General features: G+C 38.4%; 3 protein-coding genes and 1 pseudogene across 12 annotated transcripts; 3 read left to right on the top strand and 1 right to left on the bottom strand.

The window, feature by feature from the left end:
* The first annotated feature begins 93,090 nt into the window (after positions 1 to 93,090).
* CUNH2orf88 (chromosome unknown C2orf88 homolog) lies at positions 93,091 to 126,804 on the top strand. 6 transcript variants are annotated; one of them, XM_047085974.1, is made up of 4 exons: positions 93,091 to 93,183; positions 93,271 to 93,474; positions 122,897 to 123,476; positions 124,634 to 126,804. In XM_047085974.1, exon 3 carries the CDS (start codon positions 123,057 to 123,059, stop codon positions 123,342 to 123,344), a length of 288 nt encoding a protein of 95 aa, XP_046941930.1. In that variant the 5' UTR covers positions 93,091 to 93,183; positions 93,271 to 93,474; positions 122,897 to 123,056; the 3' UTR covers positions 123,345 to 123,476; positions 124,634 to 126,804. The 6 variants fall into 6 exon arrangements, 5 of the variants coding, with proteins under 5 accessions (XP_046941930.1, XP_046941932.1, XP_046941931.1 ...); XM_047085976.1 differs by lacking the exon at positions 93,091 to 93,183 and having other exon boundaries at positions 93,190 to 93,474; positions 124,634 to 124,797; positions 126,029 to 126,804; XM_047085975.1 differs by lacking the exon at positions 93,091 to 93,183 and having other exon boundaries at positions 93,190 to 93,474; positions 124,634 to 124,797; positions 126,020 to 126,804.
* Positions 126,805 to 127,603: 799 nt separating this feature from the next.
* HIBCH (3-hydroxyisobutyryl-CoA hydrolase) lies at positions 127,604 to 247,357 on the bottom strand. Of its 5 annotated transcripts, none has more exons than XM_047085973.1 (14): positions 247,107 to 247,357; positions 220,947 to 220,989; positions 199,194 to 199,334; positions 197,367 to 197,451; positions 194,381 to 194,461; positions 188,557 to 188,609; positions 173,640 to 173,718; positions 159,362 to 159,507; positions 156,965 to 157,051; positions 152,022 to 152,080; positions 151,256 to 151,337; positions 136,377 to 136,496; positions 131,376 to 131,409; positions 127,604 to 128,283 (listed from the first exon to the last, which is right to left on the bottom strand). In XM_047085973.1, exons 1-14 carry the CDS (start codon positions 247,340 to 247,342, stop codon positions 128,168 to 128,170), a joined length of 1,362 nt encoding a protein of 453 aa, XP_046941929.1. In that variant the 5' UTR covers positions 247,343 to 247,357; the 3' UTR covers positions 127,604 to 128,167. The 5 variants fall into 5 exon arrangements, with proteins under 5 accessions (XP_046941929.1, XP_046941925.1, XP_046941926.1 ...); XM_047085969.1 differs by lacking the exon at positions 247,107 to 247,357 and adding an exon at positions 229,679 to 230,117; XM_047085970.1 differs by lacking the exons at positions 194,381 to 194,461; positions 247,107 to 247,357 and adding an exon at positions 229,679 to 230,117.
* Positions 221,587 to 223,755, top strand: LOC124515631 (protein SET-like; annotated as a pseudogene).
* Positions 246,633 to 280,120, top strand: INPP1 (inositol polyphosphate-1-phosphatase). Its single transcript, XM_047085968.1, has 6 exons — positions 246,633 to 246,852; positions 270,129 to 270,394; positions 272,778 to 272,838; positions 276,131 to 276,331; positions 278,562 to 278,736; positions 279,285 to 280,120. Exons 2-6 carry the CDS (start codon positions 270,191 to 270,193, stop codon positions 279,850 to 279,852), a joined length of 1,209 nt encoding a protein of 402 aa, XP_046941924.1. The 5' UTR covers positions 246,633 to 246,852; positions 270,129 to 270,190; the 3' UTR covers positions 279,853 to 280,120.
* Positions 280,121 to 288,358: the final 8,238 nt, after the last annotated feature.

Below are 288,358 nucleotides of genomic sequence, written 5' to 3'. Positions count from 1 at the left end.
CAAAATATAAATGTATTTAATGCCACCAAACTCTATACTTAAAAATGGTTAAAAGGCCAATTTTATGTTATATATGTTTTACTAGAGTTTAAGAAATAAGGTTGTGATGTCTTAGAAAAAAAATTCCTTATGGAAAACTATGTTGTTAGATGAGCTCTATTCAGGCTTGAGTTATCTATAACCTGTTGGCTGTGAGTTCAATGTTAATGAATCCACAGTATGTATTAAATAAGATGTTTTTAAACAGATAAACAGGGTTATATATTGATTGGTTGGTAAAAATGTTGTGACCAGAGGCTCACAGGAATGTAGCCTTGTATTTCCTCTAGGAGCAGAGGTTCAATAATCACTCGTTCAGTGCTGGCAGTGACTTTATAGAACATAACTACTGTGAATATTGAAAATCTATATCTAACCAACTTCTCTAGAGATCAACATGGAATGAGTTAAGAGGTACTGAAGAAATTTCGTGAACATATATTGCTTCTCCATATATTGCTTGGGACTGTAACCTTCCCAAGGCCTCAGAGTAGGAACCTTCACTGTGGTCTGACTGCTGATGGCCTGGCTTTGGCTGTTTCATGAAGGAGACAGGACAGTGTGTGATTAGGATGAGTGAGCAGAGAAGAATTTCTTTTAGCTGACTGGGAGAAGTTGGTCAACCAGCTTGTTGGCTTTGTCTTAGGTTGGCCATCTTTAAAAGCAGTTTCTCATAGGAATCAGATTTTAGGTGATTAATGCAGCACTTCACAAGACTTATATTTTTCTTTCCCCTATGCTTCTTTGCACTGAGTGGGCCTTACATTTCTAAATGTTTATTTATTTATTTTTGAGAGAGAGAGAAAGAGATTGGGGGGAGGGCAGAGAGAGAGGAAGATAAAGAATCCCAAACAGGTTCTGCACTGCCTGACACAGTGCTCTGACTTACGAATTGCAAGATCATGACCTAAGCCAAAATCAAGAGTTGGATGCTCAACCAACTGAGCCACCCAAGGCACTTTGGGCCTCACATTTCTGTAACCGTAAGTAAGGTAGTAAGCAAACTTCTCTCATCTCTGATACAAATACCAGGGGGTGTTTTAAAATAACTTTGAGAGTATAAAGCATATTTCCCCAAGCAGGTTTATGGCTTTACTCTTTATAATCTGGGAACTACTGAGTACACAAATATAAAGCTTGCCAGATTTTTTTTTTTGCATTTTCTTTTTTTTTTCAATATATGAAGTTTATTGTCAAATTGGTTTCCATACAACACCCAGTGCTCATCCCAAAAGGTGCCCTCCTCAATCAATACCCATCACCCAACCTCCCCTCCCTCCCATCCCCCATCAACCCTCAGTTTCTCAGTTTTTAAGAGTCTCTTATGCTTTTGCTCTCTCCCACTCTAACCTCCTTTTTTTTTTTCCTTCCCCTCCCCCATGGGTTTCTGTTAAGTTTCTCAGGATCCACATAAGAGTGAAAACATATGGTATCTGTCTTTGTATGGCTTATTTCACTTAGCATCACACTCTCCAGTTCCATCCATGTTGCTACAAAGGGCCATATTTCATTCTTTCTCATTGCCACGTAGTACTCCATTGTGTATATAAGCCACAATTTCTTTATCCATTCATCAGTTGATGGACATTTAGGCTCTTTCCATAATTTGGCTATTGTTGAGAGTGCTGCTATAAACATTGGGGTACAAGTGCCCCTGTGCATCAGTACTCCTGTATCCCTTGGGTAAATTCCTAGCGGTGCTATTGCTGGGTCATAGGGTAGGTCTATTTTTAATTTTTTGAGGAACCTCCACACTGTTTTCCAGAGTGGCTGCACCAATTTGCATTCCCACCAACAGTGCAAGAGGGTTCCCGTTTCTCCACATCTTCTCCACATCTATAGTCTCCTGATTTGTTCATTTTGGCCACTCTGACTGGCGTAAGGTGATATCTGAGTGTGGTTTTGATTTGTATTTCCCTGATGAGGAGCGACGCTTTAGAGAAGTGTCTATTCATGTTTTCTGCCCATTTCTTCACTGGGTTATTTGTTTTTAGGGTGTGGAGTTTGGTGAGCTCTTTATAGATTTTGGATACTAAGGCTTGCCAGACTTTAAATGATGTGGCCAAAGAAAGGAGAAGACTAGGAATTAGAATGGATCATGAGTTATTCAACTCTGTTGTAGGAAAAAAACAGAAAGATATTTTATCTGATCACTCTTGCCATTTCCTTGTAATGACAGCCCTTTAGTGTCATTCTATGCTAATTATGCTTAAGGCCAGAAAAAAAGACTGTATAGTGTTATAGTGTCCAACTCACACAGCAGCATGAGAAGGTAGTCATCCCACATTGATGTCCAATTACTAATGCTTTAAATAGATTAGAACAAAAATTAACAGAAACAAAAGTATTCTTGAGCTAGAGACCAACAGTATAGGAATAAGAGACCTGAAATATACTTTGACTTTGATGCTGAGGTTTTATGTGACCTTGAATGAGTTGATTAGCAAAGCCTTCATTTATGAATCTAGGTATGTATGTATTCTTTTTAATTTTTTAATGTTCGTTTATTTTCGAGAGAGAGAGAGAGACAGAGAGTGAGTGGGGGAGGGGCAGAGACAGAGAGGAGTTACAAGAATCTGAAGCAGGCTCCAGGCTCTGAGCTGTCAGCACAGATCCTGACACAGGACTGGAATTCATGAACTGAGATCATGACCTGAAGTTGGATGCTTAACCAACCGAGCCACCCAGGTGCCCTTGTATGTATGTATGTATGTATGTATTAATTTATTATTTTATGAAATATTTTAATGCCTACATGTACCTGGAAATGTGCTGGAGTTTAAGGAGAAAACAATGAGCCAGACAGAAATTATCACTGTCATCATAAAACCTACAGTCTAGTTTCTTTGTGTAAAACATGAAGAGATTTGATTAGGTGTGCCCCTTCAGCTGAGGTTTATCCTCTAAGGTAGTAAATCTTAAACTTTTTGGTCTCAGGATTCTTTTACACTCTTAAATATTATAAACAATCCTCAAAAGGTTTTGTTTATATTGGTCATAGTTATCAATATTTAACGTATCACAAAATTAAAAATGAGAAATTTTAGAATATAACCATTCACAGCATATATTGTATTTGCTGACAGTGATGATGTTGTCACATGTCATGGAGCCTCTGGAAAACCCCACTGTACACAAAAGAAAAAAAATAAGAGTAGTAAAAACACATCTTAGCATCATTATGAAAATAGTTTTTATTTCAGAGACTCTCTGAAAGGGTCTCCACTCCAGAGATTCCCAGACCACATTTTGAGAACCATGCCCCAAGTGATAATGTTTATACTTCAATTAAATATTGTTTCCCTGTAACTTGAATACCCTCTTCCTAGTACCTGTAGCTTTGCTTTTAATGAGAAATCAAATATGGGAATTTTTAAACATTGTGTATTTATTTACTGACACATAATTGTAGCCAAGAGCAGAAATATAAATATTGCTCTACTATAATCACCAACTACCAACTTACAGTATATCGAGAGAACATTTTCACATTTGTCAATTCTAGGGTATTGACTGAAATCTGTGGTCGTGAGGAATTTTTGTATATGGTCTTCAGTTCAGTCTTGAGATAATAACATCCATATTATGGCAATGCTTCATAATAATGTCCCAGATAGTAAAGTTTCTGCATTCTACCCTACTTTAGAGGTAGAATTAACTCAAAAAAAAAAAAAAACTGCAAAATGTGATTTCTGCTCTCTTTCCTTTCCAAAGTAGGAACTCTAATTTATTTATTAGAGATTTGAAATACAGAGAAGAGAGTTATAATTTAGCTTTCTCATTTTTTCCATTGAAAAAAAGATGCTATACTCAAAGAGTTAGTGCTAACATTGTATAGGTTGTGCATGCCTTTATTATTAAAATTCTAAATTGCTTGCTTTTTCCCCCTTACTTGTCTTCCTGCAACTCCAAACAGACTTTGAGCTCTTTAAAGGCTGGGAATTATTGTGTTCATTTTTGTGTCTTCAGCTCTTGGTTCAACAGCCAGCACATAATTATGTTGGCAAAAGGGTATTCACTTAATAATTAAACTAATAAATGAATGAATGTTTCCTTAAATACAAGAAACATCAACTTCCTAATTTTCCAATGGTAGAATTAGTTATTTATAGCTTTTCTAAGTGACTCTAGTTGTGTTTTTAGTTTGCGCTGATGATGGTCTGTAGCATTTCTCATGGGGTCCCTCCTCTGCCAACTGGTAGGGAGACTGGTGTTACAGGTCCCTGTTGTCTTTGCCACCTCTAGTAGTTCTCTGGTAGAGCAATGAGCACTTTGAACGTCCCAGTGGAGCTTTTGCATTTAATAATTATGACTACCCTTAGACATCGTGTGGCTCTTAATGGGGACCTTGCTAGGGAGTGGCCATGACACCACTATTTAAGACCTTAAGACGAGAGCTCCCACCCAACATAGGTCATATTTAGGTCAAATTGATTTTCAGGAGTATCAAAGGTAGCCAGAGAAGAGAAAAGAAATCTCAAAAGAGCAGTGTGTATGTCTGTGTGTGTGTGTGTGTGTGTGTGTGTGTGTGTGTGTTTAAGCAAGGCAAAGGTAGAACAATCTTTTTTACCTTGACCCAATGCAGAGAACTGAGAACTGATTATATGTGCCATAGTCTTCACTTCTCCTTCACATTCTTTTCTGTAAAGTACTAAGTTTCTCAGTGATCCTTCTCTCCCTGCTTTCTTCTCATACGAGAAAGAAGGAGCTTTCCTCCAAAACTGGGATAGAGTTTATCACCTCAGTTTACCCAAGAAGGCATAGCTCTTTGAGTGAACAGCCAAGGTGGGCCAGAGGTCAACCTATTTCCCAGAATGCCCTCTTCAATAAAGTTCCTTAGCTCCCAGGGATGTCTGTGAGTTCCATAAGTAATTTCATAAAACTTAGCTCTTTATGCATTTTCTAGATCATCCAGATAACCACCTTACATCTGATTACTGCTTCAATGTCTTCATTTTCTACACTGTCTGCAAATACAGTGTTTACAGGTGAGGGTTTTGTTTTTTTGTTTGTTTTGTTTTGTTTTTGCTATAATCAAGCTGACTTCAAGTGCCACCTAGAGTGATAGGGGTCACCTTTTACTCATGGGAATTCTTTTAAAAAATTTTTTTGGAAAGGTATCTTTACATTATTCAAGTTTGAGAACCTGGCTCAAATAATTTCCTTATTTTATCCATAGTAAATAAGCATAGCTACTTCAGTTCTTTGCCCAAAGACAGTGGCTTAGTTTGGAAAAAGTCTGTAATTCACTAATTTATCTCTTTTTGCTGGAGCTAAATTTTCTTTTTAGAAAATTTAGACTGGGTGGCTCAGTCGGTTGAGCATCCGACTTCGGCTCAGGTCATGATCTCGCAGTCTGTGAGTTCGAGCCCCGCGTCGGGCTCTCTGCTGACAGCTCAGAGCCTGGAGCCTGCCTCAGATTCTGTGTCTCCCTCTCTCTCTCTCTCTGCCCCTCCCCTGCTCATGCTCTGTCTCTCTCTGTCTCAGAAATAAATATTTAAAAAAAATTTTTTTTCTTTTTTGTGTATGTTGAATGTATATGCAGTGAGACAGCATGTCGAATGTTTCAGACTGCCTGATTGCAAGTTATACCAGTCTTTAGTTGGGCTCTCTAATTTGCTCCAGCCACACCCTCACTTTCAGCCTACACTTCCACACATTGCCCATCATCCTGGATTAAGAAGGCACAAACTTCTGCCTGCAGCTATACATTTTCTTCCCAAAATTTAATGAAGTCAAAATTTTAAAATTTACAAATGAGAAATATAATAAGTATAATAAGAAGTTAATATTCATTATTTTTGATGACCGATTTCCTTCATAATATTTTGATTTACTTTAGAACAAGCACAGGGTTTCCAGAGCAGATAACAATATAGATTGCATTGGCAAAGGCATATCTTTTGTTTTAAAATCTTTACCCTTATTATTGAGTTAAGCTTTCTGGTAAAGAACCACTTCCCAAGAGAAAATCTTGCAGTTTTCAGGGTTTTGTTTTGGGGGCCTTTGGAAACCATAGTAGTCTCAATAAAGAGTGTTTTTCTGGAAATAAAAAGAAATATTTTAACTTTTTTTAGATTTGGGTTTTAAAATGTAAAATCTTAAAATGCTTTTTTAAAAAAATAACTCCCTTTGTACTCAATTAGTGGCTTGGCAGTAATGATAGCCTTAGAAGAGTTTAGTTCCTTCCAAGAGTATTCAGAAAATGTTTTCTTCTTTTTTTGGAATTGCCTACAGCATTGTTTTTTATAATTCATAGAGTATTGGCTTCCAGAAGCATTCCGTTTCCAAATTCTTTTGTAAATTCCTAGAAAGAACTCTTCAAAAAATAATATCCATTTGGTCATGTTTTCATTTACTTGTTCATTAAACACTTATTAGCACCTGGTTTATGATAGGTACTATGCCAAGAATTGGAAACAAGGGGGGGGGGAATGATGCTTTTTGCCTAGGGGGAAAAAACTCTGAATTTTAGAAATAAAAGAATTTTAAGATTGTCATGTCTATTCTACTTGTGAGCACATGGAGAAACTGAGGCCCAGAGAAAGGTTGCATAACTTAAATTATTAAATTTTAAAAAGCTTGTTTGATTTACAACGGTAATTTGCATTGAAGTACTTTTGAAGCACCAAGTATTTCTTTTACATTGAGTTAAGATTTTTTTTTTAATGTTCTAAAATTAACAAATAAGGTCAGTGCTCAATTTCCTGGGTCAATGCCACAGTGGTGCCCTTTGTTCTTGGAACCAGTCCATAGTCTGGCTTGGCAACTGAAAGACCCAATGACCTGCATTTGGCAATTAGTATAGGAGTTTTAGTGTCTACTGACTAAACATACTTTGATTGCCCATTTGCTTAGATATTGGGGGTCAGCCTTTTGTTATAGAATGTCACCCTTTCTGTTAAACTCATTTTTCAATATTTTGAATTATATACTTGCATTCTGGAAATTTCAAATAAATAAGTCAGTAGTTTCTAGTAATTTTAACCATAGAGAGCTCTGACCTTTTTTTATTAGTTTAAAAAAACATACCACCTTTAATTATAGGAAAAACATTTCATTTAATTAGATTTAACATGAACATTCTGGCCTCTGCTGGGAACTCTAAGAACTACATCACTCGTACTACCAATTTTTCTAAGGTCTAAGGACTTAAACCTTGAATTCAGTTTTATATACATTCTCTCTTTTTTTGTAACATACAGAAATGTATTAAATAAAATCTGTAAGTAAAGCTAATGCTTTACTATTATTGAAACTCGAAATCTGTGTTAAATGTTGGACATTTTTACATGGCACATGAACTTAAATCTACCATAATTCAAATTTTGTACCTTGGTTTTCAGTATGAAGAAATCTAATATTTTTCATCTGCACTCCAACTCAGATGAGAAATCTGATAAGAAAACAGGTGAAATGTAAATACTTGAAAAAATGTGGGAAAGGATCTACTTAGCATTTCATTTCATCAAATATTTGCAGAATACCTAGTGTTTGGTTGTGGGTAGGCACTGAGTATATTTATAGAAAACATTGCCCCATTTCAGTGGATAATAGTTATAAAACAGCACTCAGCAAATGTGAAATCATGGAATGGAGTATGGACTGTAGGACAAACCAACAGTTTCTTGGGTATAGCTGGAACAATTTATGTACATGGGAGGCAGGCTGGAGGGTGGTGGACAAATGAGAGACTGGAAACAAGATTATAAAACCTCCCCTTTCCAAAACATGTGAATAAATAAATACTCTTCCCTAAACAGTCTCTATGAGCTCTCTGACTTTGACCAAATTAAGTGACCTTCATTTCCTTTTCTGCAAAATGGAAATATAGGTCACATTGTGAGGCCTAAATGAGATAAAGTGCCAAGAACAGTGCCTGGTGCCGAGTAAGCACTTAGTAAATATTCAATGTTAAAATCACTGTCAACATGTAATAATAATATCAGTTGTACCTAACAATATGTATATAATTAATGTTAATTTGTATTAGAAATCTTTGCAAAACTGAAAATTTATTAATTGAAATTTTGTAAAGTGAGAGATGAGTATACTGTTGACTCTTGAATAATATAGGTGTTAGAGGCCCCAACCCCCATGCAGTCGAAAATCTGCATATAACTTTTGACTTCTCCAAAACTTAACTAATAGCCTACTGTTGACCAGAAGCCTTGCCAATAACATACGTGCTAATTAATACATATTCTGTATGTTATTAAATAAAAATAATATATTATATATACAGTAAAGTAAGCTAGAAAAAAGAAAATGTTAAGGAACTCATAAGAGAAAATATATTTACAGTACTGTACTGTATTTACTGAAAAAAACCTGGTATAAATGGACCTGCACAACACAACCTGTGTTGTTCAAGAGTCAGCTGTATATGATGTACACAAGGGGAATATCTAAAGCAAAATGACTAAAAAAAAAAAGCTAGAAAGAAAAATGTGGGGGGAAAACATGCCAGGTAAATGCTAACAAAAAGAAAGCTGGGGTCATGATATTAATCACAGATAAACAAAATTTAAGGCAGATAAGACAGGACAAATAGGGAAATTTTATGATGGCAAAGGATTTGCAGAAAGGATACACCTTTCATATATCTTCAACCACTGAATAATATAATAGCAAAAATAAATAAAGAAAAACTGCAGAAATACAAGGAAAAATGATCAGACATGAAATAGTAGCAGCCTACTTTAATTCACTTCATGGATCAAGCTGTCAAAAGTTAGTAAGAATATACCGGAGCAACAAAGTCAATAAGGTTGATGAAATAAATGTGGTTAATGGAATAGATGAAATAGATATCCTGTTAACTGATAATCTTATTTTAAAAAACTCATGAAACATTTACCAAATTGACTAAATATATTGGCTCCTACCCAAAAAACTTCTCAATAAGTTCCCAAAATTAAAAATAATCTAGACCACAGTCTCTGATAACAGTGTAATTAAGCAAAAATGAATAACCAAAATAAAATTCAATGTCTCCACTACTTGGAAATACAAAAGTTATTTAAAAGAATTTTGGGTACAAATTGGAAGTAAAACTGATATTGCAGAATGTGTACAAAATAATAATTAAATACTATGTAGAAAATAATAATTAAAACATTATATACCAAGACCTATAGGATATAACTATCAGTGTGTTTAGCAGATATTAATAGCTGTAAACATGTATTGCTAAACTAGAAAACATGAGATAGCAAACTATTTAACTCAAAAAAATTAGAAAATGAACTACAAGGGCACCTGGGTGGCTCAGTCAGTTAAGTGTCTGACTCTTGATCTCAGCTCAGGTCATGATCTCAGGGTCATGAATTCAAACCCCGTGATGGACTCTCCCCTGGGCGTGAAGACTACTTAATAAAAAAAATAAAAATTAAAATTAAAAAAACTCAAAAAAAATCCCCAAAGCAACGAAATAAACTATAAATTAAACCTTAAAAAGCAGAAGAAAAACTAAAATTGAGTCGGAAAGAGCAAAGCAGTAGAATTAATACTATGACCTGTTTTCTTGAGAAAAAAAAACCATAATACACTAGCTAAGCTCATCAAAACAAATAAGGCACAAATATTCTAAATTAAAAAAGGGAAGATTTATAGACACTGTGAGAGAATTAAAGAATTAAGAGTGTACTGGAGAAGTATTATACAAATAAATTTTTTTTTTAATTTTTTTTCAACGTTTATTTATTTTTTGGGAACAGAGAGAGACAGAGCATGAACGGGGGAGGGGCAGAGAGAGAGGGAGACACAGAATCGGAAACAGGCTCCAGGCTCTGAGCCATCAGCCCAGAGCCCGACGCGGGGCTCGAGCTCACGGACCGCGAGATCGTGACCTGGCTGAAGTCGGACACTTAACCGACTGCGCCACCCAGGCGCCCCTATACAAATAAATTTAAAGACCTGTGTGAAATTAAGATGATAAAGATTTTCTAGAGAAAAACATAACAAAGAAAGAACATGGAATAATTACCAGAGAACTAGTCTCTGAAATGTGCCAGTTTATAGATGATTCTTGCAAATCTTCAAAGGACAGATAGTATTTTTCAAAATAGTGTTTTGAGGTGAGAATTTTTTTTTTTTACTGAAATATAACAATATAAAGTGTATTCTCATAGTAAAGGCAAGTATTATTAGGTGAAACTTTTGGTTCAATGTATATATTTATACCAGGTTTCCTTTTAAAGCTGCATTTCTTATTGTGAGTCACAAGCAAAACACTCTGAAAGCTAACTTTTCTAGAATTTTAGTAAATTAAAGAATGAAAATAAATGGACAGAAAGCTTACAAAAAAATTTAAGCTCCCATAGTACTGATGCTAACACCTGGCAATGATAATAAGAAAAGAATATTGATACAAAATTTTATTTTTTTTTAAATTTTTTTTTTCAACGTTTATTTATTTTTGGGACAGAGAGAGACAGAGCATGAACGGGGGAGGGGCAGAGAGAGAGGGAGACACAGAATCGGAAACAGGCTGCAGGCTCTGAGCCATCAGCCCAGAGCCTGACGCGGGGCTCGAACTCATGGACCGCGAGATCGTGACCTGGCTGAAGTCGGACGCTTAACCGACTGCGCCACCCAGGCGCCCCTTGACACAAAATTTTAAATTAAGTATTAGCAAGTACAATTCTGCAGCACATTGAAAGAACAGCATACTGTAGCCAAGCCCAGTCATTCCAGCAGTGCAGACATGGTTCGATATCTGAAATTATTAATATCTTTCAACATATTAATAGGTAAAAGGAGGTGGGAACATGATTGTCTTAATAGATTCCTGTAAGGCACATGACAGAAGTCCTTTAATTAGGATCAGTCTTTATTTAAAAACCTTCAGTAAAATATGAGGAGATGGAGAGCTTGTTAAAGTGATAAATCAGTATTATGTTTAATGATAAAACACTATGCATATTTCATTAAAATTGGAAATATATGAATTATATATTCATATATATAATAATAAATTTTATTCATAACTTCATATATATATAATTATAACTATTACTTGTCATTTTTATGGCATTATTAGCCAAGAAAAATAGACAAGATAGGAGGATAAGGGGTGCAAATATAGGGAGAAAAAAGAACCACAGATAGAGGACAATAAAAGACAATATTACAGATGGTATAATTTAATGCCTGTAAAAAAAAACTAAAGAATCAACTGAAAAAAAATATATATATATATATTTAGTAAGATGGCATGTTACAAAATTAATACAGTCTGAAATCACAGATTTTCTCTATGCCAGAAGTAAATAACAAGAAAATATAATGAACAAAAAAAGATGTCATTCAAAATAATAGCCAAAACTAAACCAAACCAGATAAAAAAACACCTAAGGAGAACTCAGCTAGAGGTATGTGGGCTCTACATTAGTAGTTCTTAACCCTGACTGGGGTGAAGCTCTTCATAAATACACAACGCCTGTGCTCGCCACCAAGCCAATTAAGCCTTTGGGGGTAGGGCCTAAACATCTGTATTTTTCCATCCAAGTGATTGTAAAATACAAAGAAAAAACTGCTGCTCCATATGAAGAAAATATTAAAAATCATAATAAATGGAACAACACATCCTATTCACGGATAGGGAGACTCAATGTTGTATAAATCCCATTCTCTTTAATCTACAAATGCAGTGTAATTTCCACTTAAAATAGCAGTCAGTTTTTAAACATAAGAAGTACTTCAGAATAGCTAGGTAAGTTTTGCAAAGGCAGAGAAATGAGAGGGGACTAACATTCATGGATATGAAAACATTTTAAGAACTGGTCATTTAAAATAGCATGTTATTGACAGAAAATAAAAAGGTAGAGAAGTGACACCGAAAAAAAAGGAGTGAAAAATAGAACCAAGCAAGGGTCATTTTTAAGTTAGGCCACTAAAAAGATTCATTATGTATTAGTATTGAGACAGACCAAGAGTCACATGGACCCCTGGCTGTAAGCTTCATAAAAGCAGGGACAATTTCATATAAGTCAAAAATTTAAATCTCAAAAATGAAACTAGAAAAGTATGAAAAGAAAAATGTGAGTGCTTTTTGTATACCATTATGTAAATTTTGAAGTGGTGCCTTACGGTCTAAGAATATATATGCACATGAATTTGTTTAAGGTTTTCTTTGCCATGATGGAAATTTAAAATTCACTAGTCATATTTATCAATTTTTTCTATTGTAGCTTGATAAATATGCCTCAGTAAAAGTTTTTCATTTCAGCATGGCAAAGAAAACCTCTAAAAAAAGTCATGCACAGTATAAAATATTTTCCTTTTTTTTTAAGTTTATTTATTTATTTTGAGAGAGAGAGAGAGCAAGAGAGGGAGGGGCAGAGAGAGAGTAAGAGCAAATCCTAACCAAGCTCCCCACTGTCCGCTCAGAGCCCCTTACAGTGCTAAAACCCACGAACTAAGAGATCATGACCTGAGCCAAAATGAAGAGTCGGACACTTAAACAACTGAGCCACCCAGGTACCCAACATAAAATATTTTCTAATTTTTCTTGTGGTTAGTTCTTTCACCTAATGGTTACTTACAAGTATGTTGTTTAGATATTTCCAGATATTTAGAGATTTTCTAGATATACTTTTGTTACCAATTTCTAGTTTAATTCTGTTCTGATCTGAGAACATACTCTATATGATTTCAATCCTTTTTCATGTATTGAAGCTGGTATTATGACCCAGCAGATGGTCTATCTTGGTGGGTATTTCATGAGCACTTGAAAAGAATATGTATCCTTTTATTGTTGCCTGTAGGATTCAAAAAATGTCTATTAGGTAAAATATGATTAAGTTTTATATATCCTTATTTCTTTTTCTTCTTCTTCTTCTTCTTTTTTTTTTTTTTTGAGAGAGAGGGAGAGTGTGAGAAGAGCACACACACGAGTGGGGGAGGGACAGAGGGAGAGAAAGATAAACAGAGAGAGAGAATCCCAAGCAGGTTCCACGCCCAGTGTGGAGCCCAATGTGGTGGTGGGGGTTGGGGGGGTGGGGGTGGATCTCACAACTGTGGGACCATGACCTGAGCCAAAATCAAGTCAGTTGGCTAACTGACTGAACCACCCAGGCACCCCATCCTTACTTATTTCTATCTACTTGTTCTATCAGTTACTGAGAGAGGAGTATTGAAGTCTCCAGCTCTAAAATGTTGGATCTGACCATTTCTCTGTTCATTTCTGTCAGTTTTTGCTTCATGTATTTTGAATTTTTTTTTTCAACGTTTATTTATTTTTGGGACAGAGAGAGACAGAGCATGAACGGGGCAGAGAGAGAGGGAGACACAGAATCGGAAACAGGCTGCAGGCTCTGAGCCATCAGCCCAGAGCCTGACGCGGGGCTCGAACTCATGGACCGCGAGATCGTGACCTGGCTGAAGTCGGACGCTTAACCGACTGCGCCACCCAGGCGCCCCTGCTTCATGTATTTTGAAGCTGCATAATTGGATGCATTCATATTTACAGTTCTAATCTTTCCTGATGAATTTGACTCTTTTATCATTATGCAATGTTCCTCTTTATCTCTGGTAGTATTCCTTGTCTTGGATTCTGCTTTGTCGGATATTAATATAGCTACTCCATTTTTCTTAAGATTAGTGTTTGCACTAATTTCTTTTCCCAGCCAATTAATTTCAACCTATCTGTGTCTGAATGTTTATTTTTATTTTGAAAAATTTTAATTCCAGTATAGTTAACATACAGTGTTATATTAGCTTCAGGTGTACAATATAGTGATTCAACAATTTTACACATTACTCAGTGCTCTTCATAATAAGTGTACTCTTAATCCCATTCACCTATCCCCTCATCCACCTCCCCTCTGGTAACTATCTGTTTGTTCTCTATAGTTAAGAGTCTGTTTTTTAGTTTGTATTTTGCTTTGTCTTGTTTCCTAAATTACACATATGAGTAAAATCATATGCTATGTGTTTTTCTCTGACTTACTTCACTTATCATTATACTCTCCCATCCATGCTGTTGCAAATGGCAGGATTTCATTTGTTTATATGGCTGAGTAATATTCCATTGTATATATATACCACATCTCCTTCATTCATTCATCTATTGATGAAACTTGGGTTTCTTCCATAATTTGACTATTATAAATAATGCTACAATAAATATAGAGTGCATATATCTTTTCAAATTTGTATTTTTGTATTCTTTGGGTAAATTACCCAGTAATGGAATTGTGGAATCATGTAGTAATTTTATTTGTGCCTTTATTTTTAAAGTGTGTTTCTTGAGGACCACATATCATTGAGTTTTCCTTTTTTTAATTCAGTCTTGGAACATTTGCCTTCTAATTAGAGTATTTAGATTATTTACATTTAGTGCAGTTATCTGTATGGCTCAGTTTAAGTCTAGCATGTTGCTTTTGTTTTCTATTTGTCCCACCTGGGTTTTTTTGTTTGTTTTTCTCTTTCTATCTTATTTCAGATTATTTTTTAGTGATTAATTTTATCTCCATTATTGATTTATTCACAATGCCTGATTGTTTTATGTATGTAGTGGTTGCTCTAGAGTTTATAATATGCATCTTTAATTTATCACAGTCTACTTTTAAATAATATCTTATCGCTTCATGTATAATGTAAGAACCTCATAACAATATACTTCCATTTCTCCTCTCCCATCCTTTGTGTGGTTGCTGTCATACCTACATTATAAATCTCCTAATACATTCATTATTATTTTTTGCCTTAAGCAGTCAATTTTCTAGAAAAAGTTTTTATACTTATGCATATATTTATCATTTTCGATGTTCCTCATTTTGTTGTGTAGACCAGGATTTCTCAACCTTAGCACTATTGACACTTTGGACTGGATAATTCTTTACTGTGACTGTCCTATACACTGTAGGATCTTTAGCAACATCACTGGCTCTACTATTAGATGCAATAACAACTCTCCCCCAGGTCATGCCAACCTGAAAACAATTTTTTTGCCAACAAACAAATGTCTCCAGACATTGCCACAAGTTCCCTGGGAGATGAAACTGTTACCAGTTGGGAGATAAAACTGTCACCAGTTGAGAACTACTGGAGTCAACTGAAGTTTCTATATGAAATTATTTTCCTTAAGCCTAAAAAAATATTCTTGAACACTTCTTTTACTTCAGGATTGTTGGTGACAAGTCATCTCAGCTTCTGTTTGTCTGAAAAAGGCATTATTTTACTTTTATTTTTGAGGAATATTTTCACTGGATGTAGACTTTTCTATTAACAAAATTTTCCTTTAAGCATTTTAACAATGCCATTTCATTGTCCTCTAGATAACATTGTTTCCCACAAGAAATTGGTAGTAATTCATGTCATTGCTCTTGTACAGTTTGTCTTTTTCTTTGACTACCTTTTTTTTTTTTTAATTTTTTTTTTCAATGTTTATTTATTTTGGGGACAGAGAGAGACACAGCATGAACGGGGGAGGGGCAGAGAGAGAGGGAGACACAGAATCGGAAACAGGCTCCAGGCTCTGAGCCATCAGCCCAGAGCCTGACGCGGGGCTCGAACTCACGGACCGCGAGATCGTGACCTGGCTGAAGTCGGACGCTTAACCGACTGCGCCACCCAGGCGCCCCTCTTTGACTACTTTTAAGATTATTTTCTTTGTCATTGGTTCTCATCCACTTCATTATAACGTGCCTTGATGTGGTTTTCTTTGTTGGCTTCGTTGGCTTTTCTGGATTTGGGATTTTATAGTTTTCATCAAATTTGGAAAAATTTAGCCATTATTTATTCAAATACTTTTTTCTTTCCCATCCCATTCTGGGACTTTAATTGCACATAAATTAATTAGACAACTTGATGTTGTCCTACAGGTCACAGAGCTTCTATTTGTATTATTTCTGATTCTCTTCTTCTCTCTGTGCTTCAGTTTTGATAGCTTCCATTGATTTTCTTCTGGTTCATTGATTTTTTTTTTCTGCAGTGCCTAATCACCTATTAGTCTCATCAAGTGAAATTTTCATTTCAGACATTGTATTTCATTCCTAGAAAATCCATTTGGTTCTTTAATATATCTTTCTTTACTTCCCTTATTGTGTTTATGTTTGAGAACTTTGAGCATATTTTAATGACTGTTTTAAAATTCTTGTCTGCAGATTCCATTACCTATGTCTTTTGTGTGTGTGTGTGTGTGTGTGTGTGTGTGTGTGTGTGTGTCTGTTGACTGTTTTTCTCTCCTGGTTATGAGTCACATTTTTTTTTCTCATTTGTATATCTAATTTTAATTGGGTGTAAGGAATTGTAAATGTTATATTGCAAAATTTTTGAATTTTGTTTTCTTCCTTTAGAGTGTTGAAGTTGGTTTAAACAAGCCATTAAGTTACTTGGAGATAGCTGGATGTTTTGACTTTCAAGCTTTGCTTGTGTGGATCTACAGTAGCCTTTATTCCAGGCCTAGTTTAGTCCGATTACTGAAGTATGACTTTTCTAAGGTCATTTAATGCCCTGAATATCCAATAAGTCTTTCTACTCTGGCTGGTCAAAAACTTAGAGTTCTTTGTGATCCTGAAGAATGTTCAACTTATGGTTCCCCTGGCCCTTGAAGCTTCACTCTGTTAACTTATAACTGATTTTAGATTTAAGGGAACCCCTGTGCAGACTTCTGGAGTCTTTCTTTGCATAGCTCCCTCCTTTCAGGAGCTCTGCCCCACAATATCCTCAGCCTCACCAATTTCTGTTTCCTCAACTTAGCAAGACTATTGTACTCTCTTCCCCTTCTCTACCTTGTGATCCAAAATGTGCCTCATTGTTACAGCAGGAAGGCAAGTACAGTACCAGAAAACCATATGTGCCTGAGTTAGTAGTCCCCTTAGAAGACAAATATAACAAAGGGAAAAATGAAACAACAATGACAGTAAAAGGGCTAAATTTCTTCTTACCTTCAATCCAGGACCCTTAAGAATAAGAAAAAGTTAAGCCAATAGAAAAATGGCAAAACATAAATACTAAGTTCTAATAAACCTATAAAAAGTATTCAACCTCACTCCTAAGTAAAATACCAGTGAAATACCATTTCTCATTCAAGTATTAGGATGAACACAGGAAAATAGCCTCTTCCTTCCCTCTTGGTGGGAGTGTAAATTTTAATTTTTATCCACACTGCAGGACAATTTGGCACTTGCTTTCAAATTTTTAAATATGTTATTCCCCTTTGACCCAGCAATTCCATTTTCTTGGATTTGACCTCAGATTAACTTACACAAACTCAAAAATATTTGTAGAGCTTATAATGTTGAAAAGTTAGAAATAATGTACATGTCTAATAATTTAAAATAAATAAGTTACAGTATCTCTAAGCAGATCTATATGTATATACTGACATGGAAAGATGACTATAATATACTAAGTGGAGAAAGCAAATTTTAGAACAGAATAGATTTTATAACTATGAAAAAAGAAAAGTTATATTCAATACACATATGCTTTCTTCATAGAAATTTCATCCAACCCCATGACTTTTAATATCAAATATTTGCTGGTGTTTGCTCCAGACTTATATTCAACAGTCTACTTTACATCTCTGTTGGATAGTTAATAGGAATTTCCAATTCAACATGGCCAAAGCAGAAGGCCTGATTTACCAATTCTTTCCCCCACACAGCCTTCCCCATCTCAGTAAATGACACCACCATTCAACCACTTGTTCATGTCAAACACCTGGAGTCAAAGAATTTTTCTCACTAAGCTCCCTACTCCACATCATTCAGTAGGAATAAAGGAGTCAGAAAGCTGGAAGTTATAATAGAGTATTTCCTGGTTGTGGGATAATGAAATAGCTACCATTTTTTCAACTAGCAATAAATTAGTCACTATATCAGGAACTTCATACACGTTATCTCATTTAATCCTCACAAAACTCTATAAGGCAAAAGTTATTTCAACATTCATAATAATTTAAAATTTCACTTTTCAGTGAAAAGTGAGCCTTGTGTGTATGTTTCTGTTTATGTATAAATCCTCTTGTGTTTCTCTTTCTCTGTTGCAGCATATAATTCCTGCCAGAATATGGTTACCAGGTAATATAGATGTCCTAGAATACCCGTTTAGTCCCAAAGTAGATTCTAGTGGAGACATATTAGGCACTTGTTGTGAGGTGTTGATTCTCATAGCTGTTATGTGCGGATAGGTCCTGATATTCCCATTTCTTCACTAGTTCAAATTCTATGATGTAGAATGCATTCTCCCTAGGTTATACAAAAATTGTGCTGCTTTCCCAGTTGGATAAAAATATTAGCTGTCTTTATGTTTACATGGGTGCAGTTTTTTTTAAACAAATGCATTCAGCGTGATTTATTACTCAGCAGAATCACAGAGAGGTTTGAAAATTAATTTTATCAGATGCTGTGCTAAGTTCCAGTAACAAAAAAAATTAATAAAAACATGATGCCCCTGATGACCTTACATTCCAGTGGGGGAGACAGACTTGTAAACAGATATGTTAAAGTAGAAGGTGGTAAGTGTTCTTCTGAGGATTGAGCAAAGAGCTGTCAGTGCAAAAGCACAGAGGACTCTGCCTAAGGGAGTCAAGAAGGTTTAACAGAATAGGTGACATTTGAGCTAGATCTTGAAGGATGGGCAAGAGTTTGCCAGGTGAATGAGATGATCTCTATATAAAGTGCCTAGTACAGGGCCAGGCACTTGGTAAGACCCAATAAATGTTAACATCTAGTTCCAGTTGGGGAAGTGTTCCAGGCAGAGGACACAGGTCAGAACACTTATTGAGTACCTTGTATATGTCAGGCACTGTTCCAGGTTCTTTAGTCCTATGTGCCAGGCACATCCTGTGAAGACAGATAATTACACAAGGGTCTGGTGTGAGCCATGTTCAGATCTACTATTTATAGACTTTGCTCTCAAGATGGAGCAGAGATGTTTGTTTTAACACTGCTGACACATTTCATCTTATTTGCAACCCCCTCCTACAACAGTATTAACAGCACTGAGCAGCTAATGATTGTTCTAGACTCAGTTTCATGAAGGCAGTGGTGACATTCTAGCCCCACTCCTCCTGTGTTCAGGGCCACTTTGATCTGCACTTGGGTCAGGTCCAGGCAATAGCTCATCCTCATAGCAAGGATGGAAGAATCCCAATGCTGGCTTTTCTGTTATAGTTCAATAACCCAGTAGGTTCAACTTGCCCTGTCTTCAGTAAGCCCCTTTATGATAACTGACCACCAAATCGTGATGTTTATTCTATAGTAGAGTAGGAAATAGTACAGAATAAATAGAATCTAGGGACGCCTGGGTGACTCGGTCATTTAAGCAACTGACTTGATTTTGGCTCAGGTCATGATCTCATGGTCATTGAGCTTGAGCCCCGTATTGGGTTCTGTGCTGTGTGTGGAGCCTACTTGGGATTCTCTCTCACCCTCTCTCACTGTCCCTCTCCTGCTATGTCTCTCTCTCTGTGTCTCTGTCTCTCTCTCTCAAAATAAATAAATAAACTTAAGAAAATAAAATCTATACTGTTACCTGAATGTATTGTGCTAAACAGAACCTATACATTTCTGTGTCTAAAATAGAACACTTCTAAATGTTACAAACATTCTATGATTGTTTTTAGTAGAGTTTTACTAGCATAGTCCAGTTACAAATAACAGAACAGAAGAAATTGCCAGATGTTTCACAATTTATTTAATTCTCACAGAAATTCTATAACATAGGAAATATTTTAATTATTATACAAATTAGGAAACTAAGGCACAGAACATTCAACATACCTAAAACTAAAAATGGCAGTGCTAGAATTTGAAACCAGGTCTATCAAACTCCCACCCTGCTCTCTCTCCTCTATAACAGTGTCCAGTCTTAATCCTACCATTTAGTATGGTTCCACCATATGCCAGACATAATGTGAGAGGCTCAAATACATTCTCTCTAACCCTCATGAATTTTCTTTCATGCAACATTTAAAGCAATTGAATACCTTGTTAGCAGTCACAGCCAGCAAGTTACAGATCTCAACTTCAAGCCTGGGCCTAAGACTTGGAAGCCTACTTTCTTTCTATCATACTACACAGTGGTTCTCTACCCTAGAGTACCTTGAAATCAAATGGGGAACTTTGAAAAAAAAAAGTCCCACCTCCAGAGAGTCTAGTTTAATGGTCTGGAGTAGAGCCCAGGTGATTTAAAGCTTCTAGGTGATTACAACGTGCTGTCTGGCTTGAGACCACAGCTCTTAAAAGTTAAAGTGAATAGGAAGCTTGAGGTAAGGCACAGTTTCATTTATCATTTATCATGGTGGAAAATGCCACTTATAGATTATTTTTGAAGTGATTATATTTTTGTAGAAAGTTCTGAAGAATATAGAGGAACCAATATGGGCTTTGGAGTAAGAATGACCTGACTTTGAACCTTAACTTTGACCCTGTCTTACTGACTGGCCCTTGGCAAGTTACTTAGCATTCTGCAAAATACTTACTGTGAAAGATGTAAAAGGTGTCCTTGAGAAGAGGATTCTCATCTTGGAATAAATGGAGTGAATGCTGCCCTTTGTGCCCTCCTCCTGAAGTTCATCATGCACAAAATGAATTGAAAGGGACCTGGGAAAACTCCTTGGTTTTTCCAGTCAACCTCTTTCTTTCCTCCCTCCCTCCCTTCCTTCCTTCCTTCCTTCCTTCCTTCCTTCCTTCCTTCCTTCCTTCCTTCCTTTCTTTTCTTCCTTCCTTTCTTTCTCTTTCTTATTCTTTCTTTCTTTCTTTCTTTCTTTCTTTCTTTCTTCTTTCTTTCTTTCCTTTCTGCCACTGACTTTATTGATTTTATAAATCTTACAACAACAGCGACCATTCTGCTCATAAAAGGAGCCAAATTGCAATAAAACAGACCAAGTGAGAGCAGGGGTGAGGGAAAGGGCCAGGAATTCACTCAGAAAAGCTGATAGCTGTTAACATGAAACTGGCAGAGACAGAGAAGGGAGATGCCTGCAAGAGTGAGAATTTCCAAAAAACTAAAATGGCAAGGGGAGAGTATTCCGGAAAGACTTCAGAGTACATCAGAGATGAGTACAGTAGCAATCTCTTGTTTTGTGGAGGACTGGGGAGAAGTCCCCATTGGGCTGCAGACTTTGGAAGCTTAAAGTTGGGGCTGGGGACTGGCAGCTCCGGAGACAGCATCACAAGAAGCAGCACCACTCTTGAGGGCACCCGAAGCCATCCCAGGACTGCTTAGTGTTGGCACCACTTGTGTCCTTCAGCCATTCTCAGAAAACCCATCTTCTGCCTCCCGCTGCCAAACATTCCCAAACCACCAGGACTCTTCTTACAACTACTCAGGACTGATTCGTTTCCTGCCAGACCACATGGCATCGCTGGGAGGTGACCAGGAGAGGATGATTCCCTCTTAGCCAGAATGTCAGCGTGGGATATGCATGCTAGGTGAGAGGGGAAGGGAAAGGATATTTATTTTTTATAGTTAAATTATTTATTTTTTAAATTATTTTAAATTATTTTTTTTAATTCTAGTATAATTAACATACAGTGTTATATTAGTTTCAGGTGTACAATATAGTAATCCAACAAGTCTATACATTACATGGTGCTCATCAGTGTACTTTTAATCCCCATCACCTGGTTCACTCATCCCCACACCACATCCACCTCCCTCTGGTAACCATCAGTTTCTTCATATTTAAGAATCTAGTTGGGGCTTTTTGGTTGTTTCGCTTTTTTCTTTTTTCATTTGTTTCTTAAATTCCACACATCAGTGAAATCATATGGTGTTTGTCTTTCCCGGACTGATTCATCTCACTTAGTATTATACCTTTTAGATCCATCCATGTAGTTGAACGAGGGTTCCTTTTTCTCCACCTTCTCACCAACACTTGTTTCTTATGTTGTTGATTTTAGTTATTCTGACAGGTGTGAGTTGATACCTCATAGTGGTTTTGATTTGCATTTCTCTGATGAAGAGTGATATTGAGCATCTTTTCATGTGTCTGTTGGTCATTTGTATGTCTTCTTTGCAGAAATGTCTGTTCATGTTTTCTGCCAATTTTTCATTGAATTATTTGTGTTTTTGGTGTTGAGTTGTATAAGTTATTTATATGTTTTGGATACTAACCGTTTATTGGATATGTCATTTGCAAATATCTTCTTTCATTCAGCAGGTTGTCTTTTAGTTGTATTGATTATTTCCTTGGCTGTGCAGAAGCTTTATATTGTGATGTGATCTATTTTTACTTTTGTTTCCCTTTCCTTGGGAGACATATCTAGAAAAATGTTGCTATTGCCAAATGTCAGAGAAATTACTGCCTGTACTCTCTTTTAGGGTTTTTATGGTTTCAGGTCTCATGTTCAGGTCTTTAATCCATTTTGAGTTTATTTTTGAAAATGTAAGAAAGTGGTCCAGTTTCATTCTTTTGCATGTAGCTGTCCAGTTTTCCCAATGCCTTTTGTTAAAGACTGTCTCTTTCCCATTGCATATTCTCATCTCCTTTGTCATAGATTAACTAACCTTATAAATGTGGGTTTATTTCTGGGCTCTCTATTCTGTTCCAATGATCTTTGTGTCTATTTTTGTGCCACTAGCATACTGTTTTGATTACTACGGCTTTGTGGTATATCTTGAAATCTGAGATTGTGATATCTCCAGTATTGTTCTACTTTTTCAAGATTGCTTTGGCAACTTGGGGTCTTTGTGGTTTCATACAAATTTTAGGATTATTCTAGTTCTGTAAAAAAATGTTGTTGATATTTTGATGAAGATTGCATTGACTATAGACTGCTTTAGGTACTATGGACATTTTAACAATATTTGTTCTCCCAGTCTATGAGCATGGAATATCATTTCATTTATTTGTGTCATCTTCAATTTCTTTCATCAGCGTTTTATAGTTTCAGAGTACAGGTCTTTCACCACCTTTTAAAATTTCTCTTTCTGCTACTTCATTATTAGTGTATGGAAATGCAACCCATTTCTGTGTGTTGATTTTTTTTATCCTGCAACTTTACTGAATTCACTTATCAGTTCTAGTAGTTTTTTTGGTGGAATCTTTAGGGTTTTCTGTGTACTATAGCATTTGCAAATAGTGAAAGTTTTTCTTCTTCTATACCAATTTATATGCCTTTTATTTCTTTTTCTTGTCTAGTTGCTGTGGCTAGGACTTCTAGTACTATGTTGAATAAAAGTGATGAGAGTGTGTATCCTTGTCTTGTTCCTGATCTTAGGGGGAAAGCTCTCAACTTTTCACCGTTGAGTATGATATTAGCTGTGAGATTTTTTTCCATATGGCCTTTATTATGTTGAGGTTATGTTCCCTTTAAACCTAAAGGGAAGGATATTTGTAATGTCTCAGATTAGACTCAAAGTATATTTTGTAATAGAAACAATGTCTGGATGATTATTAGACTTCTTGGTTATGTAAGTAGAGCCTACTCATAATTTTTTCAGAAATGTACTGTATTTTATATTCAAATAGTACTGTATATCAGTGACCTTTTGTGTCAAATAGGCTTTAAGGAATTAGTGTGGAAGCTTAACCATCATTTATAACACTGTTTCTGTGAGAAATATGGTGGCACTACTTGGGGCTGTAAGAATTATCTTCTTTCCTTTCTGACTCAGCTTAACAGATATAGTGCCCACTGGTCATCTAATGAAAAGAGAATGAGGCAGCTCAAAGAATGCTGTGTGCTATCTGGAGGTTGGCAGAACTCTTTTAGCTATTGATTATAAGTTCACAACATGCTTGAGGTCGAGGTCCACTGCTCTCCTTCATGTGTGTCCCTCTTCTTCCCGAGAAACCTATCATATAATATGAGCATATAGTGGACATTAATATATACAAAGGTTAGATCTGAAATCAGGAATGACCTGTTAGTGGAAAAAACGGACACCGGGAGTCTATACCATGCATGCAGTGACAAAATGTTCCTCAAAACGTAACCTATTGTTTCTAAGAATCAGGTGCCTTTTAATGACAAGACTTTGGGAAATTAAGTGATTATTAGTGTAAAATATCATGGTGGAAATTATGAGTTTAAGGGCCTGGGAGTTGTTCTGAGTATACTGGAAAGCTTACATAAAGAAAATGATAAATTCAGGGATTTATATTATTAGCTCAAGGTACTGTCAGAGAATCAGAAAATTTCCTTGACTACCTTAAAAAAAAAAAAGAAGCCTTATTTCTTGTATCAGTGGGTCTGAGGTACCAAAAATCAAAACTACATTTGATTTTACAGCTTTATGCATTACAATGTAGACTTTCTAAGCACCGATTGGGAGCATGGTATCCCCAAAATAGAAATACTTGGGTAGGTTCCAATGATCCAGCTATGTTGAGTCCCCAAATCTCACTGAGTGTTTGCTGTCAGTAGAAGTAACATTTCTTCCTCTGTCTGATATAATCTTTATTTTTGCTTGATAACCTGATATAATATTACCTGAGATAGTCAATTGGTCAGAGGGTGATGAATCGCCTTGTACCCAGACCCAGGCCTATTCCATAATTAAATTCAAATCCTGGAGTTCCTCAGGGAAGAAGATAAAAAAGAAAAAAACTGAAAAATATTCATGATTACAGTCCTCATTTCTACATAGTTGATGAGCTATAGTTGGTATTTGCAACTCCCTTCTTTCACTACCCTTACCCTGTTCCTACTGTCAGCTACACTTTAGCTGGTCATAATTATTTATCAGTTACAGTGATCTAAACTTTCATTCTTGAAACATCTGAACCGTTAGTGATTCTTGCTTGGCTTAGGTTGCTCTAATCTTCTAATAGCTTTCATCATGAATGTGGGAGTATTAAGAGCTGCCCAGAGAATCCCTGGACCTCCAGACATAGTCTTCCCTCTCTGCTTTGTAGTACCAACCCTTTTTCTACTTTATAATTAGGATCAGTTGCCCCAGCCAATACAGTAACCCCCTCCTTTGCTTGTTGGTTCAGTGGCATAAAGAACCCAAAGTGGCTAATGTGACCATCTCAAATCCCATTCAGTGGAGCCCTTCTGGTATTTCTTAGAGAGAGTATTCTTCCTTAGGAAACTAAGAACAAATTGTGGGGATGGAAACAAAAGTTGCATGAGTTCGGTCAATAGGAATTACAATAAAGGAGTCACCACTACTTCCGTATTTTGGTTCTTAGAGCTAAGTATGATGGCTATGGAAGAAATAGCATTATATATTGGTTGCTGGCTTAGGAAATATAGTAAAACTTGTGTGACAGCTCCCAGTCCCACTTGTGGCAATAGTGCATTCCACCATTTTATCAAACCACCTTCTTCATATGGACATGACCTATGTCTTCAACTCTAATTCTTTAAATGGAATTTCTTAGTCAAAAGCAATATATTATGCAATTTTAGGACTGTGAACAAGGAAGTCCCTAAATCCATGGATAGTGGTGCTACCAGAAACGTTATAGGCAAAGAAGGCAAATCCATATCCAAGTTAAGTGTCTTGTCCTCTATGATAATATAGGTTCAGTGTAATACATCTGCCATCAGGTGCTGGCAGATCCTGGGATTCGTGCCATTTTAGAAATTTAGTCTCTGATGTTGGTGAGATAGGCACTCATCAGTGATAGTAGCCAGATCAGGCTTGGTGAAGGGTGTGGTGAAGTCTGTGTTCTTAAGCCCACACTGTTGCCAGGATCATTATATTCCTGAGCCCATTATACAAGCACCAGGGTGGCTGGGAAAGACAGCTAACTGATATCCACAGGATTTGTCATATTGTTTACTTGATTATTGAAAATCTTTTGTCAGTGGATGTCTTTTATTAAGCATTTATATGGGACACAATATCCTCACTCTCCCCTCTCTGAGAAGCCCGTCCATATAACTCTTCTTCAGATCTCCTTTTAACCATTCTACCAGTCCTGTTTTCTTCAAGCCTCTGACTTATTTTTTCTAGCCTCCTTGTCCAAATAGCCACTTATCTGTGAATCAATGTAGATCTCTACTTCTGTTTATCTCTCTGCCAGGTAAAGTGGACAGTCAGGTTTTAACACATATATCATGAAGTCTTCTACCTTGTGGCCTTGCCATCTTCCATAGGTGCAGGGTAGGCTCTACTGTGTCCCCATTGGTCATGAAATCAATAAACTTCTATAATCTATCTGGTCATATTGGGACAAACTTCTATCTTGTTCTGTCTTGAAACTTCTATCTTCTATCTTGTTCTCTTTACTTGACGCCCTCCACTTCTTTCCTTCTCCAGAACTCCTAATATAATCTTTTCTATAAAAGATAAGAATTTTTTTAACCTCAAATAGCTTAATATTTCTCCATGCAAAAAAATTCCAGAAGTAAAGAAATAGAAAATAATCTGGCTACCTGCTTGAATAGTTGTAGAGGAAATAAATTACAAAGAAAAAAATAATGTCTCAAATATATCCTGCACATAATTCTTTACATTTTCAAAGCTCATTCAAATATTTTATTTTATTATCACTGAAACACTGTGAAGTATAGCTGATATGATTATATACATTTTAAAGATGAAACAATTGAAATGCAGAAGGAGTAAAGTGGCTTTGCCAAAGGTTCCATAACTGCCTAAGACTATAAGCTGGGACCGGGATTTTACCTTCTAGTAGAGTGACAAGAGAATGAATGCACAAATCCCATTGTCATGATATCCTGGGGGAACTCTTGATTTATGGAGTGGAGAGAGCTGTTGATTGATGGAAGAAAGTTAAAGCAGCAAAGGGTATGCTGGAATGGGTGACTCCAGGGCACTGAGTAGAGGGTAAGAATCAGAGTCAGGCTTTCCAGAAAATCCTGGTGTAAGAACCACTACCATTGTGTTATTTTTCTTTTGTCCTTTTTCTTAGTACATTATCAAGAGTTTTCTTAGGGGTAAAGAATGGGGAAGGACATAAAAAGCATACTCAAACCCAAAGAAATATTTCAAAAAGATCAAAATAGCAGAGATGGGGAACACAGGTGACCTAGTAGAGGACAGAACAACTTAACACTCCAAAAATAAACTTGAGTCTGATATGAAGTTATATAAACTGACAGGCCAAAGAGGAAAGAAAAAAAAACTGTCATGTTAATATCAATTAGAAATTTTTCTTTTTAGTAAAGTTGAGTCCTCATTTACCAAATCAAATGTATAATTTATTTTAAAACCCAGATTCCTGAGGTTTTGCTTGCCCTCCTCATTTTGTGGGTTATAGACATTTTTATTTGTTGTGACATAAAACTCCATCTGTGTAAACAGGCCCAAGAACTCAGCAGATGTCTATTTCCTGTTAATCCCAATTCTGTGACCTAAAGCATGTCGTTTAACCTCTCTGGACCAAAGTCTATTTCATCAGTCATGAATTAAAGAGATAATGCTACATATCCTCTAAGCCTCTCCTAGCTTCCAAATGCAATCATTCTATGAAAACTTTTTATCCTTACACAGACCTGATTTGGCTTCTTCAGTTAAAAAAAAAAAAAAAGGGCTCCAGCAGGGGTCACTATAGTCACATTGTGCCCTAAATCTGATTCTCTTTTATGTTCTAGTTTACAGTTTATATCTGCCCTTTGTTTTGATTTTCTGTTTGAGACTACATAGAGCCTCTCTTGTACCCAGATGTTATCTGAATTGATTTCCAATGTACTTAGAAAACCCACTGCAATGTTCTTTTGTTCTGTTTCTTTGTCTTTCTTTCTTTCTTTTTCCTGTCCTTAGAGATCATTTACCTCTATCGACTCTGGGGTTCTTAGGAGAATTTATTTTATTTAATTAACTACATTATGTTTTTCATCTCTGAGAATTGTAATGAAAATATAATATTGTACATTTCTTTAAATGTGTGATATTAAAACAAAACACAAAATTCAACCCTATCCTGAAGGGTTGTTTTTTGTTTGGGGAGGTTTTTTTGATCTATGAACACCTAAAAAATGTAGTTAGCTTCTTTAGAAGCCACTCATCCTCAAGAACCCTGAAATTCTATTAATTGCTTATACTCCTCCATAGTTATTTTGCTATATACATGGAACATAAAAGAACTGGTTTATACATCTAAGAGAAAGTAGGGATTTCAATGACAGTTCTAATTTCAAATACCCTGCCCATTATCAAATTATATCCTATGGTTTTGTTCTGAAAACATAGAGACTGTACATATGAAGAGATGGGAACACTGTGTCCATTATGCTAGAAGATAGCCATCCCAAAAAGTCAATGTTACTCCCAGAAAATCATAGGATTCCCCAGAACCCTAAATTTTAGGATTAAGTCCTTAGTCTTAAACTCTGAAATTTAGGACATTTTAGAACTAGGATTCTATTTAGGACTACTCTAAAGGGGTTCAATCTGCCTTAAAACCTCTCCCCCATATCCGTACATTTATACAAAAGCTAAGAGTGTATCAGGAACTTCTCATACCTTGAAGAGCAGTGTCTCTGATCCTTTGGCCCAATGTATGTGGCATCCCCATCATGACACTACTTAGCACAAAGTAGTTCTTAACAGGCATATGACGGCCCATTTAGTCTCCTTCTGCCCTTTCCTCCTTATACATACCTGCCTATCCCTTTGAGAAAGATTGATATTGCCCCTCTCAATGGCAGCACTAGCTGCTGCTGCCATTTCCAACATTACCATTTTAAAGTCTTAGTCCAGGGGCGCCTGGGTGGCGCAGTCGGTTAAGCGTCCGACTTCAGCCAGGTCACGATCTCGCGGTCCGGGAGTTCGAGCCCCGCGTCGGGCTCTGGGCTGATGGCTCAGAGCCTGGAGCCTGTTTCCGATTCTGTGTCTCCCTCTCTCTCTGCCCCTCCCCAGTTCATGCTCTGTCTCTCTCTGTCCCAAAATAAATAAACGTTGAAAAAAAAAAAATTTAAAGTCTTAGTCCAGTTAAGCAGGATGGCTGGTCACAAATAACAGTGAAAACACTGGTATGTGGCTTCAGAGACAAGGTTATGAAAAGTATTACGTCTTCTGCCTTGGCCTTTTGGATTGAGGGAACCAGCTGTCATTCCTCAACTAGTCCTGTGGAGAGGAACTAAAGCCTCCTAACAAAAACCAGCACCAAGTTGCTAGCCACAATGGTGAGCCCCTTGGAAGAGGATTCTTCCCAAGTGGATTGAGTTCCATTTCTTCTTCCAACTCCAGCAGAGTAGCCTTCTTTTCTCTACTTGTATGTAGCCTCCAACAACCACCCCCAACAACCCCTGATTTTACATAACTGTACTTATTCAACTGCCACAGCTAACTGATCAGATTTCTCTTGGGATGAGTTCCAGCCTGGGTCAGGTATGTACCTCTCCGTCCAGGAATACCTCATCTGTGGCTGGACTTTTTGATACATAGTACAGACAGGGCTGTGGTGCAAAGATAGAAGGCAGCTTTTAGGGAAAGGTGTATGAGCTAAACAGGTCCTGCAAGTGGTTTCTACCAGCGTCCTATCCGATTTCTCCCCTAGCAAGAGTACTTCTCTTAGAATAGTATTTGACAATCTAATCTAATTGCCTGCTTATTTTCAGGTATTCATTCTATTCTGTAGGCTCTCGAGGGCAGGAACTCTGGCCTATTACAGATGTATCTATCCTCAGCACTTAGCACAATACCTGGCACTTAGTAGGTAGTTTTAAAAAAAGTTGAAGGTGTGCCCTTTATGAAAAGACTTTGGTATTTTTACTGCTTAGTTGCCACCACATTAATAGAAGAACCACCTATACAGTTTGAGAAATGAATTTTTGCTTAGTATTCCCAAGAATGGGCAATGCCCATGAAAGTTCAACTATGTATTGCATTTAAAAAGACATTTTTTTTTGATGCTATATAAATCAGGCAATCTATCAGTGGTACGTGTTTACATTTGGGGACAGAAACAGAAATTCATTTGTAGTTTAATTCTGAAAGACTAAAAAAATAATACCAGAATTTCCTGTTTGACATCTGATATACAAATTTGTTTTAGAAAGTGTGTTACATCACCGGAATCCTACTACCATGATGTTTAGACAGTAATTCAAAAGAATTTTAAGCTGTATTGAAATATGTTACAAGTGACCTACTTTCAAAGGTAAAGAGCTGTTTCCTCTGTTTCTTAAAGTAAAAGATAGTTTATCAAACTAGTAGAGATTATCCTCTTTAATTTAAAAAAAAAATCAGAAGTGGCCCAAGTGGAACCATTTTAAGGACTAAAGAGGTCATAATTTATATTAGTGATTTTAAAAGTCTATTCAATGATGTAAAAGTTATGTCTTTTAAATTTCTAGAGACCAAACTTTGTCTCTAGAATTCATGATATCCCTGTGATCCCTTTCAAATATGAAATTTCATGATTCTAATAATAAATACAAACATAAATATAAATAAATTCCATAAATTTGTTTTTGTAATTTTGCATCAGCTATGAAATAAATTTAATAAACACAAATATAAATATGCTAAAAATTCTGTTTCTAGAATAGTTTTTAATACCTAACAGAATTTGAATGCAGTGTAATGCATATTCATCATGGAAAATTTATAAAATATAGACAGCACAAGGTTAAAACCAAAAATCACTTGTAATCTTTTCATTTATGAATAAGTACTGTTAACATTTTGGCTTATAAACTCAGTAAGTAAACAAATTAACTGACTACAATGTGAATATTTTCCCATCACTAAATATTTTTGTACGTTATTGTGAATGATTATATAGCATCATGTCATATTAATATTTGGCAATTTAGTTAATATTCTATTGTAGGACATTTAGGTTCTTTCAAATTTCTGTCATAATAACATTGCAAAACATATCCTTGATGTCTTTTTTGTAAATACATATATTATATATAAATATATAAAGAATATATATTTTAAAAGAGACACATTTTTGGGCACGTGGGTGGCTCAGTCGGTTGAGTGTCTGACTTCGGCTTAAGTCATGATCTCACAGTTCACAAGTCTGAGCCCTGTGTCAGGCTCTGTGCTGACAGCTCAGAGCCTGGAGCCTTCTTCAGTTTCAGTGTCTCCCTCTCTCTCTGTCCCTCCCTTGCTCACACTCTTGTCTCTCTCTCTCTCTCTCTCTCTCTCTCTGAAAATAAATAAAAACATTTAAAAAATAATTAAAGAAAAAAGAGACACATTTTCAATAAATACATCTTTAAGAATTTGAATCCTTTTTCCATCTTTCTTCAGAAAGATGTATTGATTTGGATGTGTAACAGGGATATTCAAAAGTGACTGTTTACCCCAAATCCTTGCCAACCCAGAGTAGTAGCCTTTTAAGAACACTGTTCATCTGATCTGGGCATAGTTTTGTATTTCATCAGAGTAAAAGACTGGCTATTAAACCAGAGTTCTGTTGTCTAATTCTAACTTCTGTGAATAAAATTTCACTTATATTGGGCTTTTTTGCTAGAAGCAAAAGTACTAGAAATGCTGTGTTATCAATATTTCATTCTTAGGACTATAATAATTCATTATATTCATAAAGGTGGTGTTCTCTTGGGCCACACATCTACAGAAACTTTAAACCACAGGTAAAAAGTGTTTAGACAGTACAGATGGGCTTATCAGGGCAATAGATGAATGTTTACTGTTAAAAAAAAAAAGTCGCGGGGCGCCTGGGTGGCGCAGTCGGTTAAGCGTCCGACTTCAGCCAGGTCACGATCTCGCGGTCCGGGAGTTCGAGCCCCGCCTCAGGCTCTGGGCTGATGGCTCGGAGCCTGGAGCCTGTTTCCGATTCTGTGTCTCCCTCTCTCTCTGCCCCTCCCCCGTTCATGCTCTGTCTCTCTCTGTCCCAAAAATAAATAAACGTTGAAAAAAAAAATTTAAAAAAAAATAAAAAAAAAGTCGCTACTCTACTAAGCTAAAATAGTAGTAATACATGTGGCAAGAATCAGAAAATAAATATTCTTGGATGCCTTACGGTGTAAGTCGGGGACAAGAGAATTCTGTTTAAAATTATAGAATAAAGATTTGTATTATAGAATAAAGATTTATATTCTTGGCCCCAGAGTTTTTTTAAACTATTGCCTGTGATAGGATAATGTTTTATTTGCATGTTTTCCTTTCTTCATCCATAATTTCATTTCATTTAGGGAATACTTTTTATTTATGTGATCTCTTCCTTTTCATTCAGTCTTTTGGGGATAAGTTTCCTGTAATTTAAAGGTCAGATTTGGCCCTGTGTAATTGTTAAAATGCTGTTAAATAGATTCCAAACACAGCTGTCAGTGTATCTTCACTTTGGGAATTCCTGGGCTTGGTAGTCTGACCGTGGGAACCTACAGAAGAAGGTGGGAAAACGGTTGGAAGCAGTCAGAGAGGAAAGCGATCTACTCACCCACTCACTCTAAACTGGGCCAGGAAGGGCCTGACCTCTTTCTGTGGTCCCCTGTCGTGTGACGGAGCACCCAGTGCAGCTACGGAAGCAGCAGCTGTCTGCTGAAGGACTAGGGCATTGCTTTCTCTGATGCTCTTCTCCAACGCTCCCGCCTGGGCTTCCATCCTCCCCCAGCTATGAAGAGGGTGAACTCCTACATCCTTTAGTGTGACCTTAGACTCTGTAGGAAAGGTTTGGTGGGTGTGGGTCTTGGGGCTGGAAGGTGAGATGAGTCCCAAAGCAATTCCAAAGTATATTGCATCCATCTGTAGGGATCTTCCAAGACGTTTTCAGAGATATATTTTTTATAAATTAAAAAATTTTTTTAAGTTTTTTAAATTTATTTGGAAGAAGAGAGAGTGTGTGAGCGGGGTAGAAGCAGAGAGAAGAGACAGACAGAAACCCAAACAGACTCCATGCTGTCAGTGCAGAGACCTATGTGGGGCTCAAACTCACGAACTGTGAGATCATAACCTGAGCTGAAATCAAGAGTCAGATACTTAACTGACTGAGCCACCCAGGCACCCAGGAGATAACAAAGGGGATGCATGTGCCATTTGAGCTGTTTAATAATAGGAGGTAGCACCCCCCGCCCCAAGTGCCTTTACGTGCCAGAACTTTTACATATTATTTCTAATCTTTTCAGCAATCCTATGAGGCTGGTACTATTACTGACATTTTGTAGATAAGAAAACTGAGCTTCTTAAAAGTTATATTGTTGGCTCAAAACCACAGAATATGGAATGCCAGGACCATGATTGAAACCCAGGCCTATCTGACTCTCAAATCCCCCACTCTTTCCATGTAGCTTAAGTATTTTTTAAAGGGGTCAAGAGGAGTGGAATTCTAAGTTTGCAAGTGTTTGTTTTATGTTTTCTGGCTGTATTTGCAGGATTACTTCATTTTTTATTTTGAACTCTGTTTTCCAGAAATCAAAGGATTGATTACAGGATGTTTTCTTGCCAGCAAAGTCTGTTGAGCTGAATCACAAACATCGCCTTGCCTTCTGTCACTATTCATAATTTATTCATGGATCACTGACTGGTTCCTTTATTAGCATTATATCTGAGTTATGTATTTTGAATGATCCTTTAAGGCTTTGGGAGGGGATGTTGAAGGAGCAGTAGGGAGAGGCATTTTATAGATAGTTTTAAGTAAGAAACACATAATTACTTATAATAATGGATAATAATCCATGAGAGGCACTAAATATAATTCCTACAAATCACATAAATTGAAAAGAATTTTTGGTAACATCAGAAACAAATAAGATGGAAACTCAAGGATTCAGAGGAACAGGGTGTATATATACATGTACATTATCTCATATTCAAAGGGATTTATTACAGGTATTTGACCTTATGGAGTTTGAGAGCTAGTTAAGCAGTTTCTGTAAACCATTGTCTTCCTATCTCATGTTGGAGCTTGAAGTCCAACAGGCAGGCAGTTGTGAAGAAAAGATAGATATGATGTAGGAGAAAGCAAGAACCAGCTAGAACCTACGGCTTGAGATGGAGCCTCACAGGATGGTCTGACACCTTTGTTCTTGTTGCTTCTGACCTTGGTGGGGTAGGTGGCCTGCAGAAGCCACTTCTTTCTTCATGGAGTTAAACACCCACCTCAGGATTCAGGGAGGCTGAGGAGGATCTAGGTGAGAGTGACCCAGTTTCAACTATGGCACTGCCTCACCAATAAAGAGAGCCAGCCAGTAGAGAAGTGACAATATAGTTGAACTACAACATGGCTGCCACTTTCCTGCCACCCTCCATAATTCCCCACAAGAATGGCTTTTGTTGCTCACCCTAACCTACAAGAAAGGAAAACTCAAGAAATTTAGTTCAGTCTAGACAGGTTGACAAAATTGCCACACTAAACAAAAAGAATATTAGGATATAGCACTGGAGAAAAGAGGGCAAAGTACTATTGGCCAAAATAAGAACTCTTAATGAGGCCAATTAAGACACCTTCAGACTATCACAGCACATAGCCATTTTGCTTAGTGGTCTTGCTGTCTCCCTGCACTTTCACCAGGTATAAAGCATAGATCATATGTACAACCCCATTTCAGGGAGTTAGCTGCCTGCCTGTATGTTGGCCCAGAGAGCAGGGTACAAGGCTGTTTTATCTGCTGTTAACAAATATCCATGTTATCATTGCTTCTTCTCTGATGTTGTTCTCCCTTCCCTTTTCCCAGATAATTCCCTCCTTAAATTTCCAATTCTTAAAACTTTTTCTTTGCTTTTGTATTAGTTTTGCTATTGCCATTGTAACATATCACCACAAATTTAGTGGCTTAAAACAATAGAAATTTGGGGCGCCTGGGTGGCTCAGTCGGTTAAGCGTCCGACTTCAGCTCAGGTCACAATCTCGCGGTCCGTGAGTTCGAGCCCTGCGTCAGGCTCTGGGCTGATGGCTCAGAGCCTGGAGCCTGCTTCCGATTCTGTGTCTCCCTCTCTCTCTGCCCCTGCCCCGTTCATGCTCTGTCTCTCTCTGTCTCAAAAATAAATAAAACGTTAAAAAAAATTTTTAAGAAAAAAAAAACAATAGAAATTTATCTTACAGTTCTAGAGTTCAAGTCTAAAATAGGTCTCCCTGGGCTAAAAGCAGGGTGTGAGTAGGACTGTACTCCCTCTGAGGACTCTAAGGGAAAATGAATTTCTTTGCCTTCTCCATCTTCTAAAGATGACTAACCTTTCTTGGTTCATAGCTCTCTTTAATCTTCAAAGCCAGCAATGGCCAGTCAAGCCTTTTTGTGTTGTCTAACTCTGATACTGACTCCTCTGCTTCTCTCTTCCACATTTAAAGACCCTGTGGATAGATTTAAGTCTCCTTAATTCCACCTGTAATCTTTTTTTTTAAACTTAAATCCAAGTTAGTTGGCATATAGTGCAACACTGATTTCAGGAGTAGATTCCTTAATGCCCCTTACCCATTTAGCCCATGCCCTCTCCCACAACCCCACCAGTTACCCTCTGTTTGTTCTCCATATTTAAGAGTCTCTTATGTTTTTGTCCCCTCCCTGTTTTTATATTATTTTTTGCTTTCCTTCCCTTGTGTTCATCTGTTTTGTATCTTACAGTCCTCATATGAGGGAAGTCATATATTTGTCTTTTTCTGACTGACTAGTTTCGCTTACCATAATATCCTCTAGTTCCATCCATGTAGTTGCAAATGGCAAGATTTCATTCTTTTTGACTGCCAAGTAATACTCCATTGTATATATATACTACATCTGCTTTATCCATTCATCCATCGTCCATCTGTAATTTTAATTCCCCCTTTCCATATAACCTAACATATTTGCAAGTTGTAGGGGTTAAGACATGGACGTTGTGGGGGGCTGTTGTTCTGCCCATCACACTTTTCCATTATTTTCATGGCTTGGGCCATTTGTAGACTAGAATTTAGGAGTAGTGTTAAAGGCCCTTGGCTTTCCACTTTGCTACAATCCTCACACTGAGGCAATGAGCAAAAACTAGCTAACTAGTTAGGGCTAAACACAAAAGACAAAGAAATACCCGAAAAATATCAATTAATAGTCAGAAGTAATTTCCTATCACAGAAACAACCATATGTGTTTATGAGGACTGGCTATATGGCCATTCTTATCTCTCCACAGGACTTTATTGGGCAATAGTCCTGATTCCCTTGCAGTCTAGTGGAACAGCTGGATTCCTATTGCTGAAGTGATAGATTTCTTTATTGTTCCCAAATGCATTTTCCTAGACACTTGCTTTTCCACCCAGGGCAAAATCCTTCTCTTCTTAAAAAGTTTGGATTCACCATTCAACTCTCTTCCTTCTCATTGCTCTTATCTATCACCTTCACCTCCATCCATCTCAGCAGCCATGGAGAAACATTAATTTCTCATTTAATATCCATGCACTCCTTCAAGTTTCCCAGCCCCTTTGCAAATAGATGAAGCCATATGATGACTTCTGGACAAAGGATTGTGAACTGAAGTCACATGTTTTGCTTCTAGACCAAGGCATTTAAGAACTTGGTGTAGTCTTATCCTCTGTCATAGAAACCTGGAAGCGTTTCAAAAAAGCAGCATGCATGATAAATAAAGCTTTGTTTTATTTGATATTTGTATCTGAGATTGGCACTAATCTTTTAATGCAGGATAGTTTATATTATCTTGACTAATATAGATACCATTCCCAGAGTAAGACTCTGGAACTCATCCCTGGAAAGTCTTCCACCTTTGAAACCACTTCTACAAACTTCACATTTTTAGTTTATAGACTCTGATCATTTTGGCTGACTTGCTTGGATCTATCACTACTTCACTTGCAACTTTCAGTCCATTGACCATTTGTTTTAGTTTGTTTGGGCTGCTATAACAGAATACTACAGTCCGGGTAGATTATAAACAACAGAAAACTATTTCTCACAGTTATGAAAGCTAGAAGTCTGAGATCAGAGTGCCAGCAAAGTTGAATGAGCAGTCTTCTGGGTTCATAGCCGGCACCTTCTCTCTCTGTCCTCACATGGCAGAAGGGCCCTAGGGATCTATCTGGAGCGTCTTTTATAAGGGCACTAATTCCATTCATGAGGATTCCACCCTCATGACAAGAGCACCTGCTACGGTCTGATTTCCTAATATCAATATCTTTGGGGGTTAGGATTTTAACCTATGAATTTTGGGGTTATACAAACATTCAGACCATAGCACTCTTCTATTATCTTCTCGTCTTCTCCCTCCTATATTGTTTCCTCCCTTGTCCAGTCTGTATTCCATAATCCATCATCTTAACTAGCCACTTTCATGTCAATATTCTAACTTACTGTGACTCATTGTCCTTTTCTAGCACCTGTCTGGCAAAGTCCCAAGCCTGGCAAAGCCAGGTACCCACCTCTATGTTTATGCTCAGGATGAAGAACACTAGCAGAGAAAAATCATATGAACTGGAAGACTTCTGAGCTGTCAATGTTGCCTGGAAATCCCACTGTGTCTTTATGGTCCATTCTGTCTTAAACTCTGTCTCCTCAAGCCTCTGTCCTTCTACCTACCCTATTATACTGAGCAGATGAACTCACCTTCTACTTTACAGAGAAAATAACACAAAGAAGAACTACCACAACCTTTCAAAAATCAATTTACAAACCTATCTGCATCTGTATCTGTCCTGCCTTTCCCCCTCTTGTTATAGTGCTGTCCCCCCATCAAAGGCCAATCCTTTACCTCTGCTTTGAATCCCCATCCTCTTCCAGTTTGTCAGAAATTTTATGTTGCCAAATGTCTTTCCTTTCTGTAATAACTTCTTTGGTGTCCTTCCCATCAGATAATAAATATTCTCAAGCCTGTTCCTTCTTAAGGGGAAAAAAGTCATCCTTCATATAATACTTCTCTCCAGCTGTTCTTTTCTTGGCTCCTCTTTACCTCTACCCAACTGTCAAGTGAGTAGAATCCCTCAAGGTAGATCACAAACCCTCTTTTTCTTCTACTCTACTGTCTCTCTTCAGAAAATTTCATCTACCCCAAACAATTCAGTTTTCTTTTTTTTTAATTTTTTAAATTTTATTTATTTATTTTTGAGAGAGAGAGAAAGCAGGTAAGGGCAGAGGGAGAGGGGAGACAGAGAGAATCCCAAGCAGGCTCTGCACCATCAGCACAGAGCCTGATGCAGGGCTTGAACTCATGAACTGTGAGATCGTGACCTAAACCAAAATCAAGAGTTGGACACTTAACCGACTGAGCCACGCAGGCACCCCCAATTCAGTTTCTTTTTTATTTTCAGCTCAGATTTATGCTCTGAGCCCCAACGCAGATAGCCTGCAGCTTACTTGGTATCTCCACCAGGCTGTCTGCTGCCTTAAACTCAACATGCCCCAAAACAAACTTGGGATCAAGTTTGTTCCTTCTTGTGTTATTTCATTAAATGGTATTAACAACTACTCAAGCCAAGCACCTGGGAGTAATCTTTGACTCATCCCTATCCCTTCCCCAGTTAAGTCTGGATGCAAGTATTAACTAAATTCACTACTGAAAGTCTCCTAAGTCCATTCACTTTTATCTACCCTCCCTGCCTGGTTCAAGTCACCATCATCTCCTGCTGGACTACCATACACTTCCCCCACCCACAGACACACACTACTCTTTTTGGGCTCTAATCCATTCTCTATTCTGCATTTTCAAAATGCAAACCTATCTTAAAGTTTTTCAGTAGCTGCTCATTTGCTTTGAAAAAAAATCCAGATTATTAACATGATTTTCATACTTCATGTCACTCTTCAATCTTAACTCATGCCCCTCTACCTTTACCCTCTACCCTTCAGTTCTGTAATACTTAGAACATCACAGATGCTCCATAAATATTTCTTGAATGAATGAATATGTTTTTTAAAAGTTTCCCAAATTTATCATGTTGTAACATGAGCTGATATGAAAGAATTCTTCACTCTTCTGCTCTAAATATGGAAAATATATATCACTTAAAACTTCTTTATATTGCTGAGCTTGAAGCCAAGAAAGAGTTATCAGAATTAAATCAGAATTAAAGACAGAACTCTAAGTCAGAGTGCTAAGCAGAACCTCACGCCCCACACACATCATAGAATTGTTGCAACCAGATACGGGCCTTAAGAGCTGGAATTGGTTCTAAGAAGTCCCCTGGAAGAAGGTTCCATGTTCTGGGACCTAAGAGGAAAGTTTGAGCTATTTAGATAAACCTGGGAATCACAAAAGGTTGTACTGACTTTGAAATGAAGACTAAGGGAACTCTGCCCATCAGCCCAGAACAACAAGAAGAGGGTTTATAGTATCCCAGGATCACAGAGGAGAGGACATCACCTGTAAGAAATCAAACGCCAAGGTCTGTGCCATTCACAGATGGAGAATTTGAAATCACATGGCCTAAGTGGAGGAAACTGAAGCTGAGAAATTAACCTAAAAAGGGAGCCAATTCTTTTGCTCAAGTTGAAGCAAAACAAAAGCAGCCTGTAAACCACTTCCCCACAGAGACCTCTCTTCTAATGACTAGCTCATGGTTAAAATTTATAAACCATGCTATAAAACAAACTATTCATGAAGGTCAGCTGGTGAAAGAAACAGGAACCACAGCTTGGAAGAGTAGAATAACCTGGATGAAAAATTTACAGAGTATGTTTAAAATGTTCAAAGGGATGAAGGATGGAATATAAACCATAAGGGAAGAAAACAATGAGAAAAATGATCGTAAGAATTTGAAAAAATGTATATATTAGAATTTAGAAGTCAAATGTAATGTTCTTTCCCCTCCTAAGGCCTTAGTAAATGTTCTTCCCTCTGCCTGGACACTCACGCTCATATCTTTACCTTCAAATTCCTACTCACCTTTGCAGTCTCAGCTTAGACGTCCTCTCCGGAGGAGACCCTTTGCCAGCCTCTGAGAGGGCGTTGTTGTTTCCTGTCTAATAAACCCTGTGGCGCTTTCACCTGTCTTTTTAGCAACACTAGACACAGTTATAGTTTCTAGTTCAGTGTTTGTCTTTCATGTAGGATGTAAACTCCATGAAGTCAGGTCCCATTTCTGCCTTGTTTTCCACCGTATCTCCAGTGCCTCGTACAGTGTCGAGCACAAGGTTACTGACAGGGCAGCTACGCCTCCTAGGGTCATCCCAGTATACACCTGTTGCCTGGAGTAATTGTTAATCATCTCTTGTGCTCCCCTTCACCCAGTTTGAGAAATAAGTTATATGTATACCCTAATTATTGGCTAATTGATATATTGAGCCAAAATGCCTAATTCACTATTCCTGTCCTTAAAATCTCATTGAGATCTACAAACTCTCCCAACCACTTTTAGCTTTCTTTCTTGCCTAGGTAGTTTAGACTGAGCTCTTTATTGAAAAATACCCTAAATCTCTCAATCTCTTTTTTTCTCCTGTGCTACAACCTTGCAAATCTCTAGGTTTCTAGCAAATCCACTTGATTTCTTTGCTTCTTTACTTGGGTTGATATATTTTGTTATTTTTCTCTAGCAGCCAGTTGAGTTGATACTGGCACAAATTCATTGTTTCCAACTCAGGTGGGCCATTAGGGCTTCTTTGTAATGTTCCCTAAAGTCCTGACAGACTTCAAATGTGCCTCTGGCCCACCACTGTCACCCTGTACTGAGGTTTGGGGTTTGAGAGTCTGTTTATCCCACTGAACAGAATTCCTTGGTGATGGGGCCTTTCTCATACTCCTCTCTCTTCCTCTAGCATCTTGCAGATTTCCTGGCACAGAGTAAGTTCTGGATATAAGTATTTGATGAATGAATGAGGACAGGAATGAATGACAAAGAACTGATGCAAGAAGCAGTAGTAGGAACAATGGAACATAATGGTAATATTCATGTTATGTGACAATATTACCATCTGACTTATCAACTTTTTAAGTTATGGCAAAATAAGCAAGTATGCATTGTGTTTCTTGTTTGTGAGGTATGTAATATGAGATATTATAATAATTAAAACTATAGATACATCATACTAGGACTTAATTATACTATGCTTAATTTAACTGGCCTTAATGCCTGTATGGTATCTGTTCTGAGCAGCCCAAATGGCAATGAGATCCAAGGATATCTGAAAATTTTGTCACTGGAGTGACACATATTCCAATATATGTTCTCAGTCTTATAAAACATATTCAGTTTTACTGAGTTCCTGTAGTTCCTACCCTAGAAAAAGCTCCTTCCTACATTTCTTTTTTTTAATGTTCTTTAAACTTTTTTTAATATTTATGTTTAATTTTTGAGAGAGGGAGAAACAGCACAAGCAGGGCAGCAGCAGAGAGAGAGGGAGGCACAGAATCTGAAGCAAGTTCCAGGCTCTGAGCTGTCCACACGGAGCCCGACACAGGGTTGAACTCAAGAACCACGATATCATGACCTCAGGGAAAGTCGGACGCTTAACCGACGAATCCACCCAGGTGCCCCCTTCCTGCATTTCTAACCATCTGTACCATTATTCATCTGTGCCAATATTCATCCTAATCCTAAATCTGATTGTCAGACCTCTCTTTGCCCTATCCTACTTCTCTGTTCTTAATTTTTGTTTAAGCCCTTAGACATTGGTATCTTTAAAAGTTTCTGTCCTCTCTCCTTATCACTTATCTTCTACACTCCTGGATGACTCTGAATTTGGCAGCCATAACGTCTTTATCTCTTGGATCTAGATTAATTCTTGTGTGAGCAAATCATCTTTACAGTCCAACTGAGGTACCTCATAGCAATCAGTATCATCATTCTACATGTCCAGGAAATGTAACTGTTCAACAAAATGCTTTGAAGTGACTACATTCTTTGTCTCTGTCTGATCCCCCCCCCAAAAAAAAACAACAACCAGGGACTGATAGTTCACTAAAATATCTTTTTTCGTTAGCATTTAGGGTAAACGATTGTCTAGCAACTCAAGAGGTGTGTTTTTTGTTGTGGTAATGTTAAGTGGTGACCATCACTGAGGAACAGCTTAAATTCACCCAACTGAGGAGATTCTATTCCTAGATCCTACTATTCTGCCAGCAAGAAACATAAGCTGGAGAGGGAAGGGTTGAAATTAGAGACTGCTAAGTAATCTTTGGCAGCTGTGTGGGCCACATCTAGGTGTACTGAAAGGAAAGGCCATATTTATATGGAATAATGTTCTTTTTACTCAAATGTCTATGCTATTATTATTCTGTATTCTAATATTATATGTTTCTTGGTAAATATCTAAAATGTGAGAAGCAGGATGATATAGTGGAAAGAGCATCCAAACTGACCTGGGTTCCAATCGATTCTATCATTTACTAGGGACATGATCTTTGACAAGTCACCAAATTGCTCTGAGATTATGTCTTCACCTGTAAAATGGGAATGCTAATACTTACTTCACTGAGTTGTTAAGAGAATAAAAAAATATTTAAAGTATATGACAGAACATCTGGCATAAAATAAGCAATTATTTAAAACAAGTTTTCATGGAAGTTGTTCCAAGGTTTTGCCTTATTCATCCCGATGTACTTGGCCTCGGGACTTCAAGCCAGAGAAGGAAGTGAAATGGATTTTTATTTTAGTTTGAGAACTATGGAATTGGGCTGGTTTGCCAATAGACGTAGGCTATTTAGATGAGTCTATTTGATTTCAGGATGATGTCCAGCCTCATCCTTCACCAGCTGAGTACTTCTTGTTCCAGAAGTGCGTTGCTGAAAGAGTGGAGTCATACAAAGTCAGGCGTGGGTGTCTCAAGAAAGCAATGCCAGGACACAGTTTTGGAAACATAGTCTAAGAGTCATCCAGTAGCATTTATTACTATTCTGTGCAAAGAAACTCAACCAGACAATGTGAGGTAATGCAAAAGAACAGATCAAATTAAGTTTTACAGCATCAACAATATTTATGTCTGGACTAGACTTTAAAGGCTACTAAATATTATTTAAGATCAGAATTCAATTCATTCATTTTATGGATGAAGAAGTGGGGCCTAGAGAAGTTAAGTAACAAAACCAGCTGTCCTTACTGATAATCCAGTATATTTGTCACTAAACTCTTCTGATAACATAGTTCCTGCTCCATGTAGAAATTTAGGGACATGTCCAAATTTTACATAAGGACAACTCAAAAAGATCTATTAACCAATGCAATCACTTTCAGTTATACAAAGAAAGCTAAATTTGTTATAATAAAAGATGTTCTGTGAAAATGTTTGGAAGGACCACAGGCTGTTCCCCCGTGATTTAGCTGCTAAATCACGCTGTCACTCTTGGTGCCTAAATGGCAACTCCACTCTGGTGGAGTTACTCTTGGTGCCTAAATGGTGCCTAAATGGCTGCTAAATCAGAGCTGTTACTCTTGGTGCCTAAATGGCAACTCCACTCTGGATATTCCCTGAGGGAAAGCTGAAATGATTGAAATGACTGGATTGGCATTTGAATCAAGGAAAGTCTTAAATAAGATGTTCATCTTGGCAGCCTGGATATAAAACCCATAAGAAATGTCTAGGAGTGTCTATTGGAATCAAAAGAGAATGGGAGATTAAGAAGTTAGAATAAAAATCTAGTGATGGAACACGTATTTGAGGCTATGTTGTTCATCTACATTGTTTTGTTGTTGTTTTATTTGGTTTTGTTTCTGAACTCCTTAGGATTCTTAACAAAATTCCATAAAGACCTCATTTCAAGATAAAAAGAAGAAATTGTTCTCTTTTTAAAAACGTAAAACGTAGGGTCAGCTGGGTGACTCGGTTGAGCATCCAACTTCTGCTCAGGTCATGATCTTGAGGTTTGTGGGTTCAAACCCTGTGTCAGGCTCACTGCTGTCAGCATGGATTCCACTTCAGATCCTCTATCTCCCTCTCTCTCTGCGCCTCCCCTGCTTGTGCGCTGTCTCTCAAAAATAAATCAAAATTTAAAAAAAACCCTAAAACATAAATGTATAACTTTCAAAGAAAAGTCAAAGAGGCTAAATAGGTTGACTGGAACTCTAACTGAAATTTGCCTCACTTTCCTAAATTCTTACCAGTGAAGGGTAAGGCCTTATTATCCCTCTCAAAATTCTTAGATGAGATTTATGCTTTCTTCAGTTTCTGATTACTTCATGGGTGTTGGTTTATAGTGTCATAAGAAAAATGGAGGAAGAATGAGAGTTAATAAGATGTGTTTTTGCAGTATCCTTGTCTTAACTGTGAAACGGTATGTCCTGCCTTTCAAATCTCATTGATTTTTATATATTATAATGTGAGGGCCAAGGGAAAGGTCAGTACAGTGTGAGATAGGGGAGAACCAGGCACTGAGAATTATAGGTCAGCAAAGTAGGGGTAAAGGAAGTTGTGATAAGTAGGCAGTCCAACAGGTGTGAATGCATATTTGAGTTTCACCAGCCTCTAGGTATAACATTCATCTCTACTGCCAACATTACCATACCTGCAGCACCCATCCTGAATTAGGCCTCTACACTATTTTCTCAGGTTTGTTCTGACAGTGACCCAAGAACTTTCACACAGGCTCCTTTCTCCTTGGGCCTCTATGCCACCACCTCTGCTGACAATGGTCTCACAAGATCCCTCTGCATGGGGTAGGTGGTTTCATTTCCAGGTCCCCATTGCCTATCCCAGGATCTGCCTCTTTCTACAGTTCATGGAATAGACCTGTCAATTTCATTCTGAAGAAATTGTAACTTCAGGGTGTGAACTTGCCTTACAAACCCACAGGGAATATTACAACAAAATGCAACAACCTAGCATCAGAAAATTGGGCTAATTTATGTGGTGCTACCATGAAACTACATCCGTGGTGCTACATGTTGAGGGCAAAATTGACCAAGGGCGAAGGCTTTCAAACTAGCGTGCGTCAGATCACCTGGAGTTTCTCTCACAAACTGGAGACTGCTGGACTCCCAACTCCAGAGCTTCTGATCCAATAGTTCTGGTGTAGGGCCTTAGAACTTGAATTTTTACAAGTTCTCATGTGATACCAATGCTGCTGGCCCAAGGAACCACACTTTGAAAACCACTGGCCTAGTGTAGGATGAGATCAAGAGAAAATCACAACAGAATGGAGTAGCCCAACATCAGAATGTGGAATATATGATACTTCCATAAGTATCACATAGGGAGGGTATATTTGACCAAAGAATGTTAAGCTATTTTTAATAAGATTACTTTAATCTTGAAAACTGACAACATTTGGACAAAATATCACATTGTGAAATGACAAATCACCCAGAAAACTCCTAGGAGTGATATCACTCCTAATCTTTCTTTCAAGCATCCCCATGATATCACTATATTTAAATTCTCACAGAGAACAAAGAGCACTGTTTTCCAGACCCATATGAAACAGCTGTCTTTACACCCTTCTGTAACACTACTGTTTCCTCTTAGACATCAGGAAATAAATTAACTATTTTTAAAGGCCCTTTAATTCCCTTAAATCCAGAGTTAGCCCAGACTCTGCTCAGACGTAAGTTGAAATCAAAGTTACAGTAACACTAATTAACAACAATGACATCACATGAGGTAAACAAATACGGTAGTGGATAATGTAAAAAATAATTATAAAATCATAACATTTCTTTCTTTTATACAGGATGACTCACATAAGTAACATCACTATTTAGTATCATAGATTCACCTAGTCTCAAAAATGATCTAGAAGTTGTAATCAGTGATGTTTAAGAACATAAATTTGGGGCATGAAGTGCTTCTGACCATGTTTTATATCTGCTAATGGATGCTGAGACATCTGCTGCTTTTACCGTCTCTGAGAGCCATCCTTACCCTGTTACATACATGGAAGTCTAAGAAAAAGTCTGATACACACCCCTAAGGAGAAGAGTAAGAATGTGGGGCACAGAGATTGGGGAGAGGGCTTCCACTGTGCCCCAGGGGCTAATTCTCAGAGCATTTAGAAGCTCAAAGACAGTTCAAGATCAGAACAATTTCTTTAGGACTCCTAATCTTTCTTTCTAAAGAACCATTGGTCAAGTATTGGAAAGCAATGATTATAATTCTGTGCCAGAGGTAGGTGATTTGGGCCTCTAAGAGAGCAGAGAACCCCTCAAGGCACGGGAATGGTCTGATTTGTGCTGTGCATGGTCACAGCAAGGAGATTAGAAATTGAGTGATGAATAGGAGCTGCCAGGTGACCCATATACATCATCAAAATATCTACTTTGAAAACAAAACACAACCTGTGTTGGAATCTGTCTGTTGCTTGCTTCTTTCCACCTCAGAGATGAAATCAGATTCCTTCTCATGGCTGAGTCCCATTACTGGTAATCGAATTACTGAGTAGTACATCATCTCAAATAGAAGACTGAGCCTCAGAGTGCCCAGTGTCCATTAGCCATCAAGGGATATTGCATTAATATACCCAAGCAGAGGTATGATATTACACTGTAAATGTGTTTGGAAGATTTTTATTATCATTCTAACTTAGTGAGTATGCCAGCATCATCTCTTCTAACCCTGAGTAAACTAAGCTAAGTATTTAGAGAGATTAAGTCTTTCAGGACCAGCCTAAGTTACCATTTAAGGCACTTGTGAAAGCAATAATAAGCTTCCCTGGGTCTTTAATGTTTGTTCTTAAAATAGGATATATGGATATATATAAAAACACATATGACTAAGAAATAGAATTCATATTAGGAATGTATGTATGTGTCCACACACACCCATATATCTTAAAAAATATATAATATAGTTTTTGTTTATAAATTTTACATACATTGTATAAATTTACACCTGTTTATTTTTTACTCATGTTATGTTTTTAGATTCCATGTTATTATATTTAGAACAACTTACTTCCTTCCCACTTCTGCATGAGTCATTCCAATCATATACCAATCAAACATGGTATATCCCTCCATTATTTATAACCTCTAATAGAATGTTGTAACCTTATTTGTGACCTTTAAAGAATTTTAAAGAATAGATTTTTCTTTTGCATTCATTGTTGGTTTATGTAGGGAAACTTATTAATGTTTTTATTACTGTTGCGATATCTTATTTTCTGTTAGAGGAACACTACAAATTTTTGTATATAAATCTCATATTTTACTCATTTCTTTATTTATTTAATTTATTTAGTTTGGGGCTTGTCTTCTATTGTCCAGGACATACAGTGTTCTATGTCAATAATAGGATCTTTATCTTGTTTCTAAATGTAAAAGGAACTCTTCTAAAATTTCTCCATTAATATGAATCTTGCTATATATTTCCCTTATCAGAGTAAAAGAATTCCCTTCCATTCCTACTTTTATTTTCTTTAAATTTTTATTAGTTTTCTTTATTATTTTTTTAATATGAAATTTATTGTCAAATTGGTTTCCATACAACACCCAGTGCTCATCCCAACAGGTGCCCTCCTCAATGCCCATCACCCACTTTCCCCTCCCTCCCACCCCCCCATCAACCCTTAGTTTATTCTCAGTTTTTAAGAGTCTCTTATGGTTTGGCTCCCTCCCTCTCTAACTTTTTTTTTTCCTTCTTAAGAGCTTTTTATCACAGATAGTTGTTGGATTTTATCAAACTCTTTTTTAAAGTTTATTGAGTTAGTTATATGCCTTCTCTCTTCTAGACTTTACCTTCCTGGTATAAACCTTAGTTGATCATGATGTTTTGTTGTTACTATTGTTATTTATAGCATGTTGGGTTTAATTACTTTTTTGTTTAGTATTTTTGCATCTTTGTTTATATATAAAATTAACCCATAATCTCCTTTTCTCTGTCTATCCTTTTCAAATCTGGTATGAAGACTGTACTAGCATTATAACATTAATTGGTTAGCTTTAATTGGAGGGTATGGGTTTCTTGTGGACCTTATCTGTAAAACAGCCCAGACATGGCCACTTGTAAACTTTTTTTTTCAGTAATTGATTAAATTTCCTTAGTACCTATTGGTCTGTTAAAGTTTTCTTTCACCTTGGTAAATTTCAAATTTTTCACTTTCTTCAGTATTTGTTTTCATTTCATCAAGTTTTCAGATTTACTAACTTGTAGTTTATGATGTGCTTTCATTAATTTTTTAAAAATATGTTATTCTTTTGGCTAGTTTCACTTTTTGTTTAGTATATTATTTATTTACATCTTCCTGCTTTTTAGTAAGCCTTTTCATTCAGTCCTAAATATTTTTGAAAATATCTTTCCTTAATTTGTTCAGAGACAACCCAGTAGAGTGGATAAGAGTCTCACAGAAGACACTCAACATATATACACATGCATATGTATATGGTATACATGCATGTAGGTATATGCATGTATATGTAAGCATGCATGCATGTATACATACATACATATGCATATATTTGTATGTATATTCATATATTTATTCAAAAGGCATTATATTTTATGCAGTCTATTTTATTTATAATTTATTTATCCATATACTTATTTTATTGTTTATTCTTTATTCTCTTCTTTTACACTGTTTCCTCTATTTTCTAAACTTTCTTCTCTTTGTCTTTCAGTTTGGATATTTTCTTGTGATCTGTTTTCTGGTTCATTAATTCTCTCTTGAGCCATGTGTAATCTGCCTTGAAAGCAATCCATCGTATTATTAATTTCAGTTATTGTTCTTTTTAGTTCTAGACTTTCTTTTCAGCTCTTTTGTATAGTTTTTAGTTCCCTGCCAAAATTCTAAATCTTGCTTTTAGTTCCCTGAAGATATTAGGCATTATTTTAACTACCACTATCTGATAACATCTTTATCCTTGTATATCTCTTTCTTTTAACTATTATTTCTCTTACTATTTGGGGATGTTTACTAGTATGCCTGGGTTTTGTTTAGCTTGATACTATAATTGAATATGAAGAACTGTAGAAATATTTTGAGGATCAGCATGACGCTGTTTTTCCTCCAGAGAGGATTTACTCTTGTCTAGGTGTCTAGGTGCATTAGTGACCCAGACTATTTTAGTTTAATCCAGTTATTGAGGTGATTTGAAGCTGACTGTTCTATTTTAGTTCACATTTACTCCTGGAGTGCAGTATTTGGGGATGCCACTTGAAGCAGGGAGTGTTACAAGTCCCAGATTACTGCTTAATTGGCCCTGCAGTCTAGTTTTTATCCTACTAACCCTATGAATCTGTGAAAAGCTCAGTTCATCTTGTAGCCTATCAGCTGATTCTTCTGGAATCGATAGATGTCCCAAATATCAGCTGTCCCATGTTTGTTTTTTTCTTTTCCTGAACCCTGGTGCTGTAATTCTTCTTAGGCTCTCCAATATAGCTTTCCTAGTTCTCAGCAGGTGCATTGATTGGAATTACCAGATTCACCATTACAGAAAATATATATACTTCTTAAAACCTTGCATGACATTATTTCTATTGTTTTACATTACCCATTGTTTATATAGGTTACCTAAGTATTTGTCATTTTCTTCATTATTCATTTCTTTCGTAGATGCTTTAGAATTTTTGCTCTGAGTATATTGGTAGTAAATGCTTTCTTTTTTTTTTCACAGAATCTCTTTATTCTTGAAAAATATTGCTACTGAATATAGTTTGACTGTTCTTTTTCAGCACAATAAAGATGCCATTCTACTTACTTTTAGCTTGCATTATTGCTGTACAGAAATCAGCTATTCTTGCCTATTGGCTATTTGAGTTTCTTGAATTTATAGAATAATGTATGTCTTTGTAGAATTTTCAGCCATTATCTTTTAAAGTATTGGTCTCTCCTTTCTTTCTTTATAAGACACCAATTTGCTATGCCAACCCTTCTTATTTTATCCTTTAAAAATATAACCCTCACTCTTAAAAACTGAGAACAAACTGAGGGTTGATGGGGGGTGGGAGGGAGGGAGGGTGGGGGATGGGTATTGAGGAGGGCACCTTTTGGGATGAGCACTGGGTGTTGTATGGAAACCAATTTGACAATAAATTTCATGTATTGAAAAATAAATAAATAAATAAATAAATAACCCTCTTTCATATATTCTATTTCATTATCTCCCAATGTTGTATTCTGGATATTTTCTCTTTACTTATCTTCCTAGCTGAATGTAATCTACTGCTTAACCTATCCACTGAGTTCTTAATTTGGGACATTGTATTTTTCTGTTTTAAAGGCTTAATTCGCTTCCTTTTAAATATGATTTATTAATCTTTATAGGTTCTTTTTCCTTGCAAACTTTCCCTCCAAATTTGTCTTTATTTATTTAAACATAATTATTTTACAGTCTTTGACTGACAATTCTGGTATCTGAACATTTGCAGATCTATTTCTTTTGTCTATTGCTTTTCCCAGTTCTCATTTATAGTGTTTTGTTTATTAACTTGGTTATTTTGGGCTGCCTTATAGCCATTGTACTTTCAAAAATATTACAAGGATATTCTGAGATCTTGCATACAGTTACTTTTTTCCAGAAGTTTCAAATTGGTTTCTGCCAAATACCTAGAGGTATTACTTTAATTATATTACCGTATCAGGGACACCCTAATCCATGTTTAAGACTTAAGGCCCCCCCCCCAAAAAAAAGACTTAAGGACCCTGGGTCTATGTTAATGATGGAAATGCATACTGTAATGCCCCATAAGTGCTGGTTCATTTCTAGTTAACACTTAGTCTCAGAATGTAACTTTTTGAGAGCCCAGATCATTATGGAAAGTGTCTATAGTATTTAGATTCTTCGCCTTGTGTGACGCTGGGCTTTTTTTTTCTCAAATGAAGTTATCAGAATGGAAGTTTAAATATACTGGGATTGGCAAACACTTTCAGGCCCAAAGAGGACACTGTATTGGCTTACCTCTTTAGGTTCCTTTGTCCCTTTCAGGCTTTGGTAACTCCTGGTAACTCCTTAAAATCTTGTTGGCTGTTTGTTAGTTTTAGGAAGATTTTTAAAAATTCTCCAGGGGGCACCTAAGTGGCTCAGTCAGTTAAGTGTCTGACTCTTAATTTCAGCTCAGGTCATGATCTCATGACCTCAGGTTTGTGGGATCGAGCCCCACGTCAGGCTCTGAGCTGACAGTGTGGGGCCTGCTTGGGATTCTCTCTCTCTCTCTCTCTCTGCTCCTCTTTTGCTTGCCTGTTCTCTCTCTCCCTCCCTCAAAATAAATTTAAAAACTTAACAAATTTATTCAATATGTTTAGTTGTTTTCAACAGGACTCATTCAGATAACCAAATTTACTATACCCCCCAAAAAAGAAAAAAAGTAGAAGAAGAAGACATAATAAAAGCAGGAGTTTCCCCCAAGAACCTTGTTTTTCAGTTCTAATTTTATTTCATTAAAGTCAGAGAATATAGATTGTCAGGTCTTTGGAAGCTCAGTATATTAATATTTTTGTATGCATCCTTTAAATAACATAGCACTGCATTTCTTTAACCTGATGCATTGAACCCCTTTATAAGGCTTATCATTATAATTATTGCTGTCATCTTTCGGCTTATCATTTTACTCCAGGCTTTGTTGAAGCCACCACCTGTGTACAGATATAACCTGACAGTACATTGTCTCAGCTGCACTATGGATCTCTTGCTTTGTACTCCAAGACTTTACCACCACTGCCTGGGACACCTGCAAGAACCTTTCACCAATGTGACAGATGGGTGAACCAAGAAGTGCAGATGAATTAACAACCATGGGCAACCCTTGATCAATGAAGCATAGGAGCTGGAAGATAAATACTCCTCTCTTCTATCCTTTGAGTAGACAGTTCTAAGGTGCATTCTGTCTGGCTTCTCAGAAGACCCTAGTGGATTGAGCCCCAGTTGCCCACCATTGTGATTGACTTGATAAAGCAGTCTTAAATGGACTCTGTTAAATTGGTTTTCCCTCCTCTCAGTGTCACTCTTGCCAGTCCCCTACTCCTGTTCTTTGGGATTCTTTCCAAAGTAACTGCCTAGATACAAAACCGTGAGGGAAGCTAGGAAGAAGCACCATGCTTTCTTCCTGACTTTCGTTTCTTTTTCTCCTTTCCTTTCCTTTATTGGGTAATCAAATTTGCTTCCTCTGTTCTGAAAGTTACTCATTCTAGGAGCACCTGGATGGCTCAGTTGGTTAAGCATCCAACTCTTGTTCTCAGGTCAGGTCTTGATCTCGGGGTCATGAGGCTGGGGTGCAAGCCCTGCTTAAAAAAGCTTACTTTAAAAAAAAAGGAGAAAGTTACTCATTCTACTTTTACTCTCCTGGCAGTTACTTCAAAGTTACTAAAGTAGAAGAACTATCTAAAGTTTACCAATATCTCAGTCTTTTCCCCAAACAGATAATCTTAACTGGTTCTTAACACATTTTTACCTACATCTGTGCACGCCAAGCTCCTATTTGTATGATTTAGCATTTTTATTCCAGATTCATATTGGTCAAGTGGGCTTATTTGTAGTAATGGCTCATTTAAACAATTAAAGTACACAATTCTTTACTCTTTCACATTTATCTCACTGTCTGCTCCTGAATTTGTCTCTTTTTTCCTCTGGAGTTTGGGCTATAATAGTTATTTCAAAGAGGATGTATGGTAAACTTTCTGTAATATTTATTTCTCCTCACACTTAAAATATAATTTGGCTAGAAGTAAGATTCTAGGTTTAAATGTATTCTCCTTCTGAGCTCTGAAGATATAGCTCCAATGTTTTCTAACCAGTATTGCAGTTGAAAAGTCTAATCCCTCTGTGATTCCTGATTTGAAGGTGGTTACTTTTATTTCCTTTTTTTATTTTTGTATTTTCTTTTTGCCTCTGGAAACATTTAGAATTTTCTTTGTCTTTGAAATTGTTTTTTTTTTATTTTTTTTTTAAATTTTATTTTAGAGAAAGAGCATGTGCATGAGCAGGGAAGAGGGGCAGAGGGAGACAGAATTGCAAGCAGGCTCCATGCTCAGTGTGGAGCCTGATGCAGGGCTTGATCCCACAAGTCTGGGATCATGACCTGAGCTGAAACCAAGATCTGATACTTGACCAACTGAGCCGCCCAGGTGTCCCTATCTTTGAAATTGTTAACTTCTATTGTCGTCTGAGTTTGTTATCTTTATTTCAAAATGCTCACCTTCCTTAGAGATCTAATTAATTTTCCCTTTAAGCTCATCTTTATTTTTTGGCACAGTGGATTGCCTTGGTTAGTGACATTTACCTTGAACAAAAGCCTAAACCTTGGCTTATGTTTCTCATAGGGTGTGTGTGTGTGCACACACATGTGCATGTGTGCATGAGACAGAAGAGAAAAAATGAGTGGAGAGGGAATGAGAAGACAGGGGAGGAGAGAAGAAATGCATGTGTACCTTAATCGGGGTTCCATTGTTCTATTTTCCCTTTCAGTGGTCCACTCCTCCCTTGGAGGTGTTCTCAGTCCCTGCACTGGAGGCACTGTTCATGTCTCAGAGCAAACACCTTTATATTTTATTTCCTTTCTTTGTCAGGGAGTGAGGAATAGAGGAAATGCACAGTTACACACTACCTCCTCTGACTTCTACTCCAGCTAGATCCAGGCACTATTCCTATCTTAATGCGGTTGTTTCCAGCTGATACTCTTGCTTTCTAGCTCCATGAAATCAATGTAATGGGTAATGTTCTAGGTCTGGGAGGTTCATGCTCATGCAATGTGTGTGTGTGTGTGTGTGTGTGTGTGTGTGTGTGTTAATGCACAGCAAATGTCCCATATTGCAGAGCTTTTATTTCTCTACAAACCTGTAAGCCTTTAATGTTGGTCAAACTTCCAACATTAAAATGAAGAGGTATATTCTAGTTCTGGCCCCAGTTTGGCTGACTGACTATGATTGCCACTCCCAGTTTTACATTCCCACAGGAGAGTAAGAGGGGAAGAAGAATTTGCCATCAGCACTATCAACCTCAATCCGAATCTCTACTTCTACCTTCTGGCCCTTCCCTCTACCCTCACCACCATTTTCACTCTACATTGGGTTTATACTACTTTCTCATTCATAAGGAGCACTCACAAGGTTGGTTTCCATTGCTGAACATGGCTCTCGGTTTCATAAATTTCCTCCTCCCTCTTCTGGTCCTTTTTGGCCCACAGTTGGAGGTAAAGTGGGAGCCAGCAGCCTGAGCCTGGTTTCCCATCTGGCAGAACTGGGTTTGCTTTATCTTTAAACTCTCATGTGGCTACTTAACTCTGTATGGGTGTATGTAGGTGGATTAATTTTTTCCCCCCAAGATGCCTGACCTGGTCTACTATAAACACATTCCAAAACTAGTTTATAATGGAAATAACACTGCAAGCTGAAGGGAGCAGTACAGCCTAGTGATTAAGGGTGTGGGATGTGGGGTCAGATGACTAGGGTGCAAATTCCGGCTCTTGAGGTACACTGATGGCATGACTGAATAACTTACTATCTGTATATCGCTTTATATCTCCATATCTCAGTGTCCTAATCTCTAAGATGCAAATGGCTAATGCAGATCTTTTCTCCTGTTATTTTTCTTTACCAGGTGAGCTCTGTTATGGACTTTGCATGTAGGTGGCAGTCAGGTAGCAAGGGATATTGGAGCTGAAATATAGTGGCCCTTTAAAAGAAAAACATGCAAAACTATAAATACAAAATTAGAGACAGGGCCTTGGAAGAGGCCTATGCAGGTGAGGAGCACCCCTGAGCTTCACTGCAAATTTCCTCTGCTGCGATGGGAATGGTGCAGAAACTACTTTGGGGTTATTCTATAGTGTTATTGGGGGTGTATTTTTACTTAATATAGTCCCTGGCAGATAGTAAGCATGCAATCAGGGTTAGTTTTTATTATTCTTGGAGGAAACACACAGGGTCCTGTGTTGAAATAAGTGTGGGAATACTGCACAGTCTTTCACTCTTGGAGACTGATAATGCATGCTAACATATGTAATTGTAATACAATAATCGAAATGTGCAGGTAACTTAGAAGCTTTGTCACTTTGTAGCCAATCTTGTCTTCTTCCCATGCTCACCATCTGCTGCTTCAAAAAACAAAACAAAACAGAAAGTCCAATCTAGTTTACACATCCATCCAATATTTTAAATACAGTTGACCCTTGACCAACACAGGTTTGAACTGCAGATTCACTTATACACAGATTTTTTTACAGTACAGTGCTGCAAGTGTATTTTCTTTTCCTTCTGATTTTCTTAATAACATTTTCTTTTCTGTAGCTTTAATGTAAGATTACAGTATAGAATACAGATAACATACAAAATATGTGTTAGTTGACTATGTTGTTGGTAAGGCATCTGGTCAACAGTGGGCTATTAGTAGTTAAGTTTTGGGGGAGTCAAAAGTTACACATGGAATTTCGACTGTGTAGGGGGTTGGTGCCCCCAACCCCTGTGTTGTTCAAGGGTCAACTGTAGTTCTCTTAGGAAGTACTTGGGTTCACTTGCATAAAATGCCCAGTGTCTTATCTATCCTCTTGCTTCCACCAAGAAGGTCAAATGTCTGAAATAAGATATATTATTATTATTATTATTGTTGTTGTTATTATTATTATTATTATTATTATTATTATTATATTAAGAGAGGTATGTGGCTTATATGACCAGAAGGCATGGGGGAAAGATAGGCCTCTGGCATTCCCAGTGCTCTACCTTCGCTACCTCCTTTGCATGCTGGGCAGTCTGTCTGCCTGGTGGCTGAAGGAGGCTGCTGTTCCTTCTAGTTTAGGCAAAGGCCCTTGTGGGACTCACTGATGGACTCAGCCTCACTTTCAGCTCCTGATGATGCTAGGGACACGTGCTCTCCAACTTTAACAGGAATAAGAATCACCAGGATAGCTTGTTAAAAATACAAATTCCTGGGGCGCCTGGGTGGCGCAGTCGGTTAAGCGTCCGACTTCAGCCAGGTCACGATCTCGCGGTCTGTGAGTTCGAGCCCCGCGTCAGGCTCTGGGCTGATGGCTCAGAGCCTGAAGCCTGTTTCCGATTCTGTGTCTCCCTCTCTCTCTGCCCCTCCCCCATTCATGCTCTGTCTCTCTCTGTCCCAAAAATAAATAAACATTGAAAAAAAAATTTAAAAAAAAAAAATACAAATTCCTGGACCTCAGCCCCAGAGATTCGGATTAAGTAGGCTTTAGGTAGAGCCTGAGACTTTAAATTTTTCAAAAATCTCCTAGGTGGTGATGGTGGTGACGGAGCCCATCCAGGGAGCATGCTTTGAGTTATCAAGGCTCCCCTTTGAAATCTGTGACTGCAATATAGCCCTACCTGAGAAGTCTACCCTGTAGCCAACTTCTGGCCACCTTCCCTGCATGGCCACTATTTAAAAGGATTCTCAGCCCAGAAATGTAACCTCTTGGCAACTCTCTATCTGATCATGCTATGTCAACATGTTGTAACTGCTCCATGTCGGGGTGGGATGGGGTGGGGTGGGGCAGTCTGAGAGAACTTTCTTCCAAAGTGGGGCAAGCACTGCTCCTTTACCTTCAGTATTTCCCTCACATACTGAGCATTCCTCCCCATCGCCAGGTCAAAGCTAAGACAGCAGAGTGGTTCTCATGTCTGCTTTTCTCTCTGTCTACCTCTCTCCCCTGCACCTCCTTCCCATTAATTACCAGGCCTGAGAGAAGAGAAGGATGCTCATTCATTTCTCTTACACCATAATCTTCTGCTCAAAATCATTCAGTAGTTTCCCATCTCAGAATAAAAGACCAAATCCTGATGCAGACCTATAAGATCTTACATGGCCTAGCTTCTTGGTTCCTCTCTTATTCCAAAGCTCTGGCTCTTCTCCTATTGCCTCCTCCACTCAGTCTGGCCTCCTTAATGACCCATTGATCCCCAGGGACACTGTTCTAGGGTCTCTACCATACCTATTAGCAATATCTTGGAACACAGTTTGGGAAACACAGACTAGGGAGTAGTTAAATATTCCTCAAAATATAAGATACTGTCACTTTGTTAAGCTGAAAAGTAAGAGACACATCACTAAGCAGAACTCAAGGCACTGTCAACAAAGCAATTCAAAATTGTCAAGACCTCAACCACAAGGAGATACTATCTCACACCTGTCAAATGGCTGAAATAAAAAACACAAGAAACAACAAGCATTGGGAGGATGTGGAGGAAAAGGAATCCTCGTGCCCTGTTGGTGGGAATGTAAACTGGTGCAGCCACTGAGGAGAACAGTATGGAGGTTCCTCAAAAAATTAGAAATACCATATGATCCCATAATTCCACTTTTGGATATTTAACCAAAGAATATGAAAACAGTAATTTGAAAAGATATATGCACCCCTATGTTTATTGCAGCATTATTTACAAGATATGGAAGCAACCTAGGTATATATTGATAGATGAATGGATAAAGAAGATATGGTATGTATACACAATGGAATATTATTCATAAAAAGAATGAACTCATCATTTGCAACATGGATGAACCTAAAGTGCATTATGCTAAGTGAGATATGTCAGTCAGAGAAAGACAAATACCATGCAATTTCACTTATATGTGGAATCTGAAAAACAAAACAAATGAGCCAACAAACAGTGCTTAAATACAAAGAACAAACTGGTGGTTGCCAAAGGGGAGAGTGGTAGGGGGGGGTGGGTAAAATAAGTGAAAGGGATGAAGAGGTTAAAAAATATTAAGACCTGAGTCTTACAGCTAGAAAAAATTAAGGTTGAAACTTAGTCTGGCTCCTTACTTGCTATATATGACACCAGTAAAATTACTTAACCTTTCTTGTCCTTCTTTTACTTAAAATAAGTATAGGCAGTCCTTGCTTTGCACGGTTCCGACACGTACACATTTCAGTCACCATCGTTTAGTTAAATTATACCAGTTTCCCAACAACACAGTTCAAACAGCAGTTACCACATGTAGTAACTGTGAGTAATTGCATAAAATACAAACTTTGTTGCTAGCATTTCAGTCTCAAATTGCCATGTAAAATAATAGACGCACATTACGGTCAATAATCTATCACATCACCTTTTTCAAAGTCTGTCCCTGATTGGCACTGTGCACCTGTTATTCACTTCATGCACAGACCGCAAAGCCTATATTGTATTGCCTCCTTGGCAGGGATAAACACATGTGACATTTTACAAAAATCGCTAACCAAAAGAAGAAATGAGCTAAAGAAGATGAAATGCAGCAAAGAAATGAAAAGTGATGATGCTAGAAATGAAATTGAAATCAAACATAAATGGAGTGAAAGAAGTAGCTGACCATGGGAATGTTAGCATTGCTGCCAGTGGAGAGCCCCTAGACCTGGAACCAGAGAAACAGTGAAGGCTACTTAGCAACACAAAGAAAGTAATTATGAAGAAAAAGACGAAGACATCCCAGAGCGAGACGCTGGCAAGAAACTTCCCGCTAGGGGCCCTGGGTGGTTCAGTCTGTTAAGCGTCCAACTTAGGGCTCAGGTCATGATCTCGTGGTCCGTGAGTTTGAGTCCCACCTCAGGCTCTGTGTTGACAGCTCGGAGCCTGGAGTCTGCTTCGGATTCTGTGTGTCCCTCTCTCTCTGCTCCTCCCCCACTTGTGCTCATGTGCGCGCTCTCTCTCTCTCTTCCCCTCTCTCCCTCTCTCTCAAAAATAAATGTTAAAAAAATTAAAAAAGAAACTTGCCACGAAAGGAAGTCTCAATGATATGTCATGACACTGATAAAGGATAAGCTGATCCAGACTGAGAACAGACTATGTCCATTTGCCAAAGAGTAAGAAAGACGCCGGATCCATATTGTAAGATACTTGACAGGCAGAAGGAGGCTGGAGCTGTTCAGACTACTCTCCATAAGTGTTTATAACTTAGTGTTTATAACTAAATCTCAATAAGAAATAAAATACTTCAGTTCTATATGTTTCTAATGTTTTAAATTACAGTATACTAATTTACTAATTTTATAAATTTTTAGATTTCCTCACATATTTAGAATCTAACAATAAGAGAATTTTAAAAGCTTTGACAAAACGTTTTTAAAATCATGGACCATTGGGGGGCGCCTGGGGGGCGCAGTCGGTTAAGCGTCCGACTTCAGCCAGGTCACGATCTCGCGGTCCGTGAGTTCGAGCCCCGCGTCAGGCTCTGGGCTGATGGCTCAGAGCCTGGAGCCTGTTTCCGATTCTGTGTCTCCCTCTCTCTCTCTGCCCCTACCCCGTTCATGCTCTGTCTCTCTCTGTCCCAAAAAAAATAAATAAATAAACGTTGAAAAAAAAAATCATGGACCATTGTAATTTTTCCCATTGATTAGTAGACTCTCTGCACACTTTCAGCCTGCACATTTTTATAGTCTTGTATTATCTACCATGCAAAGGGTTGACTACCTGGATAGTAAAAGAATTTACCTTACAGGGTTTGGGAGCAGATTAAATGAAACTGTGTGGCAAGCACTGACTGTGTGGTCTGGCCTGCATTAGGCTCTAAATGAATGTTGTCTATTTTATGGGATTGTTCCCAGTTGCTTTATCTTGTAGGAATTTGGGAGAATTATAGATATGTATGACTTATTTTAAATTATAATTGGGTGATTTAGTATCATTGGAAATATTTTAAAAAATTTATTCCAAAATAAATAACTAAGAATTTCCTCCAAAAGAATTTGTGACGGCTATTTCCTGCCTCCCCACCCAAAAACATCCACAAAACTTATGAGTCATCCATGGAAGTAGAATACAACATTTAGGAGCACTTCCATTAGATAAGGAATCAAAAGGATTCAAATACATTAAAAATAAGACATTATTGTTTCATTTCCTTAGTATTATTATTATTATTTTTTGTCCATCCCTGGGTTTTCCCTTTAAAAATAAAAAGTGTCCCGGCACCTGGGTGGCTCAGTCGGTTAAGCATGTGACTCTTGATTTAGGCTACAGTCATGATCTCGTGGTTCATGAGTGCAAGGCCTGCATAGGGCTCTGTGCTGACAATGTGGAGCCTGCTTGGGATTCTCACTCTCCCTCTCTCTCTGCCCCTCCCCCATTTGTATGTTCTCTATCAAAATAAATAAAATAAAATAAAAAATAAAGAGTGTAAATTTCCTTTAAAAATATGGTTTTGGGGCGCTTGGGTGGCTCAGTCGGTTGACTGACTTTGGCTCAGGCCATGATCTCTCAGTTCGTGAGTTCAAGCCCCACTTTGGGCTCTGTGCTGACAGCTCAGAGCCAGCAGCCTGCTCTAGATTCTGTGTCTCCCTCTCTCTCTGCCCCTCCCCTGCTGGTGCTCTGTCTCTATCTTCCTCAGAAATAAACGTTAAAAAATTTTTTTTAACTATGGTTTTAAAGATAAAAGAATGCACATTACCTGAAGCTCGTTTGGGGAATTACTCGCAGAAGTGCCCACAATGAAATGAAATTGAAATGGGGGACTTTTCAAAGGGATCAGCACAAGGCCAGAAAGGGGGACTTTTCAAAGGGATCAGCACAAGGCCAATGGAGGTCTTATATGGGATCTTAGGACCCAAGAAAATCCTGGAAATGAAGAGAAGTGATGATGTACCTGTTATTTAACTGTTGATCCTATATTGAAAATAGCAGCTTAAAATACTCCAGAAATGATTTTTGTTGGTTACATGATCATGTGCCTTGTAGTGGAGGAAAGCTCTTAAGAGGCTGCCTGCTGATGAGTGAGCATTTTTGGTTTTTTGGTTTTTGGTTTTTGGTTTTGTTTTGTTTCGTTTTTGATGGGCAGCTTGTGAGGATTTTTTTGAGAGGGGGTAGGTGGTAGGGGAGCAATGTGTGAGTTTTGATGCTCTTGAAGAACACTGTATCTGTTACAGAATCTAGGTGGGCTGCTGAACTGATAAAGTGAGTGTGGCTTGTATCAGTTCTTGTCACCAGGGAGAAGTAGTATGTGCTCAATCGTTAAAATGGTTTACTGCGTGCAGATATTCTTAAAGAAGCGGTTGAGCTAAGACTGCAACCTAGTGGTGAGTTTGTTATTAGGAAAAAAGTGGCTGCACTCATTATAGGCCATTATTTGAATTCAAAGTGAAAATAACTACAAAAGAGAAGTATGCTCTTGTCCTTCATGGGAAGATTGGTCTTCGAGGAGTGTTGTCCAGGGGCTAGAAATGGAGAGAGGATGACTGGAATCGGACCCTTGTGTAGGTAGCATTTTCTATCTTGTCTGAAACTTCTGCTCACTTCCCTGGTGGTCTCTTTAAAGATGAAGTAAAACCTTGCTGGGCCTGCCCTAGCTGATCTTCTCACACTAGTTGGGCTCATTTCTTCTGTTTACTGGTTTAATCCGTTCCATCTTAAGGTAGACTTTGACTTGCTTGTTGTTTTTGTGATTGAAGCGATTCAAATCCTACTATTCTTGAAGCCAAGTAAATATTTCGTGTAACATGATTCTAAGTATCATTCTCATTATTCTTTGACTCAACAATAATGTTGTTTTTTTTTACAGTCTGACATAGCTTTTATTTCTTAGAAATGCTTCTTACTCATTGTATTGATTACTATTTCATATTCTATTGTATTAACATGGAAAATTGATTGACAAAGCACCACTGAGGCTTTGTTCCTGTTAAAAGGATCGCTTCTCTTCATACAAAATGTGGAATATCCGAGAAATGTCTCTGTGTAAGAATTTGAGCCTTTTATTTGTGTATCTTGATCTCACTTTTAAAGTCTGCTTGTATCTTAATTTCCCTCATTTTTCATCAATCTTTTTAAGCATATACATAAAAATTAATTTAATTGTTTTTTGATTTTCATTGTCAAATCATTCTTGCTCCTTAGTACTCTAATTTTTAGTTCACTTATATAAAACCTTTCTTTTTATGTAGTTTTATTTTGTGCTCCTAAATGTTGGGGTATGGGAGTCTGTAGCATTGCCAAATGCAAAACTTTACCTGTGAATTTTTTTTTCTTTGTTTGCTCCTCCCAAATCTTTTTTTCTGGCAAAGCTGCTTGTTATTTGGGTATGAAATCTGGTTATTCTGTACATAATAAAATCAGTCTTGTGCTTTCATGAAGGGTGTCAACATATACTACCATTTGCTTTCAAATTCTTTCTCCACCTCAGGTCTTCTGCATTTAATTTAAGTGCATCTTCAGAAAATGTCTTCATTCTTTCAAGTTTATGTGCTCCTAAATGTTGGAGTATGGGAGTCCGTAGCATTGCCAAATACAGATAACTCATGATTGCAAGCAAGATTCACTGCAGTAAGTTGACTGTAGGAAGCCCATCTCTGTCAGTGAAATGATGGCCTCTATAAAATTTAGAGGATTTTTTGTCTCCAGTGTCACCCTAATGAAACAGTTTTGGATTTTTGTGTGCTCTTTAAAACAACTTTCTACAAAGTACAAATTTGGACTTGATTTTAAATGCAGTGAACCAAGAAAGCTATGAAATCAACCACTCTGTAATCGATACAGAAATCAATGCTGTAATAGTAAATTATCTGAGAGAGCTTTCTCTTTTCCTAGCACTCATTTGGGATGTATCCTGGGAAATCTGTGACACAAAGATCATAGTGGCTGACATGGCAAAAGACAATTTCTACTAAAATAAAAGTTATAGAAAAGCAAAATGCTTTTCTATAAATTAAAGAGCATAATATTGAGGGAACCAAAATAAATCCTTCCTCCCCCATACACTTAATTATATTTTAGAAAGAGGAGACAAATTAATGAAACAGCATGACAGTTCTCAGAGCTATAGATTTTCAACAAAATTATTTATATAATGAAGCTATGAAAAATATATGAGGAGATATTTTTGAAGGCCCTCAAAATCTTTTTAAAAACAATAATGTCTTTAATAATTCAGATTTATTAATTACTCCAGAAGTAATATATTGAAAATGACAGTACATTGCATACTGGAAAGTATCATTATATAATTAAAATTCTATTAACAGAAAATCATGTTGTATAAATATGTGTAAAAATACTATAGTAAATCGAAAGCATCTTTGCAGTGTCCTTTAAAAAAAAGCTTAATTTTTGAATAATTCCTGATTCTCATATATGAGAGAAACCCACAAAGTTTATTTTTCAGGTCTCAAAGAGCTATTTTATCTGGCATTCTAAATACATCTAAGAGAAATGTAAGGAATACTGTTTTCTTTTACATCCTTCTCTAACAACAAAAACATACCTTTAGTTGGTGATTAATGTTATTTAAAGTCCATAATAAAAGCTCCTGGATACATACTTGTTTAAGGGCAAAATAGAGTAGGTTACAGAACTACAACTTTAGGTAAGGGAAGATGAAGCAAACAGAATTTGGCCCACAAAATCACAGACGTGGAGAGGGCCAGAGTGGTAGGAAAAAGGGGGCAGTCAGTTAAGTGTCTAACTCTTGATTTCGGCTCAGGTCACGATCTCATGATTTGTGAGATCAAGCCCCGCTTTGGGCTTTGTTCTGTCAGCACTTGGGATTCTCTCTCTCTGCCCCTCCCCTGCTCACCCTCTTTCTTTCTCTCTGTCAAAATAAATAAACATTTTTTTAAACAAAGAAAGAAATGACATCAGAAGAACTGTCATGCTTTTTTCTTTTGTTTTTTAACTTTGTAGGCTTAAATAGATGATAGATGGCTAGAAAGAGAATATACCTACTCACTGTCCTGAAGTTTCTGATGGATTTGTGTATTTGGCCCAGGACATAGAGGCTTAGTGGAAGTCAGCTGGCCACATGTCTCAGCAGCTTCCCTTGGCCACCAGAGCCCTTAAAAGAGGGATATACAACTTTTAATACTAGCTGCAAAAGGTAAGCCTTTTCAGATCCAGGAAGTTTTATTTTATCCTATGCTTTAAAAAAAAATTTTTTTTTAATGTTTCTTATTTTTGAGAGAGAGACAGGGAGAGACAGAGAGACAGAGAGCAAGCAGGGGAGGGGCAGAGAGAAAGGAAGACACAGAATCAGAAGCAGGCTCCAGGCTTTGAGCTACCAGAACAGAGCCTGATGCGGGGCTCAAACTCACAGACCGTGAGATCATGATCTGAGCTGATCTTGGGACATACTTTACTATTTAAGAAGAACTTGGACAATATATGCCCTCACTTGAAAAAACAACTAAGACATCTACGACTCTCTGGTTCTCCAGCCTAACTCAGCAGCAAGTTCATTGAGAAGAAAAAGCAGAATGAATGCCCAGATCCACGAGTAGTGTCCTGAACTCCAGCTTTCTGAGGTCTCAGAAAGCCTATTTCCCCCCAAATACTCTTTCCTCCTTCAACCCCATATCCCTAAACCACTACCCAGAGCAATTAATTGATGGGATATAGAGACATGAATGGTGAATTTATGGATGATAAATCTTGCACAAGCTCAATACTTGCACAGGTTTGAGAGGGGTGGTAAATCTTAAAACTGTCTAAATGTAGCTCTTATACTACTACAAAATAAAAATTCATGTGGAAAAAAGCACTATAAAGTTTATTCATCCCTCATGATCTGCAAGAAGATGATTCAAAATGGGGTAATGTTTTTTCCTAGCAAATTGTCTCAGTCACATTTTCTCCCACCTTACCTGTTTTAATGTTTAGGTAACACTGGATGGAATAAGTCTCAGCTAGCATTTCTGTTTGTACTTGCTGTTCAAAGTGTGGTATGTGGACCAGTAAAATTAGTACCATGTGAGGACTTGTTAAAAATGTAGACATGTAGTCTCCATCCTATACCTACTAAATTAGAATCTGCATTTTTAAAAGACCCCTGGGTAATTCATAGCATATTACATTTTGAGAAATGCTGCTTTATGTAACTTAGGGTGGGTTACTGAATCTTTCCCCTTCTTGTTTTCTCTTTGGTCAAATGTGTAGGAATTTTAAGACTACACGGAACCTATTATGAGGATTAGTGGTTTAGAGCATAGACTCTGGAACCAGCGTGGCTGAGTTTGATTCCCAACTCTGCCACTTACTGTGTGAACTTGGGTAAGTTATATAGCTGCCCTGTGTCCCAATTTCCTCATTTGAAAAATAGGTATTATGTGATGGGTATTAAGGATGGCACTTGTGATGAGCACTAGGTGTTATATGTAGGTGATGGATGACTAAATTCTACTCCTGAAACCAATTTTATCAGATATGTTAACTAACTAGTATTTAAATAAAAACTTGAAATTAAAAAAAAACTTTAAAAAAAGAAAAATAGGGATTATAATCGTATGTACTTCATGAAGTTGTGAAAAATCGAATTTAACAAATAGAAGTATTTAGATTAGTGCTAACTTAGTACAGAATAGGTACATGTATCAGTTCTCATTATGACAACATTCTGGATTAACTACCATTCTAGAACATATGGAGATGCCAACTGACTAATTTTGAAAGATACTAGTGAGAGTTTTCCGTTAGTGTGTTTGGAGACTTGAGGAAAGGTCCATGGAGAAAGTGGGAATCTAGAATAGCTTTAGGGGATGACAAAATTTGGGGATGATTAGAGACAAAAAGCATTTAAGGGCATTCCAGGTGAAACAGGTTTAGAGACAGGAATAAATACTTGGAGAGGAACAGAGGAAAGCAGGGAATCATACCTACTGGGTGCCAGGAATGTTGAAGAAGGTGTGGGGTGACAAGAGCGGGAGGCTGGTTAGGCATTTGAGAGGCTAAGATTAGATCTTCTTAATTCCAGACTAAAAAATGGGAGATAGATAGATGGATAGATAGATAGATAGATAGAGGCGAACAGAATAAAATGATGCAGGAAAACAATAGACAGGATGGCTCAGTGGAAGAGAGAACAAAAGAAATACGAAGCAGGATTTGGTTATTAGACATGGAGAAAATATAGGGGAGGAGGCAATTATAGCTCCAGGATTTTAAGTCTGCGGGATGAGGAATGTGAAGGTGTTTTTAGCAAAAATGAGAATATTAGAAGCATAGGTGCTTTGAAGAAAAGATATGTTTGTTTTTTGAAGTGTTGAGTACAAAAGATGGAAATACATCCAATAAATGATTTGGCAGATGTAGCAGACAGAGCTCCATTTGGAAAAGGGGCCATCATACTTTTGCCTTTTATTTTTGCATTACTGAGCACATGACTGCCATCAATACAAAAGTAACACCTTAGAATTCTAGAATGATATCTTTGTTTTCTTTATATGTTTCAAATTCTCAGAATCTGTCTACTAAATGTTTTTAAAGTAAGTTCAAATTAAATGAATTGCAGTATTGTTTTTTTGTGAATCAATCAGAGAACCTGAAGGACGATGAGTCTCACATCCACTATTCCATTATTCTGGTCCCTGGACAGCATTTCCACTAGCCTCAAAGGAATTAAGAACAAAGGAAATATGTAGCTCTCAGACTTTTCTAAATACTCCCAGACCTAGAAGGCAAAGATCTTAATCTTTTTGTTCAGGAAATAGGCACAATTCAGTGCCGTCATCAATAATGTTGACCAGAGTCTCTTGCCTTTAATGAAACAGGAGCAGAAAAATTGATTGGGAGGTGGCATGTATCTTATCATAATACCCATCACTGGGTGAAAAGTGCATTTGTGAGCAAATCTAATACTGCCTAGCAACTGTTTCCAGGCAAAGGGGGCTTGGGAGCCAGCTGTGGTTGCCTTTCAGGAGCCACCAGCCTGTTTCTATACACTTCACTATCTGTTTGGGATTATTTGGATTCCAGTTTTAAGGTATAGTTTTTATTGGAAACTCTTAATACTAAACATTTTGCTTCTTAGTGATGGACACAATAAACCTAATATTACTCCTTTTTGTCCCTCTCTAAATATAACTACACAGATTTTTAACCATAATGGAATATGTCTGATGTCAGGAGCTTCTATATTTTAAAAGCTATTTGTCCATTCCCTTTAAACCTGCCAGTTTCTTAAGTGGTCTAAGACCATACCCAGATAAATTTACACCCACTTCTGAGAGCATGAGATGTGGTATTATATATACATCAGAAACTTTAAACTTTTAACTCTCCCCCTGGAAAATCCATCCCTGGCCTTCTTGTGCAGACACTCCTCTCCTTCCAGAGCTGAGCATGATTTATGTTCTTGCCCCTGGCCTCTGCAGCAGGATGTAGCTCAGCTCATAGCAGTGAAGCAGGAGTCCAGAGGAACTGGGGGTTATGCCAGAATTTGATGAGGGGCAAACAGGCCATGCTAGTAAGCAGAAGTCTCTCCAGGGAGAAGAGTGCTCAGAAAACTTAGAGGAATACAGTAAATACCATAGACTCATCCTGGTTGAGTACTTTCTGATACACCTGAGCAGTTCACCGCCATCCCCCCTCCCGCCCCCGATTCTGTCCCAGCTGGTTGTTCCTGGAGTCTGCAAAGACTTCCCAAAGTAGACACTTATGTTCAGTCAACCCCACGTTCATGCTTTTATCCCCATGGCTGCTGGAAAGCCTCACTCTCTTTCTGGCTCATTTTCCTCCTGCTGTCCAGTCTCTTCCCTCCATTCCACAGGATCCTCTGAGAGCCCTATCCCTTTGCAAACCTACTTCCCTCATCACATCATTATTATGATGTGAGGTTGAAACCCCAAGGACCTTACTTCATCTCCAGCCCCCTCAAACTGAGCCTGCTCTTTTTCTATAACCATAACCTCATTTTTATTATTTTTTAAATATGAAATTTATTGTCAAATTGGTTTCCATACAACGCCCAGTGCTACCATAACCTCATTAACAAGAACCAGACTGCCTTCCTCTTTAGCTACCTACGCCGCTTGCTGGCCTTTCTTATTTATTTTCATGAGAAGCCCCTCTGCATTTGGGAGACAGTGTAGCATTCAAAACCACAGGATTTAGATGTGGGCCATGTTTTGGAATGCTGGATAGATCACCCAACTTTTCTGATCCTCTATTTCCATATCTGGAAAAAGAGGATAAGAGTATCATTTTGCAAGTTTATGGAGGTTAATTCATTCTTTCTTCTCACAAACCTTTACTGATTACCACATGCCAAGCATTTTTCAAAGTACTGAGAAAAACAGTTCTGCCTTCATGAAGCTTGTAGTCTCATGAGATAACAGTTAAGAGTCTGTTTTGGTTTGTCTCTCTTTTTTGTTTGTTGTTTTGTTTCCTAAATTCCACATAGGAGTGAAATCATATGATATTTGTCTTTCTCTGACTAATTTACTTCACTTAGCATTATACTCCCTAGCTCCATCCACGTTGTTGCAAATGGCAAGAATTCATTCTTTTTTATGGCTGAGTAATATTTCATTGTATATATAGACCACTTCTTCTTTATCCATTCACCTGTTGGTGGACACTTGGATTGCTTTCACATTTTGGCTCTTGTAAATAATGCTGCCACAAACAGAAAGGTGCATGTATCTTTCCAAGTTAGTGTTTTCATATTCTTTGGGTAAATACCCAGTAGTGGAATTACTGGATCATATGGTAGTTCTATTGTTAACATTTGAGGAAACTCTTTAATGTTTCCTACAGGGGCCGCCCTAGTTTACCAGTCTGCATTCCCTTCACAGAGTGTTTCCTCTTCTCCACTCCTCGCCGACACTTTTTTTCTTCAGGTTTTTATTTTAGCCATTGTGACAGGTATGAGGTGACATCTTATTGTTGTTTTGATTTGCATTTACCTGATGATTAGTGATGTTGAGCATCTTTTCATGTGTTGGTCAACCTTATGTCTTCTTTAGAGAAATGTCTGTTCATTGTCTTCTGCTGTGCATTTTTAATTGGATTGTGTGTGTGTTTGTGTGTGTGTGTGTGTGTGTGTGTTAAGTTCTATAAGTTCTTTATATATTTTGGATACTAACCTTTTATCAGATATGTCATTTGCAAATACCTTCTCCCATATAGTGGGTTGTCTTTTAGTTTCATTGATTGTTTCCTTCACTGTGAAGAAGCTTTTTGTTTTGATGTAGTCCTAATAGTTTATGTTTTCTTTTGTTTCCCTTGCATCCAGAGACCTATCTAGAAAAAAATGTTGCTGTTGCCAATGTCAGAAAAATTACTGTCTGTGCTCTCTTCTAGGATTTTTATGGTTTCAGGTCTCACATTTAGGTCTTTAATCCACTTTAAGTTTATTTTTGTATATAGTGTAAGAAAATGGCCCAGTTTCATTCTTTTGTATATAGCTGTTTAGTTTTCCCAGAACCATTTATTTAAGAGACTATCTGTTACCTATTGTGTATTCTTACCTCCTTAATCTAAGATTATTTGACCATATAAATATGGGTTTATTTCTGGGCTGTCTATTCTGTCCTATTGATCTAGGTGTCTATTTTTGTGCTGGTACCATACTGTTTTGATTACCACAGCTTTGTAGTATAACTTAAAATCTGGGATTGTGATTCCTCCAGTTTTGGGGTTTTTTTCTTTCCAAGATTGCTTTGGTTATTGGGGGTCTTTTGTGGTTCCATACAAATTTTAGAATTGTTTGTTCTAGTTCTATGAAAAATTCTGTTTGTATTTTGATAGGGATTACATTAAATCTGTAGATTGCTTTGGGTAGTATGGATATTTTAACAGTATTTGTTCTCCCAGTCCATGAGCATGAAATGTCTTGCCATTTGTTTGTGTCATCTCTATCCTCTTTCATCAGTGTTTTATAGTTTTCAGAGTACAGGTCTTTCATCTCTTTGGTTAAGCTTATTCTTAGGTATTTTATTATTTGGGTGCAAATGCAAATGGGATTGTTTGCCTAATTTCTCTTTTTGCTGCTTCATTATTAGTGTATAGAAATGCAGTGGATTTCTGTACATCAGTTTTGTGTCCTGCAATCTTACTGAATTCAATGATCAGTTCTAGTAGTTTTTTGGTGGGGTCTTTAGGGTTTTCCACATATAGTATCATGTCACCTTCAAATAATAAAAGTTTTACTTTTTCTGTACCAATTTAGATGCCTTTTATTCCTTTCTCTTGTCTGATTGTTGTGGCTACGATTCTGAGTTCTATGTTGAATAAAAGTGGTAAGAGTGGACATCTGGCCTTAGGGAGAGTTTTCAGTTTTTCACCATTGAGTATGATGTAAGCTGTGGGTTTTTCATATATGGCCTTTATTATGTTGAGGTATGTTCCCTCTAAAGTGACTTTGTTGAGGGTTTTTATCATGAATGGATGTTGTCCTTTGTCAAATGCTTTTTTCTCCATCTACTGAAATAATCATATGGTTTTCATCCTTTCTTTTGTTTATGTGCTATATCACATTGATTGATTTGTGAATATTGAACCACCTTTGCATCCCAGGAATAAATTCCACTTGATCGTGGTGAAAGACTTCTTTAATGTATTGTTGGATTCAGTTTGCTAATATTTGGTGAGGATTTTTGCATCTATGTTCATCAGAAATATTGGTCTGTAATTCTCTTTTTTTGTAGTGTCTTTATTTGGTTTTGGTGTCGGGGTACCGAGAGTTTTATGATTACTGATTCAATTTAATTGCTGGTAATCAGTCTGTTCAAATTTTCTACTTCTTCCTGATTCAGTTTTGGGAGGTTATATGTTTCTAGAAATTTATCCATTTCTTCTCAGTTGTCCAATATGTTGGCATATAATTTTTAATAATATTCTCTTATAATCCTTTGTGTTTCTGTGGCATCCATTGTTATTTCTCCTCTTTCATCTCTGATTTTGTTTATTTGAGTTTTTTCTCTCTCTTTACATTTTTTTGATTCATCTGATTAAAGGTTTATCAATTTATTGACTTATACAAACCAGCGCCTGGTGTTATTGATCTCTTGCATTGTTTTTTTTAAGATTTTATGTCATTTGTTTTTGCTCTAATCTTTATGATTTCCTTCCTTCTACTGGTTTGAGTTTTGTTTGTTTTTCTTTTTCTAGCTCCTTTAGGTGTAAAGTTAAGTTGTTCATTTGAGATCTTTCTTGCTTCTTGAGGTAGGCCTGTGTTGCTATGAACTTCACTTTTAGAACAAATTTTGCTGCATCCCAAAGATTTTGGATTTTTGTGTTTTCATTTTCATTTGCCTCCATGTATATTTTGATTCCTTGGTTGACCCATTCATTGTTTAGTAGCATATTATTTAAACTCCATGTATTTGTGCTCTCTACAGATTTTTTTTTTATGGTTGATTTCTAGATTCATAGCATTGTGTTCAGAAAAGATGCATGGTATGACTTTCATCTTTTTGAATTTATTGAGACTTATTTTTGGCCTCATATGTGATCTACTGTGGAGAATGTTACATATAAGCTTGAAAAGAATGTGTATTCTGTTTTAGGATGGAATGTTCTGAATATATCTGTTAGATCCCTCTGGTCCAATGTGTCATTCAAAGCCTGTTTCCTTGTTGATTTTCTGTTTAGCTGATCTATCCATTGATGTAAGTGGGGTGTTAAAGTTGCATACTTGTATTGTGTTACTATTGATTACTTTATTTATGCTTGTTATTAACTACTTTATGTTTTTGGGTTCTTTCATGTTGGGTGCATAAATATTTGCAATTGTTATATATTCTTTTTTTTTTTAATGTTTATTTGTTTTTGAGAGAAAGAGAGAGAGAGACAGAGACAGAATGTGTGTAGGCAAGGGGCAGAGAGAGAGTGAGATAGAATTTGAAACATGCTCCAGGCTCCAAGCTGTCAGCACGGAGTCTGACATGCAGCTTGAACCCATGGACCGTGAGATCATGATCTGAGCCGAAGCTGGACTCTTAACTGACTGAACCCCCCCAGGCGCCCCTATATTCTTTTTTTAAGTTTATTTGTTTTTAAGTTCATTTATTTGGGGGGGCAAAGAGAGAGGGAGAGAGAGAATCCCAAGTAGGCTCTACACCATCAGTGTAGAGCCCAGTGTGGGGCTTGATTTCATGAACCATGAGATCATGAATTGAGCTGAAGCCAAGAGTCAGGCGCTTAAGAGATAGAGCCACCCAGGTACCCTGTTATATATTCTTGTTGGATTGTTCCCTTTATAATTATGTAGTGTCCTTCTTTGTCTCTTGTTACAGTCTTTGTTTTAAAATCTATTTTGTCCAATATAAGTATTGCTACCCCAGCTGTCTTTTCACATCCATTTGTATGAAAAATGCTTCACCATCCCTTGGCTTTCAATCTGCTTGTATCTTAGGTCTGAAATGAGTCTCTTGTAGGCAGCATATGGATGGGTCTTGCCCTTTTATCCTTCTGTGCCCTTATATCTTTTGACTGGAGTATTTAGTCTATTTACATTCAAAGTAATTATTGACAGGTGTGTGCTTACTGCCATTTTTGTTTCGTATTTTGTGGTTGTTTTTGTAGTTCTTCTCTTTTCTTTTCTTCTCTTGCTCTCTCCTCTCACAGTTAGTTGGCTTTCTGTAGTGATATACTTGATATACTTTCTGTAGTGATATACTTTCTCTTTACTTTTTGCGTATCTATGACTGGTTTTTGATTTGTGGTTACCATTTGGTTTGTTTATAACATCTTATGCATATGGAAGTCTGTATTGATGGTCACTTTAAGTTTGAACCCATTCTTTACTCCTCTACTCTCCATGTTTTAGGTATATAGTGTCCTACTTTACAAACTTATTTTGTGATTTCCTTGACTGATTTTTATAGATATACTTATTTTTTACTTCTTTAGTGCTTTCTACTTTTTTTACTCCTACTTATGGTCTTTCTTTTCTACTCAAAGTGTCCTCTTTAACATATCCTGTAGGGCTGGTTTGGTGATCATGAATTCCTCTAACTTTTGTTTGTCTGGGAAACTCTTAATCTCTCCTTCTATTCTGAATGAAGGCCTTGCTGGATAGAGTATTCTTGGCTCCAGGGTTTTTTTCCTTTTAGCACTTTGTATATATAATGCCACTCCCTTCTGGCTTGTAAAATTTCTGCTGAAAAAATCCACTGGTAGCCTTATGAGGTTTCTCTTGTATGCAACTGTTTTATTTTTCTTGTTGTTTTTAAAATTCTCTTTTAATCACTACTTTTTGCCATTTTAATTACCATGTGTCTTGGTGTGGACCTCTTTGGGTTGATTTTGTTGGGGCCTCTCTGTGCCTCCTGGATCTGGATTTCTGTCTCCCTCCCCATATTCAGGAAGTTTCCAGCTATTATTTCTTCAAATAAATTTTCTGCCTCCTTCTCTCTCTCTTCTTCTTCTGGAATCCCTATCGTGTGAATGTTATTATGCCTGATGGCCTATTTTCATTTCTAGTCTATTTCATTTCATTTCAAGTCTATTTTCGTTTTTATGCTCTTACCTGTTTAGCTTGATTATTTTCCATTAGTCTGTCCTCCAGTTTGCTGATCCATTCTTCTGCTCTCTATCTATTGTATTTTTTATTTGATTTATTGAGTTCTTCACCTCTGAGTGATTCTTTTTTATGTTTTCTATCCCTTTGTTAAGGGTCTCACTGAGGTTTTTCACCCTTTTCTCAAATCTGGGAATATCTTTATGACCACTCTGAGGTTAGTAAACAAATTACCCTCCTATATACCCTAGGGATTTTTCAAACTGCTGCTTCTATGCTGTGTCTCTGAGGGGCTGTTTGTTGTGCTGTCTCTTTAAGGGAGGGAACTGAGTTTTCTCTGACCTTTCTGGCTCTTCCAAAGCCAAGTCGTTGATTTTTAAAGTTCTAGGTTTTAAGTCTTGCTGATTATAAGAACTCATGAAATCTGGCCCCTCTGGTGTTCAAAGCCAAATGTTGTGGGGATTCGTCTTTCCCATGTGGGTACACCAGGGTGAGAATCTGTTTCTCTCCACTCTCTGTGCTATTGGCTCCTTCCCTCCTGCAGACACTCCTGTAGGTCTCTTTAGCTCTGGATCACATCTCTGCCCTTCCTACCTTCTTCAATGTGGCCTCTTCCCTATACTTAGCTGTGAAGAGTTTGTTCTGCCAGCCTTCAGGGTGTTTTCTGGTTTATTTACACTAATGTGAATGCTATCTAGTTGTATCCATGGGACAAGGCAAACTTAGGGTCCTCCTACTGTACCATCTTCCTCAGAAGTCTACATTTATAATTGCAAATGCAAAGTAATTTAAATTACTTTAGCATGTTTTATTATCTGGTAAGGATAGTACCCTTATTGTTATCAGAATTTTCTAGGCTATTTTTCTTTGTTCATGTGTTTTTTTCATGAGAACTTTAAAACTGGTTTATCTAGTTCCAGAAAATCACCTGTATTTTTATTATAATTGTTCCTTGGTGATTTATAAATGTAACATACTGCCTTGTGATATTGAATCTTCCTATCAAAGAACACAGTATGTCTTTACATTTGTTCAGATTAACTTTTATATCCTTTGTATTAGAACAATTCTCCTTTAGTTCTGCATATTTCATAGTAAGTCTTGATTATTTTGAATTTTATTGTTATTGAAATGAGATTTACTTGTTTATTATTTTAAGTCAAATTTGTATGTATTTATTTTAATTCTGTATGTTACTCAATTTCTCTTTATGAATAAATTTATATTCTGCTTGATGCCAGCAGACTAGGTCTGAGGACCATCCAAGAGGGTCCTTGGCTTCACACAGGAAGGAAATCAAATGTGAGCCAGCTGGAGGTGAAAGCAGAGTTTACTGAAGATCTAGAGAGAGTAGATATGAGACAGAGTGAGTGTCTGAGAGACTCAGAAAGGAAAGGAGGGAGTCTCATCTTTGGGATCAGGGTTTTTTTGGTTTTTGTTTTGTTTTTTTGTGGGTTTTTTTGTGGGGTTTTTTGGGTTTTTTGTTTTTTTGTTTTGTTTTTTTGTTTTGTTTTGGTTTGGTTTTTTTTTGAGGATGGAGTTCTCATGTATGTGTACATGTACAAGCATTCAGGAACCAGTTAGAACAAAGAGCCCAGGTGTCATTCCTTGGAGTCAGGGGGTCTTGGCATTGAGATGTCTAGCACTGATAGTCTGGAATGTGCATTTGATAGCTCCCTGTAGTCATTCTCACCTGGTCCTTCTTTAGATGTTATTTATCCTAGAGAACCATTAACTCCTTGTCCCTTACATGGAGGATATATGCTCTTTACAAGACATGTGTAAGGGGGGGAGGGTGCAGGTCCTAGCAAAAACAGAAGCAGGAAAAAGGAGCAAAAGGCAGATTTTTATGGAGTCCTTTAGTTTCCCTGTCTCGTTGTTACCTTGCTGAATTGTTTGTCATCATTTTCATTTTGCTATCTCTTGGATTTTCCAGGTGTACAATCATACTATCTACAAATATGTAGTTTTTATTTTTCCAACTGTTACACCTTTAATTATCTGTGGTATTGGAGTTATTGGACAATCAATTAGACAATATGAAGTAGTAGTGGTGATTGTGGACATCTTTGTCTATTTCCTGACTTTGTGAGAAACATCTCCAGTGTTTCTCCATTAGGAAATATGCTAGCCTTAGGGCTGATATAAAATATGTATAAGCATATAAAGGAAGTTTTCATCAACTCTTATTTTGAGTTCTTTTTAAAGAATCTAGAGTAGATTTGATTTTTATCAAATGCCTTTTCAACAGCTATGTACATGAACAGAATTTTTCTCCATGGATACTTTAATATGTTATAACACATTAATATATTTTGTACTGTTGAGCCATTCTTGTGCAAGTGGTGGGGAGGAAACCCATTTGATTATGATCCATTATTCTCTTAATGTTTGTTAATAATTTATTATCTTTTTCAATTGATATTCAACAGTAAAATTGATCATCTTTTTTTGCAATTTATCAGGTTTTAGTATCAAAGTCATAATTTATAAAATAATCTGGAAGTTTTCATTTTTCTAATATCTGGGACAGTTTAAATAGCATTAGAATTACCTATCTCTAAAGATTCCTTTGTGAGACAAGACAATGGTACTTTTTAGGGGTGGAATACACATTTGCAACATACAAAAGCAACAATTAGTTTGCAACCACTTCCTTAAGCTTTTCCTCAATTCTAACACACAATTTTAGTATTAGTGTTTAACCTTGGTGTTCTTAACTATACTTACGCTACTACAACCTAATTCATCTATTTCAATGGAAATTGAGCTCTGAAGAATTTCCAAATCTTCTGGGGTTTTAGTTGATTACATTTTCCTGAAACATTATCCATCTTATCCAGGTTTATTTACTTTCTAGAGTTGTATGCAGTAACTTCTTAATCCTCTTTGTTTCTGTGATTATTTCCATCTCTTCATATCTTTTTTTTTTTAACCATTTGATCTATTTTGGATTGGAAAGTATATTAAAGTGTTCTATTTTTAGTGCATTTCTGTTTCTCCTTGTATATTCTATAGCTTTTACTTCATGAGAGTTATTGCTAAGTTATTTGGTACATAGATATTCATATCATATCTTCCTTGTCAATTCTTCCCTTTAGCATTGAGGTCTTTTAAAATTGCTTTTTGGTTTGGATTATGTATTCATACATATCAAAACCATGGTCCATATTTTCTTTTTGTTCATATTTGCTCATCCTTTTTAAAAAATATTTTTATTTATTTATTTTGAGGGGGATAGAGAGAGGATCCCAAGCAGGCTCCATTCTGTCAGTGCAGAACCCCACGTGTTGCTTGATCTCATGAACCATGAGATCATGACCTGAGCCAAAATCAAGAGTCAAATCCTTAACCAACTGAACTACCTGGGCACCCCTCATCCTTTTATTTTTATCTTTACTGAATTGCATTGCCTTAGGAGTATATTTTGTTTAGGGCTGAGTTTTGCTTCACAATAGCAGTAGGACTTGTATCATGCACACAAACCTCAAAAGTCACATTTTCTTATGTTCCACTGGCCAAAGCAAGTTATACAGTTGAGTCTGGATTTAAGGGGTGGAGAAATAAACTCCACTCTCAGGGAGAAGTTGTAAAATACTGTGGCGATTTGAGCAGAGACTTAGTCCACTCCAGGCAACAAGATAGACTGCCCATGTGGGAGCTAATGGGGAATGGAGAAGAGATATATACCTGCAGGCAGATCTCCCACCTGAGACCCTTTTTCCAAGGCTTATTTAAGGATCCATACAAGTATTAGAAGAGAAAGCCAGCATTTGAACATGTTCACAGTTCATTGATGGACACTCAGTGTTAGTCACAGAAGCAGGGACTCACAACACTGTAATTTGCCCCAGTCCAGGAAAGAGACATTTTTCTTTCTTCTCTCTACAAATACAGAAGAGCTAGAAAGAGGCTGAGGCAGTTTCTGGGAGCCAGAGCCTTGTCTGTCCTTCTCACTCTAAGCTGACAGAGCCATAGTTTTAACCTAAGTTAAGGGAGGATGGGAGAAAAACTAAACAATCCAAATTATGTATTTCTGATAACTGGAAATGACTGAATGACTGTAGAATCAGGCCAAGATCATTGAAGGAGCCTCTCCACAACAGAAAAGAGAAATTTAACAGAGCACAGAGAAGAGATTGAGGAAAAGAAACAAGAAGCAGAGATGGAAAACAAAGGAGAAAATGTGGCATAACTAATAAAGCAAGGTCTTCAAGGAAATCGAAAGGGTTGGCTGGAGTTAATATAGCCTGGTCTTCAATAGGAAGAAACAAATTTCATCCTCCAAGAATGGAGGAAAAGCTGTTAAGAATGGGTATGAATACAGGTGATTATGCATACAGGAGTCTGGAAAGCTGATAACCTCAATTCTCTTAATGAAGTAGGAAGTGAGGATGTCTGATGAGAATAAGGACAGCTTGAACAGTGAGGAAAATTTATAATGTTTATTGAATGAAATACTGGGGTCAGAATTGACCTAAGGTGGTAAACAAAAGTAAATTACCTTTTTTCTCTGGTAGCAACAAGTTATAAAAGAGAAAAAAACCCCAAAAGGCCATCTAAAAAAATAAAATGTTATATAAAGGCATCAAGGGGTGCCTGGGTGGCTCAGTCAGTTGAGCGTCCGACTTTGGCTCAGGTCATGATCTTGCGGTCTGTGAGTTCGACCCCGTGTAGGGCTCTGTGCTGACAGCTCGGAGCCTGGAGCCTGCTTCGGATTCTGTGTCTCCCTCTCTCTCTGCCCCTTCCCCGCTCATGCTCTGTCTCTCTCTCTGTTAAAAATAAATAAACATTAAAAAAATTTTTTTAATTAAAAAAAGACATCAAACAATATGTCTTTAGATAGAAAGATACAATATGAAAAAACTATGAATTCTCCCCAAATTAAGGAAATGTAATATAATTGTAATTTAAATTTGACTAATATTTGGGAGGAATTGGCTAAAGTGATCTTAAAGTTTATGTGAGATAATACATGAATATAAGACTCATGAGGAATGATTAGCCTTACAAGATTAAAACATATCACAACCTCCTTATATTGGCTTCGGTTTGGGCTTAGTAAGAGACAAGTCAGAGGACAGAAGAGAGAGAGCTCAGAAATAGATTCCAGTACATGTGGGTATTTGATATGTAACAAAAATGGTATTTCAGTTAAAAGGGATAAGATGGGTTATTTTTAAAATGGTGCTGACCTAACAGTGTATTCATCTGGAAAAAAGTTTTTCAAGAAGTTCCAGGTTGATTAAAGAAAAGAAGGAAAAAATAATAGGTTTCACATGCAAGAAATATTCCTCAAGTTGTTGATTAACCGAGATAGGACTTAGAAGCTATGAAAGAAAATACACACATAATTTAAAAATTTAATCCATTTAAAAAGGATTAAACATCAACCAAAAGGAAGTGAACATTGTGCTTCAACATAAACTTAACTTTAAAAAAAGAAGCAATGGGGGGTTCCTGGGTGGCTCAGTTGGTTGAGCATCTGACTCTTGATTTCGGCTCAGGTCATAATCCCAGGATCATGGGCTCAAGCCCTGAATTGGGCTCTGTGCTGAGTGGGGAGCCTACTTAAGATTCTCTTTTTATCCCTCGGTCCCTTTCCCCCACTTGTGCTCTCTCTCTCTCTCTCTCTCTCTCTCTCTAAAATAAATAAATAAATCAGGGTGCTTGGGTGTATCAGTTGGTTGAGAATTGGACTCTTGATTTGGACTCAGTTCGTGATCCCAGCATTGTGGGATAGAGCCCCAAGAGCCTCATGTTGGGCTCCATGCTGAGAGTGAAGCATTCTTAATATTCTCTCTCTCCCTCTGCCCCTCTCCCCTTCTTGTGCTCTCTCTCTCTTTAAAATTAATTAATTAATTAATTTAAAAAAGAAAGAAAAACCAAATAAGTTTCAATAATAATAATAATAAAATTAAAAAGGAAATCATAACTTAGGGAAATGACCTGAAATACATGATAGAGGTTTAAGCTGTATAAAAAGTACTTACAAATGGATAAAAACACAAATAGCCAAAAAGAAAAAACGGGCAAATGAGATTGGGAGAAAGCAAATCCAAGAGGTCACTAAACATGAATTCATGCCCAACTTTGCTAGGAGTTAGGGAAATGCAAATAAAATAACATCAATATATTACTGCATAGCCATTAGATGAGCAAAAGTGAAAAGGGGAAGTACCTCTTGCTGAAGACATTCAGGGAAAGGGTACTTTCTTGTATGCGGAAATGGTAACTGTTTCAGCCTTTTTAAAAAGAAACATGACTTAGCCATTGAAATTAATAATATATTTATCTCTCCCACTCTTAGGATCCTGTCCCATGGAAATAAAATCACTGCTAGATGAGATCTACATACAATTATGTGTGTTGTAGCACTGTTTGTAATAGTCAAAGACTGAAAACAAAGTAAATGCCCCTCAGTTGGTGAGTGACTAAGTAATGATGGCACCCCCACATCATGTAGTATTATGCAGCCATTAAAAGAAGTAAATATGGTTCTTAAGAAGCATGTGCCCTGAGCTAGGAACTCATTTGGTCCTTACAACAACTTAGTAGGTGGTGGTAATTTTACAGGTAAGAAAACTAAAACACAATTTTTTAAGTTACCCAAGGCCTCACATATCTGTATTCAAAATTACTATATTTTTTCCTTATGCCAAGATCACCTCCAACATTAAACAGTTACTTGGAGAAATTTTCATAACACTGTGTAGTACAAAAATATTAACATAGAGAAGCATATTTGAGATATTATTATTATAAAAACAAATGACCACCTAAATTTTGTTAACATATACATACACATGCACACACACACACCACACAGCATGCTATATATCTAGAATATATTTGTATACTAGAAAAAGTAAGAACCGCTACACATGAGGTTAACCTTATTCCTTATGGAAGAAGCATATTTACTATTCATAGTAAAAAAATTATGTAAGCTGTAATCCCAAGAGCTATTTATGAAAGAATGACTTTCTGAGGGGAAGAGTGGATTCTACATGAGTTTTACGTTCACCTTGGTTTTTTTATTTTTTAATTGTATATATTTTTTATTTATTTTACTTATTTATTTATTTATTTATTTATTTTCTCAATATATGAAATTTATTGTCAAATTGGTTTCCATACAACACCCAGTGCTCATCCCAAAAGGTGCCTTCCTCAATACCCATCACCCGCCCTCCCCTCCCTCCCACCCCCCATCAACCCTCAGTTTAATTGTATATATTTTTTAATTAGAATGCCTGATTGAGGGAAGAGAAAGCTATATTCATTGGGGGGGAAAGTCTAAGTTAATGGGGATATAATAATAATACATCTATAAAGACACCTGAAGATTATTTCCACACATCTCTAGAACTTAAAAAGTTAATGCTAACAAGAGAAAGTATAGTGATAGTATACAAGACTTAATGTGTAAGACTCTAAATATCAGGTCATGAAAGAACAGTTTTTTAGCAGAAGTTAAATTTACTCTACATTTTAGAATGTAAGCAGACCCTTCAAATAAGCAGTTTCATTTTAAAAATTGGGTGCCATACTATTTTTTACACTAATTAATTTGAAGCAACTTAAACACTGTAAGAAATTATTTTTATAATTCTATATAAATACTTATATATTTTAGATGAGTTCTATTATACACAAACTATAATCACATTACTTTTAAAATTATTGATAAAATTATAAATTCTTGAGGTGATCCACAGTCTCATATTATCACTAAGAAGTTTATCTTTTTGATTCTATTCAACATGGACAAGATCACCTCCAACATTAAGCAGTCACCAGGTGGAAAGAAAGGGTGAACGCAGGCCCTGAAGTTCCCGCTGAACAAGGGAAAGTGACATAAGAGGCTGACATAAAAAAGCGATGAAGTGTAGCAGAGAGTATGAACACAGGGCAAAGGCCTTAAGAAGCAGGGAAATGCTCACGTTGGCAGACAGGAGTGGGCCGGAGAATTTTATTCATTTTGCAGGAGAAAGCTTATCCTCAGGGGAGGACCAGGATTCCCATTGGGCCTGGAGGAGAGGTTTCTAGGACAAGATGAGGGTATAGGAGCTTGAGGAAAATGGGATTAAGATTCTCAGGGCTGCAGTGAAAGGGGCTGAGGTAAAGCATAACGGTGGGATTTCACCAGAGCTGAGAAACAAAGGTGTAAGGGAACTAGAGAAGGGAGGTGGTCCGAGTTGTGATGAAGCACTTGGCTTCCTCCCTGCACATGATAGGCCTCCACCCAGTTTGGTACAAATTCTACTGGTGCTGTAGCTGCCTAAGATTACCATGTGGTCTGACCTGTCTTGGGGTCTTGTGTACAAGGGCCTTTGACAGTAGTGGAGCTAAAGGGCAAGACCTCCTAGGGGGTCATGCAAGTTCTAGATGAGTCTGTTGTGCTGAGTTGTTGTATTCTCACTTCTATACAAATCACTATCAATGGCATTTTTGTGAGTATAAAATATTCACTCTTTGATCAATATCTGGAGATCTTAGATGCTTTTCATCAAATTCAGGACGTGCCCTATTCCGCTTTGGGAAGCGGTGCTGCTAGAGTGGCACAGTTCTGTCATATTTGGCTGGGAGTGGGACTCATTTCTTTGAGGATCCTTTGTTTTGTGAAGCGTGGTGTTCCAAGTTCTCTTTCCCTGAGGCCTAGGCTGATGACTGCTTTGTAACCACATTCCTCTAGCCAACATGAAATAAAGTAATAGAGCTTGCCAATAACATTCAATTATCTCAGATTGAGAGATCACTTACAGAAAAAAAGCTGAATTCAGTGACTCACAAAACCAGACTCTTGGCATATATGGAAGGAGAAAATGTCAAGGAAGTCAGTGAAGAAAAATGCAAAAAGGTTCAAGTTGTAGTAATCCATTCTAAAAAGCCATTGTTGGCCCCCTGAACTTCTGTTCTTTAACTTCTGAAACCACTGCCTTTATCTGAAAACATTAAGCTGCTATGAACTAGAATTTGCCAATGCCAAACTGGAAATCATTTATGGGTTTTGAATTTCATTGCAAATAAAACTTTATTAAACACTTCCTTTTAATATTCCAATTTAAAGTTGAGAGTTGACACCGTTCTTTAGATCCAGGCAGCTACACTGGCAGTTCATTTTTGGGTTTCTTTTTGTTCATTTTTGAAGATGTAATTATGAACTTTTTGAGGACAATCATGGAATATTTGATCTTCTCATGGATCTGGTTTTGATGTGACTTTCAATCTCAGGTTACTTTGATCTTTTTGGTTTGTTTCTTAAGTTAAGTTGCTTTGCAAGCATCTACATATTCAAAGGCCTCAGGGTAGGTTAAGCTAATGGTCATTTATGAACTGCCTTTAGATATTGTTCCATTATCACCATGCTCTATTCCTATCCAACTTTTCCCACTTGCCTTGATGGCACTAGAAGAAGGTTTTTTTTTTTTAAGTCACGGTCATAGGCATATATGTTCATGTTACTCCTGGAGGATCCCCCACCTCAAAATGCCAAGCTCAAAGTATTGGGTTCTTGGTCTTTTTTTTTTACAATTCTTATGAAAATTGCATAGCTTACCATAGCTTATGCTGAAAGAACATACTTTGAAATTTGTTTTCTCCAGTGATATTTACAAGGTATGATTAAATAAAACTTGTGTGTTGACTTATGGAATGGGAAACAAATTAGAATTTTAGGGCATACTTCTTTCTCATTTAATGCAAGTATGACTAGACTTTTGTGTTTGACCCACACTGACGAGGCAAAGTGACGAGAAGGCAAATGTTTTATGTAATTTTTAGCTCTCTTTCTTCATCTGGGATTTTTAAAAAGAGAAATAGGCTTTGAAAAATTAAAGATATTAAATAATAACCACAAAAGGACTGTAGCATGAGGAATGTCTGATTCCAAGTTAGGTAAAGTGAATAAATTCCATGAACAACTTTTAATTCTTAATAAACAGTGAAATCTTCAAATGATGCCACACATCCATTTGCAGTTATGTAAAAATCTAGTCATACTTGCTTCAAATCAGAAAGAAATGTATTATATTCCAGATTGTTTCCCTAAATGGAACCGTGGTTTCATTCAGCTAAATTCTATAAATTTATAGCCAATAGTTATAGAAAAATTCAATACTATTTCATGTTATGTGAAGTCAAAGTCATATGATTGAACTGTATATGAATAAGAACCACTACATAAAGTATGAGTATGTAAATATTTACTGTAAAATATATAAATATTGAAAGGAAATATATTGAAAAAACAGTAAGAAGTTTTATCTTTGAATAACATACTGATTTTTTATTATGTTTAATCTTTTATGTTATTTTTTTTAATGTTTGTTTATTTTTAAGAGGGGGGGGAGGAGCAGAGAGAGAGGGAGACAGAGGCTTGTGCTGACAGCACTGAGCCCGATGTGGGGCTCAAACTCACAAACCGTGAGATCGTGACGTGAGCCGAAGTCAGATGCTTAACTGACTGAGCCACCCAGGCACCCCCCCTTTTTTTTTTTTAAGTAAGCTCTATGACCAGCGTGGGGCTTGAATTCACAACACTGAGGTCAAGCATCCCATGCTCTACAGACTGAGCCAACCAGGCACCTCTATTCTGTTTAATCTTGAAAGAACTAATGGTTAGAATTAATTTAGCTCTGGTCAATCACTAATAGTCTTCAATGAAACCTAATAAAATACTGATATATGAAGAATGCTAAAATGTAACTTGATAGTTGGTCTTGATTCATAGATAAGCAAATAGTTTTTTCTAAGAGACCTGAAATTTTTTTGAAGCTTCCCAATTATTTAGGGATAAAACCAGGGCTTTAACTCAAGTCTCTTGATTACTAGATTTATAATTAAATTAAACATTTTCTCAAAAATAATACATGATGAAAAAGTGAATGCAAATATGAAAGGGAAAACTATTTAATCAATCATCAGTGGTTTTCTGAGTTCCCAACCCATCTTCTGTTTTTAAAGGGTAATTTTCTGATGCTGTTTTTTATAGTTGGAGGTAATTCTAAAACAGGCCACGTATTCTGCTTTTCTCATTTTTGCTTAAGTTGTGGAGGGAACAGCTACATATCCAGAGTCATCTGTCAGTCTTGTCAGCTATGCAGGACTGAGCCAGCTGTAGAGAAGAAACTCAATTCTAGCTGCTGTTGAAAAGAAGCTTCCACTAATTTCAGTACCAGTGCCAGTGCTTGAAGGAAGACTTTACACAAAAAAATCCTTGCCTCCAGAAATTATCAGTAACACTTTCTATTAACTTGTCACCGTGCTTGCCTTTATCAGCTCTGCATGGATGGCCCAATATGATTGAACCCAGAATGCAGTTTGTACCAGTCTTTAAAAGGCATTTCTTTACTCTATCCAAATGGCATACCTACTAATTTAATGGACGTTCCATCTAAAATTATACTAGATTTTTTTTTTCATAACACATCTGGGCTTCCTAGACCTATAATCTAAACAAGTAGCAAGTGTTCTGCAGGCATAATCATTCATTTTTTTTTTTTACTTTTGCCATGTCCTTTTAATAGAGAGATCTGTCAGACTCACTATATGACAGAATATTAGTTTTTTGTTTGGGGGGTTTTATTTTATTTTTTTTAACCTTTCATCAACCTTTGATTCCTGGAGCAGGAATCAGTTATGAGATAAAATGTAACAGTTCAATACAGACAGTCCCCCCACGGCTTTACAGATGGTTATGCAGAAGCAGAGCTGAGCAGTGGAAGTATTCTCTTGTATTTGCCAGTGCATTGAAATAGGAATAGATTCTGGATTTACTCTTGGATAAACAGGTTACTTTTTGTTTGTTTGTTCAGCTGCCAAAAAGAAAAGACCTATAATCAGATGATACGAGTTTATTATTCAGAACCAGGAGTGACCTTAGAAGACTATTAGTTGTACTCTCTAATCACAGCCAGAAAGAAAGAAGATGGTATCAGTTCAACTATTCCAAACCAAGGACTTTAGTTTTGGTAAACATCTTACCAATATTACTCTCCTCAGCCACTCTAGGCAATGAAGTAGTTGGGACAAAAATGGAGTGAAAATCTTGGGAAGGAAATAAGCCCTAAATGCGGAACATTTACATGGAAGAGAAACTTGTCATTAAAACTCCATGAAAAGAAGCTTTGGAAAAGACCAAAGAATTTCGAATAGAGCTACAAAGGCAACATCTGAGAGAAACAAGTTTTACTGCAATCTCTGCTACTACATTTATGACTACTGAGGTAAGGTGGTAAGGCTTTATGCCCTTTGTTTTCTTCATCAGTAAAACTGGAAGAATAATATCCCCATGTTCACTTACCAGGAAAATCCAAGCTGACTATCCAAGAACCTTGCTTAAGATTTATCAATAATAAATAAATAAAAAACACTTCAGTTCTGATAGACATATCAGAGGATTCCTTTGGAGTTTCCTTAAGATGTTGGGTACATGGGAGCATTTATAGGAGGCATTTTAAAGAAGATATTTATGGCACTGGGTACTGCCCATCAGAGGTGATGGATTAGGAGAGGTATAAGAGGAATGCTGCCTGGAACTGCGGCCAGATTTAATAGGCCATTGTGTGAACAACTGAGACTTTAGACTCAGGCGTGGGTTCAAATTCAAGTTCTAGCTTCCATTTCCTCATATTTAAAACAGAAATTATACATACCGCAAAGTGTTATTGTGAGGATTAAATGAGATAGTGTGTGGAAGGCCATTGTGGCTCCCAGCACATAGTGGGTGCTCAGTAAATAGTCATTATCATTGTTACCTCTAAGTTATAGTAGCTCCCTATTTCCTCAAGCAACGTTATCAGTTAAGTGAAATATCACAAGCCATAATATATCCCCATGTGGATAGACTGTTGCTTATATTGAATCAGCTAGAATTCTTCCTTGCATACCAATTAATACATGTGGTAGTAGACTTGCTTGTTTTAAGGAAAAAATCTTTAAAAGATGACAAATTGCTTCCTTAGCAACAAATATAGCAGGGCTCTCTCTGCCCTTGTACAGGGCACACACAGTAAGACATCAAGATGATGCCTTAGTGTTGGAATGGATGCAGTCCAAAGGCCAGCTCACATGTCTTCATATTGTAAAATAACTCCTAAGTTATAGAATCTTGGCTTTGGAGAAATTTCCTTAGAAGATATAGAATTTTACTATTCCTTTTAAAAATATTCATGCTATGTTCCAGATAGATTACCTAACTTCTGGTTTAAGAGGAAGCCCACAAACCATTCTGTCCTGTTGTAAACTTTAACCAATAGAAAGTCCTTTCTTTTTTTTTTTAATATGAAATTTATTGTCAAATTGGTTTCCATATAACACCCAGTGCTCGTCCCAACAGGTGCCCTCAATGCCCATCACCCACCCTCCCCTTCTTCCCCCCCCCCCCATCAACCCTTAGTTTATTCTCAGTTTTTAAGAGTCTCTTATGGTTTGGCTCTCTCCCTCTCTAACTTTTTTTTTTTCCCTTTCCCTCCCCCATGGTCTTCTGTTAGGTTTCTCAGGATCCACATATGAGTGAAAACATATGGTATCTGTCTTTCTCTGTATGGCTTATTTCACTTAGCATAACACTCTCCAGTTCCATCCACGTTGCTACAAAGGGCCATATTTCATTCTTTCTCATTGCCACATAGTGCTCCATTGTGTATATAAACCACAATTTCTTTATCCATTCATGAGTTGATGGACATTTAGGCTCTTTCCATAATTTGGCTATTGTTGAGAGTGCTGCTATAAACATTGGGGTACAAGTGCCCCTATGCATCAGCACTCCTGTATCCCTTGGGTAAATTCCTAGCAGTGCTATTTAGAAAATCCTTTCTTAATTAAATCCAGATCTGCCTCCCATGATTTTTTCCTGGTGGTTCTTCCCATGAGAGCAATGTAGATTAATCCCCTCACCCATGTGAATACCCCTCAGATATCTATTCTAATACCCCTAAATTCTTGAATAAACATCTTAATGTTTAATAATTTTTATATTAAAGTTAAATATTTGCTACATATACTTTGAAAATGGGAATAATAAAATTTTTTATCCAGAATTTTTATCCAGAATCTCCACATTTCCAGGAGGGAAGCTGAACTATTTTGATCAAACTGGAACATTATTTTTAACAACCATGGTATTCAGACAATGGATAATGAGTCATAATGAAAGACACATATGCCCTAAGTAAAAAACATATAATACAATATAATAAATTTTGGAGCAATGATTGTAGTATTTACCTGGTTTTAAATGTCTTATACCCACATTGTAATCAAATGAAGTTGGCCCCATCTCAGTGCCAGAAATGGTTGTCCAAATAAACATGGTTAAAGACTTAAAGAAGCTCAGACCCATGGATCTAAGTAGTAATGTTTTCCTCTGTTTAAAGTGAGATGAAATCATAGTAAACACCACAGCAGAGTAAGAATGTTCAATTCAGCAAACATTTAATACCTTCCATATGCCAGGCACCAGAAATAAGTACATAGAATACATAAAGTACACAGTTCCTGTCCTCAAGATGTTTACAATACAGGGAGAGGACAAATATAGGTCACCATTAAAGACAGCAAAATAATTTTTAAAAATAAGATGCTAATTTATTTCCAGACATTTCTACCTCTTGGGAGGGGGGGAAGTATTAAATTTACTTATACAAGAGAAATAGAGCACTGATGGTGATTTAAAATAAAGACTCCAAAATATATTTAATTTAGTGTAAAGATCTTCAGACAGATCTTCCATAGGTACAAGGAGACTCATTTACTGACAAATATACATTAATAAGCTTAAAGACTGTTAACCTTAAAAATAAAACTGCCAGTTATTTTAATCAGCAAAAATGGATTTATTCAGAAATGGCAGACAATTGCAGTCGGGCACAGGCAAGCTACAGCAAAACCATAGGCAAGTCCAGAGAACAAAAGAGAGGACCGCACTTATATGGAAGAAAGAGAGAAGTTGGGAAGGCTGTTATAAACAAAAAGTCCATGAAAACTAGGAGTTCCAAGCATAGTAGCTTTTCATTGGTTGAGTAGTGACAGTGTCTCATTGACTGGGCTAGTGCTGGTGAAGGAGGAAAGCCTTTCTTCTTCCTGCTGCTGGGGTAGTATAGTATTCAAAGTCCCTCTCCTCCTATGGAGTCTGCAATTGACAACAGTGGTAGGGCACGAGAGCTCCCCCTGCTGGTCTCCTAACTCCATTGTAAATGAAGTTTTCCTTTTATTCACAATACTAAAACTGAGAATGTAGAACTTTAAGGAAGTATGAAACAAGGGAGAAGAAGAAATAGGCCTATGGCACAGTTGACAACTTGTCTAATTGTTAATGAACAGAATTGGATTATATAATACATAGTCAGGAAATACTGTTCCTTAATACTCTATCTAATGCTCTGTGCTAGTTAAACTCTTATTTGAAATTTTTCCCTAGTTTGCATTGGCAGACATTTAATTGCATCTGGAGAACAAGAATGGGTCTAGTGAAGCCTGACAAACATGAGTAAAGGAAATTCTGTGAGAAAAAGTTAAACATTTTTTCCTCAGGAAAAGAGAAGTTCTGAGGGGTGATTGGATTCTTGACTTTCCTATAAGGAAGATAATGTAAATCACTTCTCATTTCAGTGACATAATGAATAAGACTAGAATAGCCTCAAATGAAGCTTTGAAAATTTACTTTGGGCATAAGAACTTTTAAACATATTCAGATATATATTAAAATATTAAAATGGGAAATTTTCCCAGTGGGTTTATATTGGCACTTATTTAGCTGGTCAGGTAATCTGATAATTTGCTCTTTGATTCCGAGAAAATGTTGACCAAGCATAGGTCTTTCACAACAGTGTAATTAAGGTTTATAACAAGATTTTGAAGCCTGCTATGGCATAGGAAAAACTAGGAGTATTACATGGAGTGCAGAAAAAGTTTCAGGAGTGAAGGATGACACCATTTTCATACCTACAGCTAGTTCTTCATCAAGAAATGTGTTTATGTGTCTTGGGCTACAAAAAATTGAAGAATCAATGTGTCACTTCTGCTGCTGAATTTTTTTTATAGCTTTGAATCCTAAAACCCTAGTCTAGGGCCTGACATGAAAATATGTCTGTCGCCTACTCAGAGGAGATATCTGGGTCTCTCAGCCAAATCTAAAATATCTTAGCATGTTTAAGACATATTTTGGAGAGACCATTTTAGCCTAAACATAAAAAATAATTCATAAAACCTGAATCAGTGAAAAGTATATGTGGGAAATAGCCTTGTTTCCAGTAACCACTAAGAAGTTGGTTTCCCCCCCACCCCCCCCGCCCTGGACTAGTGGACTATTTATGAGAAATGAGGAGATACAATTTTAATTTGTATATGCATAAAATAAAAGCATTATTTTTATCTTAACATAGTTTTATTATTATGAAAATCAAAATGTCAAAATGAATTTTCTCATAGGTCTTATCTGTGTGCTAGTCAATCAGTTTATACCCCATGATGGTGCATCATAATGGTATTTTTTTTCTGCCTCATTTTTCATCCTTTATAAATTGTTTCTGTGACTTCCATAACTCTCTAATGGACATGCATGCTCTAGTCTCTATATGAACATTCACATACTATGCCATCTACTTGTCCTGTCCTCATCACTTTGTTATCAGAAAGCAAATGAAGACATTTGATCTTTGGTGTTCTAGTAAGAGCCCCAATGGCAGGTGAGTCCTGGTGACCAGATCTCTCCTGACAGGGTCACATCATTTCACTAGTTAGAGTTCTTTTAGAGAGAAGATTCCTTCTACCTCGCTGGCATGGCCTCCCTTGCTTCTCCCAGAGATGTAAGCTCTGAGTGGTCAACCTGAAGCAGGAATGGAAGTTAGAGGTGCTCAGGGTTTAGATGGAGAAACCAGTGGAGGGAGTCAGCTACCTACCTCTCTCTGACCTGTCCAGAGTGGAAGTGTTGTAGGTGGCTGGGTTGGAAATGGGATTTCTTTACAAGGGTAAGTTACTATCTGGCATACAGTCCTCAATCCAGCTTAATACCTCTTTGCTGTTGATAGCATGGGTTCTGGGGTCAGACTGCTTGTGCTCAGATTCTAGTATTTTATTGTTACTGTTTTAATTATGCTTCCTTCCATGCCCTTCAGAAAGAAAACCCACTGCACATTTGTTAGAGCCCAGGCTCCCTCACCCTAACCACATTCAAGTTAGCTGTCTTTGGGATCCTTCATTTCCTCTCTCACTTTGTTCTCCAGTTTTTATTAATTTTTTTTTACATTTATTTATTTTTTGAGAGATAGAGACAGCGTGAGCAGGGGAGGGGCAGAGAGAGAGAGAGAGAGGGAGACACAGAATCCGAAGCAGGCTCCAGGCTGTCAGCACAGAGCCCGATGCGGGGCCCGAACCCACGAACCGCGAGATCATGACCTGAGACGAAGTCGGACGCTCAACCGACTGAGCCACCCAGGCGCCCCTGTTCTCCAGTTTTTAAAAGTTTTATTTAGCACGATTTCAAAATCGTACAGTCGGCGTCACTACCAATTTGATGAGCTCCGGGTTCCCTCCTCAACCATCTTGTTCAAGCCAGGATGGGAGGATGACAGGAGAGCAGAAACACCGGGCTTTGTTTGGCTCCTAGTTCCAGGCTGCGGTGGCTTTGAGGAAAAGCCAGCCTTTTTGAGCCCCAGCAGCAGGGGGCGCTCGGTTCCTCCGAGCCATCTTACCTCTGGCTCTTACCATATTGACCAAAGCATGACCTGCAGTCCCGAGGAGAGGCCAAGGCTCTGCTTACCTTTTGACATCCTAAGGTTGGAGGCAGGTTTCTTCTCAAAAGCACTCGGAAAAGCAGCTTCTCCTACGGCCGCAGTGAGTTCAGGGCCTGCATCCTTCCTAGTTCTGAGTGAATCAAGTACCTCTAGCAGTGGGGGTCAGCCAGCAGCCAAAATAAGGCCCCGCCAGTCTGCAGCCTGGCCGGTCCACACCACCTTAGACTTGGGGCTCTGAGTATGAGGCCAATCTGGAGAGGCAGCGCAGACAGGTGGCAAGGGCTGCTTTCGGGTTTTTCTGTGTCTTGGCTAGACCCAGGATGATGGAGGGAGAGCCTGGCTTGGGTCTGGCCAGAACAACAGCCCCTGTGACAAGTGCCACCCACAGGGAACAGGGAGGCCCAGCACAAAGCTTCCACATGACTCCATTTTTGAGACCAAAGGGTCAAAGAACAACTAACATTTGGTAAAGATGATCCACTGTATCTTTTTTTTTTTTAGTTTATTTTTATTTATTTTGACAGAGAACAAGTGGGGGAGGGGCAGAAAGAGAGGAAGACAGAATCCCAAGTAGGCTCTGTGCTGTCAGTGCAGAACCTGGACAGAGCAGAGCCTGATACCAGGCTCAGACTCACGAATCTAAGATCATGAATCCAGCTAAAGTCAAGAGTCCTTCGCTCAGCCGAGTCACCCAGGTGCCCCAGATCCACTGTACCTTTGAACTGAGTGAAAGAAGAGGATGTGCGCCTAGGGAAGTTATTTCTCTTCTAGGCAAGGCCGGAGACTCTTTCCTCCCCCACTTCTGCTGGGGTAACTGGGAAGTGAAACACAAATTTCCAAGTTTCTCTTTTCTTGCCTTGAGCACATCAAGGGCTGACACTGAGCTCTCAGTGTGGAACCCAGAGGTCTCATGGATTATTCCAGCACTAGTTTGGTAAAGGCTTAATGCTGGGAAAGAAAGAGGGCAAGCAATGAAATAGGTTAAGTGAAGAATTAGGCCTAAAGGTGGATCCTTGCATTTGATCATAATTATTTAGCATGATATGCCTGAAATATGTAGAACTAAAATTTGCTTGGATTAGTATAATCAACTTGTATACATTAAAAATTGATACATATCAGACAAATCAACATAAGTGTAGTCACATTCTGTGTCAGAATGTACCCACTGCAATTCCACTAATCATATTATCATGCAGAAAAATTACATTTCTGGGCTACTGTATTTGTATATAAAGTCACCTTAGTTAATTTAAACATAGTAGTAAGAATGCTCGGTGCACTTAAAACCTGAAAGATTCTGAGCTAGATTTTGTATAATGTATGCTCTCAACTCCTCAGCAATCTAACTATATTCTTTCCTATGTTATATCTTTAGAGACCTAAGCTTCACGTTAGTCTACAAATTGTGGGCTTTGTAGGTTCAGGTGTTTCTTTTTCACATTTAGTTTTGCAGCTGTGAGTCTCAGGGTCCTCATCTGTAATGTGAAGGAGTCAGGTGAAGCTGTCCCTAAAGTCTCTGCAAGCATGGATTTTGCATGACCACTCCACTGTAGAACACAACTAAAATAATGGTTCTTTTGTAGTCCTCTTGGGGCTTTTACTGCTGCTAGGAATCATGCGGGGCAGATGAGGCACCACGTGGAACGCACAGGGAAACACAACTGAATAATGGCCATGTGTTGAGAGAGTGACTTCAATAGTTTAAAGAGCGAGAAAATGGTGTTTGGCTAGAGGTGTTTTGTTTTGAGAAACAATCTTGGAAAATGTTCTTCTTGAGTATTTTGGGATGGAGACGTAGAAAATGGATGTGTACTTTTAAATGATTAAATGCTCCAAGCACTTTTGCTCTGCATGCTCACGGTGCAAACTAGTTAGGAAGGGCAGAATCCTTGGCCTAGCCCTGCAAAGTGGGGTTTGAGGTCAAAGTGGGTTTGACTGCTACGCCTGGATCTGAGCTCCAGATCGCTTAGCTGGGAAGTCTGCGGCGAGGCTTCTGCGAGTTCACCCGCTTAGCGTGGCGGGCCGAGCATCTGCTCTCCGCAAGGCAATCTCCGCCCGTCGTGCGGTGGTCTCAGAGACCATTCCCTCCTCTTACCTGGGCAGAGCCCAGAACAGTTAGCAGCTCAGGTGGTTCGGATGAGGGGCGGGGGAGGGGCAGGCAGCGAAGTGAGTTGCTCACTTCTGTTTTGTTGGAAATTTGGGGATCTAATTCCTGCTGGGGAAGCGGCAGCACTCTGGATAGTGGGAGTGAGGGCGGTGGTGTCCCGCCCCTGCCTTGTACCCGGCGCCAGCCGACGTGTCGGTGGCGGTCCTCGCAGCCTTGTACTTGCGTGCGGCCCGCAGAGGGCGCGTGCTGGAGCCGAGCACCCTTGGGTTGCCACCTGCGGGGCCCGGCTGGCCTGGTTCGGGGCGCGAACCCGCGAGGAGCGCGCGGCGGGCGCGGCGGCGGCGACGACGGCGGCTGGAGGAGGGGCCCAGAGCCCAGAGCCGTGCCAAAGGACACCCCGTCCTCCAAATGCTGCCACTTGAGTGAGGCGCGCGAGAAGGCGGCGCCGCTGGCCTTGCAGCCAGACTGCGCTGCGCTCCGCACCCCGCCGCCCTGACGCCAACCGGCGCCCCCCGGGCGGCGGCTTCGGGGACCGAGCAGCGCACGCAGCCGGCCAATGCCGGATGCCTCCCCGGCCCCGCGGCCGTCCCGAGGGGCGTTGGGCACGCAGCCGCCCCGGCGATGTGCTGTGTAAGTGAACACCTGGGAGGTGGGCGACCGCTGTGTGTCCGTCGGTCTTGGCTCGTCAGCTTTGCCCTTTGGGTTTTTCAATGGCAGAAACCTGGGAGTTACAGGCGACTTTAATTCAAGCAGACCTCTCGCGGCCAGCTGCCTCGGATAGAGCCTCACGTCTCCGACTCCTCATTGAGAAGTTAGCCCCCACCCCTTCCACCTGGTTCTGAGCCCCAAGTCCGAGGTATTGCGTTTCTGAGCTGCAGTTTCATTCTCCTTCCTACCTGAAGAGTGACTGAAGATTTTCAGGTAAAAGATTTGCCTATGAGCATTTAATTTGTATGCCAAGCTGTCAGGCTTGTGCGCCGAATGACATGTGATGAGCAAAGTACTAGCTCTTGTGCTCTTTTAGAGCTGTGGGAGGCTGTGTCTTGGGGCGAATTATACTGCAAATGGGGGGGGGGGGATCGGAATAGATCTGTAAGATCCTTCAGCCATTAGCTCAAGGATCCGAGAAGCAAAGCGGAACAATAGGAGTTGTCTATCTTCTGTTTCCTGTCTGCCCTCTCCTCATCCTTTATGGAAATTAACATAAAATTATAAACTAGTAAATGTTCCCATTAAAGACTACATCTTTTTAGGATCTTTTTAGGATCTGGTGTATGCAGTATTTACCTGAAGCAAAATTGTAATTAAGGATTCAGAGGAATAAAGAATCTACTTTTATTATGACTAAGTATAAATCACATCAAGATCAACAGTTGAATATACCTTTTTTTTCTTTGGATGAGGTCATTTTCAAGTACTTGATAGAGCCAATATCAATATATAGATGGGAAACAATATTATTTACGTCTTCTATTTGACATGTTCAGCAAAATGATCTGGAAAAACAATTATTTCCAGTTTTTAACTCTTTTATCTTGCCATCAAACAAAAATTGCCGAAATTACCTATTAGGCTCACAATCTTGTAGTAAAAGGGGTACTTTAAAATCATAGACCAACCTCTAATCCATGTTAGTATCTCCTTTGTAGCATTTCTGACACACAAGCCACATTTTCATCGAACACTTCAGTGACAGGGAACTCACCACTTTTGAGGTATCCCTTCTTTCTGTTGCCATTAATAAGGCTCTGTTTACACTGAACTGACCCACTGCTTCCTTGGACCTGTTTCTCATTAGGCTTACTTTTGTCAGTAGTCCTCCAACTTGTGAAATTATATAGATAATATTTCAACAGAGAGGATCTAAAATTCATCCATCTGAAAGGAGTCTATGACCAAAAAATAGTAAAGAAATGAAAAGTCTAAAGTGGTACAGAGTTAAGAATAGAATTATTTTTAACCTATAGAATTATTGTGAGGGTTAAATGAAATAATGTTCATAAAGTCTTGGTATAGTTACCTAGAAGTCAGTAAATGTTAGTTATCTTCACGAAAAAGTCATTGCTTTTATGTTTCCTTCCATACTTAAGACCTTTCTCTGTGCTGAAGATCCTTAGCCCCAAGTTGAATTCAATAATTCAATCTAATCTGAACAGTGCAAAATGCAGTGAATTCCTATCTTCAAACAAAATCATCTAACACTTAATTGGCTTTTGTAATAAATACACCACAGTTGACTGAAAACCTCACCACCACCAGCCTCTCCCTCCCTCTCCCCTACCCCCAACACATTGCTATCAAAGTAGGCTTTATTAATTTTTTAATTATACAGTTAAAAATGTCCTGAACATGAACAATTTTTTTTCTCTTGTGTGACACTAAGCTTCCAATTTCCAGTTTGCTAGGTATGTTTTAGATTTGATCATGGCATTCATCATGCTAATTCTATCTTCTAGTTTTATGTCACCTGCACATTTGGTGAGTTTGTTCACCAGACATCCAAGCCATTAATAATATATGAAACCGTTCCTTTTGCCATGGTGGCTCACCTAGAATTCTGCCTGTGTGGCACAGTAGAAGTGGCCCTGGACTTTTGGAGGCTGGTTTTAGAGCTTGACGGTGACACTTACTAGCTCTTGTGATCTTGGGAAACTTATTTTCCATATCAATAAAGTCATATTAGTAACATCTACTTTTCAGGATGTTTATTAGAATTAAACGTCATGTACTGAAAGTACCAGATATAGACCTGCTTGGGAATGTAGTCAGCCTTGGGAGATATTGCTGAGACAAATCAATGATCAGCTGAATTCAGTTAGCACTGTCCTCCTTACTTATCAAACTATTCTAGCCTGTAGGTCAGTCTTCATTATAAGACATCATGAGAAAAAGTTTAATCAAATGCTTTGCTAAAAATAAACATCTTGAGTATTCCTAATCTATCACAAAAGTAAATGATACTAGTTTAAAAATGACTGATTCATAGTGAATTTTGAATGTCTAGTTCCTAGAAATCCCCAATCTTTTCCCTCAGAATATTCAGTTTACTGATTAAATTTTGAATTTTGCCAGAAATTAGTGTCAAACTAACTTGTCTGCAATACCTAGGGATTCAAATTTCCTTTTGTTTCAGAGTTTGAAATAAACTGGGAGAAAAGAAACTGATTGAGTCTCTGGCTTCTTGAGATGTCCCTCCTTCATGTTTTTTCATTTTGTTTTTGTTTTTAATGTTTTTATTTATTTTTGAGAGAGAGAGTAGGGAAGGAGCATAGAGAGAGGGAGACACAGAATTTGAAGCAGACTCCAGGTTCTGAGCTGTCAGCACAGAGCCCGATGCAGGGCTTGAACGCACAAACCTGTAAGATCATGACCTGAGCCGAAGTCGATGTTTAACCTACTGAGCCATCCAGGTGCCCCTTTCTTAATTTTTTTCAAAGGTTGTAATATTGCTGTGCTTCTATATGCAGGCTTTCCCTGGAATATAATTCACCAGAAGTTGTGACTTCTTCTGCTTGTACCTAGGTTCTCTCTTAATGAGGTCTCTTCTGTCCTTTCCTGCATAAAAATCATTTGCTTTTGAGAAAGCAAAATAGTTGCTGAGCAGTTCTGTTTTCTTTCTCTAGTTAATATACCATCTGCTCTTGGGTTTGGGAATTTTTTTTTTAACTGGATCCTGTCTTCCATAGTGAGTGTACTATAAACAGTATGCAGCAACTCAGTGGTGGAGAAATATAATCAATCATGACATTATAATGTTGAAAGTTTGGGAAGTAATAAATAACTCTAGTCAGTATCTGATATAGGAAGAGCCCGTACTTTAAGAATTAATTTATTCCTTATAAATTCAAAGTTGTAAAATCAAGGATGTGTTGGGGAAGAAATTTTTTCCTCTAACTTTCTAGGTTCTTTGCTGATAAATTGATATAAGATAGATTAACAGGAGGAAAAACAAATTTAACTATATCCATACAGGAGCCCCATAAGAGACCCAATAGTAAATTGGGCAATTGAGGCTTATATGCCATCCTGAGCTAGGGAATGGGATCTCGGGTTAAAGGGGGAAGAAGGGCAATTCACAGGATGATAGGTGTTTGATCTCTCATGTAGATAGGGAGCCTGGAGATAACTTTTACTTGAATGACCTATCTAAATTCTTTTAAATAGTTAAAGGAGAGGTCAGAGTTTTTCTTGAATTTGCTGGGTCTCAATTGCCTTCAGCTCAAAATAATCCACATACCAAAGTGGCCTAATTTGGATTCATGTAATCTCCCTTTCAGATGTTTTACAAGAGGCTGGAAGTAACATAAATTAGTGAAGCTGGATAGGTGTTGGACACAAGGGAGTGAGAGAGCCCTGTGAACTGGGGAGTGAATGTTCAGCTCAGAATTATTCTAATTCAGAACAGTTTAAACATTGCACTGGCCAAACAAAACACCAACCCAACACTACCATGAGTTTGTGGCCTTTGTTTTTAAGTGTGATGAAAGAAATAGAACTCTGTATAGTTCACAGTTTTACTGTCAACATCTAACACACTTTGAAGTACACGGATATTTGGTAAATAGCCAAACGTTAATTAGCATTCATTAAACTCGTGGATGTAAGAACTGCTCTATGCATAATAACAAAAGGAGAAATGACTGTTGCCTTTGAGGAATATTTAATCTCATTTGGGGAGTAAGCACTTAGAAATTAGACCAACTGGACATCAGTTCAAGAAGAGAATTCTGAATAAGGGTTAGAGGAATTCCAGGAAGTCTGCACAAAGAGATGGGGCTTCCCTAGCCATGAAGATAGTATGGATTTGGTTTAAGCAGGGAAGAGGGAAGGAGTGTTAGGTGGAGATAAGGGAGAGGTTGTGTGTTTCAACATAAGGGAAGCTACAAGGAGAAAATGAGCATGGGTGTATGTGGTAAGGGGAATAATTGACAGGACAGGAAACTTCCTTGGATTAGTTAAATTTAATAGGTAAAAAGAGGGCTTTAAAAAAATGTTTAAATTAGATGTACCTCTGCCCCCACCTCATCCCAACATCCCACTTCCACCCTAAAATACTGTACTGTCAGCTACAAAAAATAGGAACTCTGTAATGACCACATTCTTTAGGAATGTGGCATATGCATAATGAAAGAATGATCAAACTTAAAAGAGCAAAACTTTCTGAATTCTAGATCTTTTGACCTAGATTCCAAGTGGATTTGGACACTGTTTTCCCATATCTCCACGTAAGAATAATAGTTCTTTTAAGTATTCAGAAGTACATACACTACTGTCTGGAACTTAATTCAGTGCATAGTACTTAATACACTTAATTTATTATTTATGCCTCCTACTTGTTCTAAAATATTTGATTTCACTAAATAACATAAAGACTAATCTTGAATTTTTAGGGAAAGAGAAAAACTCTTTCTCAACCCTTCTAAGTTCATTGGCTGGGTCTGCAAATCAAACTGATAATAGATTAACAGGAGGAAAAAACATTTAATTACCTATGTACACATGGGGGTTCACAAAGGAATGTGCTTCAAGGAAACAGAATTGGAGACTTATATGTCATCTTAAGAAAGGGTGAAAATCATGGGAAAGAGGGTAGACAAAGGAAAAGGAGTTTGGGGCTCCTGGGTGGAGGTAAGTTATGGGAAGGTGACTAGGAAATATATGATAAATCAGGATTTGTTTTATAAGGCCTGTTAAACAGATAAGAGTTGTCTCAGGTGATGAAAATTGTCTCTGGAGTAGTTTTCCTTCTCATATAGGAGATGAAGGCACCTTTACAGAGGGAAATTTGTGTCCTGCTTTTTTGACAAAAAGGGGGGTGCAGAGAGCTTATTGCCTTTGGCTCAAAGCAACCCTTATACCATTGTGGCATGTGTTGGGATGGCAAACTCTGATCTCCTTCAAATTCATTAATGGCATTTGAGGTAAAGAAAATTTACTGATCCAGAAAAATGTCAGTTAAGATAATTTGATCTATTAAAATGACTAAGATTTAGATATTTTGGATGAACTTTGATTAGAAACTACTTATTAAAGTTCATGCTTGAGTAAAGCAAAGTCTCTACCCTCCATGAATTCATAGATGTGTGAGAGAGAGAAATATACCATCCATCCCGTGGAATGAGATGCATTCATGTTGTAATAAAATTTCACAAGAATTGACATTTTTAGGATTGTTTTTGGAGTGTATGGCTTCCACCTTTGAAGAAGATTTTGAGATTGGGGAATCTTGTGTGTTTCTTGCGGGTTGGACTTTCGTGAACAGGATTGGGACAACTGTTCAGAACAAGGGAGTGTGAGTTATCCAAAATAATCTGTTCAAATGCCAGCTTCTCTTAATAGTAGCAGAATAGCAGCTACATTTTTATAGCGCTGGTTTTCCTTACTGCAATTCAAGGAGGAATTTGGGGCAGGAATTATTAACCTAAGTTTAGAAATGAGGATACAGAGAAGCAAAGGAAAGTCCCTGTAATCACACTGCTAAGTAAATTCCTCTACCCCTATCCAGTTAAAATCCATTTGAAGACGTCGCTATGAAAAATTTATTGATTTTTTTTCCTTTTTTGAGCTCTGAATATACACATTTGTTGTATGTGTATTTCTCTCCATACACCCAGTGAAGTTGAAAGAAAACTAGACTCAACACACTGATTTTGAGTATAAAGTAATTTTGTTCAGTGGAGACCTTTTAAGTTTGGTATTTTTATGGTATCACAGAGTCATTTTTTTAATTTACTTTTAAAATTCTATTATAATTAATGTACCATGTTATAGTAGTTTCTGGTGTCCAATATAGTGATTCAATGATTTTAGAAATTACTCAGTGATCATTGTGATACAAGTACTCCTCATACCCTTACCTATTTCACCCACCCCCCCAACTCACCTCTGATAGCTATTAATTCTCTATAATTAAGAGTCTTGTTTTTTGTCTTTTTAAAAATTTCTTTGTTTTGTTTCTTAAATTCCTCATACAGTACTTTTCTTTCTGTTTTATCTCAGTATTATACCCTCTACATCTATCTATTTTGTTGCAAATGGCAAGATTTCAGTCCTTTTTATGGTTGAGTAATACTCCATTGTGTGTGTGTATGTATGTATGTATTTATGTATATATATATTGTGTGTGTATACACATATACATACACACCACATCTCTTTTTTTTATATGAAGTTTATTGTCAAATTGGTTTCCATACAACACCCAGTGCTCATCCCAACAACACCACATCTCTTTTATCCCTTCACCTACTAATGGACCCTTGGGCTGCTTCCATTATTTGGCTATTATAAATAATGCTGCAATAAACATAGGAATGCATATATCTTTACAAATTAGGGTTTTTGTATTTTTTGGGTAAATAGCCAGTAGTGGAGTTACTGGATCATATGATAGTTCTATTTTTTATTTTTTGAGGAACCTCCATTCTGTTTTCCACAGCGGCTGCACTAGTTTGCATTCCAACCAGGAGTGCATGAGGGTTCCTTTTACTTCACATCCTCACAGCACTTGTTTCGTGTGTGTGTGTGTGTGTGTGTGTGTGTGTGTGTGTGTGTCTAGCCTCATACACTAGAGGTGTGAGGTGATATTTCATTGTGGTTTTAATTTGTATTTCTCTGATGTTGAGCATCTTTTCATGTATCTGTTGGCCATCTGTATGTTTTCTTAGGAGAAATGTCTGTTCATGTCTTCTGCCCATTTTTTACATTTTTTGTTTGTTTTTGTTTTGGTGTTGGATTGTGTAAGTACTTTATGTATTTTGGATACTAACCCCTTATCAGATGTATCATTTGCAAATATCTTTTCCCATTCAGTAGGTTCTCTTTGAGTTTTTTTGATTGTTTCCTTTTCTGTAAAGAAGGTTTTTATTTTGGTATAGTCCCAATAGTTTATTTTTGTTTTTGTTTCCCTCACTCCAGGAGACATATCTAGAAAGATGTTGTTATGGACAGTGTCAGACAAATTACGGCCTGTGCTCTTTTCTAGGATTTTTATGGTTTCAGGTCTCACATTTAGGTCCTCAATCCAGTTTGAATTTTTGTGTGTATGTGGTGTAAGAGTGGTCCAGTTTCATTCTTTTGCATGTAGCTCTTCAGTTTTCCCAGTACCATTCGTTGAAGAGACTGTCTTTTTCCCATATGAAATTCTTGCCTCCTATGTCAAAGATTAATTGACAATATAATCAAAGGTTTATTCCTGGGTTTTCTATTCTAGTCTATTGATCTTTATGTCTATTTTTGTGCCAGTACCATACTGATTGATTCCTAGAACTTTTTAGTATAACTTGAAATCTGGGATTGTGATACCTACAGTTTTGCGTTTCATTGTCAATATTTCTGTGGCTATTCAGAGTCTTTTGTGGTTCCATGCAAATTTTAGAATTGTTTGTTCTAGATCTGTGAAAAATGCTGTGGTATTTTGACAGGGATTACATTAAATCTGTAGATTTCTTTGGGTAGAATAGACATTTTAACAATATTTGTTCTTCAAATCCATAACCATGGAATATCTTTCCATTTGTTTGTATCATCTTCAGTTTCTTTCATCAGTGTTTTATAGTTTTCAGAATACAGGTCTTTCACTTCTTTGGTTAAGTTTATCCATAGGTACTTTATTGTTTTTGGTGCAATTGTAAATGGGATTGTTTTCTTAATTTCTCTTTCTGCTGCTTCCTTATTAGTGTATAGAAATGCAGTGGATTTCTGTATGTTGATTTTCTGTCCTGCAACTTACTGAATTTATTCATCAGTTCTAGTAGTTTTTCAGTGGAGTCTTTAGGTTTTCTGTATATACTATCATGTCATCTGCAAATAATGAAAATTTTACTTCTTTTTTGCCAATTTAGATGCCTTTTATTCCTTTCTCTTCTCTGATTGCTGTGGCTAGGACTTCCGGTACTATATTGAATAATAGTAGTGACAGTGGACATTCTTATCTTGTTCCTAACTTTAGGGGAAAAGTTCTGCTTTTCCCAAGTAAGTATAATATTAGCTGTGGATTTTTCATATAAATTCTTTATCATGTTGAGGTATATTCTCTGTAAACCTATTTTGTTGAGAGTTTTTATCATGAATGATATCTTTTGTCAACTGCTTTTTCTACATCTATTGAAATAATCATATGGTTTTTATCCTTTTACTGATGTGATGTATCATGTTGATTGATTTGTGAATAGTGAACCACTCTTGAAACTCCTCTTTCATTTCTGATTTTGTTTGAGTCGTCTCTCATTGACACTCTACTCTCTTGTCACAGACTCTGAGCCTGGAGTTCTCTCTTGTCCACCAAGAGAGCAGACTCAGAATTGAATATGAGAGAGGCTAATGTCTGGGAGGAGACAAGAGCCCTGAACAGGGGTTTCATCTCTATTTGTTGAGCTCCTAAGATCTTACATACATGATGAATTTGAAGAAAGCAATTAGACAGTAATCATTAACTGGTGTGTGTAAGAAGCAAAGGGTCTGGGCAGCAAGTGGAGTTTGTGATCAAAGCACAATAGTATATTGGTGCCAGATGAAAAGTAATTTCCTTCAGGTGATATAACAAGTTACTCGTGATCCCATTATAATATCTCGCTAACTAACCTTGGACGCTTTTGCCCTGTGGCGGCAGCTTTCTGCCCTAAACTTTTTTCTAACCCATTTTTGTAAGTATAAGAAATTCTTGGATCTGTCTCCCCTCACTCTTTCTCCTCCCTCCTGTTCTCTCTCTCTGTCTCTTTCTCTCTCTCTCCTGAGTTTGGCTAAAGGTCTATCAATTCTGTTGATCTTTTCAAAGAAATAGCTCCTGGTTTCATTGATCTTTTCTATTGGGGCTTTTTTCTAAGTTTCTGTTTCATTTATTTCTGCTCTAATCTTTATGATTTCCCTCCTTCTACTGGTTTGAGGTTTGTTTGTTCTTCTTTCCCTAGGTCCTTTAGGTGTAAAGTTAGGTTGTTCATTTGAGATTTTTCTTGCTTCTTGAGATAGGCCTGTATTGCTATAAACTTACCTCTTAGAATAGTTTTTGCTGTATCTCAAGGATTTTGGACTGTTGTGTTTTCATTCTCATTTGTCTCCATGTATTTTTTTATTTCCTCTTTCATTTCTTGGTCATCCTATTCATTGTTTAGTAGCATGTTTTTTAACCTCCATATATTTGTGCTCTTTCCAGATTTCTTCTTGTGGTTGATTTCTAGTTTCATATCATTGTGGTCAGAAAAGATGCATGGTATGACTGATCTTTTTGAATTTGTTGAGACTTATTTTATGACCTAATATATCACTTATTGTGAAGAATGTTCCATGTGCACTTGAAAAGAATGTAGATTCTGGTTTAGAATGGAACATTCTGAATATATTTGTCAGATCCATCTGGTCCAATGTGTCATTCAAAGCCACTGGTTCCTTGTTGATTTTGTTTGGATGATCTATCCATTGATGTAAGTGGGGTGTTAAAGTTGCATACTTGTATCTTGTTACTATTGGTTACTTCCTTTATGTTTCATAATAGCTGTTTTATGTATCTGGGTGCTTTCCTATTGGGTGCATAAATATTTACAATTGTTATATCTTCATGTTGGACTGTTCCCTTTATGAATATACAGTATCCTTCTTAGTCTCGTTACAGTCTTTAAAGTCTGTTTTGACCTATATAAGTATTGCTACCCCAGCTTTCTTTTCACATCCATTTACATGATAAATGCTTTTCTGTCCTTTCACTTTCTTTTTTTTTTTTTAAGTTTATTTATTTTGAGAGAGAGAAAGCGTGAGCATGAGCATGAGCACGGGAGGGACAGAGAGAGGGAGAGAGAGAAAATCCCAGGAAGGCTCCACACTGTCAGAGCAGAGCCTGATACGGGGCTCAGGCTCATGAACCATGAGATCATGACCTAAGCTGAAGTCAGATGCTTAACCAACTGAGCCACCCAGTTCCCCTCTATCCCTTCACTTTCAATCTGCATGTATCTTTAGGTCTGAAATGAGTTTTTTGTAGACAGTGTATGAATGGGTCTTGGTTTGTTATCCACTCCATCACCCTATGTCTTTTGACTGGAATATTTAGTCTGTTTACATTCAAAGTAATTATTGATAGGTATGTACTTATTGCTCTTTTGTTACTTGTTTTATGGTTGTGTATGTAGTTCTCTGTTCCTTTCTTCCCTTGCTCTCTTCTGTCATGATTAGTTGCCTTTCTTTAATGATATACTCAGATACCTTTCTCTTTATTTTTTGCATACTTACGACTGGTTTTTGATTTGTGGTTAACATGTGGTTTATATATAACATCTTTTGCTCATAACAGCCTATACTAAGATGATGGTTGCTTAAGTTTGAACACATTCTTTAATCCTTTCCCCCTCCCACCACGTTTTAGGTATATGTTGTCATAATTTACAGACTTTCATTTTGTGAGACTATTGACTGATTTTTATAGATATAATTAATTTTATTGCTTCCTACTTTAGTGCTTCCTACTTTTCTTACTCCTACTTATGGTCTTTCCTTTCCACTCAGAGTCCCCATTAGCATTTCTTGTAGGGCTGGTTTAATGGTCATGAATTCCTTTAGCTTTTGTTTGTCTGGAAGCCTCTTTTAATTACCATTTGTCTTGGTGTGGACCTCCTTGAGTTGATTTTGTTGGGGGCTCTCTCTGTGCCTTCTGGATGTGGATTTCTGTCTCCTTCCCCATACTCAGGAAGCTTTCAGCTATTATTTCTCCAAATTTTCTGTCCCCTTTTCTCTCTCTTCTCCTTCAGAATCCCTTCAGAATAAAATGTTGTTACATGTGATGATGTCACTAAATTCCCTTAATCTATTCTTACCTTTCTTCTGCTTTCTCTGTCCTGTTCAGCTTGATTGCATTCCATTACTCTGTCCTCCAGGTCGCTGTTCCATTCTTCTGCTTTCTCTACTACTATTTATTCCTGCCTGTGTACTTTTAACTTCAGTTAATGAGTTCATTTCTGATTTATTCTTTTCTATGTTTTCTTTCTATTTTGAAGATCTCACTGAAACCCTCCTCTCTTTTCTCAAGTACAGTATCTTTATGACCATTACTTTAAATTCTCTATCAGACATATTACTTATTTGTGTTTCATTTAGCTGTCTTGATGTGATTTTATCTTGTTCTTTCATTTGGGACATATTCCTTGATCTTATATTTTTTCTAACTCTCTGTGTTTCTCTGTGTTAGGAAAGTCAGCTATGTCCCTTGCTCTTGAAAGTAGTGGCCTTATGAAGAAGAGGTCCTGTAGTGCCCTGCAGCAGTGTCCCCTGTTCACCAGACTCTGGCGCTTCAGGGGTATCTCTATGTGTGTTGCATGTACCCTACTGTTGTGGCTGAGCCACATTTGCCTTCAGTCCAGTCATCTGCAATGGCTGTCTGCCTGTTGTGGGCAGGGTTTGGTCCCTCTGTTGTTAGTGAGCCAGTCTGGGGCCACCTTGGGCTTGATTTGGGTCAGATCAGGCATCTGCCAGGGCTGCAGTAGCACTGAATTACAGGGCTTTTGTTGGTAGGTGGGGCCTGCAGTCAGGCCAGGTGTCTGCCCCCAGGCCACTGCTAGTGCCACGGTTGAACTGGTGTGTGTGGTTATCTTTTTCTCTTCCCAAGGAAGAAGTCACTTTGGGGCTGTTGGGGCTCTTGCACAATGCCATGCTTAGTGCTCTGCATTGGATGGACTCCTGCCCAGTGCAGTTTGGGTGGGGCAGATCCACAGGTTATGCAGGGGTGGGGTGGGTGATGTTAGCAAGGTTTGCACTTGTCTGCTGTAGCAGGAGACCTTTGTAGAAGTCCTGTGGAGGACCGGTTGGAGGGGATCAGACTGCAGAAGAATGCAGGACTGGGGTGTGCTATTAGCAAGCTAGGTAGAGATCATGTTCCCGCTGGTTCCTACAAGTGTCTGTGTATCTGGGGAGCAGAGGAGGAAAATGGTGCCAACCACCTCTTTTGTTCCTAGAGAAGTCTCCCAAAGATCCCTGCCCCTTCAGCACACCCTGAGATTAGTAAATAAATCTCCTTCCTGTGTACCCCAGGCATTTTTCAAACTGCTTCTTCTGTACTGTATGTCAGGGCTGTTTGTTACGCTATCTCCATTTCCTATAGCCCTCTGGGTTCCCCAGAGCCAAGCCAGCTGAGTTTTAAAGTTCCTGGTGTTAAGCCCCATTGATTCTAACAACTTGCCAAGTTAAGCCCCACTGGTTTTTCAAAGCCAAATGTTGTGGGGATCCATCTTCCCAGTGTGGGTTCTCCATGCCGCAGGTGCCTGGAGTGGGGTCTTCTCTTCCCTCTCCATGCCTGTAGTGTTGCGCCCTCCTGTGGACAATCTTATGGGTCAGTTTGGTTCCTGGCCACATCTCCATCCTTTCAGCCATTTTTGATGTGGCCTCTTCTCTGCGTTTAGCTATGGAGAATCTGTTCTGCCAGTCTTCAGGTTATTTTCTAGGTTACTTTTACTGATGTGGGTGTTAGCTAGGTGTGTCCATGGGATGAGATAAGCTTAGGATCCTCCTACACTGTCATCTTCTCTGGAAGCCTCAAGGTGTCATTTTTTTTTAAAAAAAAGAATCTTGGTCAGGATCTTAGATGAACTACCAGTCTACACTCAAAGAAATGAGAACTGGCTTCACAAAAAATAATTTTACCAAACCCTAAAATCTCAAACAACTTTTCTCTTCCTCCTGTACATATAGTGTTAGAATTAATAAAAGACATACTTTACACTACACATAGAACAGCACTGCCCCCAAAGTTCATATAAGTAGGGTAGAATGTAAGATTCAGGAATATTTAGGTAAATCACAGATGATAAATACTGAATTTATGGGAGATATAGGAGTTGCTCAACTTTTTAATATTCTGATTATAAATCTTAATCTTTTAGAACCAGTGCCATGGAAGGCATCTACAATTTCTCCTCACAAACTTGTGCTTGGTTCTAACCAATTTTGCATTAGTTTAGCCCTCTCATTTGACTCAGCTTGATGGCTTTTTTTTTTAAATTTAGATGTATTATAGTCCTATTGACTATTTTTACTTGCTAATTAAGTATTACCACTTGGATCAGTGGATCCAGTGCTGTTCTCTTTCTTCACAAAATGGTGAGTCTCATATTAGCATTAAATCTGGGTTTGAAGGAACTAAAATGTGTTACATTACATTATCAGGTTGGCTTTTTTAAAAAGACATTTCCGATGCAAATTACATACACACACACACACACACACACACACACACATATATATATACACACACATATATTTGAAAAAATTTTGGGAAACAGAGAAAAGCATAAAGAGGAAATTTAAGTTACCTATGATCCCACCATCCAAAGAGCAACTCTGTTCATGTTTTCTTGTATTTAACTCTATTTTTTCTTAAGCATCTATATTTTAAAAACCAGAATAATACATATATATTTTTCTGCTTTTAAAAATTATCAGTTCTTAAGACTCGGATAAATCTAATCTTTGTAAACTTTTCTACCATGTTTTAGGAGGCAGGTTGTAATATTTTCAATGTTTGGTGTCTTTTTTTAGCTAATAATAATTATACTTAAAATTATATGATATTACAAGATAGGCTTTATAACCGTCTTGAAAATATTTTCAGTGAATGGAAATGTTGTAGGAAATTACTAGTTCAAATAACAAATATGTGAGTACACAATACATGTTTTAAAACAATACTTTCGTTTGTTTTGTCATGGATAAATAAACCTCTTGACTAGTTATTTTAAAACTTAACATGAGTATTGCCTCATGCTACTAAGTATTCTTTTAAAAAGTTATCATCTGTTTATTATGAACTACCCTAAAAGTAGGTGGCTTAAAATAACATACATTAATTTTGCAGTCCCTGTGAATCAGGAATCTGGGTGCAGCTTAGATCAGTGCCTGCCTGTCAAAGCCTTTCACAGTTGCCAGTTGGGGCTGTGATCTCATCTGAAGGCTTAAGTGGGGAACAAACCAGTTCTATGCACCCTGCTGTACAGAGATTTTCCTCAATTCCTTGCCTCATGGGCCTCTCCATAAGGCTTCTCATAACACAGAAGTTGGCTTCCATCAGAGTAAGAGTGCAAGACAGAAGCCATGGTCTCTTTAAAATTTAATCTTGGAAATGGCATCCCATCACTTTTGCTATACTCTATTGTTAGCAGTAAATCATTGGTCCTACAAGAAGAGGGAATTAAGCAAGGGATGGGAATATCTGGAGGCAGAGATTACTTGGGGGCCATTGTAGAGGCTATCTACTACAGTTATTTAACAGTTACATAATATTCAGGATATAAGCCTATGATAAATCACATGTCATTGCACATGTAGCTTATTTTCAATTCTTCTAATTATAAAAAGACTACCATGAAAAAGTTTATACATAAATTTTTGTTGGCAACTCTGATCATTTCTTTAAGATAGATTTCTGAGGTGGGATATTTGGTTTAAAGCTTCTAACATGAGTTGTTATGCTACTATTGAAGCAGTTGAAACTACTACCTGTGTTTGAGAATGTTCATTGTACCCTATCGTCTTTAAGACCTTTCTTTTTTTTTAAATTTTTTAAATGTTTATTCATTTTTGAGAGAGAGACACAGTGTGAGTGGGGAGGGGCAGAGAGAGAGGGGGACACAGAATCCGAAGAAGGCTCTAGGCTCTGAGCTGTCAGCACAGAGCCCAACACCGGGCTCAAACTCACAAACTGTGAGATCATGACCTGAGCCGAAGTCAGATGCTTAACCGACTGAGCCAGCCAGGCGCCCCAAGACCATTCTTTTAAAGAATGGGCTTGTAAAATAAATTGTTCCATAAATACACTGTTTATCTGATTTAGTGCATATCATGAAATCTGAAAGGGAGGCATTGTGATATGGCAGCGAGATCCCTGAAGCCATATTCAAAAGATCTGAGTACCAGAACAGGCAGTGCAACTGGTCTCTCGTGCGTTGTCATCCAGACTATGAGCTTCCTCAGGCAGGATATTTAACTTGCTTACGTACACAGTCTACATCAATGTACTTTGTAAAATATGGAAAAATAATTCCTTTCTGTTGCATAAAAGATCGATAAGACACCAGGGAAAGAGTAAAGGGAAAAATGGAAATGAGATATGCTCAATAGAAACAGAGATAGATGGATAATTTACTCTGAAAAGCTCCAGACACTTGGTTATCATTTGTAATGTATGGTTATATATACTCTGCTGCTCTCTTTGTAGGAGTACAGCTATACCTTGCTTTATTGCACTTTGTAGATACTGCCTTTTTTACAAATCGAAGATTTGTGGCAACCCTGTGTTGAGCTAGTCTGTCTGCACCATTTTTCCAACAGCATTTGCTCACTTCATCTCTCTGTCACGTTTTGGTAATTCTCACAATATTTCAAACTTTTATTATTTGTTATGGTGATCTATGATGAGTGATTACAACTCACTGAAAGCTCAGATGATCGTTAGCAGTTTTTAGCAGTAAAGCATTTTTATTTACATTCGCATTTTTAGACATAATGCTGTGGCACACTTAGGAGACTACAGAATACTGTAAACATAACTTTTATTTTTATTGGGAAACCAAGACATTCTTTTCACTTGCTTTATTGTGATATTTGCTTTAACAGTCAGTGGTCTGGAACTGAACCCACAGTTTTTTTGAGGTATGCCTGTATAGGAATTTCTTTCTAACATCTAGAGTTAAATTATTTAAGTCAACTAACATTTACTGAAGCCCTTCATTATGCATGCGTATAGAAGTGAGATGCAAGGATGAATAATAATGACTTATTACCAGTCTTCTTTTAGAAAGCATTTAAGTGTTGTGACCATGTTCAAGCCTTTACGAGTCCATCTGGTATGGGTACAGACTTGTAAACAAGGCAGAATGGGAAATACAGTGATGAAGATAAATATGGCACGGAAACCCAAGAGCGTGATAGAGTGATATTAGGTAGCGAGATGGCCTTTATACAGGAAGTGGACTTGAGATGCACACTTAAGAATAGGTAAATTTTTAGAAAAAAGAAATTTTTGTGTAGTAATACTAGAGAGAAGGAGAAATGATAAGAAAGCCCTTTTTAAGAGACAAAGCATTTTACAAATGTGAAGAAGGAATCTATGGAATAATTGGCTTAGCATATAAGGATGATTGGATCATGATTTTCAGCTTACAGTGAGTTTTAAGACTGAACATTCATTTTTGCATTAGTTTTGGTTTCATGTTCTGATTCAAGTTCCAATTCCTAGTTTCAGGTACAGGGTCTAAAGAGCAGTCCAGGTGTAACAAACTAAAGACAATATTCTGACGTTGTTACCAGTTTTTCATACCACCTCCATTTCACAACAGTTATTTAAGGAACTGGCTTCAGAATTTTATGGAGCTTAATTCATGCATCACAAGTACAGCTGTGTCATTTAGCTGTGGCCTGACATGACTAAGAAATGAATATAGAATATAAAGTTTAAATGTTTTAAATTCTTGGGGTGCCTGGGTGGCTCATTCAGTTGAACATGCGACTCTTGATTTGGCTCAGGTCAGGATCCCAGGGTCATGGAACTGAGTCCCTGGTCAGGGGGTGGAGCGTGGAGCCTGCTCAAGCTTCTCTTTCCCTCTGTCCCTCTCCCCTGCTTATGCAAACCCCTTTTCTCTAAAAAGAAAAAAAAAAGTATATGTTAAATGTTTTATATTCTTAGTGGTGATCTAGATCAAATTTTTTTCTTCAGCTAGTTTTTTTTTTTTTCCAACTAATTGATCAGTAGCTACTCTCCATTTTCCTGCAGGGATTTATATGGATAGTACTGGAAGAATTACTGCAGACTAAGATTCAATATTCCTAGTCATAAATAGGATTGGTCAGGTGAAACCAGACATGTACCCAGAGTAAAGCTCAGAGGGCCAGGAGAAATGCCTGTTTCTCTTCTCCACCTGGAGGACTTGGTAAAATGGGTGAAACATTGACACCTGTTTTAGATCTATCACCTGATTGTAATGATTCAAAATCACTGTCAGCATTCTTATATTCTTCTCTTTCTTTAATTATCTTAAAGTACAGTAAAGCGCTTAAAATAATAATTTGGTAATAGTAGTTTTAGGGGACAATCTAAGAGAAAGAAGGAAAGGAAATGACACTTACTGAACACCTTGCTTGTTCCAAAACAATTCTAGATGTTTTATATATGGAAGCTCACTGAAATTTTATGATGAATGTCTGAGGTGGATCTCAGTTTACAGATGAAGTCCTACCACATAGCTCTACTCAGGTTTATTAGAATCTCATACATTAGCCTCTCAATTAACAGTGTTATTTCCCCTGCCCCTCCATTGAGAAAACTGAACCCCAAATGTGACCTCACAAAGAGTAATCCTGAGACCACCGTGCAGGTGAGCAAATGCATGCTGCGTACGTTCTGCGTGCCTGAGGACCAATCCAACTGTTCGGTTTCCAAAGTAGTGCTCTTTAGGCAACCTTCAAATTGGCCAAAATATTTGCCATATTTTCCAGCTTTTACTTTTTGGTGAGAGTATTAAATCTGAGTTCATTTGTTTGCCAGTTTAACTGGCATCATTTGACCCTGTTATGAATTTAAAGTCTAAGTGATTCTCAATATTAACAGGACAAAGACCTCTGTTTAAAGTCCAATTTTATGGACCCCCCCCAACAAGAAAGAAAATATACTCTTAGTGCCCATTATTAGAGAATGAATAATGACAAACATCCTATTAGGAACTCAGGTATTTTTTTAATGAACTCATATTTTTTAATGAATTAGCATTTATTAATTGCATCTACATTGAAATTTGAAAAATATATATGCATAAGACTTTTTTTAAAGATTATTTTGAGAGCAAGAGAGAGCACACATGGGAGGAGCAGAGGGAGATGGAGAGAGAATCCCAAGCAGGTTCCTCACTGTCAGCATGCAGCCCAATGCAGGGTTTGAATCATGAGATCATGACCTGAGCTGAAATCAAGAGTAGGACATTTAACTAAATGAGCCACCCAGGCACCCCTATATGCATAAGACTTCTTTTAAAGACTATAGCATTTTTAAAATTATATAAAGATTCACATTAATTCAGGGCTAGGGCCCATTTTAAGCCATAGCTTGAGATATAAAACATCTTGGAAACCTGTTCAGAGGCTTAGAATATGATATAAAGTAGGACAGCAGTAATAACCATTTCTGTTAATCTAGTATTTAAGGTGGACTTTCAGGGATTTAGAGGTCTATTCATTTCCAGAGCAGATATTTAGAAGCTGCTTTTTTTTGGCTAGTGCTTTGTGTTTGGGCCTCATACTCAAGTTATGGCTTTTTTGACACCTTCCCTGGTATATTCCAAAGGAGCTTACTCATGAGGCTTAGTTTGATGACACTGCATCCAGGATGGAGCACCACAGCTCTGAAATGAACTACACGGAATGAATGGGCTACAGTAATTTAAATCTTCTGTTTGAAGGATCCAATAGAAGACCCAGTAGGTGCTAGACCTGTTCCCAAGGGAAGTGCCAGGGCTGTGGCCTGACACCCTCCACATACTTAGTGCTTTGAGGCTCCTCAGTAACATTGAGGGAAACAAGTCAAAGGACTTTTCTTTTATGCATGCCTGTGCTCTGCCTGTGTGTGTGTGTGTGTGTGTGTGTGTGTGCGCGTGATGGGATTGGGGGGGTGAGGGAGAAGGTGTGGTGGGAGGAAAGGCATCCTTATATTGTATTTAGCTGCCAGTGGCATAAACAAAAAATGGCCACTTCTCCTATTAAGGCAAAGATAAAACAAATTAAGGACTTTCTCTGGGCATCTACACTATTTATTGCCTGAATAAGCTGTCATCTTGTCTCACTCTGCCTCTCTTTATTTGTTCAATAAGTTTGAAAGCACTTAAAGACATTGGTCCTGAACACATAATAGAGACTAATTAAAGACTGGCTGGGTGGTTAAGGAATGTTCTCACAGCTCTTTATGTATCTTAAGATTATAAACTAAAGTATAAATGAAATGGATTTTCAGTATTTTTATTGAAGTATAATTAGTATACAATGTTATGTTAGTTTCAGGTATACAACATATTCATTCAACAGTTCTATACATTACTCAGTGCTCACCATGATAAGTGTAGTCACTGTCACAAGGTTATTATAATATTATGACTGTGTTCCCTGTACTTTTATATTTTATAGACTGTACTTTTCATCTCTGTGACTTATCACTGGAAGTCTATACCTTTTAATCCCCTTTATCATTTCACCCATCCTCCCACTCACTTCTCCTGTGGCAACTACCAATTTGTGTTCTGTATTTAAGAGTCTGGGTTTTTTTGTTTATTTCTTTGTTCATTTGTCTTTAGGTTTCACATTTAAGTGACGTCACATGGTACTTGTCCTTCTCTGACTTCTTTCATTTAACATTATACCCTCTAGGTCCATCTGTGTTGTTGCAAGTGGCAAGATCTCATTTTTCTTTTCTTTATGGCTGAATAATATTCCATTGTGTGCGTGCATGCGTGTGTGTACACATAAATCATATCTTCTTTATCCATTCATCTATATGGACACTTGGGTCACTTCCATATCTTGGCTATTGTAAAATAATGCTGCAACATAGGGGTGCCTATATCTCTTTGAATTAGTGTTTTCACTTTCTTTGGGTAAATACCCAGTAGTGAAATTATTGGATTATATGGTATTTCTATTTTTACTTTTTTTAGGAACTGCTGTGTTATTTTCCACAGTGGCTGCACCAGTTTGCATTCCCACCAACAGTGCACAGGGGTTTTCTTTTTCTCCACATCCTCACCAACACCTGTTTTCCTCTTTGATTCTAGCCATTCTGACAGGTGTATGGTGATATTTCATTGTGGTTTTGCTTTGCATTTTCCTGATGATTAGTGATGTTGAGCATCTTTTCTTGTGTCTGTTGACCATGTGTATGTCTTCTCTGGAAAAATGTCTATTCAGGTCCTCTGCACATTTTAAAATCAGATTGTTTCTTTTGTGTTGGGCTGTATAAGTTCTTCATATATTTTGGATGTTAATCTCTTACTGGATATATCATTCTCAAATATCTTCTCCCATTCAGTAGGTTGCCTTTTCATTTTGTTGTTTCCTTTGCTGTGCAAAAGGTTTTTATTTTGATGTAGTCCCAATGGTTTGCCTTTGTTTCCCTTGCCTTAAAAGACATAGTTAGAAAAATATCGCTAAGGACGGTGTCAAAGAGATTACCGCCTGTGTTTTCATCTAGGAATTTTATTTTTTTTCAGGTCTCACAGTTAGGTCTTGAATCTATTTTGAGTTTATTTCTGGTGTGAGAAAGTGGTCCATTTTTATTCTTTTGCATGTAGCTGTCGTTTGCCCAGCACCATTTATTGAAGAGACTGTCTTTTCCCTATTGTCTATTCTTGCCTCCTTTGTCATAGACTAACTGGCCATACAGTATGGGCTCACTTTTGAAAATTGATTTCTTTAATCAGCCATTTAAAATGACAAGAGCTAAAATACTTTTCCTGGTTAATATCCAGCATTTATTGTATTATGCCTTCAGCTGATAGCCATAGTAACTTCCCAGCCAGACAGATGAATAATGTAGGCTGAAAATTAACTTAGGACAGCTGATCCCACATGTTGTCCTAAGAAGGTTAATTGTACAATCTGCTAAATTATTGACTTGCATTAATAACTAACACTGTTGAGGGCGCCTGGGTGGCTCAATCAGTTGAGCGTCCAACTCTTGATTTTGGCTCAGGTCATGATCCCAGGGCCATGGGGATCTCTCCAAGTTCCTAAAGGAAGTGAGAAAGCCCTTGAACTGGTAGCAGTGGGTAGATGGAGGGTTCTTGCTTTTCTGTAGGTGCCGAAGAATATGACCACTGAGTTTGGGCTGATTTAGGCCAGTGTGAGAACAATGGAAATCACATGCCTATCACAGGAGGCACACAGCACTGTGAGCTGGTTTGTGCACTGGATGCTGCCTCATCACTTTAAGAGTTAGAATTTTAGACTGATTTTAAAACTTGGTGTGACTGATTCAAGCAGGCAGCCTTTTTCAGGTATAAATATATCAATTCCCTGGACTTGTATCTCCCAGAATGTTCTCAAAACTGTTACATACATTTTATTGAAGTAAAAATTACAGTGAAATTACATAGATATTAAGGGTATAATTTGAAAAGTTTTGACAAATGTATATACTCATGTAATCAACACTCTAATCAAGATATACATTTATATCACTTAGAACATTCTTTCACGACCCCTTCCACACAGCCCTTACTCAAAGAGAACTATGTATGATTTCCATTTATGGGATTAATATTGTCCATTCTTAAAATTCATAGAAATACGATCAGCCTTTTGTATCTGGCTTGACACATTTCTGAGATTCACCCATGTTGTTGCATTTATCTACAGTTCATTCTTTTTTATTGTCAACTAGTATTCCATTTCATGGAGATCCCCAATTTGCTTCTCCAATAAGCCTACTGATGGACATTTAGGTTGTTTCCAGCTTTGCTGTGAATAAAGCTTCTATGGACATTAGCATACAAGTTTTTTTGGCAGACATGTTTCCATTTGTCTTAGATGAATGCCTAGAAATATATATATACATCAATTTGGGAAGTAGTGACACCTTAATATTGTCTTTGAGATCATAACACTTTATCTCAGTTTTCTCAGTAACAGTTTGTATTATTCATACAAATATACAAATACACAATATTATGCAGTGTAGTTCTTTAATGTTTTGTTATATTTATCCCTAAGGGTTCATACTTTCCACCCTATTCCAAGTGGCATTAATTTCATCTTCCAGTTCTTCACTGCCTAATCATAAAGTAATTGATTTTTGTGTAGCAATTTTACATCTTGAGACCTTGCTAAAATTCTAGTTTTTTGTATAATCTTAAAGATTTTCTACATATACAATCATATCATCTGCAAATAAAAGCAATTTCCTTTTCCTTTTGGACAGTCTTTGTATTTCTCTCCTCCCCCAGTACAATATTAACAGCAATCATGAGAATGAACATTGTTGACTTGTTCCTATCATGGCAAAAGTATTCACTTTCACCATTAACATCAGTTTTAAGGAAATTCCTATTGCTAGTTTGCTGAGAATTTTTATCATGAATGGTGGTTTTATCAAATGCTTTTTCTACATTTATTGAGAGGATTATCCAGTTATGGTAATCTTTATGTTTTGTTTGTTTTTGAGAGAGTAAGTACATGAGCTAGGGAGAGGAGCAAAGGGAGAAAGAGAATCCTAAACAGGCTCCATGCTCAGCACGGAGCCTGATGCAGGGCTCGATCCCACGACCCTGGGATCATGACCTGAGCAGAAATCAAGAATCAGATGCTTAACTGACTGAGCCACCCAAGTGCCCCAGTAATCTTTATGTTAATGATGAATTATAGGACCACCTGGGTGGCTCAGTTAAGTGTCCAACTGTTGATTTCAGCTCAGGGCATGGTCTCACAGTTCACGAGTTCAAGTGCCGCACTGGGCTCTGCACTGACTGACAGTGTGGAACTTGCTTGGGATTTCCTTCTCAAAAAATAAATAAGCTAAAAATTAAAAAATATGTGAACTATATTTCTTGACTTTTGAATGTTCTGTTGCATTTCTTGCATTCCTGGTATAAATCCCACTTGGTCATGATGTATTAACCATTCTACATATGAATTGAATTTGCCATTTAAAAAAAATGTGATCTGTGTCTGTGTTCATGAGGGATATTGACTTGTAGAGTTTTCTTCAAATCTCTTTACTTCTGGTAACAGTGTAATCCTGACCTGATATAGAATAAATTTAGAAGTGTTTCCTCCTTCTCTGTTTTCTGAAGAGTTTAAGTTGGATTGGTATTATTTCTTCCTGGAATATCTGAAACAATTTAGAGCACTAGCTAGTCTTTTAAGCCTGGGGGTTTCTTTTTGGAAAGATTTAAGTTATAGATCTAATTTCTTTAATTGATAAAGAGCTATCAACCTTTCTATTTTCTCTTGTGTTGGTTTTGGTAATTTGGTATTGTTGTAAAGTTGTACATAATATTCTCTGGTTGGTTTAACACATACAGGGGCGCCTGGGTGGCGCAGTCGGTTAAGCGTCCGACTTCAGCCAGGTCACGATCTCGCGGTCCGTGAGTTCGAGCCCTGCGTCGGGCTCTGGGCTGATGGCTCAGAGCCTGGAGCCTGTTTCCGATTCTGTGTCTCCCTCTCTCTGACCCTCCCCCGTTCATGCTCTGTCTCTCTCTGTCCCAAAAATAAATAAACGTTGAAAAAAAAATTTTTTAACACATATAGCATCTGTACTACTGTTTTTCTCACATCTTGGTAATGTGTCCTGTCACTTTTCTTGATCAGAGTAGAGACTTCTCTATTTTATTAAATCTTCCTTAAAAACCAGCATTGGTTCCACTGATTTTTCTCTATTGTTTGCCCTTTTTGCTTCATTGATTTTTGCTCTTATCCATATTATTTCCTTCCTTCTACTTATTTTTGGTTTACTTTTCTTTTTCTAGTTTCTTATGGTCATAGTTTAGATCGCTGATTTAAACTAAACCTTCATTTTTATTAGAAGCATTTAAATCCATCTCTTTCCCTCTAAGCGCTAGTGATACATTTAAAAAAATTGGGGGTGCCTGGGTGGCTCAGTCGGTTGAGTGTCCAACTTTGGCTCAGGTAATGACCTCATGGTTTGTGGGTTCAAGCCCCGCGTCGAGCTCTGTGCTGACAGCTCAGAGCCTGGAGCCTGCTTCCAATTCTGTGTCTCCCTCTCTCTCTGACCCTCCCCCACTCGCACTCTCTCTCTCAAAGTAAACATTAAAAAAAATTTTTTTAATTTGATATGGTTTCTATTTAGTTGAAAACATTTTAATTTCCCTGTGATTTCTTCCTTGCCCCACGGGTTATTCAGAAATGCGATAGTTTCCAAATATTTAGGGCCTTTCTGTATATTTTATTACCACTTATTTCTAATTTAATTCTGTGGTGGTTGGAAAATATACTCTAAGATTTCAAGCTTTTGAAACTTTTTGAGACCACCATGTTGTCTTAGTGAATATTCCATATGCAGTTAGGAATATATATCCTGCAGGTGTTGGGTATAGTATTTTATAAATGTTAACTAACTCAAGTTACTAGTTCAAATACTAGTTGAATACTAGTGTTCAAAATTCGAATTCCGTATTTTTTCCCTTGGATATTATATCATTTACCAAGAGAGCAATGTTCACTTCTCCCTTTACTTCTGTCAGTTTTTCCTTCATGTATTTTGAAGCTCTGTTGCTAGCTACATATACACTTACGATTGTCGTACCTTCCTCACTGACACACAAAATGTCCCTCTTTATTTCTGGTAATCCCTCGGGTCTTGAAGTCTACTTTGATATTCATATAGCTATAGAAACTTTTTTATGCTTCCTATTTTCATGGTATGTCCTTTCTAACTCTCTTGCTTGCAACTTTTATATCCATATTTAATTAAAGTACATCTCTTATAGGTAGTATATAGTTGGATTTTTTATAAAGGACTTTATTTTTTAGAGCAGTTTTAGGGTCACAGCAAAATGGAGCAGGCAGTACAGATATTCCCCGCACTCCCCCACCCCAACACATACACACAGCCTCACCCACTATCAACATCCCCATTCCAGAGTGGTATATTTGTTACATGAACACACCATCATTACTCAAAATCCATAGTTTACACTAGGGTTCACTCTTTGTTGTGTGTTCAATAAATTTTGACAAATGTATAATGCTATGTATGCACCACTGTGGTATCATACAGAGTAGCTCACAGTCCTAAAAATGCTCTATGTTCTATCTGTTCAGCCCTCCCTCCTTTCTAATCCTTGGCAACAACCATCATACTTTTTACTATTTCCATAGAGTTACCTTTTCCAGAATACCATAGTTGGAAGGATTGGCTTAACACTGTCATATGCATTTAAGTTTCCTCCTTTTCTTTTCATGGCTTGATAACTGATTTCTTTTTAGCAATGAATCACATTCCATTGTCTGGATATACAACTGTTTGTCCACCTACTGAAGGACATTTTTGTTGCTTCCAACTTTGGCAATTATGAATAAAACTTACTATAAACATCCATATGTAGGCTTTCGTGTGGACATAATTTTTCAACTCATTTGGGTAAATACCAAGGAGTATGACTGCTGGCTCATATGGTAAGATTATGTTTAGTTTTGTAAGAAAACACCAAACTGTCTTCCAAAGTAGCTGTACTATTTTGCATTCTCACCAACAATGAATGAGTTTCTGTTGTTCCCCATTCTTGCCAGCATTTGAGGTCATCAATGTTTGAATTTTCACCATTTTAATAAGTCATAATGATATCTCAGTGTTGGTTTAATTTGCAATTACCTAAGATAGGATGTTGAACACCTTTTCATATGCTTACTTGCCATCCATCTTCTTTGATGAGGTGTCTGTTCAGATCTCTTGCCCATTTTTTAAAATAAGTTTGAGAGGGGCGCCTGGGTGGCTCAGTCGGTTAAGCGGCCGACTTCGGCTCAGGTCATGATCTCATGGTCCGTGAGTTCGAGCCCCGCATCAGGCTCTGTGCTGACAGCTCAGAGCCTGGAGCCTGTTTCAGATTCTGTGTCTCCCTCTCTCTGACCCTCCCCCATTCATGCTGTCTCAAAAATAAATAAACGTTAAAAAAAAAAAATAAATAAATAAATAAAGTTTGAGAGAGAGCATGCATGTACAGGGGAGGGACAGAGAGAATCCCAAGCAGACTCTGCACTGTCAACACAGAGCTGGACTTGGGATTCGAACCCATGAACCATGAGATCATGACCAGAAGCCAAAATCAAGAGTCAGGCCTTAACCAACTGAGCCACCCAGGCACCCCTACATCTGTTGCCCATTTTTAAATCAGGTTGTTTTCTTGTTGAGTTTTAACAGTTCTTTGTACATTATAGATAATCCTTTATCAGATATGCTGTTGCTTCTCATTTTCTTGACAGTGTCTTACACAGAGCAGAAGTTTTTAACTTGATGAAATACAAATTATCATTTATTTCATGGATCATGCCTTTGGTGTTACATCTAAAAGGTGATCACCGGGGCGCCTGGGTGGCTCAGTTGGTTAAGCGGCTGACTTCGGCCCAGGTCATGATCTCGCAGTTTGTGAGTTCGAGCCCCGCATCGGGCTCTGTGCTGACGGCTCAGAGCCTGGAGCCTGCTTCTGATTCTGTGTCTCCTTCTCTCTCTGCCCCTCGCCCACTTGTGCTCTGTCTCTATCAAAAATAAATAAAATGTAAAAAAATAAATAAAAGGTGATCACCAAGCCCAAGGTCATCTAGATTTATCTAGATTTAACATCTGGATGTGATCTTCTAGGAGTCTTATAGTTTCATGTTTTACACTTAGGTCTGTGATCAATTTTGTGTTAATTTTTGTGATGGGTGCAAGGCGTTTTTGTTTATTTTTGGGTTTGTTTTTGTGGCTATACAATTCCAGTACATGTTGAAAAGATCACCTTCGCTCCACTGTCAGAGATCTGTTGGCTATGTTTGTGTGGGTTGGATCTTAACTACTTGGCCTTTTAATTGAAATTTTTAGTCTCTTTCCTTCCACATAATTTTTGATATGTAAGGGTTTAAGTCAGTCACTTTGCTGTTTTCTAATTGCCCCATATTCTTTTTCCTTCCTATATTCTTTATTTCCTGCTCTCTGGGTTAAATGTGTCTAATTCCTCATTGCTAATTTCTCATTGTTTTTAAACCATACTTTTTTGTGGTTTCTCTGTTCACATTTTAAAACTTTTTCCCCAGATTGGATATATCTATAGACTTATATTCAAGTTCATTAATCCTTAAGTATCCAATAGCTCATATGATGAGTTGTTCATTTTAGTTCTTGAGTTTACAATTTCCATGTCTCTGATGAGATTCTCTACTTGTTCACTCTTTATGATCATTTCTCCTGTAAATCCTTGAACGTATTTAAATAGCATCTTTACAGTTCTATTGTGTTAATTACCAAATAGTGGGTCATTTGGGGGTCTATTTCTAATAACTGTTTTTTAATAGGGCATATTTTCCTGTTTTGCATGGCAAGTAATTTTTATTCTAGGATGAATGTTGTGGATGATACCCTTGAAGGAGTCTGGATTATGTCATCTTCTTTTAAGTGGTATTTTATTCTTTGGGACTGTTTGTTTGACCTTAGGCTAGCCAGTCCATAGACCATATTGGACTGTTTTTGTCAACTTTTATTGGAACATAGCCACTGCCCACTTTTTTACATATTGTCTACAGCTACTTCTACACTAAAACAGCAGGACTACATAGTTGTGACACAGAACTATACGGCTCACAAACCTAAGTCCTATGCGATCTTGCCCTTTAAGAAAGTTTGCCAACTCCTGCTCTAGGATTCACACCAGACTCCTAAGGTGTCAGGTTTCACTGAGGTGTCTCCATTTGGGTTGGTCTGGTTACTCCAAGGATTCTGCGGCACTAAGTCTTGCAAATTATTTTCCTGTACATGCGCATCCTAAGTCCTCAGACAAGTACTCTTGATGAGACCCCATCAGATGGGAGACCCCACTTTTGCCTCCCTCCCAACAGCTCCCTTATCTCTTGAAACTTCTGTTTCAGTAATCCAATCTCTTCAGCTCAGTAGCATCAACACTCTAGTTAGGGCCAATTTCCCCAAGATAATGCTGGAAGATGCTCCCAGGCAGAATCTCAGGATGCTTAATTAAGGGGTTTAACAGTCTGTGTTTCTATTCTCCCAAAGATCACAGTCCTGTGCTGGTGTTCAATGCCTGAAAATATCTGCCCACATATTTTGTCCAGGTTTAAAGTTGTTTTTTGTGAGGGTACATCCGGCACTAGTTATTTTGTTATGGTAGATAAAGCTGCTTTTTACAGAACCAGAGATCCTAGAAAACAAAATATTGTGATAATTCTACTCATGGCCTTTTGACATTTACTGAATAATCATTTTCAGGTTAACTATGTACAATTCCCTTAACCATCCCGGATAGTACAAAGTAGACACTATGTAAGTCATTACATGTTGGCCATGTACAACCAGGAGAGTTCCCGTCTGCAGGGAGTTCAGTCTAGTAAATTAGACAAACATTATACACATCCCCTTTTCCCTTTTTGAAATACATCTCTAGCAAGGCATACAGAACTAGAGGTAATTAAAAGCAGAGGGCTAGATTTCCTCCCCTTTCCCACCATATATCCTTATTGGAGGTAGTATTATGAGAGACATTGGATAGGCTTTATAGAAATCTAAAAAAATATAGGGCAAAGGTCACCTCTTCTGGACTTTGATTATAAAGTGTTTAAAAAAAACTACAATTACCATGCATTTAAATCCATTTTTAATCTTAAGATCAGTAGTTTCTAAAATAAGTCAACTGAGTTTGATTTTGTGAATTTGTCTAGAGCTATGTCTTTTTGGTCCAAAAACTAAGATATAACCAAGGATCATAATCCTATAGAGGCTTTACCTGTGCTTTCTTATGGCTACACTCCCTCCAGTGAAGTTGCTTTGTATTTTGCTACTGTTAAGTCCTATCTTAAGACAGGACGTGCAAGCTTAGAAGGCACATTGTGAGCACTGCAGTCTACTTACTGACCGGACATCAAACGAGAGTGAGACATTTAGGGGGGGAGAAACTTTTAACCTTATTTTAAATTAATCTGAGCTTTTCATATAGTTTCATAGGGAATATCTCATTCAGAAGAAAAAAAAAAAAACAGGTGGCTTTGCCTCATCTAACTTGTGTTGGCTAAAGGTTGTCATTCTCTTTGAATTGTAAACCTCTAACCAGAGGACAAAGCCTGACTCTGGAAACAGTCCAAGATGTGTAGGCTCATGAGGCTTAAGGCAGGAGCAAATGTCTGATATGCTTGTTTCTCTCAACAGTACAGATCAGGGGTTGGCAAACATTTTCTGTAAAGGGCCAGACAGTAAATATTTTAGGCATCTCAGGCTACACGGTTTCTGTCAAAACCACTTAACTCTGCCACTGTAGCATGAAAGTAGCCGTAGAGAACACATAAGCAGATAACACAGCTGTGTTCTAATAAACTTAATTTACAAAAACAGGCAGCTAGGATTTGATCTAGAGTTTGCTGAACCCTGGTGCACATAAATTAGCAAAAGTTTAACTGTTTTTAGTTTTATAAAATGTTCAAGATCTTGAAAAAAGGTTTTCCTATTTTGTAAATTGCCAGTTTTACTGAATGGTTATCTTTTCTGTTGATGAGATAAAGCTGTTATTACCTCCCAACTCCTGCAAGTGACCAACAGTGGTAGAGAACTATTTCTACATGCTACCTAATCACACAGTATTTTGCATGTGGTAACTTCAAAATGAAACTTTTCTTTTGACAGATAAACACTACAGGTGAAGATTGGTAAAAAGAAGCACTGATTACTGCAGTGGCCTGGAGAGGAAAAGCGCTGGTCGGTATCACATGGACAAGCTCAGTGTTTTCCAAAGATGCTGTTGAAGTAGTCTTTGCTACTGCTTTCCTTCAAAGCTCTTCATAACATGGGCTGCATGAAATCAAAGCAAACTTTCCCATTTCCTACCACATGTGAGAGTGAGAAGCAGCATGCAAGTGAAGAAAGCTTTATGTCTGGAGACAGATTTCTACCTAGGATGCCTTCTCCAGTTAATGTCGAACAGGAAGTGAAGAAACCATCAGGGCCCGAAACTGTGGTCTTCGAATTTGCACATCGCCTGTCCCAGGAAATCCTGAGTGATGCCTTGCAGCAGTGGGCAGGCAATAACATCAAGTACTATGACATCCCATATATTGAGAGTGAGGGGCCTTGACGCTGTAGGATGATGATAACTTCTTGAATTGTGGATAAAGTTGGTGCTAGCTTAAATACATGAAACAATAGCAAAAACTGATGTGAATATATACAAATAACTACGTCTGGATGTAAAAAAAAAAAGTCTATGGTAATATCAAGAGTATACAATACTTATGTGAAATATGTTAAGCACTTTTTATGTTAACAGTGATTTCTACCTGCTTGGTCTTGGATTTTAGTCATTTAAAGGGCTAAACATAGGTCCTGTACCACAGTAATCAACTGGTATGTCATAGCACTTTCTTCCTGAGGCAGTAATAGAATCACCAAAGAAATCCAATGGTTATTTTAAAGACACTCCTTTTAAAATTACTATTTTTTAATTTACACACATACATACAAATAAGACATGAGAAGGTTTTTTTTTACCCCAAAACGCCTTGGCAAGGAAATGGCACTTAAGCCACAGTAATTAACAGTGGGTCTTGTTTGTCAAAACCATTTGTGTCAAGGATTCCTACTTCTTAACACAAATGATCAAGCAGTAGAAAGCAACCCATGCAGAAATAGTCCACTTTGAAACCTGTCCTTAAGATATTTTTGTAGATGAAAAGCCTAACTACCACCTTGAACCTCAGGGCCCTAACTAACCTCAGCTATTATTGGATGACTCAAGACATCGCACATACGGCACCCGAACGAGATACAATTTACAGAAGTCATGACATTAACGTTTATGGTATTGAATTAAGCAGCCCAGTGATATAACAAGAAAACAAGAATTTTTACAAATAGAAATACAGTAAATTTTAAAATAAATAACAGAAGCCCTAGTCAAGGTAGAAAGCAGAACCTGTTCTCAGTGCTGCATGTATGTTAAGTTTTACCGTCTCAAAGATGCAGAAGGTTGGTATATGGGAAATCGTTCCCATTTTTCTTATTGACTGGTGGGACCAGTCTATGCATGAGTATATACAGTTGTATTACAAAACAAAAGATCAAACGCTCCTCCAAAGAGTATTCATGTGTGTGTACGGTTAACAATGCCCTTAAAGCATTTAAAGCCATATATGATTTTCTTAAATTTGTCTACCTTTTTGAGGAAGTTTTTTAACAAGTAACTACTGTTTGAGATCAATGGTAATAGAAAATTTGGGAGGGGAAGAAGATATTGAGAAGACATACCTGTAGAAAAATTGGGATGCAGTCACTGGAATTTTCATCAAGATTTGCTGCACACTGACTTTAATTGGAAAGGGAATTATTTTTAAGTCTGTGTGCATTAGATTCTTTTATTTCCAACAGACCCTGGTCACCAATATCTAAAGAAAGGCAGAAGAAGACCTGCGAAATATGTATTTGGCCTTAAAAGCAGGCGGAAATGCTACCTCTAGTTCTAACCATGATACTTTGAAACCCACAAATAGAGTGAATTCTCCCGGTTGCATGGACAAAGAAAGTTCTTTGAAGTGAGTGATGTGCTATCTTTCCGTTGCCTTTAGACACTTGGTCATTCAACTTTCATTTTACCTAGTCCCAAGATCTGAACTGTCCTGTTGTACTTGCAATCTAGAAACAAAGTAGAAAAACCTCACCATCCCCATTTATACAAGGATCTGAAGTCATAAGACCAAGGGACAAAAAGTTTTCTGAAAGTGCAAAACATATTTCCAGCTCATGAAGAAAAATTTAGGTTTTTGAGTATACTAATGACTCTGACAAAAGCTTAGATGTTGCTGTTTTTCATTCATTTTGTATCTCACATCAGGATATTTTTGCTGCAAAGTCACTCACTGTTTAAAAGGTGTAATTAAGTATGTAAGGTAATACAATATTATGGTGAGAACACAAAGCCATAGCTACACTAAATTTTTCAGCATACATAGGGATGTAGACTGGCGAGTTTTATTACAGCTAAGTATTTTAACCTCAGGTTTCTCCTGTGCCTGGGCCCCTATTTCCAAGGGGGGTAGCAGGCACGCCTGTTCAGATCCATATCTAGCTAGAAGTATAATCTCTGTTGCCCTGACACTATGGCAGTATGGTTTTGTCACCAAGCACCAACCCCTCACTCCTGAATCATTTTAACAGAGTATAGTATCTTGTAGTATAGACTTATCTTGGAAATATATGCTGTATTATGTCAAAACATGGACAAGGAACTACAAGGCTTGCGTAATCAGTGAGTTAGCAGATAAACCAAGTTGGAGGCAGGCAGGAAAAAGAACTGGATAAGCAAATGTATACCACATGTGATCATTATCAAGATACAGTTTGGCCTTGATGACGAGACAGATGAGAACATCTTTGATAGGATTCCTTCTATCATACCTTCATATTTAAATACTGGATTTACTTCACTTTGAACTTTCATGAACAGTAAAAGGTCTATTTGAGAAGGAAGGAACATATAAAACAGATGACTGGAAGAATTATTAGCTACTGGAAAGGGAGACATTTGTTCCAACTTCTATCACAAACACAGATGAAATAAGAATAGTGGCCAAATCATAAGGGAAAGGAAACTGGGGGGGAAAGAGGGCCCAAGAAACAGCACTCACGTCAGGCTCCATCAGAAGACACACTGCAAAACAAGTCTCCAATGTTCTTGACTGAGGGAAGGGACACAGTAGCAAGTTCCTTTCTTTACCACCCTGACAGGTGACCAACTACTGACTCTTTTCTCTCGAGAACATCCAGGATAGGCGCAGATGAGCCGCAGCCAGTGCGACAAAGAACCTGCTGATGGCAACTGTAAACGAAGATTCTCAGAGGAAGCGTGCAGGTTCCTCACTTACACAGACTCACGTAACCCCGCAAAAGTGCTTCCCTGCTCCCTTCTCCAGTTAAAGGTCTCCTGTGTGCTCTTACCTTTCAGTTACAAGCCTTTGATCCCAGAGTGCTCCATTTTCAGTTGCCTTATCTGTCCTTTGCTAACCACCTATGGTCATTAGCACTCAAAGCACAATTTGGAAGGGGATAAAAACGATCCTAGTTCCAAAGGAATAATTTGTGTCAAATTGCCTTATTAGTATTAAAAATAGACATACTGCTGAATGAATGAGCTAGCATGACACATGTATCCTACTTAACATCATTGCCATTTTATGAGATGAGGGAACTATACTTTTTTATTGTATAGTTTTAGGAATCAAGTAAATTCAAGGAATAGTAGTTAAAAAACAAAGTTCCAACAAATCTATTGTTTGCTTAATCATAAGGCCCTCACTATGTATCTGTGTGGCCAAATAGAACATATCTTCCTTGGGCAAGTGGGCACAAGCTCAGATGTACTCCCTATCTCTTACATTGCAAAACTCACATTTTGTTAGCTAATTCTCTTCCTGTAAGACTTAGCTATGAAATGGTATATTTTTTCCAAATATTTTTGAGAAAACATTTTTTTCTAACTGTACAATAAAAGTCTAGTCGCAATTAACTAGCTATGAGTTCTTATTAAAGCAAATGCCTTTCAACATTGTATACTGTCAAATTTTTTGACATAAAGAACATTTTATGCATGTCTAATGAATACAAAGTGAATAAAAATACAAATAATTTCTTGGATCATTCAGGTCCAATTTAAGAGCTTTAAGAATATAAATGTAAACATGTCCATTATCATGCTGTCTTTAGTCTAAATCTGTTCCTCACTTTTTGGGGGGCGGAATGCTTCATGTTAAATATTAAAAACAGAAAATTTAAAGCAACTCCTTCTAGACTGCAATTTCCTCATCTAAAAGAGGAGTGCAGGATATAAGTTTTGATGTCTTTCTCAGTTCTTCCACCTTTGTTATTGAAATCTGAAATTTTCTTCATTTCTGAGGGGTTTTGGATGAAGGAAAAACTGTAACAAGTTATAAATGACAAACTGGCCTTTAAAGGTCATTCTTCTCTAGACTTTAATGTGCCAAGTCTGGAACACCCTGCAGTTTCTTGTGTACCTTAAAAACTTATTTTGTCAACAGTACCAATTATTGAAGGTATTTATATTTTGAACAAAACTCCTGCTTTCGACTTTTTTTTCCTCCTGATTTAAACTACATAATGGCAAATAATTTCCCACACTTCCTAATTTCTCATTCTGTCAGTTTAACAAATCCTAAAAAAACAATGAGAAATAATGCTTTCACTTTCACTATAGGAAGGATTCTGGTTAATTTTAGGGAAGACCAAAGATGAGTTAATAATACTAGAGAGATAACCTCATAAAAACCTTTTTGCTTTCCCTGAGATTTCTAATATTATAAAAGGAACACTTCTACAGTAACATAATTATTTTAAAATAGATTTATTCATGCAGAAAATTCTATGAAGCATTAACACAATAGACAAAAAAATTTCAGGGCCATTTCTTAATCATCTATATATAGGTTTATTTAATCAATGTACAAACTACTACCCAAAGCCAAAACATAAGGTTCCCATTTCAATTAGAGATTTCAACTCCACAATCTCTAAAGAATTTTAAATTTTCCCATCTATAAAGCAGGGGCTGGCAAACATTTTCTGCAAAGGATCACACAGTAAATATTTTAGGCTTTGCTAGCCTGACAATCTCTGTTGCAACTACTCAAAGCACCCATAGACAATATGTAAAGAGATGAGTATAGTTACGTTCCAATAAAGCTTCATTTGTGGACACTGATACTTGAATTTCATGTAATTTTCACACATCATGTAATATTAGTATTTGCTTTCTTCCTCTAACCATTTAAAAATGCAGAAACCATTCTTAGCTGGTGGAAAAATAAATAACAGGCAGCAGGCCAGATCTGGCCGATGTGCCATAGTTTGCCAACATCTGCTCCAAAATAATCCCTTAAAAATCCAGTCACCTTATAATTTCAAATCGTTACTTGCCAGAGATTTAAAGTAACTATTCAAATCTTCTTCAGTAACTTCTTTTAGATTAGCCGGTTTCCATTTTGGGCTCTGGTCTTTATCTATTAAAACTGTCAAGTGAAGACATAAGAAATGTTAGTACATTTCTTCCAGGTATTACCAGATTTTAATTGCAGAACTGACAGAAACTACCTTACACAAGGCATATTTTCTATAGCACTTTCTGCAAAGTTTAAATCTTTGTATATGTTCCATTTTTCTTTTTAAATTAAGCCCCAACAGAATTTGGATGGATAATGACCCATGTGGTTATCTCCCAACCTGCTAAGTCTGATGCCCGGAACTTGAATATAGCCTATGAACTAATGTGGTTTAAGACTTGGAACTCTTTTTCCTTCTTCAAACAAAACTGTAAATGAAATCTTCCTGTTATAAAACAGCTAAAACCAGGGTTGGTGTAGTTTAAAGGGAAGGCAGGGGAGGGTGGAGGGCCCAGATCTGCCTTCTAACCTCCTCCACATTGAATTGAAAGGAAAATTACTTAGAAGGGGATGACTTTATGCATAATTAAACGAGGATACTGTTTTGCTGAATCCTCTGGTTCACACAGCTCTGCATTAAAATACCAGACCACCTTCAGGTTATCATAAGAAACTCAACTTCTCTTATTTCGGTGTAGTCATCATTTAGTGTAGCCACATAGCATCCCCACAGGATCATAAGTATGAGGCAATAGGCAAACCTCTCCTTTAAAAAGGTAGGCGAGTGTCCACTTCCTGGTTGTGACTGTATACTATAGTTATACAAATGTTACTGTTTGGGAAAACTTGGAGGGCACATAGGATCTCTCTATATTATTTCTTAAAACTGCATGTTAATATACAATTATCTCAAAAATTTTTTTAAAAGAGAAAGGGACTAGGTATGGTTATGGGAGGGAATTTCAACCATATTTAAAATGTAAATAATTCTTGTGAATGATAAAAATATTTAAACATAAAAATTCTGAACTTAAAAAACCAAATTTAGTATTAAAAAGTTAAATAAAGAAGCAATCTGGAAACCAAGAAACAGGAAGTAAAGGGGCTTTCCGCATTATTAAATGTGGATACTAGAGGTTTTTAAGGCTTGGCTGCCTAGCTACATGATTCTAGCTAGTATCAGATCAGTGGTAACACTGAACACTGATGTTATGATCCCTGCCAATTTGACAGTTTTACATTCCCCAGACAGCATAAGTAAAAATAATTCTGGAACATTTCTTCAAGAATCTCTTCCTTTTTAAGCCCTCTGGCCAATGCTATCATGCTATCTACCTCCTTGACAGTCTGAAGGGCAAAATGAAAGAGAATATTAGTCAAATCTGTATGTTCTTTTATTTCAAACTGACATAATTTTTTACTTAGCATAGATATAACAAGTTCTTGCCATGTAGACAGCTCGGGGTTTTTCAAGTCTCGTGAGGCACCCACTCAAATCCCATTTGGTAACTCTCTAGCTCTGCTGAAATAACCTATTTTTATTTTCTTCTATAACCAGGAAGAAGTTTATTCTAGATGTTAAGAGTAAGAATTTTTAACAACCACTTCCCTAATTTGCTAGTTTATTTTATCTAATTTGCTAACATATTTTATCATTAGCAAACTGTAGCAAACATTTTGTTACTATCCAAGAACACCAAACAGTTTTACCCAGAATAGATACTGCTTTCAAAATAAGGAGCTTATGCTAAAGATGGGGCAGTATACTTTCTCTTCATTAGAAAGTAGCTTGATAAGCTCTTGCCTTATGAATCAGAATGTTGATGCTGCTTGGTTTTAACTCTGTTTCCTTAAGATAATAGACAGTAAATATGAAAAAAAAAACCTTCATTTTTTAAGTTTAAGAAGGGCTGCTATAACATATAATGAGTATTTTAGCAATAAAACCCAAATAGCACACATGTCCTTCTAATAACCAATAGTTGTCTAGGCTCTGATCCACATGCAGCAAGAATTTGCAGGGAATTAGTGGGAAAAGTGCTTATTTTACCTGGTTTCTATAAAACATATAGCCATCTCCTCTGACTCAATTCCCTGTGTCTTCTAAGAGAATTTAAACCCCTGCTTATTTTTTTTTTAATTTTTTTTTAACATTTATTCATTTTTGAAAGACAGAAAGAGACAGAGCATGAATGGGGGAGGGGCAGAGAGAGAGGGAGATACAGAATCTGAAGCAGGCTCTAGGCTCTGAGCTGTCAGCACAGAGCCCAATGCGGGGCTTGAACTCACGGACCACAAGATCATGACCTGAGCCAAAGTCAGCCGCCCAACCGACTGAGTCACCCAGGCGCCCCTAAACCCCTGCTTATTTCTGATATTTTATCATGCCATAAATTAAGATAATTCTACAATGGTGACCAGTATTTATCAAAGCTTACAGCTCAGAGAACATAATCTTTTATTTAGATAAAGTAAATACAGAGTCTGTACTATATTAAAGTGATCAATAAAAACATTAAAAAATTAGATGTGCAAAACACATGCAAAGGTTAAGAACTCATTTTATACAACATAAAAAACAGCTATTATTTATAGGGATATGAGCTTATACATAAAAAATTGTTGCAAATTTGCTAAAAACAAAAAAAAATCAACCATTTCACTTGCTTTTTCTAAATATGCTGACTTTGGAGATGATAAAGATAAACCAGAAATTAATAAGAACACTAGCACATGTTACCAATTATGTCATACGGTTTTTCTCAATGTCAATTTTGAACTTGTCAGGTATAGGCAAAGAGGTAATGGTAGAGATTCAATGCTGCTGGGATTTTGCCAGGCCAATACTAGAAAGAAGAGGGGCAGGGGACTTGAGGGCTTCTTGCAAGGGAATAAATGCACCTTTCAAAGGTTTCAGCAACAGAATGAGTGTTCAAACTCAGCTGCACTTAGCAGAGGCAGTCTGTGTGACTGTAGAAGCAGGGTCACCTCTTAGAAATTAGGGAGCAGTGACACAAGGTTATGTGAATTTTTCAAACAATATTGGTTTTAAAGACAGATCTTCCCTTATATGTCAGTTGGTAATATTAAAATAGCAACAACTTTGCAATCTTTATGAAGGTATAATTTTCACTAATAAAACAACTATCATCTTTGATTAACAGTATAGGCTCGCAAATCCTATTTCCATAATAGCCAGGAAGAAGACAACCATCACTTACCTGCCCTAACACCTTCATGAAAGTCATGGCCTCCCTGAAAGAAAATGAGATTAAATGGTGAATTTCCAGGCATCCTTATTCGCAATGATGATCTCTCCCCTCCACCCACTGTAGCCTCCTACCCCCATGGCCATAGCCTGAAATATACATTTAGAGACTGGACTGCCTTTATGACCCACTCTCTGATCACCACCTCTGATTCTTATCTGCTCGAGTATCTTCACTTGGAAATCTCTGACCCCACTGAACACCACCGATACTACAACTTTCCCACCACTCACCTTGCTCTTCATCCAGCCCAGTCTCCCCAGTCCATTAATGTGGTCACCTTGCCTCAAAAATGCCCTCAACTCCCTCAAGCCTTTTTCCTCCCTCTAGTCTTTCCTGGCAAAATCCCAGCACCAGCTGCCCCTACCATTTACCTCTGCCTTCTTTCGAGCAGCTAAACCTTGCTGCAGAAAAATCATACAACTGTGACTGGTTTCATTTAAAATTCATGACCATACAGAGTTGCTAAACTTAACAATTCAGGAAACAACAGATGCTGGTGAGGATGTGGAGAAACGGGAACCCTCTTGCACTATTGGTGGAAATGCAAACTGGTGCAGCCACTCTGGAAAACAGTGTGGAGGTTCCTCAAAAAATTAAAAATAGAACTATCCTACAACCCAGCAATAGCACTACTAGGAATTTATCCAAAGGATATATAGGGGCACATGTACCCCAATGTTTATAGCAGCACTTTCAACAATAGCCAAATTATGGAAAGAGCCTAAATGTCCATCAACTGATGAATGGATAAAGAAATTATGGTTTATATACACAATGGAATACTACTTGGCAATGAGAAAGAATGAAATCATGCCATTTGCAGCAACATGGATGGAACTGGAAGGTATTATGCTGAGTGAAATAAGTCAGTCAGAGAAAGACAGATATCATATGTTTTCACTCATATCTAGATCTTGAGAAACTTAACAGAAGACCATGGGGGAAGGGAAGGTGAAAAAATGGTTACAAACAGAGAGGGAGGGAGGCAAACCTTAAGAGATTCTTAAATACAGAGAACTGAGGGTTGATGTGGGGGGTGGGGTGGGAGAGGGGTAAATGGGTGATGGGCATTGAAGAGGGCACCTGTTGGGATGAGCACTGGGTATTGTATGTAAGCGATGAACCATGGGAATCTACCCCAAAACCAAGAGCACACTTTACACACTGAATGTTAGCCAATTTGACAATAAATTATATTTTTAAAAAATTAAAAAAACTTAAAGTTCATGACCACAAACCTCAAACAGGCACGGAAAACTGCCTAACAATCCATGTTCTCTTCCCCGCTTCCCAGGATGATAATTCTAACTGCCTTCTACCTTCTCAACCTCTAATCCTAGCATATCTCTAGTTCTTCTCCTGGCATCATCAGTGTCAGCAGCATAACTCAGTGACTGACTACAATTCATATGTCTGGGCTCACCTCCTGGCTCCACTACATGGTTGGTAGCTATGTGACCTTTATCTACTAATTTCATTAATGCCAAGCTTCCTTACATGAAATGGCAACATCAATACATCCATCACAGGATTATCTTACTCCACATCCCAGCACAGTGTCTGACACACAGTTAAGTATCCAGTAAATGCTATTCGTATCATCAACATAATCTTTTTTCTCTATTGGATCATTTCCAATCAATTATAAACATGTTCTAGTATCTTCCACCTTATAAAATAACAAGGAACCTCACTTGATTCCACAATCCTAACTTCTACCGTACTTCTGTTTTAAGAAGAAAGAGTTGTGTACATATAGCCGTCACTTCTCCACACGCCATTTATTCATTTCCTCTCCAACTCACCATACTATAACTTTTGCCCCCACACTCTAAACGACGCCAAAACCACCTGTAACTTCAGTGTTGCCATATGCTGAGTATGACTTTATCCTCCCCTACTGGACACTTTCACAGTGCTTCTTCCTCCGTGAAACATTGATCTCTTGCTTTCATGACTCTCCTGGTTCTTCCACCTCTGTCCTTTTTCTCTTCCACCCTATTCAAAATTTCTTGGGGCTCAGATCCGGGCTCTCTCATTTTCCTTCTATATGCTCTTACCCATTCTATACCCAACACATGAGCGCCTGAGTTATCAATTCTGTTGAGATACAAGATCACGTCACTCCTCTACTCAACATCCAGTACCTTCCCATGTTATTCAGAACAAAAGCCAGAGTTTTATAAAGACCTTTGAGGAAGCTACATATGCTCTGCCCAGTCCTTCTCTACCCTGTTAGCTCTCACCTCATCTCTCTCACTCACTTGACCCTCCTTCTCTGCCCATGCCACCCATCAAGGCTTCCTGCAGCTCCTGAAACAGGCAGGCACACCCCTGCCTCATGGCTTTGTACTGCCTCTGCCTGGATGCTCTTCCCCAGATACTTACACAGCTCATTCCTTCACTTCCTTCAGGTTTTTACTCAGAGAACATCTTTTCAGTCAGGTCTTCTCTGGTCATCCTATCTGTAAATTCAAACTCTCCCTCACCTCCTCCTTATGCCATACCCTCCCTCCCACTTTACTTCTTCTCCTTAGTACTTACAATCATATACTATATATTTTATAATTTTATCTGTTTATGATCTATCTCCCCCACTATAAAGTAAGTTCCATAAGAGCAGGCATTTTTGTCTGTTTTGTGGACCTATGCATTCTTGGTGCCTCTAACAATGTCTAGCACATGGTAAGCATTCTTATTTTTTTTTTTTTTAATTTTTTTTTTCAACGTTTATTTATTTTTGGGACAGAGAGAGACAGAGCATGAACGGGGGAGGGGCAGAGAGAGAGGGAGACACAGAATCGGAAACAGGCTCCAGGCTCCGAGCCATCAGCCCAGAGCCTGACGCGGGGCTCGAACTCCCGGACTGCGAGATCGTGACCTGGCTGAAGTCGGACGCTTAACCGACTGCGCCACCCAGGCGCCCCTGGTAAGCATTCTTATTAAGTAAATAAATCTCCAAAGCTTCAGACTTAAATCTCTAACCCACAGCTCCGAGCTCCAACTCCTAAATGCATTCTTTCCTTCTCTCACATCCATCATCAAAGCCTATCAATCCTCTCCCACATTATTCCCAAAATCATTCACTTCTCTCCGTTGCCACCACCCTCGCCGAAGCCACTGCAACTTCACAGCTGGATTACTGCAAAAACTCAAATCTGGTCTCTACATCCCCTCTTGAATCCTTCTAACCCCATCTCCATTCAGCAGCAATAATTACTTTCTTAAAGCAAACAGAATCAAATCATCCACTGCTGAAACCCAAGGGACTTTTTGACATACTCCTTTCTCACCCTTCGGGTCACAGATGAGCACGCATCTCAAAGACGTCTTTTCTGACAACTTACTTCCCTTCGTCTTTCCCACCTGCTCCTGTCCCTGCCTCATTCTCTCCCATCATCAACCTGTATGTTTCCTTTGGAGCACTTGCCACAATTTGTAACTATTTTACATATTTTGTTTACTTGTTCTTCATAGTCTCAGTAGACTCTAAATTTCATGAGAACAAGGACTGGGTTACTCTTTCTACAACATAACACTTAGCACAGAACCCGGCAACAACACAGCTAATGGATTTGCTGAAGGAAGGAAGGAATCAATCAATCCAGGCAGTGCAGTAAATGGACAGTGAGAAGCATGGACTGTGTGAGGTATACTGGGGTAGTAGTGGAGAGTACAGGGCCCCCGAGGGAAACCACCTGGTTTCACACACCATGTGTCTGCCACTTAATAGCTATACCACCTTAGGCAGGTTACTTCTCTCTGCCAGCTTCCTCATCTGTAAAGTGGAGACAAGAATAATACCTACCATTCTAGAAATAGCGTAAAATTTAACGGACAGGATGTATGTGAAGTGCCTGGCATAGTACCTTTCTTAACAAACAACAGACCTCAGCTGCCACTTTCATCCTACTAGGAGCGACTTTAAGATTAAAGGGACTAACCGAATTTTATTTATAATTGGATGAACTGCTTGAACACCTTAACTATTTTTTTGTTGTTGTTTATTTATTTATTTTGAGAGAGAATGCACGAGCAGAGGAGGGAAAGAGTGACAGGAGGGAGAGAATCCCAAGCAGGCTCTGTGCTGCCAGCACAGAACCCAACACAGAGCTCAATCCCACTAACGGTGAGATCATAACCCGAGTCAAAATCAAGAATCGGACGCTCAACCAACTGAGCTCCCCAGGCACTCCCCTTAACTACTGCAAGACATGAAAGTCCATTTGGGATATCTGCTTCCTGGTTATTAAACAGAGTATTTTCTTTAGGCCATAAATTTATTAACCTAAAGGCCTTCTACCCATAACACAAAAGCAGTGATTCTGCTTTCAAAGAGTTTATCGTCTACAAGAGGAAATCTCTAGGACTCTGAAATGTTTCATAAAATTAATTTTCTAGGTGATTATTTTCTACTTTAAGTGTATTTATAATGGAACTTTCAGTGCTAATCTATTAACTAAAACATGTAACATACTAGTAACTTCAATTCATACATTATATATATGTATATATGGGTGTATATATATTCTGTATACACACACACACACACACACACATATATATATATATATATATATATATATATATATATACACATATATTCCTTGTTTTACCAATGAGGGAACTCAGCTCTAGAGAGTTTATGCCTCTTATCCCAAGGTCAGAGACCATGCCTGAAAAATGGTTAATTTCTACTTTGAACTCCACCTGAGATTAGAGGCTTTCTTATAGTACATGCAAATGTAATTGCTATTTCATAAAGGCTTAAGAACAATTTGGAAGAATAGTTCCACACATCTTAAGTTAACTGGCCTGTTGTGTTTCCACAGAGTATATTTACAGATAGTTTTAAGTTTCTTGTTTATAGCTTTCTGTATTTTACATGCTCTACAATGAACATCTATTACTTTCATAAATAGAAAATAACTATTTTTCAAAAATTCTTACCATACAAGCTTGACTCAGCCGATATTCCATAATTAATACTTCTTGCAAGGTCTTTGAAGACCCCTCCATGAGTTGCCTTAGTGTGATCTTTAGGGATGTTGGAGACATTTTATTAATTACCTATGAAAGAAAAAAATTCTTTGCTAGTTTTAGCCCAATAGTTCCTTTATTGTCTATAATAAGCATTTTGATATAAATCTTATTAAAATTTTCTCCTTAAACAGTACTTTCATATGACAGTTTCATAAAAGTAAGATTATACCTTAGCCTAATCCTGCCAAAGCAGCAGCAGTTTTCAAATCTATTATAATAACAAGAAAGATCATTCCATCAGTGGAATAAATTCTGTGCCTATAACTTAATAACATAAATCTGTATTTTGTAGCTGCCTGACATAAATTATGATCCCAACTAAGTAAGCAGTGATTATGTTTAAATAAAATTAATACACATCTTATAAACAACAAATATATCAGAGGACATTTTACTTTATAAAGAAGCTGGAGTCAAAATACAGTAGTCTTTCCTTCCCTTTTTGTGACTAGAGAGAAGTGTTTTTAACTGAACTATAGTTTTTACCTATAAATAAATCAACTTACCTTAAAAGGAGAGAAAATAATTCAAGATACCATGAGATGGTCTTCTACAGTATTTAAATATTTAATAAAGTAAGAATTACAGGCCCAGCTGGTTGGCTACAGTGCTATACCACTTCCTTCTGCATTTAAAGATGCTATTACTAGTGTTCTGACATATGTGTATGACTGTGACCAACAGCTGCTACAAGAGGTCCCATCACATGTTGTGTAAACCTGAGGCTTGCCCTTTTCTTTATAATTGCAATATACAGTTTTCAAGTGTGTTGTTGAGTGACTGTCTCAAAGGTATAAATTTCACTTTTTGAGGTCAAAGAATTCCCCACATCAAGACTCCAGGTTCTTTGTAGCATCCTCAAGTCTTGCACACAGATTTGGAGAACAGACTGAATGGAAAGGACAGTATATTACCTACCAGCTGCTAAAATTTAGATGGCTACTCTACAGGAAAAGGTCAGTGAAGATCAGTATCCTACCTGCAGTCACAATGCTGAAGAAAAGACGAGAGAGAGAGAGAGAGAAAGAGAGAGAGAGAGAGAAAGCAATTAAGGCTTTTATGTACCTGATTCATTTTCACAGGAACTCACCCTTTTGCCCTCAGTGTCGTACGCACATGATCTCATTTAATGCCCAAGTAGCAACACCACTCACATTCTTGCCTTTCTGGTTGCAGGCCACAAGGTTGATGGCACCCATACAGCAGTCTGCATACTGTGCTAGGAGGCCCCTCCTTTCCACAGGCAAGAAGACAAGAGGTCCATTTTGCTGATGAAACCACTGGTTTTCTCTAGCCAGAGCCATGCCCACATTATCACAGGTGAACATCTGGAAGAACTTCATTCACAATGCTAAAAGGTGTTCTTAAAGGAGTGACACAGCCAACTTTGATCTCTTCTAGTCTGCAAAGTCAATGAAGCTCCAATTCCCTTTCCAACAGGGCTGTATTATATAAACCCACAATCATGTACCTCAGAACTACAGTGATGTCTAATTGCCTGTGTCCTCTTTCTTGGTTTGGCACTTTATATGCAATCTAGAATTCTCAAAACACAAACTCTATCTTTGCTATACTTCCTCATTTGGCTACCAATTAATTTCATTAAAAAGGCCACTTAACAAGAAAGCAATCCCATTTATAATTGCACCAAAAAATAAGATACCTAGGAATAAATAACCAAGGAGATAAAAAAAAACCTGTATTCTGAAAACTATAGAACATTGATGAAAGAAACTGCAGATGACACAAATGGAAAGATATTCCATGCTCACGGATTAGAAGAACCAAATACTGTTAAAATGTCTATACTGCCCAAAGCAATATACAGATTTAATGCAATCCCTATCAAAATACCAACAGCATTTTCCACAGAACTAGAATACTACCAAAATTTATATGGATGCACAAAAGACCCCAAATAGCCAAAGCAATCTTGAGAAAGAAGAACAAGGCTGGAGGTATTACAATCCCAGATTTCAAGATACACTACAAAGCTAGAGTAATCCAAGCAGTATGGTACTGGCACAAAAATAAACACATAGACCAATGAAACAGAACAGAGACCCCAGAAATAAACCCACACTTATACGGTCAATTAATCTACAAGAAAGGAGGCAAGAATATACAATGGGGAAAAGATAGGTTCTTTAATAAATGGTGTTGGGAAAACTGGACAGCTACATGCAAAAGAAAGAAACTGGACTACTTTCTTACAACATACCAGAAATAAGCTCAAAATGGATAAAGACCTAAATGTGAAACCTGAAACCATAAAACTCTGAGAAGAAAACACAGGCAGTAATTTGACACTGACAGTAGGAATATTTTTCTAAACAAAAAAATTTTTTTATATGTCTAAGGCAAGGGAAACAAAAGCGAAAATAAACTACTAAGAGTATGTACACACACACACACACACACACACACACACACACACACACACACACACACGCTTTTGTGCAGCGAAGGAAACCATCAACAAAATGACAAAATGACCAGGCAACCTACTGAATGGGGAAAGATATCTGCAAATGATATGTCCAAAAAGGAATTGATATCCAAAATATATAAAGAACTTATACAACTCAACACAAAAACAATCTAATTAAAAAGAGGCAGAAGACATGAATGGACATTTTCCCAAAGACATATACATGGCCAACAAACACATGAAAAGCAATTCAGCATCACTAAGCATCAGGGAAATGTAAATCAAAACCACCACAAGATATCACCATATACCTGTCAGAATAGCCAGTATCAAAAAGACCAGAAACAACAAGTGTTGGTGAGGATGTGGAGAAAAAGGAACTCTTGTGAACTGTTGCTAGGAATGCAAACTGGTGCAGCCACTGGAGAAAACATTATGTAGGTTCCTCAAAAAATTAAAAATAGGATTACCATATGATCCAGTAATTCCACTACCAGGTATTTACCCAAAGAAAACAAAAACATTAATTTGAAAAGATACATGCATCCCTATGTTTATTGCAGCATTATTTACAATAGCCAAGATATGAAAGCCACCCAAGCATCCAACAACAGATGAATGAATAAAGAAGATATGGTGTGTATATACAATGGAGCATGACTCAGCCATAAAAAAGAACGAGATCTTGACTTTTACAACATGGATGGACCTAGTGTGTATAATGCTAAGCGAAGTAAATCAGAGAAAGACAAATACTGTATGATTTCACCAATATATGGAATTTAAGAAACAAAATAAATAAACAAAGAAAAAAAGAAAAACAAAAACAAAAACAAAACAGACTTAAATACAGAGAACTGGTGGTTGTCAGAGGGAGGCAGGTGGAGGAATGGATGAAATAGGGTAAAAAGGCCGTGTAAGGGGTCCTCCAGTTGTCTGTGCTTGTGCATACACACATAAATACACAAGAGGAGAAAAAAAGGGAAGAAAATTTCATTTGAAAAGCTCCACTGGTTCAGACATTTCATGAATTAGTAATTACAGATATTTCCTAAGACAGACATCATATTTAAAGAAAGAGTATACTGGCAATTTGACACACTCAGGGTTTGAACTCGAGTCCAACAACTCAGCAGAATTCCAGTTCCACCACCTCCTACATGATCGATCTTAATTTCCTCATTAGTAAAATGGATATAGTAACACTACCTACCTTATAAATGGTATGGCAATACACAATGTGCACCATGTCAGTCTATTTATACACACATTTCTCCAGAGAAGATACAAATGGCCAGCAAGTATATGAAAAGATGTTCAGTATCACTCATCATTAGAGAAATGTAAATCAAAAACCACAACGAGCTATCATGTCATAGCCATTAGGATGGTTACCATCAAGAAGACAGAAAATAATGAGTTGGCCAAGAGTAGAAAAATTGGAACCTTATGCACTGTTGGTGGGTGGTAATGTAAAATGGTGCAGCTGCTATGGAAAAGAGTATGGAGGTTCCTCAACAGTTAAAAACAGAATTACCATATAATGCAGCAATTCCACTCTGGGTATATATCCAAAAGAATTAAAAGGGTCTTGAAAAGATATTTGTACATCCATGTTCATAGCAGCATGTTCATAAGAGCCAAAAGGTAGAAGCAATCCAAATTAAATGTCCATCAACAGGATGAAGAAAATGTATTATATATGTACAATGGAATATTATTATTCAGCCTTAAAAAGGAATGAAATTCTGGCACATGCTACAACATGTATGAACTTTGAAACATTATGCTAAGTGAAATAAGCCAGTCACAATAGGACAACTGCTGTATGATTCCACTTGTGTGAGGCATCCAGCATAGTCAAATTTACAGCAGCAGAGAGCAGAATAGTGGTTGCCAGAAACTGGAGGGAGGAGGAAATAGGGAGTTATTATTTAATGGGTATAAAGTTTCATTCAGTTTTATAAGATGAAAATGTTCTGGAGATTGGTTGTACAACAAGTGAATATACCTAACAAAAGTGAGGTATATACTTAAAAATAGTTAAGATGGTAAATTTTATGCTGTATGTATTTTACCGCAATTAAAACACACACACACACACACACACACACACACACACACACACACACACACAGCCTGTCAACTGGAGACTTTGGTTAAGGTTTCCCTAACGTTTAAATAGCCCAAACAGCTTACATGGGTTGTTTGGCACGATGAACAACCTACACCCAAAGGGGGATTAAAGGAGATTGGAGGAATTCCAACCATAAGCATTTAAAAAAAAAAAAAGTGTATTGGAACATTTGGAACATTGAAGGGAAATCTAAGAAAGGAAGTGAGAAGCCATAAAATAAGGTACTATGAAAATTGCATCAGTTGTAAAGAATTTACAAGTTACTCATATTTGTTCTTTTTTTAAAATCCATGTTATCCTACAGTGATTAGCAGTAAAAACTTTAAAAATCTAAACAAAGGATAAAAAAGCTTACGTTTTTATTTAATGATTAGCCAAGTATATTGAAAAGATTTTGTTCTTCCCCGTGAGCAATCATGGAAAGGAACACATACACAGAATAGATGGTTGCAACTTGGAACTTAAATAGACCTATAGAAGGAAGACAGGAATCCCTGAAGAGCCCACAGGGATTAGGAGCAATCCTAGAAGCTTACTGACAAGTAAGCTTGTCACAAGTATTAGAATCTAATACTTGTCACAAGTATTAGAATCTTTTAAAAATTTTGTTCAAATTTTGATCTGCAAATCTTTCATGGAAGCACTGAAAACTATCTTCAGGGTTTTTTCTTGATGTATGCTTCTGGTTGAGATAATTAAAAGGAACCCTGTATCTAAGCTCTAACAGGGAAGCCTCAGTGGGGATTTTTTGATCCTCACACCATGTTATTCCCAGCAGATACTAGTATTGTGGAGCCACATTCATTCACCAGAGCTATAGGTCAACTGAAAAAAAATGAAAACCTACCCTCCCAATGGGAGTGCTTATGGTGATCCCAGCTGTCATGGCTGGCTTGCCTTTTTGAATACATAATCACCATACTGCCAGAGGTACAGAAGGAAAACTGAAAGAATATTTGAGTTCTATGCCTTGATTTTGGCTTAGGCTGGTGGTTTTCAAATGATATGTCTAGTTGCATATCTGTACTGCTTTAAAGTGACATCATTTAACTTATAAGGTAAGGTGCTACATGACTATTTTCAAATGAAATTGCTAAGTGCATACTTAATTGGGCCCCATTGCTGGGGGAAAAAACAAAAACAGGAATACTAGTTTCTATATTGCTCTGAAAACAAGAGAACCAGCTTAAAGTCAGAATCCTTGATATATAAAATGATTATTCACATTTATGCAAACATTCCTAAAAGTTAATGGTGATATTAATTTTTTGAATTAGGCTGGTCTACCTACTCTAATTTATGCCTATCCTTGAACGCTAACAGACTTGTAATTACTAAATAAGACCCTAGACTAACTTAAGATTTCCACCTTAAGAGTATAGTAATAATGCAGAAATATTTCCATCTTCACAAGTAAAACTTTAAATTTTTGTAAGTTTTCTGACAACTGAAACACTAAAATTATATGAAAAATACTATCAGATAAGGAAGAGCTAAAACACCTTTTCTTTATAGTTTAAGGAGGGGTGCCTGGGTGGCTCGGTCAGTTAAGCATCTGACTTCGGCTCGGGTCATGATCTCATGGTTTGTGGGTTGGAGCCCTGTGTCAGACTCTGTGTTGACAGCTTGAAGCCTGGAGCCTGCTTCAGATTCTGTGTTTCCCTGTCTCTTTGCCCCTCCCCAACTCACACTCTCTGTCTCTCAAAAATTAATAAACATCGAAAAACAATTTAAAAAAATAAAGTCTAAGCGGGGGGAAGAGTTAAGATGGAGGAGGAAAAGTAGGGGGACCCTGGGCTTTCCTGGTCACTCAAACACAGATGTACCGAAGTCAGATCACTTGGAACACCCAGGAAATTAAACTGCGGAGTGGCAGAAGGATCTCTGTGGTTGGAGGGAGACAGTGTGGCAGGTGCACGGTGTGTGGAAGTGAACTGCAGGACGGAAAAACTGTGGTGCTGAGGAGGAGAAGGAACCCTTTCCATGGAGAGACAAAAGGGAGAGAATGATAGAGGGGTTGAGAGACTGCAGCACTGGGTCCACCAAGAGGAAAACCTCTCTGGACCATGGACTAGAGGAGCAAGAGGTACTGAGTGTCACAGTTTTTTGTTTTTTGTTGTTTTTTTTTTTTTTGCAAACACCACGTGGAGCTCAAACTCTGAGGTTTTTAAGTGCGTGATTTTCTCTGGAGCAGAGCTGTGGTGTGTGCTCCTGGGGAAGAGGGAGCTGGACCCAGAGTGCAAGCAAGGTGTAGGGATCCCCAAGGTCCATTGGGAAAGAACATTCCCCTTCCTGGAGTACTTCTGGAAGGTGCCAGCAAAAGGCCTTTCATTGGTAGGGGACAGAGGTACACACAGAAAGCATATAACCTTGTTACTGCTTTTAGTGGTGCTACACCCCAGACCCCCACGCACCGCACAGGTGTGGAACTATTTTTCTCAGACAAAGGATGTCAGACACAGCATGGAGAGGCTCTACTCTGGGGTGGGGGGGGGTGGTCCATGCTGTGTCAAATCCCTTAAGATTTCGCATTTTAGACCCCAGCTGTGCACCAAAGAAAAAAAATGCAGGAAAACTGTTGCTCAGGGCCAGGTGACTGCCCTCACTATTCTGTGAAGGTTTCCTGAATAGCGGGGGGGAGGGGGAGAAAAGACAGTAGGGTGGCACCATTTCCCGCCCCCCCCAACACCAACATGGTGGTACTTCAAAGAGCAACACAATAGTCCCCAGTGCAGGTGGGACCAGCTTACACTAAACCCCACTGCCCCCTGTGCCTGGCAACTGCTTATTTACTGGGGCAAGACTGACTCTGAGCCAAAGCATGCAGACCTCTCCTCCAGAAGACCAGCACAGTAAGCATCCCCGTGTACCAAGTGCACTGAAAATCAAATGCTTCAAAGCATCACCTGCAGTTCTGGTGGAAATAGAATTAGGCTTACTTTTTTTTTTTCCTTTCTTCTTTTTTTTCTTTTGGAATCAGGCTTATACATTTTTGTCTTTTACATTTCCTTTTCTCTCTTTTTTTTTTAATCAGGATTTTTTTTCCTTTCTTTTTTTTCCATCCTTTTCCTTTGGAATCAGTATCATATTTTTTGACTCTGTTTTTTTTTTTTTTCTTTCATTCCTTTTCCTTCTCTCTCTTTTTTTTATCAGGCTTTTTTTCTTCCTTTTTTCCCCCCAGGCTTATTTTAACAAACAAATTAAAGCACACTGAATTAAAGGTCCAACCCCCCACCCCCACCCCCAAGCAAGGAGGAGCTCTGCAGCTGACTGACCAGTGGGAAAGCACAGCCAATCTGCAACAGTACAGTATACACAGTTTACACCAGACACATTTCCTGAAGTGCCAGGCCCTGGACAGTGTATGACCCCCTTTTAATGTAGTAGCATTACTCTCACGTGCAGGAAACGTAACAAGCTTTCAAAACATGCAAAACACAAAAACTTAGCCAAAATGACAAGATGGAATTCTCCCCAAAAGAAAGGTCAAGAAGAAATCCTAGCCAGGGACTTGCTCAAAACAGACATAAGCAATATTATCTGAACAAGAATTTAGAACATCAGTCCTAAGACTACTAGCTGGGCTTGAAAAAGCATAGAAGACACCAGAAAAACCCTTGCTGCAGAGATCAAAGACCTAAAAACTAGTCAGGCTAAAATAAGTAATGTGATAACTGAGATGCAAAATCAACATGATAGAGTCACAATGAGGAATGAAGCATCAGAGGAGAGAATAGGTGATATAGAAGATAAAATTATGTAAAATAATGAGGCTGAAAAGAAGGAAACAAAACTATTAGATCGTTAGTGAACTCTACAATTCCATCAAGCGAAACAATATAGGTATCATAGGAGTCTCCAAAGAAGAGGATTGGGAAAAAGGGGTAGAAGGCTTATTTGAACAAATTATAGCTGAGGATCTCCCTAACCTGGGGAAGGAAACAGGCACTCAAGCCCAAAAGGCACAGAGAATTCTCCTCAAGATCAACAAAAACAGGTCAACAGCACAACATATCATAGTGAAACTTGCAAAATACAAAGATAAAGAGAGAATTGTGAAAGCAGCCAGGGACAAAAGGTCCTTAACCTCCAATGGCAAACACATAAGGTTAGCAGCAGATCTATCCACTGAAACGTGGCAGGCCAGATGGCAGTGGCAGAAAATATTCAATGTACTGAATGGGAAAAATATGCAGCCAAGAATGCTTTATCCAGCAAGGCTGCCATTCAGAACAGAAGGAGAGACAGAGGTTCCCAGACAAAAACTAAAGGGGTTTGTGACCGTTAAACCAGCCCCACAAGAAATTTTAAGGGGGACTCTTTGGGTACAGACAGAAACCTCCCCCAACCTCCAAAAAAAAACCAAAACAAAACAAAACAACAACAACAACAAAGCATCAAAGACCAGAAAGGACCAGAGAATCACCAGAAACACCAACTCCACAGGTAACACAATGGCACTAAATTCACATCTTTCAATAATCACTCTGAATGTTAATGGACTAAATGCCCTAATCAAAAGACCTAAGGTTTCAGAATGAATAAAAAAACAAGATCCATCTATATGCAGCTTACAAGAGACTTATTTTAGACCTAAAGACACCTGCAGATTGAAAGTGAGGGGATGGAAAATCATCTATCATGCTAATGGACATCAAAGGAAAGCCAGCATAGCCATAATTAGACAAACTACATTTTATTTATTTATTTATTTTCAACGTTTATTTATTTTTTTTGGGACAGAGAGAGACAGAGCATGAACGGGGAGGGGCAGAGAGAGAGGGAGACACAGAATCGGAAACAGGCTCCAGGCTCCGAGCCATCAGCCCAGAGCCTGATGCGGGGCTCGAACTCACGGACCGCGAGATCGTGACCTGGCTGAAGTCGGACGCTTAACCGACTGCGCCACCCAGGCGCCCCAGACAAACTACATTTTAAAACAAAGATTGTAACAAGAGATGAATGAAGAAGGGCATTATATCATAATTAAGGGGTCTATCCATCAAGAGCAGCTAACAATTGTAACTATACCCACAATTTGAAAGCACTCAAATATATAAATCAATTAATAACAAACTCATTGATAATGACACAATAATAGCAGGGGACTTTATTTTTATTTTTTATTTTATTTTTATTTATTTTTTTTGGGACAGAGAGAGACAGAGCATGAACGGGGGAGGGGCAGAGAGAGAGGGAGACACAGAATCGGAAACAGGCTCCAGGCTCTGAGCCATCAGCCCAGAGCCCGACGCGGGGCTCAAACTCACGGACCGCGAGATCGTGACCTGGCTGAAATCGGACGCTTAACCGACTGCGCCACCCAGGCGCCCCTAGCAGGGGACTTTAACATCCCACTTACAACAAAGGGCAGATGACCTAAACAAGGAAGACCATCAACAAGAAAACAATGGCTTTGGTGGTGTTTTTTTTTTATTACAATTTTTTTTTAATGCTTATTTATTTTTGAGAGAGAGAGAGAGAGAGAGAGCAAGCACACACACGCGAGCTGGGGAGGGGCAAAGACAGAGGGAGACACAGAATCTGGAGCAGGATCCAGGCTCTGAGCTGTCAGCACAGAGCCCAATGAGGGTCTCAAACTCCCGAACTGCGAGATCATAACCTGAGCCAACTGACTGAGCCACCCAGATGCCCAATGTAAACAATAGCTTTAAATGACACATTACACCAATGGGCTTAACAAACATATTCAGAACATTTCATCCTAAAGCAGCAGAATACACATTCTTCTCAAGTGCACATGGAACATTCTACAGAATAGATTACATACTGGGTCACAAATCAGCCCTCAACAAATATAAAAAGATCAAGATCATACCATGCAGATTTTCAAATCACAATGCAATGACTTGTAATTAAACACAAGAAAAAATTTGGAAAGCCCTCAAATACATGGAGGTTAAAGGGTATCCTACCAAAAAACGAATGGGTTACCAGGAAATTAAAGAATAAAAAAATAATGGAAGCAAACAGAAATGAAAATATGACAGTCCAAACTCTTTGGGATGTAGCAAAGGCAGTGCTAAGAGGAATGTATATTACAATTGAGGCCTATCTCAAGAAGCAAGAAAGATCCCAAATCTTGCACCTAAGCAAGAAAGGTGCCCAAAGATCTGGCACCTAAAGGAGCCAGAAAAGGAGCATAGAAAGCCTAAAGCCAGCAGAAGGGAAATAATAAAGATTACAGCAGAAGTAAACAATCTAGAAACAGCAACAACAACAAAAACAGTAGAACAGATCAACAAAACCAAGAGCTGGTTCTTTAAAAGAATAAACAAAATTGATAAACCTTTAGCCAGATTTATCAAAAAGAGAAAGGATCCAAATAGATAAAATCACAAAGGAAAGAGGAGATATCACAATAAACATTACAGAAATACAAATTAAGAGAGAATACTATGAAAAATTATATGCCAGCAAACTGGGCAATCTGGAAGAAATGGACAAAATCCTAGAAACCTGCAAAGTACCAAGACTGAAAAAAGAAGAAATAGAAAATCTGAAGAGACCTGTAACCAGCAAAGAAATTCAATCAGTAATCAAAAATCTCCCAACAAATATAAAACCTCCTAGAGTCCTGGGCCAGATGGCTTCCCAGGGGAATTCTACCAGACATTTAAAGAAGATTTAATACCTATTCTCAAACTGTTCCAAAAAAATAGAAATGGAAGGAAAGCTTCCAAACTCATTCTATGAAGCCAGCATTACCTTGATTCCAAAACCAAAGACCCCAATGAAAAGAATTATAGGCCAATATCCCTGATAAACCTGGGTGCAAAAATTCTCAACAAGATACCAGCAAAGTGAACTCAACAGTACATTAAAAGAATTATTCACCATGATCAAGTAGGATTTATTCCTGGGCTGCAGGGCTGGTTCCATATTCACAAATCAGTCAATGTTATACACCACATTAATAAAAGAATAGATAAGAACCATATGATCCCGTTAATAGATGGAGAAAAAGCATCTGAAAAATACAGCATCCATTCTTAACAAAAACCCTCAACAAAGTAGGGACAGATGGAAAATACCTCAACATCATCAAGACCATATATGAAAGACACACAGCTAATATCTTCCTTAACAGGGAAAGACTGAGAGCATTTCCCTTATGGTTAGGAACAAAGCATTTCCCTTATGGTTAGGAACAAAATAAAGATGCCCACTCTCACCACTACTATTTAAGACTAGAAGTCTTAGCCTTAGCAGTCAGGCAACAAAAAGAAATAAAGGGCATACAAATTGGCAAGGAAAAAGTCAAACTTTCAGTATTTGCAGACGACACGATACTCTATGTGGAAAACCCAAAAGACTCCACCAAAGAATTGCTACAACTAATGCATGAATTCAGCAAAGTCGCAGAATATAAAAACAACGTTCAGAAATCTGGTGCATTTCGAACAATAATGAAGCAGCAGAAAAAGATATCAAGGAATTGATTCCATTTATAATCGCACCAAAAACAATAAGATACCTAGGAATAAACCTAATTAAAGAGGTAAAAGATCTGTATTCTGAAAACTACAGAAGACATGAAAGAAGTTGAAGAGGACACAATGAAATGGAAAAACATTCCTTGCTCATGGATTGGAAGAACAAACATTGTTGAAATGTCTATACTGCCCAAAGCAATCTATACACTTAATGGAATCCCTATCAAAATATCACCAGCATTCTTCGCAGAGCTAAAACAATCCTAAAATTTGTACAGAACCACAACAGACCCCAAATAGCCAAAGCAATCCTGAAAAAGAAAAACAAAACTGGAGGAATCACAAGTCTGGATTTCAAGCTCTATTACAAAGCTGAGGTCATCAAGACAGTATGGTATTGGCACAAAAACAGACATATAGACCAATGGAACAGAATAGACAACCCAGAAATTGACCCACAACTATATGGTCAACAAATCTTTGACAAAGCAGGAAAGACTATCCAATGGAAACAAGGTCTCAACAAATGGTGTTGGGAAAACTGGATGGCAACATGCAGAAAAATTGGAACACTTTCTTACACCAGACACATTCAAAATGTATGAAAGAGCTAAATGTGAGACAGGAAGCCATCAAAATCCTACAGTAGAACACAGGTAGCAACCTCTTTAACCTCTGCTAGAGCAACTTTTTAGTGCACATGTTGCCAAAGGCAAGGGAAACAAAAGCAAACATGAACTACTGGGACCTCATCAAGATCTTCTCTGCACAGGGGCGCCTGGGTGGCGCAGTCGGTTAAGCGTCTGACTTCAGCCAGGTCACGATCTCGCGGTCCGTGAGTTCGAGCCCTGCGTCAGGCTCTGGGCTGATGGCTCAGAGCCTGGAGCCTGTTTCTGATTCTGTGTCTCCCTCTCTCTCTGCCCCTCCCCTGTTCATGCTCTGTCTCTCTCTGTCCCAAAAAAATAAATAAACGTTGAAAAAAAAATTTTTAAAAAAAGATCTTCTCTGCACAGAGAAGGAGACAATCAACAAAACTCAAAGACAGCCTACACAATGGGAAAAGATATTTGTAAATGACATATATGATAAAGGGTTAGTATCCAAAATCTATAAAGAACTTATCAAATTCAACACCCAAAAAACAACCAACCAGTAAAGAAATGGGCAGACGTCATGAATAAACATTTTTCCAAAGAAGATATCCAGATGGCCAACAGACACATGAAAAGATGCTGAACATCACTCATTATCAGGGAAATACAAATCAAAACCACAATGAGATACCACCTGGCACCTGTCAGAGTGGCTAAAATTAACACAAGAGACAACAGGTGTTAGTAAGGATGCAGTGAAAGAGGAACCCTCTTGCACTGTTGATGGGAACACAAACTGGTACAGCCACTCTGGAGAACAGTATGGAGGTTCCTCAAATAGTTAAAAATAGAATTACCCTATGATCCAGCAATTGCACTAGGTATTCACCTGAAGTATACAAAAATACAGATTGAAAGGGGTACATGCACCCTGATGTTTATAGCAGCATTATCAACAATAGCCAAACTATGGAGAGAGCCCACATGTCCATCAACTGATGAGTGGATAAAAAAGATGTGGTGTATACACACACACACACACACACACACACACACACACACAGGAGTATCAGGCATCAAAAAGAATGAAATCTTGCCATTTGTAATGACATGAATGGAGCTAGAATGTATTATACTAAGCAAACTAAGTCAATCAGCAAAGCCAAATACCATAATTTCATTCATATGTGGAATTTAAGAAACAAAACAGGTGAATATATGGGAAGACAGGGAGGAGAAAAGAGGGAATCAAATCATAAGAGACTCTTAACGATAGAGAACAAACAGAGTTGATGGAGGGAGGGAGGTGGGTGGGAGATGGGCCAGATGGGTGATGGGTACTAAGGACAGCACTTGTGATGAGCACTGGGTGTTATAAGTAAGTAATGAATTACTGAATTCTATTCCTGAAACCAATATTGCACTGTATATTAACTAAGATTTGAATTAGAAAAAAGAAAAAGAAAGTATAAGGAAACACTTTTTTTCTTTTCTTTATGTAGAAGTCTGAAATATTCCAAGTTTCATAATTATATTGTAGTTCCAAGCACATCAGTATCCAGTGTGCACTCCTTTATACAAAAACAGCTTTTCTTCTGCTGTTACCTGTTGAGTCACCTTGTAGAAAGATCAAAGTGTGCCTAACACTGACGAACACGGCTTAAAATTCAGCTATGGCTATGGATGGGGCCTCTTACTAGTTTGAAAAGGATCATTTTTTTTTTATTTTTATCACTGTTGCTTAGAAAGACCATATATTGATCTGCTGCATATTAAATAGAATATATAGATTAAAGGCACAAATTGCAATATATTATAAGAAGACTATTCTCCAATGACCCAGCCTTTCTAATAAAAATGTCCTTAAATGTTTCTCCCCAGGACAAGGAGGACTACAGGGAGATGAAGCATGCTTACTGAAGTCTCTGTTACAGTCACAGGACCTAAAAACAGCTCAGCTTTGCTATAAACATCCAGCAGGTAGACAAGACACTTGGGTATAGATAAAGGTTTTGTGAAATTGCTTTCTGAGGCTCAAATGAGCTCAGGAAAAAAACAAAAAACAAAAAACTGTGCAGTGTCACCACCATGGAGCTCTGAGGCCCTTCAAGGAGGTTTCCCTATCACAAAATCCACCACACTCAGAGCAGAAATGATCCATATATTACCTTCAACTGTTCTAAGGCAAAAGATGAACCATCTTGCTGTAAATTTTCAATAATCTGTTCCACAGTATTGGCTGAGAAGCAACTATAAAAAAGGAAACACATGATTTCACCAATCTGCAAGCAATTTCTTCTTTCCAAAATAGCAATGAATATAAACACAGGCTTTCCCCAAACTGCATTTCAATAATGAAAAAATTTCCAAGATACTTTACAGGATGATGAAATAAAACACTGCTTCTCTGGGTGTTTGCAGTCTGCTTTCATTAATTCAACACAAAGCCAAATTTTTCTTTTTTTTGCTTTCTTGCTCTATTATATGTAAATAAATATTGTAACTGTGAAAAACTGATGCTTCTAAAATTAGAGGTAGATGTCTTATTTTCCAGTAATTTTCCTCCTCTTATGTTCCTTAAGCCAATCTGTCAATCTCTCAAATCACTGCACAAAAAAATTCTTGGCTGATCAGCTTCATAAGAACTCTGTAAAAAATGACTTTACAAAAATAAAAGATAATTCAATTGTTATTTTCTAGCCTCTTTCCCATAAAAAAAGATGTTTTGCACTAAAATGAATCAGCATGATAAAGTATATGGATTTAATCCCTCTGAAAGAGTAAGCAAGAAGCTACTTTAAAAAGTGAAAATAAAAGCACTATGCTATCTAATCTCAGAATTCAGTGCATTTCCAAACACAATGTAATAATGTTAGCAAATTCAATTTAATACAGTCCTTCCAAAAGAATATACTAAGACCTCTCTTTAAGTACCTGTTTATTTTGTCCATGTGTTCCTCAAGTATAAAAGACTTGTCTTGATCAATCTTGGACTGTTTGGGGAAAAAAAAAATCTCATAATTAACTTGAAGTAACCCAAATCTTCTAAAAATCCTTTAAAATGTCATCAAATTTAATAATACACTTTGAGTCAAATTATCACTTTCAGTCAAATTATATCCAACAAGCTCATAAATAACTGAAAATCCAGACTGTATTTTTCCAGAGTAGGCCTTAAAAGTGTGAAAGGCAAAATATGTTCTTGTATTTTTATGTAGAATTCATTATATATGCTACATCATTAAAATATGTCAATGAATTAAGCATTTTAAGGGACCTGAGAAATCATCCTGTCCAAATTTCCATTTGGTATGGAAATTCCTACAACATGACTGTTATCTCTGTAGCGCTGACCTCCAGGGACAGAAAACAGTACCTCAGGAAGGAACTCACAAATGATTGAACAATTAGGATTTTTTTTTTTTTTTATTCTGGACCAAACTAGTCCTTTCCTGTTTATAGTGCTAGTTAATCCTACTTCCACCTCTCTTCTCACACAGAACAGTTTTGTGTTCCCTCACAAACCAGGTCCAGTCCTTCTACATTAGCTACAGGTATGACTGGGTCATAGCAAAGTATAGCAGGGCTCCACATATCCTTGTTTGTTCTGGGTACAACACTTTTACTAATAAGACTAAGCCTGAGTTAGTTTTCAGGCAGTTCTATTATGCTGCTATTTTTTTTTAAACCAGTCCCATTGTAGGCTACATTTCTCCCGTGCTATACTTTATAAATTTGGTACTTTGGATGGAAATTCAAAATTTTCACTTATCTCTATTGTGATCCTGTGATTTAAAATAAGAAATACAAGGGCAACCAGCTGGCTCAGTCAGTAGAGCATGTGACTCTTTTGATTTTGGAGTTGTGGGTTTGAGCCCTAACTTGGAGGTAGAGATTACTTAAAAATAAAATCTTAAAAAAATATAAAAAATACATATTTAGTCTTTGCCCATACATTTGTTCTTTGTTGCTGGCTCTTAGCTCCCCCAAACCTTGGAATTTCTCTAAACAGGGCATCGTTTTGTAGTATTTGGTCTTTTGTCCTGGGTTCCTAAAATAAAGGTGAAATGGGTCTTTTGTGTTATTCATAACAAGCCCCTTCCGACCACACTAGAGTTCAAGTTAATGAGGGGACTTTTGGAAAAGAAAGGGCTGACTTCCAGGGAAACCAACCAGTGATTAGAGGGTGAGACTGAAAGTCCCTCCCCCACACTAGTACCACCTCCCCACTTCCCTCCATCTCCAGTGAGGGGAAAGAGGTTGTGGACTGAGTTCAGTCACCAATGGCCAATAGTTTAATCAACAGTGACTACGTAATAAAGCCTCCATAAAAATCCAATAGGATGGAGAGCTTCCAGGTTAATGAACACATCTCCAAGTGGGCAGAGTGGTACACCCCAACCTCACTGGGACAGAAGCTCCTGGGCTTGAGACCCTTCTAAGACCTTGCCCTGTGTACCATTTACTGGACTATTCATTCATATCTTTTACTGTATCCTTTATAATAAACCAAAAACACTGTTTCCCTGAGTTCTATGAGAAATTCTGGCAAATTATCAAACCCAAGGAAGGGGTCATGAGAACCCCAATTTATGGCCAACCAGTCAGAAGTGACAAGTTGGGACTTGTGACTGGCATCTGAAATGGGGTCGGTTTTGTAGGACTGAGACATTAGGGTGTGGTATCTGATGCTAACTCCAGGTAGACAGCATTAGGATTAAAACTGACTACTGGACATCCATCTGGTGTTGCAGAGAATTGCTTGATGTGTGCACACACATTTGGTGTCAAAAGTGTTATGAGTGTGGTAGTAGTGGGAGAGTAAAGGAAAACACAGGGAGTGATTTTTTAATCCACATTCTTTCACCTAATTTTTTTCTTAGTTTCAAGTCAATTTGATCAAAATGCTGTCAACAGTCTCATCCAATTCACTGAGAAAAATTCTAAAAAACTGAAAAAGGCCAACATGACTTTATTTATAGACTAATACCCTCAAATTTAACAGAACTGTTTGATAAGGCCCTTCAACTCCCACACACTATAATTCATGCTATATTTACCCAACATGAGAGACTGTCAAATGCTTTGACAAAAATCTGGTGAAATCCTCATGTGCTCTGTGTTCAGTCATAGCACTGAACATTCAGGGGCTCTGTGAATCCATATTCATGTTCTTGAGTTCTGGATAAAATTCTTATACTATTTTTCTAAAGATTTCCTCCCCTCTCACTTCTCTGTTATGAATTCCTAATAATAAGATATTAGACCTCCTGGAATAATACCTCTAATCTTCCTTTCTCTTCATTTTCCATGTTATTAACCTTTCTGTCTTGTTACAGTTTTCTTCCACCTTCAATTTTAATCTAATCTGTTGTGGGGTTTTTCCCTTTTGTTAATCACACTTCTCTTTTATTCTTTGACTACTTTATTTTATTGCTTTTATTTTTAATTTTTATTTTTGAGAGAGAGAGAGAGACAGATCATGAGTGGGGGAGCGGCAGAGAGTGGGAGACAAAGAATCTGAAGCAGGCCCCAGGCTCTGAGCTGTCAGCACAGAGCCTAATGCGGGGCTCGAACTCTCAAACCACAAGATCATGACCTGCTCAACCAACTGAGACACCCAGATGTCCCTGCATACTTTACTTTATAACTTCTGTTCTTATTTCACAGATGAAATATTTTCCTCTTATCAGAACCATAAAAGTTTTAACAGTTATAGTTTTTCTTCCTTTCCTTCCTCCCTCTTTCTCTTTCTCCTCCCTGCATTGTCTGCTTGTTTCAAGTGCCTTCTTTGTTTTTACACTTAGCATAAAAAATTTTAGTGTGAAGTATTACAATTAAATAGCTTTATGTGTAAAGTCAATCGTAGTTATAGGATTATCAATTGTCGGAAGCATTACAGATATCAGGCAAAGACCTGGATGTTTCCTGGAGGCGGAGGGGGGGGGCGGTGGGGACAGTCCTCAAGTGGCAACATCTATAGTTTTTTTTCTTTTTCTTCAAATGTACTGCTTGGAAGTGGGATGGTGCCATTGACCGAATGTTCGTGTCACCCCAAAATTCATGCTGAAACTTTAATCCCCAAAGTGATGGTATTTGGAGATGGTGCCTTTGGGAGATAATTAGGTCAAGAGGGTGGAGCCCTCATGATGGGATTAGCATCCTTATAAGAAGAGACCTGAGAGAGTTCACTTTGCTGTGTAAGGACACAGCAAGAAGGAGGTCATCTGCAAACCAGGAAGAGTGTCCTCACCAAGAATTTAACTGACACCAAATCTTGGAATTTCCAGCCTCCAGAACTGTGAGAAATAAGTTTCTATTGTTTAAGCCATCAAACTTAATGGTGTTTTTATTATAGCTGCCCAAACTAAGATAGAGGATATTTAATAGTCTGGAAGCTAACTAGAAGAAGAGGCTAGGGGTATTCCTATTCACTATGTTACGCCTCTTTTTTTTTTTTTTTTTTTTTTTTTTTGGAAGAACCTGCTCCTTTCCCTCAGTCAGCAAGGTCTGTTTGATTTGATCTAAGGAGTAAATTTCCACTCTTCAGTCAGGCTATGAAAGGTTAGTTGCAGCTACAGGAGGAAGACTTCTGGAGGCCTAACTGCTCCTTATAAAAATTTGAAGGGATCCTCTTGTTTTTTCTGTCCATCTCCACACCCCAGTCTTCAGAGGACCCTGGTACCTTACAGAGCATACACAGCAAGAACTGGCTTGCTTCTTACTGCCTTCCCCCACTGAAAGATAAGACTTCAGTGTTCTCAAATCTAAAGTAGCTGCCCCCTAGGGGCACCTGGGTGGCTCAGTCAGTTAAGCCTCCAACTTCGGCTCAGGTCATGATCTTGCGGTTCGTGAGTTCGAGCCCCGCATCGGGCTCTGTCCTGACAGCTCAGAGCCTGGAGCCTGTTTCAGATTCTGTGTCTCCCTCTCTCTCTGCCCCTCCCCCGTCCACGTTCTCTGTCTCAAAAATAAATAAATGTTAAATAAATAAATAAATAAATAAATAAATAAATAAATAAATAAATAAATTTAAAAAAAATTTTTTTTTCAATGTTTATTTATTTTTGGGACAGAGAGAGACAGAGCATGAACGGGGGAGGGGCAGAGAGAGAGGGAGACACAGAAGCGGAAACAGGCTCCAGGCTCTGAGCCATCAGCCCAGAGCCTGACGCGGGGCTCGAACTCACGGACCGCGAGATCGTGACCTGGCTGAAGTCGGACGCTTAACCGACTGCGCCACCCAGGCGCCCCTATAAATAAATAAATTTAAAGTAGCTGCCCTCATCCTTCTGCTTTCAGCCTTCCAAAATATTGATATCTCATGCCTGCCACTTTCTCCTTTTCTGTTCTTTGTGGATTTGCACCTTTTTTATTCCTTCATTACAATTAAGTGGGGTTTTAGAAGGGAGCATGTATTCAACCCATCAAGTTTAATAAAAAGTCATATAACATTTTTAGAGAGTTTTGGCTCTTAAAAGAAAGTTAAATAACATAAGTAAGGAATTACAAGTGACACTGCAATATATTTTATTATTATATTTAGATATGTACCAGAGTTTCACTTTAGCAGCTCAACAGGGTCAACACTGAACCATCCATTACAGACATGTCACAGTGTACTGTAAAAAGCCCTTGCAAGGGCCAATCACAAGGTTATGCACTTATATTCACCAGCAATGAGAAGATAAGCTGTGCAGTTGTGCAGCAAAGAAGTCGTCTTCTCAGATGACTATCCTAACAATTGTGAAGCAGTGATCCTTCCATCAAGCTTTAAAGAAAATTAATCTCAGCATATTTATATCCACCAACTGCTAATTGTTCAATCACTCCCTCTTCCCCATGAATTAATATCTGAAGTTAGAATACTGAAAGATTACCTTTGTATGGTAAGCTTCTAAGACATCCGCAATATTTTCTTTTGAAGGTGATTTTAGGGCTATCAAATCTTCTTCTAACATGCCCAACTAAAAGAGGAAAAAAAAAAAAACACTTGAAACCCAAAAGAAACAGACTTTTTTTTTTTTAGAAACCTTATATTCTTTTTAAAAATACTTGTCTTAAAATTATGATGTGCTCTCTTCAGCTGAATCAGTGAAGGAAACTTTCTCTGAAGTTGAATGCACACACATTCCCACACAGCACATACCTTGCAAGGAATTGGATACAGATGGAAGAAAATAAAGAGGAGAAAGAGAGACATTCATCTTTGTTTCTCTCTGGCTATTAGACACTTGAAATGTAGTATTGCAACCAAAGATCTGAATTACAAATTTTAACTAAAATTGCCACATGTGACTAATGGCTACTATAGTCAATGCACAGCTATACCATACAGCCACACTTAACTCTCCATCTATATCCCTCACATACCTGTTCTAAGCTCAACAAATGGGACTTTTCATTGTTTCCAAAACATACCAAATGCTTTCCTGCCCATGAGCTTGCTCATTACATATTTTCTCTATCCAGAATGCCTTTCCTGACAAAACTCATCTTAAGGCTTAGCTGAACTGCAACCTCTGTGGGAAAACTTCCAGTCCCTTCTTATAAGTAAGTTTTCCCTCCTTTCAATCCACTGAGTACTTTCTCTGTATGACAGAGAAGGGAATAGGTTGTGCATTAGCACTGTCTCCCATCCTTAACTAAATTCCGCTCTATTCAAGATTGTCCCTCCAGAAGAGATAATGGACTCCTATGTTTGCTTCCTATTACACCTAAAGAGAAGAATGGGACCGCCCCCTACTCAATGTGACTTTGGATGCCCAAAACATGGAGAAAGATCTGAAACTTCAAGCAAATGTGATAGAAGGCCCTCCTAACAGTGTACAGGAAACAATTTTCAACTTTGTGTACTTTATATATTTTTTTCTTAATGTTTATTTATTTTTGAGAGAGACAGAGACAGAATGCGAGTGGGTTAGGGGCAGAGAGAGAGGGAGACACAGAATCCGAAGCGCACTCCAGGCTCTGAGCTGTCAGCACAGAGCCCGATGCAGGGCTCAAACTCACGGACCGCGAGATCATGACCTGAGCCAAAGTTGGACACTCAACCGACTGAGCCACCCAGATGCCCCTGTACTTTGTACTTTTTTATAATATTCCTTCTCCTATCCCAAAACATCTCCTTCAAGATCAGATATTCATTTAGAGACCTATGTGCATCCTGGAAAGCTAAGTTCACCCCATAGTTCCAGAAATGGAACACATTAATGGAGCACATTAGCAAGGTGGGCTAGTTGATACAGGCTAACCCACTTTCGGGTTCAAGGGTGATATAAGCCAGTTCAATGAGAGTGAGCTAAGCCAGTTGAAGCAGAGTAAATCCCAAATCTCTTACTGGGAATTCTGAGGCAAAACCACATTGAATTGGATTTTCTCTTACATTTACCACAAAGAGATTTAACTACTATGGTAGAAACTGCCATCCCCATTTGGAAATGAGAAAACTGGGTGATAAAGAAGCTAAATTCAACCTAGGATTTATTTTTTTTTTTTTTCAACTTTTATTTATTTTTGGGACAGAGAGAGACAGAGCATGAACGGGGGAGGGGCAGAGAGAGAGGGAGACACAGAATCGGAAACAGGCTCCAGGCTCCGAGCCATCAGCCCAGAGCCCGACGCGGGGCTCGAACTCCCGGACCGCGAGATCGTGACCCGGCTGAAGTCGGACGCTTAACCGACTGCGCCACCCAGGAGCCCCTCAACCTAGGATTTAAACTCAAGCTGTCTGTCTGCAGTTCTTTGCCACTATGCTATACTGTGCTAAGAAAATTGGCCACATTGTTAAAAAGAAGAGACAGATAAGCAACATGTGTCCCTTGCAACAGATACCCTTTAGAAAAGTTTTTAAGACTATTTTACAAATGGAACCCTTAAATGCACTGGTAAGGAAACTCACAATTGAGAAAACCTTTCAAAAATGTTTTTATAAAAGCCTATCTTTTTATATATAAATTTAAATCTTTATATCTTAGGTTTTCTTAAAGAAGGTGTGGAGTTTTTTTGACCAAAGTGTAAATATTCATTAAAAATTAGGCACTGACGGTGTCAGACAAAACAGCCCTGAATCCAGACATAATTCTCTCCATTTTGCACATAAGGAAACATGATTGGAGAGCTTAAATACTGTCTCAAAGGTCACACAGCTTTAAGCGGCAGATCCTGGATTCAGACCCATGTCTAACCAAAAGCCTGTGATCTCAACCACTCATAATGCCTCCATGTACAATAGGAATTATTCTAACAACACAAAATGCAATCATCCAAGCAATTACCTTTTCAGAATCCACAAAATGTGTCGCAATTCCTGCTGCATACACATCTCTTCCTTTCAGTCTGAATCCTGTTAATGCAAGGAAGTAACCAAGTTTTCCTTGAAGTCGTGGCAAGAAATAACCTCCACCCACATCAGGGAAGAGTCCTGTAATAAAATAATGGAAAGAGATATCGACTCAAATGAAAAAAAAGAATGTAACTCTTTGAGATCAGATGGCCATCTCTCTCCGGAATTTGAATCTATACTAAAAATATTACTAAACTAAGTACTATCCAATGCAATCAAAATCACAAAAGACTTGCTATTAAATTGTGCTAACTTGAGGTTTTTTTCAAAATTTTCACATCTTACTGCCATACAAGTCAAAGTATTTGACAGCATAATTTTCTATATATAAGTAGTACTCAATAAATACTACCTAAAGTTTCCGATTTTTGATCATCTCTGAAACAGTAAAAACCGAAAGAATACTTTCTTTCCAAATGATAAGCAAAGAAAAAATATGCATAATCCAATATTATGTGAAAATTCATTATCATTTAAGTCATAGTCTATTCCATTAGTCAATGATATAATATTCAAGATATTTAAAGTGATGCCATAACCTTTAGTCCTACGAAGAACAAGTTTACACCTAACAAAATCACTTGCATTAACTCTTTTCTTAGCCATCTTTTTTTAATTCCCTTATTAAAAATTCCTTATTAAAAATGACTGAAAGTAGCATATGCAAATATTTGCCAGTACTTTTTGGTATTTAAGAGCTCCTTAAAACTGTGACCCTCTTGTTTTATAATCCATGTATCTATTCTAAGATTGCTTCATTTATTCAAGTTGAGACTAGAACACAGGCATTCAAATTCTTCCCAATTCTACTTGACAAAAAAGTTCTTAGACTTGAAAGAATTACCATTCTACTCTAAATATCTCTTAGCATCTCAAATAAAAAAGGTCTAAAAGGGAATTCATGAGTTCCCCCAACTGCCATCATCTCCCTTCCAATATCACTCACCTCAATAAAGCAAGCACACAGCCATCCAGCCTGGACACCTTCTTCTCATAACCACCCCTTTAGCACCCACCAGTGACTATGACCTATTGATTCCTCCTCCAGAAAGTTCTTCCTACAATGAATGGCCAGAGTGATTTTTTTTAAATTTTTTAATGTTTATTTATTTTTGAGAGAGAGAGAGAGAAAGAGAGAGAGAAAGACAGACAGAGTGCAATCAGGGAAGGGGCAGAGAGATAAGGAGACACAGAATCTGACACAGGCTCCAGGCTCTGAGCTGTCAGCACAGAGCCTGATGTGGGGCCCGAACCCACAACTGTGAGATCATGACCTGAGCTGAAGTCAGATGCCCAACTAACACCCAGGCACCCCAACAGAGTGATCTTTTTAATTACACAAATCTTGATCATGTTTTGCCTTCTACTGCTTAAAACTCTTCCATAACTCTTCCAGAAAGTCTATCCCTCTTAGATTAAAACTAACACTTTCGGAAGGAAGATGGCGGCGTAGGAGGACGCTGGGCTCACTGCGCGTCCTGCTGATCACTTAGATTCCACCTACACCTGCCTAAATAACCCAGAAAACCACCAGAGGAATAGCAGAACAGAGTCGCCGGAGCCAAGCGCAGACGAGAGGCCCACGGAAGAGGGTAGGAAGGGCGGCGAGGCGGTGCGCGCTCCACGGACTGGCGGGAGGGAGCCGGGGCGGAGGGCGGCTCGCCGGCCAAGCAGAGCCCCCGAGTCTGGCTTGCAAAAGTGGAGGGGCCTGACGGACTGTGTTCCGACAGCAAGCACGACTTAGTGTCTGGGAGGTCATAAGTTAACAGCTCTGCTCGGAAAGCAGAAAGGCTGAAGGACAAAGGGAGGGAGAGCTGCTGAGCACCCGGACAGCAGAGCTCAGTTTGGTGGGGAACAAAGGGGCTCGCCAGCGCCATCTCCCCCGCCCATCCCCCAGCCAAAATCCCAAAGAGAACCAGTTCCTGCCAGGGAACTTGCTTGCTCCGCGCAAACACCCAACTCTGCGCTTCTGCGGAGCCAAACCTCCGGCAGCGGATCTGACTCCCTCCGGCTGCCACAGGGCCCCTCCTGAAGTGGATCACCTAAGGAGAAGCAAGCTAAGCCTGCCCCTCCTGCCCCTGTGCACCTTGCTTACCCACCCCAGCTAATACGCCAGATCCCCAGCACCACAAGCCTGGCAGTGTGCAAGTAGCCCAGACAGGCCACGCCACCCCACAGTGAATCCCGCCCCTAGGAGAGGGGAAGAGAAGGCACACACCAGTCTGACTGTGGCCCCAGCGGTGGGCTGGGGGCAGACATCAGGTCAGACTGCGGCTCCACCCACCAACTCCAGTTGTACACCACAGCACAGGGGAAGTGCCCTGCAGGCCCTCACCATGCCAGGAACTATCCAAAATGACCAAGCGGAAGAATTCCCCTCAGAAGAATCTCCAGGAAATAACAACAGCTAATGAGCTGATCAAAAAGGATTTAAATAATATAACAGAAAGTGAATTTAGAATAATAGTCATAAAATTAATCGCTGGGCTTGAAAACAGTATAGAGGACAGCAGAGAATCTCTTGCTACAGAGATCAAGGGACTAAGGAACAGTCACGAGGAGCTGAAAAACGCTTTAAATGAAATGCAAAACAAAATGGAAACCACCACGGCTCGGATGGAAGAGGCAGAGGAGAGAATAGGTGAACTAGAAGATAAAGTTATGGAAAAAGAGGAAGCTGAGAAAAAGAGAGATAAAAAAATCCAGGAGTAGGAGGGGAAAATTAGAGAACTAAGTGATACACTAAAAAGAAATAATATACGCATAATTGGTATCCCAGAGGAGGAAGAGAGAGGGAAAGGTGCTGAAGGGGTACTTGAAGAAATAATAGCTGAGAACTTCCCTGAACTGGGGAAGGAAAAAGGCATTGAAATCCAAGAGGCACAGAGAACTCCCTTCAGACGTAACTTGAATCGATCTTCTGCACGACATATCATAGTGAAACTGGCAAAATACAAGGATAAAGAGAAAATTCTGAAAGCAGCAAGGGGTAAACGTGCCCTCACATATAAAGGGAGACCTATAAGACTCGTGACCGATCTCTCTTTTGAAACTTGGCAGGCCAGAAAGAATTGGCACGAGATTTTCAGTGTGCTAGACAGAAAAAATATGCAGCCGAGAATCCTTTACCCAGCAAGTCTGTCATTTAGAATAGAAGGAGAGATAAAGGTCTTCCCAAACAAACAAAAACTGAAGGAATTTGTCACCACTAAACCAGCCCTACAAGAGATCCTAAGGGGGACCCTGTGAGACAAAGTACCAGAGACATCACTACAAGCATAAAACATGCAGACATCACAATGACTCTAAACCCGTATCTTTCTATAATAACACTGAATGTAAATGGATTAAATGCGCCAACCAAAAGACATAGGGTATCAGAATGGATAAAAAAACAAGACCCATCTATTTGCTGTCTACAAGAGACTCATTTTAGACCTGAGGACACCTTTAGATTCAGAGTGAGAGGATGGAGAACTATTTATCATGCTACTGGAAGCCAAAAGAAAGCTGGAGTAGCCATACTTATATCAGACAAACTAGACTTTAAGTTAAAGACTGTAACAAGAGATGAAGAAGGACATTATATAATAGTTACAGGGTCTATCCATCAGGAAGAGCTAACAATTATAAATGTCTATGCGCTGAATACCGGAGCCCCCAAATATATAAAACAATTACTCATAAACATAAGCAACCTTATTGATAAGAATGTGGTAATTGCAGGGGACTTTAACACCCCACTTACAGAAATGGATAGATCATCTAGACACAAGGTCAATAAAGAAACAAGGGCCCTGAATGAGACATTGGATCAGATGGACTTGACAGGTATATTTAGAACTCTGCATCCCAAAGCAACAGAATATACTTTCTTCTCGAGTGCACATGGAACATTCTCCAAGATAGATCATATACTGGGTCACAAAACAGCCCTTCATAAGTTTACAAGAATTGAAATCATACCATGCATACTTTCAGACCACAATGCTATGAAGCTTGAAATCAACCACAGGAAAAAGTCTGGAAAACCTCCAAAAGCATGGAGGTTAAAGAACACCCTACTAACGAATGAGTGGGTCAACCAGGCTATGGAAACAAACGAAAATGAAAATACAACAATCCAAACGCTTTGGGACGCAGCGAAGGCAGTCCTGAGAGGAAAATACATTGCAATCCAGGCCTATCTCAAGAAACAAGAAAAATCCCAAATACAAAATCTAACAGCACACCTAAAGGAAATAGAAGCAGAACAGCAAAGCCAGCCTAAACCCAGCAGAAGAAGAGAAATAATAAAGATCAGAGCAGAAATAAACAATATAGAATCTAAAAAAACTGTAGAGCAGATCAACGAAACCAAGAGTTGGTTTTTTGAAAAAATAAACAAAATTGACAAACCTCTAGCCAGGCTTCTCAAAAAGAAAAGGGAGATGACCCAAATAGATAAAATCATGAATGAAAATGGAATTATTACAACCAATCCCTCAGAGATACAAACAATTATCAGGGAATACTATGAAAAATTATATGCCAACAAATTGGACAACCTGGAAGAAATGGACAAGTTCCTGAACACCCACACTCTTCCAAAACTCAATCAGGAGGAAATAGAAAGCTTGAACAGACCCATAGCCAGCGAAGAAATTGAATCGGTTATCAAAAATCTCCCAACAAATAAGAGTCCAGGACCAGATGGCTTCCCAGGGGAGTTCTACCAGACATTTAAAGCAGAGATAATACCTATCCTTCTCAAGCTATTCCAAGAAATAGAAAGGGAAGGAAAACTTCCAGACTCATTCTATGAAGCCAGTATTACTTTGATTCCTAAACCAGACAGAGACCCAGTAAAAAAAGAGAACTACAGGCCAATATCCCTGATGAATATGGATGCAAAAATTCTCAATAAGATACTAGCAAATCGAATTCAACAGCATATAAAAAGAATCATTCACCATGATCAAGTGGGATTCATTCCTGGGATGCAGGGCTGGTTCAACATTCGCAAATCAATCAACGTGATACATCACATTAACAAAAAAAAAGAGAAGAACCATATGATCCTGTCAATCGATGCAGAAAAGGCCTTTGACAAAATCCAGCACCCTTTCTTAATAAAAACCCTTGAGAAAGTCGGGATAGAAGGAACATACTTAAAGATCATAAAAGCCATTTATGAAAAGCCCACAGCTAACATCATCCTCAACGGGGAAAAACTGAGAGCTTTTTCCCTGAGATCAGGAACACGACAGGGATGCCCACTCTCACCGCTGTTGTTTAACATAGTGCTGGAAGTTCTAGCGTCAGCAATCAGACAACAAAAGGAAATCAAAGGCATCATAATTGGCAAAGATGAAGTCAAGCTTTCGCTTTTTGCAGATGACATGATATTATACATGGAAAATCCGATAGACTCCACCAAAAGTCTGCTAGAACTGATACATGAATTCAGCAAAGTTGCAGGATACAAAATCAATGTACAGAAATCAGTTGCATTCTTATACACTAACAATGAAGCAACAGAAAGACAAATAAAGAAAATGATCCCATTCACAATTGCACCAAGAAGCATAAAATACCTAGGAATAAATCTAACCAAAGATGTAAAGGATCTGTATGCTGAAAACTATAGAAAGCTTATGAAGGTAATTGAAGAAGATTTAAAGAAATGGAAAGACATTCCCTGCTCATGGATTGGAAAAATAAATATTGTCAAAATGTCAATACTACCCAAAGCTATCTACACATTCAATGCAATCCCAATCAAAATTGCACCAGCATTCTTCTCGAAGCTAGAACAAGCAATCCTAAAATTCATATGGAACCACAAAAGGCCCCGAATAGCCAAAGGAATTTTGAAGAAGAAGACCAAAGCAGGAGGCATCACAATCCCAGACTTTAGCCTCTACTACAAAGCTGTAATCATCAAGACAGCATGGTATTGGCACAAAAACAGACACACAGACCAATGGAATAGAATAGAAACCCCAGAACTAGACCCACAAACGTATGGCCAACTCATCTTTGACAAAGGAGGAAAAAACATCCAATGGAAAAAAGACAGCCTCTTTAACAAATGGTGCTGGGAGAACTGGACAGCAACATGCAGAAGGTTGAAACTAGACCACTTTCTCACACCATTTACAAAAATAAACTCAAAATGGATAAAGGACCTAAATGTGAGACAGGAAACCATCAAAACCTTAGAGGAGAAAGCAGGAAAAGACCTCTCTGACCTCAGCCGTAGCAATCTCTTACTCGACACATCCCCAAAGGCAAGGGAATTAAAAGCAAAAGTGAATTACTGGGACCTTATGAAGATAAAAAGCTTCTGCACAGCAAAGGAAACAACCAACAAAACTAAAAGGCAACCAACGGAATGGGAAAAGATATTTGCAAATGACATATCGGACAAAGGGCTAGTATCTAAAATCTATAAAGAGCTCACCAAACTCCACACCCGAAAAACAAATAACCCAGTGAAGAAATGGGCAGAAAACATGAATAGACACTTCTCTAAAGAAGACATCCAGATGGCCAACAGGCACATGAAAAGATGTTCAGCGTCGCTCCTTATCAGGGAAATACAAATCAAAACCACACTCAGGTATCACCTCACGCCAGTCAGAGTGGCCAAAATGAACAAATCAGGAGACTATAGATGCTGGAGAGGATGTGGAGAAACAGGAACCCTCTTGCACTGTTGGTGGGAATGCAAATTGGTGCAGCCGCTCTGGAAAGCAGTGTGGAGGTTCCTCAGAAAATTAAAAATAGACCTACCCTATGACCCAGCAATAGCACTGCTAGGAATTTATCCAAGGGATACAGGAGTACTATGCATAGGGGCACTTGTACCCCAATGTTCATAGCAGCACTGTCAACAATAGCCAAATTATGGAAAGAGCCTAAATGTCCATCAACTGATGAATGGATAAAGAAATTGTGGTTTATATACACAGTGGAATACTACGTGGCAATGAGAAAAAATGAAATATGGCCCTTTGTAGCAACGTGGATGGAACTGGAGAGTGTTATGCTAAGTGAAATAAGCCATACAGAGAAAGACAGATACCATATGTTTTCACTCTTATGTGGATCCTGAGAAACTTAACAGAAACCCATGGGGGAGGGGAAGGAAAAAAAAAAAAAGAGGTTAGAGTGGGAGAGAGCCAAAGCATAAGAGACTGTTAAAAACTGAGAACAAACTGAGGGTTGATGGGGGGTGGGAGGGAGGGGAGGGTGGGTGATGGGTATTGAGGAGGGCACCTTTTGGGATGAGCACTGGGTGTTGTATGGAAACCAATATGTCAATAAATTTCATATATATAAAAAAAAAACTGAGAACAAACTGAGGATTGATGGGGGGTGGGAGGGAGGGGAGGGTGGGTGATGGGTATTGAGGAGGGCACCTTTTGGGATGAGCACTGGGTGTTGTATGGAAACCAATATGTCAATAAATTTCATATATATAAAAAAAAAAAAAGAAAAAAAAACTGAGAACAAACTGAGGGTTGATGGGGGGTGGGAGGGAGGGGAGGGTGGGTGATGGGTATTGAGGAGGGCACCTTTTGGGATGAGCACTGGGTGTTGTATGGAAACCAATTTGTCAATAAATTTCATATATATAAAAAAAAAAAAAAAAAACTAACACTTTCAAAGTCTTCAAGGCCCCCAACCACTTTTTCAAATACATCTCTTACTATACTCACTCACTACATTCCAGCCTCTGTTCTTCTTTCAGTTCCCCAACATTCTATACTCTACATACATTCTACACCATATACGACCTTCCCCACAGCCTCAGCAGCACTCTTCACAAGTGAAAAAATACTTTGTCCTGAAGTACTTTCCTCTGCTCCAGGGTAACACATTCTCTCTTTTTGCCCCTACCTCAGTGGCTGCTTCTTTCCATCCCCTACTGCCGGGTCCACTTCCCTTGCTTGACCTCTACATGCTGCTATGCCTAGGCTTGACCTTAGGCTATCCCTACCTCCCTACACACATATTTCCTCAGCACTTTTGGCTCTAGATAACATCTGTATGCTCTTAAGTCCCTGTTATGGACTGAACTGTGTCCCCCACAAAATTTTTAAACTGAAGACTTGACCCCCCCCCCCACCATGTGACAATTTGGATATAGGCCCTCTAAAAAGATAAAGTTAAATGAGGTTATAATGCTAGGCCCTAATCCAGTACAACTGATCTTTATAAGAAGAAGACAACAGCACTAGAAGCACAGACACACAGGAAAGGCCATGTGAGGACACAGCAAGACGGCAGCTATCCAGAAGCCAGGGAGAGAAGCCTCAGGTGAAACCAAACCTTCCAATACCTTGGTCTTAGACTTTCAGCCTCCAGAACTGTGAAAAGTAAATGTTGTTTACATCACCAGTCTGTAGTATTGTTACTGCAGCCCTAACAGACCAATACGCTTCCAAATCTATATATCTAACTTATGCCTTTTCCCTTGAATAGGAAACTCTTTAGATCTGCATTCTAGACATAAGCACATGGATAATAAGCACCTCAAATATAACATGGCAAAAACACAATATGATTCCCAAAACCCTCTAACTACATGGCTCCTTCCCTAATCAGCCTCATCCATCCAGTCACACAAGCTAAACACCTTGGAATTATTCCTGATTCATCACATGAGTAAGCCAGTTTACTCCAAAACATTTTTCAAATCTATTTTATTCCAACATATAGTTCCATACTACCCCAAGCCAAAATCACACTCTTCTAGACCTGTGCTATCCAAAAGAATTTTCTGTGATGATGAAAATGTTCTATAATCTATGCTATCCAATATGGTAGGCACTAGACAGAATGTGGCTATTAAACACTTGAAATGTGGCTGGTGTGACTAATGAATTAAATTTATTTTAATTTAATTTATATTTAAATAGCCATATGCGGCCAGTAGCTATAATATTATACAGCATAGCTCTAGATTAATATAATGACCTCCTAACAAGTCTCCTTGCTACTGCTCTTGTAACCCTATAAACCATTATCCTTAAAGTAGAATGATGGTATTAAAATGTAAATCAGACAAAGGGAGTTATGGTGGAGAAGTGGAGTGACCGGGATTTTCCTCATCCCTCCGTCACAGCTGTACTAAGGTCAGATCACTTGGAACACCCAGGAAGTGGATCTGCAGAGTGGCAGAAGGATCTCCACAGTTGGAGGGAGACAGCTTGGCAGGATTGAGGTGCCTGTATGTGAATTGGGGGAGATAAAATGGCAGAAGCACAGAAGGGAGGGAAACGCTTTATGCAAAGACAAAAGGGAGAGAGAAGGGGGTTGGAAAAGTCAGCACTGAGGAAGGAATGGAAGAAAGACTAATTGTTAACAATTATGGTTCAGATAAGAAGAAAATATTTCATCTGTGAAATAAGAACAGTGGTTATAAAGTAAAGTAGTCAGGGGCATCTGGGTGGCTCAGTCGGTTGAGTGTCCAACTTCAGCTCAGGTCATGATCTCACCATTCCCGAGTTCAAGCTCTGTGTTGGGCTCTTTGCTAACAGCTCAGAGCCTGAAGCCTGCTTCAGATTCTGTGTCTCCCTCCCTCTCTGCCCCTCTCCTACCCATGCTCTCTCTCTCAAAAATAAACATTAAAAAAATTTTTTTAATGTCAAGAATCCAATAAAAAAAATACAAGACATTGGGGTGCCTAGGTAACTCAAATGGTTAAGCAGTCGACTCTTGGTTTTGGTCCAAGTCATGATCTCACAGTTCATGAGTTTGAGTCCCAAATAGGGCTCCACTTGGGATTCTCTCTCTCCCCCTCTCTCTGCCCCTCCCCTGGCATGCACGTGTGCTTTCTCTCTCTCTCTCAATATAAATAAACTTAAAGAAAATTGCAAGGCATTTAAAAAAGCAGGAAAATACTCCCAATAATGAGGTGATAAAACAATCAAAATTGACACAGAATTGACATAATAAACATAAGAATTAGCAAACAAGAACATTAACACAGAATAAGTATATCTTATAGGTTCAAAAAGTTAAGTAGAAACAGAAGATATAAAAAAGACATAAATGATACTCACAGAGATAAAAACCAAGATGAATGTATGAATAGAAAAATATCTGAATGGGAATTAAAGCAAATTACACTTAGTAAAAGATTAGTGAACTTGAAGACACAGGAATAGAAACTATTTAAATGAAAAAATGAAAAGCTTTCAAAGTAAACAATACGTTAATGAGTTTAATATAAGTTTAAATGGAGTTCCTGTAAAGGGAGTGGGGGAAAGAAAAATACTTGAAGAAATAATGTCAACTTTGGAAAATTCAACAAAAACTATAAATCTAAGCTCAAGAAACACAAGCATAAGATGAAAAATACACCACAGCACATTATAATCATTTAGCCCCAAACAAATGATAAGTAGAAAATCTTAAGAACAGCCAGAGATAATAAAAGCACACTTACAGAGGAACAAAGATGAGGAAAGCAGATTTCTCATGGGAAACATAAACAAGACAGCAATGCAACAACATCTTTAAAGTACTGAAATTTAAAAATCAGAATAGAATACAATTGTATCCCAGGAGTCAAATCGCTGGCTTCAGCTTTCACCTTAGGAGATTAGAGAAAGAAGAGATGAAACCCAAAGGAGTAAAAGAAAGAAAATAGAAAAAGATCAGAAAACAAGAAAATAGAAAATGAAATAAAAAAGATGATTTCTGAGACCAATAAATAAACCTCTAATTAGAATGATCAGAAAAAAAATGAGAAGACACAAATTACTAATATCAAGCACTATAAAGTCTACAAAATACTAAAAAGGTAAGGGAATGTTATAAAAAACTTTATGCTCATAAACTGGACAAATTCCTTACAAGATCCACTGTACTAAAGCTTTTGCAAGAAATAGATAATCTGAATAGCCCTACATCTATTAAATACTTTGAAACTGCAGTCAAAAATCTTCTCACAGAGAAAAATTCAGGCCTTAATGACTTCACTGATGAATTCTACCAAAGATAGAAAAAAATTATACTAATTCTACATAAACTCTTTGAGAAAATGAGGCCAGCATTACCCTCATACCAAAACAAAACAAGGACATTACACGAAAATCACAGACCAATGTCTTTCATGAACAGAGATGTAAAAATTCCAAATAAAATTTTAGTATACCAAACCTAAAAACGTATAAAAAGTATAACACATCATATGAGACTGAGATTTATCCTAGTGATGCAGGGTTAGTTTAATGAAAAACCAATCAAAGTAATTCACCACTAACAAACTAAAAAGGAAAAATCAATAATCATCTCAATTAATGCAGAAAAAGTTTTGGCTTTAGAGATCCAAAATCCATTCCTAATAAAAACCCTCAGCAATTTAGGAATTGCTGATAAAGGACACCTGATAAAGGGCACCTAATGAAAAACTTATACCTAACCTCCTACTTGAAGGACTGGATGTTTTCCCTAAGACCAAGAACAAGGCAGGAATACCCACACTCAACATGTCTATTCAACATTGTATTGGAGGTTCTATACAGTGCAAAAAACAAATAAGTAAATAAATACTATCCAGATTGGAAAGGAAAACGTAAAACTGACTTTATTTGTAAATGGTATAATTATTTATACAAAAAATCTAATACAGGGGCACCTGGGTGGCTCAGTCGGTTAAGCAGCCGACTTCAGCTCAGGTCATGATCTCGTGGTCTGTGAGTTTGAGCCCCGCGTTGGGCTCTGTGCTGACAGCTCACAGCCTGGAGCCTGTTTCAGATTCTGTGTCTCCCTCTCTCTGACCCTCCCCTGTTCATGCTCTGTCTCTGTCTCAAAAATAAATAAACGTTAAAAAAAAATTTTTTTTTAAATCTAATACAGCCTACAAAAAAAAAATTCTACTAGAAATAATGAGTTTAGCAAGTTTGCAGAACACAAAGTCAGTATAGAATCAATTGTATTTCAGATGGCAGTTCAAGATGGTGGCTTAGGAAGAGCCTGAATTTGCCTTCTTCCACAGACATACCAGATCTAAATCTAAATATAGAGCAATTCTTGCAGAAAAAGAACCGAGAACTGATTGAACAGCTTCTGCACAAAAAATGATAGGGGGAACCACATACATAAGAGTAGGAGAGACAGAGACATAGTAACCACAGGAACACCACTCCCAATGTGATAACTTGACGAAAGAAGGGATGTCACGGAGGGGCCCCTGCATAGACTTGCCAATACTGGGCACAGCAAAACAAAACAAAACAATACAAAACAAAACATAGCTGCTAATCCACTAGTAACCCTAAGGCATCCACCAAATAGGCAGGGAACTGCTGGAACTCTCTGGGGTCAGAGGTGCCAGCAAGCACCACATTTTATATGCCCCCTCCAGCTTCATAGTGCAGATGGGAGCAGGGTCCAGGCACTCTAGTCAACTTAGTAGGGCTGCCCTAGCAAGTCCCAGGTTCCTAGCCCACAACAATTCCAGCTGTCCCCTGAAGGTGCCCACCACAGCCCCAGCTGTCCTGCCAAGGTAACCCCAGAGCAGCATACTCCTGGCCCATGTCTGCTCCACTCCAACCAGCCAAAGCTGCCAGACATACCAGTCTACACAGAGGATGCTCCTAACTCATGGCCACTTCTTTAAGACTAAAAGAGGGAGGTAGCTATTCTAATTCACAGGACGGACACACACACACACACACACACACACACACACAAACAAGAGGAGGAGACACAGGAGTATGTTCCAGACAAAAGAAGATAAAATCCTGGGGTGGGGGAGGGGGGACCTTAATGAAACAGAGATAAGTAATTTACCTGATAAAGAGTTCAAAGTAATGGTCATAAAGACACTCACTGAACTCAAGAATGAACAAACTTCAACACAGAGTTAGAAAATATAGGAACCAAAGCTGAAGAATAACTGAAATGATATAGAAGAACAGGTCAGCATCTGGCAGAGTAGAAACTACCTAATCAAAACAGCAAAAAGAAAAAAGAATTTTATTTTTTTACATATATTTAAAAAAAATTTTAATGTTTATTTTTGAGAAAGAGAGAGAGAGCACGAGTAGGGGAGGGATAGATAGAGAGAGGTAGACACAGAATCCGAAGCAGGCTCCAGGCTCCTAGCTGTCAGCACAGAGCCCGAGGCAGGGCTCGAACTCATGAACCGTGAGATCATGATGTGAACCGAAGTTGGGTGCTTAACCGACTGAGCCACTCAGGCGCCCCAAGAAAGAAGAATTTTAAAAAATGAGGGTGGATTTAGAGACTTCTAGGAAAATATCAAGTATACAAATATTCACATTATAGGGGCCCCAGAAGGAGAAGAGAGAGAGAAAGGAGCAGAAAACTTATTTGAGGAATTGATGGCTGAAAACTTCCCTAACCTGGGGAAAGAAACAGACATCCAGGTCCAAGAATCAAAGAATCCCAAACAAGATGAACCCAAAGAGACCCAAGCCAAGACATTATAATTTAAAAAAAAGCAAAAGTTGGGGTGACTGGATGGCTTAGTCAGTTATCACTACCTAACTTCTTTATAAAGCAACAACAATCAAGACAGTGTAGGGGCACCTGGGTGGTTCAGTTGGTTGGGTGTCAGCTCTTGATTTTGGCTCAGGTCATGATCCCAGGGTCGTGGGATTCAGCCCCGAGTCGGGCTCTGAGCTGAGCATGGAGCCTGTTTACAATACCCTCTCCCCCACCCCTGCTCACATGCACATGTGCTCTCTCTCCCAAATTAAAAAAAAAAAAAAAAAGAAAAGAAAAAGGCAGGGTGGGGTTGGCATCAATAGAATATATATAAAGATATAGAAGCCATCAGTGGAGAAACAATAGCTTTCTTCAAATGCAGTGTGTGAATGACTACATGTCTATAGGTAAAATAATAAAACTTGACCTAGACCTTCTATCTAGATTTCATACCATATACAAAAATTTCAAAAAGGATCATAGATGTGAATATAAGACTATTTTCCCCTAGTAATACTTTACCTAAAATTAACTACAATTTGTTAGTGCTGCCAATTAAATATTCTTGCTTGCATGTTTTCAGATACAATTACTGAGCTAATACAACTTCCAGGTGTCTTCCTATTCTAAGTTCTTAAAGAGCTCTTTCATTGCTGTTATCTCAACAAGATTCCATCAATTCCTTTAACAACAGTGTAATCTGAAACATATCAAAAGATAATTCTAAAAATGATTATGAAAAATTTGGAGGTTTTTACCGATTGCTGTTTCTGGCATTGCAAAGAGAGACTTCTCAGTAGCCACTCGGAATTGCCCATGAACTGAGACACCAACTCCCTAGGAAAATAAGGCAAAAAGTTGTTTTAAAATGCTGAAAAACAAACAAACAAACAAACAAACAAACATAGACTCATATACACACAAACATTTTAAACCAAGTAAATTATATTTCACAAGAATTTCTTTTAGGGGATATACTGGAGGAAAACCCTGAAACACATAATTTCAGGAGAACTTACTGGACAAAAAACATATTGGTAGCCGTGATATGTGGAATAGATTTGTTTTCAATCAGTATTTTTTGCTATGTTTCATGCCCTCTTCCCCCATTCCCTCTCATTTCAAATCAGATACAGCATTACAGAACAGTGACTCTTCCCAGAACCACTGAGTGCTGCTGTTGGCGGGACCATTCATCAGAGGAGCACAACCAAGTTATTCTAGCTAATTTCAATAGCTTTAAATAGAATATTAACACATTTTATTCATTCACCTATTTCATGGTTTCATTTATTGTGTATTTCAGAATATTGGCAACACTGTTTTTATCAGATACAACATTTAACGGCCAACTATACAACTTCTAAAAAATGATTACTGAACACAAGTTTTAGAAAATAAGATCTGGCTGAAAGTCTCTGATTTGTTGAATGTCACTGAAAAGGGCAAACTTAATAGTCATCTTTGAATAAACATATTTGAAAAAACATATTTGAATACAATGAAATAAGAGGTACACGTGTAATGACTAAGCATCCAGTTCATGTCAGTGCTCACACTATACACATTTCCTATGTTGTGTTCTTTTTACATTATTCAGAATTTCTGTTAGATTGTTTTAGTTCTTCTCATTCTTGGTTCTTTTTAACCAGTGTACTCTTCATCACCACAGTATTAAAGGAGTTAAAACATATAAAGTATGTGGAACAATGCCAGGCACTTAAGAGTTCTATAAGCATTAACTAAACAGAAAGGACCTCACCTCTATCTGGTTCTTCTAATCTTTCATTACAATTTCTTCAACTCTTTGAAGTGTTTTCATACTCAGTTTTAAGAAAACACTCAAAAACACATGCAATTTCTTATAAATTTTATGTTCTGTATGCTAATTTTAAATTTTAGAAAACCATGCAAATAAACACGGAAGTGAATATAATTCTTCAGCCACCACCTACATCTTTTGGTGTCAACATTTATAAGTTAAATCTACAATGTTCGATACTCTTTCTACAGGTAAATATCATCGTTATAGGTATTCTATCATGACACAGTCAACTGACAACACTGACCCAAATTCAATTGTATGTATTCCAAGATCACAATCTTACAAATTTTAATGAAAATAGAACATTACTAGTTTCATTAATAATTTATTATACTATTTTAAAAGTCCTTGCTTCATATTCTACTCCCCACTTCAGTTTATCAAATTGTAGATGAAAGTTATCAGTGTTCAGGAATGTCTTGCTAAGAACTTAGAGTTGGAATGGACTCCCAGTTTTTGGACTTTGTTCTTTTGAGTACCCAGACTCAGAACTGCCTTCCTCTCGGGTTGCACAGTAGGTAGATCTCCAGGCCTCACTGACTGACCCTGTTTCAAACCATACTCCTCTGGTTATTGCCTCCTACCTCTTTTATTTTCAACGTTTATTTATTTTTGGGACAGAGAGAGACAGAGTATGAACGGGGGAGGGGCAGAGAGAGAGGGAGACACAGAATCGGAAACAGGCTCCAGGCTCTGAGCCATCAGCCCAGAGCCCGACGCGGGGCTGGAACTCACGGACCGCGAGATCGTGACCTGGCTGAAGTCAGACGCTTAACCGACTGCGCCACCCAGGCGCCCCGACCTCCTACCTCTTTTAATTAACCCTGAATTCCACAAATAGCAAGGACTATATCCCCCTTTATTAAATCTGACCATAGCCCCAATCCTAGTCTCCTCTCTTTTTTCCAGATAAAGTTATTAATTTGGTATGTAACCCTTCAGATTTTTTCCCTGTGTATCTCTAACACATATTTGTTTTTTTTTTTCAACGTTTATTTATTTTTGGGACAGAGAGAGACAGAGCATGAACGGGGGAGGGGCAGAGAGAGAGGGAGACACAGAATCGGAAACAGGCTCCAGGCTCCGAGCCATCAGCCCAGAGCCCGACGCGGGGCTCGAACACACGGACCGCGAGATCGTGACCTGGCTGAAGTCGGGCGCTTAACCGACTGCGCCACCCAGGCGCCCCTCTAACACATATTTGAACAAACATGAATATTTATATGAGATACACACACACTTCAAACTGATCCATGGCATGCAAGGTATACATAGTATGGCCCAGCTCACCTCTGACCTCATCTCCCATCACACTTGCTGTGCTTATTCCACCAGCCACAGGGCCTTCATGCCATTCCTCCAAAATTCCAAGCCTTTACAATTTCAATTAATCATATAATTTTAAAGTGAGGAAAACATACTAAAGAAGAATACTACCTGCCCCATTGCTGCCCTTTCTCTATGGGAAACTTCTCTGCCCAGAGACTTTGCCCTTCCCTGAGCGGTGGCTGAACTAGGGATGGGCACCCAATTGAGGCACCTTACACCAGAACTGTAAGGCCCATGGAGCAAAGGGGGAGAAAGAAAAGTGCATTAGACAAGATTCTCACTGTCAGGTATTTAAACTAAAAAATGGTGGGCAGCTGTGAGTTGATGACAGCCAAAGTTTAAAGGTCATTTGAAATTTGAGCCAAAGACATGTGAGCCAAGTTAAAGCAGAAACTACATAGGGTGAAGACAAATAAATGGAGAAGGCTGCATGCAGCCTGTACAGCACAGAGAACCAAGCAAACATACAAAAAGCAGCGGAGACAGTTGGAGAGAAAAAATGACAAACATACTACTTAAATTTGCCTCAAGTCCACACTTGCAGTTCAAGTAGCTATGCTACAGATTTTGTCTATGGGTTCCTGTGTAATCGCTGTGCTTGTCTAATAACTGCTCCATTCTCTTTTCTGCATCTGTTTCATTAAGTCCATGTTTTCAATTAAAAAAGTCTCTCACCACATTTTTTTTTTAATTTTTTTTTTCAACGTTTATTTATTTTTGGGACAGAGAGAGAGCATGAACGGGGGAGGGGCAGAGAGAGAGGAAGACACAGAATCGGAAACAGGCCCCAGGCTCCGAGCCATCAGCCCAGAGCCCGACACGGGGCTCGAACTCACGGACCGCGAGATCGTGACCTGGCTGAAGTCGGACGCTTAACCGACTGCGCCACCCAGGCGCCCCTCACCACATTTTTGATTAGAACCAGATCTACATCCTGTCAAGCTTCAGCATCACACAGTATAAGCTGCCTTGTGCCCTTTTTCCTGCTAACAGAGCTCATCCCTGACTAGTCATTTCCATTCTATCTCCTGAAATCCTCCTTACTTGGCAAGAGAACCACCTAACAGCCCAACTTCTCTATACAGGGCCTTATCTACCTCTTGATATCAATAGAGAAAGAAATTTATGAGCCCCATATTCTTTGATCTAGAAACTACAGATCCTGTACTCATTGATTCAGTGCTTTATCTTGTTGTTACATGATACCTTTTGTTTCACCCATAGCTGAAAAAACAATGAATGAAATCAAACACTTCAAGATTTTAGAAAAAATTAATAATGACAAGCTTTCAGAATAAGAGATCCTTGCCATAAGTACCATTAAGAGCCAATTTTAAAAGCCTTTCAATTAAGAGGAAAGCTGGGAAAATGCAAGCCACCTCGCTTGGAGATACTACAAATATAAATGCTGATCAATGTTCAAAGGGATATAGCAACTACATGGCAGATTCATATCTAAATTTTGTATCTTACATAAAAGAATCCATTATAGGTTGTTTACAATAAGCTCTCCCTTGAATCTTTAAAAATTTACTGTTATATAAACTCCTTTGCTAGACTAAAAAGGCTTCAAAGTCTTCAAATTTTATTGCATTAATGGTTATACTGTACAGATTTATTCCCCAAATGTAAGATATCCTTCTTATTCCTGACTCTTCTCAAATACTCCCCCTGCATCCTTCCAAACCCACTAGTCAAATCTCATTTCATCTAACTGGATTGTATCTGTAGCATTTAGCAGAGCTGTTTAGTCCCTACATCAGGAAACACTTAACTTGACTTTGACATACCATCACTCTCCTGGTTTTCCTTGTGTCTCATTAATTGTTCTTGTTCTTCTCCTTGACACCAAAATGTTGATCTGCCCTCCTCCCCACCCCCCCACCCCCAATGATCAGATGTCTTTCCTCTGTTCCACTTCACCTGTACTCTCTTCTTTCTACATTTGTTGCCTAGGTGATCTCTTCCAAGAGCCCCAGGAATTTAAGCACCATAACACTAATGACTTAAATTATTTCTCCATCCTGATTTCTCTAGAATTGCATACCTAGCCACCTATTTCACATCTCCATTTGAAGCTCTAGTATTTTTCTCAATGTTCATACATCAGAAATAAATCTCTTGATTTATTGAGAAATAAATTGAGAAATAAATCTCCTTAAATGAGTGGCTCCCTCAGTAAATAGCACCACCATTCACCCAGCTGGTCAGGCCAAAAACCTCAGCATCATCCTCTTTCTTTCTGATCTCCCAATCTCATCTATGAACCTGTCTAGATAGTTCTTACCTCAAAATATACTTTGGATCAGGCCACGGTTCACATCTCCACTGTAACAGCCCAAGTTGAAGTCACTACTATCTCTGCCTGGGCTAGTCTTGCTTCTGTTCTTGCCACAATCCATTCTCTACCCAGCAGCCAAGAAAGCTTATTAAATAAATGTAAAGTTAAAGTTTTCTCCTGCCCAAAATTCTCCAGTGACTTCCCATCACATTAAAGTATTACCAAATTTCCTCCTCACGGCCAATAAGGCTCTATGTGATTTGGTCCCTTTTTAGCTCCCTCATCTTAGAGTTTTACCATTTTCCACATTCCTCACTTTCATTCAGGTCAGGCACATTGGCGTGTTTTTTGTTTTTTAATAACTTTCTTGACATAGAATACACATTCGAAAGTATACAAATAGTAACAAATGATAAGTATACAGGTCCAGTGGGTTATCCCAAAGTGAACACACCCAAGTAATGAAAATGCAGATAAAAATTATCAGAAATTATTTTATGCGCTCTGTCAACTCATTATTCCTTCTATCCTTCAGGCAACTACTATCCTTCCAACAAAATAAGATTTATGTTTTCTGGTTTTATATTGATATAAATAGGATCATAGAGTATATACTATTTATCTTTTAGTCAACATTCTGTGAGATTCATTCATGTTGTGTGTAGCAATTTTTTTTCATTGTACAGCAGTCCTTTGTATGGATAATTTATTGATCTATTCTATAAATAGCCAGTTAGGTTTTCTAGTTTGGGACTATTGCAAATAATGATTCGATGCCATTCTTATGCATATCTTTTGGTGCGTAAGTGCATACATTTTGATGGGGTACATATACCAGGGAGTAAAACTACTGGGTCAAAGGACACTAATTCAATCAACTTTAAAAAAATAACAATTTTCAGGGTACGTGGGTAGCTCAGTCAGTTGAGTATCCAACTTCAGCTCAGGTCATGATCTCACGGTCCTTGGGTTTGAGCCCCGTGTCGGGCTCTGCGTTCCCCTCTCTCTCTCTCTGCTCCTCTCCCACTCACATTCTCTCTCTCAAAACTAAACATTAAAAAAAATTTTTTTTAATAACAATTTTCCAAAGCATTAGTACCAACTTTGTACTCCACCAGAAGTGAGTTTGTTATTTCCTATCTTCACCAATATTTGAATTGGTCTTTCATAATTTTAGCTATTTTAACAAGTATATGTTAATATTCCATCGTTACTTCAATTTGCATTTCCTTGATGATTAATGCAGTTGAATGTTTTGTTACATTTATTTGTTATCTGGATATCTTTGTGATAGGTCTATTCTCATCTATTGCTCATTTTTCCACTGGATTTTTGTATTGATTGTAGAAATTCTTTATGCATTCTGTATATGATTCCTTTACCAGACATATGCATTCCAGGAGCTATTTTCTAGTCCATGGTTTGCCTTTTCACTCTTATTGATGACTCAGAATGCACAAAGTTCTTAGTTTTTAAATGTGTTATTTTTGTTTATGGTGCATTTATGTATTATTTAAGTAATCCTTCCCTACCCTTAAGACACAGCCATAAGTGTATGTTTCAAATATTCAGAAATTTCTAGTTATTATTATTGAGTGCTTTCTTAATTCTATTGGGGCCAGAGTCTGGAGATTAATCCTTTGAAATCAATTCTGTAAGACTAATTCTGTGACCAATTTTGGTAACTGTCCCATGCACACATGAAATGAACACATCTGCAGTTACTGAATACGTGTCAATTGCATCAAGTTTATTACACAATGTTCAAATTACGTGTATGCGTGAAAAATACGCGTGTGTATATATGTACTTACACTGAGCTGTTTTCTGCTCCAGATTGTGGTTTTGTCTATTTCCCCTCTTAGGACTTTCTACTTTTTAGCATAAAAATGTTTGACAATATCATACCAGTAGAGTTATTTCAGATAGCCAGGGGTTTGTTCCCATAGTTTCTCAGTTTTAACACTACTGTCATATTGTATGTTATGGAACTCATTAAGTATAACTCAGTTCAGCTTCATATTCAGTTATAAACTGAGATTTTTAGATAAATATTTATAAAATAGTTTTCTACAGTTGATTAAGGTCAATAAAATTTTCAGAATCTGACTTCAGTGATCTTAAGAGGGTGAAGATCTGAACAGAGTTTAACAGACTGAACTAAGCCCTACCTGCTAAGGAAACAAATAATGGAATTTAGGGCTTGCCAAATTGGGCCCCTCAATGCAACACCCTAGGAGTTAAGGTGACCTGAATCCAGACCAGCCCTCACCTGGAGTGAAGCCCAGCTACACATCCTTCCATCCCTGACGGGATCTAGATGATTGGAATTACTAGTGCTCTCAACCTAGACACCTGCTAGAAACAAAGGCACATCTTCCTTGAAGGAAGATAATGTCATCCTAGGACTCAAATAACAGTTAGAAGTAACTAGCCCCGATTAGAAATAATCCAACATATAAGAAAGGACCACATGACTAACACCAAAGAGAAACAATACACAGCAGATTCACAGGGCATACAAATTTGGATTTGTTATAGCTAACCATTCTATAACTATGAAATGTCCTTCTATATCAAATAAGTTTGTCATAAAATTTACCTTGTTATTAAAATATGTCAGCTGTCTTTTAGTTTAGTGGTGGTATGGTATCTATTTTACATTTAACCCTTCTGTGCCTTTTATTTATGGTGTCCCAAGCACTCGGACATTCTTTTTTACTTTTATTAATAGTAAACAATCATCACTGCAGTACTGTGCTCACCTTGTGCTAATAAAGTAAAATGAATCTGATCCATTTTTACAACCTAGTATAAAAATGCTAATAGGGACAAACAAAAAACAACTAAACAATATATGAACATAGTCAAACTCATACTGTCATAAGAATAACAATTACTTATTTAAATTTTATAATCTTTAAAGGCAAAATTTAGGCAATCTAAGACTTTTTTAATTAAGAGACATAGATGAGTTTTTAGACTGATAGATGGAAAAAGCTGACATAGCTTTATTTAAGGCTTTTTACAAAGATCTTAGAATTACTTAAAAAGCACAGTTAAATTCTTTACAATGCAAATATGTTAATTAGCAACTAGAAATAAGCACCACTTATATATTTCCAGATAATATTACTATTTGAGACAAAAACATTGTAAAAATTGATAATTACAAGAATATTTAAAGTTAACCTAAGATATAGTCAACCATTCCATTATTATATTTATTTTTTTATGTTTATTTTTGAGAATGAGAGAGAGATAGAGAGCGAGCAGGGGAGGGGCACAGAGAGAGGGAGACACAGAATCCGAAGGAGGCTCCAGGCTCTGAGCTGTCAGCACAGAGTCCAACACATGGATCCAACTTGTGAACAGTGAGATCATGACCTGAGCCAAAGTCGGACACTTAACCGACTGAGCCACCCAGGTAGTCCCCATGATTTATGTTAATGGCAAGATTATTCTCTCCACAAACAAACAAGGACACATGTGGAACAATTTAATTTGGTGCTTGAAAAAGAAATGTTCCAGATAATAGTATTGTATTAGTGTTAAATTTCTTGATTTTGGTGTCTTTATTCTTAGGCAATACGCACTGAACAATTTAACAATAGTTATCACGTCTCTAACTTTCTCTCAAATGGTTAAAAAAATTCTTCACAGATAGATGCAGAAGAGAGGAAGAGAGAATGATAAACATATGTGGAAATAACAGGGAATATGACGAATACATAGGAGTTCTCTGTACTGTTATTGCATCTTTTCCATAAACTTGAAGTTGTTTCACAATAAAAATGCTTTTCTAATTAAAAAAATAAATTAAAATTAAAATTAAATGTTACAGAGTAAACAGCCAACAACCACCGTTAAGAAAGCAACTAACCGAGAAAGGCACACAATGGGATGATGTGACTAATGCTTATACAAAGAGTCATGGATTTAAATTCTAATCAGGGAGAATGAGGAAGCTCCTGCCCAGAATGAACACTGCATCACAGTATCGGAGAGTATGTGAGAGTCCTCTCTCATCATCATTCAGGGTTTGAAACAGTGCTTTCAAATAGGTATAAGTTTCTGTTAGAAATTCAAACAGGTTTTTCATTGTACATTACTTCACTATAGTATAAAAGTTAATATCATAAATATACAATACGTTTCATAACGTATCTCTGGGACCACATGCATTAGATTAGCAGTCTGATCAGCAGTCTCCACAGTGAAAACAAAGACTTTATTATGCTTCTCTCATTAATATTAATAGGCTAGTACTGCATATTAATGATACTAATACATTGATTACATAATGTTAATGTATTTTAACTCCCCCTGCTTTGGATGCATAATTCATATTATTTCTGAATGAAAATTACATTCAGCAGAACCAAACAATCGAGAAAAATATTTATTTAGATATTAACAGTCTACCATTCTTCAGGTATAGTTTTACTTTACTTTAAGTAAAAAAGCCAGAGGGATACTTGAAAGTTGCTAAGAGAGGAAATCTTAAAGCTCTCATCACAAGAAAAAAAAAGACTTTTGTTAACCATTTGTGGTGATGGATATTAAATTATTGTGGTAATAATTTTGCAGTAGATACACATTCCAAATCATTACACAGTACACCTAAAACTAACACAACGTTATAGGTCAATTATATACCAAGGATTTCCATTAATTCTGTAAAGCATATTAACTAATGTCCATATTAACTAGCACCTGAAAACTACTCTCTGGCTACTTTTTGATACAATTTCATACTACAATCTGTGGAATTTAGAGTTTATGAAATGTTAGTCATATGTATTTCTAGTCTGTTTATGCCAGTCGTACTTGTATAGTAAGTATGTGCTTTAAATAAAATTCATTGTAAACTGATAAGAGTATAAAAATAAAGAGTTGGTTCTATGAGAACCAGGTTGAATGCTCCAGAAAAATATGAAAAAGACAAGTCACTAAAAAAATTTGGTATAGGGGAAAGAGAGTAATTATTTCAACTGGCTTTATCTTTAGTAATATTGTTATTCTAAAACTAGTATATGTATTAGGACACAGCAAATCTGTAACAGTGTTAACATTATTTAAAAAAAAAAAGATGTTTAATATAAAAAAGATACCAATATCAAAGAAGTAAAAATCTAAATTTGAATAGATGTATTAACTCAGGACCTATCTTCTCATAAAAACAAGATCTGTATTCTTAGTTCTGTTCACTGAAAGAGTGTAGAAACAATCATCAACTTAACTAATGCCCAGGCTGTTATTGCTAACTACCATTTTCTACTAGAAGTAATCAGAGCGGTCTTGGAGAAACAGCTGACTTTCAGGTCTGGGGAATGCAGCATACGAGAGGAACCTAGGATATGCTCTTTGCCACAAAACAAACTATCAAAGACTTCTGGGGCACAGTAGCCAACTTGAAATTTCCCATGACAAGGCCATTCTTCTAATTTGCCTCTTCTGGACCCCTTTTATTCAGTGCCTTTTATAGGGTCCTTGTTCTGCCCCTGGCCAATAAACATTGGGTGTTTTTTGTTTTAGGATTCCATTCTGGACTTACTTTGGTTGTCACTCTTTCTGTCACATTTCCTTGCATAATCTTTTCTATTGTCAAGTTTTCAATACAAGGCAGCTCTAAGAAAATGAATTTCTGAAAAAAATCCTCAGATTCTACAAAACTGCACAGAGCTTACAGGAAAAATAGAGTTTGGGCAGTCTGCTCAAAACCTACGCAACTTTGTAATCTGAATGCTAACAGAAACTGTAAATGGTCCCAGGGACCTGATCTAGATCACCCAGTCAGGCATCTCATTATAAACAAAGAATACCAGAGCAGATATTTAAAATGCACAAAAATAAAGTGGAAACAATGGCAATACTTTAATCAGGGCAGGACCAGCAGGTGTGGAGAACAAAGCAGGTAGAAGTGCAACTAAAAGCCAGTGGGGCTGCCCTTAAACATCCAAGTGCCGGGTGTGTGTGTGTCGGTGTGTGTGGGGGGGGGTGGGGTATGGGGGGTTAGCTCTCTGGGTGGAAGCTGCCCAACAAGTATTTAATTTTCTTAAAATATAGACAAGAGAATTCCTATTCACTGTACATCAACAGATCTAAGCACTTTTTTCCTGCATGGCTGATGATTATATATTTATTGCCACTATCCTATCTCCCCTTGTCTAGAAAAAAACCCTGCATATGAACCAACACAACTTTTACATTATTGCTAACATGATTTCACCACTTACCAATCACTTATGAGCTTATTCATGCTCCAGAAGCACACACTGTAGAGCATACTGTGCCTACACGAGTCCCAAACTGAACTTCTTGCCCAGGCAACACCCTGATTTTCAGACTTGCACAACCAACACTTTTGTTCAGACACAACCCACCCATGTGGATAGTCCACAGGCATTTCACATTTAACAAGCCTGAAATTAAACTCATCTCTGTTCACCCTCCCGTCTACACCGCCTGCCATTCTTCCTCCAAAATTTCAGTGAACAGTCCAACCTTCATTCGAGTGCCCACACTAGACCTGGAACTCAAGCTTGCCTCCTCCTCCTCTTTACCCTCCCATGTTCTAGCCCTCATCAAATCCCAAGTCTCCTAAATATTGCCCATAAATCTAATTTTCAGGTCCTTGATGCTACCCTAGTCCAAAATCACCATAATCTCTCACCTGGATCCCTACAATAACTTGCTAAACAATCTCTTTACTTCCAACCCTAACCCCCTCCAATCTGTTCTTCCCACAAGAGACTTATCTTTCTAAAATGCAAACCTGATCAAGCCATCTCCCCATCTAAAAGCACTTTAAAGGCTCTCCTTACTGATTTTAGGATAAACTACCCAACATAGCTTATATAAAAGGACTGATCTAGCTTCTTGTTTACCTTTCTGGCCTCAGACATTAACCACTATCTCCTTCACACTCCAAAATCCAGGCACACTGATGTTTACCCAAATACACATTCTCTCATCTCCTTTTACATGTCTCTATCTTCTCATTTTGCCCACTGTCCTTCCACACTACATCAACCCCTTATACACATTAGCAATCATATTTCTCCACTATTCCCAACTTGTTCTTTCCTGACTGCTGATAGAACTTCCTCCAAGATGCTTCCCCTACACCAGCCCTTTCACTAAAGTACTCACACATATTCACACAGTTGAGGATGGTACTGTTGTGTATTTCCAGAATACCTGTCCCTGCCTCTCTCTACTGGAAGCTCCATAAGGAAAGAAAACATATCTGCCTTGTTAACTATTTTAGCCCAGAGTCTAACCAGTATTTAGCACACATAGATTAACTTTTGATGGTTGGGTGAAATAGTGGAGAATAATCTCAAATAATGGCTAAAATCATAATGAACCTCTTGTTAACATTAAACCTCTTAAGTCAATATATCGGTAGGAGAATGAGCTCATTTTAAGGGCAAGAGGAGCTCGCTCCCCCTTTCTTCTTAGTGCAATAATCTGATGCCTCAATAAGGAACCGAGCCCTCTAGACCACAAATCATTCAACCCAACATGGTGTATGGATGACATGGTAGATGAAACAGAGGCAGGGTCAGGATGGCACAGGGAGGAGGTGCCTGCCTCTTGACCAAGAACCTAGGGGAAATTCACAAAAACAAAATGAACCAAAATCCTACGAATATATCCACAGGAAAGGGCCAAGGAAAAAAGAAAAGAACACCCTGTAGATCTGAGAATCTGCAAGTCTGTAGAAGTTGCCAAGAATACCCATACTCCTAGAAAGTCAAAGTTCTATACTGAGTTCTATATTGAGTCAGAACTCAATACCTTAAAATGGTGGATAAGGGAGGCAACAAAGCCAAGGTCCTGGTAAGGAAATACAAGCACCTCCCAATTCTGCCTTTAGATATCCCTGAGTCAGGGGGAAAAGAGTAAAGTGGAGAATCAAGGGTTCTATCTAATAAGGCAGACAAGGGGTAAAATAGAGTTAAAAAGTATAGGAACTTCTGTTAGAGGATAATCCATTGCAACTTCAAAAATACAACCCAATGTTTACCTATGAAAAAGGCTGAGAAACTAAATGACCCTAAAAATTTACTATCAGAAATTGTGCAACTAAAAGCCATTCTAACTCTCCCCTAAAAAGGCATACGGAAATCATAGAATACCATAGGGAGAGAGGGAGACCCCACCCCTCTCTATCAAGACAAAGAGGATAATCACCCACACTGGAAGAAAGTTCAACATGAGCACAGATAAAAATGAATGCATATAAGCACATATTCTACACACTTTGAAATCCAATGGAAATTTCCTAATTCTTCCTTTCACAGCCCCTGCAGTCTCATACCCCTGTCTATGCCTTTAAACTTTAAATTTTCCATTATATTGATCATAAAGCCTTTTGCTAGCAGCATCTTAGGACACTTTGAGAGATACAACAATACCATACTGCACCATATTTTGAGTTGGGGGGGGGGCGAGCTTTATTTCTATTATAAAATGCATTGTGGGAAGAGAAGAGAAAGAAGGAATGGAGAAAAGGAGAAGAAAGGAAGGAAGAAAGAAATTTGAAATCTCTTTAAATCCAGTTCAGTCGAGAGGGAAATGGGGATGGAACTACACATACAGAGAAAATTTTAAAGATTTTTCTCTGTTCTATATCTACTTAAAATTAATATTGATTTTTAGGCATTTTCCTTTCTATATATACATATATATTAATGTGAAAAAATATGAATTTAGATGTTTAAACTAAAGGGAAAAGGAATTAAAAATATGTCTTTCTGGGAAACAGAATGACCTATTCTTTCAAATTGCTCATAATAAAAAAATTGTTAATCTATTGCAAAAACACTGGAATGACATAATCTTCAACAATTTTGAGCAACTAAGTGAAGAAGCACTTAGCAAACATTTTTTATTTTACCATAAACTAAAATATGGAGTAAAGTTTCAAATTTCTGAAATCTAAAACATAATGGAATATAGCCATCCCCTCTACAAACTTTCATGCTACTTACTCTTCATGATAGAGAACATAAGTAAAATTGTTACTTTCCTGGATTGGGAAAAAAAAAGTTTATATAATAAAAAGAAAAAAACCACAAAAATAAAAGCAAGCTCTATGGTGCCATCTTTTGGATCATTCAAGTGTTCTTAACATGTTAGTAAGAATGCCCAATATTTTTTTTATTTTCATTTTTTTCCTGGTTCCTTCCACATTCACAAGGCAGCTCTTCCTTCAACATTTCCATTATTTTCCTTCCCTTTATTCTGCAGTATTTTTTCAGGGATTTTCTTCCCCAGTATTTGGACAAAGAAAGCAGGATCAACCCATGCTCAGTAACTGCCAACAAGCCAAGAAGTACATGTGGCCCGTTGATCCTACTTTCTAATCACAGCTGTTAGTAGAGTCCCTTCCCAAAATGATGTGCAAGATCTAAGCAATTCCCAGTGCCCAAGAGGCTTTATTTAGTTTGGTTCTACCACAAAAAGAGGGGTCTTCTTATAGTCCCAAAGACTAAATCTCTGAAACACTGAACATGGAATCTTTGAAATTCTGCCCTTTGGCCTCCTACAACCTACTTAAATCCTTTCTTTTCTTGCCATGAAGGTACATTCTGACCTCTCACTTTCTTAAAGGCTTGTCTTTGGTATAGCCAGTGCCATGCAATTTTCCACTTTTTCTGTAATTATTTCATGTTTTTCCAAGTTTATTCAAGACCAAAAACATTTAAGACTTCTTTGTAACTGCACAGACACAACATAGATATTTGTAACTGATAAGAAACGCAGTTTCAGAAAACTTCATAAAGTACCCAAACACTTTCACTGAGGTGAGATTTTGTGCAATAGATACAATTTAGGCAAACACATCCCCAACCACTCAGTCTAAGAAAACCTTAACATTCCAGGTGCTTTTCTGAAGCTGTTGGAAGCAGTTTATTTATAAGTAGAAAAAACACTCTATGTAACAAGAAAAAATTCAATCGTTCTGTTGGTTAAAAAAGCTTGCTAATTCAAGAAACTAAAATAGTATATAACATAATTAAGAACATATTCTTTTGGGTGGAAATAAGTCTAAAAGTGTTATATGCAAATATTATATCCTAAACCTAGAAAGCTCCAAAATCCAAACATGATTTTGTTTCAATGAGTTCTGCCATATTACATTAATCATCTCACTTCTGATTAATAATGACTAACTTATTTTTAATAAACTCACATATCAATGATGTGTGTAAAATAGTCTACTCACCCCACCCATTGTAATTCCATGAATGAGTGCAACATATGGTTTCTGGCAAGAACCTAAAAGAAACAGAGCTATAATTAGTTACAATGTTTAAAATATATTCACTTTTTCAAAAATCACATATTACACTAACTCTGAATATTTTCCCTAGAAAAATTTTGTAAGAAATACCAAAGTAGCTAAATATATGGCTTGTAAAATATGTTTTTAAAATGTCGATTTCTACACAATCCTGATCATCTATTTAATTTAGCAATTCAACACTTCAATTTCAAACAAAATGAAAGCCTTATAGCTCAGCCATTGAAAAATGTAATTAAGATTTACTTTATAAGCCATGGCTGTTTATGTACACAGTTGTATTCAAAGGAATGTAATTTGTTTTCAATACATCTAAAGTATTTGGATACAAAGAGAAGTGCAGCATACAGTAAAAAGCAAGGACTGGGAGTCAAAAGACCCAGATTCTAGTCTCAGCTTTGTCATTAACTATATCCAACTATATTCAACATATATACTGGCATCAGATGTACCCCACCCCCCGACATGTACACACCTATATATTGGCAATTCAACACATATATAGCTTTTGGTATACATACACACACAAGTTAATGTATATGCACATATCATATATGTGTATGTGATACACATGTAAGTTTCCTCATCTATTAAACAATGAGAATATTAAACAATGAGAATATATGGCCTCAGAAGTTCCTTTCAGCTCAAAAATTCTGTAAAATTTTACTCTGTTCCTTTCCCTTTTTTCTTTTTCCTCTGAGAGGGGGAGTTGCTTATAATATAACAAAAATGTAAATCACTGAGCTTCTGTTACAGCTTGTTGCCAATATTACTTCCTTAGTGAAGACCACAAAAAAAAAAAACTTCAGTTTTTTTGGTTTCTCTTTTGGACTTTATTTTTTTTTCTTTTTGATTGAAGTGTAGTCAACATACAACGTTCGTTATATTAGTTTCAGGTGTAAGACATAGTGACTCAACAAGTTTATATACATTATGCTATGGTCACCACCATTGTAGCTACCATCTGTTACCATGCAATGCCACTATAATATCATTGACTATATTCTCAATGGGCTGTACCTTTTATTCCTGTGACTTATTCATTCCATAACTGGAAGACTGTATTGCTCACTCCCCGCTTCACTCATTTTACCCATGCCTCTACCCTCTTTACCTCTGGCAACCATCAGTTTGTTCTCTGTATTTATGGGTCTGTTTCTGCTGTTTATTCATTTGTTTTTTAGATTTCACATATAAGTGAAACCATACAGGATTTGTCTTTCTCCTTTTTCATCTAGCATAATACCCTCCAGGTCCAACCATATTGTCACAGATGGCAAGATCTCATTCTTTTTTTAAGGTTGAGTAATATTCCATGTAATGTAGAAGGGTAAAACTACAGTTTTAACACAACTAGCAGTTCTGTAAATGTTTCCAATTTGCCAAATAAGCCATCAAAGCACAATTCCAGAATTAATTTAATTCTGATTTCATATTTGCAAGGACTTCCACAGCCTTCAGTCTTGAGCTAGAATTCCCTTCAATCTTGAACTGCAATTCCCTACAGAACTCTAATTCCCTAGAAACTATGGAAAGAAGTTTCTCTATTGAGATGGAGATACACAATCCCCCCATTTCAGCTCTAGATATATATATTTCAGACATAAAACATTAGAAGCTAATTGATGCAGTGCATAAAGCCACAATCTGTCAAATTCCTTATTAGCTAAAATAGGTCACTACAATGTATAGAAATTAAACCTTGAACGCTTCCTATTTTTTTACCCAACTGCTTCAAGGTTTTCTCCTATCTCCTTTTATTTAGTATAGAACTGCACTAATATAGTAGCCACTAGCCAAATGTAGCTATTAAATTAAAATTAATTACAGTTAAGTAAAATTTAAAATTCAGTTTCTTGCTCACACTAGTCCCATTTCAAGTTCTCATTAGCCATATGTGGCTGGTAGCAATCACGTTGGACAACACAGATACAGAATAATTTCATCATTGTAGAAAGTCCTATTGGATATCACTGGTATAAATTCTCAAAATGAGTAAGCCATTCTAAGTAAATCCGATACACAGAATTTGAGACTTAAAGAAGTGAGAGATGTCCATTCAATCCAGCTCACTGAGTTAAATCAAGAAACAGCCTCTTTTCCCCACTCCTACTTCAAAGATATATAAATTCTAGGAAAAAAAAATTTTTTAATGCACATCCAAGTTCAAAGCCAAACAAAGGATATCCATCAGTGCCATAACAAACCCAAAATCAATAGCTGAGGAGAAGCTACAGCCAATAATTGTGAGTGAGCGTGTATTTATTTTAAGTCAGAAAGAAATTCTAAGGGTGCCTGGGTGGCTTAGTCAGTTAAGCCTCTGACTTCGGCTCAGGTCACGATCTCGTGGTTTGTGGGTTCGAGCCCCATGTCGGGCTCTGTGCTGACAGCTTAGAGCCTGGAGCCTGGTCTGGATTCTGTGTCTCCCTGTCTCTCTGCCCCTCCCCTGCTCACACTCTGTCAAAAATAAACAAACATTAGAAAACAAATTTTTTTTAAATAAATTCTAGGCCATATAATTTATGAAATGGACTACCTGCATAAAAGCTCATGCTAGGAAGAGCTATTGGATATGCAAAACATGACTAGAAAACCCATCTGCTGAGCCAGGAAGTCAATAAATTCCTTCCAGGAGAAGGAGAGAAAAAGCATGCTCAAGTACAGGATAACAAGCACCACCACTACCACTGCACAAAAAAATCAAAACACCCCTAACAAATTTGCAATAGAAGTAATATCCATAACCTGGTAAAATAAATACATAAATACATAAATAAATAAATGTCTACAAAAAGATAATACTAAAAATTAAAATTGTAAAAGCTTTCCCATGGACATCAGAAATAACACTACAATCATTCAACATTGTAACGGAGGTCCTATCCCCAAAATATAGGAAAATTCATAATATAAAAACTGTAGTGGGGCGCCTGGGTGGCTCAGTCGGTTGAGCGTCCGACTTCGGCTCAGGTCATGATCTCGCGGTCCGTGAGTTTGAGCCCCGCATCGGGCCCTGTGCTGACAGCTCAGAGCCTGGAGCCTGCTTCACATTCTGTGTCTCCCTCTCTCTCTGACCCTCCCCTATTCATGCTGTCTCTCCCTGTCTCAAAAATAAATAAACGTTAAAAAAAAATTAAAAAAAAAATTAAAAAAAAACTGTAGAGACAGAGGTGAAAAAAATTGTGCAGATGGTATAACTGCCTATGTAGAAAAGCCAAGAGAATCTATAGAAGTATCATTAGAATAACAAATTTCAGCAGGGCTGCTAGATATAAGAACCAAATTTAAATTTCAAATCACTTCAATATGCCAAAGACAGTAAATTACAAAATTTAACGGTAAAAATTACAACTAAATGTAGTAACAAAAAAGTAAGCTACCTAAGAATAAAACTTAAAAAAAAAAAAAAAGCAGGAAGATCTTTATGAATAAAGTTACAAAACATTATTCAAGGATATAAAAAGTCAAATCTGATGAAAAGTTCCAAATTGGTTTAGGGTAATAGTTACCCAGGTTTACTAAAAGTTATTGAATTATGTATTTGAAATGGGTGAGTTTCATGGTACGCAAACTATTAACTCCACAAGTTTTTATGTGTTCATACAGATATGCCACACGCATAGATGGGAAGACTCAACGTGAAAGATGTCAATTCACCCTAACCTATAATTGTCATTCCAATCAAAACCTCAATGGAATCTTCTGTAGAGCCAGACAAAATAAAACTAAAATTCTAAAATTCATATGTAAGATTAAAAGCCTAAGTGTAGCCAAGACAATTCTAAAAGACAACAAAGGCAACTTACACTACTAGATAGAAACATATTTTACAGCTGTAATAATTGTGACATTGTAGTTTCATCATAAGTACAAATAGACCACTGAACAAAGAAGCCCAGAAACAGACCAGGTCACATATAAGAACTTGATACCTGACAGAGGTATCATTAACATCAGTGAAAAAGGCATGAAATTTACACATAAAAGAAATCACAACATCTGGCTTTCTAGCTGAAAACTAAAAGTTAAAGGATGTCACATGCAAAAAACTATCCCAAGTACATTAAAGACTTAGAGTACAAAGAAACAAAATATTGAAACTATTAAAAGAAAATATGACAACATCTTAATAACCTCAGTGTTGTTACATGGTTTAATGCAAAAAAGCATAAATCATAAAGGAAAAGAATATATGCGTTTCAACTCATCAAATAAAAACTTAGATATACCAAAAAATAACCTGAAGTAGCAAACAGAGAGAAGTATGTATAGTTTACAAAAACGAGGAATCCAGAATACATAAAGACCTACACAATCAGTAAGAAAAAGACAATCCAACGGAAAGATGAAGAAAGGATGACACTGAAAAGAAAATCTAAATGATTACTTAAGAAAACACCTTCTATCAGGGCGCCTGGGTGGCTCAGACGGTTGGGTGTCCGACTTCGGCTCAGGTCATGTTCTCAAGGTTCATGGTTCGAGCCCCGCATCGGGCTCTGTGCTGACAGCTCAGAGCCTGGAGCCTGCTTCTGATTCTGGGTCTCCCTCTCTCTGGCCCTCCCCCCGCTCACGCTCTCTCTCTCTCAAAAATAAATAAACATTAAAAAAAAAGAAAAGAAAACACCTTCAATCTCACCAATATGCAATGAAATACAAATTAAAGCCACAGTAAGATATTAAACATACAAAGTTTAACACAAAAAAATGATGGAAACAACATGCAAAAAATAAAGTCTTGTACTTTAGAGAAGAATCTGGAAACAGCTGAAGACCTATAAACTATGATCCATCCATTCTGCTTCTATTATTCCTAGAGAAACTTTTGTACATAGACACTAAGGGGACCATATCTGTATTAGTAAAAATTTGAAATAACCTAAAATATTAATTAATGTAGAACAGAAAAGTAACGTGGGATACATTCATAATACAGAATACTACCCAACAGTTTCGTTCCATGTTATTAAAAACAACTTATGCACTGGTATACATAGTAAGATGTTACTTCTATAAATTTCAAAACCACACAGTAATACTACTTTTGTTCATAAATATACAGTAAAAATATTAAGTATGGTCTAGTAGAATACACTAAAAACTAACAACAGTTGCCCCTTGAGGAGAGATAATGGTTGCTTCTGGGGAGAGAAAAGAATGGCACTAAGGAAAACAACAGAGCCAACTAAAGTATAAGTTTAAAACATGTAGTATTTTATCTCTTCTAAATACATCTTAAAACATCAAGCAAAAATAAAATATTAATGTCTGTTCATTCTGGCTGGTGGGTACACAATTATTTATTATATTATTCCCTGCAACTTAACATTTGAAGCACATGCTTGATAAAAGTACTGCTTCACTTCCAATGAAACTTGGAACATCAACTATAAAGGCATTTTCATCCCAGAGTTCCTGAAGAATTAGGAAACGGTACCTAATTTTACAGAGACAACTGAGGCCCAAGATTTTTGTTTTCTAAGAAAGCCAGCGATATAATCAGAATCCATGTTTTCATACTGAGTGTAGGACATACAGTAACTAAGTATAGCTTACTAATATTAAAGTATGAATTGTTCTGGAATGAGCAGTCAGAATAGTTTAATCAGCTTTATTTATGCCTGACATATAGTCTATGAAAGAGTAGAAAGAGTAATAAGAATGTCTACTGATTGTATCTTTAACAAGTGACACTGCAGCTCATATCTTGATTCCATTTTTAAAGCTCTCAGAGGAACACACATACCAATGGCATTGTTCAGCCTATATTCTTCTCTAAAGAAATCTTGAGCTATCTTCTGGTTTGCCCTTCCAGCTTCTGAGATCACTACAAAAAAAAAAAAAGAAGAAGAAGAAGAAAGGGAAAAAGATTGTAATTTTTTAATAAAGTGCTTTCTAGTTAACACTGTCAAAGAGAAAGAGAATAAACTTAAAATACTGTGATATTAAGTACCAGGGGAAACTCTAGAATGGTTTGTTAAAGTTTTGAAGTGCCCTTGCCACAGACACAGCCCCAGATCCATATTCAAAGTCAAAACTTCAAGGCAAAAATTCTTAAGAATTTCTTACAAAGTGCTATACCTAATTTAGAACTTATATATTGCTACCATTTTATTTTGACTATTTTCTATAGCACCCAAATAAAGATTTGCTGGATATACATTTCCAATGATAACATATATTAACACAAAGTACATTATACATACACACAGAGAAATATAAGCACGTGTGTGCATGCGTATCCATGTACCCATACACACAGTACAATATATTCTGTCTAGTTAAATATTTCTGCCACATTCATTTCACCATGAAACACTGAGCACCCAATGTATTCCTAGTCCAGTCAATGTTAAGACTACTACCAAACCATTCTCTTCCATATACTGTAAGATTATATGCCTTTCCTCTTTAAGTCTTTTTAATGTTTTTTTAAGTGTCTTTTTTATTTATTTTTCAGAGAGAGACAGACTGCAAGCAGGGGAGGGGCAGAGAGAGGGGGAGAGACACAGAATCTGAAATAGGTTCCAGGCTCTGAGGTGTCAGCACAGAGCCCCATGCAGGGCTCAAACTCGGGAATGGCGAGATCATGACCTGAGCCCAAGTCGGACGCTCAAACAACTGAGTCACCTAGGCACCCCTTCTAAGAATTATCTACTAAAATACAAATTAAAATATAAACATATTTCTTCTATGGGAAAGAGTTACCTAAAAATTGTTGACTATAGGTATTTAGACTAATTCTAGAAAACTGATATATTTTCTTTCAAAATGTTCCAAATGTTGACTTCTTTTCCTTGTTTTTAAAAGAAAGATTTGGTGTCTATTTTTTGTCATTAATGGTATTTCACTGATATATGCATGCCCCCAAACCCTCATCTATTATTTCTTATTCAGTTCTTACCAGTATTTAGCAATTCTAAAATGACAAAAGTGCAAATTATATTGCCTATGGAATGAAGCTGTTACCTCAAAAATCTTTGATTTCCTCTTTATCTTATTCTAATCAATTAATTCCATAGAAGTTAAAATTAAATGAATAGCGTTTAAAAAAATTTTTTTTTCTGAGTGCCCACTTATCATCTTGGACTAAATAAACATCTTTAAAGCAACTAAATTTCCTGGAATTGAAGACCACTTCTTTATACACATAAACTAAATCTGTAACTTGTAACTGTACCTCCAAATATCAATATATATATATACTTATATATATATATAATTTACATATATATTTATATATATAATATAAAGTTAAATGTGTATGTAAAAATAGCTCACAGTTAGAAGAAGCTAAAAACAATACGTAAGGTTCTGCCTATCTGTAAACTATGAAGATCATAGGCTCAACTCCACAATAAAGGTTAGCTCCATGCTGAAAAACATTTTTTTAAATATATTCATGTTGTGGGCAAAACAATAAATTCAAACAATTCAGTTAACAAATCTATCTAAGCAACTGAAATTTTAACATTCAAGTTACTTTAAATTTAATAGGTATCTAAATATCCATCAACTGGCGAATGGATAAAGATGTGGTTTATATATATAATGGAATACTACTTGGCAATGAGAAAGAATGAAATCTTGCCATTTGCAGCAATGTGGAAGGAACTGGAGGGTATTATGCTAAGTGAAATAAGTCAGGCAGAGAAAGACAGATACCATATGTTTTCACTCATATGTGGATCCTGAGAAACTTAACAGAAGGCCATGGGGGAGGGGGAAGGTGGGAAAAAAAAGTTACAGAGAGGGAAGGAAACAAACCATAAGAGATTCTTAAATACTGGGTTGATGGGGGGTGGGGGAGAGGTGAAAGTGGGTGATGGGCAATTGAGGAGGGCACCTGTTGGGATGAGCACTGGGTACTGTATGGAAACCAATTTGACAATAAATCACATTTAATATTAAAAAAATTTAATAGGTACCTAAAATTATATCCTAAATCAAGCTTGTTTTTCCTATTCCAAATATAATAGAAACAGTACTGCCTTAACACAATACAAAAATAAATAACACACACACGATAAAAACTCAAGGAAAAAAAAACCATCCCTGAACTCTACCAATTTCATTACAAAGTGTAAAAACAGTTTCAGTATATATTAAATACTGAAATATCATCACCAGTGGTGATGATAAATACATGACTTTGATCCTGAGAATATACATTTCTTCTTTCTTTTGCCTTTAATAGTTATATGTATACAGATTGACCTAAAGAATTAGAAAGGAGAATTAATCTTTTTAACTCATTTCAACATTTTTAAACATCTGTAAAAATACATTGACAATAGGATAAATGTATAAGTACATTCTTGCTTTGGGATCATGAACTGGGGAAAAGCACAAGCACAGTCAAGGAGATATGTGAAAGAATGTCATATTTGGACAATGACAAGTCACTCAACATGGCCAGATTGTCAGGTTATAGAACAAATTGAATTGCTGAATATCAGCTAACCTAAAATAAAAAGTGGACTCACACACCATAACTATACATTTTGTTTAGGATGATTTAGGTAGAAAGACAGGATATATGAAGAGCACATACATAGTTTAAAAAAATGCTATTCTCATTTTTCTAATATTAACTACAAAAGCTAAGACATTATAATAAAAAAAATTCTAAGTAAAGCAAATTACAAAGTACTACAAAAATTTCCTGTTGGTTTTATCAGTTCTACTCAGGGAAAAAAGCATTTAGGTTAAGAGGAGGAAAAAGTTTTTACCTCTGATATCACCCCCAGAACAGAAAGCCTTTCCACCAGCTCCTTTTATAATGATCAGGAAAGTTTCAGGATCTTGTTCCCAATTCTATCCAAATTGAAAAGAAAATGGGAAAAGCATACTATACATGAAAACTCATTTAAAAAATCTATATGCATTTATATACACATATGGATACACACATATACATGTATAGATAAATATATGTCAATACACATAAAGTACAAGCTTTATAAAGTACATCCAAAAGAATGGATCCTAACTTCATTTTCTTTTCTGACATAAATTGGAGACTATTCCAACAAAGTTGCTAGATGAATACACTTTGTGATCCAAATTGTATGATGGTATCTGAAGAATCTTTGCCATGACAACTTTGAGACCAAGATGAAAGAAGATGGGCTTAAATATACATCCCAGAAGCTTATAAATCTGGTGAACAAATCAGTCCAAAGACTGCTGATAAACTGAACAAGAACCTTTCTATTGTGGTAATATAGGGCTCTAACCTACTGACAAATTTATAAGCAATAGAATGAAACCACAATACTGATTAAATCTTGAAGTGATTTGAGGTTGGCAGGGGCAACTAATAAATAATCAGGATGAAAGAATCAAGAGCCAAGGGCAATTCAAAAGACTATTCACTAAAACATCAGTTAACCAGAGACAAAAAAATTAACAGGAGCTGTATAAATTCTACACTTGAGAATAAAAATATAAACACACAAGGAAGAGATGTAGCTGGATGGATGTGGCTGTCCAAAAGACTAATGCAATATTGGACTACATTAATAGAAATATGGCATTCTAACATGGAAGTTTCTACTTTCTTCCACTCTGGTCTACTCCAACCTGAAATACTTGATTTCTCTTTATTACATTTAAAGACATATTATAAAGTGTCCCAAACAGACATAAGGAAATAGAAGACAGACTCATCAAATGAAAAATTAAGGAACTTGTAACCAGGGGAGAATTAGTCTTTGTGGCTGACCATATTAGGTACACCATTTCACTTCACAATAATCCTGTGAGATATTATAATCCCCATTTCACGGCTGAGGTAAATGAAGGACAGAAAGATGAACACTCCCAAGCTGAAGAGTTAATAAACAGAAGTCCAAGTTTCAAACAAAGTAGTCCAACTACAAGTCATGCTTTTCCACAGCACCATGCAGTTCACTTAGAATAGAAAAGCTTATAGTCTTCTCTAAGAATCGTGTCGAAATGCTGTCACATGGAACGTTAGATTTGTATACTCCTGTCCCAAGAGGCAGAACTATTATCACTGGTTAAAAGGTCATAGAAGCAGAGTGGCAAAACACAGGAAGAAACTCAGAGCTATGGAAAAGTGGAAGGAGCTCTCAGGAAGTCATGAAGTCCCCGTCATTAGGGATGCTTCAAGATAATCACATAGGGAAAGGACGAAGACAAGAAATCAGTGGGGCTTGGGCACTGATCCCAAAGATTCCATGGAAGAGAATCCCAGAAATGTTCTTTTAGGATACATTCTTATTTATTTTTAATGTTTATTTTTCAGAGAGGAGAGGGAGAGGGAGAGGGAGAGGGAGAGGGAGAGGGAGAGGGAGAGGGAGAGGGAGAGGGAGAGAGAGCAAGTTGGGGAAGGGCAGAGAAAGAGGGAGATACAGAATCCAAAGCAGGCTCCAGGCTCTGAGCTGTCAGCACAGAGCCTGACACGGGCTCGAACTCATGGGGCCCAAGATCATGACCTGAGCTGAAGTTGGCCACTCAACCGACTGAGCCACCCAGGTGTCCCTAAGGATACATTTTTTAAAGTATCCATATAATTTAAGGAAATCACAAACCTTTAGTTGTGGATAAATGTGCCGAATCATATTAAGGTTTAATGCATTTAGGAACTTTGGTCTGTTTAGTGTTATCACTCCTGCACAACCTCTTCTTTCCAGTAGTACTTCTCCTGCTGCATCCATGTGCATAGACCTTCTCTGTGTAAAAAAAGATTAAGCCTAGGATGAAATTCATTAAGATTTTGTCACAAGCCAATATTAAACGATATACAGGTATACCTCAGAGGTGCTGTGGATTCAGCTCCAGACCACCACAATAAAGCAAATACTGCAATAAATTCAAATGATTTTTCCCCCAGTGCATATAACAGTTATGTGTGTCCCATGAACACAACTAGATAACTATCAGTTCATCCTAAATACCCCCAGAAATCAACCTGAAGGCTGACAGAACAAACTCCACAACTAAAGGGAGAGAAGAGGCCACACTATAGAAGCCAAGTTAAACACATGCTTGATAATTATGTCAACCTTGCTTTATGACTGAATAAAGCTGACACTGTGCAAAGGGGGGAAAAAGGAATTTTGCTAGTAAATACTAATGATCATCTGCACTTTGAGTCAGAATCTTTGCTGGTGGAGTTTTGCCTCAATGTTGATGGCTGCTGACTGATCAGGGTGGAAGTTGCTGAAGGTTGGGGAGGCTGTGGCAATTTCTTAAAATAAGACAACAGTCAAGTTTGCTGTATTGAAGGACTCTTCCTTTCACAATTTCTCTGTAGCATGCAATGCTGTTTGATAGCAGTGTACCCACAGCAGAGCTTTCAAAATTAGAGTCAATCCTCTCAAACCTCAAGGAGCTGCTTTATCTACTATGTTTATGTAACAGTCTTAGATCCTTTGTTGTCATTCCAACAATCTTCACAGCATCTTCATCAAGAGTAGATTCCATCTCAAGAAACCATTTTCTTTGCTCATCCATAAAAAGCAACTCCTTCTTCATAGTTTGATCATGAAATGGGAGCAATTCAGTCACATCTTCAGGCTCCACTTTTAATTCTAGGTCTCTTGTTGTTTCCACCACATCTTCAGTTACTTCCTCCACTGATGTCTTGAACCCATCAAAATCATCCATGAGGGTTAGAATGAACTTCTTCTAACTCCTATGAATGTTGCTAGTTTTGAGCCTCTTCCCAAGAATCACGGATGTTCTTAATGGCATCTAGAGTGGTGAATCCCTTCCAGAAGGTTTTCAATTTACTTTGCCCAGATCCAAAGGACTCACTCTCTATGGCAGCTATAGTCTTATAAAATGTATTTCTTAAATAATAAGCCTTGAAAATTCAAAATTGCTCGTTGACCCAGGGATGCAGAATAGATGCTGTGTTAGCAAGCTCCATCAAAGTTCTTGGGCAACCAGGTGCATTGTCAATGAGCAGTATATTGAAAGGCATCTTTTTTTCTGAGCAGTAGGTTTTAACGATAGACTTAAAATATTGAGGAGGCACCTGAATGGCTCACTCGGTTGAGTGTCCAACTTCAGGTCAGATCATGATCTTGGTTCTTGAGTTCGAGCCCCACATTGGGCTCACCAGGGCTTCAGATCCTGTTCCCCTCTCTCTGCCCCTCCCCTGCTTATGCTTTCCCAAAAGCAAACAAACATTAATAAACATTTTACATATATATGTGTATACACATGTATACATGTATATACGTAAATGTGTGTATGCGTATTCAGTAAACCATGTTGTAAACAGCTGTGCTTCATCCAGGCTTTGTTGTTCCATTTATAAAGCACAGCAGAGTAGATTTAGCATGATTCTTAAGGGCCCCAGGATTTTCAGAATGATCAATGAGTATTAGCTTCAACTTAAAGTCAACGGCTGCATTAGCCCCTAACAAGGAAGTGAGCCTATCCTTTGAAGCTCTGAAGCCAGCCATTGACTTCTAGTTATCAAAGTCTTAGATGACCTCTCCTTCCAACAGAAGACTGTTCCATCTATATTGAAGATCTTGTTTATTAGAGTCACCTTCATTATCTTAGCTAGACCTTCTGGATGACTGGCTGCCCTTTGCCATCAGCACTTGCTGCTTCACCTTGCATCTTTACATTATGGAGATGGCCTTCTTTATTTTTTTTTTAATTTTTTTTAACGTTTATTTATTTTTGAGACAGAGCGAGACAGAGCATGAACAGGGGAGGGTCAGAGAGAGGGAGACACAGAATCTGAGACAGGCTCCAGACTGAGCTGTCAGCACAGAGCCCGACGCGGGGCTTGAACTCACTGACCGTGAGATCATGACCTGAGCCGAAGTTGGCCACTTAACCTACTGAGCCACCCAGGCGCCCCGAGATGGCCTTCTTTAAACCCCATTACTAACTTCTGCTACCTTCAAACTTTTCTTCTGTAGCTTCCTCACCTCTCTCAGCCTTCATAGAACTGAACAGTTAAGGCCTTATTCTGGATTAGGTTTGACCTTAGGAAATGTAGCTGGTCTGATCTTCTATCCCAACTAAAGCTTTCTCCTTATCAGCAATAAGGATGTTTCACATTCTTATTCATGTGTTCACTTGAGTAACACTTTTCATTTCCTTCAAAAACATTTCCTTTGCATTCACAACCTGGCTAACTGGTGCAAGAGGCCTAGCTTTTGACCTGTCTTGGCTTTTGAGGTGCCCTCCTCACTAAGCTTAAGCATTTTTGGCTTTTGATTTCAAGTGAGAGACATTTGACTCTTCCTTTCATTTGTACACTTGGAGGCACAATTATTAATTGGCCTAATTTCAATGCTGTTGTGTCTCAGGGAATAGGGATGCCTAAGGAGAGGGACATGAAAGAACAGCAGATTGGTGGAGCAGTCAGAAGAAACACAATATTTATTAAGTTCACCATCTTATGTGGGTGCATTCATGGCGCCACCAAAACAATTACAACAGTAACATCAAGATCACTGTTCATCAGAATAGTGAAAAAATTTGAAATATCATGAGAATTACCAAAATGTGACACACAGACATAGAGTGAGCAAATTTGTTGGAAAAATACCACCAATAGATTTGCTCTGCTGATGCAGGGTCGCCGCAAACCTTCAATTTGTAAAAAAAAAAAAAAAAATCTGCAAAGCACAATGACACGAGGTATGCCTGGACATTAAATGCAAATCTTTCATACAAGTTAACAGTAAGTAATCAAATGGACTACTACGTATATCTGACAAAGTTTCTTTTTCTCTTTTAAATGCTTATTTATTTTGAGAACAGCACACGAGCAGGGGAGGGGCAGAGAGGGAGTGAGAGGGAGAATCCCAAGCAGGCTCCACCAACACAGGGTTTGATCCCATAAGAGATCATGACCTGAGCTGAAAACAGAGTCAGAGGTTTAACCAACTGAGCCACACAGGTGCCCCTGACAAAGGTCTCTAAAATTCTTTAAATTCTGTAGAAAAGCAAAATATACGTACCAAAAGCAAAAGTATATACATAGTATATACAAAGTATACACATAGTAATTAAATCTTTTTTGTTTCTGAAGGAACAGTCAACTGATTTAGAACAGAACCTAGTCTTAGAATTACTTGGACTACAAAATACTCTCAAATCTCTTAATTTATTACTATATACCAAGTAATATGTTAGGTGCTTGCAAAGCAAAGATGAATAAAGAGGGCAAATAATTCTGACTACAGTAACTACTGACAATTTGAAAAAAAATAGAAAAGGGGATATTTGAGCTGGGCTTTGATGCATGCCAAGAAAAAGGAGTGCAAGAATCCTAGAGAATAACACATCCTAAAACAAACAACGGATATTTGGAAACATCAAGATTTTTTTTTTAATGTTTACTTATTTTGAGAGAGAGCGAGCGTGAGAAGGGGAGGGACAGGGACAATGAGAAAGGTGGAGAGAGAATCCCAAGCAGGCTGTGCACTGTCAGCATAGGACCAGATGTAGTGCTCTATCTCACGAACCTTGAGATCATGACCTGGGCTGAAATCAAGAGTAGGGCACTTAACCAACTGAGCCACCCAGGCGCCCAGGAAATATTAAGATGTTAAATATGAGTGAATAAAGGCTGACTGAGGAAATGAGGGATAGGAAAGTAAACAGATTAAGCAGGTGAGGCCAGATTATAAAATGACAGACTTACAAGTCATATGGCTGTGATGAACTGGCCTATATGCTTACTTAGGAACTCATACGCTATAACTTAATTATCAGATTTCACTGCTCATGTAATATATAGTACTAATATAAACACCTGTAAGAAACATAACAATCTCCCAGGACTCTGCTATACACAATTGTTAGGACTAATGGCACAATCATACTTATTACTTTAACTAAAAACAATGCTTTAACCTTCACATGAGAACTGTGTACAATATAAAGCTTAAATTGGAAAATTTTAACTAGAGAATGCTAATTAAAAGCAAATGCACACTTCTTAACTGAAATCTAGTAAAACACAGAAGTCCATAATTTAATAGCATTAAATGTTACACAGTGCTTAAGTCTTTATAAAATCATGCTGCACATTTAATGTCAGCTTAGTTTTTATTAAAATTCATTATCAGATAAAAATAATGTATATTCACTTACAAGGGTTATGGAAAAGGCTATTAAAAACAAAGTCTGAATTTTTTCAATTAAAACTTAAATTGGATAAAGGGTAAGTATCCAAAATCTACAAAGAACTTACCTAACTCAACACCCAAAAAAAACAAATAATCTAGTGAAGAAATGGACAGGAGACACGAACAGACACTTTTCCAAAGAAGACATCCAGACGGCTAACAGACACATGAAAAGAAGCTCAACGTCACTCATCATCAGGGAAGTACAAATCAAAACCACACTGAGATACCACCTTACACTGGTCAGAGTGGCTAAAATTAACAATTGAGGAAACAACAGATGTTGGTGAGGATGTGGAGAAAGGGCAACCCTCTTGCACTGTTGGTGGGAATGCAAACTGATGCAGCCACTGTAAAACAGTGTGGAGGTTCCTCAAAAAATTAAAAATAGAATTACCCTATGACCCAGCAATAGCACTACTAGGAATTTATCCAAAGATACAGGAGTGCTGATTCATAGGAGTACATGGACCCCAATGTTTATAGCAGTGCTATCAACAATTGCCAAATTATGGAAAAAGTCCAAATGTTCATCAACTTGTGAATGGATAAAGACATGGTTTATTTATACAATGGAATACTACTTGGCAATGAGAAAGAATGAAATCCTGCCATTTGCAACAAGTAATGCAACAAGTAATACCTGGATGGAACTGGAGGGTATTATGCTAAGTGAAATAGGTCAGAGAAAGACAGATATCATATGTTTTCACTCATGTGCAATTTGAGAAACTTAACAGAAGACCATAGGGGAAGGGAAGGAAAAAAAAATAGTTACAAACCATAAGAGACTCTGAAATACAGAGAACTAAGGGTTGATGGAGGAGGCGGAGGGTGGGGGGGTGTGTTGGGGAGAAAATGGGTGATGGGCATTGAGGAGGGCACTTGTTGGGAAGAGCACTGGGTGTTGTATGTAAGTGATGAATCATGGGAATCTGCTCCCGAAGCCAAGAGCACACTGTATACTCTGTTGGTTAGCTAACTTGACAATAAATTATATATATATAAATAAATATGAGAGAGAATACCATTGGACTCCCAATACATGATGCCATGTGTGGTCACGGCAGGCCCAAACTGTCCATTCTTGCAGGCCATCCAAATTATGACTTGTTTGAGCTGCAAACTGATAAAAGGGATTTTTCCATGACTAGTCACCTATATGGCTATCCAGATGACCTAGTGCCATTTAGCAATAAAACCATCCTTTTTTCATTGCTCTGAAGTAACATTTTTATTGTAATTCTTATTTCCATATCTATGTGGGTCTGTTTTGTACCAATGATTACATTGGTTCTTAATGTCTCATTACCACATTGTTTTTATTACTATTTTAATCATTGTTGATAGCATACCAATGTCTTCCAACATTGTTTTCCTTCAACACTGTTTTCTGATCTTTTGTGTTTTCTTATGGATTTTAGAGTCAGCTTGTCAATATCTACAACAAACTTCTGCAGGGAGTATGACTACTATGGCAGTGAATTTAAAGACCTATTTAGTGGGACTGACAATTTTGTAATATTGAGTGTTTTATACATAATTTAAAATTTCAAAATTTTATATTTCCCTGAGTAGAGACTTTCCACACCTTTCATTGGATGTATTCCAATTGTTTTTATTTCATTTATTTTTAACATTTTAAAAGGCAACCACTTAATAGTTTTTAATTATTATTTGTGTATGGGAAAGAGTCTATTATTCATATTGACCTTATAACAGCTAATAAAAATTTCCCCAAGCATCCCTTAAAGTAATTAAATTAAATTAGGGGCGCCTGGATGGCTCAGTCAGTTGGGCATCCAACTCCTGCTCGGGTCATGATCTCTCAGTTCGTGGGTTCAAGTCCCGCATCGGGCTCTGTGCGGACAGCTTGGAGCCTGGAACTTGCTTCAGATTCTGTATCTCCCTCCCTCTCTGCCCCTCCCCCACTCGTGCGCACACGCGCTCTCTCAAAAATAAACATTTTAAAAAATTAAAAAAAAAACTTAGAACCTATAACTATAGTAAATGTTTTTTTAACCAACTTGGCAAGAAGTTTGGTATCCTGTGATATCTAGAGGGTGAGGAAACAAATATACTGTAGGAGCAAAAACTATTGGGAGAGCCTAGGAAAAATAACCTGACAACCCATTTTTTAAAGCATATACACTGGGGGCACCTGGGTGGCTCAGTTGGGCGTCCGACTTTGGCTCAGGTCATGATTTCACAGTCCACCATCTGTGGGTTCGAGCCCCGCATCGGGCTCTGTGCTGACAGCTTGGAGCCTGGAGCCTGCTTCGGATTCCGTGACTCCCTCTCTCTGCCTCTCCCCTGCTCCTGCTCTGTCTCTCTCTCTCTCTCTCAAAAGTAAACATTAAAAAAAAAAATTTTTTTTTTTTAATTTTTCAACGTTTATTTATTTTTGGGACAGAGAGAGACAGAGCATGAACGGGGGAGGGGCAGAGAGAGAGGGAGACACAGAATAGGAAGCAGGCTCCAGGCTCTGAGCCATCAGCCCAGAGCCCGACGCGGGGCTCGAACTCACGGACCGCGAGATCGTGACCTGGCTGAAGTCGGACGCTTAACCGACTGCGCCACCCAGGCGCCCCCCAAAAAAATTTTTTTTAAAGCATACACACCGACACAGTAATCCTTGTTCCAGAAGTTTATCCTATAGACATGTTTACATATGGGCAAAATGAATACACAAGAATAGTCACTGCAATGTCATTAGTAATGGCAAAACATTAGAAATGACCTAAATGTTACCAGTGAGAGGCTGGTTGAAAGAATTGTAACCATTCCTACAAAAATGCATACTACAGAGGCTTTAAACGGAATGAGGCAGGGGCACCTATGTGCCCCAGTAAGTTAAGTGTCCAACTCTTGGTTTCAGCTTGAGTCATGATCTCACAGCTTGTGAGTTGGAGCCCCACATCCGGCTTTGTGCAGATGGCGGAGAGCCTGCTTGGGATTCTCTGTCTCCCTCTCTCAAAAATAAACATTAAAAAAATAAAAAGAATGAGGCAGCTACCTCTCCATACACTGTTGTGGAACAACCAGGCAGTGTGTTTACAATGCTGCCCACCCACTCTGTACATGGACACATACATTTTTACACACAGAATGTATTTCTTTTTTTATTTTTTTTTAATGTTTATTTATTTTTCACAGAGAGAGAGAGACAGAGCATGAGCAGGAGAGGGGCAGAGAGAGAGGGAGACACAGAATCCGAAGCAGGCTCCAGGCTCTGAGCTGTCAGCACAGAGCCTGACGCGGGGCTCGAACCCACAGACTGGGAGATCATGACCTGAGCCGAAGTCGGATGCTCAACCGACTGAGCCACCCAGGTGCCCCAGAATGTATTTCTAAATAGATACAGAAAACATTGCTAAAATGGTTGCCTCCAGGAAAGAAAATTGGACATAGAAGTGAGGGGTGGGAAGACTTTTTAATGTATGATCCCTTTGAACTTTTTGAATTCCGTGCCTTATGTATTTACTACCTATTCAAACCAGTATTCAAAAAAAATTTTTTTAATAAGAGTAATACATTAAGTGTAAAAGGTATTAAGCCATCTCCAAAAGGGAACTTCATTAAAAGGCTTTGTTCCAGAGGGCGCTCTTATTTGACTGTCCATGGGGTCCCCTGAACCCCAGTAATGATCCCACATGTGCGGGAGAGTTGGGAAGATAGGACAACATGCATATACGTGTGCACTGATGACAGCCCCTATTTCCTGCTAAACCATACACTGGTTTCATGGAGCATTCCAGAAAGTTTTAAGGAAGGGTTTTCACAAAGCAAGGCCCAGAGAGCTGTGAGCATCTTTGTTCTCCCACTGGAAATTCAACTGTATATAAGGAAGAGCAAATGTTAAAATAATTTAAAGAGAGTTATTTTTCATAGTTTGCAGTACAAAAATGTGTTTCAAGTACGTGTTATTGTAAAATAGTTGTTTGTACTTATGTTCTTATAACATCTGTTACATTTACTCTTCCTCTAGTTCTGACTTTTGGAAATAGCAATAAATCTATTTTTTCATCCCCTAAAAGAAAAAAAAAGATGCTAAGTAAACATATGAGTTAGGAAACTGTATTTTTTCATTTTCTTACCTTACTGATACTAAAAGCATTTGTGGTAAAAGCAAATTATACACAAAAATCACAAAAGAAACCAGACCAAAAAGGACACCAAGTCCACCAGCAGACACAGCCTTCCCCAGATTTCACCTATCACCTTCTTTGCAGACCTACTCTAGCGGTTAAAGTACCTAGCTTCTCTGATTTTCGTCCAAGTTCCTACTGACCCACTTGTGTTAGTAGATGAGTAGGACAGATGGTAAGTTTTCTGACCCTCCGACTCCTTCTCTAGACCCTCTCATAATTTCTGTCGGTATTGTGGAAGATCTTATTCCCATACTAAATCTTTTATTCCATAATACTGTAGGGGAGAAAACATAATTTTCCCCCTACCCTTCCAGGTTCTTGGCTAAACTCCTCCCCCACTGTAATAAAGACAGATTAACTGGAGAAAATTTTCATTTCTTAAGTAAGGGGGACCACCATGGTGTGAGACTCAAAAGCAGCAAGGCAACTGAGGTTCATATACCATCCTGAGCTAAGAAAAGAAATAGGGTCTGAGGCTCCTTTCCAATTTCTTTCAGGCATTTGAGAGGGAGGTAAAAAGCTTTTCCCAAATCTGCTGGGTCTTGACTGCCTTCAGCTCAAAATAATTCACATGCCAAAGCTGCATATTTAAGGAATGGCATATTCTGCTCCCCTTAAATACCCATAGTGGTTCTACCTCCTTGATTAAACCCTTACTCATATGACAGGACAGATGACAGATTAAAACAGCTATACTTTTCAGATAACCGCATCATTTTAAATCTTAAAATACAGACAAAAGTTTTCCTATCATACAAGCATGTTAAATGCAAGTATTAATAAACTTTCATCTCGAGATCTCCATACTAACCAAATTTCTGTTTGAACCCAAGTCAAATTTGTCAGCCAAAAAAAATGTCATGGTTTTCACTGAGTAGTTTATATAAATTATCACCCAATATGGAAGCAATCCTTCAAAACTTTATTATTATTTGGTTTCAGCTCAGAGATGTTGAGAGCTGAAAAGATGCTCATCCTAACCTTATTAACAAGAAAAAAGGCTGAACAGACTGCAAATTAATGGCTTCTGGTAAGCTCAGAGAACTGAGGTCACAGGGCAAATGGCTGTAATAAAATCTGGAGAGTGACAGGTGCCTTCAGGGAGACACAGGACCAAAATATTTGCTTACTTCAGGCAAAACCTTTCAGGAAGATTAATTAGAATTTTTGATGACCTGCTGGAGGCCAAATGTGGGCAAATGTGACAGCATGAAGCTCCTGGGGAGGTCACAGTCATGCAGGGGTTTCCTCTGGCTGGCTTTTCCTCCTGGAATCCAACCAGGAGCTCTCAGGGAAAACTGGAGAAAGCTCTCCTGTGTGGTGCTGGCTGGGCTAGGGAAACAGCAGCTATAGAGAAATCCTTTTCCCTCATCTTTCATACAAAACAAAAGGCTAAATCTGCAGGGGAGTGAGGAAGGACTTCAAAGTCTGTAGCCCAGGGTTCTGGTGAAGCTTCACTATAGTGGGGGAAGTAAATGGAGGTTTACAAAATAAAAGCCTTAATCTCATGGGGGAAGAACCTCGAAACCATTCCCAAAGACTTCAGTGTTTACCAACCACAACTGAGGAAAAGAAATGAGGGGCAAAGGAAAGGGAGAAAAAAAAGCAGCCTATCCCTGGAGGAGGGACAGGAACACTTGCGAGGGCCACATCCCTTAAAACCATGGTTCACAGTACCTTCCAAACATTAAGGCTTAATGGGATAACATTGACAAACTGAGTTTCATCACCATTAAAAACTTCCATTCTGCACAAGATACTATTAAGACAATGAAGACAAGCCAGAAATTGGAAGAAAATATTTGAATAGCACATACCTGATAAACGACTTGCATCCAGAATATATAAACTCTTAAAACTCAGTAAGAAAAACCCAATATTAAAATGAGAAAAAAACAGCAACAACACCCTGAAGCTCTTCACCAAAGATATGTGGATGGCAAACAAACATAGGAAATGCTCAAAATCATCTGAAGATCATTAGGAAAATGCAAATTAAAACCACAAGGAGGGGGTGCCTGGGTGGCTCAGTCAGGTGGGCAACCAACTCTTAATTTTGGCTGGAGTCATGAGCTCACGGTTTGGGGGTTCGAGCCCCACATCAGGCTCGAGACTGGGAGCCTGCTTGGGATTCTTTCTCCCTCCCTCTCTGCCCCTCCCATGCACTCATTCACTCACACTCTCTCTCAAATAAACAAACTTAAAAAAAAAAACAAAACGCAATGAGATAGCACTACACACATCAAAATGGCTGAAATCCAAACACAGACAATAACATGCTGCCAAAGGTACAGAACAACAGGCACTCTCACTCTGCTGGTGAGAATACAAAATGGTACAATGACTTTGGGAGACAATTTGGCAAATACTTATAAAGTTACACATAGGCTTACCATACAACCCAGCTGTTGCACCCTTGTGTATTTATCCAAGTGAATTAAAAACTTATGTTCACACAAAAACCTGTACACAAATGTTTAGCAGCCTCACTCATAACTGACAAAAACTGGAAGCAACCAAAATGCTCTTCAACAGGGAAATGGACACACTGGCATATCCAAAATGGAATACCAGTGATAAAAAGGACCAAGTCATCAATTCATGCAACATAGATGAATCTTAGATGCATTTCACCGAGTGAAAGGATCCAAACCCCAAAGCCTATATATTGTATCATTCCATTCATAAGACATTCTGTAAAGGACACAACAATGGGGGCATAACACACATCAGTGGTTGGGGGTAGCAGAGGCCGACTACTAAGGGAAAGCACAGGGGAAGTTTTAGGTGATGGAACTGCTCTGTATGGTTGTGGGGTGCTGGATGCATGATTTACGCATTTGTCAAAATGCACAGAAATGTACCTCACAAAAAGTAAACTTCAATGTATACAAACTATGCTTAAAAAAAAAAAAAGACAGCTAAGATGTCACAGGATTCCAAAATGGAATGCAGACTGTGACAAATCTAATTAAATTACACATGTATGACATAGCATCACTGACGTAATCATGGTGGTGACTTCAGGGGAGCTGACCCAAGTAACTTTGGAAAACAGTCATCTGATTAGAAAATGTAAAGATAAATACAAAAGGACTGTCTATCAACACTGTGCTCTCGTTGGTAAATTTGTTTTTCATGGGGATGGTTAACAATTCTGAAACTGCTTTGCATGCATACTAGGGTGAAATTAGTAACAGAGGAAAGTTATAGATAAACAAGAAGGGAAGCTTCTACAATGAACCCTGCCCTGTGGCTCTGGATTAAAGTCAGAGATGCCATCAGAATGATCTCCTGCTTAGCTTATATATATATATATATATATATATATATATATATATATGTGTGTGTGTGTGTGTGTATACACACACACAGAATAGAGATACAACTACAGACACGTATACATACATTAGTTATAGTGTAACTACATTAATAACAGGGTTATTACATTAATACATTAATAACAGGGTTAGTATACAGTGTGTGTGCAATCTGCTATACATACATACATTACCCTAGCTCTCTCCCCCTGGAGAAAGCCATCATTCCCCAGTATCAAAAAGCACTCCCAGAGGTCAGATCTTGATTTCTAAATGCAATTCTCTGATACAGAGCTCCAACCAGGGCTTCTTGGAGAAATGGCTGATTCCAGAGCTGCAAGAAGGAAAACACGAGGAGCCCAGAGCAAACCTCTGGCATGAAAAAGTAGGGAAGCATTAAAAAAAATAGGATCATATCAAAAGGACACAAGATCCAGAATGAAGGAATTCCTCATAGCCAAAGCTAGAATAATTTGAGTAACACAATGTGATATTAGATTATAACCCAAAGAGTAAGGATCAATGAGCCCACACAGGTATCAATAACTGAATAAGGAAATGGAGAATGGCTCTTCTTTCCTACAGAAGATTCCTAAATAATACACGTAAAAATCTCCCTTCCAGCAGGCAGAGCTTAGTCGCCTCACCTTCTGAGTGTGGGCTGAATTTACTAACTTGCTTCTAAAGAACAGAATGTGACAAGGGGATAATGGTAACTTTAGAGGGGAGAAACCAAACAAACACCACTTTAACCAAGTAATAAAGGTCAGCATCACCAGCTATGTAGTGTGAATGTCATGTATCCCTGATGCCTACATCAAAACCCACAGATACTCTGTTACAATGTGTTGAAAAGGGCGCTTTTCTTTTGTGTTATTCTCTCCAAAAACATTTTAACTGCAGTTTACTTATTAAAAACAAAAAACACTAGACCCAAGCCTAGATTAAGGGATATTCTACAGGCTACCACGCCAATACTCCTCCAAACTTTTAAGGTCACAAAAAAATAAGATGCAGAAACTGTCACAGACCAGAAGAGACTAAAGAGACATGACAAGGAAATGCAATATGGTATCCTGGAACAGAAAACTAATGGAAACACATGAAATCCAAATGAAGTTTAAAGTTAATAGTAACATACCAATGTTCTTAATTTTGACAAATGTACCATGGGAAATGCATTCATTTGCTAGGGCTGTCAACTCAAAGTACCACAAGCTAAGTGGCTTAAACAACAGAAAGTTACTGTCTCAGAGTTCTGGAGGCTAGAAGCCCAAGATGGAGGTGTCAGCGGGAGGACCACACTCCCCCTAAAGGTGGCTAGGGGAAGGATCTGTTCCGGGCCTCTCTCTCTTAGCTTCTGATAGTTCTTGGTTTGAAGCAGCCTAATTACAATCTTCACATCACTTCTCCCAGGATACTTGTCTCCAAATTTTCCCTATATAAGGACAAGAGTCATTTTGGATTGATCCAGTTATCTCTCCTCCTGTATGACCTCATCTTAACTATTTATGTCTGCCATGACCATATTTCCAATTTGGCTGTTAGAAGACGCTATCTGCCATGGGCCCTGGGGTTTCCTTGCAGTTTAATGCTTGGGTCGTGAACCCAAGGGCCTGACCATTCTCTTTGCCTGGTCATTTTCAGGGTTGTATTTGCTGTGAGCAACTTTAAAGAAAGGGTAATGTCTCCCTCTGGGACAGGAGAGCAGGCTTGCTTACAGCTTGCTACAAACCAGCAGGTTCCCCAAATTCAATTTTATTGTTCTGTAATGCAACCCACTGCACATGCAGGCATTCTTCTGGGCCTTCTATGTCACCCCGTGGAACTTGGGGAGCAAGGAAAACCAATACAGACATCAAGCTCAAGGCTGTTTGAAGTGCCACTAACAAGAGTTTCATATCCTCTGCCACCATCCATGTAGTAAAGACTAACTATTAGCTTGTAATTGGGGTAAAAATCAAGTCCCAAGCCCAATGCTGTCCAGTCAGCCCGAAAGCCCTTGGCCCTCCACCTGCCCCCTCCCCATCACAGCCCTCTTCCTCTGTATCAAAATATAACTATCCTGATTTGTACAGTAAACACAAAGTGTAAATCCAAAAACATCATCTATTTTTTTAAATGGATATATTTTTCAAGTCTTTTAATCTAGAAGTTCTCCCTTCATCCCTTTCTTTTCCTTACAATTTGTTGAAAATAACAGGCCAATTAACCTGTAAAGTTTCCCAGGGTTTTGCTGATTCCACATGCATGCTACATACTTATTTTTAACAGCTGTCCATTTTTACATATCAATTTAATCAGTCCCCTATTGGTAAACACTGAGTAATTTTCAATTTTTGCTATTTCAATGATGCAGGAATATTTTTAAGCATGGATCTCCAAGCACGTAGGCCAAGTACTTTTCAGGACATTTACAGAGGGTCAGACTTTGAGCAAAGAATATTACAGAATCTCCTGGTAATGCCATTAGAATGACGTAAATGAATGGACAAATAGGATTTTTTTCTTACCTGAAAAATTCATGGCCTTCTCAAAACCTAAAAACAACTGTTAGTTCATTAACCAAAATCATTCAAGCGAAAGGAGATAAAGCTTCCAGTATTTGAATAATTGATGTATAGGTTAATTCTGCAGAAAAAATTAAATATCTTTTCCGAAAATATCACAAATTTTTAACAAAATCTAGAAAAGGTTTCTATAAAGAAAAATTGCCATATTAGGAAAAATTACAGAGACTAGAGTTGGAAATGGAATTCACATACAATCCACAGTTGGGCAGGGAAGGGGGAAGGACATAAAGGATAAAGGACAACAGAGAAAGGAAAGAAGAAATGCTTCTAGCCAGAACCACGATAAAGGAGGAAAATAGATGTAAGGTGGAAGGAAATTAGAACTTTATTAAATCTTTATTGTACATCCAGGAAAGACAACAGGTTCACATTTACTTTTATTTTCAAATATTTTCTTAGGCAATCAGCAAAAGCTGTTCCTTATTAACTTACCATTTAGAAGTTTTCCATGGACACTATGGTAAAACATTTGACTGAACACTTAATCCTGAAAACACCTCTAATGAGTTATATACCAGAAACTCCTTTCCACAGATAAGGAAACTGAGGCCCAGGGAAGTTAGATCACTTGCCTAGAGTCATACAGCTTCGGGGCAGGACCAAGATTCAAATCTAGGTTTACCTCATTCTAGAACTATTGCTCTAACCATTATACCCCTAAACAGACTCTCCCAATCATCTTCTTCAAATGATATCATCCTACCCACTCTAACTCACTCCACAGAACTTTTTCTACTTCCATAAGGCCTGGGTGACCCGTTATTTACATCTGTTCCAAGGAGAAACGTGAAGGAAACTTGCTGAAATGTATAAACACCATCAACACACAGCTTTGTGCTGAACTGAATGCATGAAGTCGGCCAAAATAAAACTCCTAAGCCACACACAACTTTAGGATGTCTACTTTGCTAGAACATAGAAATATTCTGGCAAAATTCATAGTAGCAACATTTCCCAAAATGTGCAAAAGGATGATTGATGCTGCTATGCGGAAAGATAAATGGTCCATGGTCAAATCAGTCTGGGGAAAAAAACTTAAACAAATATCAATAAGACATTTTAGTCCTTAATATGCAAATATTAAATATAAATTTTTTAAACAATGAGCAGTTTTCTTACCTCATTAAAAAATTTTTTTCATGGAATATTTACTTCTTTGGACTTGTACTTTGCAGGCTACATTTTGGAAAACACTTTAGAGTTGTCATAAACATTGTGAGAAATGAACCTTTCCAGTACCTGATACATAGGTATCTCAAAAATGTTTAAAAAGCTTGGATGAATAATCCATCATTCTAGTGACGCAGTTCTGCTATAACACAAGCCTAGGGCAAGCATCACGTTGTGGATATCCACACCTGCCATTATATGTAACATCCACTGCCATTGAATGGAGTTGCAACCCACAGACACACCCAGGAAAATAGCCTACCTTTAGCCGAACATGATTTTTTCTGACATCTGACTTTCGTCTTTATCCAAACACGTATCTTTCCTACTCCTAAGATTTTCACCTATTTCCAGCAAATGTTGAATGCCATTAAATTTAAATTACTGTAACCCAAAAAGGACACCGAAGCAATGTAAGTAAGGTTCTTAGCATCTAACAACATTTAATAAATGTTGATTATTCAACCTTCACTCAATCCTTCCTGACTTCAAATTGGATCAGTAAATTCCTCCACAATATTTCAGAGCCTCTCAAATGGTCTTTAGCTGTGTTCTATTCTCTCACCTTTTTGTGATAAGCTACTTTCCATCTTCAATTATTACCTTTAGGCAGCTGGCTCAAACTTGCATTTCTTTACTTCTCCAGAGGCCTGGGCCCCTATTTCCAAATGCCTGCTAAAATTACAGAAGTGCATGGTGCCCTACGCTCAACTTGGTAAAAAACCAAATTTACCAACAAATTTCTCCCCAACAAATCTGTCTCTCCTCCTCTGTTCCCTAGAACAGGTTAAGGCATCACCATTTTTCTCAACCAGACTTGTTCTCTTCCCCTCTCTGCCAACAATGTGAGGCAGTTACCAAGTACTGGAAAATCTATTTCTAAAACAACTCTCTCTTCCATTCCATTCTATTCCCATTGCTGTAAGCCATGTTACAATCTTCCTCTCTGGCAGATTTCCAGAACCTTTGCCTGGTGGTCTGTCTACACTTCACACTGCCACCAGAGAAAATTTTGCTAAAACATAATTTTAATCTTGTTCCTGCCATTCAAAAATGGTCAATGACTCCCTGTTACCTTCAAAAACATCCAAGTTACTTGGCATGGCCTTCAAGTCTCTACATTGGATCCCGGGTAAAATGGGCCCACCACCACATAGCACTCCTTATAACACAGATACTCAGAAAGCCCTAAACGTAACCTCTATTCTCCCATCACACCATTCTTGCCACATAGAACAAGCATATTGTGTAACAGAAAGAAACCAGATTTTAGAGTCATACAGATACAAACATTAGTTTAGCCACTCACTACTGTACACCCTCAAGCAAGTTATTCTCAAAGCCTCAGTTTCTGCCTTTGTAAAATGGAGATAATAGAATCACTTTAGGATTACTATATGAACATCCACTTATTCCCATCTCCACATGTTGAAACCATAATTGTTCTTCAAGGCCCAGATCAAATGATTTTCCTCCAGTAAGCTTTCATTGGTTATAAAGTCAGTATCACTCTATCCCACCTTTGTTCACACCTTTAATTTATTTGGTCTTTTTACCACACTTTGTTAAATATCCTTTTTTTAATTTAAATTAAAGTTAGTTAACATAAAGTGAAGTCTTGGCTTCAGGAGTAGAACCCAGTGATTCACCTCTTACATAGGACACCCAGTGCTCATCCCAAAAAGTGCCCTCCTTAGGGCCGAGCACCTATTTAACCCATCCCACCTACCTCCCCTCCAACAATACTCAGTTCTCTGTATTTAAGAGTCTCTTATGGTTTGCCTCCCTGTTTTTATCTTATTTTTCCCTCCCTTCTCCTATGTTAATCTGTTGAATTTCTCAAATTCCATGAGTGAAATTATACATCTTTGACTTATTTCACTTAGCATAATACACTCTAGTTTCATCCATGTTGCTGTAATAGGCAAAATTTCATTCTTTTTCATTACCAAGTAGTAACCCATTGTGTATATTTGGCCTCTCCATAATTTGGCTATTGTTGATAGCACTACTATGAACATTGGGGTGCACGTGTCCCTTCGAATCAGCACTCCTGTGTATCCTTTGGATAAATACCTAGTACTGCAATTGCTGGGTCATAGGGTAGTTCTATTTTTAATTGTTTGAGGAACCTCCACACTGTTTTCCAGAACGGCTGCACCAGTTTGCATTCCCACCAGCAGTGCAAAAGTGTTCGCCTTTCTCGGCATCCTCACCAACATCTGTTGTTTCCTGAATTGTTAATTTTAGCCATTCTGACAGGTATGAGGTGGTGTCTCATGGTAGTTTTGATCTGTATTTCCCTGATGATGAGTGATGTTGAGCATTTTTTCACGTGTCGGTTGGCCATCTGGATGTCTTCTTTGGAGAAGTGTCTATTCATGTCATCTGTCCATTTCTTCACTGGATTATTTGTTTTTCAGGTGTTGAGCTTAGTAAGTTCTTTATAGATTTTGGATACTAACCCTTTATCTGATATGTCATTTGCAAACATTTTCTCCCATTCCATCAGTTGCCTTTTAGTTTTGTTGATGGGTTTTTTTTGTTGTACAGAAGCTTTTTATATTAGTAAATATTTCTAGGCCTTTTTATTAGACTATTCATTTCTTGAGGTCAGGAATGGTCTTTCATAATAGTATCTCAAAGCACTTAGTTCACTGCATACAAAGCAAGCACTTAATGTGTATCTGTTCAAAAACCGTAGATTATAAATTGGTTGACACAGATTCTAGATCATCACCTAGATATACAAAATAAGACTTGACTGCTGTCGTGAAAACGATAAGTACAGTGTCATTTCATGCAGCCCATCCAGTGAACCTTCATATGGGAAAGAACTACTTTCAGAAATAAGACCACAGTTTTCTCCGTGTTGAGATCGAATTTATATGGAAGAAATGAGCTTTTGCACATTAAATGCTGTGTAAGAGTTTAAAATATAACATTATGGAGGGGCGCCTGGGTGGCTCAGTCAGTTAAGCATCTGACTTCAGCTCAAGTCATGATCTCACAGTTCGTGGGTTCAAGCCCCACGTCGGGCTCTGTGCTGACAGCTCAGAGCCTGGAGCTTGCTTCAGATTCTGTCTCCCTCGCTCTCTGCCCTACCCTTGTTCACACTCTGTCTCTATCTCTCATATATAAATAAACATTAAAAAAAATTTTTTTAATAGAATATCATGGAGAAAGAAAGAAACTTTCCATGAATAGTTTTGCAAAAATATGTCCACATCAGCCTATGGATACAAATGAAACCTCATTAATAGGTTCTACTTGCTTGCATTAGCTTGATAAACCTTGCCCCCCTTTCCAGGTTCAGGTCTTCATCCACAATCTTTGAAGGGTAAGAATGTCATACTGTTATCATAAATCAGTCCTATCCACTTCTCATAACTCTGCCAATAGTACTGCCATCAGTTGCATGCTTTCATCACTCCATTATGAAATAAAAAGGGCTCTTGCTCTATTGGCTTTCTTAGAAGGGTTACGGAAGGACTCCTTGGAATACAGCTGATCTCTGAAGCACATGTAAAAGCCAACACTGGGATAAGAATGATTCAGTCTTCAAGCCCTGCTAAAAGTTCAGTTTATCTTCCTTCTCACAATGTGGTTTATGCCTCAGGTCACTATAGTCCAGGTGATCTGGATTCTGTCATGTCTTTCTATTCTACCTGGGTGCATGTGTATAAATATGAATCTGTAATATTAAGTTCTTATTCCTAGAAACTCCTCAGCTCCCATGTATATATGCTGACTAAAATAATTAAGGGTAGGATGAGATATTCCAGTCTTAATTTGCCCATCTCCATTTAGGCTTACCTGAAACAGATTCTGCAATAGTTACTTAATGCCCACTCTGCCTCAGGCTGTAAAGTGCAATAGGAAAGTCTATGGAGCCAGACCGACTGGATTAAAATTCCACCTCCTATTTACTAGCTGGGTGACAGTGAGGCATATTACATAGCCTCTCTGTCCTTCAATTTCTGATCCATTAAATAGGGATAAAGCCATATAATCCCTTAACCAAAAACCCTTGGGTCCAGATATGTTTCAAAATTCAGAAAATTTTCTAGATTTTAGAAAGGTAACACAATACATATTAATGCTATAAAAAACATCCCAAGTAGAATCTGGTCAGTACACTGCAGTAAAATGCTTTAACACTTCTGCAGCAAACGATGAATATGCGTACCTATTAGGATAAAGAAAAAAGAGCTTCAAGTACATTCAGGTCAGATTTTGTCACAAAATGCATTTATCACAAACTAACCACAAACTTTTGGTTTTGAGGTTTCAGAATTACAGTTAAAAGATCCACAGTATCTACTCTATAGAACTACAATGAGAATTAACTGAGCAAATACATATCAAGTACTTGGAAGAGCACCTGGCATACAATAAGTGCTATATCAGTGTGACTTGGCCTTTTGTTTGTTTGTTTTTTATGTACAAGGTACTTGCCAGGCTACACAAGAGTATTTTAGTCCATTTGAGCTGCTATAACAAAAGTATCATAGACTGGGTGACTTATACAACACTTCTCACAATTCTAGAGGCTGGGGGGTCCAAGATCAAGGCACCTGCAGATGTAGTCTCATGAAGTCCCTCTTTCTAGTTCACAAAAGACTGTCTTCTTGCTGTGTACTCCTTCATGAGGGAAAAGAGGTGAGAAAGCCCTTTGGGGTCTCTCTTATAGGAGCACTGAGCCCATTCATGAAAACACCACCCTTCTTACCTAATCATCTCCTAAAGGCCCCACCTCCAAATACCATTGCATTGGGGATTAGATTTTAATATATAAAGTTCAATCCATAGCAGACAGACACAAAAATTAATAAAAATTATTTCTTCTTTGCAAAATGATAAACTAAAAACATCTAAGCCTTGGAAGAATGTTATTTGAACGATAGTAGCTAACAAGTATAAAATAATTACACACCAAGCACTAGTGCTAATTTTTAAGTGAATTATTTACCATTCATAAGCACTCTAAGATGGATAGTATTATCTTCATTCTATAACATCTAAAAGGAAGCTGAGAGAGATGAGATAATCTACCCAAAATTAAGTAGTGGACCCATTATTTAACCTAAGCATTCTGGGGCACCTGGGTGGCTCAATTAAGTGTCCAACTTCAGCTCAGGTCATGATCTCGCAGTTCTTGAGTTCGAGTCCGAGGTCGGGCACTGTGCTGACAGCTCTGAACCTGGAGCCTGCTTTGGATTCTGTCTGTCTGTCTCTCTCTCAAAAGTAAATAAACATCAAAAAATAAAAATGAACCCAATCAGGGGCACCTCGGTGGTTCAGTCGGTTGGGCGTCTGACTTCAGCTCAGTTCATGATCTCACAGCCCATGAGTTCAAGCCCCGCATCAGGCTTTGTGCTGACAGCTCAGAGCCTGGAGCCTGTTTCAGATTCTGTGTCTCCCTGTCTCTCTGACCTCCCCTGCTTATGCTCTGTCTCTCTCTGTCTCAAAAATAAAATAAAAACATTTAAAAATTAAAAAAAAAAATAAACCCAATCATCCTGAATTGAAGACCACACTCTTTTTTTTAATTTTTTTTTTTAACATTTATTTATTTTTGAGACAGAGAGAGACAGAGCATGAACGGAGGAGGGTCAAAGAGAGAGAGGGAGGCACAGAATCTGAAACAGGCTCCAGGCTCTCAGCTGTCAGCACAGAGCCCGACGCAGGGCTTGAACTCACGAACCGCGAGATCATGACCTGAGCCGAAGTCGGACGCTTAACCGACTGAGCCACCCAGGCGCCCAAAGACCACACTCTTACTCATAACTTTCTACCATCTCGTACAAGTTGTGTCAAGTCTTGACACAAGTCTTAAAAAATTGGGAACCATGTGGCATAAAGGTCAACAAAATCTGCCAGTATTTTCCACTTCCCTAAGAACATTTTATATTACACATCATAATCTAATAATGCCAGCAAAACAGAGTCCAAACTTACCAAATGTTGCAGTATGATATTCGTCCTTTTGAATGAATTAAACCTGAAACAAATGTAGAATACAATGAACACAGTAATGTGGGTAGTCATGCCTCAATGTATAAATACCATATTTCCTTTTGTTTTAGCCTCTTCTAAATGATATTAGAAAAAAAAATGTTTTTGGTTTTTTTTTAAGGTTTAACTCTCATTCTTTGTGGTAAGAACACAAAACGGTACAGCTACTTTGAAAGACAATTTGGCAGTTTCTTACAAAACTAAACATACCTTACCACATAATCCAGCAACTACACTCCTTGGTATTTACCCAAATGAAGTGAAAACTTACACACACACACACACACACACACACACACACACACACACACACACAAACTTGCACATGCATGTTTATGGTAGCTTTACTCAGAATAGCCAAAATACGGAAGTAATCAAGAGGTCCTCCAATAGGTGAATGGATGAACGAATTATGGTATATCTATACAATGGAATACTACTCAGCCACGAAAAGAAATCATCAATCATTCCACAATAAGACATACAGAAATTTTAAATACATACTGCTAAGCAAAGGAAGCCAATCTGAAAAGGCTATATATGGTATTATTCCAACTACAGGACATTCTGAAAAAGCCAAACCATGGGGACAGTAAAAGATCAGTGGTTACCAGGAGTTTGGGGGAGGGAGAAAAGGAAGAATACGTAGAGCACATGGAATGTTTTCAGCAGTGAAATTAGTCTGTAGGATTATATGGTAGAGACATGCCACACATTTGTCAATTTTCTACTCAATATTTTAATAAACCTAAAACTGCTCTAAAAAATAAAGTATTAATTAAAAAAAAGAGTTTGGTAAAGATACAATAAGCATTCTCAGACACTGCTGTGAAATCTATAAATTGGTACTACCTTCCCAGCAGGCAATCTGGAAGCACAGTTCCACAACCTTTAAAATGATCATACCCTTACGCCTAGTAATTTCACAAGCATTTGTATTAGGGAAATCACATATGATCAAATTTTGATTTATAAGGATGTTCACAATTATTTACAGAAGGGAAAAACTGGAAACAATTTTTTTGTGTGTGTATACATTTAGTTTTCCTACAACAATGTAAGTTGTACACTTTTAATATTTAAAAGTGACATTATCTTGGGGCACCTGGGTGGCTCAGTCAGTTGAGTGTCCAACTTTGTTTTGGCTCAGGTCATGATTCCAGGGTCGTGGGATCGAACCCTGCATTGGGCTCTGTGCTGAGCACAGAATCTGCTTGGGATTCTCTCTCTCTCTCTCTCTCTCTCTCTCTCTCTCTCTCTCTCTCCCTCCCTCTCTCCCTCCCTCCCCATGCCCCCTCCCCACTTGTGTTCTCTTTCTAAAAAAATAACAGAAATAAATTTTAAAAATAAAACTGAGCATTATCTTTCCTTTCCAGTAAAACAAAATTAAAAATAAAATTATGATAGAGAATGTCAATTCCATAGAATGTCAATTCCAAATAAGATCCTACACGTTCTTCTAATTTTCCCATCAAGTGGCAGAACTCAAGTCATCATTAGGAGAGAATTTTATTTTAAACGTATCATCTTAAACTGCAAGGATGTCCATTAAACATCACAAACATGCCAAAGAAGCCATGCTGTCAAAATGCCCACTTAACTCATCCAAACATCTTAAACCCACCCTTTACTGACCTTCTCTAACCCCATTTTAAGGTTTTTATTTTTTTAACGTTTACTTATTTTTGAGAAAGAGAGACACAGAGCACAAGTGGGGAGGGGAAGAGAGCAAGGGAGACACAGAAATCTGAAGCAGGTTCCAGGCTCTGAGCTGTCAGCACAGAGCCCGACTTAGGGTCCAAACTCACCAACCATGAGATCATGACTGGAGCTGAAGTCAGACGCTCAAGTGACTGAACACCCAGGCGCCCCTATTATGTTTATTTTATATCTTGCTTTCTTTTTGTAATTCTATTGTGATTATGTTTCCATGTCAAAAGTATTATTTAAATATTTTTAAGTAAATATTTTCATTGGTTTTGTAATGGTTTTGTACAGATGACAGTTTTTAAAATATTACTAGAGGCAGCTAGACCAAGTTGCTGCCTTCACCCTTTGCCTCCACCATCCCCACCCCCACCAAAGTCAGTAAAAAGAAACTCAACCCTAACCACGATGGAGCCCTTGAGACCGCAGAAAAAGAACACAAGGAGCAGTTGAATGCATTAATGAAGTACAGAATGCAATAGACTTAATGAACAAGCCAATGAGGTTTTGAAAGTGCAACAGACCTATAACAAATGCCACTGACCAATTTTTTCCAGAAGAGGTTGGAATTGATTGCCCAAATCCCACATCTTTGGGTTAACATTTGTCACTCATCCACAAGTATCTGCACTGCATTATGGGACAGGAGTTAGAGTGACATAATTTGAAGATATTAAATCACGTTACAGAATAGTGATAAAAAAAAAAACCTTACTTTGAATATAAAGTTCTCTCCAAAGAATTTCATCAAAATGAGAGTGGTAATCCATCTTCAAAGCACACTGAAATCAGATGGAAATCCAGAAAGGATGTGACAAAATGTTCAAGTTAAATGCAGAATAAAGCCAGCAGGAAGAGAGAGCATGAGGAACTCACAGAGTTCTTTCTCTGGCTTACTGATGATTCTGATGCAGGTGCAGAGGAGTTTAGGGGAGCTCATCAAAGATATTTGGCCAAATCCATTACAGTACTACTTGGTTCTTGACATGCTGATGAAGGGGATGAAGATGATGATGATGGAGTTGGAGCAAAGAGAGAAGGATGAGGAGAAGATGACTAAGGGAACGCTAATGGATTCTAACCTTTTTAAATTTTCTCCAGGCCCCACAAGCAACTTTCAATCTTCCCACCTCCCCCACCTCTTGTGTTCAGTCGCTCTGGTTTTTTGAAGCCCCTTCTGATTTGCACTATGGTTCTCAACTTACTTTAGGAGGAAATACCTTGAGAAGAATACAGTGGGTACAGAATCCCTATCCCTTTTGGTTCCAAATTCATTTTTATCCTTTCCTGCTTAAAAATTTTATGAAATCAACACCACAGTGTTCTGTGGAGGAAAAAAAGAACAACCTTCTGCTCCCTTAGCTCTGCTGGAAGCTGGAGGGTGCTGGGCTCCTGTGTAGTACATAGAATTTTAGCTTTTTTCCTCCTTTCTCTGTATATTTGGCTCAGAGAATACACTGTCTCTGTGTGAGTATGAACAGTTAGCATCTACCAACACGTATCTATTTTCTTACGTAAAAAAAAGAAAACCACAGGGCTCCCGAGTGGCTCAGTTGGTTAAGTGTCTGACTTCGGTTCAGGTCATGACCTCACAGTTCGTGGAGCCCCCTGAATTATAAATTCAGGTGACTTAATTTATAAAAACATTTGTAATCCAACTTTTCCAGAATGTTTTCTTTTATATTACACTTAAATTGAACAATACCACAAAAAACAAAAAGGGGGAAACCACTAATTTGTTTAAATTGGTCACACTTCACATTCCTGGACTAGCAGGTTTTGAATTTGTTTTACCACAAGTAAAATATTCTAGCCCAGTAATTCCACAATTTGTCTGAACATTAGAATCACCTGGAAACCCTAGTAAACATTCCAAAGCCCAGCTCACAGCCAAGAACAATTAAATCAAACGCTGGAGGTCGGACACAGGCATAGGTATTTTGTTTGGAGCTCCTCTAAGTGATCCCAAAGTGCAGACAAGTGGTCATTAAAATCAACTTTGTAAAAATTAAACTGAAGTGACAGATACTAGCATATTGCTTATTTAGGGGTATTTTCTAAATAGGGATTTCATATAGACTTTTAAAATCTGAACTATACTTATCATGAAGCACCATTTTTAAAATTTTTTTGAACTTAAAAAATTCCAAAAAAATAAAGTTGAATTATCAAAGATTTAAGGACTAATTTCTTTAGATCCAGAATAACCCTGAATTCCATAATAAGACCAGTACCCAAATGCCAGTTCAAGGTTAAACACAATGCTGCCAGACTGGCATGTCTTATGTAATAGTTTAAGTACTACCTGCTGCATACAGAAACACAGGCCTGGCTTCAAGTCTTGGTTTTATCTGGGAGATAGAATTTTAGCTCAAAGAAAGTCAATGTATACCTACCAAACGCAAGTGCAAAGCACTGTGCACAGCACTTAAAGGTCACAAAAATCTCTGGAGCAATGCTACAAAACACAAAAAGCTAAAAGGTTCCTTACCAGACTCCATATAATCATTAATTTTATTTCTTTCAATTTATACTCAACCATTATTTAAAATCTGCTATTATCTTTTACATCTTAAGAAATGTATTTGAGTGTTTAGAGTCCCCAAATAATTCTGAATTTATGGTCTTCTCTTTCCTTCCTATTGGCTCCCAGACTGCCATCTGGTGGAGAGAAATGGACACGCACACTCTAGCTACTGCTAATTTACTAAATCACTTAAGCAGACTTACTTCCTTCAGGTGATGGTCAACTGGTCTGCTTGGGGCAGCTGTTCTCCAAGTGTGGTTCCTGAACCAGCACCATCAGCATCCCGGGACACATGTTAGAAATGCAAAGTCTTGGACCCACCCCAGACCCACTGAATTAGAAACTGTGGAGTGAGCCCAGAAATCTGTGTTTAACAAACCTCCCAAGTGATTCTGATAAATGCCAAAGGTAAAAACAACTGACTTAGAAGGAGAAGAACATTATCAGTCAGGAGATTTTTTGCAATTAACCAATAAAGCACTCACGAGTTTACAAAATTAAACAACTTTTCATTAATTTTTTTAAGATGAGATCATGAAAATAGTGCTTAATAAAGATTACAGCAGAAGTAGGCAAGGGAGAAGGTGAAGAGAACAAAAAATCAAACCCAAGGCCAGGTAATTCAGGCATAAACTGACAAACAGCAGCTGCAGAAACAAAGGAATGATTTACTAGGAACTATTAGTAAAAATTCAAGGAAAAGAACTTTGTCAACAGCAATTCCAAGATTTCAAGCGAGAATAGTTGAGAATATAGGCACTGAAAAGGGTGGCAAGGAAACTAGCTGGTTTGTAGAATGAAATATGAATTCCATTTTCAGTTTCTTGAGACTGTACTGACATAAGTAGAAACATTCAAGAGCAAGCAGACTGGAGTCTGAAAGAAGTTAGAACTGAAGACATGTCACAAAATTACCTGCCAGCTCTCTATGAGGAGTAGATGAAGGATCTGCAGTTGAAAATTAGTGGCCTGAATGCTGGGTCTACAAATGTGTTTTGTCTGGTCAGCAGTGTTTTAAAACAACAAACATTTAAAACCAAAAGGTTCCACCTAAAAATGCAGTTTCCCAGAAAAATTAGTTACGGAAACTGCAGGTCTACATTCTACAATGGCAACAATGCCTGGGGCTGAGAAGCTGGCTCCTTTAGACAGAGCACTTTCTCTAGCTCATAGTTCCCTACTAGTCCCCAGTGCTGTCATCTAGACAGCATCACTCAATGCTTCCTTCCTAGCCTCTGCATTTGGGTCTGTGACTCCTAACACAGAAAAAATATAAGGGAATCAAATATTGAGCCTTCAGATACAACTATGTATGTAGTGAAAGAGAAAAGAGGCAGCTCAAGAAGAACCAAAATAGTGTAGTTCAACAGAGTACACAGCAAATGGATAAGGCACTGAGTGCCTTTAACAACTTAAAAGATCAATCTCTTTGAAGAGCCTCCCTGACCGTCTCTTTCCTTTCTAAATCCCATTCTTCTCATACTTATACTTTTCCTTTAAGACACTATCAGAGTTTATAACTATTACTTTTATTTAAACATCTGTTTCTTGTCTGCTTTGCTTTGGGACTTCAAGGCCTTAATAAGGAAGATAACAAGTAGTCCAGATTGGCTACAGGATAACAAAAGTGCCTAGAACTCCCAGAAGCTAGAATATAAAAGTCTGGTAGAATTCATGAGTAAATTGGGGCCAAATCTTTGAAATCGGGAAATTTTTATTTAATTCCAGAGGTAGGAGGACACCTTTAAGAACTTCTTAGGAGAAGAATGGCAGACACTGAACTGAACTTTAGCAAGATTAACCTGGCAGTGAGATGCGGAAGCTATTCAAACTGGGAAGAAGTCCACCAACAAGTTTCTGCAAAATGAACAAGTGAAAAATTTGAAACGATTGTTCAAATTTGAATCAGCAGTCAGAAATAAGAATTGGGAATGTGGGAGAATTTACATAACTTTAAAAACGTAGAAGAATAAGAGTTCCAAGAAATTGGAAGTGCAGATGAGGAGTAAGGGTTACACTTACGTGCAAGTTACAGTTGAGGTACAAATGAGACATTCAGGTGAGTGTGGCCAGCACTAGCACTTTGGATAAATCAAGATTAGACATACACATTTGAGAGTTTTCTTCAGAGAACTGTGCTTTATTTGGAACCTTCCCCGGCAAAACACCCAAGGGCTGTACTGGCACTAGGGCAAGATAAGAAGTAGTGGAGAGGGAGGGAAAGACAGTGCCAGAAAAGTTAAGGGAAACCAGAGTTCAAGAGGGGACTGCCCAACAATGTCAACCACAGCTGAGGACTTATTTCCTCTCAAAAGCACTCTGTGGCAACCTATTCCTTAATACATTTGTGGGTTAGGCTATTGTAGACTAGATGACACTGGCCTCAGGTCTCTGCTTTGCTAAGGTAATATCCACTCCAAGGTCCTGGAAAAGACCTGATTTAAACCCCAAAAATGGTCCGGGACTCACCTAACCAGTCTGCAACCTTGAGATCAGAGGGTGGAATAAAGCCAACTTGAACTCTAGGGGTGTCAGATTCTTTCCCAAGTCAGTTAATTTTGTTAACCAATATGTCTTCCTATTTGTTTCTCAAAGAATCCGGTGTTTACTCACAACTTCAAAAAGCAGCAGCAATAATGACATGTGCTGATTTTCTTAATATTTGCCATGTTCAGCGACACAGGGACAACTAATTTCAAGGTATTAAAAAAACAAAAACAAATGGGACGCCTGGCTGGCTCAGCTGGTAGAACGTGCAACTCTTGATCTTAGGGTTGTGAGTTTGAGATCTCACACTGGGCATGGAGCCTACTTTAAAAAATAAAATGCTATTAAAAAAAAAAGAAAGCATTCACATTGCTGGGCACCTGGCTCACTTAGTCGGAAGAGCATGCAACTCTTCTTCTTCTTTTTTTTTTTTAATGTTTATTTGTATGGGGGGGGGTGGTGAGTGGAGAGGGGCAGAGGAAGACAATCTGAAGCAGGCTCCAGGCTCTGAGTTGTCAGCACAGAGCCAGCCACACGTGGGGCTCGAACTCAGGAACCTGGAGATCTGGAGATCGTGACCTCAGCCAAAGTCTGACACTTAACCGACCGAGCCACGCGGGTACCCCAGAAAGGCGTGAAACTCTTGATCTCAAGGTTGTGAGCTTGAGCCCCACATGAGTTGGGGGGGGAGGGGGGTAAAGATTACTTAAGTAAAAACACAAAACAAAACAAAAAAGAAACTCTTCCACTTTTCTTTTATTGAGATCCAGGTCTGTGAATACAATGTTAAACAACCAGACATCTTCCCCTAAAGCAGTAACCACTGTTCTTAAACCAAAGAAATGCTCCCATCCCTTTCCCCCAAGGCAAACTCAAAAGCTAAAGAACCCAGCAATTGAAGTTATGGAGTAAATAAGATGGCTCTCTTTTCAAGTGGTCACAGCTGCTACCTGAATGCACAGGGGCAGGCAGTAAGCCTCAAGACTGATGCAGCCTAACTTCCTAAACTCATTACGACTAGATTTCCTTAACTGAGCTCAAGATGCATTCAGCAGCACTTTCAAAAGCTGAACACCAAGTTCGCACATATACTCCACCAAACCACAATATGTGTCCACAACACTAACCTGGATGTTCCGTACACCTGTATTAACGCTGGAGCCAGCCAACAGAACTGAACGAGAAAGGCACACCACGTGCACAGGTGTAACAGCTGCCAAAGCAGGAGCGTTTGTTAGCCGCACAAAACACAGCACGAAAATCCTCCGAGTTGAAACCCCGCGTGTCCCCCCAAACTATACTCAGCTTTGAAGAAAGGAAAGAAATGGGAGTCAAAAAAAAGTTGTGTGTGCCCTGGGGAGACCGCTTTTAGGCACACAGGCTTGAGAAACGGAACGCAGAATACATATCGGCCCATCAGGCGACCCATCTCGAGATATTTAGTGGCCCTAACCGACCAATGAGCTACTTACCACTAGGCACAGTTGCCAAGAAATGAATTCCATACGTGGCCACACCTCCTCAACTTTCCCCTTTAAAAACAGGCCCATTCACGGCCTCCGTGCAGCCTCTTCCATGTAGTCCTGCTCGCGGCTCCCTTACGATATAGTCAATAAACTTCTATCTTCTTTGTTCTGCCTCAGGTGAATTCCTACACCTCCCGCCCCTTCCACCTGATCGTTGCCCCACATTTGAGGGTCCCCACCCAATGCGGAGACACCACAGGGTCAAGGCTGAATACGAACCAGAATAACAGAAAAAGGTGATGCTGCGAAGAAGGCGCCTAAACACAGTAAGAGCGACATAACAGAAAGGGGCCCGGGCTCAGATCTAAGAGCTGAGCCTCCAAAAGTGACTAGAAATTTCGAGGCCAGGCAGTCGCCACCTGCAACCCTCTGCCACCTCGGCGAGCGCAGCCCCGGAGCCTGCGCTGGCAGCTCGCTAGCTCACTCACCTGCACATGAAGCTCCACGCCTCTGGCAGCCCCATGGTGAAGACACCCACAAACTTAAAGTAGTCAGAGCAGGCGCACAAGAGTGGCTCGTCGCGCCGCACTTCAGACCCGCCCACCGCCGCCGCCGCCGGGCGCCTCCAGACACAGATGACAAGTCCTCCGGGCGGCCAGAGAGGCCCACTGCGGGATTTTCCGCTACCGGAGAGCGCTGAGGGGCAGGGCGAAAACCCCTGCGGGAGGAAATGGGTGGAGAGCGGAAGAAGCGGACGGGGCGGGGCTTGGCTAGGGGGCGGGGCCTAGGCGAAGGCGGAAGGCGAGATCCGGCATCGTTGGAGTAGCGGCCGAGTGCTGACGCCCGCTGACGCCCGCTGACTGGGCAAAGAGAGGTGGCTCCCTGGAGGCTCTCTTGGGCTGGGCTTCACCGGCGTCGTTTGACTAGCGGAGACTGACATGAAAGACTTTGCTTGAGTTTGAAGATTTTTTTTAACTAAAAATATAAGCTTAGTATTCTCTCGTTTGAGGATCAGATGAAATACGCTTGATAATAGGACACTGATGTAGTTTAATCCTAACCTTACCACAGCAGAACTTCTTTTACATTAGGATTGGTATATTTCAAGTTTTTTGGAAAAGTTATTGATCCCCTACTCCTCTTCAATAGCAGGCAAAAATCTGTCCCATTAAGAGGTGATAGATAACGTCTTCACCAACAAAACAAAGTTAACTGTTACCAACGAAAGCCTAATTCTATTCAGAACGTAGCTTACTCAAAATACTCGAAGTATTACTCAAAGTATACTCAAAATTACTCAAGATTTACCTTATACATTAGGATCCACTGTTGATTCAGAAGAATGTTCTTCTGTATCCCAGTACACCCAGATGTCCAGCAGCAAAAATTTCATCACCGCTAAAGCATTGGCACATTTGTCAGAAAAAAGGAATTCAGTGAAGCATTTCAGAGGGAGGGGAGTTAAAAGAGTTAATCCTAGCAAATTAACATTTAAGAAGATACTGTCAAGACTTTGGTCAAAAGTTACTTTTCTAACTTAGATCAAATATATGTACTGAATGCCCACTGAACAAAAGACAAACAGGCATCCCAGAAGGAACTTCTGACCTGCAATTCAGTTTTTAAACAGCTATGGGACATCAATATTTTATATCACCATCTGACATTGCCATCATTCAGTGTGCACAAAAAGTCTCATTCAGTGTACGCAAAAAAAAATGAATGGATCCCTCAACCCAGTACGGTTTATTGGAAAGAGCATGGGCTTTTCTGTTAAACAGCCCAAGATTATATAATCTTCCCTGTTCCCTTAGCTTCATGTGCACATAGCCTGTGTCTCACAAGGCCTCATGCTTAGAAAGGCTCTGCATTTGGTTTAATGTTCTATTTTTAACAAGTTTTTAACAAGGTGCACCACATTTTCATTTTGCTACAGGCAGATCCTAGTAATTAATGTAGTTGGTCCTGTCTTGTCCCTAGCATGCTGACTTTAGTGACCTTGGGCAAATTATGTAACCCAAGATGTTTTTCAAAAGTGTTCATACCATTTTGGATTAAGTATTCTTTCTAGGGGTACTTCGGTAGCTCAGTCTGTTGAGCATCCCACTCTTGATTTTGGCTCAGGTCATGATCCCAGAGTAATGCGATCAAACCCCGCATCGGGCTCAGTGGTGAGCATGGAGCCTGCTTAAGATTCTCTCTCTCTCTCTCTCTCTCTCTCTCTCTCTCTCTCTCTCTCTCTCTCTCCCCCTCTCTCCCTCTCTCTCTCTCTCTCTCTCTCTTTCTCTCTCTCCCCCCCTTCATCCCCCACTTGCACTCTCTCTCTCTAAAAATAAATCTTAAAAAAAAAAAAAAGAATTCTGGTTGCAGAAAACCCACAGAATAGGAAAAAAACTTTGCAAATGTAGTATTTGATAAAGATTTTGTACCTAGAACATGTAAAGAACTATTACAACTTAATTTTAAAAAGACACAGATCCTTCTATTTAAAAATGAGCAAGGGATCTGAATAGACAGCTCTTCAGAGAAGATCTACAAATGATAAATAATCTTATGAAAAGATACTCAACATAATTAGCCATCAAGAAAATACAAATCAAAACCACAATGAGATACGACTTGATACTCACTAAGATGGTTATAATAAAAAAGACAAACAGTAATAAGTGTTGATGAAGATACAGAGAAATAATAATCTTCATATACTGATGGTGGGAATGTAAAATTATATGGCCATTTTGAAAAAATTTGGGAATCCCTCAATTGGTTAAATATAGACAACCATAAGACCTAGTAATTCCACTCCTATGTATATACCCCAAAGAAATGAAAGTATAGTCCACACAAATGTTTATAACTACTCATAATAACCAAAAAGTAGAAACAAGTATGTATCAACTGATGGGTTAAAAAAAGTGACATATTCATATAATGAAATATTATTTGGCTATGAAAAAAATGAAGTACTGCTACATGCTACAACATAGATGAACCTTGAAAACACTATGTTAAGTGAAAGAAACCAAGTGTGAAAGACCAAATATTGTGTGATTTCATTAACATGAGTGTCCAGAATAAGCAAATGTACAGAGCCAAAAGTAGACTAGGGTTCAGGAAGGGTGACAGCTAAGAGGTATTGGGTTTCTTTGGAGTAATAAAAATACTTTAAAATGTATTGTGGTGATGGGTGAACTATACTAAAAGTCATTAAATTGTATACTTTAAATGGGTGAACTGATTGGTACATGAATTATATCTTAATTTTAAAAGAATTCTGGTTGCTCCACATCCTCATCAACATTTTATGCTTTCAGTCTTTATTTTTACCCTACTGATGTGTGGGTAGTGTTATCTCATTGTGGTTTCAATTTGCATTTCCCTGGTGTCTAATAATAATTGAGCACTTTTTTTCTTTGCCTCTCTTCTTTTGTAAAGTGGCTGTTCAAGTCTCTTGCCTATTTTAAACGAAGTTATCTTTTTCTTATTGCTTGATGCAATCATTCTGTGTTGCTGTTACAATTTGCCCCCAAGTTTAGCAGCTTAAAATAACAAATATTTATTATCTCTCTCAGATTCTGAGGTTTAGGAATCAGAGAGAGGCTGAGAGGTAGTTCTGGCTCAGAGTCTCTCCTGAGGTTGCAGTCACAGTGTTTGCTAGGACTACAGTCATTTGAATGCTCATTTGGGGCAGGAGGACCCCCTTCCAAACTCACTTATGGGCTCATTGTCAAGCTTCAGTTCCTTGCTACATAGGCCTTTCCACAGAGCTGCTCACAGCATAGCAGCTCCATTTCTCCAGAGTAAGTGAGCCAAGACAGAGAAACACCAAAACAGAAGCCAGAGTGTCTTTTATAATCTAATCTTGAAAGTGAAGTACTATCACTGTGGCCTTATTCTATTGGTCACACATACCACACCTGGAGGCGAGGATCACTGAGGGCTGTGTGGAGGCTGGCTACCACTCGTGAATTATTTTTTTTCTTTTCTCATTACCAGTCAGTCATCAAGGCATACCAATTATTTCTTTGAAGCATCTCTCAGATTTGCCCTATCCTCTTGCCCTGTCCCATGGCAACCATTTCAGCACCCACATATAACTCATTCCAAATCTAACTTCCCTCTTCACCTGCAATCATCACACCCTTCAATGCACTCTGCATTTCATTGACAACAAATTCTCCCAAGATACTATTCAACTTTGGCTTATTATTCAGCTGCTAAATAATCTCGCAATTGTCTATAGCTATGTTGACCAATACTAGACACGTGTGGCTATTGAGCATTTGAAATGTGGCTTGTGCAAGTGAGGAAATGAATTTGTCTTTAATTTAAATTTAACAACTGAAGCAGTGTAAAATTTTTTTAATATTGATTACATGTTAAAACGGTAATATTTTAGATATATTGGGTTAGGGAAAATATATGATTATTTTCAGTTGTTTCTTTTTATTTTTTTAGTGTGACATAGAAAGTTTTAAATTACATACGTGGCATTATTATTGAACAGCAGTGGTCTGTAATGTCGAGTTCAAACTGACTGACTTTTGAGGTGACAGAAATAGGGCTCTACCTTACCTACCCAAACTTATTTCCCATGTACCTGCCCTCATTCCTGTCACACATCTCTCCTGGATGCCCCTGAGTACCTAATGTTCATGTCCTGCCTCTGTTCCTTGGTTCAGGTGATTTCTTATGTCAGGAAAGCTGTTCTTCTTTCATCCTCTTCTAAAATTTTTCCATCCTGAGGGCCTGTCTTGAGTCTCATTTTCCTGCAACAGTCTCTTATTCTAACCTGTACCAGATTCTTTTCTCCTGCATTTGAATTATACTTCTCATCAGCATCCTAGTTCATCACTCATTTCTTGCTTAATTGTTTGCTGAATGCTAATCTTCTCTCTTGAATTATACATTCCTTGAGGATAGAAACTATATCTTATATGTTGTCTGAATTTTTCGAAAACCTAGTGCTAGGGACATGATAAACAGGCATACAGATTTGATATACTAATTAACTAATTAGGAAAGATTTTGCATACAAATAACTGTGTGAATCTTAATCAGTGTAAACCTGGCATTGGTATGGAAAATAAGTTGTAAAAATTATTTGTCAAAACACAAATGCTCCTTGAATTAAGTACGCACAACATGTGAAAGATTATCCAGGAGCCAACACCAGGCAGGGAAGTGACTCCCTAGTGCTCTTCCCTGTTAGAAAGTGATTGGTAATCAATGAAAGGCTCTGAAAAGCTTGCCAAAAGATCACCACTGTTGGGTTGAGGTCCCTCAGCACACCTAGCCCCACCCCCTACCCCTAAGCTCCACCACCAAACAAGGATCTCTTCAGTGCCAGAAGTGAGCTGCTTACACTAGCTGTCCCAATAACCCACTTCTGGAAAAGCCTCAGCGGTTGTGCCTTTTCTTCACTCTAACCAGCCTGAGGCTGTGCTACCTGGTCAGTTCTACCCTGCTCCCTTGCCCATGAGTTGGGTGGTAAGTCTTAAGGCTCAACCCTCCACTCCCTTCGATCAGTCTTCTTGAAAGAGTGCTGAAACCACTCATTTCACCTTCTTTTCATACCTGAATTTCCCAAAGTTTTGCAAAGTGGCCTTTTGTGGGAATAGTGTTTTGAGCCAATCTTTTTGTTTGTGTGCGTGTGTGTGTTTTTGTTGCTGTTGTTTTTGTTTTGTTTTCTTTTGTTTTATGCCAAGCTCCAGGGAAAAAGCCTGACCTAGAATTATCTCATTGGTCCCAACCTAAAGCTGTAAGTGTAGTGGTCTCAGTGTACCCCTTTGGCCAGCACCAACCACAGGATGCATACAACACAGACTACATGCACAGAGTCCCAGGTGTCTTCCCAAACAAAAGGAATTGGGTCATACAGTGGAGGCCAAAAAGTAAGACATTGCTCAATTATTACCAACAAGCAGTGCAGAAAACAGACCTTCATCCAATGACAATGTTAATCTCAACTTATTGGTCCCAAAAAGGACGTGATCCTTTCTTATATATAACTAGGTGAGCAGCATGGGATACTGTTGAACCTGTGACCCAACAGCTCTTCTTTTAAGGCATTTATCGTTTTCTCCTTTGTACTACAGTCATGGATGAGTAACCTTATAGACCCCAGAGTTCTGGGGAAGCCCAAAGTCCAGTAATGAAATCTGACCCCTTCCTTTTCCTCTTGCTCAGCGCCCAGTGCAAGTTAAATAAGCCCTTCTGTAAGGCTAATATTCAGTAAATAACATCAGTATGGCTACATGGTTGTTAAGACATCGAAATGCTTCCAAACCAATTAATAAGTACCCACTGTCCATGTCAGCTAATCTGGTCAATCTGGCCCCAAGGACCCCAGGTGGGCACTACTGAGAAGACCAACCTGGTACCTGCCAACCGGCAGGCCACAGCTGTCTACACTAGACCACAATGCCATGTGCTCATAGTAGGCCAAGCCCTTTTATGGAAGATAACACTTCTGGCAATAGTGCTGTGTACCTGAAGGCATGTGCCTGGTGCCTGTCAGGCTGCTGCCTTGGTCGAGACTGCCTGCTGCGGGCTAACCCCAACGTTGCCTTAAAGCACTGCAGTATACCACAGCTGTTCAATATTTTGAATATCACCCTTGCCCTTTTGTATGTTTGTGCTAATCACTGTGTGCAAACCAACGAACAGGACCCAACTACGTGCATAGTAGTGCAGTTATTGAAAGGATCACATACGCCAAAACTGGATCCAAAAAATCTCAAGTAGCACCACATCTGGGTGCCTTTTCTTCTCTCTCCCTCTTTTCTTGGCCACATGCAATCTCGTGCACACTTGTGAGATGTCTGCTTCTCTCCTGGTGCTTTGTCTAGTCAATTTGAAGGCCTCTTATAATCCAGGTACTATGTGAGGTGTTGGGCCCTGCAGCCTTGGAGGTTAAAGGGTGCTATGGAAGCACCTAGTAAGGCCACCTGTCATAAACCAGAAATCAGAGAAGGCTTCTCAGAAGAAGTGACTGTTTTAAACATAGGGAAACTCGGCACAGATAGAGCAAAGCATACGACTGCAGATTCTGATGGTGGCACTAGAGAGGTAAGGTGGGATCAGATCACAAAGAGCCCGTGAAGCCACCTTTAAAGAGTATGTAAGCAGAAATACAACATTATCAGATTTTAGTTCCGTCAGTATCACTTTGAAGTATGGCCAGTGGGTCAGAGAGAACACGTCTGGCTCCCCACACCCCTCCCCATATCTTTTCTGTGCTTTCATACTTGCTTGACTTGCAAGAAGTTTTGATTTGCCCTGGCTTGTCTGATCCCAACTGTACTTCATGACATCATCCCACAATTTGGCTTTTAAATAGTTATTTATTTACATACTCTTTTTCCTTTTGCCATGTTTGCTAACTCGCCAATCTGTTTCTCATTATCTGAACTCAGCAGAGCAATCTGATTAGCTCATGAATGTGAGACCTTGGATCAAGGGGCATTTGGGTTTCATCATCTATTTGGATACTGGGGGTGTCCATGGCTTCCAAGATTAAGTGGGTTTGGCAGGGAAGGGTGACTTATTTCCCAGATCATCAACCAGTATCCATGCCCAGAGTTATGATTCAAATAGCAACTGATAAAAATAGGAGCATTAATAAAATAGAAAATTTTAAAAACAAAAATGGTTTCTGTTAGAAAAAAATGTGCACAGAAACATTCTAGAAGAATATCTACCCCAAATGTTAACAACAGGTAGGTGGTGGTGAAAGTATGGGTAACTCAGTACTTCTCTATAGTTATTTATATTTTCTATTGTTTATCATGAGAAAAGTTGTTTTATTAACAAAACACAAAAGTGGTTTTAAGGAAATGACAAATACTGCGCAAAATCTACCATATTTTTTTCTTTATAAGTAATTCTGAAAATAGTTTTTGGACAAATTTTCTGTTTACTAGATGCACTGGATTCTAGGGAGTTGCTACCAGGTAGTGATGTACCACATCAAAGAAGATTGAAAGGTTTATGTTTTTTCCATAAAATAGTTTCTCCAAATAAAATTCTTAGAAAAGCTTTAATACAGCTGGTCCAAAGGTAGTGAGTTATCCCAATTGATTGTTCACAGTCAGTTACAGATCTCTTTGTTCTACTCTTCCCCTTTTTCACTATTGCACTTCACTAAAAAAAAAGGAAAAGAAAAAGAAAAGCTGTAATGCATTTCTTGACTTTGATGTATTGCATGTCAAATTATATCTCTAATAATTAAAAACACACGCATAACACATACACATCATAAGATGTAATGCTAACATTGTAAAGACTTCAAAAAAACATAAGCCTTGATACATAGTAACAGTACAGAATCTATTTGTATATTTCTAATAATTGGTATATTTCTAATATGCAATGTCATTTAAAAATATGTGTATTATATAGGCACAATCTTGAGGACCTCAGTTTAGCAATGCATATTTAAAATGACTATTAAAACATCTCCAAATGAGGGGCGCCTGGGTGGCGCAGTCGGTTAAGCGTCCGACTTCAGCCAGGTCACGATCTCGCGGTCCGTGAGTTCGAGCCCCGCGTCAGGCTCTGGGCTGATGGCTCGGAGCCTGGAGCCTGTTTCCGATTCTGTGTCTCCCTCTCTCTCTGCCCCTCCCCCGTTCATGCTCTGTCTCTCTCTGTCCCCAAAAAAATAAATAAATGTTGAAAAAAAAAATTAAAAAAAAAAAATCTCCAAATGAGTAAATGAGTAAACTGATCTGTCCTACCAAGTTCAGTAAGTTACATTACAAATTCTATGACATTAGCAAGTGCCACAGGGAACTGTGTAATCAGGAAGATCTTTTGTAATAATTATGGCTTTTAAGCTCTTCCGGGTTTCCCTAGAACTGTTTGTATGTATGTACACATAGCAATAATAGTTACAAAAATGTAAGTAGATTAACATTTGTCTTAAAGTATGCATATACCTTTATTAGGTGCTTTAATATTTGGTATCTCTTTTAGGGAGGAGAAATAAAATCAAATGAATGTTGAAATGGTATGTTTTTCTACTCATATGAGAAAGGTTTTCGAATCCTTTTCAGAGTCACTTTTACGTTGTGCTTGGTTGGTGAGACTTTCTATGCTCTTACTACTATATTCACTTTCCCTGAGAGCTAAGGAAAGAAAATTATAATTATTGGTATTCCATGCAACTACAATGCTCAAAAACCCTCCTTTAAGACTCTTGCCTCCAAATCCAAATTAAAAAACCAGGATAACTCATCCCATGATATTAGTGGTAAAATCAATTGAAATTTGTGTAATTTCTGCCTATATTTAGGAGCAAAAGAATAACTTAGAGCAAAAAGATAGTGGAAGGCAAGACAGCAATGTTTGGGATGTGTTTTTAAGATTCACAGTGGAGGGGCGCCTGGGTGGCGCAGTCGGTTGAGCGTCCGACTTCAGCCAGGTCACGATCTCGCGGTCCGTGAGTTCGAGCCCCGCGTCGGGCTCTGGGCTGATGGCTCAGAGCCTGGAGCCTGTTTCCGATTCTGTGTCTCCCTCTCTCTCTGCCCCTCTCCCGTTCATGCTCTGTCTCTCTCTGTCCCAAAAATAAATAAAACGTTGAAAAAAAAAAAAAAGATTCACAGTGGATAAAGTAGGAAGTAATTTTCAGCTGATGAAAGGTTTATGGTAAATGGTAACACCAAAGATTTTTTTCAAGTTTTAATTTGTGACTTCAACAGCAACAACTTAGAGATAGCTGCTGCTGTATGCTGACCTCTTCCTAGGTTCTGGAGTGTATTAAGGATGGGACCTCCACCCTGACAGAGAACATAAGACTATGTAAGAAGATGGAGAGCAGGAGGCCAGAAATGGTGTGGAGAAGTGAATGGTGACTGGAAATTCACTGCTTTTCCTCATCCTGTCAAGCAATGCCCTGCACCTTTCACTTAATTCATTGGTCCTCACAGAAGCATCTGTTGAATTGCATTTACTATTATTTCCAACATAAAATGTAACTGTATTTGTCAGGTAATATATTTAACTTTTCTTGTGGAAAAAGAGGGGGAAAATGTGTATGAAGAAAGACACTGAAATAAGTACCAAAAAAGGAGACAAGTGTATGTTCTTTCTAATTTTCCAAGGTTTTCTTTCCATTTATAACATTTCTTTTGTGGAAACCTGAGATTAGTCACAATAAGCAAATATTCCAGTGTCAGTACATTCTATAAAAACACTTATGATAATCATTTAGGGTCAGATTTAATATTTGTGAAGGCATTTTAAAAGCTAGAATTATTTTTAAGTTGTAAGGTATTAGGAGTAATAATACAGCCTATGTGCCCAAATGTGTCTCCAAAGGCACTTAAATACCAGAAAAAGAAGTTAGTTAACAAATTAAAAACCCAGTATAATCAGCATGTGAGAGATCTATTTGTCTCCTCTTGCCTTTCTAGTCTCTTGTTGCATTAAGTTTTTACGAGAATGATTTGGTAACATGATGTGTAATGGAGATAATATGGGTGCAGTTTAGGAAAAGAACTTGATTTTGTATGTTAGATATTTTAAAGTAGCCTTTTAAAGTTCTTACTGAATAGCTAAGAAATTAAGAGATATTTGATGTTCTATTCCCTATGAAATGAATGTCATAATCATACTTGTCATGCAATATCCAAAAGATAGATTAAGAAATTGTTAACAATTCGTAAAAATTGTTAAAAATTTGTAAAGCTACGCCAACTTATTCCAAAACAAAACACACCAAAGGAATAAGCAATCAGGATATAAATATTCTGAGATTACAAAGTATGCAATAAAATGATTTTACAAACTAAAGAGTATCAGGGAGGATCCAACAATAAATTGATTTTAGGGTCTTCTCTGGATAGCTAATGTAAACAAGAAAATATTCAGGAAAGTTTAAGAATTGGAGGAAATGACTCAATTGATAATATGCTCCAGCAGATAACCTTTGTACTAAACCACAAGAACACTCTACACTAATCAGCAGGGGCTGGGCTGGGCAGTTTAGTAAGGAATGTTCAAATGAAGACAGGGGAAGGCGATCCAGTGTCCCTCCCCCAAACTTTTTGCTCTCAGATTCCAGCGTTTAACTTAATTTAATCCAGTGTTAATTAAGACAGAGTGGAGATCAGACCCTAAGGGTCCAAATAATTCAAGGTTTTGACATTTACTATATTTTACCTCTAGGAACATGGAAAAGTAAGTGAAAAAGTATATAATTCCCATTTTATGAAAATTAACATATATACATTGTGTGTGTGTGTGTGTGTGTGTGTGTGTGTGTAGTGTGATAGAACAAAGATAAATATATAAACCCAATAAAATTTTGTTAGAAGCCTATAAGCCCAGGAATTGGAAAACACCTATAAATATACCTGCATTACTTGTTCTAAAAAAATCTATCCTTTGCTTTTGATACCTTAGCTACTTGTAGCCCTCAATATTATATCTGATTCCCCCTAGATTATATAGTTCAGTAAATTTTCACTGTAACTTAAGAACAACTGAAAAAGTTGTAATATACTATCACAAATGCTAATGATTTCTCCCTCAAATCTTTATTTATTTTTTTTAATTTTTTTTTTAACGTTTATTTATTTTTGAGACAGAGAGAGACAGAGCATGAACGGGGGAGGGTCAGAGAGAGGGAAACACAGAATCTGAAACAGGCTCCAGGCTCCGAGCTGTCAGCACAGAGCCCGACGTGGGGCTCGAACTCACGGACCACGAGATCATGACCTGAGCCGAAGTCAGCCGCCCAACCGACTGAGCCACCCAGGAGCCCCACCCGCAAATCTTTAAAAGAAATCACAGCTTTGCTGTGTTTTCACGAGAGTTGTTCAATCTTTTCTAAGACAAGTATAAATGATTTGTACTAGTTAATGATTTAAAAGGAATCCATAAGATTGTGCAATATGGTGCTAGGAAACTCTTACAATTAATTCAAATCTAGTCCTTGTGTGGATAACCTACATTTTCCTTATTTGTTAACCACCTAATATACTATGGTTGCGTCATCTTTCCATACGCTTGACAGAAGATATACAGGTGGCAAATGCTGCAAAAATCATTAAAATCCAGCCAACTACAGTCAAAACCAATTTCACATGTCTAGCAGCTGATTTCAGGTTATGAGGTGTGGCAGGGGCAGGTGTGCAATGTTGATCTATGAGGGAACAACTGGAGACTTCAAGCGAGTTTAATATGACGGAGGAAAGGGTATGACTCAGTCTAGAAAGCTGAGAACTGCCTGCTGCCACTGCTACTAGTGACCCTGATTCTAGAGCCCTTGGCTAACGTGTCATTAAAAGTCATGTTGAGCCTCCGATTTCAGCTCAGGTCATGTTGAGTCAGTCAGTTGAGCTTCCGATTTCAGCTCAGGTCATGATCTCACAGTTTGTGGGTTCAAGCCCCACATTGGGCTCTGTGCTGACAGCTCAGAGCCTGGAGCCTGCTTTGGATTCTGTGTCTCCCTCACTCTCTGCCCCTCCCCCACTCACACTGTCTTTCTCTCTCTCTCCCTCTCTCTCTCAAAAATAAATAAACCTTAAAAAAAATTAAATCATGTTTCAAAAAATATATAAATCATTTAATGATATGGCGAAATGCTCATATATGATGATTAAACAACAGCTCACAAAACAGTATGTTTAGTAACATTTGTAAAAATAATACAGAGAGAGAAGATGGAACATTACACTCTAAAATGCTAATGGTTACAGTATTTGCGGTGGGTTTTATTTCCTTCTTCATATTTTTTTCACATTTTTTGAGTTTCCACAAACTTTTCTTCATAATGTGTTAATTTTATAACAAGAAAAAAGTCAACAGTTTCATCTGAAAGCATTTATTTAGAATACTTAGACTATTTTTCAAAATATTTACAATATTTGAAAAAGCTAATTTGGGCACAGAGTTACTTTATTGAAATTAAAAGGCTATGCCATTGGCACAGTATAATCCAAAAGAAGATGAATGAAAGGAAATAGAGGACTCAGAAATATGGCCTAGTGCATAAAACAGCTTAATGTATGATACATTGATCATTACACATTAGTGGGATGTTTGCTCACTAACAATGTCAGGAAAGTTGGCTAGATATTTGAGGGAAAATGAACTTGGAGTAATAAAAATGCAACTAAAACTGTGATGTGAAATTAGGAAAGGTTTTTTTTGTTTGTTTGTCGGTGTGTATTTGATAATAGACACAGTAATGAGATAGGCAACATCATTGACAGTGAGGAGTGTTTTGAAGGGCAATTGTCATATTGTAGTCATATTGTAGACTATGTAATTCTAGGCATCTAACCTAAAGAAATATAATAGACACTGGAAATTTATGAAGGATATATCTTCTAGACTTGGACTCTTTAAATCTGTGTTTTCAAACTGTGTTCCAAAGAGCTCTGGTGTTCTGTGATGGTGGGGAGAGGGGCAGAGTATGCCTCAAGGATAAGGAAGAAGCTTCCTTTAACTCTGCAGGTGGCTTTTATTTATATGTTATGTGCCTATAGATTACTTATTTTCTTAAAGATTCCACTGAAAACATTAAGTTAGAACACCACTATACTGGACTCTTTGATTTCTTCAATAAAATGCAATGGAGTGTTATTTCTCAAAAACTATTGGAGAAGTATAGAACAATAGTCAGAGTGTTACATTCCCAAACGCTGGACCCACGGTAATTTAAATTCCTGCTTCAGGAAACCTGAAATCATTCTATAATTACCTTGTAAATAGTCAAAATCTCAGATATAAAATCTGAGACTATCCGGGCCTGTCACTTAAGAAATAAAAGATTGGAGTTCTATGATATTCACCAGTGTTCTTTAACATATCAGTCTGTCCTAACAAGAACCAACTTCCACTCAGATGTTTCAACAGAAGAGATTTTATTAACTGAGAACAAACTGAGGGTTGATGGGAGGTGGGTGATGGGTATTGAGGAGGGCACCTTTTGGGATGAGCACTGGGTGTTGTATGGAAACCAATTTGACAATAAACTTCATATATTGAAAACAAAAAGAAGAGATTTTATTGAAGGGACTACTTATAGAAGTTTTGGGTTAGGTTTAGGGTAGGGCAAAGGTATATAACATGACATGGAGATGGTAAGAGATGTGGAGGTACCCAGGTTCTGACAACATAAGAAGCCACTGACCACTGCTAGGACTGAAGGGGTAAGGGGAGGAGATGAAAACCAGGAAAAGAGGTGAGAATAAATACCCCAACTTTTCTCCTTTTCCCCCCTCCAACCTATTGTCGGTATAACCCATTGGTCAATCCTACCTGGAATGACCCCAGAGAAAATAGTTTTTGAAAGTTCTGCCTTCAGAGGCACAGAGTTTAGCAGAGAAGGATGGAAAATGGATCTGGCAGAGACCTGGTAGAAAGTAACTGGCAAACTTACAATAGTGAAATATTGGGAACCCTGATCCAATAATAGGGGAATGCTTAAGTAAATGATGGTATTAACCATTCTCTAATTAAGTAAATAATGGTACTCAAAAGACCGTTATGAATTCAAGGAGCATGGGAGACAGCAAACAACTCCATCTGGGAGAGTGAATTCAGGGGAAATTTTCTCAAAAATCTAAGCTAAAAGTGCTTTTTTGCTGCCTAAGCAAAGTTTCTTATATTTTTGCTTATTACAAAAGCAACACATATTCACTATAGGAAGCACACACATAACAGAAAACCAAATATCTACAATTTCACCTCTAGCCCAAGACCACTATCAATATCTCAGTGTGTTTACAGCTTTCCAGATCTTTTTCTATGCGTACATACACATGATTATGTCGTATTTGAGATGATAACATAGATATGCTTTTCTTAATGTAATAAATCACGAATACTATCTCATGCAATAAATATCATTCTGCAACTTTTTAAAACATTTAAAACTTTTAAAATACTTGTTTCCTCACATCTGGTTGTGACTAATTTCTCTCCTCAGACATTTAGCATGCTTTCTTTTTTGGCTATTACCAAATGCACTAGGATGAACTTTCTTGAAGTCTACTCTTTGTACACATTACTGCCTTCATGCCAATTTCAGTCCACAGCCTGTTTTTCTACAGCCCTGAAGCTAATAGCTCTCATATTTTTAAAGGGTTTTGAAAACAAAAGCACACACACAAAGAAGCAACAGAAACATATGTGGCCTGCAAAGCCTAAAGTATTTACTATCTGGGCTCTTACAGAAAACATTTGTCAATTCCTGTATTATGAATTCCCAGAAATGCAGTTTTTGAGGCAAAGGGTGTGAACATTTTTTGAGGCTTTTACTGGGTTCGGCCAAGTTGCCCTCTAGAAACACTGAAGTAACTTATATCCTTCTCAGTACTGAGCTTGGTGGTTGACAGAGAATCCGAAGCAGGCTCCATGCTGTCAGCACAGAGCCCAATGAGGGGCTCCAACTCACTAATGGTGAGATCATGACCGGAGCCGAAACCAAAAGTCAGATGCTTAACCGACTGAGCCACCCAGGTGCCCTGCAAATTGCAAATTTTTTGATAGTTTTTACTTGTCTTTTACCTTTATGGGTCTTTTTGATGAAAGAAATTAAAAATTCTATAGTCAAGTCTGTCACTTTTCCTTTGTAATTTTGCCCTTTGCTCCAAGCTTACTTTCAGATTAAAAGCAATTCACTTATATTTTCTCCTTGCACTTTTAAGACTTCTAAAAAATTTAAATCTTTTAATCCTTCTCAAATTCAGAGTCTGAGGAAGATATTTAAAACACCAATAGGTAATAGAATGGGAGTCACATTGCTGGGTTCAAATTCGGCCTCACTACACATTACATGTTTAAGTAAATGACCTAACCTCTTAGGGTCAGATTTCTTTTTAAGTGGAAATAACAATAACACCTACCCCAGGACTGATTTAAGAAAGAACAGCTATACAACACAAAAAGCACTTAGCATAGTGCCCTTAGCTATTATCATAGTGGCTAGAGAATCCGGCCCGCAAAAGAACTTGAGTTGTCCCACGCTAGAGACCACAGAAGCAGGCTAGGAGCAGAAACATGAGTTCAGTCTGGGAGATGGAAAGTTGTAAGCTCTATTTCCTGGACTATGAAAAGTTGAGTGTTGCCCTGGACTCCTGTGTTGGTGGTTCCTCACAGCCCAGGGAACAGGGGACCAGGCGTTGACAACTCAGGAGGCAGTCTTGGGTGCTTTTGGAAAATACAGTTAAGAAAACCTGCCACCTGGAACTTTAAAACAGAGCTGCTAAATTTCTAGCCATGGAGTGAGTTACAGGTATGTAGATATTGGTCTCCTTGGTCCTCCAGGTGGAAGGGCCCGGTTATGCCTGCAGAAGGAGCCTGTTTTGTTCACCCTGTTTGGGGCTGTATCATTTCCTAGCTGTGCCAAGAAGTGAAAGGAAAGGGCAGAAGGCCCAATGCATTCACAGACAACATTCAGTCGGTTGGGCCAGCTGCCAGGCCACCTTCTACTCAAAATTTCATGTTGCTTTTTAAAAATTTTGAATCCACCCCCAATTCAAAAATATTAAAAAAAATTTTTTATATATTTATCTTTGAGAGAGAGAGAGAGAGAGAGAGAGCGAGAGAGAGAGAGAGAGAGAGAGAGAGAGAGCGCATGAGCAGGGGAGGCGCAGAGAGAGACAGGGAGACAGAGAATCCAAAGCAGGCTCCAGGCTCCCAGCTGTCAGCACAGAGCCGGGACACGGGGGCTTGAACCCACTAACTCTGAGATCATGGCCTGAGAGGAAGTCAGATGCTTAATTGAGCCACACAGGCGCCCCTCAAAACCATTTTTAAGGCATCCTGAAAACCACAGTTTAAAGGGTTTTTAGAGAGAGGGGTTCCCTACCTATGATGTGCTTCCTGTCAAGGTGGCCCTAGGCCCACACCTTATAAGGCAAAGGCCAGGGAGACACCGCCTTGGTTTGGAGAACAACCAGCACACTTGACATTTCTATTAGAATGGTGGGACCCGATTGTCACTGGCAGGAAGTCTATGAGCTGCCGACCGGTCTGTCAAAAACCCTGAATCCCCAAAAGAGTACGGAAAAATGGAGCAGGAGGATTTCACAAACGAAATTTGTGGGCGGCCGCAAGGAAAGAACAAAAACAGCGGGTTAAGTGACCCGGGGGCCTTTTCCTCCTAGCGCCCCTGCTCCCTGAATCATCATGCTCTACTTGTGACGTCGCAGACGCTTGGCCCCGGCGGGCGTGGGATGCCCTCGCCGCCCGGGAGCCTCCAGGCGTCGCCGCGTTTCCACGCCGCGGTCCCGCGTGGGCCGCGGGGGGGGCGGCGGCCCCGCGGATGCTGACGGTCCGAGAGCCGGGACAGGCGGAGCAGCGAGCACGACGGCGCGCTTCGCGGTCCCCTCGAGCGCCCCCCGCGGTGCCGCGGACCCCAAGCCCTCGGGCTAAGCCTGCGGCCAGCCGCCTGCAGCCCCTCCACCAGCCTCCGCGCCCGCCGCCGCCTCCGCCGCCGCCGCCGCATTTTCCTCCTCCTCCTCCCCCGCCTCTTCCGTTTCTGGAGGGAAAGGCTGCAGCCTCCTTCGCTCCGCATCCCCGGCTTAGGTAATACGGTTTCCTTCTTGCGTGCCCCTCGCCTCGCCGCCGCCGCCTCCCCGCTCCTCGGATCTGGGTCCCCAGGCTGGGCGGAAGGCACGCGCCCCACCGCCCCAGCGGACGGTAGGTGAGTAAACCGGGGCCGGGAGGCTCCGTGCTTCTCCGCCCGGCCTGTGACGACCTCTGTCCGCGGCAGTCAGGCTGCCACCCGGCCCGCCCGCATCGCGGCTGCAGCCCGGCGGGCCGAGGAGCTCGCGGCTCCCGCGGCTCCCTCGGCTCCCTCCGCCCTGCAGAAATGACCCGAAAGAAGCAGAGGGTGGGAAGAAAGGTTAGCCAACAACTTTGTTAAAAACAAAAACAAAAACAAAAACAAAAACAAACCGATCTTGAGCATTTCTAGATCGAAGAAGCTGACCTGACAGTTGCGGAGAGCAGTGGCCCAGGTTCAACAGGTAGATGGCGTAGCTGTCCAGCGCCCCTTGGTTTTGCTTTGGGAGATGCTTCGAAGTGTCCGTTGCTGCTGGCTGCCGCTGGTGACCTACTAGATGAGTGTAAAATAAACATGATGAGGCTATATTTAGAAAAGTCTTTACTTCCTTGCTTTTAATTCTCTGCATTTGGAAGGGCGGTTTTGTGAGATGTGCATAGATAGGTGGTGTGGCCAGAATAGTAAGTGGGAAAATTTTAATTTGGCCGAATCCTATACGCTGTTAGACACAAAGAGCATGAAAAAAATCCCTAGATTATTTAGTACATCCATGAAAAATACATACGAACAATTAAGGTGTGTATTTTGGAGATTTCCAGTTGTAAAGCTAATTTTAAGGCATTGAATAAGCAGAAATTTGCCCTCTGTTTGAATGGCATTCACTTCAAAAGAACAGTGGGTTAAGGCTGTATGGACAGACCACTTACGTGAATCCCACATATTGAAAATAAAACATTTTTTTGGCCCTTTTCCTGTGATTCCTAACTTTGAAACCAAAGAAGTTGATGAGGATCAGCCCCACTCAGCCGGATAACAGTCTAATGGTGAAAATAATCCACTGAACTACTATTGAGTGATGAATTAGCTAAGTGATCTCATTTTTTACTTTAAAAATAGGGAATATAAAGAAAAGATAAAGGCAGGGGAAAAGTTCGTTTTTTCAAAACATACTTATTGAATTATTTAGAGCCGACTTTATTTTTAAGCTTTTGTGGATTTTTATACTACTCTTTAAATTAGTTCTTGGTCATAAAGAGGATTATGTAAGATGCATAAAGTTACACTTTTTGCATGGAATAAGCTACCATTTCTTTTCATGCTTTGGGACTAAACCGTGCTTGGAAATTGCATGCTTGGAAATTGCAGCCTGGACTTGCCCTTTGATGTGAAATACCTCATTACAGATATAAATTATGACTGTACTTGTGGTACTCCTGAAAAATAAAAAAGAAAGAAAATATGTCTTGTTGGGCATATAAGGACTGTGAAACAAAAGTTATAAGGTTATTCATTATGTATGTATTTCTCCTTTTATTTCTCGCTGATAACAACTAGAAAATGTCTTATTCTATTCCATCCTGTAGATAAATTGTGTAAAGATAATTACATTGGGGCGTCTGGGTGGCTCAGTCGGTTCAGCGTCTGACTTCGGCTCAGGTCATGATCTCCTGGTTTGTGGGTTTGAGACCCACGTAAGGCTCTGTGCTGACAGCTCAGAGCCTGGAGCCTGCTTTGGATTCTGTGTTTCCGTGTCCTCTACCCCTCCCCTGCTCATGCTGTCCCTCTGTCTCTCAAAAATAAATACATGTTAAAAAATTTTTTAAAGATAATTACATCATATAAAGTGATTAATAACAAGTGTCTTCCTCCTTTATTAAAGATGAGGATGGTGTATATGAGAACTTTTTCTGGATGTGTTCTTAATAAATGTCCTTATTAAAATATTTTGAATCTTTAAATGAAGCTAAAAAAAACTCTGTACACTGATGTTTTTGTTTGGTTTAGGGTTTAGAAATAAAAGCAGGGTTGACAACATTTTTCTTCCCATCTCATGATTAGCATAGTGTTTTCCAGATCTGCCTAGTTAAAAAAAAAAAAAAAAATACCTCAGGCACATAGGGGAGGGGGCAACAAAAGTGGTTTAAAGATTCCCAGGTTGCAGCTTGGAACTTCTTGAATCAGAATCTCTAAGGGAAAGAAGATACTTCAAATAGGTCAAAATGACAAAACTTTAAAAAGACAAACGAAAAAGGCAAGGATGGGAAACACAAGTGGGAAATAACTATTGCTGGAATGAGTAGGTGACATAACCTATCCTCATTCCTGTACATAAAATGGTCTTAAATGGAAGCTATGGTTTTATTAATGTGATGAAGTCACCCATTTAGGAAATCTGAAACTTTTATATCCTTTTGTAGTCAAGCCTCCTGATGATTGAATCTAACAAACATTTTTGCATGTTTAGTCTCTTTTATGTGGTATGCAATGTTAATTCAAGTCCTTTAATGTTATAGGAACATTTTATTAATGGGCTTTTAATATAGATTACTGTGACTAGTAATCTACAGCAAATTCTTGTGTTTGATCATTTCTCTTTCATGTAACAGATTTCTTTACTGCCCCTTTTGTGTTCCTAAATAGGGAAGATAAGCACACACATTTTAATAACTTATTTATAACTTTTACTAAAATGACCTAACTCCATCCAAAAGAGAAAAAAAAAAAAACTTTACCTGGGCATAAAACATGGTCAATTATATATAAAAACAAATTAACAAAATAGAATATTAAATATCTATAAAAGAATTTGTTAAGATGAATTACCACAATGGAAAGTGTCAGAGTATTCTGTCCTTTTCTTCTCTCTTCCTTCCTTTTCTTTATTTCTCTTGTTTTGTTGTATTTTGTTTTTTGAGGGGAGGAGGAGGTTTGTTTGCTAGCTTATTTTTATTTTTAATCAACTAAATATTTAAAATCTATTATCCAAGTTTAAATTAATGTAAATGTTTGCTAACTTTATCAATAGATACTTGAACGTATCCTTTTCTTTACAGAGTGCAATGCTAATGAGAGTTATAATTAATAGCAAAGGAGTTAGGGGCACCTGGATGGCTTAGTCAGTTGAACATCCAACTTTAGCCTACGTCATGATCTTGCCGATCCCGAGTTCAAGCTCCGCATCAGACTCTGCTGACAGCTCAGAGCCTGGAGCCTGTTTTGGATTCTGTGTTTCCCTCTCTCGCTTTGCTCCTCCCCGACTCACACTCTGTCTTTCTCTCTCAAAAATAAACATTTAAAAAAATTAAAAAAAAAAACAGCAAAGGAGTTAAATTCAAATGATCAAAGCAAACTGTTCTCTTTTTTTAATGTTAATTTCTTTTGAGAGAGAGAGAGTGTGTGTGCACATGCCCATGCAGCAGGGGAGAGGCAGAGAGGGAGAGAGAATCCCAAGGAGGCTCTGACAGTGCAGACCCCCATGAGAAGCTTGATCGCAAGAACCATGAGATCTTGACCTGAGCCAAAATCAAGAGTCAGACACTTAACTGACTGAGCCACCCAGGTACCCCAGAAACTGTTCTTTTAATATTGCTTAAGGAGAACCTAGTTTAGTTATAGTGATGTCATAATTTTTCATTATCAATTGCTTTTTAAATAGGATCTGATCTTCCAAATTCTAGAAAACATCTGTTTTTCTCCTGGGAATTTGTAAGAATCACATATAATCAATCACATATAGTCCCAATTTGACCTGGGAATAAGAAAGGTCTGTTTTACAAACATGGCTGATGGTAGGCATCATTAATACCAAAGAATGGGGAGATAGAAATAAAGAATCAGATCGGGAAGATAAATATTAACCAACTTAGATAGTTATCTATGATTGTAGGATTAGCAAGCATGCAGGATAATTTTTACATGTTGGCTTTAATGAGCCATTTATGTCTTTTTACTAGTTTGAACTTTTTGAATAAAAGGACTATATTCTTTTATTAGTTTGTGTTCCTTTAAAGGCAAATATTACATTCAGTTTTTGGTATTGATTTATTCAACATCTGTCAATATCTGTTAAAAATCAACTTTTACCTCTATACAGCGTGGAAGTAGAATGACAGGAGGTAGGCTGCTACACCCAGCCTGCAAAAAAATGATACATAACATGATCTATGACCTTGCTTTCCTACTGTAATATTCAGAGAATATATTTGCGTCATGTTACTTATCATCACAGAAATAAAAAATAATAGCAATTTTCTAAAAAGATCAATAAAGAACTCCTTTGAATCACATTTCTCCTAACAGTTATAATTTGAAAATTTACATAATGAATAATCCTTGACAGATTAATTTTGGTGGAAGAAAATCCATTTAAACATGTTTGTCTCCAGTGGAATGAAAATCAGTCAATTAACTTACAAAACTCCCCCTGTGTGTTATAAGGGACATTGAAAAAAATGTGTGTCTTACTCTCAAGGAATTTATAGCCCATTAGAGAGAGAACAATGGTGCCTGAAGGGCTGGCTTGGAGGGGGCGTAGGCCCTCCTCATAACATTCATTAGCTCCTTCACCCACACCCAAACCATTGCATATGAAAATATAATCCAAGTATTAAAAATCCATGTGATTCCTGTAAAAAATCAACTTCAAGACAAATAGCCTAGTGCCCATTCTTTCAACCCAATTTTCATGCCCCTTTCCCAGCCTCATTCTTTTTTCATTCAACAAATATTTATTATGCCCTCATTAGGTAGATGATAAATAGCAATAGCTTTTAAAATGTGCATTTTTTGAACCTAAAATTTTGTTTTTTACTCTTTAAAAACTTTAATAACATGAAATTTACCATTATAACCATTTTTGAGAGTATAACTCACGGGCATTAAGTACGTTCTCATTGTTAACCAACCATCACCACTCTCCATCTGTAGAACTTTTTCCTCATCCCAAACTGATACTCTGGACCCACTGAACAATAACTCCCCATTCTCCTCTCCCTCCAGCCTTCCTCCAGGAAGCCTCACTTCCTGTCTATGAATTTGACTACTCTGGGTACCTCATATAAGTGGAATCATACAATATTTGTTCTTTTGAGTCTGGCTTATTTCACTCAGCCTAACGTTTGCAAGGCTCATCCATGTTGTAGGATGTACCAGAATTTCATTACTTTTTAAGGCTGGATAATATTCCCCAACCTCTTTTGATTTGGAAAATAGATATAAAAAACAGGGAAGTTTTGAACTAGAACACACCATACAAATCTCCTTTAAGCTCTCTGTCCCTGCTTTCCTTTCATTTTCATATTTACAAAAATAAGGAAAACAAGTCCCTGAGCTTGTGGCCCAGGTTTCACACCTGGTTGGTTAGAGGCAAAGCGGGGCCTAAGAACCAGCTCTCCTATGGCCTAAACGAAAGCTCTTTCTGCTACACACCCACGAAGCCCATGCAGCCAATAAAAGACAAGTGTTGAATGAGTTGGTGCCAAAAGCGAGTGTTGCAGGTTTGAAAAAGAAAGTTAAAATAATTGAAAAAAATGCTACCTTTGAATGGAAACATTGGAACCGATTTGAAGATCAGTAAGACTGGATTCTGAGTAACAGTTATCATCACTATAAATAGTCTTCTCCTGGAAAAGACTCTTCTACAAGCCATACATCTTGTCTCTTTTCTTTCTGCTTTGAATTATACATTACATTTGTATTCTTAAAAATATTTATCTTGGGGGCACCTGGGTGGCTCAGCCAGTTAAATATCTGACTCTCGGTTTCGACTGGGGTCCTGATCTCACCATTCATTTTGTGAGGTTGAACCCCTTGTCGGACTCTGTGCTGACAGCACAGAGCCTGCTTGGGATCCTGTCTCTCCCTTTCTGTCTACACCCCTCCCCCACTCTCGTGCACTCTCTCAAAATAAATAAATAAAACATTAAAAAAATATATTCTTTCCTATGGTGAAGATAGTTACACTGAATCTGCTTCTATTTTTCATATTTTGAGGGAATTCAGGTTTCATTTGTGACTCCATGATTGTTCTAAACACATCCTTGACCGTATAGAAGTTTAAACATACAGTTGAAACTTAGAAGAAAGAAAACTATCCAAATGAATAGGGTTTCTATTTAGTGAAAATGTTCCTAACTATGGTGAAGAGGCTTAAAACAAGGGTCACTATCAAATTTAAAATTATTTCTGAATGGAATTCATAGTTTTCAAATGAATACTGGGAAGTCTTTGAATGCATATTTTATTCAAGTATTATGCCAATATGAAATACTTATTAGGTAGATCAAGTGGTGTTTCCCCCCCAGCATTTAATTTTCTTTACAAAAAAGGCAACATAAATTGACCCTTTAGCCAACCAAGGCCCATGATTCTTGGCTGCAGTATATATAGGATTCCCTGTTCTGCTTCCAAGTGAACAGCCAGACACAGAGTTGAGTGGTGCACTTCATGTTTCCTTAAATTATCAGATAAGGATCTGCTGAGCAATGTTCCCTGTCCTCAACCTAGATCTCCTGAATCAATATATCCAGGCGCAAAGTCCAAAAATCTGTATTTTTAAACAAGCATCCCATTTAGTTCTTGATCTTACTAATCTGGAAAGCATTGCTTCAGCACAAGATCCCATTTATAAGCTACCAGAACATTGGAAATGGAGGACATTTTTGTGGTCTATTGCTGTAAGTAGCATCAGTGAGAAAAATGTGGACTACTGTGGTCCAATAGTAGCCTTAATAGGGCTAGGGTGAGGTAGGCTGACCAGCTTGGAAGCAGCATGTATGTAAATGCCATCTGAAGGTAATGAAGGAGGGAGGGAGAAATGTTAAGGTTAAATAGATGGATTTACATATCCCATATTTAATGTCTTGCCTAACAAAACCAAGTTAAACTTAGTATTCTGGTCTTTTAATCGACTAAATTCATCGTGTCAAGACAGGTCACCTCTGGATGACAAACCATAACCTCAGATTCTGATGTGGCACAAAGATGGTTCAGTTGCTAGTCATCCAGATACAGCTTTGATTTGTTTTTGTTTTTTTAAAAAATTTTTTTTTCAACGTTTATTTATTTTTGGGACAGAGAGAGACAGAGCATGAACGGGGGAGGGGCAGAGAGAGAGGGAGACACAGAATCCGAAACAGGCTCCAGGCTCTGAGCCATCAGCCCAGAGCCCGACGCGGGGCTCGAACTCACGGACCGCGAGATTGTGACCTGGCTGAAGTCGGACGCTTAACCGACTGCGCCACCCAGGCGCCCCATGATTTGTTTTTGTAAATGAATACAGAATATATGCAGATTTTTATATGAATAAATATAGTCCCACATGCCTAACAGCACCTAGGTGTTGCTGATAAAAGCCAAGCACAATAAACAATATTACAAGGACGAACTCTGTATTTACAAAGCTCAGAGAAAATGCATCAGATGACATTATTAAATACCTCTGAGATATGTGCTAAGAGTTATAAGAAACCACACACCTTTAAAACTTAGGGTTTTTGTAAAATGTTTATTTTTAAGAGAGAGAGAGAGAGAGCGCGAGCGCGCGCACCCAAGAATAGGGGAGGGGCAGAGAGAGAGAGAGACAGAGGATCCCAAGCGGGCTCCTTGCTGGCAGCAGGCTCACAGGGCTGGAACTAATTAATGAACTGAGAGATTGTGACCTGAGCTGAAGTTGGACACTCAACTGACTGAGCCACCCAGGTGCCCCAAAGTTTTGGTTTTTAAAAGCTTTATTTTTATGCAGTCTCTACATTCAAAGTGGGGCTCGAACTCACGACCCCAAGATTAAGAGTTGCACGTTCTACTGGCTGAGGCAGCCAAGTACCCCAGAAACCACACACCTTTAAATCTCCTGCCAGACAGAGCCTAGACAAGCAAACCAATGTACTGGTGTTAGTGAGATGGAACACAGATTTGGCTGGCCTTTGTGCTCCAGGTGCACAAGAAGGAGGGTCAGGCATAGTTCCTGGAGGAGCCAACTGCTGAACTGACTGTTCTCTCTCTTTCTCCCTGCCCTCCCCTTTTAAAAAATACTTTTTATCGAATTAGAAACACATGCAGAAAAGTATGCAGGTTCAAAGTGCACAGCTTGATGAATTTACACAAAGTCAACCTACTCATGCAACTGTCACTCAGATCCAGAACATTACCAGTGCCTAAAAGCCCCAATCATATCCCCCCATCAGTAACCTCTCCTTCTTCTCCAAGAGGAACCACCATTGTCACTTCTAATACCATAAGTTAGTTTTGCCTATTTTCAGACTTCAAATACATTACATTGCACAGTATGTATATTTTGTGGCTGACTTCTTTCAACAGTGTGTGTCTGTGAGATGCATCTACCTTGTTTCCTAGAGCAGTAATTCATTCATTCTCACTGCTATGTAGATCTACTTATGTGAACATGCCATAGTTTGTTCCATCTTACGATTGATGGTTGTTTGGCTTATTTCTAGTGTTAACTTGTCACAAATTATGCAATCATAAATATTCTCATGCCTGTCTTTCATATTCATACATGCATGAATTTTTGTAGGGTGTATGTCTACAAGGGAAATGGCTGGATCACAGACTATGCTTATATTCAACAACTTAGAAGTAATTTCCAACACTGGCTTTACCAATTTCATTCACACCCCAGTGTATAAGAGTCTCATTGCTCCAAATCCTCACCAAAACTGGAAAGTGTTAGTCTTTGATTTGAGCTATTCCATCCATTGGATAAGCAGTGGTGTCCTGATGTGATTTTAAGTTGTATTTTCCTGATTACTGAGATAGAATATCTTTCCATATGTTTATTGACCATTTAAATATCCTCTTTTATGAAGTATCTGTTCAAGTATTTGTTTGTTTGTTTGTTTTGCCCGTGAACTGATTGTGAGAAAGTAAGTAAACATTAGGCATAGAAGGCAGGTGGAAAGGCATCATCAACCAGAGGGAACAGCATTACAAATTAGTAATCTGCCCAGAGCATAGGAGTAAATGGACAGATAGTGGGAAATCAATTATGAAAATGCTAAACTTAGAACCTATGAATTGATGACAGCAATATCACACAGTACAAAGTAAAATAACAGTTCAAAGTAAAAAAAATACAGGTGGTCTCACACTGTACTTCTTAATGGATTCTGAGAAATGTTTGACAAATACCTGAAAGTTGAATACAGCTTATCCACTAGAAAGATAATTTAATTTCCAGTTAGCTAAAAGGTAGTATTTAAATACCTAGTAATGCTTATGATTCAGTTCCCCTGTGGCCTAGGTAACCAGATGGGCCGACGAAAGATCCATAGGGGCATCAGGAGAGGCTATTTTTACCAAGTTGCTCTTTAGCCCTCACTGGTTGCTCCAACTGAGCCAACTGAGACCCCGCCATACTTTATGTGGGTCCACTTCTGTTCTGCCCTATCCCTTCTGCCAGGGAAGCCGCCATTCTCTCAACTAGCCCCTAAAGCAGTCCTAAGCAGGAAATAGAGGGAGAACAAGGTCTGTGTTTCCCCTAAAACTGTGCACTAAGTGAAGCCTTGGTCAGCCCCTCAGCATGTGCCCACCTAGGGAGACTCCTGGACATTTGCACCCCCTTGAGAGAAGTCTCCACAAACACATTTCTTGTAAAACACCCAGGTATTTCATGGACGTCTGGCCTTTTCCCCCAACAGCAATAGCTGTCAGGCATGGCCACCACACAACAGCTTCCAACTGTCAACCTTGAGAGGATGAGTGAAAAACTAAATTCAGGATGTGAATGGTGGAGGTGGGGTGGGGAGTCATTGTATATTGGACAAAATGTAGGTTCCCTAGAAGTTGTAGAAGTTGTGTATGAAGTTATCTGCAGGAAGAAAGGAATGTCAACAGAAATGCTTTGACCTACTTGCTTACTCATTAGCAGTTCTGTTTTGCTGAGGGCCCTTATCTATGTCGTCACACTTCTGTCACTGTAAACAGCTAAGGGACAAGGCCAGTTCCTGGTACAACCAGGCTCTTCACACAAAAAGAACACACTTGGGCCCTAGAATCCCCATAAAATATCCTGACAAAATGTCCCCCTTGACAGTATAATGATCCTCTCAAGCCATCCATACAGGGCCTACCATGATGTCAGAGTAGTCATGCAGCCTCCAGGAGCCAAGTTTCCACTCAGACGCCCAGAAACTGAAGCAATCAGATCTGGCCTGCATAAAGGAAGTTTATCTGGGTCATTCAGAGAATTACAAGTAGCTCCCAGCCTTTGGGATTTAATGGACTAGTAAATTTTCAGAAAAGATTTTGGCGACCCATATAAAGTTGCCAACCTCTTATTTTCTCAAGGAAGGACACGTGACTGTATTTCTGTGAAGTTGTATTTAATAGTCATAGCTGTCCTTTGTTATCTACTATATGCAAAGCTCTGTGCTCGGTACTTTTCCAGAAATATCTCATTTGATCTTCACAGTGTCCCTGCACTTTAAGTATTATATTCATATTACAGATGAGGAGAGAGGCTCAGACGGCGTAAGTAAATTACCTGATGCCCCACAGCTAGTTAATGGCAAAGCCAGGTTTTGATCCCAGGTTTGTCTCCAAAGCCTGTGTCTTTCCCACTGTACTGTTTATCACATCTGAAATATGCATATATTATTCAAATGTGATTTTTAAAATACTGGTGTTCTGATGAGATGACAGGATGGTTAGGAATTAAAATGGAGTTTTGTCTGTGTAGAGATTTGGGTTTCCATGAAAAGTCTTAAGAACAGCTTTTTCACCCACTTCAATGTATTCAATATTTCTCCAACTGGGGATGAAAAAATCCCCCAAAAGCTAAAGAGACCATTTCTGTCTGACATTGCGATACACTATTATGTTGACATACATTTGGTCTGAGATGGTGAGGAATATAACTTCTTCAAACCTGTTGTGCTCAAAAGTGCCTTGAAGTAGGTTGTCCCAGAGTAAGGCTTACAGGAGGTTATTTCAATGTTCACTGTATCATTAATGATTTGGCTGTTAAAGTGAGTACCTCCTATTAGGAAATACTGACTCACAGAATTAAATTTATTGACCATATAGACGGGGCAAAGTACCTTACTCCATCTTTACTATCTGGCCAGAAGACAGAAGATGAAGGAATAGATTTTGTTGACATTTGCTAAGATTATCGAGCAATACCTCTTTCAGGAGAGGTGTTGGGTGATAAGTTGTATTCCCTCAAAATGTGCATGTTGTAGCGCTAACCCCCAGTACCTCATAAATGTGACTGTATTTGGAGACAGGGTCTTCAAAGAGATCGTTAGGGTTTATGATATCATATGGATGAGCCCTCATCCAATCTGACTGGTGTCTTTATAAAAAGAGGGAGAGACACCGGGGATGTTCGCACAGAGGAAAGGCTATAGGAGGACACAGCGAGGAGGTGGTCATCTGCACATCAAGGAGGGAGGCTTCAGGAGAAACCAAACGTGTAGACACCTTGCTCTTGGAACTTCAGAACTATGAGAAAATACATTTCTGTTGTTGAAGCCACCCTGTCTGTGGCATTTTGTTCTGGCAACCCTAGCAAACTGATGCAACAGGAATTAGATATTTGGAATGAGCTAAGCCCTTCCCGCTGATGCCAACACAGCCATTTAAGTGAGACATCAGTAGAATAAGATGGATGAGATTTTACTTTCCAGCAAAGATGGTATACATTGAAGATCAGCTGGGGAAAGGTTTTTCTAAGAGTACAAAGGAAGTCAAGTGTCAGATAGTGATTTTAATAGTCAAATTAGTGACAGCTGTCAGCTAGGTGTGTTTCTCTAATTTTTTTGCTATATAATGTACCTTATGGTAATAATATACCTATGGTTATTTACCCAATAATTACTTTTCCCCTGACTTAACAGGTAAGAATTTATGAAAGAATTTTATTGGCTACGGTGCTGGCTAATAGAGCGACTGCCATTTTCATGGGACTTGGATCTTGTCACAGTCACTTCCTAGCTGTGTGATTTTGGACAAACTACTTAACCTCCTGTGCCTCAGTCTCTTTATCTGTAAAATAGAGATAATAGTACCTTTTTCATAAGGTTTTGTGAAAATTAAATAAATAATATATGTAAAGTGCTTAGAAGGATACCTGGCATACAGTAAGCACCCAATACATGTTAGCTATTATTTTAACTTGGCCCTGTCTCTGCATGTGGATAACCAATAGAGGAACTCTTGCACGTGCATGGTTCCACCAAGATATCAGCCACCAGGTGCCAGCCCCCATGGACTTGCCAGAATGGTATTGAAGAAGAAGAAGTGGGCCTGAAGAATAGTAGATATTCAATCTCAGTGGTCAGGGGAGCCTGCGTGGCTCAGTCGGTTAAGCATCGGACTTTGGCTCAGGTCATGATCTCATGGTTTGTGAATTCAAGCCCCGTGTCAGGCTTTGTGCTGACAGCTCAGAGCCTGGAGCCTGCTTCAGATTCTGTGTCTCCCCCGCTCTCTGCCGCTACCCAGCTCATTCTCTGTCTCTGTCTCTCAAAAAATAAACATTGAAAAAAATATATTAAAAAAACCTCAGTGGTCAGCATCATCTAGGAGGCTGACAAAAATATAGATTCCTAGGCCCTTTCCCTAAAGATTCTGATTCACCAAGTTTGGATGGAGCCCAGGAATTTGTCTTTTTAGTAGGCACCTTGGTTAATTCTGATACAGGTGGTTCTCAGAACAACTATTAAGAAATACTAATCAAAAATAATTTCTTCTTTATTAAAGGCTATTAAATTATGGTAAATTTCATAACTTACTAATCATGAGTCCGTAATAATTTTCATTTAAGGCATTTGAAATGTTTAAATAAAACTAGCTTAGGTTAAAAAATGAGTATGTAGACTTGTTTTTAAATTTTTTTTTTTTCAACGTTTATTTATTTTTGGGACAGAGAGAGACGGAGCATGAACAGGGGAGGGGCAGAGAGAGAGGGAGACACAGCATCGGAAACAGGCTCCAGGCTCTGAGCCATCAGCCCAGAGCCCGACGCGGGGCTCGAACCCACGGACCGCGAGATCGTGACCTGGCTGAAGTCGGACGCTTAACCGACTGCGCCACCCAGGCGCCCCTGTAGACTTGTTTTTAAAAATCATCTGAGGAGATCCGAGGGAAGATGGCGGCGTAGGAGGACGCTGGGCTCACCGCGCGTCCTGCTGATCACTTAGATTCCACCTACACCTACCTAAATAACCCAGAAAACTGCCAGAGGATTAGCAGAACGGAGTTGCCAGACCCAAGTGCAGACGAGAGGCCCACGGAAGAGGGTAGGAAGGGCGGCGAGGCGGTGCGTGCTCCACGGACTGGCGGGAGGGAGCCGGGGCGGAGGGGCGGATCGCCGGCCAAGCAGAGCCCCCGAGTCCGGCTTGCAAAAGCGGAGAGGCCTGACGGACTGTGTTCTGACAGCAAGCGCGACTTAGCGTCTGGGAGGTCATAAGTTAACAGCTCTGCTCGGAAAGCGGGAAGGCTGGAGGACAAAGGGAGGGAGAGCTGCGGAGCTCCCGGACGACAGAGCTCAGTTTGGTGGGGAACAAAGGCGCTCGCCAGCGCCATCTCCCCCGCCCATCCCCCAGCCAAAATCCCAAAGGGAACTGGTTCCGGCCAGGGAAATTGCTCGCTCCGCGCAAACACCCAACTCTGTGCTGCTGCGGAGCCAAACCTCCGGCAGCGGATCTGACTCCCTCCGGCTGCCACAGGGCCCCTCCTGAAGTGGATCACCTAAGGAGAAGCGAGCTAAGCCTGCCCCCCCTGCCGCCGTGCACCTTGCCTACCCACCCCAGCTAATACGCCAGATCCCCAGCATCACAAGCCTGGCAGTGTGCAAGTAGCCCAGATGGGCCACGCCACCCCACAGTGAATCCCGCCCCTAGGAGAGGGGAAGAGGAGGCACACACCAGTCTGACTGTGGCCCCAGCGGTGGGCTGGGGGCAGACATCAGGTCGGACTGCGGCCCCGCCCACCAACTCCAGTTATACACCACAGCACAGGGGAAGTGCCCTGCAGGCCCTCACCACACCAGGGACTATCCAAAATGACCAAGCGGAAGAATTCCCCTCAGAAGAATCTCCAGGAAATAACAACAGCTAATGAGCTGATCAAAAAGGATTTAAATAATATAACAGAAAGTGAATTTAGAATAATAGTCATAAAATTAATCGCTGGGCTGGAAAACAGTATACAGGACAGCAGAGAATCTCTTGCTACAGAGATCAAGGGACTAAGGAACAGTCACGAGGAGCTGAAAAACGCTTTAAATGAAATGCAAAACAAAATGGAAACCACCACGGCTCGGATGGAAGAGGCAGAGGAGAGAATAGGTGAACTAGAAGATAAAGTTATGGAAAAAGAGGAAGCTGAGAAAAAGAGAGATAAAAAACTCCAGGAGTATGAGGGGAAAATTAGAGAACTAAGTGATACACTAAAAAGAAATAATATACGCATAATTGGTATCCCAGAGGAGGAAGAGAGAGGGAAAGGTGCTGAAGGGGTACTTGAAAAAATAATAGCTGAGAACTTCCCTGAACTGGGGAAGGAAAAAGGCATTGAAATCCAAGAGGCACAGAGAACTCCCTTCAGACGTAACTTGAATCGATCTTCTGCACGACATATCATAGTGAAACTGGCAAAATACAAGGATAAAGAGAAAATTCTGAAAGCAGCAAGGGGTAAACGTGCCCTCACATATAAAGGGAGACCTATAAGACTCGTGACTGATCTCTCTTTTGAAACTTGGCAGGCCAGAAAGAATTGGCACGAGATTTTCAGTGTGCTAGACAGAAAAAATATGCAGCCGAGAATCCTTTATCCAGCAAGTCTGTCATTTAGAATAGAAGGAGAGATAAAGGTCTTCCCAAACAAACAAAAACTGAAGGAATTTGTCACCACTAAACCAGCCCTACAAGAGATCCTAAGGGGGACCCTGTGAGACAAAGTACCAGAGACATCACTACAAGCATAAAACATGCAGACATCACAATGACTCTAAACCCGTATCTTTCTATAATAACACTGAATGTAAATGGATTAAATGCGCCAACCAAAAGACATAGGGTATCAGAATGGATAAAAAAACAAGACCCATCTATTTGCTGTCTACAAGAGACTCATTTTAGACCTGAGGACACCTTTAGATTGAGAGTGAGGGGATGGAGAACTATTTATCATGCTACTGGAAGCCAAAAGAAAGCTGGAGTAGCCATACTTATATCAGACAAACTAGACTTTAAATTAAAGGCTGTAACAAGAGATGAAGAAGGACATTATATAATAGTTACAGGGTCTATCCATCAGGAAGAGCTAACAATTATAAATGTCTATGCACCGAATACCGGAGCCCCCAAATATATAAAACAATTACTCATAAACATAAGCAACCTTATTGATAAGAATGTGGTAATTGCAGGGGACTTTAACACCCCACTTACAGAAATGGATAGATCATCTAGACACACGGTCAATAAAGAAACAAGGGCCCTGAATGAGACATTGGATCAGATGGACTTGACAGATATATTTAGAACTCTGCATCCCAAAGCAACAGAATATACTTTCTTCTCGAGTGCACATGGAACATTCTCCAAGATAGATCATATACTGGGTCACAAAACAGCCCTTCATAAGTTTACAAGAATTGAAATCATACCATGCATACTTTCAGACCACAATGCTATGAAGCTTGAATTCAACCACAGGAAAAAGTCTGGAAAACCTCCAAAAGCATGGAGGTTAAAGAACACCCTACTAACGAATGAGTGGGTCAACCAGGCAATTAGAGAAGAAATCAAAAAATATATGGAAACAAACGAAAATGAAAATACAACAATCCAAACGCTTTGGGACGCAGCGAAGGCAGTCCTGAGAGGAAAATACATTGCAATCCAGGCCTATCTCAAGAAACAAGAAAAATCCCAAATACAAAATCTAACAGCACACCTAAAGGAAATAGAAGCAGAACAGCAAAGACACCCCAAACCCAGCAGAAGAAGAGAAATAATAAAGATCAGAGCAGAAATAAACAATATAGAATCTAAAAAAACTGTAGAGCAGATCAACGAAACCAAGAGTTGGTTTTTGGAAAAAATAAACAAAATTGACAAACCTCTAGCCAGGCTTCTCAAAAAGAAAAGGGAGATGACCCAAATAGATAAAATCATGAATGAAAATGGAATTATTACAACCAATCCCTCAGAGATACAAACAATTATCAGGGAATACTATGAAAAATTATATGCCAACAAATTGGACAATCTGGAAGAAATGGACAAATTCCTCAACACCCACACTCTTCCAAAACTCAATCAGGAGGAAATAGAAAGCTTGAACAGACCCATAACCAGTGAAGAAATTGAATCGGTTATCAAAAATCTCCCAACAAATAAGAATCCAGGACCAGATGGCTTCCCAGGGGAGTTCTACCAGACATTTAAAGCAGAGATAATACCTATCCTTCTCAAGCTATTCCAAGAAATAGAAAGGGAAGGAAAACTTCCAGACTCATTCTATGAAGCCAGTATTACTTTGATTCCTAAACCAGACAGAGACCCAGTAAAAAAAGAGAACTACAGGCCAATATCCCTGATGAATATGGATGCAAAAATTCTCAATAAGATACTAGCAAATCGAATTCAACAGCATATAAAAAGAATTATTCACCATGATCAAGTGGGATTCATTCCTGGGATGCAGGGCTGGTTCAACATTCGCAAATCAATCAATGTGATACATCACATTAACAAAAAAAAAGAGAAGAACCATATGATCCTGTCAATTGATGCAGAAAAGGCCTTTGACAAAATCCAGCACCCTTTCTTAATAAAAACCCTTGAGAAAGTCGGGATAGAAGGAACATACTTAAAGATCATAAAAGCCATTTATGAAAAGCCCACAGCTAACATCATCCTCAACGGGGAAAAACTGAGAGCTTTTTCCCTGAGATCAGGAACACGACAGGGATGCCCACTCTCACCGCTGTTGTTTAACATAGTGCTGGAAGTTCTAGCATCAGCAATCCGACAACAAAAGGAAATCAAAGGCATCAAAATTGGCAAAGATGAAGTCAAGCTTTCGCTTTTTGCAGATGACATGATATTATACATGGAAAATCCGACAGACTCCACCAAAAGTCTGCTAGAACTGATACATGAATTCAGCAAAGTTGCAGGATACAAAATCAATGTACAGAAATCAGTTGCATTCTTATACACTAACAATGAAGCAACAGAAAGACAAATAAAGAAACTGATCCCACTCACAATTGCACCAAGAAGCATAAAATACCTAGGAATAAATCTAACCAAAGATGTAAAGGATCTGTATGCTGAAAACTATAGAAAGCTTATGAAGGTAATTGAAGAAGATTTAAAGAAATGGAAAGACATTCCCTGCTCATGGATTGGAAGAATAAATATTGTCAAAATGTCAATACTACCCAAAGCTATCTACACATTCAATGCAATCCCAATCAAAATTGCACCAGCATTCTTCTCGAAACTAGAACAAGCAATCCTAAAATTCATATGGAACCACAAAAGGCCCCGAATAGCCAAAGGAATTTTGAAGAAGAAGACCAAAGCAGGAGGCATCACAATCCCAGACTTTAGCCTCTACTACAAAGCTGTAATCATCAAGACAGCATGGTATTGGCACAAAAACAGACACATAGACCAATGGAATAGAATAGAAACCCCAGAACTAGACCCACAAACGTATGGCCAACTCATCTTTGACAAAGCAGGAAAGAACATCCAATGGAAAAAAGACAGTCTCTTTAACAAATGGTGCTGGGAGAACTGGACAGCAACATGCAGAAGATTGAAACTAGACCACTTTCTCACACCATTCACAAAAATAAACTCAAAATGGATAAAGGACCTGAATGTGAGACAGGAAACCATCAAAACCTTAGAGGAGAAAGCAGGAAAAGACCTCTCTGACCTCAGCCGTAGCAATCTCTTACTCGACACATCCCCAAAGGCAAGGGAATTAAAAGCAAAAATGAATTACTGGGACCTTATGAAGATAAAAAGCTTCTGCACAGCAAAGGAAACAACCAACAAAACTAAAAGGCAACCAACGGAATGGGAAAAGATATTTGCAAATGACGTATCGGACAAAGGGCTAGTATCTAAAATCTATAAAGAGCTCACCAAACTCCACACCCGAAAAACAAATAACCCAGTGAAGAAATGGGCAGAAAACATGAATAGACACTTCTCTAAAGAAGACATCCAGATGGCCAACAGGCACATGAAAAGATGTTCAGCATCGCTCCTTATCAGGGAAATACAAATCAAAACCACACTCAGGTATCACCTCACGCCAGTCAGAGTGGCCAAAATGAACAAATCAGGAGACTATAGATGCTGGAGAGGATGTGGAGAAACAGGAACCCTCTTGCACTGTTGGTGGGAATGCAAATTGGTGCAGCCGCTCTGGAAAGCAGTGTGGAGGTTCCTCAGAAAATTAAAAATAGACCTACCCTATGACCCAGCAATAGCACTGCTAGGAATTTATCCAAGGGATACAGGAGTACTGATGCATAGGGGCACTTGTACCCCAATGTTCATAGCAGCACTCTCAACAATAGCCAAATTATGGAAAGAGCCTAAATGTCCATCAACTGATGAGTGGATAAAGAAATTGTGGTTTATATACACAATGGAATACTATGTGGCAATGAGAAAAAATGAAATATGGCCCTTTGTAGCAACGTGGATGGAACTGGAGAGTGTAATGCTAAGTGAAATAAGCCATACAGAGAAAGACAGATACCATATGGTTTCACTCTTATGTGGATCCTGAGAAACTTAACAGGAACCCATGGGGGAGGGGAAGGAAAAAAAAAAAAAGAGGTTAGAGTGGGAGAGAGCCAAAGCATAAGAGACTGTTAAAAACTGAGAGCAAACTGAGGGTTGATGGGGGGTGGGAGGGAGGGGAGGGTGGGTGATGGGTATTGAGGAGGGCACCTTTTGGGATGAGCACTGGGTGTTGTATGGAAACCAATTTGTCAATAAATTTCATATATATAAAAAAAAACTACAATGAGATATCACCACACACCTGTTAAAATAGTTATCAAAAAGACAAGAGATAAAATGTGTTGGTGAGGATGTACTATTGGTGGAAATATAAATTCACGCAGGTACTAAAAAAAAAAAAAAAAACCAGAATGGAGGTTTTCAAAAAAATTTAAAAACAGATTGAATTTTGACCCTTTTAATAAATGTATACCCTAAAAAAATTAAAAATACAACTATCATATGATCCAGCAATCCCACTTCTGAACATATACCCAAGAAAATAAAAAGAGGATCTTTATTTTTTATTTTAAAAAAATAAAAAAATAAAAAAATAAATAAAAATCATCTGAGGGGTGCCTGGGTAGCTCAGTCAGTTAAGCACCTGACTCTTGATTTCAGCTCAGGTCATGGTCTCGCAGCTTGTGAGATTGAGGCTCGAGTCAGACTCTGTGCTGAGAGCACAGAGCCTGCTTGGGATTCTCTCTCTCTCTCTCTCTCTCTCTCTCTCTCTCTCTCTCTCTCTCTCTTTCTCTCTCTCTCTGTCTCTCTCTCTCTTTCTCTGCCCCTCCCCAACTCGTGTGTGCTCTCTCTCTCTCAAAATCAACATTTAAAAAAAGCATCTGAAAGACAATTTCCACAAGTGTTTTTAAGAGTTACTGATAAACCTGAAGAAATTCAGCATCGAGTGTAGACCTCAGTTTTTCCATAGACAATTTGAGTTATTCCAGTTGAGTCACTCAAGGTGAAGATGAATTGTTCAGTGCTCCCCTCAGGCTAATGGCCTGAGTGACCTGAGTTGAGGGCAGATGGTGAGAGATACATGGAAGCAGTTTGAAGAGAAGCACAGAGAATGTTGGTTCAGTTTATATGGTGGAAATGGTCCATTCAGCCAGAAAGTAGCAGGCTAGTTGTGCAAATTAATCAGAAAGTTTTGCATGTAGATAATGATAGCTGTGAGAGATTTTTTAGGAAGCTAGGATCCTGGAGAAAGGTAAACAGTGCTGGGTTCTATAGGATGGCTGGAGAAAGCATAGTCCGAAGTTGAAACTGGGCATTCAATCCGGAGCTTAACAAAATATGATAGTGTTGCCCAGGGTCAGAAGAAAGAGTGATTAAGGTTGGACTCTAAGATAACTTCGGAACTGAAAAACCCAAGTATTGTGTTATGATGAATTCCTAAAATCTGTACACCTATTAATTGCAGGACTGAAGTTTATAGCTGATACTTCTTTCCTGCTGGTCAAGCTGCTGTGCTCAAGTTGTGAGAGAATGGTCATTATTGAGGAAATAAAGGTCAAGTTCAAAGGGGAGAAACTCCAGATCCCTGGGGTGAGCTTTCTGTGGGAAGAAAGGGGTAGTGGTGTGGCTTCTGTAAGTAGCTCACCTGAGTGTTCTGAGGGCATCATAGGGAAAGTTTCTTGGTTGTGCAACAGTGCAGTGGTATAGTGTTTCTTTAAACAAACTTGTTTTTAACAAAGTTGAGGGAAATAGACAATACTGATACTGTTTATCTAGAAAGCTTTCAAATTAGACTCCTTAAAATCTTTATGCTGCTTTTAAGATAAGCTATTTGGATGCTATTGGTTCACTGATTATTTTCTCTTCACTTATAATCAGTTACTTAGAACATTTACAAAGAAATCAATATTATCAGAGTTACTGAATTTATACCCTTGGGGCATGTGTATTCCAAGATATGTATGTATCCGGGTATATACACATTTTGTATAACTTATAATTTATAGTGTACAGGTGCCATAAATTATTTCTAAGTCAAAGTGCCTCAGCTTATTAATATAACTTTTTTAAAAAATGTTTTAATGTTTATTTACTTTTGAGAGAAAGAGAGGCACAGTGTGAGAGGGAAAGGAACAGAGAGAGGGAGAGACAGAATCTGAAGCAGGTTCCAGGCTCTGAGCTATCAGCACAGAACCTGATGTGGGGCTCGAAATCACAAACCGGGAGAGCATGACCTGAGCTGAAGTTGGATGCTTAACCGACTGAGCCACCCAGGCACCCCTGTTTTTCTTAGTGTTTAGGTTCAAGTCAACCAAAGTGAATCTTTGACTATTATTCACTCCTGGATGAAAAATGGCAGTTAGGTAGGCAGGTGTTTTTGTTTAATTTTTAACTTCATCTTCTCTACCACCTGACAGCTCTTTGTGTTACTACCATAGCACTACTTTGGACAACTGTCTCCACGAATTGACGAATTATTGTCCTTCATGCTTAATTGTCCCAAGATACTTTTGAATGTCATTTCTTATTATAAAAATAGTATATATTTATTGTAGAATATTTGAAAATTATAGAAAAGCATAATAAAAAAATCATTTACAATTCTCGTACTCAATAACTACCATTAAATATCTGCATAGGGGCGCCTGGGTGGCTCAGTCAGTTGGGCGGCCGACTTCAGCTCAGGTCACAATCTCGCGGTCCGTGAGTTCAGGCCGTGCGTCGGGCTCTGGGCTGATGGCTCGGAGCCTGCAGTCTGCTTCCGATTCTGTGTCTCCCTCTCTCTCTGCCCCTCCCCTGTTCATGCTCTGTCTCTCTCTGTCTCAAAAATAAATAAAACGTTAAAAAAAAATTTTTAAATATCTGCATAACTACCAGTACAGCATCACCTACTGGTCTTTCAATCTCGCTCTCTCCTCTCTCTCTCTCTCTCTCTTTAGATATATATATATACACATATATACATATATATGTATATATGTGTATATACATATATGTATATATGTGTATATACACACACACACACACACCCCTAGAGAGTGTATGTGTGCATATAAACACAAATTGGTAACATATTATCATACTATATACATAGTGATAAGGTTTTCCCGCTTAATGCTATAGCATTAACATATCTCCATATTATTAAATATTCCTTAAAAACGTGATTTTAAGGACCACATAGTAGTCTGTCATACATTTTACAAATATTTAAGATTATTTTCAACCTTTTGCTATTGTAAACAATATTAATCCTTCTTTTGCAAATATATCTTAACCCAACTCTGACTTTTTTAACACAAATTAAGCCAAAATGGAATTACTGCCTAAAGATAAGTGACATATGTAGCAATCTTGATACATTTATCTCAAACCCCCTCTGGAAAGCCATTTGTTTGCATGTCCCTGAGTAGAGCATCCGCACCTGTTTCACCATACCTGCAAGAATGAATGCTAGCTTAAAATAGCTTTGTCTACCTAGTAGCAAAGGAAGAGATCTCATTGTTTTTATTCACTTCTGTTACTGTTGAGGTTGGACATATTTTCTCATGGTGGTTGACGCATAATCTTAAGAATATAGCATTTTTTTTTTTTTTGGCAAACTTAAGACAAACCAACTATGACCACTCACAGTTAACTCCATTGCAAGGACATCCTTGTTATATTAATCCTCAGCCTCTGAGAGTCCATTAAGGGAATTTTTTTTTAAGAAGTTGAGTGTTTATTATGACAATAAAGATCCTGGGCTTGTGAATGAGACTGACTCAGAGCCCTGCCGTTTAGTCTTTTGTAACCCTGAAGAAGTTACCCAATCTTTCTAGGCTTCAGGTTTCCTTGACTGTAAAACAAAACTGACAATCCTCACAGTAATTCTCACAATGCATCGCATTTTAAGCTTGTTGGAGCTTTCAGTGAAATGCACCTACTGCTGAAAAGTGAGAAATGTTTCCTAATTACCCAATTGCTATGTCAAGGTATGACAGCATACTTCTTAGAAGCCACAACTTTTAAAGTCCCAACAAGTTGTGTGTTTTACTTTACTATTTAAACTTTTACAGCAGCACAGATTGTGGGACTTTTTTCTCCCCATTAAAAAAAAAGGTAGTTGGAAGACAGCTTAGCTGTTAGCCCAAGCATGGCTTCAGAGTCTTGTAGGACACTACAGTGCTTGCTGAAGTGATGCTTAGTACTTTAGAAAGTTGCCCTAAAACGGATAAGGACAAATCCTCTTCCACTTCTGTCTTCTTCCCCAATAGGGTGAAAGAAAGCGCTGCTTCAGCATTGCCACTGAGCCTGTGTGATCATTCTAAGGTCATTACAAGACTTCTGTTTTCCTTTTAACATTGTGCTTGTATCCACCTGCCTGTGCATCTAGGGATTTAGAAATATAATGTAGAGGATTCTCAAAGACTTCCCTTCTCTGAGAATTCAATTCTTTGCATAATGGATTTTTGAGACTGAAAGTACATTTTGAAGTATTAAAGAATAACTTTGATATTTTAGATGCTATCTGCTCTTTCACACTGAAGATGTGACTAGGGCATATGCTAGCTGTTCAGCCCTGCCGACCAGGTTGGCTGCCAGACGGGCTGTTTAGTAGTGTCAGAGGCACCCTGACATCATTCCCTGAACTGCTTTCTCTTTCACATTCTTGTACTTTTCCAGCTGACAGCCCAGAGGGTAGGTGCCGATTCCACCAGCACCGCCACTGGAAAGCAAGGTTCAGAATGTCAGCTATCCTCCGGGAGCTGCTCCGTGTCTCTGAGAAAGCTGCCAACATCGCCCGGGCATGCAGGCAGCAGGAAGCCCTCTTCCAGCTGCTGATAGAAGAAAAGAAAGAGGGAGAAAAGAACAAGAAGTTTGCAGTTGATTTCAAGACCCTGGCTGATGTACTGGTACAGGAAGTTATAAAACAGAATATGGAGAACAAGGTAAGAAAGGTCACAGCCAAGGTAATTGCCCTGTGGTTTTTTTCCGATAGAATAGCATGCCTTTTCCTTTTCCCTCCCCACCTCAGAATACTAGCGCCTAGGATTCTAATAAACAACTTGGGTTTTCCCCTCCCCTTGTTTTGACTACAAAATTACCAAAATGTTCATTGCAGAAAAAATTTAAAATACGGAAAAGCAAATAAGGGAAAAAAAATCACAATTCTGACAGCTAAAGAGAAACATTTGGGCGTGGAGCTTTTTACTTATCAATGAATTTCTTTTTAATAAATAATACATGTTCTCTGGAAAATAAGCAAAAATAAGAATCCTTAATCCTAACACTAGAGAGAACGACAGCTATGTTTTACCAAATCTTGTAGGAACATTTTCCGTCTATATGTAGTTGTTTGCATGGCACATAGAAATGATCTCAGTAGAAATGAGAACATACTGTTTTATTGAGTTCTTTTTTTAACTTGACATATCATATCCCACCTTTTGATGTAATCTTGTATCTAATGGTTGCCTCAGTTATTGGCTTGTACTGTCCTGGATACTGGAAATTCCCTTTATTATAATAGAAAAACATTTATAACTAACAATGATTGTGATTCTAGGTATCTTAAGCTGACTGGGAAAAGAAACTATTTGTAAGTAGTTATAACAAACAATAGCACTAGCAGACAATTACGAGTCGTCACTGTGTGTCAGGCACTTCTAAGGGCTTTAAGTATATTAATTTATGTAACTATTATAATATTATATAATTATAAATATAAATAATTATAAATAATATATATTTATATTTTATATTAAAATTGTAATAATTTTATGAGGTAGAAACTATTATTCCAATGTAATGGATGAGAAAAGGGAAGCACAGAGAGGTTAAGTAACTTGTCCAAAGTTACACAGCAAGCAAATAGCAGGGCTGGCTTTTGAACACAGGCCGACTGGCTCCAGAGTTTGTGCTCTTTGCAATACTATGTTGCCTTTATATGATAATCTAATAATTACATATTTTTTTAAGATTTGAGAGGATAGAACTTTATTACAGGAAACAGTACAAAATATTGGAATAGTTTCTATGAAATTCTTAAAATGTTGGGAATCATTTGGAACCATTTAAATGAATTCTTGAACATAGGCAGGAAGAGAGAATAAATGACCCCTTGAAATCTCTGCCAACTATACTTTTTCATGCCCTGTAATATCTAGCTCCAATAAATGAAGCAAGTTTATTTTTGTTACTGATCGAGATAGTTGGGTGCAAGAGAAGGTTGAGCAACTGCATTAGAAATGTATCAACATGCACAGTTATTGGCTAATATTTGCCCCCAAGCATTTTAACAAGCTGAGGTAACTGTTCATTGATAAACATATGACAGGACTTATGAACAAATAAACGACATTCATTGCTGGCTATATAAGAGGCTTTGTTTCATGACCCTTATATCCTGTAGCCTCGGGATGAATGGGCTCACTGGCAGCCCCTGTTGACTTGGATTGTTCTTCAGAAGAGGAAAAAAATAACAAGTGGTTGCAGGCATTGTGAAAGCTATTGGCCATCTGCAAATGACTGGGTTCAAATATCTGAAGCATTTCCTTGCTTTTGTTCCCTGAGAACATCATGCATATCGTAACTGAGCACATATTTTGAGAAAAATTATCTTTACCACAGAGAGGATCAGAAGCAAAATGTCCCTGAAAGCTTCCTGGTCATACAAGGGATGAGAGAAGATTCTTACTTAGCTCCATTTTTTCATTCTATTTTGATGCATTATCAGTCAATAAAATATTCCAACCCCCCTTTTTTTTCTGTATCCCCTTCCTTGCCTGAAGTCTCATGATACCTCCAACAAGTGCGGAAGACACCTGAAGATGAAAGCAATGACATCTAATGTCATCCTCTGATCCCTTCTATCCAGTCTCAAGTCATAGTCTTAGGTACTTGGTCAGTCCCATTAACTCACATAAGCCAGTAGGGTGCTGTTGAAGAGCAACAGTTCAAGTGTCTCCTTTGCAAATATTCTAGTTCTATCGCCTGTAAGTGGAAGGATGAAGTTTCTAAAGTACTTCTGCAGACCCAACAGAACATAAGGAAACCAGACTTCTACCATGATTTGAACTTCCTGGAGGGGCCAAGGAGCAGGAAAATATTAGAAAACTAAGTACTGAACCAACCTGACTTCACTTTTTATACTAGATTGATTTCTGGGATTGTAAATTTCTAAATTTCAGATCTAGTTGTACTATTTAATTTGAAGTACAGAATGAGAATATGCACAGAATTGAACATGTATGTGGGATTTGGGATTTTTTGGTTTTTGCTTTGTCTTTGTTTTTGTCTTTTTGTTTCTTTGTCATACTCTAAATCATTCAGTTTCCAGGCTTGGGAAAAAACATTTTGGGAGAAGAATCCAATGAGTTTACTAATGATTTGGGTAAGTATAAGAATCCTAATGTATTTTTATAATTTAATTATTATATGGTATTGTAATTTTCAATGACATCAAGAAATAAAGGAATGTTTGTAAGCCTTTCATAGAAATAGCATATTTTAATGTTAAGCTTCATTGAGTACCTCAGAATATTATGCCATTCAAGTTAGAGAGATGTAGTATCTTGTAAGCATTTAGCAAGTCCACATGTATTATTTTATATATAAATCTGTACCATTTAAATAATGTTTGGGGAAGTTGCATGGCCCTTTGAGAATCTAATGGAAGTTACAGATGCTCTCAGAAAGATGCACATTTACAGTTATATAGACAATTTTAGGTTCAAGTTTTGTGTTTTTTTGTTTTTGTTTTGTTTTGCTTTTTTAGAGAGAGAACATGAGTAGATGAGAGGGGCAGAGGGAGAGAAACAATCTTTTTTAAAAAAAAATTTTTTTAATGTTTTATTTATTCTTGAGAGAGAGACAGAGACAGAGACAGAGCATGAGTGAGGAAGGGGCAGAGAGAGTGGGAGACAGAATCCGAAGCAGGCTCCAGGCTCCGAGCTGTCAGCTCAGAGCCCGATGTGGGGCTTGAACTCACAAGCTGTGAGATCATGACCCGAGCTGAAGTCAGATGCTCAACCGACTGAGCCACCCAGGCACCCCAAGAAACAATCTTAAGTAGGCTCCGTGCTCAGTTTGGAGCCAGACACAGGGCTCTATCCCATGACTCTGGTACCATGACCTGAGAGGAAATCAAAATTTGGATGCTCAGTCAACTGGCCAGGTGCCCCTAGGTCCAAGTTTTAAACCCATTCATGGACCTCCCGGGGAGTCCATAGACCTTGGTTGAGAATCTAGAGAGGCCCTGTCTCTGAAATACTGTGTGCTCTTGAGTAAAGAAAACATGTTCACCTCATTAGTTCTGTGGTCTCAGAACCTTGGTAAAAGGAGTTGGATTAAATAAAAGGTTCCTTTAATACCAAATTTTATGTCTTGTTTAATTAGTTTCCTGTGGGCCAGATTGTCCGTTGATCTACTTCCATGTTCCCTTATGGTAGAGAGAAAAATATCAAAATCTCTGATCCCTTAGAGAGAAACAAATTATTTTTAGTTTGGGTGTTTTATTTGTTTAAGGTAGAAGATTAAAATAGTGAACTTTAATCACTGATCACTGACAAATAGTTAAACCTCTAGAGGCACAGTTACAAAGGCAAAAACTAATTTCTGGATTAACGCTGGGAAAATTTTCCCCTTTGTGGGCTGTGCATTAAGATGCAATTAGTTCTATGATACTCCTTGAGAGAAATCTCATTTAAACTTCTTAAGGTTGATGGGGCGCCTGGGTGGCGCAGTCGGTTAAGCATCCGACTTCAGCCAGGTCATGATCTCGCGGTCCGTGAGTTCGAGCCCCGCGTCAGGCTCTGGGCTGATGGCTCGGAGCCTGGAGCCTGTTTCCGATTCTGTGTCTCCCTCTCTCTCTGCCCCTCCCCCGTTCATGCTCTGTCTCTCTCTGTCCCAAAAATAAACAAACATTGAAAAAAAAAAAACTTCTTAAGGTTGAAAAAAACACCTGTGATTAACTGATAAGAAGTCCTATGCTTGCCTACCTCAAAAACAATTTAGTATTTTATTTACCTAGAATTATAGGGGCAAAAAGGCATTCCACATACATATTCCTGAGAACCGAAGGGGAGAATGAGTTTAGCGTGCTGGGGGTGGGTCACAGAAACATGGCACATGGGATGGATAAGGTAAGTGGGGGCAGGAACAGAGCGTGGAAGTTTGCAGGAGGAGTTTGAATTTTCCTCTAAGTGTGATGGGAATTCACTAGAGATTTTTTTTTTATTCTTTTTTATTTTTTTAAGTTTATTTATTTTGAGACAGAGAGAGAGAGAGTGTGTGTGAGAGTGAGCAGGGGAGGGGCAGAGAGAGAGGGAGAGAGAGAACATCCCAAATAGTCTCCTCACTGTCAAGGAGAAACCTGATGTGGGGCTTGATCTCACAAACCATGAGATTCATGACCTGGGCCTAAATCAAGAGTCAGATGCTTAACTGACTGAGCCACCCAGGTGCCCTTCACTGGAGCATTTTAAGCACAGGAGTGATGTGATATGATTTGCTTCTTGGCCTGATCCCATGACTTTTACTAAGCCCAGTCATAGGTGCTTGGTTAAGTGGCAGTGATTAGCACTATGATTCCCCAACTTCAACAGTCTAATTTAATTTGAACTTAACTAAATGTAATTGAATGTTTCTTGCTGATACAGTCATCATTGTAATAGATTCATAATGTGTTTCCCAAACTTTAATGATCACATGAATCACTTGGGATTCTTTAAAACTCAGGTGTGGGATGGAGCCTGAAGTTCTGAATTTCTAACAAGCTCTCAGGTGATGCTGCTGTCAGTCCTTGGAATGGCTAGGGTCACTAGGAGTACTTGTCTATTTACCTAAAAAGCCCCAAAGTGCCATGTCTTCTTCTTTTAAAAAGTTTATATTCACCATTGCCGTCCCTTTGTGTTGCTACTAAGTTGCCTATTTTTGCCTCTTTCCTCACTTCTGTTGGGAGCTAGAAACCAGATTAACCAAGGGTCTAAGAAGCATGTTCAAAGTGATTGTGAAGCAGCCGGATTTGGTAACTTGTGGTTTCATTTGGATGAGTAGCTTTACTTACATCCTAATTTCCAGTGGGTTTCACAGAGGAGAGCTATTTCTAGGTATGTCATTTAGAGTCATGCAGTTTACCACACGTAAAGAGTAGTTACACTTCATCTTATGGTACTTTGCTGAGCATAAACACCTTTTAGTTAAAAGCAGTTTTATAGAGGGAGGTAGAAGCATTTCATGTGCTGATAAAACCTCCCTTCTTTTCGATAATACATTCTAACACTAACAAGGTGACCTGTGTATATTCAGAAGGCAAAAGGCATAAAACATAAATATTATCAAGGGCTCGGGATTCAGGGTTTCTTAACTGGTTCATGAGCTCCCTTAAACTAGATGCAAGATTTTATGCATGTTCCCCTGTGGACATTTTCCTGGGAAGAAGTTTCTTTGATACCTGGAATCTACCCCTCACGTCATACTAGGTATTTCGGCCACTACTGGGCACCTGTGACCTTGTGAAGCTGCCTGGGTGATTCTGGCAGTCAACCAGGGTAGGAACCAGGAGTATGAACATATTGCCCTCGCCCAATCTAAGTGCACAGCTTTGGCTCTTCCTCACCCCTCAGTTGTTGTTTCTCCCGCAGAGCTCTTGAAATGTAATGGCTTTTAGTTTGTCTTTATTCCAGGGGAAAAGATTATCTTGAGACTGTGTCCAACAGAGGAAGAAACAGTAGAGCTTCTTAGCAAAGTCCTTAATGGTAACAAGTTGGCATCTGAAGCGTTAGCCAAGGTTGTCCATCAGGATGTCACTTTTACTGACCCAACTCTGGATTCAATAGAGATCAGCATTCCACAGGACATTTTGGGAATCTGGGTGGATCCCATAGGTAAGTAGAGGAGAATGTTTGCTTTTATTTGTTCTTATTAGTAATCCTTTTGTGGGAGGAGGCTTGGAAAAATAATAATTCAGAGTGTAGTTTAATTCTCCTAGAAGATTTTAACATTTCAGAGTTATAAAATGAATAGTGAAGAGTGAAAGTATACATGTGATGATGTGTTGTTATGTGTATATTTGTAACATTTCTACAATGGATATGCACAAGTATTTGTGTGCCATCTCTGTGTGTGCATATATATACAAAGCTGAATTAACGTACACACACACACACACACACACACACACAAAGCTGAATTAATTCATCTTTGAAAGACTTCAGAGGCCAGACTGGTAAATATGAGAGAATAATGAACTGACAGTAGCTATAACTAATTGAGCACACGTGCCATTTAAAGAATACTCAGCTCTAGCAGATTGTTGCCATATAGGAGTACAGTCTAGATGTTTAGGTTTTTAAAGAGAAACCAAAATCCAGGTTTTTAAGTGATAGCTCCCATTTTTTAACCACTGACTACTAATTCAATTAAACAAGTAAACAGTCAAAACCACTGTATAGGTCAAGCAAAACACAGTATAACACAGCTGAATGTGATTCACTCCCAGTTTGTGTGCCCTATGTAAATCTTACCTATTATTTTCTTGGGCATGGTTGTGGTAGAACCCTAGTTTATAGCTCTGTGTTTTAACAGTGTAGGTCTATTTCAGTGATGCTATTAATACAATGCCCAGGATATTAATTTGCAGAGTCTCTCCTTTTTTTTTCGTTTCCACTTGCCTACCACATTCTGCCCAATACAGCTGGGACCACCCCCAGGCACCCCCTGCCCCCATCCTCCCATCTTGCAAGCACATTAATATAACATTACAGAAGTGCCTTTAATCATCAGGGAATTACAGAACATTCAGTCGATGGATTACATATGCAAACTAAGATTTCCCAAAATCTTTTATCACACAATGGTAAATTAGCATTAGTTGTGGTTTTCTGAGGGATCAGAATCTCCTATTTCTTGCTTCTATCCTGAATTGATTCTGCTAGCCAGCTCTTTTGCACAGCACACCTTAACTGGGTATTAACTCACTACTAGATGTTGGCAGTCAGCTGCTGGCATGTATGTCTCTTAAGCTTATTGCCTTCTTTTTCACAGGAGGACTATCAATTTCTTCCTTTTGTGCCACCATCACTGACTCCCTCTTCTAATTTAAGGGACAGGGGTGCCTGGGTGGCTCAGTCAGTTAAGTGCCCGACTTCGGCTCAGGTCATGATCTCACAGTTTGTGAGTTCGAGCCCCGCGTCACGCTCTGTACTGATGGCTCAGAGCCTGGAGCCTGCTTCGGATTCTGTGTCTCCCTCTCTCTCTGCCCCTCCCCCGCTCATGCTCTGTCTGTCTCAAAAATAAATAAAACATTTTTTAAAAAATTTAATTTGAGGGACAAAAAAAAAGGTAATTTCACCCCTGAGAGATTTCTGGAAGGAGATTTTCCCATCCATCCACACTATACTTGTCCTCTGATTAGTAAGAGGCTCTAAAGAATCCCACCACAGTCATCCTGAGTCATTAGCTTTTAAATGCTTTTGACATATGATGGATATTTGAGTGCTTATGGTATGCAAGGTGCTATGCTAGATGCCACATGAACTACAGATATGTCCTCTCCCTTCAAGAGTTCCCACAGAGTTGGGAAAAATGGAACACAAGCAGCTTGAAAATGGAAGTACAAGAGGTCAAATAACAATTTGAAACAAGTGACACTCAAAGGCAAAACTTGACTGATTACTCTCTTAGTCTGTTCGGGCTGTGCTAACAAAATACCATGGACTAGGTAGCTTATAAACAATAGAAACTTATTTCTCAAAGTTCTGGAGGGCCAGCATGGTGAGATGAGGGCCCTCTTCCTGCTTCATAGCTGGCACCTTCTCACCATGTCCTTATAGAGTGGAAGGGACTAAGGATCTCTCTGGAGCCTCTTCTATAAGGCACTAATCTCATTAATTAAGGTTTCACCCTCATGACTTAGGTATCTCCCAAAGGCCTAACTTACTAATATGATCACCTTTATGGGGTTAGAATTTGGGGAGAATACATTCAGACCACAGCAGTTACCAAATTGGTAGAACACAGAAATGATACAGCACAGCGTTTCCAGTTGTATCCATCATTATCTTTGAAATAATCATTACCTGAATCCAAACAAATGTGCTTCATTTTTTTTTCCAGATTCAACTTATCAGTATATAAAAGGTTCTGCTGACATTAAATCCAACCAAGGAATCTTCCCCAGTGGACTTCAGTGTGTCACCATTTTAATTGGTGTCTATGACCTACAGACAGGAGTGCCCCTAATGGGAGTCATCAACCAACCTTTTGTATCACAAGATCTAAACACACTCAGGTAAGATCTATCACTCCACATGACATTACCATGACTTGATACACTAAGGTGTTCCTACTAAAGTCTGCAGGTTTAAATTAAAATTCCTTCTATTTTCAATCCTGGGTTAAATATAATTTTAGTGGGGGCTTGGTGGATGCTGATAGAAACTGCAAGGTGCTCTGCTAGATGCCACATGAACTACAGACATGTCCTCTCCCTTCCAGAGTTCCCACAGAGTTGGGAAAAATGGAACACAAGCAGCTTAAAAATGGAAGTACAAGAGGTCAGACCATTCCTGGAGGCCAGAAATCCCACAGATGTTTCCACATTGTTCTAGACTGATGTGATAATGCTGACAGCATTCCTAACTGGCAGCCACATGACACGTGCAGGCATAGGAGTTACTTTTACAAACCAATTAGCTACTTGATACCTATTTCTAGCCTTAAGGGCATTGAGATTTGTTGCCTGATACACTTTTTTCATATCATCCTGTTGGAAAACAACATAAGTAATAAAACAAATGTGACAGCCTATGGCCACAAACTGAAAGTTCTCTTCTGCAGGTGGAAAGGACAGTGCTACTGGGGCCTTTCTTACATGGATACCAACATCCATTCACTTCAGCGTCTTGACTCTACAAGAAAGAACAGTGAAGCGCGGAGCCAAATGACTGAAAACACCAGCTCTGAGGCGGAACGCTCCCACCCGTTTTCAGCGGTCATTAGTACGAGTGAAAAGGACACTATCAAAGCCGCATTGTCACGTGTATGTGGCGAGCGCATATTCCGGGCAGCCGGGGCTGGTTACAAGAGCCTTTGTGTTGTCCAAGGCCTTGTTGACATTTACATCTTTTCAGAGGATACCACGTTCAAGTGGGACTCTTGTGCGGCTCATGCCATACTCAGGGCCATGGGTGGGGGAATGGTAGACTTAAGAGAATGCCTGCAAAGAAATTCAGAAATGGGGCTTGATTTGCCACAGCTGGTGTACCACGTGGAAAACGAAGGTGCTGCTGGCGTGGATCGGTGGGCCAACAAGGGAGGACTGATTGCATACAGATCAAGGAAGCAACTGGAGACATTCCTGAGCCTCCTTATCCAAAACCTTGCGCCTGTGGATACATGCACGTAGATGAACTCTGTTCTCATGTACTTGAAAACCCAACTGTGAACAATTTCCCACATCTCTTATCTTTTGAAGACAGCTTTGTCCGATGGATGGTCAACGTTCTCCTTCCTCTTTTGAGGAACATTTTTCCATTATGTGTTCATAATAACGATAATTTCAATAAATGAATGACATCATGTAGCAGTTACATTGATGTGCAAAGTTCTTAATAGTGGATATTGTGCTACTAGTGTTGCTTGAAACACTTCAATAAAATATTGAAGAGGAAAAATTCCTGCTCAATTAGTAATACTCTTCCAAGCACCTAAGCATAAATAAAGTGTCACTGAAATACTAGGGAGAGCACAGGAAAGGGCTGTGCTTGGGTTTTGCTTCCTGTCTTGAAGGGAAAATCTGCAGCTCTAGCCTTTGGCAGAACATTTAGAACTGTCAATTTTATGCATAATTTAGCCAAATTCACATACTTTCAATAGTATTCTTATGTTGCTTATGAGAATTAAAGCCTGGGACACCGTGTGCCCCCTCCTACTCTCTCTCACACTCCTTCTCTCACACGTGCACACACCCCCTCTCTCACACATGGGCATGCACACTCAAATATTCTCTATTTCTCTCTCTAATATCCTCACATACACACTCCATTTCTATCTGTAAGGTAGAGGGGATAAGGAGGTTTCTGTAATTCTTGCAATTTTTACACTTCAAAAACTATGAGTAGAGTTAAATATGGACAGTCCTTATGTCTACTAGAATGCCATATTGAATGTCCTCTGAGGTGGATGTGGACCTCTTTTCCTATTCTCTTAAGCAGCAATGGTAAGGTCGGAGGCCCCCATCTGAAGGGATCCAGCTCTCAGCTCTGACTTCTTTCCGCCTCGCGCCCTCTGGGGGCCAAAGGATATTTCTGCAGCATCTTCTATTTTTTTTTTTTTTTTTACAATTACAATGAAAAGAACTGTCCAACTCTTTTTAATAGTATTGTGTTGCATACAGCAGATTCAATCATTACTGATAATTGAGTTATAGTGTTTAAAGCCATCTTTATGCTTTGTGATTGACTGTTGGCTCTCAAGCTATATATTCTTACCACTTGCAATGTTGTTTTAATGGTTGATTTTAAATACAAGATAATCCGTTCTTCATAAACCACATTAAAAATAAAAACCCAGAGGGGCGACTGGGTGGCTCAGTCTGTGAAGCATCCAATTTTGGCTCTGGTCATGATCTCATGGCTCAGGAGTTCAAGCCCCACGTTGGGCTCTGTGCTGACAGCTCAGAGCCTGGAGCCTGCTTCGGGTTCTGTGTCTCCCTCTCTCTCTGCCCCTCCCCCGCTCGTGCTCTGTTTCTGTCTCTCAAAAATAAACATTAAAAACAATAAAATAAATAACAATAAAAACCCAGAGTGGTGCCTGGGTGGCTCAGTTGGTTGAGCGTCCAGCTCTTGAGTTTGGCTCAGGTCATGATCACAGTTCGTGAGTTTGAGCCCTGAGCTGACAGTGCAGAGCCTTCCTGGGATTCTCTTTCTCTGTCTCTCTCAAAATAAATAAACTTAAAAAAAAAAAAAAACAGAAAAGAAAACCTGGAAAATAGTCCTTCTCCCTGAATGGAGAAACAGAATATGGTTCAAGAAAAAGCATTTATTGGGGCACTTGGGTGGCTCAGTCAGGTAAGTGTCTGACTTCAGGTCAGGTCATGGCTCAGGTCATGATCTCATGGTTCACTATCAGCGCAGAGCCCACTTGGGATCCTCTGTCTCCCTCTCTTTACCTCTCTCTCTCTCTCAAAACAAAAAGGAATAGCATTTATTGTCCCTATGAACATTTTTAGGATATGTAAATTATCAATAAAATGCAGTGAAAACAGTCCTCTTCAGTGTGATCTGAACAAGCAGTTTGCTAATTTATTGGAGAAGAAAATCTAGACAAGACAGGAAATCAGATCTATTCTGTTAACGTCCATTATGCACACTCCTTGTCAATCTGCAGGAAAGCCAAGGCCCTTCCTTAAGCATGCATCGGTAGGTTATGTCTGTATTTTTTCTTGCATAAACTACATCCATGGGAATATGACCTCTAGTGTTGATTTCCTTAGAAGAAAAACTTAAAAATACTTGCAAAGTGATCGTAGGACATATTCTGAATTTAAAATTTTTCCCTCTATTTTTACAATAGTTTCATACTCTAATTTTTTTTAAGACTCACCTTTATTAGGGCACTTGGCTGGCTTGATCAGTGAAGGATGTGATTCTTGATCTTGGGGTTGTGAGTTCGAGTCCCACGTTGGGTGTGGAGATTACTTAAAAATAAAATCTTCAAAAAAAAAAAAAGACTCACTTTTATCAACCCTTTCCAATGCCTTTAATTATTTCTTTTCAAAATCATGCTCTATCATTTTTACTTTATATTTAATCAATCTATTAAAAGTACAATCAGAATATATAATTTGGGGAGCAGCTGAGTGGCTCAGTCGGTTTAGTGTCTGACTTTGGCTCAAGTCATGATCTCACAGTTCATGAGTTCAAGCCCTACGTTGGGCTCTGTGCTGACAGCACAGAACCTGGAGCCTGCTTTGGATTCTGTGTCTTCCTCTCTCTCTTCCCCTCTCCCACTCGCACTCTGTCACTCTCTAAAAAACAAATAGACATTAAAAATTTTTTTAAAAAGAATATACAATTTGGAAAGTAGTCAACAACTCTTGGCAAACACAGAACTCAAGTGACAGGAATGGGAAATGGGGGTAGTGGGCAGAGGGAATGTGCCAGGTAGCGTGTTGGCCATGAAGGTCAGGGGTCTGGTGCATTGGCCAATGTGTTTTACAGGAGACTGGAGAGAGAGACTAATCTGCCAGTCACTTGGATAGATGGTGATAAAAAGACAGCTTCCACTGCATAATGGGAAGAGCAGTTCTGGGAACCCAAGTCACTTCCTCCACTCTAATGTCCTTTTTTTTCACTCTAATATCCTTTTGAGGGGCGCCTGGGTGGCTCAGTCGGTTAAGCGTCCGACTTCAGCTCAGGTCACGATCTCGAGGTCCGTGAGTTCGAGCCCCGCATCGGGCTCTGGGCTGATGGCTCAGAGCCTGGAGCCTGCTTCCGATTCTGTGTCTCCCTCTCTCTCTGCCCCTCCCCCGTTCATGCTCTGTCTCTCTCTGTCTCAAAAATAAACATTAAAGAAAAATTAAAAAAAAAAATAATATCCTTTTGATGGTAAGGCAGGAACAAAAGAGTTGGCAGTAACTGGAATTTGAGGAAAACTGGCCACCTTTCTCTACAGTAAAAGCTAAGCCCTTTCAAGTGGGTTTGGAAATCAGTAACTTGAGATACGATGCTATGTAAATGCTTCTATGCTAGGCCAAGTATTTTTAAAAGCACAGAGTTCCACGCCAGGAGAGCTAACCAACCTCACACTTTCAAACAAGCCCAGCTATGCCCGTGGTGTATTCGGACAGCTTGCAGCAGGGGCAAACTCATCATACAGTTAAACTGATATATCAAGGCTTTCGAGTATAGAAGTAGACAAAATAATGAAAAGTCAGAGAGAGAGTTCATATATTTTTATCCTTAGAATACAGGAAGGAGAGGGGCGCCTGGGTGGCTCAGTCGGTTGGGCAGCCAACTACAGCTCAGGTCACGATCTTGCGGTCTGTGGGTTCGAACCCCATGTCGGGCTATGTGTTGTGAGCTCAGAGCCTGGAGCCTACTTCTGATTCTGTGTCTTCCTCTCTCTGCCCCTTTCCTGCTTGCTCTCTGTCTCTCTCTCTCTCTCAAAATTAATAAACATTAAAAAAAAATTTTTAAAAAGAGAATACAGGAAGGAGTGCCATTACAGTGGGAAATTGGTAGCTTTGATATTACTTTTCCCCCAGGATAGATATTTCTATCAGTTTATCATATTAATGTATCCTAATCAAAATGATATATGTGAGACATTGTTTTTTTAGAAATAAATTCTAGGGATTATAATTTCATTATCCAGATTATTCTGAGAATCATAATCCAATCTATCAGTAATCCAGACTTGTGCTTCCCAAATGATATCCACAGCCTCAGGTGGCTGTTGAGTACTTGAAATGCATCTACTCTGAAGTGAGATGTGCTATAAATGGAAATACATACCGGATTTTATGAAAAAAAGTAAAATATTCATAATTCATTATAGACATGTCTAAAACACAATTTTTTTTGCAAAGGGACAATAGTTTTATTTTTTATTTTTGCAAGAGAGAGAGAGAGAGAGAAAGAGAGAGAGAAGGGGAAAAGGGAGAAGGAGAGAATCTTAAGCAGGCTCCATACCCAGCACAGGGCCTGGTGCAGGGCTCGATCCTATGACTGTGAGATCATGACCTGAGCTGAAAGCAAGAGTTGGACCCTTAACCAACTGACCTACCCAGGCACCCCAGGACAATAGTTTTAAATTTTAGAACAAAATACCTTAACTTGCAACTTAATGAATATTATAACAAAGCAATAGTTCAGTAAGGCATTAAGTTCACTATTAAAAGCTATTAGTAAGTATTTACTTACTGGTTTTATTTTCTAGGTCCTATCAGTAAGGTAGTCATTTACATTTTGTTTTAGTTCTCACATTTCCTATTGTAACTACTGGTTTATTCCTTCTTTCATGCAATCATATGTTACTGTATCTTCACTAGCTGATTTAATTTCTATTAAAAATAACATGACTGGGGTGGGTGCCTTGGTGGTGCAGTTGATTAAGCATCCAGCTCTTGACTTTGGCTCAGGTCATGATCTCACAGTGTGTGGGTTCGAGCCCCAGATTGGGCTCTGTGCTGATGGTGCAGAGCCTGCTTAGGATTCTTTCTCTCTCTCTCTCTCTTCCAGGCTCTCTCTCTCAAAATAAATAAACTTAAACATTTTTTAATAGAAGAAAAAATAACATGACTATGGGGAAATTATTGTCCACCACTTTGTTTCAATAGGCCAAAGTGAACCAGAGATGAAACGTGACATATATCTTGCCACCAAAGGAAGAGTAAAAACTGGTACAAGGGGAAGGACATGGGTTTTAGAGTAAACAAGGCTGGGTTCACTGGGATCACTTACGATGTGATCTTAAGCTAAAATACTAAGCCATGTAACCTCTTTGAATCCCAGTTTCTTCATCTGGTAAAATGATTTATGCCATCTCTCAGGAATATTGTGAGAAGAAAATGAAATAACATATGTACATCTCTAACACAGTAGACTGATGCTCAATAAAACAAGCTACTAATACTTTTATTATTCCTATATGATGCAGTCAACCTAAAAATTACCAGGAAACAAGACATAAGTTAAAAGTTAAACAGTAAGTTAAAGGAGAGACCTCACTTTATTCAGTCAGCAATTCAGTTGATTAATGAATAGAGACTAATGGGCCAGGTCACTTAGATGGATGGTGATAACAAGAGGGCTTCCTCTACTGCACCGCAGTAAGAGCAGTCTCTGGGCAGCTTAATTCTTTTGTTTTAATATAGTAACAATACTATATTAGCAGTTAACACATTGATCGCCAGATTCCAAGTGCTGTGTTAGATATTTACTTGCATTCTTTTATTTAAGATAATAAGCAAATTTGTGTATTCCTAGATGCCATGGCATAACACGGTCTTTTCCTCCTAACTAGATATTTTGCTTACATTTAAAAAACTAAATTAGTTAAGCTAATTATTTTTCAAGATTTTCTTTTTAGAACATTTTCCACAGATGCCTCTCACCTGTTACCCTCTACCAGCCACTTGCTTCCTCCTACCATCACTCCTAACTCAGCCCAACTGTTCTTAAGGACTGGCTCCCACATTGAGCAGGGACCTAAAGATCATTGCCTTTTAATACACTTTGTCTGTTGCCAATCTTCTGCCCTGGTTCCCTGCATAAGATTTTAAAATGCCAAGAGACATATATATTGTAAAGGGCTTTTTGCTATGTTATAATGATGGGAGTATAAAAACAGACTTTTGCACCTATGTATAAAGTCTTTAAGATGGCCCTTCTGACTGGAAGAAGTCCAGCCAAGCTAAGCCTGCAGCAATACTTTATATCAGTAAGCATTAACCTTAACTATGAGTGGCAAAATGACAAAATAACGGTGGCTTCAATTAAGATGAAAGCGGTTTGGTAAGCTGAATGGTGGCTCTACCCCAATGTCCTCAGGGACTCGGACTCCTTCCATCCTTCGACTACGGCCCTTCTTCTCATGGTCTAAGACAACAGGATCTGCATTGCAGGTAGCAAGAGAGAGGAAAAGATAGTTAAGAGTAGGTGATTTCTCAGCTCATTGACCAGAACCTAGTCACGTGACTATACTTATATGGGAAGCTGGAGAATGCACCCAGCCATGTACCCAGCCCAAAAACAGGCAGTTTATCACCCTGGAAGATAGGAAACAGGCAATGGAGAACAACCAGTAGTCTCTATCACTCAGTCCAACTGAGCTGTCCAGGCTTTGGCCTTGGTCTGACTGCTGATCACACATCACTTGTTCTTATCACTAATGTCTCATGACCTTTATAGTCAGATTATTCCAACCTTTAGCCACGGTCACTTATCTAGTTATAATGTACTTATCTATTTCATCCCCAAGGAATTAAAAGTGCCATAAATGTATGCATTTATCAAAATGATGAAGAAAGTGAACCTCCTGCCAATAAAAGCACAGATGAAAATACAAGACAAACATAAGCAGTGATTCCTCTCCCAAAATCTGGGATAAATCTCTGAGCAACTTCCCTATCACCTCCTCCTATCAAACCAGCCCCCTTGCCTCTGTCTGTTGAGTACACAGCATGCAGACGAGCTTGTGTCCAGTCTATACTCTGCTTAGCCATTCACCTTAGGAGTCAGCTTGGCCCAGTCCACAGAAGCTGGATATAACTCCCTGTCCGGCATTCACAGCCCAGAGTGTGTTGCTGCAACCGGCCTTACACAGCTACCACGCAAAAACAGCACTTCTCATTCCATGGCAGAAAGTCAAACCACACATGCACACATTTGCTGCATTCCTCCAAGGGGAAAAAAGCAAGCAGAGGTTACAGTTTCCTTCTTGTCCCCCAGTTTTGTTTCCATTTTTTCCTCCAAGTGCTAAATGCAAAGACAGAGTAAAAACACTAAGTTGTAACCTTCACATCCATAGTGAACACCTCTAATTGTATCTGGCTTGGTACAGACTGGTTGAAACACATGTTCATAAAGCAAGCCTAAGTAACAGCACGTGTCCCCTTATAATGGCAGGGAACTCCATTAAAGTCTGGTCTGTGCACAAGTAAATCTTTGAAACTGATCCAGGGGAAGTAGCTGTTTTGAGCTGAACTTTCTTAAAAGGTTTTATTTGTTTATTATTTCTCATAACCAGCCTAGCCAAAATTCTGGCTCTCAGGAATATTCAATTCTCAGGAATATTCAATATTCCTGATCCTGAGCCATGACTATGCAGGATTTAGAGTTTTCTTTATTTACCCATTAGAAAGAAAGAAAGAAAGAAAGAAAGAGAAAGAAAGAAAGAAAAAGAAAAAGGAAAGGAAGGAAAAGCAAAAATGCAGAACCATTCCTGGGCTGGCTTCGTGGCCTTGTGACTTGTGCAACTGTAGCAGGCTCCACATCAGAAAGGCACTGAACCTGGTTCTGCTATTGTCATCTTGAAATTCTTAAAAACTTTTTCTTTGAGAGTAGGCCAGCAGGGAGATGGGTTATATAGGTGACAGGGATTAAGGAGGGCACTTGTGATGAGTACCAGGTATTATATGTAAGTGAGGGATTAAATTCTAGACCAGAAACCAATATTACACTACACGTTAACTGGAATTTAAGGAAAAACTTGGAGGGAAAAAAAATAAAATCCTCTTCTTACAACAACAAAAAAATTATCTTTGAACTTGTAAGTTAAGTGGAAAGGACAGTGAAGCACGTGCATGAACAGGGGCATGATGTACAATGTGTGTCTGTCCCTCTTCCTGTTGCCCCCATTCCATTCACCTAATGCTCACAGTGCCCGGTGAGGACAGAATTCTCATGGGCCCATGATGTACAGGACTTAAATGAGACTCAAACTGAATACAAGTGTGTTACACTTACGACTAAGTGGGGGCACTGACAGCCCCGGAGAGCCAGAACTTGCTTCCAATGAAAAAGGAAGGCAATGGTGTTCTGAGGAACCTGAATGAACAACCAAGAAAACCTATCACCCCTTTCTTATCTGTGTATTTATTTATTATTTATTCTGTATATTCTTATCTGTGTATTTATGCAATTAGCAAATTGCATAGGCTGAAGATCATGGCATGGAAGGAAAGGGAACGAGAGGGCCACCTACAGTGCCTTCTCTTTCTAGTCCTTCCTTGCCGGTAAGCTGAAGGTAGTGAGGGCTGGCAGAATGTGTGAGTACCAAGAAAAGAAAAGAAATAAAAACAGTTGAGCTAGTGTCATGGACTGTTTCCACTACTGTGGTAAGAATAAAATATATATTCATGTAGAGCTATGGAAAATGGATCACGTAATTCTTGTGATTCCATATAA

Source organism: Lynx rufus, unplaced genomic scaffold, assembly GCF_022079265.1.
Source record: "Lynx rufus isolate CCGP_SWC_20201006 ecotype Redwood Valley unplaced genomic scaffold, mLynRuf1.p SCAF_2, whole genome shotgun sequence".
In the NCBI taxonomy this organism is placed as follows: Eukaryota; Metazoa; Chordata; class Mammalia; order Carnivora; family Felidae; genus Lynx; species Lynx rufus.
The sequence above is the reverse complement of the archived record's forward strand: the minus strand, read 5'-3'. Positions and strand labels throughout refer to the sequence as shown.

Coding starts and splice junctions, on each gene's coding strand:
- CUNH2orf88 (XM_047085974.1), top strand. CDS start 123,057: ATGGGCTGCATGAAATCAAAGCAAACTTTCCCATTTCCTACCACATGT.
- HIBCH (XM_047085973.1), bottom strand. CDS start 247,342: ATGCAGAGAATTAAAAGCAAGGAAGTAAAGACTTTTCTAAATATAGCC. Junction 220,990..247,106: donor TCTAGAAATGCTCAAGATCG/GTTTGTTTTTGT, acceptor CATTTGTTTCAG/GTTTAATTCATTCAAAAGGA. Junction 159,508..173,639: donor AATGCCAGAAACAGCAATCG/GTAAAAACCTCC, acceptor ATTTTATTACAG/GACTCTTCCCTGATGTGGGT.
- INPP1 (XM_047085968.1), top strand. CDS start 270,191: ATGTCAGCTATCCTCCGGGAGCTGCTCCGTGTCTCTGAGAAAGCTGCC. Junction 270,395..272,777: donor AACAGAATATGGAGAACAAG/GTAAGAAAGGTC, acceptor TAAATCATTCAG/TTTCCAGGCTTGGGAAAAAA. Junction 272,839..276,130: donor TGAGTTTACTAATGATTTGG/GTAAGTATAAGA, acceptor TCTTTATTCCAG/GGGAAAAGATTATCTTGAGA.